Source organism: Scaptodrosophila lebanonensis, unplaced genomic scaffold, assembly GCF_003285725.1.
Source record: "Scaptodrosophila lebanonensis strain 11010-0011.00,11010-0021.00 unplaced genomic scaffold, SlebRS2 tig00000238-arrow-arrow-pilon, whole genome shotgun sequence".
Taxonomy (NCBI): Eukaryota; Metazoa; Arthropoda; class Insecta; order Diptera; family Drosophilidae; genus Scaptodrosophila; species Scaptodrosophila lebanonensis.
Window position 1 is genome coordinate 150044 of NW_022060625.1, and position 271585 is coordinate 421628.

General features: G+C 40.2%; 1 protein-coding gene across 2 annotated transcripts; it reads left to right on the top strand.

Annotated features, from left to right (window-relative positions):
* Nucleotides 1–2983: 2983 nt before the first annotated feature.
* Nucleotides 2984–219005, top strand: LOC115630050 (tyrosine kinase receptor Cad96Ca). 2 transcript variants are annotated; one of them, XM_030526682.1, is made up of 11 exons: nt 2984–3110; nt 4076–4242; nt 5071–5327; nt 36600–37355; nt 37569–37800; nt 99500–99588; nt 125125–125264; nt 150988–151096; nt 188424–188563; nt 218432–218573; nt 218640–219005. In XM_030526682.1, the coding sequence occupies exons 2-11, from the start codon at nt 4098–4100 to the stop codon at nt 218862–218864; spliced, it is 2235 nt and encodes a 744-aa protein (XP_030382542.1). In that variant the 5' UTR covers nt 2984–3110; nt 4076–4097; the 3' UTR covers nt 218865–219005. The 2 variants fall into 2 exon arrangements, with proteins under 2 accessions (XP_030382542.1, XP_030382541.1); XM_030526681.1 differs by lacking the exon at nt 2984–3110 and adding an exon at nt 3512–3573 and having other exon boundaries at nt 218640–218864.
* Nucleotides 219006–271585: the final 52580 nt, after the last annotated feature.

The window sequence follows — 271585 nt, forward strand, 5'->3', positions numbered from 1 at the left end:
GTGGAAAGAGAGAGACGAAAGAAAAAAGGGGAAATCTCCAACCCGGTGGGGGAAAATTTAAATGCCAGTCCGGCAAGCTATGCCCCAACGCACAGCAGTAAGTGGTCAGAGATTTCCCCGAAGACAACTATAAAGAATAATATTGATAGAACAGAGAGAGAGAGAGAGAGAGAGAGAGAGAGAAAGAGAGTCCTGTCGAAAGTAAATGTGAAAGATCATTATAATGGCTGCACATGACCCGAAAACGAAAATGTACAAGAGTATATTAGGTTTGCGGGAGCTGAAAATTTAACAGGCAGAAGGAGGCGTGACAGACCCCACACGCTGTGCAAGTTTGTTTTATTTTTTTTATTTCCCCCCCACTTCCCCTCTATGGGGGTTTTCCCGAATTTTAATTTGTATAATCGCCTCTATCTCGGAGACTATAAGACCTAAGGACACCAAAGATGCAATCCAACATGCCTTATGTGAATACGCAGAAAATGTATATTTTGGACTTTCCCTACCTCCCCCTCTCCCCCTCAAATCGTAACTTCCGTAATTCTTGGAATTTCGAACTAAAATTTTGCAAATGCTCCCAGTTAGTTATTATGTGTCCGTATGCCAAGTTTCACTATGATAGACCGATTTAACAAGAAGTTTTAGCCATTGTTGATGTTGCTGTTTAGTTGACTGCGAAAATGCTTACACAGACACAAATAGACGCACATAAACATACATACACTCACATAGACGCAATTGCTTTGTATATGTGCAATTATATACCCTTTACGTGAGTTCGAATACCGAGAAAGGTAAAATCGATCAAATTTTTTTAAATTTTCTTATTTTTTATTTTCTATAATTATTGTAAACATATGTACAGAGTATTTCAAAGTCGGGACACCCGACTTTAGCTTTTTTACTTGTTATACTCTGTACATGAAATATTTTATTTTATTTTATTTAGTACATCAACAATAATTCTGTCGATTGTTATATTATGATCTAACGTAATATAACAATTTAAACTCAACTTAAAAGATAAGAAAGCCTAACGCAAAGCTGTACAATAACGTCTATTAATGCCTCCGACACGTTGGGGGAATTTTATTTGCCAGTTGGCCAGCTATGCCCCGATTCACAGACATGTGTGTATACAAAAAGTAAGTAGAGGAGGAAAATTAATTCTATTTAAGAACAAATTAGAAAAAGTAAGAAGTAGAAAGAGAAAGAGGAAATGAGAAAAAAAAGAAGGAAAGAGAGAGAGAGAGAAACAGGGAAAGAGAAAGGTGGAAAGAGAGAGACGAAAGAAAAAAGGGGAAATCTCCAACCCGGTGGGGGAAAATTTAAATGCCAGTCCGGCAAGCTATGCCCCAACGCACAGCAATAAGTGGTCAGAGATTTCCCCGAAGACAACTATAAAGAATAATATTGATAGAACAGAGAGAGAGAGAGAGAGAGAAAGAGAGTCCTGTCGAAAGTAAATGTGAAAGATCATTATAATGGCTGCACATGACCCGAAAACGAAAATGTACAAGAGTATATTAGGTTTGCGGGAGCTGAAAATTTAACAGGCAGAAGGAGGCGTGACAGACCCCACACGCTGTGCAAGTTTGTTTTATTTTTTTTATTTCCCCCCACTTCCCCTCTATGGGGGTTTTCCCGAATTTTAATTTGTATAATCGCCTCTATCTCGGAGACTATAAGACCTAAGGACACCAAAGATGCAATCCAACATGCCTTATGTGAATACGCAGAAAATGTATATTTTGGACTTTCCCTACCTCCCCCTCTCCCCCTCAAATCGTAACTCCCGTAATTCTTGGAATTTCGAACTCAAATTTTGCAAATGCTCCCAGTTAGTGCTTATGTGTCTAAATGCCAGTTTCATCATGATAGACCGATTTAGCAGGAAGTTATAGCCATAAACATATTTGCTGCCCGCCGCTGTTGTTCATGCTGATGCTTTGGTTGACTGCAAACATGCTTACACAGATACGAATAGACGCGCATAAGCATACATACACTCACATAGACGCAATTGCTGTGTAAATGTGCAATTACACACCCTTTACGTGAGTTCGAATACCGAGAGAGGTAAAATCGATCAAATTTTTTTTTAAATTTTCTTAATTTTTTTAATTTCTATAATTATCCTAAACATATGTATAGAGTATTTCAAAGTCGGGACACTCGACTTTAGCTTTTTTACTTGTTTTTTTTTTTTAATTCTTTTATAGATTACCCGATTGAAGCCAATCAAATTGCAGACCTTTTATACAATCTTTGGAGCCCGTTTTCCCCCCTTTGGCGTTCGAATTTTCCAAAACTGCTTCTTAGTGCTCACTTTCAGAAGCTTTCAAAGGAAACTTGTGTCCAAATTTGAGCTCCCTAGCTCTTACCGTTTGGTCGCCAATCAGTTAGTCTGGACAAACTGTTTTATATATACACATATACATAAATATGAATATAATATTTAAAATAAAATATAAAAATATACACAAAAATTAATTTATTTTTGTTTAAATATAGTTGGTTCCGCCCAATTTAAGCATTCCATTCATGTTTTTTATTTATAAAACGTATAATGAAACATTTTGTTGGGGCACCTATTTATTTCAGAATATTTTTATTAACTCAGCTGCTTTTTTCTTTTTGCAATTTTAATATTTAAAAGTAGATACATTTATTTTAAAAAACTCTACAGCTTTACTGTTTATGACAAAAAGCTAAATTTACTGACAAAATCACAAATGTCTTTCAGATTTTTAGCTTTTAAAAAACCACTAGCTAAAAGAGCAGGGCTGCATACCACAAAGAGCGGTTGAGTACGGGAGAACGCAGTAGGCCACAAACTTGATTCCTACAAAACAAGTTTTTTGTTTGTGAGAAGCACAGCTTTTATTGTGACGGACGCACCTTCAGTTATTGATACGACGTGGTGTCAAACACAGCTCCCATGTTTCTGCATCGTTTTTATAAAACGTGAAAGTAGCTTTGCATACTTAATCAATTTGGAAATTAATGTAACTGCTTAAGCCCTTGTAATGTGTATATTAAAAGAAAGCAAAACTTTTTATTGTACAAAAATATGAATGCAGTGGTATCCAGATAGTGAACTAAGAAATGTAAGTACATACTCCGTAACGTTACATAGTATGTGTGTGTGTAAGTGAATGTGTATTTGTGTGCATTTATGATTTAAATGTGAGCAATTTGGAAGTTTGTGTAATCAATTTAGCACTTGTAATATGTAATATACTATATATTAAAAGAAAAAAAATTTGCGTTGACAAAATTATATTATGAAAAATATGATGAAAGTGGTGTTAGGCAGTATATTAAGAAATTTAAGTGCTTCGCAACATTACGTAGTATGCGTGTGTGTGCGTGAGTGTTTGTGTGTGCATTTATGATTTAAATGGGGATGCAATAACATTTTTAATCGATGAATAATATATATATAGAATATACCATTTATGTATGTATTCCTCGCTCCTTGTCCAATTGGCAATTATATATCAGCTCTCAAACAACGGGAAATACTTTATAACGTGCGTGAGCCCTGCCGGATTCGCTTATTTGCTGCAGGTAAAGGTTTCTAAAGCAGTTACTATATTCCATAGTAAAGTTCTTATGCGCATTTCATGTCTTTCTGTTCTTGGCCAAGGTAACAGCTAACGACGATCTGCATAAAGTGAGCGCCGCTTCGTCTTTGCCGCAATCCAGTTCTGCCCTTATGCTTACTGTTAAACTGTTCCAAAAGGACCACGCTGACTCTCGTAAAGATTTTGTTTAGAAACATCTTCATAGTATTAATTTCAGCTTTCTTGAAATGTACGATTTTATGAGTTCGTATTATATTACTGATCAGCATGGATATATGGTGAAGAGGTTAGGTTTATTATACCCTGCACCGAAAGGGTGAAAGTAAATATATTCTTGATCAGGATGACAAGACGTGTCGAGGTTATGTTTATTATACATATATAATCTTTTACGTTCATATACTTAAAGTAAGTACTTTAAGTGAGATAGGACCGACTGTATCGATAAAAACTGTGAATATAATTTCAACACATTTTTCTTTTAGATTCGCAATTGAGGGTAACGAAATGGATATGGATAATTACTTTCCACGCAAATACATATGCTGCCGACGTTCAACTCCTAAGTTTCTACTAGTTTCATCGGAAAAAGGGATTTTTATAATTCCATTTACTGTGATTGCTATATTCACATTATTACCTGCTTTTCTTGGTAAATTATTATATTTTGTATTAAGTTTTTCTAAATTTTGATTACGTCCGTGATTACTTTGAAAGATTCTGTCGATATGTGTAAAATAATTATACGTGCCTATGCGTGTTTGTTTGTGCCTGTTTATGTCCGGCGTGCCTAAGCAAAGCAGCAGACCAGTGCTTGGACAAAGATGACATATGGCTATAACTTCCTATTAAATAGGCATTATGGAACTTGACATACGGACTCATAATCACAAATTTGAGGGATTTTCCGAATTTAAATGAAAAGACCTAGAGACACAAAATGCAAGATGCCTTATGTGAATACGCAGAAAATGTGCATTTTGGAATTTTCCCTTCCCCTTCACCCCCGCAAATCGTAACTCCCGTAATTCTTGAAAATTCGAAATTGGAAATACCCCCAGTTAGTAATTATGTATCCGTATGTCGAGTTTCACTGTGATAGCCTGATTTAACAAGAATTTATAGCCTTAAATATAATTGCTGCCCGCAGCTGTTGTTGATGTTGCTGCTTTGGTTGACTGCAAACATGCTTACACAGATACGAATAGACGCGCATAAACATACATACACTTACATAGACGCAATTGCTATGTAAATGTGCAATTACACACCCTTTACGTGAGTTCGAATACCGAGAGAGGTAAAATCGATCAAATTTTTTTTTTAATTTTCTTAATTTTTTTATTTTTTATAATTATTGTAAACATATGTACAGAGTATTTCAAAGTCGGGACACCCGACTTTAGCTTTTTTACTTGTTAATTATACGTTAATGTAGTATAATCAAATTAATTTTACCGTTTTTTTTTTCATTCCGCAGCTGAAGCCCAAGAACAGAATGCACCTCCTATACTGTATGTTCGAGAGCGCAATTGGCGGATTTCAGAGACTGAACAAGTCGGACAAATTATTGATCGGGTTCGCGCTGAGGATCCGGACGGCGATGAATTAGTTTTTGGGATTGAGCCACGTTTTGTGGCATTACCAGATGCGCACGATAAATTAAAAGACGCACTTCCGTTCCGTATTGATTCAAAGAGGGGTGTCGTTTATCTCAATGAAAGCCTGATTGGCCGTGTAAGTTTCTTTCAAAATGGTTTTGAATTTTATTTTTACTATTAACACATATTACTTAACTGAAATTGATCGGTATGTCCCTGTTAATACTGAACTACAAATTTTATTCCCTCGGCTTTATATCCATAAGGATAAATAGGTTAAAAAAAAAACGTAAGTTTTGTACAGGAATTGTTTATAAGGAAAAGACTACTGGAATAAAATTGCAACCGAAGTTTGGGATTCTGATTCAATACGAACAATATGTTTTCTTGCGAACCCCAAACGCATTTTGATAACGATTGAACCCTCATTCGTAAATACTGCCCACAATTCCAATGACACATAACAAGAGAAAACTCTACAGTCGTGCCAGCCCGACAATAAAATACCCTGTAAAAGGAAGAAGTGAAAATTTGATGCTACAGTTTGTGGGCGTAATATTGGAGTGAAATTGTTTCGCTAATAACTTTTATTATAATTACGTATCTGAATGAATTAAAAATAAAAAAAAGAGTAGTAGTAGTAGTGCATTTCTTTTTAAATTTTAAATTTCTTCTGAAATGCACTTTGCGGTATAGTATATCCCAGTCAACTTAGGCAAAAAAAGTCTTTTATTTTATTTATGGCTATAACTTCTTTCTAATCAAACTTGCATAATGAAACTTGGCATACGGACATATAATCACTATCTGGGTGTAACTACCAAATTTTAGTTCAAAATTCGAAGAATTACAGGAGTTATTGAAAATTGCGAATAGCGGGGGCGTTAAAAAAAAACTGGAACTCGTTCTTTCTCGGACTAAGGAGAATCTGGATACCAAGTTTTGTTATTCTAGTTCTTATACTTTCTGAGATGCTTGCGCCCATACGGATAGACGGACGGATATGGCTATATCGACTCGGCTTGTCATCCTAATTAAGAATATATATACTTTGTAAGGTCTGCCACGCCTTCTTTCGAATTTGTTAGTCATATTCAGTTAGTGATCATCATGATAGGTCTTATGAACAAAGTTATAGCCATAAATATACATATTCTTTGCCCAAGCTGTGGCCGCAGCTGTATTTGTTGCTGCTTTGACATAGTTATGTAATGCACACATACATATGTACAAGTACACAAACACGCATAGACACGATTCTGATGTAAATGTATGTATGCATGAATTGAATATTTTATATTTAACTAGCAGGTATCACCCGTCTTAACCCGGCTCAATATAATGTTTCCAATTGTATTTATTTTGTGTGTGCATACCTACCCATATGTTTTCACCTTATAAGTTACCAGTAGGAAGGCGTTTAAGGTATTTAAATGAACATTTTCTGTTCTTGACAAAAAATTGTTCAGTAGTCCGTTACATTTTTGGTCTTGCCAAACTATTTCGTTAAACGAACATGACCACTATAACTAATACTTTTTAAAGCTCGTTTTCCCCCCTTTGGAGTTAGAATTTTCCAAAAGCCTTTCTTAGTGTGCTCCTACACTATGATGGATACTATGAAAGGATACTTGAGTCCAAATTTCATCTTTTACCGTTTGGGCTGTGCGTTGATTACCAATTAGTCAGGACAAACTGTTTTATATATAGAGATACCGCAACGTTTTAAGATAGACTATGTGCAAAAAAGGGGAATAATTATAAGGGTATATCCTAATTTTAAATTCACATTTGAGTCTTTTCGTGCCATATTGAGTCAATACGGTCACGCACAAACTCGGAATATGAAACACGGCACTCGTGTCAATGCCGTGCAGCGATGAGCCACGATCAAAAAGCACTGACAATTCTTATCTCAATTTGCTAGAGTAAAACTTTCGATAGTTGAAGCCACCGATACCATCAAAATATCGAAGTTTGAATGCAATAAGCAGAATATTTAAATAACAAAATCTAATTATTTATTGACATCAATAAGAACAAATCATATACATACATACATCTGCCCGCAATGCGAAGCAGAATATGCGTAGCTCCGTTATTCGGTTTCTGCTTTACTATCGCTTACGCAGTCGTTGCCTAGCGACGGTAACTGTAAACTTTTGGCGTTTTGGCTTTGCAATTAACATTAAATGGTCAAAACGAAAGAAGAAGAGCGAGCCAATGACTTGCAGTTGTTGTTGTTTTTAGAGCATTATTTTTTTTTACAATCAAACAACTGTGTTCGATTGCCCAATGTATACATTAATACGAATGTACATACATGCTATATTCATACACAGGCATACATACATACATACATATGTATGTTTCTCTTTACTTTTTCAACCGTACGTAGAGAACCGCACACATAGACACGAACTGTTGCTTGTTGTGTGTGTGAGTGTGTGTATATGATGTCCCCAACTATTTGATATTTGTTGTTGCTGCATAAAGTTATTAATGAAAACCCTTATGCCAAATGCAGTAAACAAAGAAAAAATTACTTTTAAAAATGTTATATAATTTTCAATTAATAAACATTTCTTGCTCTGTCAGTGCAAGACCAATGTACATACATACATATGTAGATACATATGTACATACATAGATGTATATGTGCACATTGGACATTCACACATTAGTGTCTCACATTTTGCGTTGGCTATTTCAATCGTTTGCACGCAACTACACGAACAGCTGCTTGTATGTGTGTGTGTATGGATATTTAGTTGTCCCCAACTGTTTGATATTTTGTATTGTTTGTTCTGCCTGCATTTGTAAAATGCATATTTTGAAAATCCTTGAACTCAAAGTTGTAGGTTTAGTTACGTAGATTACAGTCCCCAAATTTGAAATCGATCGGAAAAAATTTATAACACAAACTTTTCATTTGAAAAGGTGAATAAATATTAAAGCCCCAATAATTCAAGCTCCAACACAAATTTCGAAAATCTATGCAGTTTTGTTTGTATTCTTTAATTGATTTTAGAAACTAAGCTTTAAGTCGATCGGTTGAAAAATGCGGATTTTTCAAACAAACTTTGGAGCTACTTTTCACCCTTTGGAGCTCGAATTTTCCAAAATCCCTTCCTAAAAAACATTTACACTATGATAGGATACTTGACCCCAAATTTCAGCTTTCTAGCTCTTACCGTGGGGCTGTGGGCTGTTGACGCGGTTTCCTTTTGTGCCCCAAGAAAATCCCAATAATTCAAGCTCCAACAAAAAATTAAAAAAAACCGAGTATGCAGTTTTCTTTGTATTCTTTTATTGATTTCAGAAACCAAGATTTATGTCGATCGGCTAAAAAATGCGGATTTTTCAAACAAACTTTGGAGCTCGTTTTCCCCCCTTTGGACCTCGAATTTTCCAAAATCCCTTCTTAGTGGGCACCTACACTATGAAAGGATACTTAAGTCCAAATTTACCGTTTGGGCTGTGCGTCGATCACCAATCAGTCAGTCAGTCAGGACAAACTGTTTTATATATATAGATTCCACCTGCAAAAGCCACAATTTAAAGTAAATTGAAAATAAACAAAATACCATGCAATGCTCTTCTGCATTTATCTGAAGGTTGGATTTTATTGCAGGTTGTTTTTTGTAGTTGCACAATAACTCTTAGAATCGTAAATGGAAAAGATAAAATGATCTTAAAATTATGCTAAGTCAAAGGTAGAAACTATGAGACGTGAAACCCTTAAGAGTGAGTAGGTAGAAACGACAAAACAATCGATCAACAATAGAACCATACCATCAAAGCGAAATATTTGCACTACAACAAGAAGTTCAAATATTAAAGCAACAACAACAAATTTGGTTACTCGAAAGAAAACTAGTTAGGGGGAAGATGGTTGGCGTTAAAATGTTTAACATTTTTGTTAAACATCGATTTGTCTTTGGAGAGTCGGTTAATCGTATAAAGTCGACTACTTGAAAGTGTCGCTGATAATGTCTGATTTCATAGAAAACTACATTAAAAATTAATTTTTTTAAGCTGTATGAATAATTGATATAATTTTTGAGAAAATCGCAAAAAAATCGCAAAAAAAATTTAATAGGTGCGATGCAGTCAATATCGATTATTTTGCAGCTGTAGGGCCCGGGCGAATAAATGTTCACAGCCGTGTACCAAAAAGCTTAAAGCTAACAGCTGGCGTTTCATCTTGGCGTTCGGTCGCCTGCACTTTTATCACTTTCGTGTCATTTTTTACATATTTAGCTTCGTTTCCTTTCGTTACCGTATTCTACGATTAGGATCGTGCAGCCATGTGTTGTGAAATATGACCAAAAGGAGAACACCAAGTTTGTTTACATTTCAGATTGTACTATTAGGTTCATGCACGCATCTTCATACCACAGCTGATTTTCGTTAACATTCACAATTTCAATTTCGCCAGCTAGTCTACTTGCTGTTCATTTATGTGCGCCTGTTACCGTGCTATTGGTGTACTTGAAAAACGTAGTTCTACTTGGCATCAAAATATTTCCTCAAAAATCATAACCTACAAGGTAGTCATAAATACGCAGAAGGCAAATCAATTGCTAAAATTCCGTGTATTCCAACAAAAACATCTACAACAAGAGAGAACGCTACAGTCGAGCAAGCCCGACAGTGTAATACCCTGTACCCAGGTAAACTTCCGTCACTGAGTTATATGCGCCCATAGCAGCAGTAAAAAGAGGAAGAAGAAGAGCGAACTTGTTGCTGCAGTTTGGTGAGGTTGTACTGGCGAGAATTTGTTTCGCTAATAACTTTTCTTAGAATTGACCGAATTGAATAAAATAAAAATGAACAATAGTAGACAATTATATATAAATTATGTGTGCAAAGTTTGGTTTAGGTAGCATTTAAAATGTGGACGCTATTGACGAAATTCTGTAGCGGGGGAAGGGGGGAAAAATTCCAAAAAATAAAATAAACTCGTCCTTTCTCGGACCTAGGAGAATCTGGATGCCAACTTTATTCTAGCTTTTATAGTTTCTGAGATCCTCGCGTTCATCCAGACGGACGGACAGACGGACGGACGGACATGTCTAGATCGATTTCTCTCGTCATGCTGATTCAGAATATATATACTTTATGGGGTCGGAGATGCTTCCTTCTGCATGTTACATACTTTGCACAAACCTAATATACCCTTTTTACCCTACGGGTACAGGGTATAAAAATCTCCCGTAGAGTTATGTGTAAATTCTAAGGAAAATCGAGCAACGACACACGCACTCCGTGTATTTTGTTTTTGCATCAATTCAATTGTGCGTCTCGGTGGCGACAACTACATGTATTTTATTTTTGTAAGCTCGGTTGCGATCGGCACTCTGCTCGTGCGTGTGGCTGGCGCCAGGTTGTCAAGGTTGTCCTTCAAGCAGACACAACCGAGAAGAAGAAAAAATGAGGGAAAAAAGAAGGATTTCTAAATGTTGAAAGGTAATACCTCATTTGAATTGGTTCAAATTGACCATTATTGTCCTATCGTGAGCACAGGCTCGACAAAAAAAAAAAACATATTTTAGCAGTCGTAGACGGGTAAACATAATTTCATTGACTGTATCCAACTAAAACAAGTAAAAAAGCTAAAGTCTTGTGTCCCGACTTCGAAATACTCTGTACATATGTTTAAAATAATTATAGAAATTAAAAAAAGGAAGAGAATTAAAAAGAAAATGTTGATCGATTTTACCTCTTTTGGTATTTGAACTCACGTAAAGGGGGTATAATTGCACATTTACATAGCAATTGCGCCTATGTGAGTGTATGTCTGTTTATGCGCGCCTTTTCGTATCTATGTAAGCATGTTTGCAGTCAACTAAAGCATCAGCATATTTATATACTAGCAAGTCTTGCCCGTCTTTGCTGGGCTAAGTAAAATGTGCTTATAATTATAAGTTTATTTACTATATGATATTCTGATTTCGACGCTCTCTAAAGTTTTTTAAACAGTATAGGTACTATGTAATAGGTACATATGTACATATCATCGTTACGCACCGGGCGGATTGCCAGTCCTGACTTAACTGTGTGCTTCCTCAGCACGTTGTACGTGCGAGTTATCCCCGAAAAGTCCGACGCGGGACATTTAATTTTGATTTATAAATTGGGACGTCCCGCCAAAATTGGAGCGTTCGGCAACGCTGATATGTACATATATTTAAATTTTTCATGCAGGCGTTATCTGCCTGTATACATACATACATACATATATGTATAAGTATGTATTAAATTTTTTAATACAACACTAATTTGTGTCTTCAATTCCAAATATGATTGTTGTGAATGTAAAAGGTGTGTTTCTGCTTTTGTAAATCGCATGAATACACTCACAAAATAGGCTTAACGGTAAATGACTCTTAGATTTGATCAGAATACATTTGTAGCGTTGTTAGCTAGCACTAAAACGGTAATTCGCTGTAAATATGCGATCAGCTGAGATGCTAGGGATGGGCATGTGTCGGATGCTCTATGTGCTAGAGCATCAAAACTATCGATAGTTGAATCCGTCGATACAATCAATAATTCCATCGAAGTTTAAATGCAATTAACAGAAAATTTAAATAATAACATCGTATAATTTATTGAGATCAATTAGAACAAATCATATACAAACATACATATATGTATGTAAATCTGCCCGGTTTCGGTTTTCGGTTTCTGCTTTACTATCGCTTATGCAGTTGTTGCCTGGCGACGGTAACTGTAAACTTTTGGCATTTTGAATTTGAAATTAACAGACGTAAATGATCAAAACGAAAGAAGAAGCGCGAGCCAATGACTTGAAGTTGTTGTTGTTTTCGTTTTAAAAATTTGACTTAAAACCATAGAACAATATTTATTACAATCAAACAACAGTGCTCGATTGTCCAATGTATACATACATACATACATACGAATGTACATACTTGCTATATATGTACGTACACAGGCATACATACATACATATGTATGTACATATGCATGCATGTTTCTCTTTGCTTTTTCAACCGTACGTAGAGAACCGCACACATAGACACGAACTGTTGCGTGTTCTGTGTGTGTGTGTGTATATGATGTCCCCAACTATTTGATATTTGTGTTCTTTGTAATTTGTTGTTGCTGCATAAAATTACTAATGACAACTCTAATGCCAAATGTACTAAACAAAGAAAAAATTACTTTTAAAAATGTTAAATAATTTTGAATTAATTAACATTTCACATTTCATACATAGATGTGTACATGTGTATGTGTGTACATTCACACATTAGTGTCTCACATTTTGCTTTGGCTATTTCAATCGTTTGCACGCAACTACACGAACAGCTGCTTGTATGTGTGTGTGTATGGATACGCAAAGTTGTAGATTTAGTTACGTAGATTACAGTCCCCAAATTTGAAATCGATCGGAAAAATTTTATAACACATACTTTTCATTTGAAAAGGAGAATAAATATTAAAGCCCCAATAATTCAAGCTCCACCACAAATTTATACATTATAAAAATTAAATTTAAAGTTGATTGGTGGAAAACTGAAGATTTTTCAAACAACCTTTGGAGCTCGCTTTCCCCCTTTGGAGCTTGAGTTTTCCAAAATCCCTTCTTAGTGCGCACCTACACTATGATAGGATCCTTGAGCCCAAATTTCAGCTTCATAGCTCTTGCCGTTTGGGATGTGGGCTGTTGACGCGGTTTCCTCTTGTGCCCCAAAAAGCCCCAATAATTCAGTCTCCAATAATTCAGTCTCATTGATTTTAGAAACCAAGTTTTAAGTCGATCGGTTGAAAATGAGGATTTTTCAAACAAACTTTGGAGCTAGTTTTCCCCCTATTGGAGCTCGAATTTTCTAAAATCCCTTCTTAGTGCGCACCTACACTATGGTAGGATACTTGACCATAAATTTCAGCTTTCTAGCTCTTACCGTTTGGGCTGTGGGCTGTTGACGCGGTTTCCTTTTGTGCCCCAAAATTTTTTTTCAGGAAAACTCCCACTCCCAGGCCCCAAGAAAAATTTCAAAAAACCAAGTATGCAGTTTTTCTTGGAATTTTCTTGGGAGTATACAAACTTAGTTTGAAGTTAATCAGATGTAAATTGTAGATTTTTCATAAAAACTTTGGAGCTAGATTTCCCCCCTTTGGAGCTCAAATTTTTTTCTTATCGCCAGCCTACACTATGAAAGGATACTTGAGTCCAAATTTCAGCTTCCTAGCTTTTACCGTTTGGGCTGTGCGTTGATCCAAATTTCAGCTTCCTAGCTTTTACCGTTTGGGCTGTACGTTGATCACCAATCAGTCAGTTAGGACAAACTGTTTTATATATATAGATTGTAAACATATGTACAGAGTATTTCTAAGTCGGGACACCTGACTTTAGCTTTTTTTACTTGTTGTGTGTCGATTCGAGCGGACCTAGGAAATCAATATGATACGCTTAAAGAGGCTGCTCCTCTTTTGGCAAGGCACTATGGTCCCACAGCGGCATAAAATCGAAAAATTTCTGAAAATATTTTTGGGATATAAATACAATTTCAATAAATAGACACCCCAATTAGAACACAACTTTTTTTTTTTGCTGAGCTTTGTTGCAACCCTGTTAATTTGGCACGCTCATGAACTTAGCTGATCAGTGACAGCCCTGGCATTTGCAAATGGGAGGAAACTTTTTTCCAACTTTCGCTTATCATGAAAGTGGTTCTATATGTTTAAAAATAAAGGTATAAGTATGGAAAGCATAGATCAAGGTATGTAGAATCAATTTCTAAGCTGTGTTCGTGTTATCTAGTATTTTGTGTGTGTCTATTCAGCAGGAATCTATAACAAAAGTAATTGTGTTTTGTGGAGAATTACTTTCGCAGAGCGCGTCAGAGCGTGGAGCTAACAATGTCAATGTCTTAACAAAAGTACACAGATTCATAATTATTAAGTCTTCTTTGCCCGTTTTTGCCCGTTTTTGAAAAAATCGCTTTCATTGCAGCAAAATTCCTGTTTGGGCACGTAATTAATTGTTGACATCAACATCAACAAACGCATTTAAGCAGTATATATTACTGAAAATTAATGTAAAAGTCGTAGATAAACATAATACTATGTTGATATCGGAAAAAGTAAAAGCCTTCGCCAATTATTATTAAAAACCACAAGCCGAGTTGTAATGAAACTCTAAAGAATTTCAAAAAATCACACGAATTATTTTGCTCTTAACATGGTTGTAGAAGTTGATGGTCATTTTGAGTATTGATTAAAAACGCTACAGTCGGGCAATCCCGACAGTGAAATACCCTGTACCCAGACAAACTTCCGGCACTAAGTTATATGCGTCCCTAGTGGAACCAAAAGGAAGAAGAAGAGCGAACTTGATGCTGCAGTTTGTAGGCATAGTACCGAACTGAAATTGTTTCGCTAATAACTTTTCTATAAATTGATCGATTTCGATCAAATTTAAAACAAATCTAGATAGTTGTAAATAGAATCCGCGTGGCTTTGTTTATGTAGCTTTCGAAATGTGGACAGTATTGACAATATTCTGTATAGGAGAGAAAGGGGAGGGGGGAACAAAATAAACTATTTTGTAAACTGAAATATATTGCACTGGAGAGAATTATAGGCCAGTTTCTGTTTTGATACGGCAAAAAATACCAAAGTTAGTAAAAGTCGGCCATATCGGCTATATGGCAGCTATATGAATTAGTGGCCCAAGCTGAACTAAACTTGTTATGTCGTCTTAGAGGGCCAAAATATGCGTACATACTAAATTACAAATTTAATTTCTTTTTGCATGCCCGCAGGTACAACAATAAGTTCGTTGTGTCATACAAGCTTACGCAACAGGTCGTGCTTTAGAATGTAATTATTGGGAATGGACTTTGCAGCTAAAATGTCAATAATAGCTTTTAATTCGTCATCCTGCGACTGCACATATTTCAGTTTACTATGTATGCTGCCCACCGAGCTATATGTGTGCATAAGTCTTTTTTGTCCATTGTTTTCGCATGTGCCATTATACTTGTAGTCCTCAACTACTGCTAGTATTTCAAGCTCATAGCTCGTGAATTTCATCTCTTCTTCTTACGTTTTTTTTGCTCATGTAATAAACGGGGTGCCACTGGTTGTCGTCAGGTGATTTTTGTAGAAGAACTGCCCCAAAACCGTCAATAAAGGCATCTGTATGCAATTCGGTAGCATGATGCTGATGGAAAATCTTTAGGGCTGGCTTTTGCGTGATAAGCGTTTTGAAACTATTAAATGCCGTTAATTCTTTGTCTCTTTTCGATGGTGAAGGGCTTAACGTTGGTTTTATATGTGACCAAAATACTCAATGACATTTCTTTAAATTTAATTGCAGCCCGTACTCTTCACAGCGACTTAGTACCTCTTTAATATTTTCAACTGCTTAGTTTTCTCTTTCTGCTGGTATGATAATATCGTCGACATAAGGAATAGCTACACATTTACGTGTTAGATCTAGGAAAATTGCATTTACATGTCTTTGAAATACGCTAGGAGAATTCGAAAGACCAAATGGGACTCGTAGATACTGGAACTGTGTATTGTGAGTGACAAAGGAAGTATATTTGCGACTTTCTTTATCTCTGCCCACATGGAAAAAGCCATTTTTAAAATCAATTGAACTGAATATACGCGCGTTTTGCAGCTGTAAAGTTGATCCTCAATTAAAGGTAACGTAAAATGGTCTCTCAGGAGTACAGGACTACTATACTCAGAATCGGAGGTTTCAATAATGCCATCCTTTAGCCATTCGTCGATTTGACTATTGATAATGCAGCGTTCGGCGTAAGAAAATCTACGTTGTCGTGAGTATATCGGGATGTCATCTTTTAAAATTAAATGCATTTGAATATTCGTCGATTTAGTGCTTTTCAGGTTGTATTCTTTGAGTAATTTAAAAACTGTCTCCTTAGCCTCGGCACTTGCAGTAACTTCAATATCTGTATCAATATTCTCGCCGTTTTCAATGTCTATTTTCATTATACTACTTACATTGTTCTCGGCTTGAGGCGTGGTTATTTGTACACCTTCGTTATATATTAACACTTGAGCTTGCTTACAAAACTCTTCACCAAGCACCATTTCTTCGTCTAAGAATTGTGAGTCAACAACCAAAAATTTAGACGTGTACTGTTCACCGTCAATCTCAAATTGTTGTTTGAACGCACCTGATGACTTGATATTGCCATGATCTTTCTTGCCGAAACCGATTAGATAAATGTTGCATATGTCCGAAAAAGGACGAGTTTATTTTATTTTTTTGAATTTTCCCCCCCCTTCCCCGCTACAGAATTTCGTCAATACCGTCCACATTTCAAAAGCTACATTAACCAAACTTCCAAACATAATTTATACATACATAACTAGCAGGTATTGCCCGTCGTAACCCGGCTCAATTGTTTCCAATTGTATTTATTTTGTGTGTGCATAACCTACCCATAAGTTTTCACCTTATAAGTTACCAGTAGGAAGGTATTTAAGGTATTTAAATGAACATTTTCTGTTCTTGACAAAAAATTGTTCAGTAGTCCGTTACATTTTTGTTCTTGACAAACTATTTCGTTAAACGAACATGACCACTATAACTAATATTTTTTAAAGCTCGTTTTCCCCCCTTTGGAGCTAGAATTTTCCAAAAGCCTTTCTTAGTGTGCTCCTACACTATGATGGATACTATGAAACGATTCTTGAGTCCAAATTTAAATTCACATTTGAGTCTTTTCGTGCCATATTGAGTCAATACGGCCACGCACAAACTCGGAATATGAAACACGGCACTCGTGTCAATGCCGTGCAGCGATGAGCCACGATCAAAAAGCACTGGCACCGATACCATCAAAATATCGAAGTTTGAATGCAATAAGCAGAATATTTAAATAACAAAATCTAATTATTTATTGACATCAATAAGAACAAATCATATACATACATACATCTGCCCGCAATGCGAAGCAGAATATGCGTAGCTCCGTTATTCGGTTTCTGCTTTACTATCGCTTACGCAGTCGTTGCCTAGCGACGGTAACTGTAAACTTTTGGCGTTGTGCCTTTGCAATTAACATTAAATGGTCACAACGAAAGAAGAAGAGCGAGCTAATGACTTGCAGTTGTTGTTGTTTTTAGAGCATTATTTTTTTTTACAATCAAACAACTGTGTTCGATTGCGCAATGTATACATTAAGACGAATGTACATACATGCTGTATTCATACACAGGCATACATACATACATATGTACATATGTTTCTCTTTACTTTTTCAACCGTACGTAGAGAACCGCACACATAGACACGAACTGTTGCTTGTTGTGTGTGAGTGTGTGTATGTGATGTCCCCAACTATTTGATATTTGTTGTTGCTGCATAAAGTTATTAATGAAAACACTAATGCCAAATGCACTAACCTCTTTGTTTACTTACTTACTTACTCTTAAAAATGTTATATTATATAATTTTCAATTAATTAACATTTCTTGCTCTGTCAGTGCAAGACGAATGTACATACATACATATGTAGATACATATGTACATACATAGATGTGCACATATGTATGGACATTCACACATTAGTGTCTCACATGTTGCTTTGGCTATTTCAATCGTTTGCACGCAACTACACGAACAGCTGTTTGTATGTGTGTATATGTATACTTAGTTGTCCCCAACTGTTTGATATTTTGTATTGTTTGTTCAGCCTGCTTTTGTAAAATGCCTATTTTGAAAATCCTTGAATGCAAAGTTGTAGATTTAGTTACGTAGATTACATTATCCAAATTTTAAATCGATCGGACTAAATTTATAACACAAACTTTTCATTTGAAATAGTGAATAAATATTAAAACCCCAATAATTCAAGCTCCAACACAAATTTCGAGTATGCAGTTTTGTTTGTATCCTTTAATTGATTTTAGAAACTAAGTTTTAAGTCGATCGGTTGAAAAGTGCGGATTTTTCAAACAAACTTTGGAGCTCGTTTTCCCCCCTTTGGAGCTCGAATTTTCCAAAATCCCTTCTTAGTGCTCATCTACACCATGATAGGATACTTAAGCCCAAATTTCAGCATCCTAGCTTTTACCGTGTGGGCTGTGGGCTGTTGACGCGGTTTGCTTTTGTGCCCCAACATTTTTTTTACATGAAAACTCCCATATTTTAGGCCCCAAAAAAAATATCAAAAAACCAAGTATACAGTTTTTCTTGGAATTGGAATTGGAGTATACAAACCAAGTTTAAAGTTAATCAGATGAAAACTGTAGATTTTTCATACAAACGTTGGAGCCTGTTTTCCCCCCTTTGGAGCTCGAGTTTTCCAAAATCCCTTCTTAGTGGGGACCTAGACTATGAAAGGATATACCATATACCTCAGTGTCGGAAGTTTACCTGGATACAGGGTATTTCACTGTCGGGCTTGCTCGACTGTAGCGTTCTCTCTTGTTTATCTTTGCTTTTGGACTGCTGCCATATGTGTGTATGCGTTGTTTTTAACTGACGTAAGTGAGGTTAAACTTATTGCGGTAATTGCGAAGCCGCATACTTTTTGTCGTTACACATTAACTTTGCCGTATCAAAGTTAAAGTTCTCGCTTGTTCACTGCACTGTAAAATATCATTGCTTTTTCATCTGTTATGTTGAACTTGTAATTTGTGTCGTCGCGTTTACGTCGTAGCTGAGAGCGTCGTTTCTCGTTTCTCCGCTCTCCTTGTACCTTTCGTCGAAGGCTTGCCAACTCGCCTCTACCATCGTATGCTTGTGGGAGATTTGCCTATACGTCATTACCCGGGCATTCCCACAAACATACATTCTTAAGCTTCTTCTTATATCTAATTGCCATTCGATAACAGATAACAATTCATTAATTGATTAATTCAGTATGGAAAATGGATAGTTCACAATGGATTAATACTAGTAACAATAATTGCCAGTTTGTTAGTGTTTAAATTCAAATAAATAAATTAAGTGCGCTTATGGCGGAAACATACTCCCAAAGTTGGAAGCTCCTTCCAACATCAGTCTAGCATTCTTCGCCCAGAGGTAAGGGACAGATTTTGTGCATGTTCCGCTTGAGATAGCCATTCTAGGTTTTAAGAGTCACCTGTTTAACGACATAATCCATTGCTGTATGAATGTGTCAATAGTTGCTTGCTATACAGCTCACGACTATTCTTTAACCAGATGTTGCAACCAACTTGCGAGAACGAAAACGAAACAAACTACTGCTTCAATTTCCAATTTCATTATAGTTTATTTTATGAAATTACTTCACTATTTATACAATTTTTGACTTATGTACTAGTTTTTTCTTATATACTTATAATTTAATATTTGACTCTTTCTTATTTTCTTAAACATTGCACTTACTCTCATGGGTGTAGCCAGGATTTAGTCCAGGGGAGGGCAAGATTTTTTTGGCCGATTTTTATACTCTGTTCATGAAATGTACAAGAGTATATTAGGTTTGCGCGAGCTGAAAAATGTAACAGGCAGAAGGAGGCGTGGCAGCCCCCCAAAGTATATATATTCTTGATCAGCATGACAAGACGAGTCGATTTAGCCCTGTCTGTCTGTCTGTCCGTCTGTCCGTCCGTCTGTCCGTCCGTATGATCACCTAGATCTCAGAGACTATAAGAGCTAGAGACATCAAATTTTGCACAAAGATGCCTTATGTGTGTACGCTATACGAGTTTGTTTTATTTTTTTGATTCCCCCCCCCCCCCCCCCCCCACTTCCTCCCTATGGGGGTTTTCCCGATTTTCCATTCGTATAATCGCCTATATCTCGGAGACTATAAGACCTAGGAACACCAAGTGTACGCCAAGTTTTACCACGATAGACCGATTTAACAAGAAGTTATAGCCATAAATATATTTGCTGCTGCAGCGCTGCTCAAGCGCTGCCCGCGGCTGTTGTTGATGTTGCTGTTTGGTTGACTGCTAACATGTTTACACAGACACGAATAGATGCGCATAGGCATACATACACTCACACAGACGCAATTGCTAAGTAAATGTGCAATTATGCACCATTTACATGAGTTCGAATACCGAGAAAGGTAAAATCGATCAAAAAATTTTTTTTTTAATTTTCTTAATTTTTTTTATTTTACGGAGTATTTTAAAGTCTTACATAAATGAGAAATTTTTATATACAAGTACATACGTGTATATACTTTAAAATGATTGAAATCTAGATGAATAACACCGGCTGCGAAAAAATAAAGTGGCGTGCAAACGGGGAGAAAAATATGTATTTTTTCTAATGGGTGCTGCTCTCAGTTTGAAAATCAATTTATAGTATCAACTCTAGTTAATTTTCTAAAAAGAATTCGTATGCTTCTCAAAGCTTCCCGCTTTGCACCCCCCTCGCTACGGCCATGCTTACTCAAATTTTACATTTTTGGACTTATTTTATCCTAATCGTGTTAAGTGGATTTCCCCTCCATATGTACTTATTTGAAGCCTTCCTTATCTAGTGCATTGCGCATCCACGCAACTCTGTCTTTTCATATGCATATGCCTACGATGCATTGGTCTGCAGCACTGCTGCATGCGGCTATTTTTAGGCCAAGATTCTGTCGAGCCTACCTACTGCTTGTTTCCCCATGCTAACAAAACCTAATAGTCGCTGGCGACTAAGACTATGTTCACCTTTGTGAACAATGAAGCTCGTGAATTCTTCCAAGAAGCCATTGTCCCGAGGCAAGTTGTCCTCCCAAATCAACGCGAGGGCTCATAATTTCACATTTTTAGACAGGGCATTTCATTTTGTACGCTCTTGTAGCAGAGTCAGGTATTCCGCAGGTCAACGTTTCCAAAATGCGTTCTGCATCACTTCCAATGAGGGGTGCTCGCGGCGGGATGAACACCCAGTCGAACTCTCGCTGTGCGGCGTACGACACCATCCTGTCCTTCTGGTCGCCGAGTGCTGCCTGAAGGTCCTTCAGAGCGTTGTTTACTCCGCCGAAATTTGTCGCGTTGTCGCTGTACATCCGCTCTGGAAGACCCCGTCTGCCGATGAACCTTTTGAAAGAATTTAAAAAACAATTAGTTGACAGGTCCTCAACAGGTTCGAGGTGGACTGCCTTTGACATAAAACACACAAATACTGTGACATAGGACTTTAAAGGGGCTCTTCCACGAATTCTGAGACTCTCGTGTAAAGGACCAAAATAATCTACGCCACAAACCGCGAACGCGTGATCAGGATTCACGTGATCGGCTGGCAAGTTGCTCATTATTTGACTCAGCAACTTTGGTTTGTAGCGGAAGCAGAAGTAGCAAGTTGACTCCGTTTTGCTCGTACTGGTGCAAGAATTGATTCAGACGCCGATATTTTGGTTGAAGCAATTTGGACGCCTTTAAATTTTCAACCTCCTGGTGCAATTCTAGTGATTGAACCGTTTCTATTAGTTTAAGGAAAGCCAATTTTAGCTTACTAGCAGTCAGCAAGCCTCTGCTTTTGCATTTCGATTTGAGACAGAACCGATTCACGTATGCCTCTATACGAACCACCTTTCTGAAATCGGACCACCCCTCAATTAAGGACTCAATTGGGCTGAAACATGCCTTAATGACAGTGTATGCCGACACACTTTTTTTGTAAGTTTGGCCAATGATCAACAGGTTTCAATAGAAATGCGGGGCCTTTAAACCAAATGGACGATACCAACTCGTCAACATTAGTGCCTCTGGACGCTAAATCGGCGGGGTTCCATTCGGTCGGTACGTGGCACCAAACCGTCTGACTTGCATTTACTTTTATATCTGCAACGCTATTGGCGACAAATGTCCAGCGAAGATGTATCTCGTTTAAGCTAGTACAACGTAACTTGCGAGTCTGACCAAAAATGTATGCTCTCTATTTTAAATTGGGACAACAAAGGCGACACTTGAACCCACAGCTTAGCAAGCAAGTGCGCAGCGCACAATTCAAGGCGTGGAATTGTCACTGTTTTTAGAGGAGCAACGCGAGACTTTGAGGTCAACAAAATAGAGACCACATTCTTGCCGTTGTCCATTCGAATGTAGATGCAGCAGCCATAAGCGTGGCTGGATGCATCCGCGAAACCATGTATTTGGATAGATCCACATCCGGTGAAACCTACATATCTAGGTATAATAATATGGTCGAGCTTAAGCAGATTTGACTTGAACGTGTCCCAAGATGTATGCAAGCTCATTGGGATTGACTCGTCCCAATCAAGTTTCTGCTTCCACAAATCTTGCAACAATATCTTCGCCTTTGTAACAACCGGGCAAAGCATCCCAAGCAGGTCAAATGATCGGGCGACCGACAAAATGTTACGTTTAGTAGGCTTCAGAGACTCAAAAGTATTATGCAAATAATAATAAAAATTATCTCGCTGTGGCGTCCATCTCATACCTAATGACTTTACCGATTCCGACATATCGAACGGCAACGGCCTTTCGTCGCCACTATTGACAAATCAATAGTGACTTGATGCCGATTTGGCTAACTGGAAACCACCACCAATTGACAATAAAGACGCAAATACAGTTGATACTGTATCGATAACGCGTCTTAATCAAGACGCCGACGGTTTGGCCATTGCAGAAATTACGAAAAGTTGGGACACTGTGGTGAAAAATATTAGACATTTATTGTCATAAACTGATTTAAGACATGCAAGGGGCTTTCATAATTGCAGTCTGCTATTGGGAATGCCTTTACTGTACCTAACGCTTTATCGGACAGACATGAAACCAAGTGGTTAAATTTTTCAACATTTGTCAACGTTGGATCGCTTTCATATAAATTTATGAAGCTAAGCTTGGACAAGTGCATCTTTGGCATCTGAGAATGGTGGCCATGGGAAATACTTGCCAAACAATTGCGCTAGCAGCCAAAGAGAATTGCAATTGCAACGAAAAGAGAACGCTTGATCGATCTCTTAAGCTACCCACAACTACGCAAGAGAGAAATGCCTCTTTCTTGCAAGCAATGTTTAAATCCAACTACAGCTACCAACGATTAGCGCCAACAGCCAACCGTACGGTACTCGCGCAAAGAAAAAGGGAGGACAACGACGGCAAGTACAGCTGTAAGGGCAATGTACTTAGCGGCCGTCCAAAAATTATGCGTGCATATAACGACGCAAGGCAAAGGGGGCGAAGGGGTTAGCAGTTTAAGTGTGCCACCGTAGGCTTAACACTCTTTTCAATTTAAGATATATGTATGTATATAGATGTATATGTACGATAATGAACATGCAAAATTCACAGTAGCAAAAATTGAATTATTTTGTTTCTATTTATTTAATTTTGTTTTTTATTAACAATGCTCGAGGAAACATTCAATTTGTAGTACGAAATACCTGTGAACTGTCCATGGATTGTTCCGACACTTCCCTCTTAGCCTTTGGCTCAACACGGGATATCAATCGTCTACATTAGTGGCACGTCCAGATATTCATCCACTCCAGAAAGCTTGGCGTAGAAAATAGCAAGAACACTCGCGACCAGCAAACCCAACAATACGAAAAAATGCAAAAGAAGTGCCAAATGCACTAATTATTGCTGCGAAAGTCAAAACCGAAGTCCCTGCTTGGGCGCAAATATAAAAATTGCAAGCGTTTTTGCAACGCTTTATATTTATATACTTAAAATATTTGTTTATTTACGGATATGTATAATCGAAACGATAATTTGACCGCGGTAATGAGAACAGTTGCGTTGCTGGAGAAAACGAATGAAATTTATTACAGCGAAAGAAGTTCGTGTGTCGTGTTTCAATGCTTTTTTACTTGTGCCAGTTTAACTACAATCTAACAATTCAATAATAATCAAACTTATAACTAACTCCTGGTTCAACAACATGCTTTAGTGATAAAGCATTACGAAAACGAATAGGTATACTTTGACTGGGCGCTTACCTCGCACGTTGAAATGCATATACATTGGTCCAGCAAAATCCATTCCGGTCTTTTGAAATGGATGGTATCTTCCCCTCACTCGACCTTCTGGTAGCGTTTCCATTTACTCACCGGCCAATATCGGTCGAAAGCGAAAGTAAAGCAAGTAAAAGCTTTCGGTGAATGTAATCAACTAGAGCCTAAACTACTCTCTGATTCCCTGACAATATAAACGGATGCTTTAACTCAAATCAATCAGCTTTAGTTAAACGACCGCCTACGCGAATTTATTCGATTCCTTCTTCTATATGTATAAACGGGCTTAAGCGTTGTATCTTCGCAGACTTAATAAACAGATCTGAAGGCAAATGAAATCCCTTTTATACGCTGTGTTCTGCAAGTTTTAATAATGTAGCGTAATCCTACATACATTTCTGCGACAGTTAGTTCACCCTTGCCGATAAAACCTGAGCTCGCCTTTCTCCAACGATAAAGACGAAATCTTACCAAAATGTCAAATAAATCTGGTAGCAGTGTTGCACCTACCAACATTGTGTCGTTTAAAGATACCCCGTTGCTGAACTTACAAGAGGCGTCGAAAACAACGCGAAGTTTGGTGATTGTGCTCTCAGGCCGAATGACTCGATGATGATTTCGGCTGATTTTTGATGAATTCACGCACAGCTTCGATGGAATTTTCGGTGAAATCGAATTTTGATTGGCCCATATGTTGATCGTCATTTATGTCCTCACGACCACTTTGAAAACGTTGAAACCACTCTGCTACGGGATAGGCAATCATCGCCATAAACTTGTTCCATTAATTGAAACGTTTCGGTAAAAGTCTTACCAATTTTAAAACAAAATTTAATGTTGGCTCTTTGTTCGAAGCTAATTTTTGCACCGATAACACAAACATACTGACACTTAAAACGCAATAACTTCACTTCCAATCGATGAAATGTGATGAAATTCTCACTGGACAATCCATAAAGATAGCAGATTCTAACGCACTTGTCGACATATAGATAGCGCCACCAGGGGGCGCTAGATTCAAAAAGTCCTGTTTACTTTAGAAAGCACCTTAAATATGTATGAATACATAAGTGTGTATGAATAATAAATTCATATATTTATACCCTGTATCCAAAGGGTGAAAGGGTATACTAGTTTTGTGCGAATGTATGTAACAGGCAGAAAGAGGCGTGGCAGACCCCACAAAGTATATATATTTTTGATCAGGATGACAAGGCGAGTCGATATAGCCATGTCCGTCTGTCTGTCTGTCCGTCTGTCTGTATGAGCGCAAGGATCTCTGTAAGTACAAGAGCTAGGATAACCAAAATTGGTATCAAGGTTCCTATAAGCCCTAGGCAGATCGAGTTTGTTTATTTTTTCTGATACACCCCCCCCCCCCCCCCCCCCCCCCAGCAGCGCTGCAGCAGCAAATATATTTATGGCTATAACTTCTTGTTAAATCGGTCTATATAGTGAAACTTGGCATACGGACACATAATAACTAATTGGGGTATTTGCACGCCTCCTTCTGCCTGTTACATTTTTCAGCTCGCGCAATCCTAATATACTCTTGTACATTTCATGTACAGAGTATAAATCAAGAGAGAACGCTACAGTCGAGCAAGCCCGACAGTAAAATACCCTGTACTCTCCACAAAAAGGAAAAATTAAAAAAAAAATTTAAAAAAAATTAAATTATTAAATAAAATGAATGAATTAATTAATTAAAATTAATTAATTAAATTAAATTAGAATACATGTTTATGTTCAGTTTTAACAGCATACATTTACATCACGTACCTATGCGTGCTTATATGCGTGTATGTATGCAGCACAAAGTTGAACCAAAGCAGCAACAACAACAACAGCTGCGGGCAGCACTGCCGACAGAGCTGCAGGCAGCGCATGAGCAGCGATTTTACTTATGGCTATAACTTTCTTCAGAATTGACCTATCATGATGAAACTTTGCATACGGACACATAAGCACTAACTGGATGTAACTACCAAAATTGTAAGAAAAACACGAATTGCGGGGGAGTGGGGGGGTGTATCAAAATAAAAAACAAACTTGACCTGCCTAGGGCTTAGGGGAACCTGGATGCCAAGTTTGGTAATTCTAGCTCTTGTACCTTCTGAGATCCTTGCGCTCATACAGACGGATGGACGGACGGACGGACATGGCTATATCGACTCGGCTTGTCACCCTGATCAATAGTATATATACTTTGTGGGGTCTGCCACGCCTCCTTCTGTGTGTTACATACATGCGCACAAAACTAGTGTAGCCTTTCACCCTTTGGGTACAGGCTATACAAATTACAGAATTCTTAAATGATGAACAGATTGAGAGAAAAAACAAGATAGAACGCTACAGTCGAGCAAGCCCGACAGTAAAATAGCCTGTACTCTCCACGAAAAGACAAATTAAAAAAAAAAAATTTATTTAAAAAATTAAAAAAAAAAAATTTTTTAAAAATTATTATTAAAATTATTAAAAAAAATGAATGAATGAATGAATTAATTAAATTAAATTAGAATACATGTTTATGTTCAGTTTTAACAGCATACATTTACATCACGTACCTATGCGTGTGTGTATATGCGTGTATGTATGCAGCACAAAGTTGAACCAAAGCAGCAACAACAACAACAGCTGCCGGCAGTGCTGCAGGCAGCGCATGAGCAGCGATTTTACTTATGGCTATAACTTTCTTCAGAATTGACCTATCATGATGAAATTTGGCACACGGACACATTAGTACTAACTGGATGTACCTACCTAAATTGATTTCAAAATTCCGAGAATTACGGGAGTTATGAAAAAAACACGAATTGCGGTGGATTGGGGGGTGTATCAGAAAAAATAAACAAACTCGATCTGCCTAGGGCTTATAGGAACCTTGATACCAATTTTGGTTATCCTAGCTCTTGTACTTACTGAGATCCTTGCGCTCATACAGACAGACGGACAGATGAACAGACGGACAGACAGACAGACAGACAGACGGACATGGCTATATCGACTCGTCTTGTCATCCTGATCAAAAATATATATACTTTGTGGGGTCTGCCACGCCCCTTCTGTGTGTTACATACATGCGCACAAAACTAGTGTAGCCTTTCACCCTTTGGGTACAGGCTATAACAAGTAAAAAAGCTAAAGTCGGGTGTCCCGACTTTGAAATACTCTGTACATATGTTTAGAATAATTATAGAAATTAAAAAATAAGAGAATTAAAAAAAAATTTGATCGAATTTACCGAACTCACGTAAAGGGTGTATAATTGCACAAATACAAAGCAATTGCGTCTATGTGAGTGTATGTATGTTTATGCGCGTCTATTCGTGTCTGAGTAAGCATTTTCGCAGTCAACTAAACAGCAACATCAACAACAGCCGCGGGTAGCGCTTGGGCAGCGCTGCAGCAGCAAATATGTTTATGGCTATAACTTCTTGTTAAATCGGTCTATCATGATGAAACGGACACATACTTACTAACTGGAGGTATTTAAAAAATTTTAGTTCGAAATTCCATGAATTACGGGAGTTAGAGAAAATCGCGATTTGCGGGGGAGAGGAGAAGGGAGGGAAATTCCAAAACACACATTTTCTGCGTATTCACATAAGGCATCTGGGACTAAAATTTGGTGTCCGTAGGTCTTATACTCTCTGAGATATAGGCGATTATACGAATGGAAAATCGAGAAAACGCCCATAGGGGGGAAGTGGGGGGGAAAATCAAAAAAATAAAACAAACTCGTATAGAATACACACATAAGGCATCTTTGTGCAAAATTTGGTGTCTCTATCTCTTATAGTCTCTGAGATCCAGGTGATCATACGGACGGACAGACAGACGGACGGACAGACAGACAGCGCTAAATCGACTCGTCTTGCCATGCTGATCAAGAATATATATACTTTGTGGGGTCTGCCACGCCTCCTTCTGCCTGTTACATTTTTCAGCTCGCGCAAACCGAATATACTCTTGTACATTTCATGTACAGAGTATAAAAAAAATTTCCATCGATTTTACCTCTCTCGGTATTCGAACTCAGGTAAATGCTGTATAATTGCACATTTACATAGCAATTGCATCTTTGTGAGTGTATGTACTTGTATGGCTATGCGTGTCTATTCGTGTCTGTGTGAGCATGTTTGCAGTCACCCAAAGCACCAGCACCAACAACAGCTGCGTCCACATTTCAAATGCTACCTCAATCAAACTTTGCACACATAATTTATATATAATTGTCTACTGTTGTTTAAAATTTTATTCAATTTGGTCAATTCTAAGAAAAGTTATTAGCGAAACAGATTCTCGCCAGTACAACCCCCACAAACTGCAGCAACAAGTTCGCTCTTTTTCTTCCTCTTTTTGCTGCTGCTATGGGCGCATATAACTCAGTGACGGAAGTTTACCCGGGTACAGACTATTACACTGTCGGGCTTGCTCGACTGTAGCGTTCTCTCTTGTTTTTACAGGAAAACTCCCATATTTCAGTCTTCAAACAAGAAAGGAATGTCGAGCAGGCTCAACTTCTAAATACCCTGTACCACCCCACAAAAAAATAAATTAATTTAACTTAATTAAATAATTAATTTAATTTAATTAAATACATTTAATTAATTAACTAAATGAAATATAACATATTCCATACATCCATACATACATTTACATTTACATCAGAATCGTGTCTATGCGTGTTTGTCTACTTGTACATATGTATGTATGTGTGCATTGGGCATGGTTATATGGCTATAACTTTCTTTCTGATCAACCTATCATAATGCAACTTGGTATACGGATATATAATTACTAACTGGATGTGTCTACCGGGAGAATCTGTACACCAAGTTTGGTTATTCTAGCTCATATACTTTCTGAGATCCTTGCGTTCATACAGACGGACGGACGGACGGACGGACAGACGGACATGGCTATATCGACTCGTCTTCTCATCCTGATCAAGAATATATATACTTTGTGGGGTCTGCCACGCCTCCTTCTGCCTGTTACATACATTCGCACAAAACTAGTATACCCTTTCACCCTTTGGGTACAGGGTATAAAAATGGGTTCGAAAGCAGATACATATATTATACAAACTATTTTATAGTTTTTTATACAAAAACATGTATCTACAAAAAATACATACATATGTACACATGCATAAATACATATGTATATAGATTGTGACATTGAGGGCTAGTAGTTTCTAGAATTAAACACTTGTGACGCAGTAAAATCCGGCGCCACATTACATATTATCGCTACGAATCGCACATGATCTTATTGCTAGACTTAATATTGCACATGAAATTATCATATACTAGCAGGTCTTGCCCGTCTTTGCTGGGCTAAGTAAAATGTGCTTATAATTAAAAGTTTATTTACTATATGATATTCTTCTTTCGACACCCTCTAAAGTTTTTTAAAGAGTTCATTTTCCAAATAACAAATATAGTACAATAAGTACTATGTATGGTTATACGTACATACATACATATGTAAGTACATATCTTCGTTACGCACCGGGCGGACTGTCAGTCCTGACTTGACTGTGTGCTTCCTCAGCACATTGCACGCACGGTCGAGTTATCCCCGAAAAGTCCGACGCGGGACATTTAATTTTGATTTATAAATCGGGACGTCCCGCCAAAATTGGAGCGTTCGGCAACGCTGATATGTACATACATTTAAATTTTTCATGCAGGCGTTATCCGCCTATATACATACATACATACATATATAAGTATGTATTACATTTTTTAATTCAACATTAATTTGTGTCTTCAATTCCAAATATGATTGTTGTGAATGTAAAAGGTGTGTTTCTGCTTTTGTAAATCGCATGAATAAACTCACAAAATAGGCTTAACGATAAATGACTCTTAAATTTGTTTAGAGTATATTTGTAGCGTTGTTAGCTAACACTAAAACGGTAAGTCGCTGTAAATATGTGATCAGCTGAGATGCTAGAGATGGGCATGTGTCGGATGCTCTATGTGCTAGAGCATCAAAACTATCGATAGTTGAATCCGTCGATACAATCAATAATTCCATCGAAGTTTGAATGCAATTAACAGAAAATTTAAATAACATCTTATAATTTATTGAGATCAATTAGAACAAATCATATACAAACATACATATGTACATCTGCCCGCAACGTGAAGAAGAATATGCGTAGGTCCGCTTTCGGTTTCTGCTTTACTATCGCTTACGCAGTCGTTGCCTAGCGACGGTAACTGTAAACTTTTGACATTTTGCCTTTGAAATTAACAGGCGTAAATCATCAAAACGAAAGAAGCGCGAGCCAATAATTTGCAGTTGTTGTTGTTTTATACCCTGTACCCGTAGGGTAAAAAGGGTATATTAGGTTTGTGCAAAGTATGTAACATGCAGAAGGAGGCATCTCCGACCCCATAAAGTATATATATTCTAAATCAGCATGACGAGAGAAATCGATCTAGACATGTCCGTCCGTCTGTCCGGTCGTCTGTCCGTCCGTCTGGATGAACGCAAGGATCTCAGAAACTGTAAGAGCTACAATAACCAAAGTTGGCATCCAGATTCTCCTAGGTCCGAGAAAGGACGAGTTTACAGAATATTGTCAATAACGTCCACATTTTAAATGCTACCTAAACCAAACTTTGCACACATAATTTATATATAATTATCTACTGTTGTTTAAATTGTTGTTTTATCCAATTCTGTCAATTCTAAGAAAAGTTATTAGCAAAACAAATTCTCTCCAGTACAACCCCCACAAACTGCAGCAACAAGTTCGCTCTTCTTCTTCCTCTTTTTATACTCTGTACATGAAATGTACAAGAGTATATTAGGTTTGCGGGAGCTCAAAAATGTAACAGGCAGAAGGAGGCGTGGCAGACCCCACAAAGTATATATATTCTTGATCAGCGTGACAAGACGAGTCGATCTAGCCCTGTCTGTCTGTCTGTCCGTCTGTCCGTCCGTATGAACACCTGGATCTCAGAGACTATAAGAGATAGAGACACCAAATCTTGCACGAAGATGCGTTATGTGTGTATTCTATACGAGTTTGTTTTATTTTTTTGATTTTCCCCCCCAAGTCGAGCAAGCCCGACAGTGAAATACCCTGTATCCAGGTAAACTTCCGACACTGAGGTATATGCACCCATAGCAGAAGTAACAAGTAAAAAAGCTAAAGTCGGGTGTCCCGACTTTGAAATACTCTGTACATATGTTTACAATAATTATAGAAAATAAAAAAAAAAATAAATAAAAAAAAAATTGGATCGATTTTACCTCTCTCGGTATTCGAACTCACGTAAAGGGTGTATAATTGCACATTTATATAGCAATTGCGTCTGTGTGAGTGTATGTATGCCTATGCGCATCAATTCGTGTCTGTGTAAGCATTTTCGCAGTCAACCAAACAGCAACATCAACAACACCCGCGGGCAGCGCTTGAGCAGCGCTTGAGCAGCGCTGCAGCAGCGCTGCATCAGCAAATATATTTATGGCTATAACTTCTTGGTAAATCGGTCTATCATAGTGAAACTTGGCATACGGACACATAATTACTAACTGGGGGTATTTACAAAATTTTAGTTTGAAATTCCAAGAACTACGGGAGTTAGAGAAAATCGCGATTTGCGGTGGAGAGGGGGGGCGGAGGGAATGTCCAAAATACACATTTTCTGCGTATTCTCATAAGGCATCTGGGACTAAAATTTGGTGTGCCTAGGTCTTATAGTCTCCGAGATATAGGCGATTATACGAATGGAAAATCGGGAAAACCCCCATAGGGGGGAAGTGGGGGGGAAAATCAAAAAAATAAAACAAACTCGTATAGAATACACACATAACGCATCTTCGTGCAAAATTTGGTGTCTCTATCTCTTATAGTCTCTGAGATCCAGGTGATCATACGGACGGACAGACAGACAGACAGGGCTAGATCGACTCGTCTTGTCACGCTGATCAAGAATATATATACTTTGTGGGGTCTGCCACGCCTCCTTCTGCCTGTTACATTTTTGAGCTCCCGCAAACCTAATATACTCTTGTACATTTCATGTACAGAGTATAAAAAGAGGAAGAAGAAGAGCGAACTTGTTGCTGCAGTTTGTGGGGGTTGTACTGGAGAGAATTTGTTTTGCTAATAACTTTTCTTAGAATTGACAGAATTGGATAAAACAACAATTTAAACAACAGTAGATAATTATATATAAATTATGTGTGCAAAGTTTGGTTTAGGTAGCATTTAAAATGTGGACGTTATTGACAATATTCTGTAAACTCGTCCTTTCTCGGACCTAGGAGAATCTGGATGCCAACTTTGGTTATTGTAGCTCTTACAGTTTCTGAGATCCTTGCGTTCATCCAGACGGACGGACAGACGACCGGACAGACGGACGGACATGTCTAGATCGATTTCTCTCGTCATGCTGATTCAGAATATATATACTTTATGGGGTCGGAGATGCCTCCTTCTGCATGTTACATACTTTGCACAAACCTAATATACCCTTTTTACCCTACGGGTACAGGGTATAAAACAACAACAACTGCAAGTTATTGGCTCGCGCTTCTTTCGTTTTGATGATTTACGCCTGTTAATTTCAAAGGCAAAATGTCAAAAGTTTACAGTTACCGTCGCTAGGCAACGACTGCGTAAGCGATAGTAAAGCAGAAACCGAAAGCGGACCTACGCATATTCTTCTTCACGTTGCGGGCAGATGTACATATGTATGTTTGTATATGATTTGTTCTAATTGATCTCAATAAATTATAAGATGTTATTTAAATTTTCTGTTAATTGCATTCAAACTTCGATGGAATTATTGATTGTATCGACGGATTCAACTATCGATAGTTTTGATGCTCTAGCACATAGAGCATCCGACACATGCCCATCTCTAGCATCTCAGCTGATCACATATTTACAGCGACTTACCGTTTTAGTGTTGGCTAACAACGCTACAAATATACTCTGAACAAATTTAAGAGTCATTTATCGTTAAGCCTATTTTGTGAGTTTATTCATGCGATTTACAAAAGCAGAAACACACCTTTTACATTCACAACAATCATATTTGGAATTGAAGACACAAATTAATGTTGAATTAAAAAATGTAATACATACTTATATATGTATGTATGTATGTATATAGGCGGATAACGCCTGCATGAAAAATTTAAATGTATGTACATATCAGCGTTGCCGAACGCTCCAATTTTGGCGGGACGTCCCGATTTATAAATCAAAATTAAATGTCCCGCGTCGGACTTTTCGGGGATAACTCGACCGTGCGTGCAATGTGCTGAGGAAGCACACAGTCAAGTCAGGACTGACAGTCCGCCCGGTGCGTAACGAAGATATGTACTTACATATGTATGTATGTACGTATAACCATACATAGTACTTATTGTACTATATTTGTTATTTGGAAAATGAACTCTTTAAAAAACTTTAGAGGGTGTCGAAAGAAGAATATCATATAGTAAATAAACTTTTAATTATAAGCACATTTTACTTAGCCCAGCAAAGACGGGCAAGACCTGCTAGTATATGATAATTTCATGTGCAATATTAAGTCTAGCAATAAGATCATGTGCGATTCGTAGCGATAATATGTAATGTGGCGCCGGATTTTACTGCGTCACAAGTGTTTAATTCTAGAAACTACTAGCCCTCAATGTCACAATCTATATACATATGTATTTATGCATGTGTACATATGTATGTATTTTTTGTAGATACATGTTTTTGTATAAAAAACTATAAAATAGTTTGTATAATATATGTATCTGCTTTCGAACCCATTTTTATACCCTGTACCCAAAGGGTGAAAGGGTATACTAGTTTTGTGCGAATGTATGTAACAGGCAGAAGGAGGCGTGGCAGACCCCACAAAGTATATATATTCTTGATCAGGATGAGAAGACGAGTCGATATAGCCATGTCCGTCTGTCCGTCCGTCCGTCCGTCCGTCTGTATGAACGCAAGGATCTCAGAAAGTATATGAGCTAGAATAACCAAACTTGGTGTACAGATTCTCCCGGTAGACACATCCAGTTAGTAATTATATATCCGTATACCAAGTTGCATTATGATAGGTTGATCAGAAAGAAAGTTATAGCCATATAACCATGCCCAATGCACACATACATACATATGTACAAGTAGACAAACACGCATAGACACGATTCTGATGTAAATGTAAATGTATGTATGGATGTATGGAATATGTTATATTTAATTTAGTTAATTAATTAAATGTATTTAATTAAATTAAATTAATTATTTAATTAAGTTAAATTAATTTATTTTTTTGTGGGGTGGTACAGGGTATTTAGAAGTTGAGCCTGCTCGACATTCCTTTCTTGTTTGAAGACTGAAATATGGGAGTTTTCCTGTAAAAACAAGAGAGAACGCTACAGTCGAGCAAGCCCGACAGTGTAATAGTCTGTACCCGGGTAAACTTCCGTCACTGAGTTATATGCGCCCATAGCAGCAGCAAAAAGAGGAAGAAAAAGAGCGAACTTGTTGCTGCAGTTTGTGGGGGTTGTACTGGCGAGAATCTGTTTCGCTAATAACTTTTCTTAGAATTGACCAAATTGAATAAAATTTTAAACAACAGTAGACAATTATATATAAATTATGTGTGCAAAGTTTGATTGAGGTAGCATTTGAAATGTGGACGCTATTGACGAAATTCTGTAGCGGGGGAAGGGGGTGAAAATTCCAAAAAATAAAATAAACTTGTCCTTTCTCGGACATAGGAGAATCTGGGTACCAACTTTGGTTATTCTAGCTTTTATAGTTTCTGAAATCCTTGCGTTCATCCAGACGGACAGACGGACGGACATGTCTAGATCGATTTCTCTCGTCATGCTGATTCAGAATATATATACTTTATGGGGTCGGAGATGCCTCCTTCTGCATGTTACATACTTTGCACAAACCTAATATACCCTTTTTACCCTACGGGTACAGGGTATAAAAATGGGGCACAAAAGGAAACCGCGTCAACAGCCCACAGCCCAAACGGCAAGAGCTATGAAGTTGAAATTTGGGCTCAAGGATCCTATAATAGTGCTATCAACTATGATATCATTCCTATCATATCAATCCTATCAGGGTGCCCACGAAGAAAGGATTTTGGAAAATTCAAGCTCCAAAGGGGGGAAAACGAGCTCCAAAGTTTGTTTGAAAATTCTGAATTTCTGCACCGATCAACTTTAAATTTGATTTTTATAATCTATAGAAGAATACAAACAAAACTGCATACTCGAATTTGTGGTGGAGCTTAAGTTATTGGGGTTTTAATATATATTCACCTTTTCAAATGAAAAGAGTTTGTGTTATAAAGTTTTTGTATAAGAGGTAGAGACACCAAACTTTGCACAAAGATGCGTTATGTGTGCAAGTTTGTTTTATTTTTTTGATTTTCCCCCCACTTCCCCCCTATGGAGGTTTTTCCGATTTTCCATTCGTATAATCGCCTATACCTCGGAGACTTTAAGACCTACGGACACCAAATTTTAGTCCCAGATGCCTTATGTGAATACGCAGCAAATGTGTATTTTGGAATTTCCCTTCCTCCCTCCACTCCCATGCAAATCGCGATTTCCTCTAACTCCCGTAATTCTGAGAATTAAAATTTTTCAAATACCCTCAGTTGTAATTATGTGCCCGTATGCCAAGTTTCATCATGATAGACCGATTTAACGAGAAGTTATAGCCATAAATATATTTGCTGCTGCCCGCGGCTGTTGTTGATGTTGTTGTTTGGTTGACTGCTAACATGTTTACACAGACACGAATATACGAGCATATACATACATACACTCACATAGACGCAATTGCTTTGTATACATATGTGCAATTATACACCTTTTACGTGAGTTCGAGCACCAAAAGATGTAAAATCGATCCAAAATTTTTTTTTTGTAATTCTGCTACTTTTTTTAATTTCTATAATTATTCTAAACATACGTACAGAGTATTTCAAAGTCGGAACACCCGACTTTAGCTTTTTTACTTGTAGTTACATCCAGTTAGTTCTTATGTGTCCGTATGCCAAGTTTCATCATGATAGGTCAATTCTGAGAAAGAAAGTTAGCTGTGTTGTGCTGCATACATACACGAATATAAGCACGCATAGACACGTGATGTAAATGTATGCTGTTAGAACTGTACATAAACATGTCTGTATGTATGTATTAAATAAATTTTCTTTATTAATTTAATTAATTAATTCCATTTTTTTTTAGTATTTTAATTTTTTGTAATATATATATATTTTTTTCAATTATCCTTTTTGTGGAGAGTACAGGCTATTTCACTGTCGGGCTTGCTCGACTGTAGCGTTCTCTCTTGTAAATTAAATAAAATTGTTATAATTATTGTACACATAGATTCAGATTATTTTAAAGTCGAGGCACTCGACTTCAGCTTCTCCATTTGTTCTATATTGATAAATTATAATTTTCTCTTTTTTTTGCAGGCTGGGCAAAATTTTTTAATATATATTACCGTTTCGGATGGTCGATACACAGCGAAAAATGAAGTTTTTATTAACATTTTAGGCCTGCAGGATAGTAATAAAATAGGAGCTGGCTCTAATACACCCCCAACTATATCCCATGTCGTGCACAACATTTCCCAATTTCTACCCTCCTTCGGCCAGCTTCCTGGTGTGCAATCAATTAGAAATGGGCTTCCTAATCGTCGGCCAAGTTTGCAAAAAGGCCTATCAGATAACAGTGCAGTAGTCTATCCGAACTTCGCTAACTTCTATCCACATCAACATCAATATCCTGTTATACAAAATGCCCAAGATGCAAAAGGAGTGGATAAAACGAAACAATTTTTCGATTTGGCGGAGGTGAATTTAAGTACCCGGACTAAACTTAAACCAATTAGTGAAACAACAAATCAAAGGCCGGAAAAAATACAAAATGACGAAATCCCAGCCACTCTCCTTACGATTAAGTCAATGACCATTTCGATAGTGATTGGTCTTTGCGGTCTAATTGCATTAGGAGCTGCAGCTTTTGGCTACTTTTGTCGCCACCGCCTGTGTGCTATCAGCAAGTCGCTACAGAAAAAGTCTAAAGAAGAACTGGTAAAGAAGTCGAATCCAAGCAACCTTAGCGGTAATCATACCTCTGATAATCATAACTTAATGGCTATGCAGCAGTGGAGCAGACCCTTAGCATATGGCAATCGCTACGTACCTTGGGATCGAGAGCAAACTGTGGTAAGTAACGGGCTGGTAACAAAAAGTTAAAACTTGAATAAAAAATTATCAGCTAGTAACAGAATAGTTTTTAGGCTCCAGTATTGTTTATTCGCTAGCTTTTTTTACTCGCATTATTATTGTTAAATATTCGTATTTCTCTTTTGCATTTCATTTCTTAAATGATATGATATAAACCTCATTGGAAATTGGTCCTATTTGTGCCACTAATAGGCGACCTCAAGCCTCTCAGCCGCTTCTGTGGGTGATTTTTCGACTGGTGTTGATCCGAGAGCAACAACACTGGCTGTGTCGCTGGATACTAGTACCGATATGAGCTATAGCATTAGAAGAAATGGGCTTAGTGGCTCCTTTGAGTTTCCAAGGCACCGGCTAAAATTCTTCAATATCTTAGGTGAAGGTGCTTTTGGGCAAGTTTGGTGCTGCGAAGCCATCGGCATCAATGGTAAGTTTTCTACATTTTTTAATCTCTCATTCAGTTCGTCCTGACTTACTGTTTGGTTATAAATACCCATCCCAATACCCTGTACATCCGACAAAAAATAAAAATAAATAAAAAAAAAATATATTTAAAAAATTTATTTTAATAAATTATATTAATTAAAATAATTTAATTAATTAATTTAATTTAATTACAATTAATTACAATTAATTTAATTAATTTAATTACAAATCTCACACATAATCACTAACTGGGCAGATGTTTCGAACTTAAATGAAAAATAGGAAGAAATGAGATGAGGGAGGGAAATTCCAAAGTACACATTTTCTGCGTATTCACATAAGGCATCTGGGACTAAAATTTGGTGTCCCTTGTATATATAGGCGCGATATAGGCGATTATACGTATGGAATATCGGGAAATCCTCCATAGGGGGAAGTGGGGGAAAATCAAAAAAATAAAACAAACTTGCACAACGAACACGCATAAGGCATCTTTGTGCAAAATTTGGTGTCCCTATTTCTTATAGACTCTGAGATCCAGGTGTTCATACGGACAGACAGACAGACAGGGCTAGATCGACTCGTCTTGTCACCCTTGAAAAATCGCTAGCTTTTTAGCGATTGCAACAAACGATATTTAACTAGTTATTAAATGAGACGCGGTATTCTTTCAATTATTAATATGGCTTTTAATGGCTTGGAAAATTGTACAGACGATGTTGAACGTGCGAGTATTACTTAGCAAGTGATTTGCCTGCTGCCGCTACAAGTCAGCGGGCCAGCATAAGAAAAGGAATGCACAAAGAGAGCGCAGTAAGGGGCGCAATAGAGAGCGCAACAGAGATACTTTAAAACTATACATGATGCTCCAACATTCCGGCCCCTTTGAAGGACTCCCGGTCTTTCAAATCCACAGGGAGCACCGCCAACTTGTGGACTGGTCGCCTAATAGTGCCGGTCCTGGTTAGTACGTCGGCCACCCGCACCTTGCCGTCCTCGCCGGAAATCACGCCCACCACGCGCCCTTTGAGCCACTTCTGTGGGGGGGCGTTGTCGTCGTGGACGAGCACCACTGCTCCGTCGTCCAGGTTGGCCACGCCTTTGGCCCACTGCGTCCGTTGCTGCAGGCTGAGCAGGTAGTCCTTGGACCACCTGCGACAAAACTGCAGTTTAAGCCCCGACAGCTGCCGCCACCGCTTCAAAAATCCGGACCCGGCTCTGCTCAAAGACCCTTCTTGCACGCCTTCGTGCGGCAGAGTAAGAAGCGGCTGTTCGATGAGCAGGTGGCCCGGAGTGAGCACCTCTCCGTCGTTGGGATCGCTTGCCACCATAGGCCTGGAGTTGAGAATCGCCTCCACGTCCACCAGGTGCGTTTCCAGGTCATCTCTGGTCAGGTTCGCGTTGCCTGCGCCACTGACTAGACGAGCCTTCGCCGCCTTCACCGCTGCCTCTCACAGTCCTGCGAAGTGAGGAGCCCTGGGAGGAATGAACCGCCAATCGATCCCTCGCTCTGCCACTAAGTCCATGAAGGCGGCTTTGCTCCTCTCGAACGCCGACGTCAGCTCCTTCAGCACGCACCTCGCTCCTACAAAGTTGGTCGCGTTGTCGCTGTAAACTGTCTCCGGCAGGCCGCGTCTTCCGATGAACCTTTTGAAAACATTAAGAAAGGCATCAGTCGATAGGTCTGTTACCAGCTCGAGGTGAACGGCCTTCGAGGCAAAACAAACAAACACGGCGACGTAATTTTTAACGGGCGGTCTTCCTCGTATGCGGTAGCTTACATGGAAAGGACCGCAAAAATCGACCCCACAAACCCTAAACGGTCGACCTTCTCGAAGGCGATCACCTGGCAAATTTCCCATTATTTGCCCTAACAACTTGGGCTTGTATCGGAAGCAGTGTACACAATTACGTACAACTGCTGAGCAAGCACTACGAGCATTCACCACCCAGATCTATTGCCTAAGAAGCCCAATTAATACCTTTGCACCTGCATGATAGTGCTTGAGGTGCAAATGCCGAATATACAATGCTACTATTGGTGCGTCTTTAGGCAGTAATAGTGGAAATTTTGCGTCATAAGGAATTGGACCATGCAACAAACGTCCACCTACTCGAACCAAACGAAACTTAATCCCAGTGTCTTCGAACTCGTGTATAAAGGGATTAAGAGATTGCAAACTTGGGGGGAGTGGCGCCGACTTTTGTAGAGACTTGATCTCACGGCTGTATATATCAGCTTGCAGCACTTCAATCAGCTTAAAAAACGATAATCTTCGTTCTAAAGCTGACACAACTGAAGAATCACGGCGATTTTTCCTGTAGCAAAATCGCAAAACATATGCCAATATCCGAACTAATTCAGGAAAGGATGAACGTTTCAACATAAGGTCCAGTATGCAATTTGACTCTACGTCTGATCGAATGACTGTAAGTACAGTCGCATTCTTTTTATCTTCAGATGCCTTAATGTCTGACGATAATTCAACATGGTGAAGATTGGGCCAATCATTTTCACCGAGCTTTAGAAAATTAGGGCCATTAAACCACAGTGACGATACAATTTCGTCTATATCAGTTCCACGAGAAACTAGGTCAGCAGGGCTGCAGTCTGTAGGCACATGACGCCGAACAGTATTCTCAGAAGCCTCTTGGATCTCAGCCACTCTATTTGCCACGAATGTGGACAACGTGGATGAGTCTCTCTCCAACCAATACAACACTATCTGAGAATCTGACCAGAAGTTTACACTTTCTATAGCAAACTTACTCAGCGTGGCGCAAACATGCTGCCAGAGTTTCGCTAGTAAGAGTGCCGCACACAACTCGAGTCGAGGAATCGTCTTTACGTTGAGTGGTGCCACTCTGGATTTGGCTGTAAACAACGAAACACCGACGCTATCATTGTTGCAAGTCCTAATGTATATGCAACAACCGTATGCCTGACTTGAGGCGTCTGCGAAACCATGAATTTGCACTGTCACATAAACGTTTAAGCAAACGTATCGCGGAATATGATTTTTGTGTAGATCACGCAGAGTCTCAATGAACTTATTCCACGAAGTATGCATACTCGTTGGAATAGTTTCATCCCAATCTACTTTCAACCGCCACAACTCTTGCAACAGAATTTGCGCCCTTGTGACGATGGGGCACAACAGCCCAGGTGGGTCAAACAGACGAGACGCTACCGACAAGATGTTTCGTTTTTTTGGCTTTAACGAAATAAAGCTATCCACATCTATATGGTACCGAAATACATCATCTTGAGGGGCCCAGCGCATTCCAAGCGTTTTGACTGAGGTGGAGTCGTCAATGATGTTGCTATCATCACCGAACAAGGCCTGACAATTTGATGCCCACTTTGCCAATGGGAACCCTCCTGAATCTAGTACCTCTCGTACTTGATTACAGATTTCTTTAAGCTCATGTAAAGAATCTGCTCCTACCAACATGTCGTCAACATAAAAACAATTTTTAATGACATTTGAAGCTACAGGGTGAGATCGAGCATAAATATTTGCCAATTCAAACAACGAGCGCACAGCTAAAAATGGCGCTGATGCAGTCCCGTATGTGACAGTGTTCAACTTAAAGGACTGCAGCTCATGAGAGGCGCTTTCTCGCCAGAGAATGAGCTGGTAATTTTTGTCTTTTTCAGACACGTTTATTTGCCTGTACATCTTGGAGATGTCGGCAGTAATTGCGTATTTATTCAACCGAAAATTTACAAGTGCTGAATAAAGCTCCCTCTGAATAGTCGGCCCAACCATTAAAGTGTCATTTAATGATAGAGCCGTTGACGTTTTACTAGAAGCGTCAAACACCGCACGCAATTTGGTTGTGGTGCTTTCAGGCCTCAGGACACACTGATGAGGAATATAGTAGTGCTGTCCTGGAGGAGGAGATTCAAGAGCAGACATATGCCCAAGATCACGATACTCTCTCATGAAGTCATGGTACATGTCATGCAGAGTTTTGTCTCTTGCGAGTTTGCGCTCAAGTTGCAGAAATCGTCTTTCAGCAGTTTGAAAGGAAAGCCCTAGTACAGTGGGATCGGATTTGAACGGAAGTTCGACTTGAAAACGTCCTGTAGACAGGCGCTGTACTGATTTGGTGAAGTGAGCTTCACAGGCCTTTTGTTCAGCTGTCTGGCGCACAGCCTTCGACTCGTTTGGGCTCCAATCGAGTTCCCAAAAGCGTTGAACTAATGTGTCGAGAGAACAATCACTAACTTGAGCGGCAACATTAGCACTAAGTTGTTGACGAGGTATTTGTCCTGTGTACCTACCAGCAACAACCCATCCCAGCAAGGTCTTCTGCAACAATGGAAGACCAGAATTGAGCTCGATTTGCCCAACACACAACAAGCCGTAAAAGAATTCAGCGCCTAGAAGAATGTCAACCTTGGCTGAGCCAAACTCTGGGTCAGCCAGCTCGAGATTTTCGACAAGTGGATATGGATTTAAGAACCCAAAAATCAGTGGCAAAGTTGTGTGCATTCAAACGAGATTGAATAGCAGTACACACCTTGTGCTTACTATCAGTTGTGGTCCCACCTGCCATTGCAATACTCACTGCCGTGTCTTCACGCTTTAGTCGCAAGCGCTGGGCAATGTTCTCAGTCATGAGATTCAACTGTGAGCCGCCGTCAAGCAACACACGTGCAGGATGGTATTGGCCGAATCTATCTCTAATTTTCACCAATGCTGTGGCAAGAATTACTTGCTCGGTACTCAAGACATGACCTAAATATGCTTCTGGAGGTGCGACCGCTTATAGAACGGGTGAGTTTGGCACAGCTACAGAGTATCTGTGCAACAACGTGGTTTTGAACACACCCGACACTTGGAAGCTTTGCAACTGGAAACTACATGACCCACATTCAAGCAATTGAGGGACATTTTTTGAGTCTTGGCGAACTCAAATCGCTGCATAACGGGAATAGATCCGAAAGAAGGGCAAGTATAAATATTGTGTTCCGCAGAACTACAGTATGTGCACTTCGAGATCGGTTTTGAAGGCTTTGAAGGACCCTTTGTGCAAGAAAACGAAGCTTTACTGTTTCTTGCAGGTTCGGCTCGCGGTTTATTTTTAACCCGAGTTGTCTTTTCACCCGCTAAATATTGGTACGTCTATTTAACTGCTTAGCGCAGTCATCCCAAGAAGGCAACTTGTCATAATCGAGCTGTTCCTCAAAACGAGATTTGGTTACATGATCAACTTTGGCCATAACCATATGTATGATCATTGTGTTCGAAATGTCCTTTTCACTTCCCAACGAAGTTAAAGACTAATAAATGGCAGAAACAGTGTCAATGATGGACCGCAAACTAGACGCATTAGGTTTGGTCATACTTGGGATGTCAAACAATTGCGAGATAGTGTCGAAAAATATCAAACATTTGTTGTCGTACACAGAATTGAGGCTAGCAATGGCTTTCGAGTAATTGCAGTTCGTTAACTGAAACGGTTTCACAACTCCTAGAGCCTCACCTGACAAGCACGACACCAAATGATTAAACTTCTCGACGTTGGTCAACGAAGGATCGTCATGAACTAGGCTTTCAAATAAGCACATAAAATTCTTAAATTCGGCATGCTTTCCACTGAATGTAGGCAGCCGCATTTTGGGTAACTGTGACCGTTGACTGGCCATCATAGAACAGTCATGAGAAGTCTGACTTTCAACTTTTTGTTTCGTTGCCTTCACGTACAACGCCTTTGTTGAAATGCACAAATCCTCTAGTGGCCCTCTACTATCGTTACTTGTGTTGAGACTATCCAAATCTGCCTGAAGCGCCATAGCTTTCGTTATGTAACCTTCCAACAGCTCGAGACGGCACTCGAGTTCTGTTTGTTCAAACGAAATTTTCTTTAACTGAAATGCCTTTCTCATACGAGCAATATCAGCGCTAACCTTATTAAATTTCTGCAAGCATTGTACTAGTTTAGTTCAGATTCCGACATGGTAGAGTATAACCAAAATAAACTCTAAACAAGTTGCAAATCAAAGAAAATGAAAACCGAACTTTCCTAACAGCCCTCGCAAATAACAACGCGCTAAAACAGCAAGAGACCAACTGAAATGCACACAGATTACGTACACACGCACTCAATACAGTATGCACGCAAGCAAAGTAGCAGTCCAAGCGACCGCACAAACAACAACGAAATCTGCAAGCAATCTCAGCTGTACTCAGAAAATAGGCGTCGATGACCGCAAGCACGCTTGTAGGCAACGCTAATCCAAACGGGTAGCAGGGGGAAGTTCGTTGGCCCAGCGACAAGTGTAGCCGAAAAAAGGCGCGCACAAAAGAGAGAGCGACAAAATTCTTTTGCTACGCTAGCGGCGCAAGCAACAACAAAGCTATGTTTGTATGTATGTATGCAGCTGATGCAACAAACATCTACCGAAATAACCAACACAATATAAATAAAAATAACTTCAAAATATTTGTTTTTTATGTTAAAAATCAGCTTAGTAGCCCTTTTTTAATTGTTGTGGTTTGTTTTGCCTCGAGGTTTTGTTAGTAGTTATGTATGTTTATGAGGGTGTATAATTTGTTAATTTATGCAAGGTGTGGTGTATGTGCGTATGTATATGTATGTATATAATATTATCATGCAGTGGCGTGTATGTATGTATGATTATGTATTTGTGTATGTAATGTGGTTGCACAAATAATTTAAGTGCCAAAAATTGAGTCCGCATAAGCATACACGTACTATATATACATATGTATGTACGTATGTGAATAGGTTTTAAACACCTTTCGCTTGCACAAATTTGCAGCAATTAAACTTCTTAGAGCTTTATGCTCAATTGTTGGCACAGAATACCTGTAAGCTCTCAAAAGAGTCCACCGAAACTTCCCTGGATTCCGAGCGACGATCACCCATTAGCCAAGCCAAACGACAGTACCACAAGTAGGGCAGACAGCAGCTCCACAGTCCAAACGAGCAGTTGTAGTTGATGGTATCCAGAACACCAAGGCACCAAGCTCCAAATCCAAATAAATGTAGCAGGATGGTATCCAATCGACACCAGCCTCAAACAAACGAGTAGTAATCACACGACCGCTCACAAAAACCAAGCCACAAAGCCCGCAAACAAACGAGAAAATAATCTTAAGAAAACCGAAGTCCCTGCTCGGGCGCCAATGAAAAATCGCTAGCTTTTTAGCGATTGCAACAAACGATATTTAACTAGTTATTAAATGAGACGCGGTATTCTTTCAATTATTAATATGGCTTTTAATGGCTTGGAAAATTGTACAGACGATGTTGAACGTGCGAGTATTACTTAGCAAGTGATTTGCCTGCTGCCGCTACAAGTCAGCGGGCCAGCATAAGAAAAGGAATGCACAAAGAGAGCGCAGTAAGGGGCGCAATAGAGAGCGCAACAGAGATACTTAAAAACTATACATGGTGCTCCAACAACCCTGATCAAGAATATATATACTTTGTGCCACGCCTCCTTCTGTCTGTTACATTTTTCACCTCCCGCAAACCTTATATACTCTTGTACGTTTCATGTACAGAGTATAAAAAGTGGGACTAAAATATTTCATCCTGCTTCTTCGCTTTCGAATTTCAAACGAGCTACAGTCGATCAAACCCGACAGTAAAATAGCCAAAATAGCCAAAAAAGATAAATAAAAAAATATATATTTAAAAAAATTGAATTAGTTAATTAAATTAATAAAGAATATTTATTTAATACATACATAGAAGACATGTGTATGTACAGTTTTAACAGCATACATTTACATCACGTGTCTATGCGTGTTTATATGCGTGTATGTATGCAGCACAGTGTAGAACCAAAGCAGCAACAACAACAACAGCTGCGCGCAACGCTGCGTGCAGAGTACAGGCTATGTTACTAAACTAATATACCCTTTTACCCTTTGGGTACATGGTATAATGAACTCATTAAGCAATTGAGCACTTTTGAAATTAAGTCATGTCAAGTCGACTCAAAGGTTCTGGATACCGATCCCTGGATACCGATCTAATATGCTTGCTCATATACAATATTTCAAATTCGGTAACAGACTTGAGCGGCGAATTAAAAAAACAGTAATTATTGAATTTTAAAAAGATGTACAAACATACTTGTATATGTATTTTTATACCCTGTACCCAAAGGGTAAAAGGGTATATTAGTTCTGTGCGAGTGCACATGGAACACACAGAAGGAGGCGTGGCACACCCCACAAAGTATATATATTCTTGATCAGCATGACAAGCCGAGTCGATATAGCCATGTCCGTCTCTCAGTCTGTCTGTCTGTCCGTTTGTCTGCCTGTCCGTCTGTCTGTACGTCTGTCTCTATAAATGCAAGGATCTCAGAAAGTATAAGAGCTAGAATAACCAAACTTGGTGTCCAGATTCTCCTGAGCCCGAAAAAGAACGAAGTTGTTCATATTTCCCGATGCACCCCCTCCCCCCACTCACAACCTATTCGTGTTTTTTTTATAACTTCCGTAATTCTTGGAATTTTGAACTAAAAATTGATAGTCACATATTAAGTTTCATTATGATAGGTTGATTAGAAATAAAGTTATAGCCATATAACCAAGCCCAAGCTCTGGCCGCAGCTGTATTTGTTGCTGCTTTGACATAATTATTTAATGTACACATATGTACAAGTACACAAACACGCATAGACACGATTCTGATGTAAATATATGTATGGAATTGACTCAATATGGCACGAAAAGACTCAAATGTGAATTTAAAATTAGGATATACCCTTATAATTATTCCCCTTTTTTGCACATAGTCTATCTTAAAACGTTGCGGTATCTCTATATATAAAACAGTGTGTCCTGACTAATTGGTGATCAACGCACAGCCCAAACGGTAAAAGATGAAATTTGGACTCAAGTATCCTTTCATAGTATCCACCATAGTGTAGGAGCACACTAAGAAAGGCTTTTGGAAAATTCTAGCTCCAAAGGGGGGAAAACGAGCTTTAAAAAATATTAGTTATAGTGGTCATGTTCGTTTAACGAAATAGTTTGGCAAGAACAAAAATGTAACGGAGTACTGAACAATTTTTTGTCAAGAACAGAAAATGTTAATTTAAATACCTTAAATGCCTTCCTACTGGTAACTTATAAGGTGAAAACATATGGGTAGGTTATGCAAACACAAAATAAATACAATTGGAAACATTATATTGAGCCGGGTTAAGACGGGCAATACCTGCTAGTATCATATAGTACATATGTATGTATGTACATTCGTCTTGCACCGACAGAGCAAGAAATGTTAATTAATTGAAAATTATATAACATTTTTAAAAGTAATTTTTATACCCTGTACCCAAAGGGTGAAAGGGTATACTAGTTTTGTTTTTTTGATCAGGATGACAAGACGAGTCGATATAGCCATGTCCGTCTGTCTGTCTGACCGTCTGTCTGTGTGAGCGCAAGGATCTCAGTAAGTACAAGAGCTAGGATAACCAAAATTGGTATCAAGGTTCCTATAAGCCCTAGGCAGATCGAGTTTGTTTATTTTTTCTGATACACCCCCCCACTCCCCCGCAATTCGTGTTTTTTCTTATAACTTCCGTAATTCTCGGAATTTTCATCATGATAGGTCAATTCTGAAGAAAGTTATAGCCATAAATAAAATCGCTGCTCATGCACTGCCTGCAGCTCTGCTGGCAGCGCTGTCCGCAGCTGTTGTTGTTGTTGCTGCTTTGGTTCAACTTTGTTCTGCATACATACACGCATATAAACACGCATAGGTACGTGATGTAAATGTATGCTGTTAAAACTGAACATAAACATGTATTCTAATTTAATTTAATTTATTAATTTTAATTAATTAATTCATTCATTTTATTTAATAATTTAATTTAAAAAAAATTTTTTTTTTTAATTTTTCCTTTTTGTGGAGAGTACAGGGTATATTACTGTCGTGCTTGCTCGACTGTAGCGTTCTCTCTTGTTTTTTTCTTTGTTTAGTACACATCTATGTATGCATGTATGTTCATTCGTCTTGCACTGAGAGAGCAAGAAATGTTAATGATTTAAAAATTATTTAACAGTTTTAAAAATAATTTTTTCTTTGTTTAGTACATTTGGCATTACGGTTTTCATTAGTAACTTTATGCAGCAACAACAAATTACAAAGAACGCAAATATCAAATAGTTGGGGACATCATCACTCACACACAGAACAAGCAAGTAAAGAGCATCATGCATGCATGATACACACATATGTATGTACTAGCAGGTATTGCCCGTCTTAACCCGGCTCAATATAATGTTTCCAATTGTATTTATTTTGTGTGTGTATAACCTACCCATATGTTTTCACCTTATAAGTTACCAGTAGGAAGGCATTTAAGGTATTTAAATGAACATTTTCTGTTCTTGACAAAAAATTGTTCAGTAGTCCGTTACATTTTTGTTCTTGCCAAACTATTTCGTTAAACGAACATGACCACTATAACTAATATTTTTTAAAGCTCGTTTTCCCCCCTTTGGAGCTAGAATTTTCCAAAAGCCTTTCTTACTGTGCTCCTACACTATGATGGATACTATGAAACGATACTTGAGTCCAAATTTAAATTCACATTCGAGTCTTTTCGTGCCATATTGAGTCAATACGGCCACGCACGAACTCGGAATATGAAACACGGCACTCGTGTCAATGCCGTGCAGCGATGAGCCACGATCAAAAAGCACTGGCACCGATACCATCAAAATATCGAAGTTTGAATGCAATAAGCAGAATATTTAAATAACAAAATCGAATTATTTATTGACATCAATAAGAACAAATCATATACATACATACATCTGCCCGCAATGCGAAGCAGAATATGCGTAGCTCCGTTATTCGGTTTCTGCTTTACTATCGCTTACGCAGTCGTTGCTTAGCGACGGTAACTGTAACATTTTGGCGTTTTGCCTTTGCAATTAACATTAAATGGTAAAAACGAAAGAAGAAGAGCGAGCTAATGACTTGCAGTTGTTGTTGTTTTTAGAGCATTATTTTTTTTTACAATCAAACAACTGTGTTCGATTGCGCAATGTATACATTAATACGAATGTACATACATGCTGTATTCATACACAGGCATACATACATACATATGTACATATGTTTCTCTTTACTTTTTCAACCGTACGTAGAGAACCGCACACATAGACACGAACTGTTGCTTGTTGTGTGTGAGTGTGTGTATGTGATGTCCCCAACTATTTGATATTTGTTGTTGCTGCATAAAGTTATTAATGAAAACACTAATGCCAAATGCACTAAACAAAGAAAAAATTACTTTTAAAAATGTTATATTATATAATTTTCAATTAATTAACATCTCTTGCTCTGTCAGTGCAAGACGAATGTACATACATACATATGTAGATACATACATATGTACATACATAGATGTGCACATATGTATGGACATTCACACATTAGTGTCTCACATGTTGCTTTGGCTATTTCAATCGTTTGCACGCAACTACACGAACAGCTGTTTGTATGTGTGTATATGTATACTTAGTTGTCCCCAACTGTTTGATATTTTGTATTGTTTGCTCTGCCTGCTTTTGTAAAATGCATATTTTGAAAATCCTTGAATGCAAAGTTGTAGATTTAGTTACGTAGATTACATTATCCAAATTTTAAATCGATCGGACTAAATTTATAACAAAAACTTTTCATTTGAAAAGGTGAATAAATATTAAAACCCCAATAATTCAAGCTCCAACACAAATTTCGAAAATCCGAGTATGCAGTTTTGTTTGTATCCTTTAATTGATTTTAGAAACTAAGTTTTAAGTCGATCGGTTGAAAAGTGCGGATTTTTCAAACAAACTTTGGAGCTCGAATTTTACAAAATCCCTTCTTAGTGCGCATCTACACCATGATAGGATACTTGAGCCCAAATTTCAGCATCCTAGCTTTTACCGTGTAGGCTGTGGGCTGTTGACGCGGTTTGCTTTTGTGCCCCCACATTTTTTTTTACAGGAAAACTCCCATATTTTAGGCCCCAAAAAAAATATCAAAAAACCAAGTATACAGTTTTTCTTGGAATTGGAGTATACAAACTAAGTTTAAAGTTAATCAGATGAAAACTGTAGATTTTTCATACAAACGTTGGAGCCTGTTTTCCCCCCTTTGGAGCTCGAGTTTTCCAAAATCCCGTCTTAGTGGGGACCTAGACTATGAAAGGATACTTGAGTCCAAATTTCAGCTTCCTAGCCTTTACCGTTTGGGCTGTGCGTTGATCACCAATCAGTCAGTCAGGACAAACTGTTTTATATATGGGCATTTCCACAGAAATGTCAACCGCAGCCAAAAAATTCAAAGTCCATAAAATTATGATGTTTTAACATATTTGTATAGAGAATCTATCAAATTTAACTAATCTAATCAAATTTTACATTTATTCATAACACATTTCGAAAAATTCAAATGCAAAGTCGAACAACTGCAAAAGTTAAGTTTTGAACACATATGTTGCACTTTTTGTTTTGATTACTGTTCTTAATGAGAGACGTCATGCGTTGATATTTGCTCTTTTAAATATTGTTTGTTATTTAGGCAATATAAGAAAAATGTAAAAGGAACGATGCGATTGCCAATTACGGTAAATTTTTAACTCTGCTTTAAGGTATACTTCAATGTCGCGTGCGACATCGAAAAAGTACATTTGTTATCAGAGCGTCAAAGGTGTTTGTACAAGGAGCGTCAAATATTAGCTGCAAACACAGTTTTTTATTGCAAATAATATTTTAAAAATTTTGCGCGAAAATAATCAACGCTTTGGTCGCAGAACTTATTTAAAGTTTGTCGCGTGCGACATCGTAAGTGCAAAATGTCTAAATAAAAAAATCAAAAAAAAATCTAAAACAGCTTTATTTGTATATATACATACAAAATATCACTTTTAAAATGTAGATGAGTAAGAACGGAGCCGAGAAAAATAAGTCTAACTGCAAACGGTGGAGAGAGAGGTTAAAGGATGATGAAGCAAAATTACAAAATTATAAATTGAAAAACAAGGAAAGAATGCGCAATTTGAGGAAGAGATGGAAAGAGCAGGCTGAAGGTAAAGAAAAAATAATTGAAGAGCGGCGGATATATAATCGCACACGCCAACGAGAGAGACGCCAAAAAGTCTTCGAAAATGAAATATCAGGCGCTCGTCAAAGTCAAACCGCACCTTACGAATGTAGACAAACCTTGGCGAAAGCGGTAAAAAAAAGTGGAAAAAGCGATGCCAAAGAACATACACAAAAGAGTTAAAGTTTTTGAGGTCCTGATCAAAAAGTATAAGCAGAATTTAGGAAACGAAAACGTAAACCAATCTAGCCAAATAGTGTCAGTTAATGCCATCAATGATTTTTATCAGAATGATAATGTTCCATCAGTTAGAAGGAGCTAGGACTGCATATTCCATTTAAAAAAATATATATTTGGCATAAGTAATGCTATTAAGTTCAGTTAGTTTCTGGTATTCTTATATATGTAGATGAATATACTTGTACTTATTTTTGTTTTTTCTTTATTGAAGAAAATTTGTTATAATTTTTATTTTGAAAAAAAAAGTATATATAAAAATCATTTATAATCTTCTTATGTATTTCTAACTGCACATAAATAAAAAAAAAAACATTAAAAGTATGATGGAAGAAAATGTCGCGTGCGACAGGGGTTAAAAATTAAATAATAAATAAACCACCTAATATTTTTGAATGAAATAAAAAGCATTATTAAGATACATCAATGCGAAACATCTTAAAGTTATACGCATTAAAATTTTCCTTCTGGTTTCGCTGAAATCAGTGTTTGAACTGTTCGCCGAAAAAGCGACTTCTATATATGTCGCGTGCGAATGCCTTGGTTTTTTTAAATTATCTCAAAAACTAAACAATCCCCAAAATCCACCTTAGCACCAACAATAGAGCTAGTCAAGAGCTATAACTTTCTCCTTTTGTGAAAACAAAATTATGTTTTGGCATATGTTTTTTTTCACTTTGAATGCGTACGAATGTCGCGTTCGACATCAGAGAAATGCCCTTATATAGAGATGTCTGCCTGTGTACGTACATATATAGCATGTATGAATGTACATACATACGTATGTATGTATACATTGGACAATCGGGCACTGTTGTTTGATTGTAATAAATAATGTTCTATGGTTTTAAATCAAATTTTTAAAACTAAAAACAACAACAACTGCAAGTCATTGGCTCGCGCTTCTTTCCTTTTGATCATTTACGCCTGTTAATTTCAAAGGCAAAATGTGAAAAATTTACAGTTACCGTCGCTAGGCAACGACTGCGTAAGCGATACTAAAGCAGAAACCGAAAGCGGACCTACGCATATTCTTCTTCACGTTGCGGGCAGATGTACATATGTATGTGTTCACGCGAGCAGTAAGGGGTTAAGGGCGGCAGGGTCCAAATTCACCATAGCCGAAACCTCCTCCCACGCGAACGTTTGAGCTGCGAGCGCAGCCTCCTCTGGGCTCTAAGTTTAGTTCAAACGCGTCTTTCCACACCGCTTTGTGCAAGTGACCCCAGTGAAGTTCGGTTTAACCTCTACACACATACAAACATTCACATACCATTTGTACATTCCAATTAACACTAACAAACTCTGTACCTAAACGTCACAAATAAACCAACACACACAAACTACAACGACCAGTCGTTTTCGTCATTGGGCCCCCTACAATTATCCAAAAGCCCCTACACATTTTGGTCCTTCGAGCCGGATTCCCTACAATCCTCTCGACCCAGCTAGCTACGGTGGAACTGGATAAAACGATAAGTACACAAGTGCACATCTTTTTTTATAATTCCGATAATATTGCCAAGCCGTGTACATGTTCCAAAGGTCTTAAGTTCGAAGGTGTATAATCGAATTTATTTTGTTGCGCCGCATATCCCATTGGGCCAACCTCAATTTGTTAATAAGTGCAGAAGGCATTTATTAACATAATTCCGCATATAATTTGCCTGTACACACTTAAGACAGAGCACACGGCGCGCTTGTTGTTTTTTCGTCGCGTTTTCGTTCTCTCTCAGCTGTCCAAGCCGCACACTCCACTTACACAATTTCCAAATAAAAATAATAATAAAAGTAGTAAATTGAAACTGTGTCGTCTCACTTTATTATTATTCATTTTTAACCGATTTCAAAAAAGAGGAGGTTATCAATTCGTCTGTATTTTTTTTTTTTTTTATCTATATTATATTGCACCTAAGAAACATTCCGTCTAAATTTGTAGCAATATAAATCAACTACGTTGCCCAAAACATTTATATTTTTGGGCCGCTATTGTTTTTGTTCTTCTATAAAAGTTTCCAGCGCTTAAAATGAGCCAGCACTGGTCAGCAGTGTACTCACCACGCGTCCGCTCTTCGGCCGTTTTTGTCGCTCTCTGGCGCTCACTAGCGCACACACACACATGCATACATACATACAAGCGAGCAACGTCGAACGGTGCTAACGGCACGCATCGAGAGAGCAGCGAAAACAGCTGCGCTCGTTTTATACCCTATCCCACGAGAGTATGCACTTTTCACGAAGGTACTTGGCAATTACGTTTTTTCCGTCAGCATCAGCAATCAACACTTGGCTGCCAACCAACTACAACTCGAAACGTCGCTCGTGTGCCGTTTCCAGCGTTCCTGGCCCAGTTCCATTTTATTTTCAAAATATAAATAAAATAAGCGAAAATATAAAATCCGTCTGCTGATTTGGGAAGCATTTCCTAATAAATAAATAAAGAAATTTCAAATCTGTTCCATAACTTGCCGTTATCTTTTTATTGAACCGAAGGAAAAGCGAATTCCAGCTGTTCCGTCTTCAGTCTTGTTTTTTGGCCACAAATTTTCTACGCTTCCGTTTTATTGGCTTTTTACGAATTTTCAAATCCGTTTTCACTAAAAATGGAAAGTGAAGTGAAGTGCCTCCTGCAAGTGATAAACGGACCACCCGGTCGATGTGGCCGAAGGCTGAATCCGGCTTCACCTACGTGAACGAGTTCATAGCAGTGTCCGATAGAGTGAGCCAGTACGAAGCCAAGATTAGCGGTGCTCCTTCTGCCGACGCGTCCGTCTTCACACTAAAAATCCGCCGCGACGAGCTTAAGGAATTGTGGGACAGCGTGAAGCAGGAATTCGAGAGATGCTTCAGACCACTTGCCCGTGCAGCCACCAAGGAAATCAAGAATGAGCTGTTCCTCATACAAGCCAAGTATGATTTTTGCTTTTCTGTCTATGAGCGGTGCATGGCTCAGCTGAGTGAGCAAATCGATAAATTGTCCGTTCCCAAAGTCCAATCAGCGCCTCCGCCACGTCACACCATAGGCTTCAATCTTCCGCCCTGTGACACCGAAGTATTTACAGGGGACTACGCGCGCTTGATCACCAATCAGTCAGTCAGGACAAACTGTTTTATATATGGGCATTTCCACAGAAATGTCAACCGCAGCCAAAAAATTCAAAGTCCATAAAATTATGATGTTTTAACATATTTGTATAGAGAATCTATCAAATTTAACTAATCTAATCAAATTTTACATTTATTCATAACACATTTCGAAAAATTCAAATGCAAAGTCGAACAACTGCAAAAGTTAAGTTTTGAACACATATGTTGCACTTTTTGTTTTGATTACTGTTCTTAATGAGAGACGTCATGCGTTGATATTTGCTCTTTTAAATATTGTTTGTTATTTAGGCAATATAAGAAAAATGTAAAAGGAACGATGCGATTGCCAATTACGGTAAATTTTTAACTCTGCTTTAAGGTATACTTCAATGTCGCGTGCGACATCGAAAAAGTACATTTGTTATCAGAGCGTCAAAGGTGTTTGTACAAGGAGCGTCAAATATTAGCTGCAAACACAGTTTTTTATTGCAAATAATATTTTAAAAATTTTGCGCGAAAATAATCAACGCTTTGGTCGCAGAACTTATTTAAAGTTTGTCGCGTGCGACATCGTAAGTGCAAAATGTCTAAATAAAAAAATCAAAAAAAAATCTAAAACAGCTTTATTTGTATATATACATACAAAATATCACTTTTAAAATGTAGATGAGTAAGAACGGAGCCGAGAAAAATAAGTCTAACTGCAAACGGTGGAGAGAGAGGTTAAAGGATGATGAAGCAAAATTACAAAATTATAAATTGAAAAACAAGGAAAGAATGCGCAATTTGAGGAAGAGATGGAAAGAGCAGGCTGAAGGTAAAGAAAAAATAATTGAAGAGCGGCGGATATATAATCGCACACGCCAACGAGAGAGACGCCAAAAAGTCTTCGAAAATGAAATATCAGGCGCTCGTCAAAGTCAAACCGCACCTTACGAATGTAGACAAACCTTGGCGAAAGCGGTAAAAAAAAGTGGAAAAAGCGATGCCAAAGAACATACACAAAAGAGTTAAAGTTTTTGAGGTCCTGATCAAAAAGTATAAGCAGAATTTAGGAAACGAAAACGTAAACCAATCTAGCCAAATAGTGTCAGTTAATGCCATCAATGATTTTTATCAGAATGATAATGTTCCATCAGTTAGAAGGAGCTAGGACTGCATATTCCATTTAAAAAAATATATATTTGGCATAAGTAATGCTATTAAGTTCAGTTAGTTTCTGGTATTCTTATATATGTAGATGAATATACTTGTACTTATTTTTGTTTTTTCTTTATTGAAGAAAATTTGTTATAATTTTTATTTTGAAAAAAAAAGTATATATAAAAATCATTTATAATCTTCTTATGTATTTCTAACTGCACATAAATAAAAAAAAAAACATTAAAAGTATGATGGAAGAAAATGTCGCGTGCGACAGGGGTTAAAAATTAAATAATAAATAAACCACCTAATATTTTTGAATGAAATAAAAAGCATTATTAAGATACATCAATGCGAAACATCTTAAAGTTATACGCATTAAAATTTTCCTTCTGGTTTCGCTGAAATCAGTGTTTGAACTGTTCGCCGAAAAAGCGACTTCTATATATGTCGCGTGCGAATGCCTTGGTTTTTTTAAATTATCTCAAAAACTAAACAATCCCCAAAATCCACCTTAGCACCAACAATAGAGCTAGTCAAGAGCTATAACTTTCTCCTTTTGTGAAAACAAAATTATGTTTTGGCATATGTTTTTTTTCACTTTGAATGCGTACGAATGTCGCGTTCGACATCAGAGAAATGCCCTTATATAGAGATGTCTGCCTGTGTACGTACATATATAGCATGTATGAATGTACATACATACGTATGTATGTATACATTGGACAATCGGGCACTGTTGTTTGATTGTAATAAATAATGTTCTATGGTTTTAAATCAAATTTTTAAAACTAAAAACAACAACAACTGCAAGTCATTGGCTCGCGCTTCTTTCCTTTTGATCATTTACGCCTGTTAATTTCAAAGGCAAAATGTGAAAAATTTACAGTTACCGTCGCTAGGCTAGGAAGCATTTCCTAATAAATAAATAAAGAAATTTCAAATCTGTTCCATAACTTGCCGTTATCTTTTTATTGAACCGAAGGAAAAGCGAATTCCAGCTGTTCCGTCTTCAGTCTTGTTTTTTGGCCACAAATTTTCTACGCTTCCGTTTTATTGGCTTTTTACGAATTTTCAAATCCGTTTTCACTAAAAATGGAAAGTGAAGTGAAGTGCCTCCTGCAAGTGATAAACGGACCACCCGGTCGATGTGGCCGAAGGCTGAATCCGGCTTCACCTACGTGAACGAGTTCATAGCAGTGTCCGATAGAGTGAGCCAGTACGAAGCCAAGATTAGCGGTGCTCCTTCTGCCGACGCGTCCGTCTTCACACTAAAAATCCGCCGCGACGAGCTTAAGGAATTGTGGGACAGCGTGAAGCAGGAATTCGAGAGATGCTTCAGACCACTTGCCCGTGCAGCCACCAAGGAAATCAAGAATGAGCTGTTCCTCATACAAGCCAAGTATGATTTTTGCTTTTCTGTCTATGAGCGGTGCATGGCTCAGCTGAGTGAGCAAATCGATAAATTGTCCGTTCCCAAAGTCCAATCAGCGCCTCCGCCACGTCACACCATAGGCTTCAATCTTCCGCCCTGTGACACCGAAGTATTTACAGGGGACTACGCGCGCTGGCCCACTTTCCGAGACCTATTTACGGCGGTATACATAGACAATCCACGTCTATCTCCAGTTGAGAAGCTATTTCACCTAAACAACAAAACCAGGGGGGAAGCAAAGGAAATCGTCGCCAAATCTCCCCTTACCAACGATGGTTTTGCGTCCGCATGGGCAAATTTAAAGAGTCGGTTTGAAAATAGAAGACTCTTAGTGAACAGCCAGCTGACCATCCTGTTTGGCCTCCCCACCATAACACAAGAGTCGGGCACGGCAATAAAGGCACTCCAAAGCACGATCCAAGGGTGCTTGACAGCTCTGGAGCATTCTAAGATTCACACCACTAACTGGGATTGCGTTCTGGTGTTCTTATGCTCATCCAAGCTTCCGGATACAACGTTATCTTTATGGGAGCATTCCTTAAAGGGCAAAGCTGAAATCCCAGTTTTGGCGGAGCTAGATGCATTCCTGACAGAGCGCCATCGGGCTCTGGAGTCCATGGAGGATTTAAAACGTTCTCGCGGCGCTCAGAATTCACTCAAGCTTCCAAAGAAGGACGTTGCGCCCAAGAGGATCAACACGTTTGAAGCGAAGGTGAATGTGAAGGCAGCTGCGTGCAAGCTTTGTTCAGCCGAAAACCACCCAATCCGTCTGTGCCCCCGATTCCTACAAATGCCGTTAAGAAGAGGGAGGCCACTGTTAAAAAACAGAAACTGTGCCTTAACTGCTTCGCGAGGGGCCATCAACTCAAGGATTGTACGAGCCAACATAATTTCTTCACATGCAAGGGCCGCCACAACACCCTACTGCACCGTGGGACCCCTCCGTCAGCGCCCTCTGCAGCAGTTGTCCGTTCTCCACAGAATATCGAAGATTCCAGCTTACAGTCCACTTCGTCTAATGTACAAAGTTATTTCTCATCAAATATGCAAGGCGTTCTCTTAGGCACGGCGGTGGTAAATATCCTCCACTTGGGCACCATCTACATGGCACGAGCTTTAATCGACTCCGGGTCAGAAGGAACGTTCATATCGGAGCGTTTGCGTAATCTGATAAAGCTGCCTTTCCAGAAGGTGCAGACCCAGGTATCCGGGCTCAACGGTGTGGTATCAGGCGACGCGCGGAAGATGTGCAGCTTCAAGCTTGTTTCGCCTGCAAAGCCAAGGCTACAAGTTGCGGCCTCCGCGTTCGTGTTGCCACATTTGGCAGGCAACCTGCCATCGTACCCGATCCCCCAAAGCGTGCTGAGAGATCTACCAAAGATAAAGTTGGCGGATCCCTACTTCTTCCAAAGCGCCCAGATAGACGTCCTTCTTGGGGCAGATTTGCTGCCATCAATACTACTGGATGGTGTCCGGCCCAACATTTGCGGCACCCTGCTGGGTCAGGAAACTATTTTCGGATGGATCTTGACCGGTCCGGTGGCCACTTCGGAACGCAAATCCATCTCGTCCTTCTCCACAGGGGTTTCGGTGAGCACAGAGCCCTCACTGGACAAGCTCCTTTTGAAGTTTTGGGAGGTGGAGGATCTACCCGCAACTCGGGTAAAGGAAGCAGATTTAGTCTGCGAGCAAAACTTCTTGCAAACAACGAGGCGACAAGAAGATGGGAGGTACATAGTATCGCTGCCTTTTAAGGACCCACAACGAATCGACTTGGGTCACTCAAGGTCCATCGCACTGGCTCAGTTCCTGAAGAATGAAGCGCGCTTAAAAAGGAACATTCCGTTAAAAGAGCAGTACGATATGGTGATCAAGGAGTACCTGAATTTGGGGCACATGCGCCAAGTTCCTTCCGACACGAGTGCATATAATTCTTATCTTCCGCATCACGCTGTCATCAAGCTAGACAGCACCCCTACGAAGGTCCGTGTGGTCTTCAACGCGTCAAGTCCATCCACAAATGGTAAAAGCTTGAACGACATATTGCACACAGGACCTGTCCTGCAGTCCGATTTGACACTGCAAATATTTAAATGGCGTTTTATCCAATTTGCTTTCAGTGCCGACATAACTAAAATGTATCGGCAAATCCTCGTCGACTATAGGCACACGCCGTTCCAAAGAATTCTCTTCCGGAATTCTACAGGTGACATATGCGACTACGAGTTGAACACGGTCACCTTTGGCGTCAATTGCGCCCCCTTTCTGGCCCTTCGGGTCCTTCAGCAACTGGCAGAGGACTTACGCACGCAATATCCGAGAGCCAGTCAAATCATCTGCGATTACATGTACGTGGATGATGTGCTAGCCGGCGCCCACACGAAGGAGGCCACAGTCGCAGCTATACGGGAGCTCCAGAAGACACTTGACGCTTGGCAGACAGCGAGTTGTGGTGGCATGGACCGTCTTGGCTTCGGATGCCGCAGGAAAGCTGGCCCATCATCGAGCACCGGTGAACTTCGTATCCGTGCCCGCAGGAGGGGACTTTCTGGAGCGTTTTTCCGATTTTGGCAGAGCCCTGCGCGTGGTAGCCTACATCTATCGCTTCTGCCGACGCTGCCAAAAGGTCCCGTCTCCAAAGTCCAAAGAGCTGAGCAACGGTGAGTTGGTCGAGGCCCAACGTATCCTAATCCTCCGTACTCAGCAAAGGGAATACCCAACTACCACCAATGCTAAACAAGAAGAGCTTATCCACTTCAAGTTGTATCCTCAACTTGAACCCCTTCCTAGATGCCCACGGAGTCATGAGGGCGTGTGGCCGGCTGTCTGCATCGGATACGTTGAGTTACAGTGAACGGCACCCGGTCATCCTACCTTACAACTGCGTTTTTTCATGTCTCCTGGTTCTCTTTACGCACCGCATCTCACTCCACGGCGGAAACCAGGTGACAGTGAACCTCATCCGCTCCAAGTACTGGATTCCGAGGCTACGGAACCTGGTCAAATCAGTGATCAACTCCTGCAAGGTTTGCGTAATCCACAAGAAAAGGTTGCAAACACAGTTGATGGGCAGACTTCCAGTCCAGCGAAGCACCTTCTCTGCTCCCTTTACGCACACAGGATTCGACTTCGCGGGAACTTTTGAAATTAAAAACTACACGGGCCGAGCATGCTTGATCACCAAGGGCTACGTGTGTGTTTTTGTATGCTTTAGCACGAAAGCTATACACCTTGAGGCTACATCCGACCTCACGACGGAGAAATTATTGGCCGCTTTTGCGCGCTTTGTGGCGAGAAGGCGATGTCCCCAAGAAATCCAGTCAGACAACGGCACTACCTTCGTGGGAGCATCAACAGCTTTAGAGCGCGACTTCCTAGAAGCCACTCGAGCGCGAATTGCCGACACCCATGGCCAACAGCTTCTCTCTTGGAATTTCATTTCTTCTGGCGCGCCCCACATGGGCAGCTTGTGGGAGGCGGGAGTGAAGAGCTTTAAGACTCTTTTCTACAAGGCCACCTCGAGTCAAAAGTACACGTTCGAAGAGCTGTCGACGTTGCTGTGCAAGATCGAGGCAGTCCTGAACTCTCGTCCGATTTCTCCCATGTCGGAGGACCCCACCGATCTTCAGGCCTTGACCCCCGGCCATTTCCTTACTGGCGGGCCGCTCCTTTCCATTGCCGAACCTGAAATCAAGCAGGAAGCATCGTCCATAATTAACCGTTGGCAACGGCTCAAGGCACTCAACCAGCAATTTTCTCTCCGATGGAAGGACGAATACCTGAAGGAGTTGCACAAGCGCAACAAATGGAAGCAGCCCCTGCGAGACATTCATGCTGGAGATCTGGTGGTCGTGAAGGAGGACAACGCCCCATCGCATGATTGGCGGCTTGGCCGAGTCCAAAGAACCTATCCGGGATCCGATGGAAGGATACGCGTCGTCGACGTCTTAACGTCAAGAGGCCCCATCAAACGACCAGTCGCTAAACTAGTTCTACTCCCCGTTCAGGAATCCGTATCCGTGTAGTAGCTACTATGTCTAGTCCCAGCTCCGTGTTGTTTGTTCTATGTTCATATTTGTGTTTCCACTAATCGTCCAACCTACTCTTTTTCCGCCTCAGCTCCGGCACCCCCCTAGAGATAACACCACGCAGGACCAGGATGGCGGAGAGCACCCAGCCTCGCGGCGTCAACTCATTCCGTTGCCGCGTATGTCGTGGAGTCCACGCTCTGCAGCGGTGTTGCCGTTTCCACAGGCTGAACCCGGAGAAGCGCCTTCGGGCAGTACTCATTAACAAGTACTGCCCGAATTGCCTGGCCCACGAGCATTCGGGACGATCCTGCAGGAGCCGGGACAAGTGCCGCCGGTGCCAAGGAGATCACCACACGCTTCTCCACATCGACGAGCGACAGCGGTCGCATTCTCCCGGCGCTCCTCCTCGTCGCACCGGTCTCGCTCGCCCCAGAGAGCCACGTCGTCGCAGCGGTCTGACTCTCTTCAACCGCCAGCATGTCTTCCACCACCACTTTCACGGCAGCAGCTCCCTTCATCTGTGTTGTTGCCAACTGCAGTGGTACTTGTCGACACAGGCACTCGTACCTTCGAGGTCCGTGCACTCATCGACAGCTGCACGCCAAAGAGAGCATCAACGCTTCCTTTGCGGCTGCCTTGCGTCTGTCCAGCAACCAAGAAGTAGCCACCGCTGACGTCCGATCCAGGGCCCTCTCGTCCTTCCGTTTGGATGTCTCCCTCCGCATTGCACCGAATCTTCAACTGCGGACTCCAGAAAGAGCTGTGGAAGGTGCGATCCGAGACAAGTTTGCGACCCTGGTCCTGTCCGATCCAAACTTCTACCGGCTTCCGCTAGTGCTCGGGGCGGACGTGTATCCAAGGCTGATCCAAGCAGGATGCCTTCCGGGTCGAGACGGTCGCCCTGTAGCCCAGAGCACCGTGTTTGGCTGGACTCTGTCCGGTGCCTGCCGCCAATAAACGCACTCCAAGCGTCCCCTTACAGCTCACTTCCTGGCTGTGACGTCCCACCTTCAATGCGCCTTTTTTGCAATATATTGCAAGGGGGGCGGGATGTTCACGCGAGCAGTAAGGGGTTAAGGGCGGCAGGGTCCAAATTCACCATAGCCGAAACCTCCTCCCACGCGAACGTTTGAGCTGCGAGCGCAGCCTCCTCTGGGCTCTAAGTTTAGTTGAAAAACGTACTCGCGTCTTTCCACACCGCTTTGTGCAAGTGACCCCAGTGCAGTTCGGTTTAACCTCTACACACATACAAACATTGACATACCATTTGTACATACCAATAAACACTAACAAACTCTGTACCTAAACGTCACAAATAAACCAACACACACAAACTACAACGACCAGCCTTTTTCGTCATTGGGAAGAAAAGGCCCTCTACAATTATCCAAAAGCCACCTCCCTACACAGTATGTTTGTATATGATTTGTTCTAATTGATCTCAATAAATTATAAGATGTTATTATTGAAATTTTCTGTTAATTGCATTCAAACTTCGATGGAATTATTGATTGTATCGATTTGAAAATTGAACTCTTTAAAAAATTTTAGAGAGCGTCGAAAGAAGAATATCATATAGTAATTAAACTTATAATTTTAAGCACATTTTACTTAGCCCAGCAAAGACGGGCAAGACCTGCTAGTACTTACATATTTACTTACTTACGTATTTATACTCTGTACATGAAATGTACAAGAGTATATTAGGTTTGCGGGAGCTGAAAAATGTAACAGGCAGAAGGAGGCGTGGCAGACCCCACAAAGTATATATATTTTTGATCAGCATTACAAGACGAGTCGATCTATGTCTGTCTGTCCGTCTGTCCGTCTGTCTAGAGATAGAGACACGCAAATCGTAATTTTCTCTAAATCCCGTAATTCTTGGAATTTCGAACTCAAATTTTGCGAATAGTGCGAAATTTTAGTGATTATGTGTCGGTGTGCCAAGTTTCACTACGATAGACCGATTTAACAAGAATTTATAGCCAAAAATATATATTTTTTAATTTTCTTAATTTTTTTAATTTCTATAATTATTGTAAACATATGTGCAGAGTTTTTCAAAGTCGGGACACCCAACTTTAGCTTTTTTACTTGTTTTTATATATATTTTTATTTATTTAAAATTAATAGCAAATGATACCGCTATTTTGTATAACAAAGAAAAAGGAAACTTATAACATAAAAAGAAGGAAAAACAAGAAGAAAAAACCGAAATTTATAATTAAAAATAAATGTCGTAATACAGTTATAATCTTAAAGGGGTATTTTAGTCGCCGGAATAGGCAGTGATTATTGCATTAATGCAAGTGTATTTAATGATGGTTAGTTAAGTATAAGATGTAACTGCTTAAGTTACTAGGTGATTGAATAAAAAAATTAAATAATAGAGTTCATTGTAATTTGAACACAGAACACAAAAAGGAGAGTAAAGTGCGAAATTTGAAGTACAGCGCTCAAGATGTAGCGGCCGGAAATTTATTGAAGGTCTAGAAGGAACTACGAAGCTTATACGATGAATTAGGTTGCCTGAAGAGAGAACCCCTTCCTAGATGCCCACGGAGTCATGAGGGCGTGTGGCCGGCTGTCTGCATCGGATACGTTGAGTTACAGTGAACGGCACCCGGTCATCCTACCTTACAACTGCGTTTTTTCATGTCTCCTGGTTCTCTTTACGCACCGCATCTCACTCCACGGCGGAAACCAGGTGACAGTGAACCTCATCCGCTCCAAGTACTGGATTCCGAGGCTACGGAACCTGGTCAAATCAGTGATCAACTCCTGCAAGGTTTGCGTAATCCACAAGAAAAGGTTGCAAACACAGTTGATGGGCAGACTTCCAGTCCAGCGAAGCACCTTCTCTGCTCCCTTTACGCACACAGGATTCGACTTCGCGGGAACTTTTGAAATTAAAAACTACACGGGCCGAGCATGCTTGATCACCAAGGGCTACGTGTGTGTTTTTGTATGCTTTAGCACGAAAGCTATACACCTTGAGGCTACATCCGACCTCACGACGGAGAAATTATTGGCCGCTTTTGCGCGCTTTGTGGCGAGAAGGCGATGTCCCCAAGAAATCCAGTCAGACAACGGCACTACCTTCGTGGGAGCATCAACAGCTTTAGAGCGCGACTTCCTAGAAGCCACTCGAGCGCGAATTGCCGACACCCATGGCCAACAGCTTCTCTCTTGGAATTTCATTTCTTCTGGCGCGCCCCACATGGGCAGCTTGTGGGAGGCGGGAGTGAAGAGCTTTAAGACTCTTTTCTACAAGGCCACCTCGAGTCAAAAGTACACGTTCGAAGAGCTGTCGACGTTGCTGTGCAAGATCGAGGCAGTCCTGAACTCTCGTCCGATTTCTCCCATGTCGGAGGACCCCACCGATCTTCAGGCCTTGACCCCCGGCCATTTCCTTACTGGCGGGCCGCTCCTTTCCATTGCCGAACCTGAAATCAAGCAGGAAGCATCGTCCATAATTAACCGTTGGCAACGGCTCAAGGCACTCAACCAGCAATTTTCTCTCCGATGGAAGGACGAATACCTGAAGGAGTTGCACAAGCGCAACAAATGGAAGCAGCCCCTGCGAGACATTCATGCTGGAGATCTGGTGGTCGTGAAGGAGGACAACGCCCCATCGCATGATTGGCGGCTTGGCCGAGTCCAAAGAACCTATCCGGGATCCGATGGAAGGATACGCGTCGTCGACGTCTTAACGTCAAGAGGCCCCATCAAACGACCAGTCGCTAAACTAGTTCTACTCCCCGTTCAGGAATCCGTATCCGTGTAGTAGCTACTATGTCTAGTCCCAGCTCCGTGTTGTTTGTTCTATGTTCATATTTGTGTTTCCACTAATCGTCCAACCTACTCTTTTTCCGCCTCAGCTCCGGCACCCCCCTAGAGATAACACCACGCAGGACCAGGATGGCGGAGAGCACCCAGCCTCGCGGCGTCAACTCATTCCGTTGCCGCGTATGTCGTGGAGTCCACGCTCTGCAGCGGTGTTGCCGTTTCCACAGGCTGAACCCGGAGAAGCGCCTTCGGGCAGTACTCATTAACAAGTACTGCCCGAATTGCCTGGCCCACGAGCATTCGGGACGATCCTGCAGGAGCCGGGACAAGTGCCGCCGGTGCCAAGGAGATCACCACACGCTTCTCCACATCGACGAGCGACAGCGGTCGCATTCTCCCGGCGCTCCTCCTCGTCGCACCGGTCTCGCTCGCCCCAGAGAGCCACGTCGTCGCAGCGGTCTGACTCTCTTCAACCGCCAGCATGTCTTCCACCACCACTTTCACGGCAGCAGCTCCCTTCATCTGTGTTGTTGCCAACTGCAGTGGTACTTGTCGACACAGGCACTCGTACCTTCGAGGTCCGTGCACTCATCGACAGCTGCACGCCAAAGAGAGCATCAACGCTTCCTTTGCGGCTGCCTTGCGTCTGTCCAGCAACCAAGAAGTAGCCACCGCTGACGTCCGATCCAGGGCCCTCTCGTCCTTCCGTTTGGATGTCTCCCTCCGCATTGCACCGAATCTTCAACTGCGGACTCCAGAAAGAGCTGTGGAAGGTGCGATCCGAGACAAGTTTGCGACCCTGGTCCTGTCCGATCCAAACTTCTACCGGCTTCCGCTAGTGCTCGGGGCGGACGTGTATCCAAGGCTGATCCAAGCAGGATGCCTTCCGGGTCGAGACGGTCGCCCTGTAGCCCAGAGCACCGTGTTTGGCTGGACTCTGTCCGGTGCCTGCCGCCAATAAACGCACTCCAAGCGTCCCCTTACAGCTCACTTCCTGGCTGTGACGTCCCACCTTCAATGCGCCTTTTTTGCAATATATTGCAAGGGGGGCGGGATGTTCACGCGAGCAGTAAGGGGTTAAGGGCGGCAGGGTCCAAATTCACCATAGCCGAAACCTCCTCCCACGCGAACGTTTGAGCTGCGAGCGCAGCCTCCTCTGGGCTCTAAGTTTAGTTGAAAAACGTACTCGCGTCTTTCCACACCGCTTTGTGCAAGTGACCCCAGTGCAGTTCGGTTTAACCTCTACACACATACAAACATTGACATACCATTTGTACATACCAATAAACACTAACAAACTCTGTACCTAAACGTCACAAATAAACCAACACACACAAACTACAACGACCAGCCTTTTTCGTCATTGGGAAGAAAAGGCCCTCTACAATTATCCAAAAGCCACCTCCCTACACAGTATGTTTGTATATGATTTGTTCTAATTGATCTCAATAAATTATAAGATGTTATTATTGAAATTTTCTGTTAATTGCATTCAAACTTCGATGGAATTATTGATTGTATCGATTTGAAAATTGAACTCTTTAAAAAATTTTAGAGAGCGTCGAAAGAAGAATATCATATAGTAATTAAACTTATAATTTTAAGCACATTTTACTTAGCCCAGCAAAGACGGGCAAGACCTGCTAGTACTTACATATTTACTTACTTACGTATTTATACTCTGTACATGAAATGTACAAGAGTATATTAGGTTTGCGGGAGCTGAAAAATGTAACAGGCAGAAGGAGGCGTGGCAGACCCCACAAAGTATATATATTTTTGATCAGCATTACAAGACGAGTCGATCTATGTCTGTCTGTCCGTCTGTCCGTCTGTCTAGAGATAGAGACACGCAAATCGTAATTTTCTCTAAATCCCGTAATTCTTGGAATTTCGAACTCAAATTTTGCGAATAGTGCGAAATTTTAGTGATTATGTGTCGGTGTGCCAAGTTTCACTACGATAGACCGATTTAACAAGAATTTATAGCCAAAAATATATATTTTTTAATTTTCTTAATTTTTTTAATTTCTATAATTATTGTAAACATATGTGCAGAGTTTTTCAAAGTCGGGACACCCAACTTTAGCTTTTTTACTTGTTTTTATATATATTTTTATTTATTTAAAATTAATAGCAAATGATACCGCTATTTTGTATAACAAAGAAAAAGGAAACTTATAACATAAAAAGAAGGAAAAACAAGAAGAAAAAACCGAAATTTATAATTAAAAATAAATGTCGTAATACAGTTATAATCTTAAAGGGGTATTTTAGTCGCCGGAATAGGCAGTGATTATTGCATTAATGCAAGTGTATTTAATGATGGTTAGTTAAGTATAAGATGTAACTGCTTAAGTTACTAGGTGATTGAATAAAAAAATTAAATAATAGAGTTCATTGTAATTTGAACACAGAACACAAAAAGGAGAGTAAAGTGCGAAATTTGAAGTACAGCGCTCAAGATGTAGCGGCCGGAAATTTATTGAAGGTCTAGAAGGAACTACGAAGCTTATACGATGAATTAGGTTGCCTGAAGAGATTTCTCCCGCCAGTAGCATGACAGGTTCTACGATCTTGCAAGGTAATAAATGAAACATAATCTGTCACGATAAGGTGGAAAACGTCATTTGGGATCCCATTGAAGGCCTCGCAAGGCAAATTATATAAACTGCTTTTGGACGGACTCGATCATTTCCTGGTATTTTTTATACTGGGGAGACCATACACATGAACAATATTCCATAATGTGTGGTGGTGTTCAGCCTATGTGGCTATGCAGCTGATCGTCCTGATCTATTTTCAACGCTCAGATGTTAATAATGGTAAATTTTGTTGAACAAAACAAACTACATATGTAGTCTAAAGGTTCAGGGCGTGCACCTCTAGCTATGCTCTAACTAGCTCGCCGGATTATCGGGGTTCTTCCTACACTTTAGACACATACACTCTCGCACAATATTTTAGGTGCACTAAACGGTAAAAAGCAATATCAATTAAACCAACTAAAACCTACTGTACAACCCGACAGAATAGATTGCCTAATCAGATCAATAACTTGTTGATTGGGAACTAAGGTGTTGTCTGTTCCCCTTCTTTACCCACCAAACCAATGCAATTTAACCATGTATGAAGCGATTGTGAATTGACCCTAATATAACTAAAACTTTCTTGTCTAGTGTTCTACTAGTGTGCTTCAGTTAGGACACTTAAAAGTGTTTAAGCCATCATTTCTTATTTAACTTCATTTATTAAACATGTTCATAGTATTTGGCCTAGCCAATAAAAGAAAACAAGTAAAAAAGCTAAAGTCGTGTGTCCCGACTTTGAAATACTCTGCACATATGTTTACAATAAATATAGAAAATAAAAAAAATTAAGAAAAAAAAAAAAATTGGATCGATTTTACCTCTCTCGGTATTCGAACGCCTATGCGCATCTATTCGTGTCTGTGTAAACATGTTAGCAGCAGAAAATATATTTATGGCTATAACTTCTTGTTAAATCGGTCTATCATAGTGAAACTTGGCATACGGACACATAATAACTAACTGGGAGTATTTGCAAAATTTTAGTTCGAAATTCCAAGAATTACGGGAGTTACGATTTGCTTGGGAGAGGGGGGAAGGAGGGAAATTCCAAAATATACATTTTCTGCGTAATCTGCGTAATTTCTGGAAAATCGGGAAAACCCCCATAGTGGGGAAGTGGGGGGGGGGGGAAATCAAAAAAATAAAACAAACTTGCACAGCGTACACACATAACGCATCTTTGTGCAAAATTTGGTGTCTCTATCTCTTATAGTCTCTGAGATCCAGGTGTTCATACGGACAGACGGACAGAGACAGACAGGGCTAGATCGACTCGTCTCGTCTTGCTGATCAAGAATATATACACTTTGTGGGGTCTGCCACGCCTCCTTCTGCCTGTTACATTTTCAGCTCCCGCAAACCTAATATACTCTTGTACATTTCATGTACAGAGTATAAAAATCAGTGAAGTGTATTTGGTGTCTGACAAGGTATGTTATTACTGCTAAATTTGTTCACGATGAAAAGGAAACATGTTTATAGAATTTGGTCTTGCGGTATTATCCAATAACTTCAAATTGGTGATATTCCTTGAAAAAGTGTTAGACACGGTTGGAAAGCACGACCACCTAAAAGCTACTATTGCTAATTGAACGTGGAATATAATTTGTGAACCACGCAATATCCACAAGCTTTCTACGACCAGTCCTAATTCGACTGGGAGGCGCTCGGATCTTCCCGAAGATGCGTTATGTGTGTATTCTATACGAGTTTGTTTTATTTTTTTGATTTTCCCCCCCACTTCCCCCTATGGGGGTTTTCCCGATTTTCTATTCGTATAATCGCCTATATCTAGAAGACCATAAGACCTAAGAACACCAAATTTTAGTCCAAGGTGCCTTGTGTGAATACGCAGAAAATGTATATTTTGGAATTTCCCTCCCTCCCCCCTCTCCCCCGCAAATGCGATTTTCTCTAATTCCCGTAATTCTTGGAATTTCGATTTAACAAGAAGTTATAGCCATAAATATATTTGCTGCTGCAGCGCTGCTCAAGCGCTGCCCGCGGCTGTTGTTGATGTTGCTGTTTGGTTGACTGCGAAAATGCTTACACAGACACGAATAGATGCGCATAGGCATACATACACTCACACAGACGCAATTGCTATGTAAATGTGCAATTATACACCCTTTACGTGAGTTCGAATACCGAGTGAGGTAAAATCGATCCAATTTTTTTTATTCTTTTTTTTTTTTTTTTTTATTTTCTATGATTATTGTAAACATATGTACAGAGTATTTCAAAGTCGGGACACCCGACTTTAGCTTTTTTACTTGTATTATCCCAATTCTTGTAAATTTGTTTGCGACTTGTGTTATTTTAATTAGAGCACATGTAATTTAACTCACAATAATTTATTGTTGTTTCAAAAGTTAAATAGGCACGTCCGATAAGCTTCTCTTTAGCAATGCCTACCTATTGCTGCTTACTATAAATGGAGAGTGCCCAAAATCGAATTCATGTACAGTGCCAATGCATTACATACGTCTGTGCATAGCTTAAAAGATAAGCGCGCTAGCTTTCGTTCAGATAACTTTATGATCGTATGACCATCTGCCAAGCAAGTGAGCTTAAGTCAAGGTCACCTAAGAGAACAAAACCAACGTTGCTCTTACCTCTCAATCTGACAAAAATTAAGAGTTTGGATAAAATCAGCCACTTCAAATGGGACGAACGACAGATGTATTAAGAATCAGAGTGGTGTACGGATCGTCAAATTCCTTCGACCATCTTTTTATGAAGCCCAGAATATCTCTAGCTTTACCAACCATATTTACAATATGGGTATTAAAATTAAGCTTGCAATTGAATGCTACACCAAGATCATGACTAGTAGTCATACGTTCCAAAATATAATCATCGAGTAAATAAGAGGAAATATGAAGTTTACTTGTTGGAAGCACACCACGATTGAAGAAGTAGTTGGTGGTCGTTGATGTCAGATAACGTAAGGTAGAGCTTAACATCATCCGCATACATAAGAACACGAGAATGATTTATCACTCGGGGTAGGTCATTAATAAAAAGGACAAAAAGCAGAGGACCAAGGTGACTTCCCCGTGGCACGCCCGAGGAGACATATATAAGCTTTGAGATAGCACTATTGAAAACAACCCTTTGAGTACGACCAATCAGATATGAAGAAGTCCAATTAAGCAGTAGGGACGGAAACCCAATTAATTCTAAATTTAATACAAGTATGTCATGATTGACCGAGTCAAAAGCTTTGCTAAAATCAGTGTAAACAACGTCAGTTTGTCGATTTTGTATAAATCCATCAATAACGTTTGAAGAAAACTCCAAAAGGTTAGTGGAGGTTGAACGGGATTTAATAAAACCATGTTACGAATTAGAGAAAATCGACTGACAATTATGTTTTATCTGATGTGCAATCATTTTTTCGAATATTTTTGGTATAGCCGATAATTTGGCTATACCTCTGTAGTTCTCAACGTCAGCCTTGTTCCCCTTCTTGAAAATGGGAGTGATAAAAGATTCTTTCCATAGAGGGAAAAAAAGAATTTATAAGAGACCAATTAAAGAGTTTTAACAGAAGAAGCACAGTATTTTAACACAGCTGGGTACCAGATCAGGACCAGTGGAAAAAGAATTCTTAAGAGATTTTAAATTTTGGAGAAGATCAGATTCTATTATTTTAGGGCTGCAGAGGATGGTCGAATGAGATATACAGAATGGTTCTTACCCGTTGATATATTAGAGGTAGAGGAACTATAAGTGCTTTGAAAAAATTTAGCGAAAAGATTGCAGAATCCGCTTTTCGGCTATTCACAAACATAGAAACTGGTAAGGAGTGTGTTTTGCGCTTTGAATTAACGAAACAATAAAAACGGCGAGGGTCATAACGAAAGTTTAATCTGCAACGATTTAGATAGTCTTTATAGCATTCAGTCTTTACCAAATTAAATTTGGACTCAGCGATAGAATATTAAGAAAAGACTAAGTTTTACCCAGATATTTTGAATTTTTTAAATAGGCGAGATTTGGCATTTTTATAGCCTGTACCCAAAGGGTAAAAGGCTATACTAGTTTTGTGCGCATGTATGTAACACACAGAAGGAGGCGTGGCAGAGCCCACAAAGTATATATATTCTTGATCAGGGTGAGAAGCAGACCCGATATAGCCATGTCCGTCCGTCCGTCCATCCGTCTGTATGAGCGCAAGGATCTCAGAAGGTACAAGCGCTAGAATTACCAAACTTGGCATCCAGGTTCCCCTAAGCCCTAGGCAGGTCAAGTTTGATTTTGTATTTTGATACACCCCCCCCCCCCACTCCCCCGCAATTCGTGTTTTTCTTATAACTTCCGTAATTCTTGGAATTTTGAAATCAATTTTGGTAGTTACATCCAGTTAGTGCATATGTGTCCGTGTGCCATCATGATAGGTCAATTCTGAAGAAAGTTAGAGCCAAAAATAAAATCGCTGCTCATGCACTGCCTGCAGCTCTGCTGGCAGCGCTGCCCGCAGCTGTTCTTGCTGCTTTGGGCCACACATGTGCATATGAAGCCAGCGCAGGCAGCTATTCTTAGATATTGTTAGAAGAGCGGCCACGCATGTGCAGAAAACCACACCAACCGGCTGGTACGTCTACCTACACCTACGCTGGATATGCACGCACTGACTCAGCAAGCTGCATACGACACCCCGCAACGATTTATTTTAAGAATCACCCTTTAGAATTAACTAGACCAACGTAAACTCAAAATACTGTATATAAACCCTTACATTTCAATCAATAAACAGACAGAAACACAATAACACTCGTGCAGCTCTGATCTCACATTCCCTTTCAGCTCCTCCGAATTACACTTGGTTCAAGTACCGATTGTAAAACACTCAGCTACTAGTTTATTACTAGGGGCTAACTCAACAAACAACAAAAATTGCATTTACTGAATAAAATTGTCCCTTAAAATTATCGAACGGCTTCAAAGGACACGTGTTTAGCTCGAACAGAATTTGAAGTGTCGGATGGTAGGGATCTTCGGGAGTGGAAAGAGGATCGATAGTAGATTCATTGTATCTTGAGCTATCATCCACAAATATGAGAGCAAGTATTTTAACATGGAAGTTTTTGAAACAATCAATTTGGCTTAGAGATAGGTCCAAAAGACTATCTACGAAATCATTTTGAGTAGAAAGTAACAAAGCATTAGAGTCTGACGAGGGGGACCACGTAATGGAGGGTAAGTTAAAGTCGCCTAAAACAATAAAGTAATCATTGTCATACATAAGTGATGATATATGTTTAACTGGGAGGTATTGCCCGTCTTAACCCGGCTAAATATGTTTCCAATTGTATTTATTTTGTGTGTGCATAACCTACCCAAATGTTTTCACCTTAAAGGTTACCAGTAGGAAGGCATATAAGGTATTTAAATGAACATTTAGTTCAGTAGTCCGTCACATTTTTCATATACATACATATACATACATACATCTGCCCGCAATGCGAAGCAGAATATGCGTAGCTCCGTTATTCGGTTTCTGCTTTACTATCGCTTACGCAGTCGTTGCCTAGCGACGGTAACTGTAAACTTTTGGCGTTGTGCCTTTGCAATTAACATTAAATGGTCACAACGAAAGAAGAAGAGCGAGCTAATGACTTGCAGTTGTTGTTGTTTTTAGAGCATTATTTTTTTTACAATCAAACAACTGTGTTCGATTGCCCAATGTATACATTAAGACGAATGTACATACATGCTGTATTCATACACAGGCATACATACATACATATGTACATATGTTTCTCTTTACTTTTTCAACCGTACGTAGAGAACCGCACACGTAGACACGAACTGTTGCTTGTTGTGTGTGAGTGTGTGTATGTGATGTCCCCAACTATTTGATATTTGTTGTTGCTGCATAAAGTTATTAATGAAAACCCTAAAGCCAAATGCACTAAACAAAGAAAAAATTACTTTTAAAAATGTTATATAATTTTCAATTAATTAACATTTCTTGCTCTGTCAGTGCAAGACGAATGTACATACATACATATGTAGATACATATGTACATACATACAAGTAGATGTGCACATATGTATGGACATTCACACATTAGTGTCTCGCATTTTGCTTTGGCTATTTCAATCGTTTGCACGCAACTACACGAACAGCTGTTTGTATGTGTGTGTATGTATACTTAGTTGTCCCCAACTGCTTGATATTTTGTATTGTTTGTTCTGCCTGCTTTTGTAAAATGCATATTTTGAAAATCCTTGAATGCAAAGTTGTAGATTTAGTTACGTAGATTACATTATCCAAATTTTAAATCGATCGGACTAAATTTATAACACAAACTTTTCATTTGAAATAGTGAATAAATATTAAAACCCCAATAATTCAAGCTCCAACACAAATTTCGAAAATCCGAGTATGCAGTTTTGTTTTTATTCTTTAATTGATTTTAGAAACTAAGTTTTAAGTCGATCGGTTGAAAAATGCGGATTTTTCAAACAAACTTTGGAGCTACTTTCCCCCCTTTGGAGCTCGAATTTTCCAAAATCTCTTCTTAGTGCTCATCTACACCATGATAGGATACTTGAGCCCAAATTTCAGCATCCTAGCTTTTACTGTGTGGGCTGTTGACGCGGTTTGCTTTTGTGCCCCAAGAAAACCCCAATAATTCAAGCTCCAACAAAAAATTTAAAAAATCGAGTATGCAGTTTTTTTTTGTATTCTTTAATTGATTTTAGAAACTAAGTTTTAAGTCGATCGGTTGAAAAATGCGGATTTTTCAAACAAACTTTGGAGCTCGAATTTTCCAAAATCCCTTCTTAGTGCTCATCTACACCATGATAGGATACTTGAGCCCAAATTTCAGCATCCTAGCTTTTACTGTGTGGGCTGTGGGCTGTTGACGCGGTTTGCTTTTGTGCCCCAAGAAAACCCCAATAATTCAAGCTCCAACAAAAAATTTAAAAAACCGAGTATGGAGTTTTCTTTGTATTCTTTTATTGATTTCAGATTTCGGATTTTTCAAACAAACTTGGAATTGTTCTGAGAGTATACAAACTAAGTTTGAAGTTAATCAGATGAAAACTGTAGATTTTTCATACAAACGTTGGAGCCTGCTTTCCCCCCTTTGGAGCTCGAGTTTTCCAAAATCCCTTCTTAGTGGGGACCTAGACTATAAAAGGATACTTGAGTCCAAATTTCAGCTTCCTAGCCTTTACCGTTTGGGCTGTGCGTTGATCACCAATCAGTCAGTCAGTCAGTCAGGACAAACTGTTTTATATATATAGATTTCGGCTAAATGGTGCATATAAACATTAAGATCAGAGGAAGGGCTTATATACGAGCAGGAGATAAATAAGTAACAATGTCCAAGTGCAACTTTGATGGCTAAAAGTTCTATATTAAAAGTAAAACTGCAAGGAATTGCAAGGTCGACAGTTCCCATTCGGCAAATACCCGAACAGCTATGGGAGCTGTCGCTCACAATTTTGATGGGACGTTTTCGTTGTATGAAATTAAGCATCTATATGTTGTATGGTTAGTGGTACAGCGATGAATCCGTTGGTACTGCCGATTTGTATTTTTCCATCACCAATATCTAACAATTGTTTTGATAACTCATGGGAAGCTTGATCATTTTGTAGGTGAATACGCATATTGATGTTCAGTGTTAATTTTTGTACATATCTCCAAAGAACTGACTTCAAACATGCATTTATTTCATGACATTTCATCGATTGGAAGTGAAATTATTGCGTTTTAAGTGTCAGTATGTTTGTGTTATCGGTGCAAAATTGAGCTTCGAACAAAGAGCAAACATTAAATTTTGTTTTAAAATTAGTAAAACTTTTACCGAAACGTTTAAATTGATGGAACAAGTTTATGGCGCTGATTGCCTATCCCGTAGCAGAGTGCACGATTGGTTTCAACGTTTTCAAAGTGGTCATGAGGACATAAATGACGATCAACATGTGCGCCAATCAAAATTCGTGATCACCGAAAATTCCATCGAAACTGTGCGTGAATTCATCAAAAATCAGCCGAAATCATCATTAAAATTGATGGAAATGGAATTGAACATCTCCAAAACATCGATTTATCGCATTTTGACCGAACATTTGGGCTTACGAAAGGTGTGTGCACGGTTTGTTCCGCACAAATTGACTGATGACCAAAAATTGCTCTCATCGATCGACGCTGGTGACCGATTATTTGACAAAAAATCACATTTTAACCATTAACCACTCGCCGTATTCACCTGATATGGCACCGTGCGACTTTTACCTTTTCGGAAAAATGCATTTGCCCATGAAAGGAAAGCGTTATGCAGATGTAGAGGCCATTCAAAAGGCTTGCACCGGCATACTGGCGGCCATACCGGCCAACGAGCTAAAACTCTCGTTCGACATGCTTTTGGATCGTGCAACAAGCTGTATTGAAGCAGAAGGAGACTATTTTGAATAAAATAAATTGACTTTGCCGAAAAAACCATTTGTTCTGTTTTTTTTTAAAAAGTCCTGTTTACTTTGGAACACACCTTGTATATAGACTAGCAGGCCTTGCCCGTCTTTGCTGGCTCAGTATTTGTGCTTACAATTATACGTTTATTTACTATATGATATTTCCCTTCCGACACTCTAAAGTTTCTAAAGAGTTCATTTCCCAAATAGCAAATTACTTTGGTACGATTTGAGAGCTAGGACATAAAGTACAATAAATACTATGTATAGTTATATATGCATACATACATATGTATATTTATGTATGTATATAGTATGATAGGGATAAATCAAGGAAAGTAATTCCTAGAATTAAAAGCTGTATTAATGGCAAAGTTATTTGGTCAACTTATGCAACTGTCCAACATTTAAAATTAAAAGCCCCAATTCAAACAAGAAAGGTGTGCTAAAGTCGAGCAGGCTCAACTCTTAAATACCCTGTACCACCCCACAAAAAAATAAATTAATTTAATTTAATTAATTAATTAATTTAATTAAATTAATTTAATTAATTAACTAAATTAAATATAAACAAGTAAAAAAGCTAAAGTCGGGTGTCCCGACTTTGAAATACTCTGTACATATGTTTACAATAATTATAGAAAATAAAAAAAATTAAGAAAATAAAAAAAAATTCAATGATCGATTTTACCTTTCTCGGTATTCGAACTCACGTAAAGGGTGTAAAATTGCACATTTACGTAGCAATTGCGTCTGTGTGAGTGTATGTATGCCTATGCGCATCTATTCGTGTCTGTGTAAGCATTTTCGCAGTCAACCAAACAGCAACATCAACAACAGCCGCGGGCAGTGCTTGAGCAGCGCTGCAGCAGCAAATATATTTATGGCTATAACTTCTTGGTAAATCGGTCTATCATAGTGAAACATACGGCATACGGACACATAATAACCAACTGGGGGTATTTGCAAAATTTTAGTTCAAAATTCCAAGAATTACGGGAGTTAGAGAAAATCACATTTGCGGGGGAAAGGAGGGAGGGAGGGAAATTCCAAAATATACATTTTCTGCGTATTCACACAAGGCATCTTGGACTAAAATTTGGTGTTCCTAGGTCTTATAGTCTCCGAGATATAGGCGATTATACGATTGGAAAATCGGGAAAACCCCCATAGGGGGGAAGTGGGGGGGAAAATCAAAAAAATAAAACAAACTCGTATAGAATACACACATAACGCATCTTCGTGCAAAATTTGGTGTCTCTATCTCTTATAGTCTCTGAGATCCAGGTGTTCATACGGACGGACAGACGGACAGACAGACAGACAGGGCTAGATCGACTCGTCTTGTCACGCTGATCAAGAATATATATACTTTGTGGGGTCTGCCACGCCTCCTTCTGCCTGTTACATTTTTCAGCTCCCGCAAACCTAATATACTCTTGTACATTTCATGTACAGAGTATAAATATGCCATACATGCATACATACATTTACATTTACATCAGAATCGTGTCTATGCGTGTTTGTGTACTTGTACATATGTATGTATGTGTGCATTGGGCATGGTTATATGGCTATAACTTTCTTTCTGATCAACCTATCATAACGCAACTTGGATATATAATCACTAACCTAATGTGACTACCAAATTTTAGTTCAAAATTCCAAGAATTACGGGAGTTATAGAAAATCGTTAATAGGGGGGTGAGTGGGGAGGGGGGCGCATCGGGAAAAATTAACAAACTCGTCCTTTCTCGGGCTCAGGAGAATCTAGATACCAAGTTTGGTTATTCTAGCTCTTATACTTTCTGAGATCCTTGCGTTCATACTTGTACAAACGGATGGACGGACAGACGAACATGGCTATATCGACTCGTCTTCTCATCCTGATCAAGAATATATATACTTTGTGGGGTCTGCCACGCCTCCCTCTGCCTGTTACATACATTCGCACAAAACTAGTATACCCTTTCACCCTTTGGGTACAGGGTATAAAAATGGGTTCGAAAGCAGATACATATATTATGCAAACTATTTTATAGTTTTTTATACAAAAACATGTATCTACAAAAAATACATACATATGTACACATGCATAAATACATATGTATATAGATTGTGACATTGAGGGCTAGTAGTTTCTAGAATTAAACACTTGTGACGCAGTAAAATCCGGCGCCACATTACATATTATCGCTACGAATCGCACATGATCTTATTGCTAGACTTAATATTGCACATGAAATTATCATATACTAGCAGGTCTTGCCCGTCTTTGCTGGGCTAAGTAAAATGTGCTTATAATTAAAAGTTTATTTACTATATGATATTCTTCTTTCGACACCCTCTAAAGTTTTTTAAAGAGTTCATTTTCCAAAAAGCAAATATAGTACAATTAGTACTATGTATGGTTATACGTACATACATACATATGTACATACATATCTTCGTTACGCACCGGGCGGACTGCCAGTCCTGACTTAACTGTGTGCTTCCTCAGCACGTTGTAAGGTCGAGTTATCCCCGAAAAGTCCGACGCGGGACATTTAATTTTGATTTATAAATCGGGACGTCCCGCCAAAATTGAAGCGTTCGGCAACGCTGATATGTACATACATTTAAATTTTTCATGCAGGCGTTATCCGCCTATATATGTACATACATACATAAGGCGGCCAACTTTTTAAGAAGCCAATGCGAGACAATTTAAGGAGGGGTTATTTTCGCTGAGTCGGGTGTGTACATTTAAATAATTACCTCCATATGAGAATTATATAATTTGTTTCTTTATTTTTTAAAATCATATTTTTCACACGAGTGAAACTTTTTGATCAGTAGTGGATTTTCATTTATAATTTCATTAAATTGATCGCAACTGCCAATATTATATTTGAGACGAAGCATCGCCCTTAATGTGTCTACTTTTAGTGACGATGTCCATAAAGCATTCATTAATGAAAATACTCGTTCCGTCGGAGCATTTGTCCCTGGACGATAGATAAGCAATTTTTCGTTGGCATTTCTTCGTCTTTCAGATTTTTAAACACCTCTATCCACCGCTGTTCTGTATCGCTTTTAGTCTTCTCCCACCTCTGCAAGACGTTTTTGGTAACGAAGTTTGACACGTAGCTCACTTCGTCGAACAAGCTTCATTTAAATTTTCAGCAGCCGTTCGTATATGAACCAGCAATTGTTGGTATGTCTGCTGAACATCTATCCATTTTAAACGGCGTTTTAATTGAATCCAAGTAAACATTGAACTCGTTATATTGATGGGAATAATTTTCCAAGTATTGGCTGCAGTTATTGTAAAAGTTCCGAATATGTCCCATAAAATAGTTTTTGTTGATTTGACCGCTCTCTACTAGCCTTGTCAAGTCATTTCTTATGGTTAGCGGATTGTATTAATTTTCTAACCGAGTAGTGTACTTGTTTTTTAAATCCTCAAGCAATTGTGAAATTTCCGTAATGCTAGTCTTGTCTCCTTCCAACTTTTTTATCGTGTTATTGAATACTTGTAATGATGCTTGTCCATGTATAAATTTTAGCCAGAGCTCTGAGCATTCATTTAAGAAAAACACGGCAAAACATTTATCTTGCAATAAAATTCTCAATTGCAGGCAATGGTTCGAAGAATCTGAATATATACATACAAATGGGACATCGTTAAGTTCAGTCTTAAGAAAACCAGAAGCAAATGGCGCAATCACGTTCTTTACAATTGCTTCACAATTGGTTTTTCCACAACAAAACTTCTTTTCAAAAACTTTTTGGATTAATTTGGAAGTGCATTCCAACGATAGGAAACTGTGATTGTGGCATATGGTATGGAAAGCCCACAAACCTTCAGCTTTAGCCAGTTCTGCTTCTTTTTCTCCGAATTTTTCTTGACGAAAATAATTTGTTACAGACGACGATGTACTTGCAGCGGACAGTGCTTGTTTGTGTTTGTCTGACGCCAAATGCCTATGTATGTATATCATGTTTGCCGCCGTGAGCAACAGAAAATGTTCCATTACATTTGTTACAACGTACATCCGAAGCTGTAAGATACTTTTGTAAAAAAGAATATTCTTTTTGAAATTACAAGTTCGCTTTTTGGTTGGTGGCATTTGGTATAATTTAAAATTATGATTAATAGCCGTGTCTGTGTAAGCGCGTTTTTCAAACGGAACTGACTGTCTGTTCAAGCATTTATACTCAACAGGGCTTTTCGGGCTTATCGATATCGGTGCTGATGTGGCAACTCTACAAGTACAATAGATAAACACAACGGGTTTCTATCTCTTAGTCTATTATGTTATGTATTTTAAAAGTAATGTTGGTATTGCTGGACATGCGGGACGCTTTTGATGTTTTCCGGGACTATTTTATTTGATATTTCAATGCGGGACAACAGCTGTCAATGCGGGACTGTCCCGCACAATCCGGGACGGTTGGCCGCCTTATACATACATATATAAGTATGTATTACATTTTTTAATTCAACATTAATTTGTGTCTTCAATTCCAAATATGATTGTTGTGAATGTAAAAGGTGTGTTTCTGCTTTTGTAAACCGCATGAATAAACTCACAAAATAGGCTTAACGATAAATGACTCTTAGATTTGGTCAGAGTCTATTTGTAGCGTTGTTAGCTAACACTAAAACGGTAAGTCGCTGTAAATATGCGCTCAGCTGAGATGCTAGAGATGGGCATGTGTCGGATGCTCTATGTGCTAGAGCATCAAAACTATCGATAGTTGAATCCGTCGATACAATCAATAATTCCATCGAAGTTTGAATGCAATTAACAGAAAATTTAAATAACATCTTATAATTTATTGAGATCAATTAGAACAAATCTCTATATATATAAAACAGTTTGTCCTGACTGACTGACTGACTGACTGACTGACTGATTGGCATTCAACGCACAGCCCAAACGGTAAGAGCTAGGAAGCTGAAATTTGGACACAAGATCCCTCTTATAGTGAAAGTGAGCACTAAGAAGGGGTTTCGGAAAATTCGAGCTCCAAAGGGGGGAAAACGAGCTCCAACGTTTGTATGAAAAATCTACAATCCGATTAACTTCAAACTTAGTTTGTATACTCTCACAAAGAATACAAAAAAAACTGTATACTTGGATTTTCAATATTTTTCCTGCGGCCTGAATAATAATGATTTTCCGGTGGAAAATTCGGTAAACGAAAAGCTATTTTCAATCAACGCACAGCCCAAACGGTAAGAGCTAGGAGGCTGAAAATTTGACACATGCTGTCTTCAGTAGTGTAGGTGAGCACTAAGAAGCGGTTTTGGAAAATTCGAACGCCATAGGGGGGAAAACGGACTCCAACGTTTGTATGAAAAATCTACAATTTTCATCCAATTAACTTTAAACTTAGTTTGTACACTCTCAAAAAGAATACAAGAAAATCTGTATACTTGGTTTTTCACCATTTTTCCTGGGGCATGAAAAAGGGGGGTTTTCCGTGGAAAAATTGAAACACAATCAACACCCCACAGCCCAAACGGTAAAAGCTAGGAAACTGAAATTTGGGCTCAAGTATCCTATCATGGTGTAGATGCGCACTAAGAAGGGATTTTGGAAAATTCGAGCTCCAAAGGGGGGAAAAGTAGCTCCAAAGTTTGTTTGAAAATTCTGCATTTCTGAATCGATCAACTTTAAATTCGGTTTTTATAATCTATAAAAGAATACAAACAAAACTGCATACTCGGTTCGAAATTTGTGTTGGAGCTTGAATTATTGGGGTTTTAATATTTATTCATTTTTTCAAATGAAAAGTTTGTGTTATAAATTTTGTCAGATCGATTTCAAATTTGGGTAATATAATCTACGTAACTAAAATTACAACTTTGCATTTAACGATTTTTAAAATATGCATTTTACAAATGCAGGCAGAACAAACAATACAAAATATCAAACAGTTGGGGACAACTAAGTATACATACACACACACACACATACATACATACAAGCAGCTGTTCGTGTAGTTGCGTGCAAAAGGTTGAAGTAGCCAAAGCAAAATGTGAGACACTAATGTGTGAATGTTCATTTGTACACATGTATGTACATACATACATACATATGTATAAAAGTACATTCGTCTTGCACTGACAGGGCAAGGGGGTTTTTAGGACAACGGACTACAAGGGCGTACGATGGTTGGGCAGGGGGACATTGCTCCCCTTAGAAAGAATTTCGCATTATGAATTACACCAGCACCACATGTATTACATACGTACATACATATGTACATACGTCTGTATGTATAGTATGTACATATGTACATCAATAAGTATGTATGTACATACATTCTTATATACATATATAGGTTCTATGTTCTATGTTTTCAAATCAAAATTTTTAAAACAACAACAACAACAAGTTGTTGTTTGCATACGCAAAATGCCAAAAGTTTACAGTTACCGTACACATACAAACACATTTGTATGTATGTATGTATGTGTACAGTGAACAATCGAATACAGTATTATAATCAATAACTCTCAAACGATGTTTTTCGATGTATTTGTATTCGACATGTATTACGATATATCAACACAAGTATCGATATTTTCGATATATCGCATTTAATTTTATTATTGGGGTTTTAATATTTATTCACTTTTTCAAATGAATAGTTTGTGTTATAAATTTTGTCCGATCGATTTCAAATTTGGGTAATGTAATCAACATTATATCAACAAATTGGCATTCAACGATTAAAATATAGCAATATGTTTTTTACTTGCCATATATCAAATATCAAATAGTTGGGGACATCACATACACACACTCACACATACATACAACAAGCAACAGTTCGTGCCTACGCATATTCTGCTTCGCATTGCGGGCAGATGTATGTATGTATGATTTGTTCTTATTGATCTCAATAAATAATTAGATTTTATTATTTAAATATTCTGCTTATTGCATTCGAACTTCGATATTTTGATGGTATCGGTGGCTTCAACTATCGAAAGTTTTACTCTAGCAAATTGAGATGAGAATTGTCAGTGCTTTTTGATCGTGGCTCATCGCTGCACGGCACTGACACGAGTGCCGTGTTTCATATTCCGAGTTTGTGCGTGACCGTATTGACTCAATATGGCACGAAAAGACGCAAATGTGAATTTAAAATTAGGATATACCCTTATAATTATTCCCTTTTTTTGCACATAGTCTATCTTAAAACGTTGCGTTATCTCTATATATAAAACAGTTTGTCCTGACTAATTGGTGATCATCGCACAGCCCAAATGGTAAAAGATGAAATTTGGACTCAAGTATCCTTTCATAGTATCCATCATAGTGTAGGAGCACACTAAGAAAGGCTTTTGGAAAATTCTAGCTCCAAAGGGGGGAAAACGAGCTTTAAAAAATATTAGTTATAGTGGTCATGTTCGTTGAACGAAATAGTTTGGCAAGAACAAAAATGTAACGGACTACTGAACAATTTTTTGTCAAGAACAGGAAATGTTCATTTAAATACCTTAAATGCCTTCCTACTGGTAACTTATAAGGTGAAAACATATGGGTAGGTTATGCACACACAAAATAAATACAATTGGAAACATTATATTGAGCCGGGTTAAGACAGGCAATACCTGCTAGTCATACATATGTACATCTGCCCGCAACGTGAAGAAGAATATGCGTAGGTCCGCTTTCGGTTTCTGCTTTACTATCGCTTACGCATTCGTTGCCTAGCGACGGTAACTGTAAACTTTTGACATTTTGCCTTTGAAATTAACAGGCGTAAATCATCAAAACGAAAGAAGCGCGAGCCAATAACTTCCAGTTGTTGTTGTTTTATACCCTGTACCCGTAGGGTAAAAAGGGTATATTAGGTTTGTGCAAAGTATGTAACATGCAGAAGGAAGCATCTCCGACCCCATAAAGTATATATATTCTGAATCAGCATGACGAGAGAAATCGATCTAGACATGTCCGTCCGTCTGTCCGGTCGTCTGTCCGTCCGTCTGGATGAACGCAAGGATCTCAGAAACTGTAAGAGCTACAATAACCAAAGTTGGCATCCAGATTTTCCTAGGTCCGAGAAAGGACGAGTTTACAGAATATTGTCAATAACGTCCACATTTTAAATGCTACCTAAACCAAACTTTGCACACATAATTTATATATAATTATCTACTGTTGTTTAAATTGTTGTTTTATCCAATTCTGTCAATTCTAAGAAAAGTTATTAGCAAAACAAATTCTCTCCAGTACAACCCCCACAAACTGCAGCAACAAGTTCGCTCTTCTTCTTCCTCTTTTTACTTCTGCTATGGGTGCATATACCTCAGTGTCGGAAGTTTACCTGGATACAGGGTATTTCACTGTCGGGCTTGCTCGACTGTAGCGTTCTCTCTTGCTTTTAATTTACATTTCATGTACAAAAGTATATTATGTTTGCGGGAGCTGAAAATGTAACAGGGATAAGGAGGCGTGGTAGAACCCACAAAGTATTTATATTCTTGATCAGCATAACAAGACGAGTCGATTTAGCGCTGTCTGTCTGTCTGTCTGTCCGTCCGTCTGTCTGTCCGTCCGTATGAACACCTGAATCTCAGAGACTATAAGAGATAGAGACACTAAATTTTGCACAAAGATGCCTTATGTGTGTACGCTATACGAGTTTGTTTTATTTTTTTGAATTTCCCTCCACTTCCCCGTATCTTAAGTTTCATTATGATAGACCGATTTAACAGGAAGTTATAGCCATAAATATATTTGCTGCTGAAGCGCTGCCCGCAGCTGTTGTTGGTGCTGGTGCTTTGGGTGACTGCAAACATGCTCACACAGACACGAATAGACACGCATAGACATACAAGTACATACACTCACAAAGATGCAATTGCTATGTAAATGTGCAATTATACAGCATTTACCTGAGTTCGAATACCGAGAGAGGTAAAATCGATGGAAATTTTTTTTATACTCTGTACATGAAATGTACAAGAGTATATTCGGTTTGCGCGAGCTGAAAAATGTAAAAGGCAGAAGGAGGCGTGGCAGACCCCACAAATTATATATATTCTTGATCAGCATGGCAAGACGAGTCGATTTAGCGCTGTCTGTCTGTCCGTCCGTCTGTCTGTCCGTCCGTATGATCACCTAGATCTCAGAGACTATAAGAGATAGAGACACCAAATTCTGCACAAAGATGCCTTATGTGTGTACGCTATACGAGTTTGTTTTATTTTTTTGAATTTCCCTCCACTTCCCCGTATCCTAAGTTTCATTATGATAGACCGATTTAACAGGAAGTTATAGCCATAAATATATTTGATGCTCATGCGCTGCCCGCGACTGTTGTTGATGCTGGTGCTTTGGTTGACTGCACACATGTTTACACAGACACGAATAGATGCGCATAGGCATACATACACTCACACAGACGCAATTGCTATGTAAATGTGCAATTATACACCCTTTACGTGAGTTCGAATACCGAGAAAGGTAAAATCGATCAAAATTTTTTTTTTTAATTTTCTTAATTTTTTTTATTTTCTATAATTATTGTAAATATATGTACAGAGTATTTCAAAGTCGGGACACCCGACTTTAGCTTTTTTACTTGTTTTTATTTTCTTATTATTCTACACATATGTACAGTGTATTTAAAAGTCGAGACAGTCGACTTTAGCCTCTCTACTTGTTTTAAATTTGTGAGAGTGGTTACAGGGTATGTAAGAGTTGACCCTTCTCGACTCTAGCATTCCTTTCTTGTGTTAACCATATGTTATTTTGACAGTAACTGCTAATACTCGCTGAAAATCTTATCAAAAAGTCATTATCAAATCTCCGCGGAACGAAAGGTATTACTTCACGGTTGAGCAACGTTGTGAAATATTACAAGTATATTTCCAAAGTCTATGATGGGATGCCAAGTAGTACGTTTATTACAAAGAAGTTTTGGCCGAAATGAGGTTCCTACCGCGCCTGAGGTATTCAAATTTTGTGCAAAGAGTTTGTGAAACTGGCATGCGTAGGATTCTTGCTCGTAGAATGCAAGCTGGCGAGAATGTGGCTGCCTTAGCCAGATACAAATTTTGCACAAATGTCGTATTATGCTTTTACAAAGTCCTATTGACTCAGCGTATGCAGGCATACGTTCAACAGCTTCATTATCGCTTCACGTTTAGGGCTTAGAGCAGCTTCATTTACATAATCAACGATTTTGCTCGAAAAATTGTCTTTTCAGAGGAAGCCAGCCGAGGCGGCCGCAGTAATAAAATTGTAATTCAAAGTAACAGGAATCGCTATTTTAAATAAACCAAAAAATACCAACAAAAAATGAGTTTTATAATTATTAAGAAGGGAAACGCGAAACGTGCAACGTTTACATACCAAGTTTGGCTAATGTGTGTTCAGCCCCGAAATTCAGGCGTTCATCCAGACGGGCAGACTGACGGACTGACATATGTAGATTGATTGATGCTGATTAAGAATATGTATATATCCCTTATGCGGTCAAAGATGATTCCTTCTGCCTGTTACATACTTTTCGAAAACCCTTTTTATTAGTGTTGTAAAAATGGCAAAATTTGTTTAGGGCTATAGGCACTGGATAGCATATTTTTATACCCTGTACCTAAAGGGTAAAAGGGTACCCTATATTCAAAGGGTCATAGTTTTGTGCGAGAGTGTACATGTAACACCCAGGAGGAGGCGTGGTACACCCCACAAGGTATGTATATTTGTATTGAGCGGAGCAGGATTGGTGCGAGGACAATAATACGCGACAAAGTTTTTTGGATGAATGGACAACGTCGATAGCTCGAATGCTTTATTTATATATAAATTCTTATCCTAGTTCTTATGCTATCGTCTACATACTATCATCGATTCCTTATCTTCTACCATGTGTGCGTACTTTATCAGGTAACTCATGTTAGCCAGCCGCAGCATGCTCATCCAGCGCGGTGGCGAGCCTTAGCTAATGATTTGTGTACTTACACATCCTTATCTATTGAGCTGGCGCCTGCCAGCTACGAAAATGTTGGTGTTATGTTCGGCGTCTGAGGCCGAACTGTATAATAGAGCATATCTGTGTTTCTTATCGAGGTTTTATCTATAACAATGTGATAATGTACCATTCGTGGTCCAGACAGAGCAAATCTAGCTTATCAATTAATTTACGTTTATTTAGGACCTCGTTAGGATTTCAACTAGTTAATTATTTGTAAAGTTTAATTATAATTGTACATGATGACATATATTTTCTTAGTTTTTAGGATAAGCGTGGTAAGGCAAATGTTACGGGTAGAAATTGGGTGCCATTTGATGTGTATCGAGATGAATCGGGAAATTGAAGATTGTTTTGATCCTTGGGATATCACGTACCTTAAATGTTTTGATTTCACCCTCTATCTGCATATGGCTTATTTCAGGCAATTGGCTGGGCAGATTTACTGTTGGTAGACGGAAGTTAACATCCATAGTACTATCCTCGTATGCGCACAAGTTGGCTTCTTCAGTCTGTAGGAAGCATCCCTTGACCAAATATGGCGAGGCTTGTGATATTTTCCTTGCAATGCATTTCCGCTGTTATTTTATTTGGCAGTGAAAATATCCAGGAGTTAGCCTTGTGAAGTTGAGCCCAATAATTTCGAGGGTTCATCACGTTTACCTGGCAGGTAGGCGGCAGCGTTTTTGTTTTTAGTAAAAGTAATATGTCGCAATTTGTAGCAGCGTTAACGTTGTATATTGGGTGGATTTGCGGACATAAAAGCAGCCTCTCCATCTTTTGGCAGTAATTTAGATTCCCTTCTGTTAGTCCATAGAAACTGACTGAGTTGTCATCGACGAGTATTTGAGTAAATTCGGGCTGAATACTGACGAATTTTCCATCGTGTAATGTGGGATATGGGTAGATTACATAAGCTCTCATTATAGCCTGTACCCAAAGGGTGAAAGGCTATACTAGTTTTGTGCACATGTATGTAACACACAGAAGGAGGCGTGGCAGACCCCACAAAGTATATATATTCTTGATCAGGATGAGAAGACGAGTCGATATAGCCATGTCCGTCTGTCCGTCTGTCTGTTTGTTTATTTTTTCTGATACACCCCCCCACTCCCCCGCAATTCGTATTTTTTCTTATAACTTCCGTAATTCTCGAATAATAATTTTAAAATCAATTTTGGTAGGTACATCCAGTTAGTACTAATGTGTCCGTGTGACAAATTTCATCATGATAGGTCAATTCTGAAGAAAGTTATAGCCATAAGTAAAATCGCTGCTCATGCGCTGCCTGCAGCTCTGTCGGCAGCGCTGCCCGCAGCTGTTGTTGTTGTTGCTGCTTTGGTTCAACTTTGTGCTGCATACATACACGCATATAAACACGCATAGGTACGTGATGTAAATGTATGCTGTTTAAACTGAACATAAACATGTATTCTAATTTAATTTAATTTAATTAATTATTTTAATTAATAAATTCATTCATTTTTTTTAATAATTTAATTAAAAAAAAATTTTTTTTTTTAATTTTTCCTTTTTGTGGAGAGTACAGGCTATTTTACTGTCGGGCTTGCTCGACTGTAGCGTTCTATCTTGTTTTATTGTGATTTATTAATGGGATTCTTATGTTAAACTAGCAGGTATTGCCCGTCTTAACCCGGCTCAATATAATGTTTCCAATTGTATTTATTTTGTGTGTGCATAACCTACCCATATGTTTTCACCTTATAAGTTACCAGTAGGAAGGCATTTAAGGTATTTAAATGAACATTTTCTGTTCTTGACAAAAAATTGTTCAGTAGTCCGTTACATTTTTGTTCTTGCCAAACTATTTCGTTCAACGAACATGACCACTATAACTAATATTTTTTAAAGCTCGTTTTCCCCCCTTTGGAGCTAGAATTTTCCAAAAGCCTTTCTTAGTGTGCTCCTACACTATGATGGATACTATGAAAGGATACTTGAGTCCAAATTTCATCTTTTACCATTTGGGCTGTGCGATGATCACCAATTAGTCAGGACAAACTGTTTTATATATAGAGATAACGCAACGTTTTAAGATAGACTATGTGCAAAAAAAGGGAATAATTATAAGGGTATATCCTAATTTTAAATTCACATTTGCGTCTTTTCGTGCCATATTGAGTCAATACGGTCACGCACAAACTCGGAATATGAAACACGGCACTCGTGTCAGTGCCGTGCAGCGATGAGCCACGATCAAAAAGCACTGACAATTCTCATCTCAATTTGCTAGAGTAAAACTTTCGATAGTTGAAGCCACCGATACCATCAAAATATCGAAGTTCGAATGCAATAAGCAGAATATTTAAATAATAAAATCTAATTATTTATTGAGATCAATAAGAACAAATCATACATACATACATCTGCCCGCAATGCGAAGCAGAATATGCGTAGGCACGAACTGTTGCTTGTTGTATGTATGTGTGAGTGTGTGTATGTGATGTCCCCAACTATTTGATATTTGATATATGGCAAGTAAAAAACATATTGCTATATTTTAATCGTTGAATGCCAATTTGTTGATATAATGTTGATTACATTACCCAAATTTGAAATCGATCGGACAAAATTTATAACACAAACTATTCATTTGAAAAAGTGAATAAATATTAAAACCCCAATAATAAAATTAAATGCGATATATCGAAAATATCGATACTTGTGTTGATATATCGTAATACATGTCGAATACAAATACATCGAAAAACATCGTTTGAGAGTTATTGATTATAATACTGTATTCGATTGTTCACTGTACACATACATACATACATACAAATGTATTTGTATGTGTACGGTAACTGTAAACTTTTGGCATTTTTCGTATGCAATTAACAGCCGTAAATTATCAAAACGAAAGAAGATTTGCGAGCCAATAACTTGAAGTTGTTGTTTAAAAAATTTTGATTTGAAACCATAGAACAACAACAGTGTTCGATGGCCCACTGCATACATACAAACCTATATATGTATATAAGAATGTATGTACGTACATACATACTTATTGATGTACATATGTACATACTATACATACAGACGTATGTACATATGTATGTACGTATGTAATACATATGGTGCTGGTGTAATTCATAATGCGAAATTCTTTCTAAGGGGAGCAATGTCCCCCCTGCCCAACCTGCGTACGCCCTTGTAGTCCGTTGTCCTAAAATCCCTTATGCCAAATGTACTAAACAAAGAAAAAATAACATAAAAATGTTTATGTTATAATGTTAATAATTTTTAATTAATTAACATTTCTTGCCCTGTCAGTGCAAGACGAATGTACTTTTATACATACATATGTATGTACATACATTTGTACAAATGAACATTCACACATTAGTGTCTCACATTTTGCTTTGGCTACTCCAACCGTTTGCACGCAACTACACGACCAGCTGCTTGTATGTATGTATGTGTGTGTGTATGTATACTTAGTTGTCCCCAACTGTTTGATATTTTGTATTGTTTGTTCTGCCTGCATTTGTAAAATGCATATTTTAAAAATCGTTAAATGCAAAGTTGTAATTTTAGTTACGTAGATTATATTACCCAAATTTGAAATCGATCGGACAAAATTTATAACACAAACTTTTCATTTGAAAAAATGAATAAATATTAAAACCCCAATAATTCAAGCTCCAACACAAATTTCGAACCGAGTATGCAGTTTTGTTTGTATTCTTTTATAGATTTTAAAAATTTAAAGTTGATCGATTCAGAAATGCAGAATTTTCAAACAAACTTTGGAGCTACTTTTCCCCCCTTTGGAGCTCGAATTTTCCAAAATCCCTTCTTAGTGCGCATCTACACCATGATAGGATACTTGAGCCCAAATTTCAGTTTCCTAGCTTTTACCGTTTGGGCTGTGGGGTGTTGATTGTGTTTCAATTTTTCCACGGAAAACCCCCCCTTTTTCATGCCCAAGGAAAAATGGTGAAAAACCAAGTACACAGTTTTTCTTGTATTCTTTTTGAGAGTATACAAACTAAGTTTGAAGTTAATTGGATGAAAATTGTAGAATTTTCATACACACGTTGGAGCCCGTTTTCCCCCCTTTGGCGTTCGAATTTTCCAAAACCGCTTCTTAGTGCTCACCTACACCACTGAAGACAACATGTGTCCAATTTTCAGCCTCCTAGCTCTAACCGTTTGGGCTGTGCGTTGATTGAAAATAGCTTTTCGTTTACCGAATTTTCCACCGGAAAATCATTATTATTCAGGCCGCAGGAAAAATATTGAAAATCCAAGTATACAGTTTTTTTTGGTATTCTTTGTGAGAGTATACAAACTAAGTTTGAAGTTAATCGGATAAAAATTGTAGATTTTTCATACAAACGTTGGAGCTCGTTTTCCCCCCTTTGGAGCTCGAATTTTCCGAAACCCCTTCTTAGTGCTCACTTTCACTATAAGAGGGATCTTGTGTCCAAATTTCAGCTTCCTAGCTCTTACCGTTTGGGCTGTGCGTTGATTGCCAATCAGTCAGTCAGTCAGTCAGTCAGTCAGTCAGTCAGTCAGTCAGTCAGTCAGGACAAACTGTTTTATATATATAGATAACAGTGAGGTACTTGTAGCCCTCGTCGTTATTTTTGCAATTTTACCCAGCTCGAAAGGATCCGTATCTGGTAATTGGACGCCCTCAGCCATATTTAAAGCCATGACTTGAATCTGCTGCTCAAATTGCTTCAAAGACATCAAGCTCCCCAGAAAATTCCCCTTAGTGTTCCAGACTACAGCGATGATGTCCCGCTGCAACTCTTCGAAGGCATCCATCCCAATTGAAACGCTTTCTAATGCGGCAAGAATGTTATCGTTGTCTAGTTTCTTATTTATAGCACTTATAGACTTCATTCTGTTTCCGCATAATGGTTATTGTAGAATCCTGCACTGATGACTGGTTACGAATTAGGTCCCGGAGATACTCCTCGTTGTCTCTGCTCTGGTTGATTTTGTTGAGCAATACGTCCGCATGGTCTTCATCTATTAATCCAAATACGGCGTGGAAAACGTTGCCCATGAAACTGAGCGGCGCTCGAGGTTGTCGTTCTTTCTTGCTCCTCTGATTTTGAACAATATTGTCATTATTTTGTTCTAGCCTATTGAATTTGTTTTTTAACAGCTTCATCGTTGAGTCTAGAGTTCTGTCTTTTTGAATCTTCTCCTTAAGATGTTGTAATACGGACCAAGATGCTTCTATTCGATGCTTAAATGCCCAATAGTCATCCAGATTTGAGTGAATAATTATATTCCATGATGTCCGCGTTAATCCCACGTCGCCAACGTTCTCAAAAAATATCCCTGCCTTATTTTCTAAATATTCTATTTTTTTACTCTTAACATTGTTAAATATCGACAAAAATGTTAAAATAAATAAAATTACATTCTTATTTTTTAACTTTACAGGCTTGGGTTTATACTGTTCATTTTCATAACTATTTTGTATTTTATTTGTGTTACTTGTTTGTATTGCGGTTGTAACTACCGCAGTTGACGAGTTATCCTCGTCTTCGCCAGGAAAAGGACAAACATTGTGCACCGACCTTAGCGATATTCCATTGCTTGTCCTTACTTCTACCATTCTACAAAGGCCACCTTTACCCTCTTTCAATGCATTTGGGCCAGATTTTCTTCCTTTAATAATACCCACTTGTAACGCTTTTGCAATTCGGACAAATATTCTAACGACCACCGTTTCCAAAACTGTTCTTTGTTTTCTTGAACTGCCTCCCAGTGGTCTCGCAACCCTTTATAACTTTTACTGTCTACTGAGTCTACTATTGTAGAAAAAGACTCTCCCAATATAAAATGCCCTGGGGTCAGAACCTGAAGATCATTTGGATCTTCTGACAGCGGAGTTAATGGTCTTGAATTTAAAATCGCTTCTATTTCTATCATTAGTGTGGTAATTTCTTCAAAGGTCATTATTCCTTCTATAGAACGCGTAAAATGCTTTTTAACGGACTTCACGCATGCTTCCCAGACTCCCATTCAATTTGCCGCTCCACACAAAACTTGTCTATTTCATCTATCTGAATTTGGTCCTTAAATAATTTATATATTTCATTCGGACTATTCGCTGCGCCTATAAAATTTGTCCCATTATCGCAGTAAATTTTTTGTGGACAGCTCCTTCTACCTACAAATCTTTTCAGAGCCCCTATGAAGGCTGCAGAAGTCATATCTGACACTGCCTTCGTAGCAAAACAAACAAATACACACACATAGGCTTTGTCAACTCGTTTTCCTCTCATTTTATGATGAATAGCTATGGGACCGAGAAAATCTATTCCAATATTCAAAAACGGACGTGATCGAATTACTCGATCTTCTGGCAGGTTGCCCATAAACTGATGTATCTGTCTTGGGTGTGCCTTAAAACAGCGGATACAATTTTTTGTAATTTTGCTTTTTTATAGCTTAACCATGGTTTTACTTCTGTTTTTCTGCACTTGTCTCTAAACATTATTATCATTGCCAGCACATTTTGTAAAAAATCAAAGTTGTTTTTGTGGTTGATCTCATGAAATATGGATCCTTTTTTAACAAGTAATGCATTATATGTATTTTTTTTATATCAGGGATTTCCTTTAATGTAACTGAATTATGTCGAAACTGGTGATTATTACTTTTTAAAAATAATGGCCCTTGAAACCACAGCTGGTTTCCTATTAACTCCGATGGGTATTTACCTCTAGCCACGATGTCCGCTGGATTCTGCTCTGACTCAACAAACTGCCAACATGCAATTTTTGTTTCTGTTTGAATAAAGTGAACTCTATTTGCCACAAATGTTTTTAATGACGCTGGGTCAAGTTTTAACCAGCTAAGCACAATTTGTGAATCGCTGTAGTAGAAAATTTTGCTGAATTGGATTTTAAAACTATCTGTAACCTTTTTCGTTAACTCAACTAAAAGTACTGCGGCGCATAATTCAAGCCTTGGTATTGTTAAAAGTTTAATTGGCGCTACTCTGGATTTGGACGCGGCTATGTTAATTCTAATTTTATTGTTACAATCTATTGATTTAATATAGATAACTGCACCATATGCTTTCTCAGATGCATCGCCGAAACCATGCAACTCTATTGTTTTGGCGTTGTTTCCAATTAACATTCTGGGTATTTTCATTTCATTTAGTATTGGGAGTTCTTTTTTTATTTTTTCCCATGCCTTTACACTTTCTTCTGAAGGCGCTTGGTCCCAGTCTAACTAGGATTTCCATAGATCTTGCATCAGAATTTTCGTTGTCACTGTCACTGGACTTAGGTTTAAAAGGATCAAATATTTTCGAAATGTCTGACCGAATGCTGCGTTTGGTTACCTTACTATCACATTCCCAGTTGCATTTAATCGAGAAGTCATCCGTTTCTGGTAACCAGGCAACTCCTAATGACTTAATGGGATTAGCTTGCTCTATATTAAATTCTACTTTCATCCCTCTATCTGCTACCGACATTGATTTTAAAAGGTCTACGCTATTTGAACACCATTTTCTTAAATGAAATCCATCTTTTTTAAGAGTGCCAGTTATTTGTTTTTGTACTTCTTACAGTTCTTTTATTGTATTTGCCCCAGTCATTAAATCGTCCATGTAGAAGTCATTTTCAATTGCTTCACCCGCCTTAGCCCATTTATTTTTTATTTTTTCTGCGGATTTTTTCAAACATTTTACTGCTAAATATGGCGAAGCTTTTGTTCCATATGTTACTGTTTGCAAAGCATATGTATTTAAAGGCATTCCCTGTTCCCATCTCCAATATATAAGCTGATACTTTTGATCCTCCGGCTTAATTCAAATTTGTCTATACATTTTTTCTATGTCTGCTGTAATAACATATGTGTGTTTTCGGAATCGAAGTAATATGTTAAACAAATCTTCCTGCAGTCTTGGACCTGCATGCAATACGTCGTTTAATGCTATACCATTAGACGTTTTGCATGATGCATCAAACACGACTCTCAGCTTGGTAGTAGTGCTTTCCGGCCGTAAAATAGCGTGATGAGGGAGATAATATTTGGATTTTAACTTTTCCGCATTTGCAATTATATATAATATATATATCATATGCCCTAATTCGATATATTCTTTTATGAAATTTGTGTATTGCTCCTTTAGGCTTGGGTGTTTATTGAATTTTCTTTCTAATGCCGAAAAACGGCTTGAGATTCAGAATATCCTAAGTTTTTCGGTGTGTTTTTAAATGGCAGAGCAACAATATATTGTCTATCGGCTCCTCTTGACACATTTTGTTCGAATTCCTGTTCACATTCTACCTCCTCCTTTGTTAATGTAATGTTTCTTCATTTTTTCTTCAATTTCCCAAGTTGATGTTCAATGCCAACTCCAGAATAGGTCACTATTCGACCTTCTTTTGAAGGATTCTCTAACTCTATTTTACCGTAAGCAGCCCAACCAAAAAGCGTTTCTCGTAAACGCAATCTTCCTTCGTTCAATTGAATCTTTCCAGATTTTTCCGTTTCATGCACCAGATAATACCGAGAAGCATATCAATACCTTGTGGAATGTTGAACTGTGGATCCGCTAACTCTATGTGATGTGGAATATTTCCAATTTCAAACCTCTTCTTTGGCATATTAGATACAATTTTTTTTACTAATTAATACCTCAATTTCGGTGTTGAATTCTGTGGTTTTCGATCTAATCTGAGCACTCATACCTTCGTTTATTTGAGAAAAGTTATCTGAAAAACCTTCAATAGTTTCCTGTACCTTTTCTGCCTTTAATTTTAATTTTCGCTTAAACTCGGTAGTGATGAAATTTACTTCCGAGCCACTGTCTAATAATACTCTACAGTTTTGCCATTTGCCTTCTCCATCTAATACTTCAACGACTGCTGTTGATAACAAAACACATTTTTTCTCATTTTTGAACCATTTTGAGCTAGTCACTACTGAATTGTTTATGTGTAAAAGATTATGATGTGGACCGCAGCATGTGCGAAAAACCCAACTACAGGTGGCAAAGGAATGTCCCACCTGCAAGCATTTTCCACAAATTTAGTTCTTTTTTATTATTTGCCATCTTTCTCTTATCGTAAGTTTTTATACTCTGTACATGAAATGTACAAGAGTATATTAGGTTTGCGGGAGCTGAAAAATGTAACAGGCAGAAGGAGGCGTGGCAGACCCCACAAAGTATATATATTCTTGATCAGCATGACGAGACGAGTCGATCTAGCCCTGTCTGTCTGTCTGTCCGTCTGTCCGTCCGTATGAACACCTGGATCTCAGAGACTATAAGAGATAGAGACACCAAATTTTGCACAAAGATGCGTTATGTGTGTATTCTATACGAGTTTGTTTTATTTTTTTGATTTTCCCCCCCACTTCCCCCCTATGGGGGTTTTCCCGATTTTCCATTCGTATAATCGCCTATATCTCGGAGACTATAAGACCTAGGAACACCAAATTTTAGTCCCAGATGCCTTATGTGAATACGCAGAAAATGTATATTTTGGAATTCCCCTCCCTCCCCCCTCTACCCCGCAAATCGTAACTCCCGTAATTCTTGGAATTTCGAACTAAAATTTTGGAAATACCCCCAGTTGGTTATTATGTGTCCGTATGCCAAATTTCATTATGATAGACCGATTTAACAAGAAGTTATAGCCATAAATATATTTGTTGATGCAGCGCTGCTGCAGCGCTGCTCAAGCACTGCCCGCGGCTGTTGTTGATGTTGCTGTTTGGTTGACTGCGAAAATGCTTACACAGACACGAATAGATGCGCATAGGCATACATACACTCACACAGACGCAATTGCTATGTAAATGTGCAATTATACACCCTTTACGTGAGTTCGAATACCGAGAGAGGTAAAATCGATCAAATTTTTTTTTATTTTCTTAATTTTTTTATTTTCTATAATTATTGTAAACATATGTACAGAGTATTTCAAAGTCGGGACACCCGACTTTAGCTTTTTTACTTGTTTAAATTTCGGACACTTATATACTATAATTGCATTCCAAAACACAAGTCTTTTTTCTATTTTGTGATATAAACTTGGCTTTTGATTTTTATTCTTCCGCGCATTGTTGTTACCATCCATTTGGCAAGCTTCTAATGCAGAACATTCATGCTCTAAGAATGTTAACAGGGGGTCAATTTTTTGAAAAGTTCCTTGAACGTATTCCACTCTGTATAGCTTCCATAAAAACACGGTATTTCAATTTTTGGCAAGTCGAAGTTCATATTTTCCTTTTTTAATTCCGGATTCGTAATATTGGTCTGTTAACCTCTCAAACGTTTCTTCTAACTCTCCTATACCCCATTCATTTGAATATTGATAATAAAGATCATCTGCACGGGATTTAGCTTTTTCGATTTCACTGAAATCTTTTCCATCATATCTTTTTAAGGACATCTTAAAACATTTTAAAGCATGTTCTATCTGCTGTTAAAAAAGCCGCACTTTTTGTATTATCTGGGCCTACTAATGACTGCGATTCTCGCAAATCAGCCTTCCTATTTATCTGCTTATTCATTTGCCCCAATAATGAGTAAGTAACTGTAAAAAGTTCACTTACCTTTTCTCCAAATTTTTCTTTAAAATATGGTGATTTCAATATTGTTGCTGAAGGATTTTGCAGTCCGATTTTATTTGCCTCGAACTGGATCCTCAGCTCTTCTACCTTGCGGTTCCACTGGTCCAGCTGTTGACCCGATCCATCCCATTTTGTCGCTGCATTGTAAATGGCCTCCAAAACTCTTCCTATGCCCTCTTGCTCTTTTATTATTTGGGCTTCGTTTGCCATATTGATTTTTAGTGCAGTACTTTGAAATTTCCGCACAATATTTAATAATTTTATATTGGTATAAATGATAACATAACACTTTTTAATTTTCTTTGAGAGCTGGATGTTTTAGTCCACTATATTAATTTTTAGGGACACAACGCAGCACTTCTTACACTTGTGTCCTTTTTATACTCTGTACATGAAATGTACAGAAGTATATTAGGTTTGCGGGAGCTGAAAAATGTAACAGGCAGAAGGAGGCGTGGCAGACCCCACAAAGTATATATATTCTTGATCAGCATGACGAGACGAGTATATCTAGCCCTGTCTGTCTGTCTGTCCGTCTGTCAGTCTGTCCGTCTGTCCGTCCGTATGAACACCTGGATCTCAGAGACCATAAGAGATAGAGACACCAAATTTTGCACAAAGATGCGTTATGTGTGTATTCTATACGAGTTTGTTTTATTTTTTTGATTTTCCCCCCCACTTCCCCCCTATGGGGGTTTTCCCGATTTTCCATTCGTATTATCGCCTATATCTCGGAGACTATAACACCTATGGTCACCAAATTTTAGTCCCAGATGCCTTGTGTGAATACGCAGAAAATGTATATTTTGGAATTTCCCTCCCTCCCCCCTCTACCCCGCAAATCGTTACTCCCGTAATTCTTGGAATTTCGAACTAAAATTTTGGAAATACCCCCAGTTGGCTATTATATGTCCGTATACCAAGTTTCACTATGATAGACCGATTTAACGAGAAGTTATAGCCATAAATATATTTGCTGCTGCAGCGCTGCTCAAGCGCTGCCCGCGGCTGTTGTTGATGTTGCTGTTTGGTTGACTGCGAAAATGCTTACACAGACACGAATAGATGCGCATAGGCATACATACACTCACACAGACGCAATTGCTATGTAAATGTGCAATTATAAACCCTTTACGTGAGTTCGAATACCGAGAGACGTAAAATCGATCAAATTTTTTTTTTATTTTCTTAATTTGTTTTATTTTCTATAATTATTGTAAACATATGTACAGAGTATTTCAAAGTCGGGACACCCGACTTTAGCTTTTTTACTTGTTATACTCTGTACATGAAATGTACAAGAGTATATTAGGTTTGCGGGAGCTGAAAAATGTAAAAGGCAGAAGGAGGCGTGGCAGACCCCACAAAGTATATATATTCTTGATCAGCGTGACAAGACGAGTCGATCTAGCCCTGTCTGTCTGTCTGTCTGTCCGTCTGTCCGTCCGTATGAACACCTGGATCTCAGAGACTATAAGAGATAGAGACACCAAATTTTGCACAAAGATGCGTTATGTGTGTATTCTATACTATTTTGTTTTATTTTTTTGATTTTCCTCCCCACTTCCCCCCAATGGGGGTTTTCCCGATTTTCCATTCGTATAATCGCCTATATCTCGGAGACTATAAGACCTAGGAACACCAAATTTTAGTTAGTTAGGAAATACCCCCAGTTGGTTATTATGTGTCCGTATGCCAAGTTTCACTATGATAGACCGATTTAACGAGAAGTTATAGCCATAAATATATGTGCTGCTGCAGCGCTGCTCAAGCGCTGCCCGCGGCTGTTGTTGATGCTGGTGCTTTGGTTGACTGCACACATGTTTACACAGACACGAATAGATGCGCATAGGCATACATACACTCACACAGACGCAATTGCTATGCAATTATAAACCCTTTACGTGAGTTCGAATATCGAGAGAGGTAAAATCGATCAAATTTTTTTTTTTATTTTATTAATTTTTTTTATTTTCTATAATTATTGTAAACATATGTACAGAGTATTTCAAAGTCGGGACACCCGACTTTAGCATTTTTACTTGTTTTTTTTTACTTTTTTTATGTTTCTTAATTTTTTTAATTTCTTTAATTATTCTACACATATGTACAAAGTATTTCAAAGTCAGGTAACCCGAATAAAGCTACTCCAATTTTTGGTTTAGAGATAAATATCAACGCCTACCTCTACAACCCCAGCATGCCATTCTACTTAAATTATGTACAAATACACAAACATGCATGTTTATTGTATATAACTTTTTTATTTAGGTACTGAAGGCGTTACAACTGTCGCTGTGAAAACACTTAAAGAAAGTGCTACCGAAATTGAAAAAAAAGATTTATTGTCGGAACTGGAGGTGAGTTTTAGTTACCTAAAATTGTTATATTCTATAATGGTCTTATATGTTAAAGCAAATTTTTGTTCCCAAATTTGGAGTTATGCTTTTTAATGCTCGAATCACCCAGATGGCAAAGCTTATGTTGGAACTTGTACATGAAATGTACAAGAGTACAAGGTGCGCTTGAAAGTAAACAGGACTTTTTGAATCTAGCGCCTCCTTGTGGCGCAATCTATGTATATCTCGACTGGTGCGTTAGAATCTGCTATCTTTATCAGTGCGAATTCGGTCCAGTGAGAATTTCATGACATTTCATCGATTGGAAGTGAAGTTATTGCTATTTAAGTGTTAGTATGTTTGTGTTATCGGCGCGAAGATGAGCTTCGAACAAAGAGCCAACATTAAATTTTGTTTTAAAATTGGCAAAACTTTTACCGAAACGTTTCAATTGATGGAACAAGTTTATGGCGATGATTGCCTATCCCGTAGCAGAGTGGTTTCAACGTTTTCAAAGTGGTCGTGAGGACATAAATGACGATCAACATGTGGGCCAATCAAAATTCGTGATCAACGAAAATTCCATCGAAACTGTGCGTGAATTCATCAAAAATCAGCCGAAATCATCATTGAAATTGATGGAAATGGAATTGAACATCTCCAAAACATCGATTTATCGCATTTTGACCGAACACTTGGGCTTACGAAAGGTGTGTGCACAAATTCACTGACGACCAAAAATTGATCAGAATCGATCGACGCTTGTGACCGATTATCTGACCAAAATCACATTTCAACCATTAACCACTCGCCGTATTCACCTGATATGGCACCGTGCGACTTCTACCTTTTCGGAAAAATGCATTTGCCCATGAAAGGAAAGCATTATGCAGACGTAGAGGTCATTCAAAAGGCTTGCACCGGCATACTGGTGGCCATACCGGCCAACGAGCTAAAACACTCGTTCGACATGCTTTGCTGTATTGAAGCAGAAGGAGATTATTTTGAATAAAATAAATTGATTTTTCCGAAAAAACCATTTGTTCTGTTTTTTTTTGAAAGTCCTGTTTACTTTGGAAAACACCTTGTATATTAGGTTTTCGGGACGTAAAAATGTAACAGGCTAGGCAGACCTCACAAAGTATATACACATGTATATTCTTGATCACCATGACAAGACCAGCCGTTCTAGCCCTGTCTGTCTATCTGTTCGTATTCCATACATACATACATAAGTGGAGACATAAATATCCCTTTGTACAATTTCAACAGCATACATTTACATCAGAATAATGTCTCTGCGTGTTTATATGCGTGTATGTATGCAGCTAAGGGTTAAACTGAAGCAGTAACAACAGCTGCGGGCAGAGCTTGGACAGCGATTATACTTAAGGCTATAACTTTCTTCATAATAGCTATAGAAGTAGAGACACCAGACTTTGCACAAAGATGCCTTATGTGTGTACGCTGTGCAAGTTTGTTTTATTTTTATACTCTGTACATGAAATGTACAGGGGTTTATTTTATTCCCCCCCCCCCCCCCCCCCCTTCTACCGGTTTTCCCGATTTTCCATTCGAAAAATCGCCTATATCTCGGAGACTATAAGACCTACGGACACCAAATTTTAGTCTAAGATGCCTTATGTAAGTACGCAGAAAATGGGTATTTTGGAATTTCTTCCCTCCCCCTCCCACTACAGAGTATTTCAAAGTCGGGATACCCGACTTTAGCTTCTCTACTTGTTTTGATTTGATTTTATTTTATTTGAAAGTAGTCAAAAAGTCTTTTGCCAATAGGCGATTAGTTATTGTGAATAGCCTCGGGATGAGATCCATTGTTGTTTTTAATACCCTGTCTGAAATTGTGGATAACCCAGATTCAGCCAGAATACAGAGAATAGGTGACGTAGGAAATGCGTTGATAGAGCGGCGGACTATATTTGCCTGATGTGGGACGTTGAACACCTTCCGAAGATCGGTAGACCGTAGTGAATTTTGAAAAGCATAAGGGCCCGAGTAATGTTAATAAGTGTGTTTATATGTACATTGGTGTACTATCTCGAACTTAAAAATTTAACAAGAAAGGAATGCTAAAGTCGAGCAGGCTCAACTCTTAAATACCCTGTACCACCCCACAAAAAAAAATTAAAATAATTAAATTAATTAATTAATTAAATTAAATTAATTAACTAAATTAATTAAATTAAATTAAATTAATTAATTAAATTAATTAACTAAATTAATTTAATTAATTAACTAAATTAAATATAAAATATTCCATACATGCATACATACATTTACACTTACATCAGAATCGTGTCTATGCGTGTTTGTGTACTTGTACATATGTATGTATGTGTGCATTGGGCATGGCTATATGGCTATAACTTCTTTCCGATTATTCTATCATAATGAAACTTGGTATACGGATATATAATCACTAACCTAATGTGACTACCAAATTTTAGTTCAAAATTCCAAGAATTACGGGAGTTATAGAAAATCGTTAATAGGGGGGAGTGGGGGTGGTGGATCAGAAAAAATGAACAAACTCGTCCTTTCTCGGGCTCAGAGAATCTGTATACCAAGTTTGGTTATTCTAGCTCTCATACTTTCTGAGATCCTTGCGTTCATACAGACAGACAGACAGACGGACATGGCTATATCGACTCGGCTTGTCATGCTGATCAAGAATATATATACTTTGTGGGGTCTACCAAGCCTCCTTCAGTGTGTTCCATGTGCACTCGCACAAAACTAATATACCCTTGTACCCTTTGGGTACAGGGTATAATAATATTTAAACGTGTTTCTAGTTGTTTTCTTAGGTAAAGCCAATGCTCCTTGAAGATAAACTTCGAGTCAAATATTATACCCAAAATTTTTAAATGGCTTATGTCGGAAAAAGTATTTACGACAGATAATGAGTAGTTGACATTTTTCTATGACTAGTGTTGCACCTGAAAAGGCTCCCGATGATTCTATAGTAAGTCTTGTAAAATGTTTTAAAATTTCTGTCTGCCCAATTTTACGTTTTTAATTTTCGTGTATATAATAGCGTCATCTGCATAAATCGATACCTTTGTATCTATTAAATATGCTGTTTATTTGTTCGAGTGCTATCATAAAAAGAACTACTGAAAGGGGGGAGCCTTTGGGGATGCCGTTTAGTAGTTTGTGTGCGGCTGTGGTGACATTATTGACTCTGAATCTAAAGATGCGATTGGTCATAAAGGCCAAAATGGAGACATGATTTTTGGTCGAAACGGCATTTAACACTAAGTGCAGGATCCGCAGTAAAGCGGATCGTGCTGTGTTTCCGTTTAAATGCTACTTGGTTGTGTGATATTAAATTGTATCGAGAAATGTATCACATAAGCCTGCGAGCAATTATTTTTTCGATTGTTTTAGCTGATAATCTCGTGTGTAGGCTTGTTTGGCGTGGCTATTGGGACAACGATAGCTGAGCTCCAGGTGTGTGGGTATTATCCAGTTTCGAGCATGAGGTTGTATATTACTAGATGTGAAGTTTTCAAGACAAGTACATTTAGCTGAAAGAACCGCTTTTTATACTCTGTACATGAAATTTACAGGAGTATATTTTAAATATAGCATTTGCTTTTTTATATTCGATCAGATTAGTGAAAGACATATGTATTTTGTATAAATAGAAGGAAGCTTGCTTCTTGTTCCTGAGCTGCTGGAGACTGTTGTTCCACAACGGAACTTTGGCTTTATGAGGTATGTGCTTAGTTTGTGCAATGCTACAGCTGCAACCAAGCTCTAATGCATTTAGTGAGTTGGGCTACCAGGTGGTTTAGGCAACCAAAAGTCCCGATGTACGGATTATTACTGCATTTTTTCTTAAAGAGTTCCCAGTTTGCTAGGTCAGTCTTGTACTTTGGTAGTGGTGGAGTAAGGTCCAGGGAAAAATGGCAGAATAGCTTAATAAAGATTGGGAAGTGATCACTTCCATATAGGTTTTTAGATATTGACCACTCGCATCTATGGGCGATTAAAGGAGATATGAGGAAGATGTCAACATGGGTTAAAGTGTTGTGTGTAGAAAGGTGAGTGGGAGAACGATCGTTTAAGACGATTAGGTTTTTGTCAGAGATAGCCCTTTCAACGTTTTTGCGACGGCAGTTAATCAGAGGAGAGCCCCATAATGGGCTCCATGAGTTGAAATCTCCCAAAATTATGGTCGGGCTAGAAAACTGGGTAAAAATTGGTAATAAGTTATTACTTGAAAATTTTTGACAGGGTGGAATGTATGTCTATATAATGGTATGGGATTATCGGGGTTAAATTGAAGGGTGGAGCAGAGAATATTTGAATTAATAATTTTGTAGGTATGGGGGATGTTCCGTTTAATGAGGATATGGACATCTTGCTTGGAGGATGTGTTTTGGGGGTGGTTATGAAAGTAGCCAGTATATGCTTGGGGCAAATGAAATTTTTCAAATTATGATGCAAACATAAAATATCCGGAGAGTGATCTTGTATAAGAAGTGAGAGCTCATTAAAATTATTGAAGATTCCATTGATGTTCCATTGTAGGATTTTGATATACATGAATATTTGTATGTTAAGGATAAATTTTATGTTGGCGAGTTGGGCACAATGAAGGGAATTTGACTATGAGTCAAGTTCCCCCATTGACTCATCCGATTCATCGGATTTACTTAAAGAAGAGTTTGAGAGATTAAAATAGTTTTTGTCAGTATCGAGTGTTGGATTTATTATTTTGGTTTGTTTTGATTTGTTTAGAAAATCTTGTGCTGCCAAATGGAGAGCTCGCAATTTTCTGAGCGATTTGGATAATATATGGTAGTGGTTTGTAGAGGGGTGTAGGACTTGCACCGAGGGGAAGAGAGCAGATGGCTCTGTTGATAAATGTGAATTGGGAGAGGGGAAGGGTTGTGCCTGATAGGCTGGAGAGCCAGCCGCTTTTGGAGAGAGATTTAAGTCTTCGTTAGCCGATGTTTTGGTATTTGTTGTTGATAGAGCCAACAAATAGCTCCCACTAAACAATCATCTTGAAGCTAGCACACCTATCGTATTCTAAGCAGGAGAAATCGTATACGTCCCTAAATGAGGCAAGGTTCGGTGAAATGTCATGAACTTACATTTGCAAGTGGTTAGCTAAGCACCAAGATTGCATGCATTTCAGATCATCCTGCAGGCGATGAAAATGTGAAGGGTCTTTGTAAGTCAGAATAAGTTTCACATCATCAGCATACATAAGAATATGAGAGTGTGACAAGGTAGCGGGGAGGTCATTAATAAATAATGTAAAATGTAAGGGGCCAAGATGGCAACCTTGAGGCACACCTGATGATGCAAAGACAGGCTTAGAAATGTGCGACCTAAGCAAGATCCGTTGGGATCTGTGTTTTAGATAAGACGAAATCCAACACAAAAATGCGGAGGGAAATCCTATACGACTTAGCTTAAAAAGCAGAAGATCATGGTCCGCAGAGTCAAATGCTTTACTGAAGTCAGTGTGAACGACATCAGTCTGCATTTTTAGAATATATGCTTCATTTACCAAGGAAGTAAATTCCAGCAAATTGGTCGTAGTAGACAGTCTCTTTATGAAACCATGTTGAGCCGGAGATATGACAGATTTACAGAGGTGCTGCAAAGTGCTGCACCTCTGTAAATTTTTTTTCAAAAAATTTCGGTATGGCAGACAACTTTACAATACCTCTGTAGTTTGAAATATCAGACTTACCTTTTTATGAAGGGGAATAAGTAAAAAGATTCTCTCCAAATAGTTGGAAAGATTGAAGAACCAAGTGACAGATTAAAGATTTTAAGTAATGGCTGTAAAAGGGAACTAGAACACTCCTTGAGAACACAACTAGGAATGTTGTCTGCTCCAGGACAGTATGAAGATTTTAAAGATGTACTTATGTACTAATAATTTAATTTGGCTCTTTCTTATTCTCTAAACATTGTTCTTACTCTAATTTTACATTTTTTGTCTTATTCTATCCTAACAGTGTCAAGTGGTTTTCCCCTTCATATGTATATTTTGAAGCATTTTCCTTATCATGCAGTGCATCCACCCTTAAACGCTGTCGCGATCCTATTTCTATATACGTTTTTTGCGGTGGTCTGCTGCTGTACTGAATGTGCATATTTTTAGCTTGCGATTTCTGGTTAGTGGTTAAGTAGTAGTCAACTGTTGGGGTATAGAGTAATGTAGAGAAGTGGGCAGTACTTTTTAGATATTACTTTCTTAAAACGCATACCCTAACTACAACAAAAACATAAATATTTTTGATCTTTATGCAACACTGTACAAGTAATATTGATAACACTTCAAAGTTAGTTGTTCGATCTGCAAGGCGTTTTGGTAAAAATGGTGGGAAATTGTTTGCTAACTTTGCGAGCTTGTCAATTTCTTAATTTTGAAAAATAATATGATAATGGAAATGAAAGGCCTGGATATGTAGGAAGTTCATATAGAAACAAAATTTGTTCGTATTTGTTAATTTGTTTTTTGTATGCATTTATTTGTGTTGTTCATATTTTTATAAAACTTAAACAAAATGCCCGTCTATTGTGGCCGTATCTGTGTCTTATATGGGCGGTAGGATTGGGCGTGGTCCGATCGGTCCAAAATTAAACACAGTTCTTATACATGTCATTACCTGTACCAAATTTCAATTCTTTAACTTCATGTTTCGAATTTATGCCAAAAAATCGGCAGTCTGGCCCAATGTCTTAGTCTTTAGTCTTTTAACTAGTGCCCAAATAGATTTTCTCTTTTTATAGTATTTACTGCATTTCTAGGCTAGTATTATATTGCCTTTTGCCTATTGCAGCACTGCATAAAATTTTAATTTGCAACTCTATAGTTTGACCACTCAGATGCGTTATCACTACAGCGAGCGATTTGTCTCAGGCGGAAAGACAGATTTCTGGCATCCGCACATTCGTCGTCGACCCAAGGCTTGTCGAGACTTATGTTGCACAGCTTTTGCAAGCCATCGGCTGCATTTTTAAGTGCCTTTGCGATGGCATATATTAGACTTTCATGTTGACCTTGAAATCTTTGTAGATGCTCTACGTTTCTCTGTAGGCGCGACACGTATTTGGATCTAAGTGTTTCAGTGCAGCAACTACTAGATGGTTTCACTTTCTACGCTTGCAGTCTCAAAAGAAACGGATACTGCAATTCGTAGGTGGTCAGGCAGCATATCGTAGTCTATTGCTGTATCCGAGACAAGTCTGTGACAAGCTCCGCCTACCATGCAGTAATCAATTGTGGATTTGCCCTGCCCTCCTATAAACATTTTTTTTTTTTGTTTAACAGTTGATTTAAATTTGCAATCTGTCCTAACGGACAATCAGCAAATTATACTGGAGGAACATTGACATTATGATTTTGTATTATGTGTGGCTTTGTGGAGAGATGGATTGATGAGCTTATCTTGTGCGATGAGGAAGGTCAAGCGGGTGGTATCTTCTCAGACGGCGGGAGGAGTTGCTGTTGTTAAGCAGGTTAATGGCGAGGGGATTGGTGAATTGAAATACTCTGTACATATGTTTAGAATAATTATAAAAATTAAAAAAAGTAAGAGTTAGAATTAAAAAATAATGTTTTGATAGATTTTACCTCTTTTAGTATTCGTACTCACGTAAAGGGTGTATGTATGTTTATGCCCGTATATTCGTGTCTGTGTAAGCATGTTCACAGTTAATCAAAGCACCAGCATCAACAACAGCCGTGGGCAGCGATTGAGCAGCGCTGAAACAGCAAATATATTTATGGCTATAACTTCTTGTTAAATCGGTCTATCATAATGAAACTTGGCATACGGATACATAATTACTAATTGGGGGTATTTCCAAAATTTTAGTTCAAAATTCCAAGAATTACGGGAATTTGAGAAAATCACGATTTGCGGTGGGACGGGGGAGGGAGGGAAATTCCAAAATACACATTTTCTGCGTATTCACATAAGGCATCTGGGAATAAAACTTGGTGTTCCTAGGTCTTATAGCCTCCGAGATATAGGTGCAAGATCAGCAACGTCCGCGGATATTGCTCAACGAAAACCGTCTTTGCAGAGTGCAACGCTCCGCGATGTAAGCAGCTGATATGAGACACCATGCACGAGGCGCGGTGTCAGCATGTTTAAGGTACAGGGCTAGCTTTAGTTATAAGAAATAATGTTCTTAGCAGTTACTTGACTTTTGGATATTAAACCGTTCAGAATACACGAGCTCTTGTCTTTTATTAGTGCAACAATGCACTGTGTTAATTGAATAATAAATCCTTAGTCGGTCGAACATAATAATCACCAATGTCAGGAACTTCTTAATTGGCGCCCAACGTGAAAAAACCCAAAAGTCACTCAAATTGCGGCAGCATAAAACGTCACCATCGACAGCAGCAGCAAAAGAAAAAAATTAAATAATAAATTAATTTGATAAAACTGTTACAACAACAGCAACTGAAGCAGCATACAGCGTCAACACCGACGGCAGCAGCAGAAAACAAAAGTTAAATAATAAAGTGTTTAAATAAAATTTGTTGTAACAACAATAACTGAAGCAGCACACAGCGTCAACACTGACGGCAGCGACAGACAAAATTGTTACAGCAACAACAAAACACAACGTCACCATCGACGGTAGCAACGGAATAAAAGGAAAAATTCCATCGGCAACAACAACAACTGAAGCAGCATACAGCGTCAACACCGACGGCGGCAACAGAATACAAAAATTAAATAACAGATTATTGAAATAAAATTGTTATAACAACAATAACTGAAGCAACATACAGCGTCAACACCGACGGCAGCAACAAAATAAAGAGGAAATTCTACTGGCAACAATAGCAACAGAAGCGGCAACGGCAACACCGACGGCGGCGGCAACACTAGAATTAGATCTAGATAAGAGCATGTAAGTAGATCGCTCATTGACAATTTACAAACTAAAAAAATAAATACAAAAAAAAGATTAAAAAAAAGTTTTTTTAAATCAATTCAAATTTAAAGAAGAATATAATAAAATTGGTTACAAAGTTAAAATACCAATCTTTGTGTAGTGACAGAACTTATGTGTGATAGCGACATAGATGATTTGCTGGACAAATTTAAAAAACTTGATAGTAAAGTCCGTGTAAGAAACCAAAACGAAAAAGAGTTAGGTATGGCTATGTCTTCAGAGCAATTACAGACAGTAATAGAAGCGGCAGTCAACAATGCACTTGTCGCTCAAAAAAGAAGTTTTGATGCACAGATACAAGATCTGAACCAACGTTTAGGCAGTGTCTGTGATGGGGCTCCAGAAATAGAAAAATACAGGGACGCAGAAATTCGTGCAATGATTAAGTGCAGTGAAACATTAGACATTGTGAAATCTTTGCCGGACTTCGAAGGAAAACATGAGACGTACGTCTCATGGAGGAAAGCGGCACACACCGCCTGTAAAACTTACGAGAATTATGACGGTAGTTCAACACACTACCAGGCTTAAGGTATAATGAGAAAGAAGATTAAGGGACCAGCGGACATGGTACTAGCATCATTCGACACGCCCCTGAATTTTAAAGCAATTATAAATCGACTTGACTTTACGTATGCGGACAAACGCCCCATATATTTAATAGAGCAAGAAATGTCGACACTCCAACAGGGAAATTTGACACTCCTACAGTACTACGACGAAGTAGAAAAGAAACTCACCTTATTAACGAACAAAACGATCATAACTTACGACAACACCATAGCTGACGCACTGAATGAAAAGTATAGAATGGACGCTTTACGAGTGTTCATTTCAGGAACTAAGAAATCATTGAGCAACGTTCTGTTTTCGGCAGGACCGAAAGATCTTCCTTCCGCTTTGGCTCTGGCCCAAGAGGTTGAATCCAATCACGAACGCTACACGTTCGCCAGGAATTATGCTCGAAGTATAGAGGAAAGGGCCCAAAGGAATGAACATAGGCAACAAGCCAGAGACAGAGTGCCGGCAGGGGAAAACGGTAATAACACATATTGGAAAAACCCCCATTTTAGTAAACGACAGGCACCTCCTAACGGACCACCTCAGAGACAAGAACAACCTCAACCAATGGAAGTAGACAATTCATCAAGATTTAGACAAGTCATTAATGATCACTCATTCTCAGACCACAGGCTCATACACTTCAGGCTGGGGTACCACACCCCTGCCGCCATTAAGAACTTCAATCTGAAAAAAACCAACTAGGGGTATTATTTGAGATTGCTTATCAGAAAACTACCCCCCCTCCCCCCCCTACAAAGCTCTGAACCCAATACGGGAGAGAAATTGGACAAGTTGGTGGATAAGCGCAAACTTGCCACCTTCAAGTCGGCCATCAGAAGAGCCAAGCGCACCTCTTGGGCCAACTTCTGCTCAAGCATTGAGTCAACGTCTGCAGCATCGAGGCTCAGAAAAGTGCTGGCCAAATCATCCTCTCCACCAACTCTTCTGCAAGGGGAAGACGGCAGGTGGATGGACTCCTGCAGAGACTCTCTAGATCTGCTCACTAATACACATTTCCCGGGCTGTACCGACAGTAGTAGTACACCCCTTATCCACCACGTAACGGGGGTACCCAGCCATTTGATAGAAGATATCATTACCGAAGAACGCATCTGCTGGGCTGTTAAGACTTTTCAGCCCTAAAATCTCCTGGACCGGACGGCATCGTCCCGGCCCAACTCCAACATTCTCTGCGACACGTTATGCCCTGGATTCTGACAATTTTTAGAAGTTGTTTAAGAGTCAACCACGTTCCGGCAAGCTGGAGAGAGGTAAGGGTCGTGTTTATCCCCAAGGCCGGGAAGCCGTCTCACGTTACGCCGAAAGACTTCAGGCCTATCAGCCTATCCTCGTTTCTACTTAAAACCTTGGAAAGGCTAATAGAAACATACCTCAGACAGTCTATCAACCCGGATCTGCTGTCGAACTCACAGCACGCATACAGTAAGGGCAGATCAACTGACACTGCCCTTCACTCCCTGGTCTCTAGAATAGAGAACTCACTCCACGTTAAGGAGTACTCACTGGTAGCCTTCTTGGACATTGAGGGCGCCTTCAACAATATATTACCGTCGGCAATCACCCAGTCGTTGACGGACCTTGGGGTAGATGTCTCCCTGGTAGGCTTCATCAGTCAGTTGCTCAATGGCAGGGCTGTAAGTGCCGAACTAGGGGGACAAACCTGCCGCAAGTTCGTTAGCAGGGGCACCCTACAGGGTGGAGTTCTGTCTCCACTACTGTGGCTGCTGACGGTGAACCAGCTGGTACGACGCATGGAGGTGGAAGGCCATGCAGTCATAGCCTACGCAGACGACGTATCTATAATCTGCAGTGGTAAATACCCACAGACTCTCTGTCACCTCATGAGGACGGCGCTATTGACGCTCTCGCAATGGGCGTCCACATGCGGCCTAGGAGTAAATCCTACAAAGACTGAGCTAGTACTTTTCACAAGAAGGTACAAGATTCCGGAACTCCAGCCGCCGACACTAAAAGGGGTTCCTCTTAAATTCAGCCACAGTGCCAAGTACTTGGGAGTCATCCTGGACAGGAAACTGCACTGGAGTGACAACACAATAGAGCGGGTGAAGAAAGCCATAAATGCACTCTACATCTGCAAGAGAGCCATAACCACCAGATGGGGGTTCTCACCAAATATTGTACACTGGATATATACGGCCATCGTTAGACCGATTCTTCTGTACGGAATCGTAGTATGGTGGCCGGCGATGGACAGATCAACTGTTCTCACCCAACTCAGTCGGGTGCAGAGATCGGCAGAATTATGCATTAGCGGGGCACTTCGCACTACACCAACGGAGGCTCTTAATATATTCTTCCATCTTCTCCCACTAGACATAGTCGGAAAGGAACTTGCTACAAACTCAGCCCTAAGGCTAAGAGAGGCCTCTGCCTGGAAAAGCACGTCAAAAGGACATGCAGGCATACTCCTTCTCCAACCCGGGGTTCCGACCCATACGGATTACTGTGTACCAAAACTTATTTTTGATAAGAAATATACAGTCAGGATTCCCACTCGTGCAGAGTGGGATAGCCTACCACACAGAAGAAACGACGCCATAAACTTTTTCACGGATGGCTCTAAACTGGAACAGAGAGTCGGAGGTGGCATATTTTCTCCGGACCTGGAGATACGACGGTCATTTCGTCTCCCTGATCATTGCAGCGTCTACCAGGCGGAAGTGGCTGCGATACAAGAGGTCACAAGGCACCTATCCCCTGATATGGAAGGCGGTAAACCAATATATATATATTCAGATAGCCAAGCGGCACTAAAATCGTAAGACTCCAATGTGGACAACTCCAAAGTTATCACTGACTGTCGCAGATCCCTCAACGAGATGGCCCAACTAGTCAGTATAAGCCTTATATGGGTGCCAGGACACCATAATATTGAAGGTAATTGCATAGCAGATGAGCTGGCAAGGGAAGGAACCAACGCAGACATCCTTCCCGACAGGGAAGGTATGGGAATGCCGTTAGCATCCTTTCGGCTTTCGACGCGCAACCATGCACGTCAAATAGCACAGCAGCGCTGGGAGAGCACGAGCTCGTGCTTTCGAGCTAAGCTTACCTGGCCATCCCTTAACATAAAAAGGACTTTAAAGCTTGTGAAGCTGAAAAGGAGTGAGATATTCATGGTGGTGGGGACTCTCACGGGTCACTGTCCGTTTGGCAGACATGCATCGAGACTAAACATCCCGTTTAACGATTTCTGCAGAAGCTGCAGAGACGAAGAGGAAGAGGAAAGTGTGGAGCATCTCCTCTGCTACTGCCCGGCGCTGAGCAGGCGCAGACTACACACCCTAGGGAAGCCATTCTTGAGCGACCTCTCGGAAATGAAAAATGTAGAGCTCGCGGACCTAGTTAAATTCTTATACCACCGGGTGGCTGAAGACTGACCAGCACAATTAGGGATTACATGGTATCACAACGGGCCTTAAGGCCTAAGTGGGCGGGTGAACGTTATCACCCCAGCCATTTCAACCTAACCTAGACAAGTCATGCAGTATCAAAACCAGGGTAATACTACCAATCAGGGACAGGCTGACTAAAGACCAAACAGTGGAACTGCAAGGTTTACGGGACCAAAACACCAAAGAATGAATCATTTGACCCAAGATGACTCTCTGCCGGACCCAGACACTTTTGAATACCAGACTGACGCAAACCTAGAGGCAGATGACATTAATGATGACCTTGTAGTGTACGACCAAGTTAATTTTTAAGGCACAACTCCCTGCTACCGTTTATAGAAAGAACAATTGCAGGGAGAAATATTAAACTTCTAATAGACACGGGAGCTTCAAAAAATTATATAAAACCATTACAGGAATTAAAGGGAGTCGTACCAGTAGACGAAATTTTTCGGGTAATATCAATTCACAGTTTTAATACAGTTAACCAGAAATGCGTATTGCATCTTTTCAACACAAACGCAACCTTTTTTGTACTACACAACCTTACGACATTCGACGGAATAATTGGACTTGACTTACTTAAACAAACAAGCGTAAAACTAGACTTTAAAAACCAAAGATTAATAACTGACACGGAATCAGAAAAAATACAATTTCTTAAATGTGCAAGTGTAAATTTCACATTTGAAAATATCGAAATTCCCCAAAATATTACATTAGAATTCCGGTAAATGTTAAAGAACCGAACCGATGTATTTGCAGACCCTAATCAGGCTTTACCCTATAACACAAACATAGTCGGCACTATCCGAACTGAGAATGAGGACTCCATCTATTCTAAATTGTATCCATATCCCATGGGCTTAGCAGACTTTGTAAATTCCGAAATGCAAGACTTGCTCAAGGATGGCATAATCGGACCATCAAGATCACCATACAACAACCCCGTATGTGTCGTTCGCAAGAAAGGAACTGACGAACATGGGAATAAAAAGAAAAGATTAGTGATAGACTTCAGAAAATTAAATTTAAAAACAATAGACGACAAATACCCTATACCAAATATAACTTCCATTTTGTCAAATTTGGGGAAAGCAAAATATTTCACCACGTTGGACCTGAAGTCAGGCTTCCATCAAATCCTACTCGCGGAAAGGGATAGAGAAAAAACAGCTTTTTCAGTGGGAAACGGGAAATATGAATTTTGCAGGCTTTCTTTTGGCTTGAAGAATGCACCAAGCATTTTTCAGAGGGCTATTGACGACGTACTTAGAGAACAGATCGGGAAATCATGCTACGTTTACGTCGATGACGTCATAATCTTCTCAGAAAACATGAACGATCATGTAAAACACATAGCATGGGTCTTGGACAAATTATACCAAGCCAACATGAGGGTTTTGCGAGAAAAATCCAATTTCTTTAAAGACAGTGTGGAATTCTTGGGCTTTGTGGTATCACGCGGTGGTATCACTACATGCCCTAATAAGGTAGAAGCTATTCGTAACTACGAACAACCAACCACACTGTTCAATGTCAGATCCTTTCTTGGATTGGCAAGTTATTACAGATGCTTTATTAAAGACTTCGCATCAATAGCAAGACCTTTGAGTGATATCTTAAAGGGAGAAAACGGAAAAGTTAGCGCTGGCCAATCAAAGAAAATACCAGTAAATTTCGACCAAAAGCAATGCGAGGCATTCAGTAGGCTTAAAGAGGTTCTTGCATCGGAAAATGTAATGCTACTCTATCCCGATGGAAGGCTTACGTTGACGAGCATAATGCTGAAATATTTTACAAGCCAGGGAAGGAAAATTACGTTGCAGATGCACTGTCAAGACAAAGCATCCACGCTTTGGAGGAGGATGCACAGTCCGATATTGCAACGATACATAGCGAGTTGTGACTCACTTACACTGTTTAATCAACAGACAAACCAGTCAACTGCTTTCGAAACCAAATAGTAATAGAAGAAAGTGGATCAGATAGGACTGTTATTATGTTTGGTGAGAAAACTCGTCACCTCATACATTTCTCAAGTAGAGAAACGTTAATTCAGAGGGTATGTGACGCGGTCAAGAAGGACGTAGTAAACGCAATTTTCTGTGAACTACCAACACTAGCATTCATTCAACATAAACTAATAGAAACATACCCTACGACGACATTCCGTTATGCAAAACATATGGTAACCGATATTTTGAATAAGGGCGAGCAGAAAGAAATATTTGTCACAGAGCACAATAGAGCTCATAGGGCCGCTCAAGAAAATGTAAAACAGATTCTCCAAGATTATTTTTTTCCCAAGATGACCCAACTTGCAAACGAGGTGGTTGCAAATTGCAGAATTTGTCAAAAAGAGAAGTATAATCAGCACCCTCAGAAACAGGTACTTGGAGAGACACCTATTCCGTTGCGTGTGGGCGAGATATTGCACGTCGACATATTTTCAACTGACAAGAAATATTTCCTTACTTGTATAGACAAGCTTTCAAAGTTTTCGATTGTCCAACCTATCGCCTCCAGAACAATAATAGACATACAACCGGCGATCTTGCAGCTCATGAACTTCTACAAGTACACTAAAACAATATATTGCGATAATGAACCTTCCATAAAATCAGAAACAATAAAATCATTTCTAAATAATCGATTTAACGTTCAGGTTGTAAACGCACCACCGCTTCATAGCACTTCGAATGGACAGGTAGATTGATTCCATAGTACTCTTGTTGAAATCGCAAGATGTCTGAGAGCTGGAAGAAATATTGCCGATACAACCGAACTAATACTTCAGGCAACTATAGAATACAACCGGACAATACATTCAGTTACCGACAAACGACCTATTGATGTGATTCAGGGAGGGTGGTTCATAAGGAAAATATAAGGTAACTATAATATGGGTTTCCTTTCTTACTTAGGATCTGGACTATGCTACTTTTTGTCACAATGACAAACGCTAAACTGACGGACTACTCGAACGCGGACTACATACCAATCATGGAGATTCGACAATTTGGAAAGATTTCCAATATTTAAAACACTCGACTAATCTAACAATGTGGAAATGATGGGCGAAACAGAGAAGTTGAGGAATCATTTTCCTCAATCACACATGAGACAGATACTAGACTCGGACATACGACACACGAGAACACTTCTAGCAACAATAGACATTCACCATCGGCACGCCAGAAGCATTAATATGTTAGGCACTGTTTTAAAGGTAGTAGCTGGGACTCCAGATTTTGACGACTTTGAAAAACTGAAACTGACACAACAGGAGCTCATTGAATTTGCAAATAGGCAGGTAAATATTAATACAAAAATGCAACGACAGCTAAATAAGTTAACAGACACAGTAAACATGCTAATAAAGAATTCAAAGAATAGCCATATAAACACAGAATACTTATACGAAACTTTGCTCTCAAGAAATAGAATATTAATTTCGGAACTTGAAATTTTAATGTTATCTGTTACACTCACAAAGATTGGAATTATTAACCCAGCAATATTAGACACTAACGATTTAAATAACATAATCAATGAGCGTTCTACGAACATAACCATTACTGACTTGATGGAAGTAGCCCAAATCAGAGTTATACTAAGTAATGATTTTTTACATTTTCTAATTAAATACCCTAAGCCAAGTTTAATATGTAAGAAGATTCTCTTGTACCCTGTACAACACAATAACACCATCCTTAACATAGCTGACGAAAACATCATAGCCGATTGCGGGAATGAAATATTTCCAATCGGAAACTGCAGCGCTGCGCTCACAAGAACTTTCTGTAGAAGATTGCCCTATACTACGTGCGCTCAACAACTACACTCTGGTGGCACGGCCCATTGCAAAACTCGATCCAGCCATCTCGAGCCATTCACGGTCATCGACTACGGCGTCATCATCATCAACGACGAAACAGCGGCTATCACGACTAGTGATAATGAAGTGCAAATTGTAACCGGCTCGTTCCTCCTTACCTTCGACGAAGATGTGTTTTTGAATGGTTCTTTATACCGTAACCTGAAGAGTTATGTGAACAAGTCTCCTGGCCCAGCAGCGTCAACATTGGTCAACATAACAGCCCACCAGGAGATATTAAGCCTACCATACTTACAAAGGCTGAGTCTCGAAAACACGCATTACATTGGCGAAATCGAGAAGGAACTGATAAAGCAGCCCATAATATCTGGATTGAATGTGACTACCTTTTTGGTTTGTTGCTACGCCTCTTTCAAATTCTACAAGAAGCGTCAGGCGTTTCGAAGTCAACAAGACATCCTGGCTGTCATTGAAGTCCGAGGACGTCCTTCACTTAAGTGGGGGAGGAGTTAACACGACCACTCAGCAACAGAGAAGTTGCCAAATCGACATAGCAGAGCTGGCGTGATAATAGTGCAAGATCAGCAACGTCCGCGGATGTTGCACAACGAAAACCGTCATTGCAGAGTGCAACGCTCCGCGATGTAAGCAGCTGATATGAGACACCATGCACGAGGCGCGGTGTCAGCATGTTTGAGGTACAGGGCTAGCTTTAGTTATAAGAAATAATGTTCTTAGCAGTTACTTGACTTTTGGATATTAAACCGTTCGGAATACACGAGCTCATGTCTTTTACAAGTATTAGTGCAACAATACACTGTGTTAATTAAATAATAAATCCTTAGTCGGTCGAACATTATTATGTTCCACCAACGTCAGGAACTTCTTAATTTATATACTACAATTGGCAATCCTCGTACAACTGTCTTTTTATACTCTGTACATGAAATGTGACAAGACGAGTCGATCTAGCCCTGTCTGTCTGTCTGTCCGTCTGTCCGTCCGTATGAACACCTGGATCTCAAAAACTATAAGAGATAGAGACACCAAATTTTGCACAAAGATGCGTTATGTGTGTATTCTATACGAGTTTGTTTTATTTTTTTGATTTTCCCCCCCACTTCCCCCCTATGGGGGTTTTCCCGATTTTCCATTCGTATAATCACCTATATCTCGGAGACCATAAGACCTAGGAACACCAAATTTTAGTCCAAGGTGCCTTGTATGAATACGCAGAAAATGTATATTTTGGAATTTCCCTCCCTCCCCCCTCTCCCCCGCAAATGCGATTTTCTCTAACTCCCTTAATTCTTGGAATTTCGAACTAAAATTTTGCAAATACCCCAGTTAGTAATTATGTGTCCGTATGCCAAGTTTCACTATGATAGACCGATTTACCAAGAAGTTATAGCCATAAATATATTTGCTGCTGCAGCGCTGCTGCAGCGCTGCCCGCGGCTGTTGTTGATGTTGCTGTTTGGTTGACTGCGAAAATGCTTACACAGACACGAATAGATGCGCATAGGCATACATACACTCACACAGACGTAATTGCTATGTAAATGTGCAATTATACACCCTTTACGTGAGTTCGAATACCGAGAAAGGTAAAATCGATCATTGAATTTTTTTTTATTTTCTTAATTTTTTTTATTTTCTATAATTATTGTAAACATATGTACAGAGTATTTCAAAGTCGGGACACCCGACTTTAGCTTTTTTACTTGTTTTTTACTGAAATATTTGCGTTAGAACTTAAACTTCTTAACATCAGTAAAAAAAAAAAGAAAGTTGTACGAGGATTGCCAATTGCAGTAGCGCGCGCAAAAAAAGAGGTCGTTGTTTTTGAACTCACAAAAAAATTTATATATATAAAGTATTGGGTCATATATAGGGATATTGCGCCCCACGACCGTCGAGAGCTCTCCTTCAGGTTTTTTTGAGGTACTTTATCTTATTTATTCCCCGACTACCTACACATATTTACACTTATACATATACATATATACATATTTCCATATTTATTATTCATTCATTTACGCATTTACATTTTGTTTCAACTATACCTCACGCATGTAATGTACACACCTATTTAATAATTTTGCACTCATGCACATTAAAACATATCTAGCACGCATTGAAAATTAATTCTTTTTTTTTTATGGCCGCACTGTCCATAATGATGCAGTAAAGCAGCATTAAGAGGGGCGGGAGACTCACCTTCGCCATGGGATAGCTCAAACACGGCCCTAGAATAGGGTATCCAATAAAAAATATTTGCGCTGGACACAGGCAGGGTGGGTACGCCAGGGATATTCCAGCTAGATTCCAATGCAGTTGTCCGAGGCCACAATTCCTGTCCGTCCGCACATATGGAATTTGCTTTTCCAGTCGTCCGTATTCGTACGTAATAACTTGAGGAAGTTATCCGTTTTTTTTTGTTGCATTACTTTTCTTTTATTTTTGGTTAGTTAATTTTGGTTTGTTTACGTTTGAATTCGGTTTTGTATATTGCGCGTCGAATTTATTGTAGTGATGGCTACGATAGAGGAACCGAGGTATCGGTTATTGTGCGATTTACGCGGGCATAGGGTTAGGATCAGGGTTCGTAAAATGTGCTCGCAACCCGTTCGGGCCCGCGAGAAATTCTGCTGCGGTTTTTTTCGGGTCGCTGCCGACAGAGGCGTCGGGTCCGATCGGGTCGTCTGGCAGAGGTAACGGGTCGTGCGGGTACGCCGTGCTTCGCCGCGAGTCGCTGCCGACAGCAGCAGTGTCGTACGAGCCGGTCTGCAGTAGCAGAGCGCTCGTTCGTGGTAGGCGGGCATATGTACATATGTATGTGTGATGTGTGAAATTTGTATGATGGTATGCTTGTGTGTATATATTTTTTTAAGGCGAAATGTGCGCGATCTCTTTCACTCTGTACCTGCTGCCTACTCCGTTTCAGCTTGACCCAGCTGTTTTGCCTACGTTTGCACAGTGGTACCTGATACTATTTTTAAGGATCCGTGGCGTTGCAACTTGGCGTAATTTAAAGGGACTTTTTTACCTATATACTCCTATACCAATAAAACCTACAGTCAATTCGTATACTTCATTCACATAACGAATAGTAAAAAATATTTTAGTAACAAGTTTATTTTTTTGCAAATGATCTTTTTATTTCCTATAGCCAAAAAAAATCGAAAGACATTCATTCAGAAATCTAGTATCAGGTACCACTATGCAAACGCAGACAAATCTGCTGAGTGAGGCTATAAGGGATGAAACGCATCGCGCACATTTTGCCTTGAAATATATACACACAAGCATACCATCATACAAATTTAACACACACATATGTACATATGTACGACCCGATCGTACCCGCGGCCTCTGTCGGCAGCGACCCGAAAAAACCCGCAGCAGAATTTCTCGCGGGCCCGAACGGGTTTTGCCCGCATTTTACGAACCCTGGTTAGGACACACACCCGAGGAGAGTTCCGATGAGCCAGCCGGCGTTGCTCAAAGGAAAAGCGTAGTCGTAACAAGTTTGAAGCATGATTACGTGCTGAGTAAATTTAGTTAAATACTCATTATCGATATCCATCTATATATATAAAACAGTTTGTCCTGACTGACTGATTGGTGATCAACGCACAGCCCAAACGGTAAAGGCTAGGAAGCTGAAATTTGGACTCAAGTATCCTTTCATAGTCTAGGTGCCCACTAAGAAAGGATTTTAGAAAACTCGAGCTCCAAAGGGGGGAAAACAAGCTCCAACGTTTGTATGAAAAATCTACAGTTTTCATCTGATTAACTTCAACTTAGTTTGTATACTCTCAGCACAATTCTAAGAAAAACCGTATACTTGGTTTTTTGATATTTTTTGGGGCCTAAAATATGGGAGTTTTCCTGTAAAAAAATGTTGGGGCACAAAAGCAAACCGCGTGAACAGCCCACAGCCCACACGGTAAAAGCTAGGATGCTGAAATTTGGGCTCAAGTATCCTATCATGGTGTAGATGCGCACTAAGAAGGGATTTTGGAAAATTCGAGCTCCAAAGGGGGAAAAGTAGCTCCAAATTTTGTTTGAAAAATCCGCATTTTTCAACCGATCGACTTAAAACTTAGTTTCTAAAATCAATTAAAGAATAAAAACAAAACTGCATACTCGGATTTTCGAAATTTGTGTTGGAGCTTGAATTATTGGGGTTTTAATATTTATTCACTATTTCAAATGAAAAGTTTGTGTTATAAATTTAGTCCGATCGATTTAAAATTTGGGTAATGTAATCTACGTAACTAAATCTACAACTTTGCATTCAAGGATTTTCAAAATATGCATTTTACAAAAGCAGGCAGAACAAACAATACAAAATATCAAACAGTTGGGGACAACTAAGTATACTATACATACACACACACACACACACACACACACACATGCAAGCAGCTGTTCGTGTAGTTGCGTGCAAACGATTGAAATAGCCAAATCAAAATGTGAGACACTAATGTGTGAATGTCCATACATATGTGCACATCTACTTGTATGTATGTACATATGTATCTACATATGTATGTATGTACATTCGTCTTGCACTGACAGAGCAAGAAATGTTAATTAATTGAAAATTATATAACATTTTTAAAAGTAATTTTTTCTTTGTTTAGTGCATTTGGCATTAGGGTTTTCATTAATAACTTTATGCAGCAACAACAAATATCAAATAGTTGGGGACATCACATACACACACTCACACACACAACAAGCAACAGTTCGTGTCTATGTGTGCGGTTCTTTACGTACGGTTGAAAATGTAAAGAGAAACATACATATGTATGTATGTATGCCTGTGTATGAATATAGCATGTATGTACATTCGTATTAATGTATACATTGGGCAATCGAACACAGTTGTTTGATTGTAAAAAAAATAATGCTCTAAAAACAACAACAACTGCAATTCATTGGCTCGCTCTTCTTCTTTCGTTTTGACCATTTAATGTTAATTGCAAAGCCAAAACGCCAAAAGTTTACAGTTACCATCGCTAGGCAACGACTGCGTAACATGCTTCGCATTGCGGGCAGATGTATGTATGTATATGATTTGTTCTTATGATGCTGATCTCAATAAATAATTAGATTTTATTATTTAAATATTCTGCTTATTGCATTCAAACTTCGATATTTTGATGGTATCGGTGGCTTCAACTATCGAAAGTTTTACTCTAGCAAATTGAGATAAGAATTGTCAGTGCTTTTTGATTGTGGCTCATCGCTGCACGGCATTGACACGAGTGCCGTGTTTCATATTCCGAGTTTGTGCGTGGCCGTATTGACTCAATATGGCACGAAAAGACTCAAATGTGAATTTAAAATTAGGATATACCCTTATAGTTATTCCCCTTTTTTGCACATAGTCTATCTTAAAACGTTGCGTTATCTCTATATATAAAACAGTTTGTCCTGACTAATTGGTGATCAACGCACAGCCCAAACGGTAGAAGATGAAATTTGGACTCAAGTGTCCTTTCATAGTATCCATCATAGTGTAGGAGCACACTGATAGAGGCTTTTGGAAAATTCTAGCTCCAAAAAGGGGAAAACGAGCTTTAAAAAAAATATGTTATAGTGGTCATGTTCGTTTAACGAAATAGTTTGGCAAGAACAAAAATGTAACGGACTACTAAACAATTTTTTGTCAAGAACAGAAAATATTAATTTAAATACCTTAAATGCCTTCCTACTGGTAACTTATAAGGTGAAAACATATGGGTAGGCTATGCACACACAAAATAAATACAATTGGAAACATTATATTGAGCCGGGTTAAGACGGGCATTACCTGCTAGTTATTTTTATATAATAGTCGCTTTCAAAATAGCTGTGGTCTATTATTTGACCATTTAAAGCAACAATAACGTTATTATTGTCTGCTTGAAGCTGCTACCGAACATGGCTTAGCCTTGCCTTTCTTTCTTCGTAGTAAGCTTTCGTTTTTCTATCCTGGGAATCCTTTTTGGAATTCCTTATCAGGGTTTGAATCTCTTCTCCCAGCGATGCCTACTTAGGAATCAGCGAATCAAATTCTGGAGATAGAGTTGCCATTTCTCCAATCTGGTATCAGTTGTCAGATCCGTTGGAGGTGTTTTTGTTTTGCTTTTTAAAGCCTAATGTGCCTCGACTCACGCCGATGAAAGGTCAATGACACTGAATACCAATGGAAGTCCGCTCGTCTCTGGCGGCAGATTTATCCCGAAGTGTTCCCTCGTTGACGTTTCTGGGACTTATGTGAGCACGACCAGAACTGCTGCCCAACGGAGTCCTCAAAATTTTCCTGGAAAACTGCCCGATAGCGAAAGCTCGCGCACATAGATTAAGCTGGCACAGCTTCCTGGTTGCGGTCCTTCCGTCAACCGTGCTTTGTTAACGAAATGTAAGGGTTTATATACAACATTTTGAATATGCGTAGGTCTAATTATTTCTAATAAGTGATTCTTAAAATATATCGTCGCTAGGATGTCGTATGCAGCTAGTTGAGTCGGTGCGTGCATATCCAGCGTAGGTGTAGGTAGACGTGGCAGCCGGTTGGTGGTTATTTTATGCACATGTGTGGCCGCTATTCTAACAATAGGTAAGAACAGCTGCATGCGTGGCCCATGCGTAGCTCACGATACGGTCAAGTGCGTGTGACATTTACAGTACGATGAACTTCAGCGCTATAGTCATAGATGAACGCCAACACCAAGTTTGGTTATTCTAAGCCTTATACTTTCTGAGGTCCTTGCGTTCATACAGACGGACGGACGGATGTGTGTTACATACAATCGCACAAAACTTGTATAGCCTTTTACCCTTTGGGTACAGGCTATAAAACATATGAGTAGGTCATGCACACACAAAGTAAATACAATTTGACACATTATATTGAGCCGGGTTAAGACGGGCAAAACCTGCTAGTATGAAAATATGTATGCTTGTCTTTGTTAATTTTTACAGTGTTTAATTCTAGAAACTACTAGCCGCTAATGTCACCATCTACATATATATTTGTCATGCGGCCCACTCTATCTGCCAAAGTAATATATGAGTGTATGTACGTGCATATATGTATGTATGTACATATAGTATATATTTCGCGTTCTAATTATTTTTTATGCACTATATGGATATGTACATATGCACAAGCGAACGAGTTGGCCACTATTTATTCCATAGTTGTAACCTGTGAGAAACTTCCCTGTAGGTGGTGACACTGCATGGTAAACGCTACTTGCCGATGTACAAGAGTAGTTACCACCAGTTACGACCAGGTAGTCCAGAACAGGCCAGATCCAAATGTAGCACAAAACTCCAGTCCATCCGGGGGCGCCAAATTGTTCCTCCAGAACACAACAATTGTTCAACAGGAACAAGGGAAATTGCCGGTGGGCAAAAGCGAATCGATCCAGTGGAGATTTGTTGGCAGACTGGCTGCTATGATTTGCTACACTTTACTTGGATTGTTCCCAAATGGAACAACTCAACATTTTATGCTCATGTTATAGGTGCATAAGGCAGACTTAGAACTATGGCAATATTTCGACTTCATTAAACTTAAAATTAATAATTCCAAACCATATCTGCTGAACTGCCTTAACAAAGTATATATATTCTTGAGACTAGTCGATCTAGCCCTGTCTGTCTGTTCGTCTGGCCGTCCGTATGAACACCTGGATCTCAGAGACTATAAAATAAGATTAAAATACCTCCAGTTAGTTATTGTGTGTCCGTATGCCAAGTTTCACTATGATAGACCGATTTAACAAGAAGTTATAGCCATAAATATATTTTCTGCCCCAGCGCTGCCCGCAGCTGTTGTTGATGTTGCTGTTTGGTTGACTGAAAACATGTTTACACAGACACGAACAGACGCGCATAAACATATATACACTCACATAGAAGCAATTGCTATGTAAATGTGGAATTATACACCCTTTACGTGAGTTTGAACACCAAAAGAGGTAAAATCAACATTTTTTCTTAATTCTCTTAATTTTTATAGCCTGTGCCCAAAGGGTGAAAGGCTATACTAGTTTTGTGCGCATGTATGTAACACACAGAAGGAGGCGTGGCAGACCCCATAAAGTATATATATTCTTGATCAGGGTGACAAGCCGAGTCGATATAGCTATGTTGTTGCTGCTTTGGTTCAACTTTGTGCTGCATATGTACATACACTTATATATAAACACGCATAGGTACGTGATGTAAATGTATGCTGTTAAAACTGAACATAAACATGTAGTCTAATTTAATTTAATTCATTAATTAATTCATTCAAATTTTTCAATAATTTAATTTTTTTTAATTTTTGTTTAATATTTCTTTTTTTTGGAGAGTACAGGCTATTTTAGTGTTGGGCTTGCTCGACTGTAGCGTTCTATCTTGTTTTAATTGCTATAATTATTCTAAACATATGTACAGAGTATTTCAAAGTCGGGACACCCGACTTTAGCTTTTTTACTTGTTTTTTAATTTCTATAATTATTCTACATATATGTACAGAGTACTTCAAAGTCGGGACACCCGACTTCCGCTTCTCCACTTGTTATTTATTTTGATGGAACTTTAGATGAGGGCACGAAAATAAGAATCGGAGGTAACATAATTTGATTTAAATGTTTCAAGAATTGCTGTAGTTATTACAAATAGCGGGGAAGTGGAGGGTGCATCAGAAAAAACGCACTAATTTAATATTATGATAACTGTCTATTTTAGGTTATGAAGTCGTTAGAGCCTCACCCTAATGTTGTGCGTTTGCTGGGCTGTTGCACTGAAAAGGATCCGACTTTTGTTATAATCGAGTATGTTAATTGTGGAAAGCTCCAATCGTATTTACGTACTTCGCGAAGTGAAAGGTAAGTACCCACAAATATATAATTTCATAGTGTAGCAGGCAAGCGGCCTCTCCTTTATCATAGCACTGTTGGCGCTCTCATGCTGCAGTCTCTCACTACTGTAACGGTAAATACTCTGTCGTATGTAATGTAACCCTGCAGACTACAAGAGCCCTACCTGATCGATGATTTACCTAAGATGAGTTATTTTAAGTCGACGATCAATTAAGTAAGACGTTTGTTACAATTCTGCAACCCCGTTTGTGTGACATTATTTTCCTTCCTAAATATGAGAAATGGTCCAAATTTTACACTTGCATTAATACATTTTAGGAACATCAGTTATGGAAAGTGTCGGCAGGAATGTGAACTGCTCGACTGTAGCGTTCTATCTTGTTAATATTGATGTTATACAACTTCTTTTTTTCCTGAAGCCCGATTGTTTGTCTCTTAATAGTAAGTTTGTTACCATGAAGTTAGTAATTTGGTTTGTCATCAGGTGTTCAAATGCTTTTGAAAGAAATGGTAGTATGTAAATTGGCCGAAAATCATTGCCTCCCTTAGGTATTGGGATTAGTTTCCCGAATTTCCATTTATACGGAATGCATGAGGTTGTAAACACTGAGTTAATAATGTATGTTATATGCGTTAAAAGTTTAGGGAGTAGCAATTTAAAAATGTTGGATGAATTTCATCGAGACCAACAGCATTGGACGTCACCTTGAGGATAGAATCTAAAACATCACATTCACGTACACACATAAAACTAAAACTAATATCACAGTTTAGTAGCGAAGTATGGTTCACGTACGCATTTTCGAGAACTTCAGGTACTGCTAAATCTATAAACTTGTTGTTAAGCTCATCGACATTTACGTCAAGGTTTACGCAGGGTTTGGATTTTCCAATCCCTACCTTTTTTATTTCTGTCCAGACCTGACTTGATGACAGGGCTGATGTAAATTTCGCTGATGTGGGCACGTTTAGCATTTATGATCTTCAGCCCAACTATTTTCCTCGGATGAATGATTATATAAGATATTTTACATTTCAAGCACTCAAGTAAGCAATCAATCATTGCAAAATGCCTCATAGACACATGGAGCCCGATTTCCTTTTAAAAAATATTACTTATTTCCATTGAAGTGGAGGTTCAGAGTAGTTTAAGCTTGTATTGCGGGCTAAATGAAAGCCTATTGAATATTTTTGAAAAACAATATGGTATGCGAAGAAGAAAATGATTAATATTGATTTTAATTAGTTAATCGTGGCAGACGAGTCTATGTGGTATGACGCAGTGCTTGGTAGAGATTTTATTAAGGCTTGTATAGTAATTTAAACTTTGACTCAAATGTGTTGAAGCTCATGACAGTAGATGAAGAGGATGAGTTTAGGTGGCGTGATTCCAAGAATTACGGAAGGTTTAACAAAAAAACATAAATTGTGGGGGAGTGGGGGGTGTATCAGAATAAAAAAATAAACTTGACCTGCCTAGGGCTTAGGGGAACCTGGATACCAAGTTTGGTAATTCTAGCTCTTGTAACTTCTGAGATCCTTACGCTCATACAGACGGACGGACGGACATGGCTAAATCAACTCGGCTTGTCACCCTGATCAAGAATATATATACATATATACATATATGTAGCGTGAATCGCCCTTTGGCCGAGCGGTGACCGGCGATTCGCTACGCAAAACGATAGCAGGCAGGTGTGTTAAGCAGCAGAGACCGGCAGCGGGGCGGCTGGTGAAGTGGCTGCAGCAACAACTCTGTATAGCGGGGGCGCTCGTAACGCGCGTCGACGCTTGACAGAGAAGGGCCCACTTCGGAATAATTAACAGCAGCGCCGAAAAAAATAATTGCGCCGTTCCACTCAGCTTTTCTTTACCTCACTTTATTAGCCTTCAATGGCGATCAAAACAGGCAGATGGCCCAAATACTTAATGATTTTAAATTACACATATGGAGATGCTTAAATGATCCGCATCAGCGGAGAACACCACCGTGTCGGTCCAGAGCACACCAGGAAGAGAACAACTCCTTAATGTTAGTTGCGGTTGAAGCCTTGAAGTTGGCGGCAGCATGGATCTTGTAAAAACAGCTGTTGATAGGTGGCGCATGTGGGCGTATCGATAAGCGCAAATCGATACTTGAGCGCCAAGCTCGCAGTTTGCACTATGCACTACTAATTTGCATTACATTACCCCCCGCTGAGACTCGAGACTCCTGGCCGAGTACATCTTGATCATCTCCTCGCGCAAGTTCTCCACGAAGATAGGGTAGGGCGTTTCGTCATTACATGGCAGGCCGTAAGTCAACTCACAAGGGAGCCGCAGTTCACGGCCAAGCGCCAGCATAGCCAGGGAGAATCCGGTGGCTTCGTTGGTTGCTGAGCGGTATGCCCACATAGCGAGGGGCAAGAGTTCGTCCCAGTCACGCTGACTAGCAGAGTCGAATTTGGCCAAGTAGTCCAAAAGGGTACGGTACCGTCAGACTGTGGATGTAGGAGCGTGGTGCGTGTCTTTTCCACGCCCAGGAGGTGCAGAAAGAATTGGAAAAGTTCCGCCTCGAAGTTGCGACCTTGATCTGAATGGAGAATAAATTGAGCGCCAAACCTGCAAAAGACTTCTTGGATTAGTGCGCGTGCAACTGTGTCAGCAGTTTGGTTTGGTAGTGCAATGCAGTCGGGCCATTTAGTGAAATAGTCCATCACCACTGCAATGTAGCGATGGCCGCGTGGGGTGAGTGGCAGTGGCCCCAGCATGTCGATCGCCAGCTGTTCGAATGGGCTGCCGATAGCGCTGGGCTGTAATTGCCCGATGGTTTTGCGTGAAGGGCCCTTACGAGCGGCGCAAACGTCACATCGTGCACACCAGAGTGCGACATCCAAGCTTTGGCCAATCCAGAAAAATCGAGCTTTCGCTTTGGCCAGAGTTTTCTTTACACCGAAGTGTCCGCCGGTCGTAGAGTTGTGAATGCTGCGAATACTGTCATCAATGAGTGCCTCAGGAACCACGAGCACGGGAACACCACTAGTTGTCTTCAACGTAAGTGCACCCTGATCAAGCTGTAAGCGATCAAAAAGGTGCCAGAATGCTTTCAGGGTAGGGCACTTGCCCCACAAGGTTGATTTTGGTGGGCGTTTTGCACTGGATACCCACTGGCGGACGACGGCCAGTGTCTTGTCAGCTTCTTGTTGCTGCGCATAACTGGCTGCCATGATTTGGGTGAACAGCACGAAGTGTCCATCGCGTCGTTCAGCTCGCTCACAAGTACGACAATCCCCGCATGGCCGCCGTGATAGAGCGTCTGCTTTACCGTGTTGGGTACCAGCACGGTGTTGAATGCGCATGTTGTACTGCTGCAGTCGCTCGATCCAACGGGCTATCTGTCCTTCTGGCTCTTTGAAGTTGCACAGCCAGATCAATGAAACATGGTCCGTGCGCAGTAAGAATTCGCGCCCATGCAGGTAGTGATGAAAGTGTTTGGTGGCTTTCACTACCGCTAGTAACTCCCGTCGTATGACGGCCGTGTGCGCTCGGCCGGCTGTAATTTGGATTTGGCTAAGACCTGCGCCCACGCCGCTGTCGGAGGCATCAGTATCCAGTATGAACTCGCCAGTTCCACTTGGAAACGCCAGTATGGGAGCCGATGTCAGCTTAGTCTTCAGCGACTAAAAGGCGCCAGTATCTGCTTCGTCCCATAAAAAGTCACGCTTAGCCTCTGTCAACGCGTGTAGCGGTCGTGCAATGGTAGAAAAATCTGCGATAAATTTGCGATAATATGAGCAGAGTCCTAGAAAAGATCTGACTTCAGTTTTGTTTAACGGAGTTGACCATGTGACCACTTTTTCAATTTTCGATGCGCTGGCCTTCAGGCCACTGCGACCAACCACGTGGCCAAGATAGTCTACCTGAGATTGGAAGAAGTTGCATTTTTGGGGGTTCTTCTTCAGTCCAGCATCTGCGAGGCGACGAAAAATGTCTTCCAGATACTTTAAGTGGTCTTCTTCTGTACGCGAATGCGTGATGACGTCGCCCAGGTAGACCAAGATGGATTTCCAGGCCACATCTGAGAACAGGCCATCCATCAGACGCTCAAACGTGGCTGGGCCATTGCATAGCCCAAACGGCATGACGTTGAATTCAAACAGTCCAGCGTCGCATGTAAAAGCCGTTTTTGGACGCGACTGTTTGTCCATTTCGACTTGCCAATATCCGCTCTGCAAGTCCATAGTAGAGAACCAGTGGGAACCATGTAGCGTGGCCAATATGTCGTCCATTTTTGGGAAAGGGTAGGAATCCATGCTTGCATCATTAAGTCGGCGATGGTCTACACAGAAACGGATGGACCCATCTTTATTTTTGACGAGAACTATGGGAGATGACCATGGACTTGTAGACGGTCGAATAACATCACGAGCGCTCATATCCTGAACCAGTTTGTAGACCACGTCTTTAAGGGCCAGTGGAATTCTACGAGATGGCTGTTTTATTGGGCGCGCTAGGCCGGTGTCAATGTTGTGCTTGGTCAAGCCGGTACGTCCCAAATCGCTGGTTTATTCACGCGAAAACGTGGTGATATCTATGCAGTAATTCCAGTAACGATTGTCGCAGAGATGGTGGCAGCCCATAGTCAATTAGGGAATCCCAGCTTTCGAGGAGGAACCGCGGGCCACGGATCGTCGTGCAGCACACTTGCTGGCTCCAGGCGGCCCAGCGCAGCAAAAGCCGGAAGTACTTGCTCCTGTGCAGTCAAATTCAGCAATCGCAATGTCATATCTCCCTAAGTCGCATCTACAAGCGTGCGGCCAACCATAACGCCAGGTGGCAGCTCAGACTGGGCAGCCGGCTCTATTGTTTTGAATTAAATTTGAATTGAAAACACTATAGGCTGCGCTTAACTGTTTTCGTTCACGAGTCTTTATTGAATTGATTGTCAAGTCCTCCACATGGAGTTAGCTTAGCTAAAAGTCGCGTAGCTGCGCTGGCAGGGCAACGGCTTGCTTATGTATATGCTTATGTATATTATATATTATATATATTATATATATATGCTCAGCGCTGGTGACAGTGTGAGCGCGAGAGAGAATGTTTGCCTGTGCCGTCGGATGTGTAATACATGCCGACGCTGCGCTTATGTTGTTCTCAGGCATATTTGTGCGATCATATTGCATCGCACTTGAAATATGCTTGGTTCTTATGTTTAACGCAAACACTGCAACAAAGTGTTACAACGTGTTTCTTACTTAACTCAAGTACAGTATGTACTCTATATGTGCGCATGCTACACTATAATCACGCTCCTTTGAGGTTCGACTGCGGCACAAAATGTTAGACACAGCCTTTTTAAACTCACCACGGCCTTCTGTTGTAGCAGGAAATCAATGCCGAGCAAGCTTGGTGTGTCGCCACCAACAAGAAGGAAGTCATGGCTAAGTGTTCGCTTGCCAAGCCGAAATCTTTGTAGCTCGAAAAGTTTCGGCAGACGGTCCTTTCAGCACCACATCGCAAGGCGTGGTCTGCATTGGTTGGTTCACGTGCCTGTAGCTCAGCAGCCAAACGGCGGCTCCTGTATCTACCACCATTGGCACGGGGCGATCCTGTAGGATCACGACGCAGTGCAGGCTTTGGCTGACTTGCGTATGGACCGGAAATAAAGTTGAAGCTACTTTTGGCCACGGGAGCTGGTGTCTGATATTCGACGGTGTGGCTTTGAGTCGTCGCCTCGTTAGGTGGCCTTCTCGGAAAAGCGCGGCAAATATGCTTTCCTTCTCCTGGATGCTGTCCGTCGACGCTGCTTGGATGGCGTCGACTTCACGAGCGGAAGCTTCGAATATGACGGATTTTCTTTCAGAAGGCTGCGCTTTGGGCGAGGCGCTGATGAAAGATGCCAATTCCCGCCTCAGAGAACTGGTATCCGCACATTTCCCGCTGAGTTTCCTCGAGGCGGTCGGGCAGCCTCACGTTTACCTTTCCGGGGACGTCTCTTGCGCGCCGGTATCAAAACTGGTGGCCTACTTTGTTCGACCTGGAATATGGGCTTACTTGTATTAAGCTAGGTACACACGATGCAAACAATTTGCAGCAAGTAGAAAATAATTTGCACCAAAAGTTTGCCCAAATGTTTACACCTATGAAAATATTGCAAGACAATTTCTTGCTTCAATCAATTTTTGTTTTGCACGCAAACTTTTGCATGGCTATTTCGTGCAATATATTGCGTTAATGTCTACACGTGTTTTCATTTTTTGTTTGCAGTGCTTGCAAGTGACACTCATTTGCAAGTTCTGTTGTTTTGTGAAAGTCAAGGAATAACGACGTGTTTATATCAGCGGTGAACACGAAATGTTAAATCGGGAGCATATATAAAATAAGTAATTACTACGATATGTGCAATAAATTGTACTACTTACCAAATTTTGAATTTTATAATTATTTCCGTCGTAATTTTTAATAAATTTAAGCGCATCGAAAAACTCCCATTTGCTGGTATAGTTGTCCGATGTACCCTGGCCACTCTTTTTTTGCTTCACTCTGCGCACCCCTTGCAAAAATTGAGTGCGCAAATGATGAATTTTTGTTTTTATTTCATCATCACTTTTGTCTAATTTTTCAGCAATTTCGCGAGAAGCATTTTGCTTTTTATGCTTATTTTTATAGTCTGCTGACGAGACATCCCATAAAACAGAATAATTCTCGTACAATTCAATTAATTTTATCGTTTTCTCGCGATCCCACATGTTGCTTTGCTTGCTACAATATTGCGACTGAAAGCAAACAGCACATGCAAACAAGCAAGCAACTGACGCAACCAAGATAACGGTAAAATAATGTATACAGACGACAAGCAAAAAATATTGCTGCAAAAAAATTTTGCAAGTTCTTTGTTTGCAGAAAAATGGTTGCACTCGTGTTTATACGTGCAAATTTGATTGCAGCAATCAACTTGCTGCAAATTGTTTGCATCGTGTGTACCTAGCTTTATGGATGCATTGAGTGTACACCCGATTAGCTATTCCGAGGGCTTCCGCCAGGTCACAGGGCCCCTGCGCGGCCAAGGTGCTCTGCAAAGCCGACTCACAAACTCCATCTACGAACTGTCGCACGAGTGTTAAATTAAGCAGCACTTCAGGTACGCTGCCGAATGCTCTTTGCGCCAAGTACTCCAAATCCAGCGCAAAATCCTCCAGAGTCTCGCGCATGTTCTGCCGCCGACCAAAATTGTTAAAGGTATGACTCCTGACTGGGCGTGAACCATCTTCGCATGGCTGTGCAAAGTGTGTCATAGGGTGGGCCTGGCCATCCGGGCAATGTGTTGTATAGCTTCAGCGCGCGTCCTTTGAGGTTCAACGCGACCCCGATCCGCTTCTCCTCATCAGGCCAGCCATAAAGTTCGGCCACCATATCCACTATGCGCTCATAGTCCAACCACGGCGAGTTGCCATCGTAGGCGGGTAGCACACTGGGGCTGAACGGAGGGCGCTGACTTCCAACAGTGTCAAAAGCCAACTCAAATGGTCTGCTTGATCTGGCAGCGCTGTGGGGGAACTGTGAGGCTGTGTGCGATGGGTGGTGGTAGAAGGCGGTCATTCGCTAGTGGGGGCTGCGGTGCCCACAGATGTGGAGTGGATTGCCTTTCAGGGCCAACGGCTGCAGACCAAGCAGCTTGCGGCGTCTTCGATTGGTAACAGTCAATACGCGCAGTCCTCTCTTCTGCAGTCGGTGCGTTATTTGACAGAGGCGTCCAATCGTCGACAAAAGTTCACTGGGCAAATGCATGGCGCGCTGCGGTTCCGGAGACACATTTTCAGCCAGAGTGTCTCCGTTTATTACTATCCGTTGTCCCATCGTCTGTTCGGTGGTCGTAGCGTGGGCCGCAGCATTAAACGCGGCCGATATAGCCGCATGCGCCATGGAGCCAGCACTTTGGTGCTGGTGCGCGTCTCGATCCGGCGTGGACGTGGTGGGCGCTGGCAGCTGCATTCCTGGCGTGGCAAGTTGGTTCCCATGTTGAATAAGTAGACGGCGGCTGTATTTCCAGCCGCTGAAGCATTGCATGGGCTGCTGCCTGAGTGGCCTCTCTGGTTGGCACGTCAGTGTTTAAAGCAGCAGCCCAAAGCGGCGCGGCAGACTCCTTATCATTCCCTCCTGTGTTCGGCATAAGCGCAGCGAGGACTCCTATTAAAACACGTAGCATGTTTTGGGTAACTTCTCGCCATGTCTCGTGCATGGCTTTCACTGTTTGGCTCAAGCCATCGATGGCTTGCCAACACTTATCGTTTGCTTTATTTTTATTTTTCGGCATTTTGTGTGGCTAGGATCCCCTCGCGGTGATCGAACATAACCCCACATCTGACACCAATGTAGCGTGAATCGCCCTTTGGCCGAGCGGTGACCGGCGATTCGCTACGCAAAACGATAGAAGGCAGGTGTGTTAAGCAGCAGGGACCGGCAGCGGGGCGGCTGGCGAAGTGGCTGCAGCAACAACTCTGTATAGCGGAGGCGCTCGTAACGCGCGTCGACGCTTGACAGAGAAGGGCCCACTTCGGAATGATTAACAGCAGCGCCGAAAAAAATAATTGCACAGTTCCACTCAGCTTTTTTTTACCTCACTTTATTAGCCTTCAATGGCGATCAAAATAGGCAGATAGCCCCAATACTTAATGATTATACTCTGTACATTAAATGTACAAGAGTATATTAGGTTTGCGGGAGCTGAAAACGTAACAGGCAGAAGGAGGCGTGGCAGACCCCACAAAGTATATATATTCTTGATCAGCATGACGAGACGAGTCGTCTGTCTGTCTGTCCGTATGAACACCTGGATCTCAGAGGCTATAAGAGGTAGAGACACCAAACTTAGCACAAAGATGCGTTATGTGTGTACGCTGTGCAAGTTTGTTTTATTTTTTTGATTTTCCCACTTCCCCCCACTTCCCCAATATGGGGGTTTTCCCGATTTTCCATTCGTATAATCGCCTATATCTAAGAGACTATATGATCTACGGACACCAAATTTTAGTCCCAGATGCCTTATGTGAATACGCAGAAAATGTGCATTTTGGAATTTAACTCCCTCCCCCGTCTCCCCCGCAAATCGTGATTTTCTGTAACTCCCGTAATTCTTAGAATTTCGAACCAAAAAATGCAAATACCCCCAACTTGTAATTATGTGTCCGTATGCCAAGTTTAATCATGATAGACCGATTTACCAAGAAGTTATAGCCATAAATATATTTGCTGCTGCAGCGCTGCTCAAGCGCTGCCCGCGGCTGTTGTTGATGTTGCTGTTGGATTGACTGCGAACATGCTTACACAGACACGAATATACGGGCATAAACATACATACACTCACATAGACGCAATTGCTTTGTATATGTGCAATAATAAACCCTTTACGTGAGTACGAATACTAAAAGAGGTAAAATCGATCAAAACATTTTTGTATACCCTGTACCCGTAGGATAAAAAGGGTATATTAGGTTTGTGCAAAGTATGTAACATGCAGAAGGAAGCATCTCCGACCCCATAAAGTACATATATTCTGAATCAGCATGACGAGAGATCGATCTAGACATGTCCGTCCGGCCGTCTGTCCGTATGGATGAACGCAAGGATCTCAGAAACTATAAAAGCTAGAATAACCAAAGTTGGTAGCCAGATTCTCCTAGGTCCGAGAAAGGACGAGTTTATTTTATTTTTTGGAATTTTCCCCCCTTCCCACGCCACAGTATTTCGTCAATACCGTTTACATTTCAAAAGCTACCCTAACCAAACTTTGCACACATAATTTCAATATGATTATCTACTTTTGTTTTAAATTTTATTTAAAGCACTTAGTTCTAAGAAAAGTTATTAGAGAAACAAATTTTCTTCGGTACTATGCCCACAAGCTGCAGCATCAAGTTCACTCTTCTTTTTCCTTTTGATTCTGCTGGGTACAGGATATTTCACTGTCTGGCTTGCTCGACTGTAGCGTTCTCTCTTGTTTTAATTCTTAATCTTACTTTTTTTAAATTCTATAATTATTCTAAGCATATGTACAGAGTATTTAAAAGTCGGGACACCCAACTTTAGATTTTTTACTTGTTTTTTTTTTAATAAATGTTTTCCTAAATTTTCCTTTTTTGTGGAGAGTGCAGGCTATTTTACTCTCGGGCTAGCTCGACTGTAGTACCAATTTTGGTTTATGTACGCTCAGCCTTTTCCGAAATCCAGGCATTCATACAGAGTAACGGACGACGGACATGTCTAGATCGATTTCTCTGGTCTCTGAGATCCTTGCGCTCATCCAGACGGACGGATGAGGCCTTACCCAATCTTATGCCCCGCAAAGTAAACATGACGTTATGACCAGAAAAGCGAAAGACGAATCATTCGACACAAATCTCCTTGTTCTAAATGGTAGGACTGAAAGTGATTCCAAGGGAGCGTTCATGTTTATAGGAGGGCAGGGCAAATCCACAATTGACTACTGCATGGTAGGCGGAGCTTGCCACAGACTTGTCTCGGATACAGCAATAGACTACGATATGCTGCCTGACCACCTACGAATTGCAGTATCCGTTTCTTTTGAGACTGCAAGCGTAGAAAGTGAAACCATCTAGTAGTTGCTGCACTGAAACACTTAGATCCAAATACGTGTCGCGCCTACAGAGAAACGTAAAGCATCTACAAAAATTTCAAGGTCAACATGAAAGTCTAATATATGCCATCGCAAAGGCACTTAAAAATGCAGCCGATGGCTTGCAAAAGCCGTGCAACATAAGTCTCGACAAGCCTTGGGTCGACGACGAATGTGCGGATGCCAGAAATCTGTCTTTCCGCCTGAGACAAATCGCTCGCTGTATTGATAACGCATCTGAGTGGTCAAACTATAGAGTTGCAAATTAAAATTTTATGCAGTGCTGCAATAGGCAAAAGGCAATATAATACTAGCCTAGAAATGCAGTAAATACTATAAAAAGAGAAAATCTATTTGGGCACTAGTTAAAAGACTAAAGACTAAGACATTGGGCCAGACTGCCGATTTTTTGGCATGAATTCAAAAATTTCATGGAAACAAATTCTTATTTTGATATTACTTTCTTAAAACGCATATCCTAATTACAACAAAAACATAAATATTTTTGATCTAAAATCTGATCTAAAATTTGGTGTCCGTAGGTCCTATAATCTCCGAGATATAGGCGATTATACGAATGGAAAATCGGGAAAACCCCCATCAGGGGGGAAGTGGGGAAAAAACAAATATACACAAATATATGTTATACAGAGTATAACAAGATAGAACGCTACTTCGAGCAAGCTGTAAAATACCCTGTACGCTCCACAAAAAAGGAAAATTAAAGAAAAAAAATGATTTAAAACAAGAAAGGAATGCTAAAGTCGATCACGCTCAACTGTTAAATACCCTGTACCACCCCACAAAAAAAAAAAAACATTTATTGAAATGTTGTGCATCGGGAACAATGAGCTTGCCCTTTCTCGCGCTTAGAAGAATGTGAATACCAAATATGGTTATTCTAGCTCTTATACCTTCTGAGAGCCCTGCGTTTATACAGACGGACAGACAGACGGACGGACGGCCAGACGGAAATAGTTATATCGACTCGTCTTGTTACCTCGATCAAGAATATATATACCTTGGGGGGTCTGCCACGCCTCCTTCTGTGTGTTACATGCACACTCGCACAAAAATAATATACCCTTTTACCCTTTGGGTACCGGGAACAAAAATGTATTAATGAAAACCCTAATGCCAAATGTAATTATCACAGTGTTGCGACGCGAATAAGTATATGACATCTCATCAACGCGACGCAAATAGGCACACGAGTTTTAGGTGCATTGACATTGGCCAGCTAACATAAGCAATAACAATAAGTAAGAATAAGACACATATTATTCTGCTACTCCAGCATAAGACCAACAATCAGATATAGGTCATAGTTCCGTGGGGTCAACCTACATTCGATTAAGAAGTGATTGGGAAACCGCCAATACATAGAAACGGTAAATGTAATTAGTCATAAGCTAGTTGTAAGCATGGCTATATTGTATGCAAATTATCAACGAACGGCCTGCTACTTTGGGCCAATACGGGAAACGCTGATCTTTTATCACGCCAACTACCACGTTGAACTACATGCTCCCAAGGATTGCCAGCCGGTATCCTTGGTCACTGCAAGCACTCACCATCCGGTTCAGGATTCTGGTGCACCTCGCTATTAAGTACGAAACTAAACCAAACGTCCTGCGTCGTTTCACTCAAGCGCATCCAGGACAACCGGTGTTACTCGCACCTACTGGACCACGAGGGTCCACTGAAGCGGCAGAGCCACATGTGCCTTTAATTAAACGGACCACGAGTGTCCACCCAAACATCAAACCGAAACACTGGGATCCCGCCTTGATCAACAGTAGGACCACAAGCGTCCTTTAACTTAAACTCGTCAGGACCACGATCGTCCTGCCGATTCGCATTACCGCTCGTGTGCGAATAAGCACAAAGAAAAAAATTACTTTTGAAAATGTTAAATAGTTTTTAATTAACTAACAATTCCTGCCCTGTCAATGCAAGGCGAATGAACATACATATGTACATATGTACATGTATAGTTACATTCACATGTTAGTGTCTCACATTTTGCTTTGGATATTTCAATCGTTTGCAACTACACGAGCAGCTGCTTGTATGTGTGTGCGTGTGTATGTATACTAAGTTGTCCGCAACTGTTTGATATGCATTTTATGTTGTTTGTTCTTCCTGTATTTGTAAAGCGAAACCCGTATTTCTATATTTTGAAAATCCTTGAATGCAAATTTGTAGATATATTAAAAAAAAAGTTAAAAGTTAAAAAATATTAAAACATCCACCCACTCCCGCACTATTTGTGTTTCTTTTTATAACTTACTAGCAGGTCTTGCCCGTCGTTGCTGGGCTAAATAAAATGTACTTATAATTATAAGTTTATTTACTATATGATATTCTTCTTTCGACGCTTTCTAAAGTTTTTTAAAGAGTTCATTTTGCAAATATGGTTATACGTACATACATACATATGTACATATGTATCTTTGTTACGCACCGGGCGGAATGCCAGTCCTAACTTAACTGTGTGCTTCCTCAGCATGTTGTAAGGTCGAGTTATCCCCGAAAAGTCCGACGCGGGACATTTAATTTTGATTTATAAATCGGGACGTCCGGCAAAAATTGGAGCGTTCGGCAACGCTGATATGTACATACATTTAAATTTTTAATGCAGGCGTTATCCGCCTATATACATACATGCATACAAGTACATACATATATAAGCATGTATTAAATTTTATAATTCAACACTAATTTGTGTCTTCAATTCCAAATACGATTGTTGTGAATGTAAAAGGTGTGTCTCTGCTTTTGTAAACCGCATGAATACACTCACAAAATAGGCTTAACGGTAAGTGACTCTTAGATTTGTTCAGAATACATTTGTAGCGATGTTAGTCGCTGTAAATATGCGATCAGCTGAGATGCTAGAGATGGGCATGTGTCGGATACTCTATGTGCTAGAGCATCAAAACTATCGATAGTTGAATCCGTCGATACAATCAATAATTCCATCGAAGTTTGAATGCAATTAACAGAAAATTTAAATAGTAACATCTTAAACTTTATTGAGATCAATTAGAACAAATCATATACAAACATACATATGTACATCTGCCCGCAACGCGAAGCAGAATATGCGTAGGTCCGCTTTCGGTTTCTGCTTTACTATCGCTCACGCTGTCGTTGTCTAGCGACGGTAACTGTAAACTTTTGGCATTTTGCCTTTGAAGTTAACAGACGTAAATGATCAAAACGAAAAAAGAAGCGCGAGCCAATGATTTTCAGTTGTTGTAGTTTTTTGTTTTAAAAATTTGATTTAAAACCATAGAACATTATTTATTACAATCAAACAACAGTGATCGATTGTCCAATGTTTACATACATACATACGAATGTACATACATGCTATATATGTACGTACACAGGCATACATACATACATATGTGTGTACATATGCATGCATGTTTCTCTTTACTTTTTCATACATAGACACGAACTGTTGCTTGGTCTGTGTGTGAGTGATGATGTCCCTAACTATTTGATATTTGCGTTCTTTGTAATTTGTTGTTGCTGAATAAAGTTACTAATGAAAACCCTAATGCCAAATGTACTAAACAAAGAAAAAACAACTTTTAAAAATGTTAAAAAATTTTTATTAATTAACATTTCTTGCTCTGTCAGTGCAAGACGAATGAACATACATACATACATAGATGTGTACATATGCATGTGTGTACATTCACATATTAGTGTCTCACATTTTCCTTCGGCTATTTCAATCGTTTGCACGTAACTACACGAACAGCTGTTTGTGTGTGTGTGTGTGTGTGTGTATGTATACTTAGTTGTCCCCAACTGTTTGATATTTTGTATTGTTTGTTCTGCCTGCATTTGTAAAATGCATATTTTGAAAATCCTTGAACGTTGTAGATTTAGTTACGAAGATTACATTACCCAAATTCTAAATCGATCGGACTAAATTTATAACACAAACTTTTCATTTGAAATAGTGAATATATATTAAAACCCCAATAAATCAAGCTCCACCACAAATTTCGAAAATCCGAGTATGCATTTTTTTTGTATTCTTTTATAGATTATAAAAATCAAATTTAAAGTTGATTGGTGGAAAACTGAAGATTTTTCAAACAAACTTTGGAGCTCGTTTTCCCCCCTTTGGAGCTCGAATTTTCTAAAATCCTTCCAAAATCTTATTGCCAGCCTACACTATGAAAGGATACTTGAGTCCAAATTTCAGCTTCCTAGCTTTTACCGTTTGGGCTGTGCGTTGATCACCAATCAGTCAGTCAGGACAAACTGTTTTATATATACAAGTATAGAAGTAATTCTTGAAATTCAGTCTTCGGCTATCACTCAATCGGTGCAGACGTTTAATACAGCTACTCCGCTTATCTTTCTTAAAACTCTTACACGCTTTTGACTTTACTCGGTTTCTGTCTTCTTTCCCTCTGTGCTTCACTGCGAACTCGGTGCAAAACCTCGTGTTCTTAATAGATAGTGATAATATGCCCCCAGGGCAAGCTAGCCTGGGGGACAATCGGTTCGCTATGCTAGCCGACCCCTCTCAAAACAAGAAAATTAAGTCGTTCCACAAACCCTTAGTGTCATACCCCGGTCTTCCCGTGCTCCAACTACCTAATCCAAAATACGTTGTTGTCTCTGCTGCCGACGCGGCAAAGCCTCTCAACGAATACTCTTGCTTTGCGGTCCACCATGCCATACAACTAATCAGCAAAGACACAATAAAGATCACCAGTCTTAGAGACGGCCGAATCCTAATCCTCACTAAAGACTCAACAGCTGCCAATAAATTTTTATCAACTACTGAACTAGTAGGAATATGCAAAATCAAATGCAGCCTTCACGAAACATTAAACACTACCAAAGGCACGGTCTATGCCCCATGTCTTATCAATGTTCCCGAAAAGGAAATTGTAAGTGAACTGAAGTCTCAGGGAGTCTCAAGTGTTTATAAATTTACCAAAATCGTCGATGGAAAACCAAAACCCACAGGAGTGGTTCTGATGACATTTAATTTATACCATCTCCCAGAATCCATGGATATTACCTGGCACAAAACAAAAGTTAGACCATATACCCCCAACCCCATGAGATGCAAGAATTGCCAACTCTTTGGGCACACCACCAAGAGGTGCTCCAAACCAGCTATATGCGTTGATTGTAGCCTCCCGCAACACGAAAATGGATGTACCCGTACCCAATGCGCCAACTGCAACGAAGAACACCCCGCTTCAAGTAACAAATGCCCAAAATTTATTCAACAAAAAGAAATACTAAAAATACAATGCCAAACTAAATGCACCTATAAAGAAGCTGCACAAAAAGTAACCGCGTTAAGCCGCCCACAGGTCAAATCCACTACACTCTCCTATGCTGATGTCACCAACGAGTCTACCCACCTACCAAGGCAAATACTAGAAAAGCAAGCAAGTAATGAGACACTTATCTCCACGCAGACTGTAACAAAATCTACAAACACAAATCATCAAAACACCACAACGGTAAAACAAAATATCAAAAACAACAACCAAAAATGTTACTTAAAAAAACCAAACGACACTCCAAACGCTGCTAGCGTAGTAACCAATAAAAAACACAAAACAGATTTAGATAACATAGAATCTACTAATATACCAACATATTCTCTCCGTTCACCCGACCTAAACATCCCCTCCCAATACATGGACAACCACTCTCTCCCCTCCCACTCCAGTGTTCTCTCTTCGACTGATATGATAATCAGCGAAGACGACGATACCTCCGAATAACATAAGCTTACATGTAATCCCCTCTTCTCGACTAGCGGGGCATGCCGTTCGAAATGATTTCGTCATCGTACTGTGCATGTATCGCTTGCCCGGAGAGGAACAAATTTCGCTTTCTCTCTTCTCTCGCACCTGCAATCCAAACTAAGCTAAACATAAACAAAACCAATCTTCTAAACGCAATGACACTTTCAATCCTGCAATGGAATATTAATGGCTTACTAAACAATTTATTAGATTTTCAGGTGCTTACAAAAGAACAAAACCCAGATTTAATAGCTGTGCGAGAAACCCATTTAATTCGGAATTCCGTCGCATTCACCTCAAATGCTTATACCCACTATTTTCACAACTTACCCAACATCTATACTTGTAAGCAAGGCATCGCCCTACTGATTAAAAAAGACCTGCCGCATAAAATTATTCGCATAGAATCCAACATTTCTGCTCTGGGAATAGAAATAAATACCTTTAAAAAACTAAGCATTGTTAATATTTACATTCCACCAGAACAAGAACTCAGTCCAAATGAACTAAACCTCATTCTAAACACTTTTTCTCCGCCTGTTGTTATTGTGGGTGATTTCAACGCTTGGAGTCCTCTTTGGGGATCCCCTCGCGTCAATCCTAGAGGTAAAATTATTGAAAATATTCTGTTAGAATCCAACTTATGTTGCATAAATGACGGCCAACCAACACACTTTTCTACACATAAAACTTTTTCTCATGTGGATTTATCAATTTGCTCTCCTGACCTACTTCCATTCGTATCTTGCTTCACATTGAATGATCTTCATGGGAGCGACCACTTTCCCTTAATAACTACATTTACCACTGGGCAAATTCAAAAAAGACCCCTCGGGAGCAAATTCCTAACCGACAAAGCCCACTGGTCTAGGTTCCAATCTTTCCTTGTATCTCAAACAGACAACTACACACCTAGTCCAAACATTAACAAGGAAACAGCACGAATTCATAAAATGATCCGTACAGCAGCACATTATTTTATCCCACAATCCAAACCTTCATACCCAAAAAAAGTTTGTACATGGTGGAACAGTGAACTTTATCGGCTAAGGTCGATTAAACAAAGAGCTTGGCACACCTACAAATACCACCAAACACCCGAAAATCTCATTGGCTACAAAAAGGCTCAAGCAACTTTCAGCAAAGCCGCCAGCTTCAAAAACATAACTGAAAGCATCCACCCGTCATCACCTCCTAAGCAGATATGGACACACATAAAAAAATTCTGCGGTACTTTTACAAAGCCAAACATCAACCACATATCCAGCCGAAACGGCCCTATTTATGACCAAGTGGAAATTGCCAACTCGTTCGCGGTATTTTGGTCCAATTATTCCCATAATAACAACTTCCATTCCCGTTTCATTGTTACCAAAAAAAAACACTCTAAATTCAATATACACCAAACTTGCCAACATGATCGAGACAAATATATCTAAACTCGAGTTTGAATGCGCAATGGCGACTGTCAAAGGGAAATCCCCTGGCAAAGATAAAATTTCGTATCCTATGCTAAAAAATCTCCCTGAAAGTTTTAGGCTTTTAGTTCTTAGGTTGTACAACAACATTTTCAATCAAGGTAACTTTCCTCAATGCTGGAAGTATGCGGCAATAATTCCAATACTTAAGCCTAACAAGTGCCCTACAGAACTCAACAGCTATCGTCCAATATCTCTCCTACCTTGCTTAGGAAAAATTTTCGAAAAAATCATCGCAAAACGCATAATGTGGTATGCTACCAGTAAGCGAGCCCTTAGTGAGCTTCAATTCGGTTTTAAGAAACACCATAGTACCCTTGATGCCCTCCTGATTTTCGAACACTTTTCAACTACAGCAATAGCCTCACGTAACCATGTTTCAGTCCTCAGTCTTGATTTCGAGAAGGCTTTTGACAGAATAGGTATACACATGGTCTTAAACCAACTATCAAAAATGAAAATTGGAACCAAAATGTTCAATATCGTAAAGTCATTTTTAACAAATCGTAAGTTCTCCGTCCGCATTCACAACTCCTACTCAAATATATTCCCCTTACACAACGGGATCCCCCAGGGCTCCCCACTGTCGGTAACCCTATTTATATTAGCTTTTGACGAGATCTCTGGTATCCTTAATCGCTTCAATCACATGGAACACATTATATTTGCAGACGATGTTCTGATTTTTACAAAACTTAAGAATATAAGGACTGTAAATGCTATGTTTAAGCACATTCTAGAAGTAATAAATACTTGGTCTCAAACCTCGGGAGCCTGCCTGTCCCTTGATAAATGTAAAATGCTACATATATGCAAAAAACACAATTGTCAACCCCTAGAAATTAATTTAAATAATACTACTATTCATTATGTTAATTATCTAAGAATACTAGGCTTAATATTTGACAATAAACTTAATTTTAAGGAGCATTGTAACTATATTAGGAAAAGCCTAGCTGCCAGATTAAACATAATTAAATATCTAACCACTCAAAGATCTCACACACACAGAAACACTATGATCAATGTCATTCAGGCACTTATGCTCTCAAAAATAGACTATGGGCTATTTATCTACGGGCACACTTGCAAAACCAATTTAAGGAACATAGGCCCCCCTTACCACACTGCAGTAAAACGGAGCATCCGCGCTTTCCCGACCTCTTCAACCCACATGGTGCTAACAGAGGCGGGTCTCCCTACCTTGGAGGAAAGAGTTTCTGAAGCAACTCTTAGACTCATCCCAAGACTAACTCTCAACGCCAATAAGCATGTCATACACATCGTCAAAACAGCACTTAAGAGGAAAAGGCAGCTTAAAAAGCTCTCCTCTATATTCAAATGTATCCAACAAGCTAAGGAATTGGGGTTTCATATAACCCCTACACTTATCCAATCAAGTAGAATTCCTCCCTGGTACATCAATACAAAGGCATTTATTTCGGACCTCGAAATTTATAACAAAAACAACACCAATCCCCACCATCTACGTGTTTTATTCAATGAAGCGGTTAAAGATGAGAAAAATGCAACATTCCTGTATACAGACGGCTCAAAAACATCTACCAATACGGCTTATGCTGTGGTAAACAATAAGAACGAAGTTCTGGATTCTGGCTGTATAAGCAGCAATTGTTCCATATACACAGCTGAAGCCTACGCAATACTCCTTGCTGTAAAATACGCTTCTACCAAAAAACGTCCACATGTAATATGCACTGATAGCAAATCCTCTATATCAGCAATAAAAAATCCTAATAATACACACATAATTATATCCCAAATCCGAGATGCTCTCGCCCAAACAGAAAACATTAAACTTATGTGGATCCCAAGTCACGTGGGTATTCCAGGAAACGAATTTGCTGACAAAATCGCTAAACTAGCTACTTTGGATGCATCACCACCGACAAAGATAGCAGAAAAAGCCGACCTTTTACGTCTCATCTCCAACCACATAAATTTAAAACACTTGTCCAATTGGACAAATGTCACTCACCACTACAAAAAATACAACCAAACGGGATTATACACTTCATACCCACCTGAAGCCAAAACTACGCCAATGCGAGCTTTTACCCGACTTCGTCTCGGACACACTGCTCTCACTCATAGTCATCTACTCCAAAAACAGGATCCTCCAATCTGCAAATTCTGCAACACCTACACCATCACTGCACAACACATCATTACTAACTGTCCAAACCTGACACCCTTCAGATCCCAAATGAACATTACACCAGAAACCGCTCTAAGATCACCAACAATAGACAACATACAATCAATAACAGAATTCCTCACAAATATTGGCATTTATTCCGAAATATGATAAAAATCATACATACGCGAGCTGAAAGCCCTGGCAGCTAGTGCTAAAAAAATATAAATAGGTTAAGAATTAATTGTTAACCTTCTCTTTTATAAATAAATAAAAAAAAAATAAAAAATTCTTGAAATTTCGAAATCAATTTCGGTAGTTACACCCAGTTAGTACATATGTGTCCGTATGATAGGTCAATTATGAAGAAAGTTAGAGCCATAAATATAATCTCCGCCGAAGCTCTTGCCGCATCTCTGCCTGCCGCTGTTGTTTTTGCTGCTTTGATTTTTTTCTTTACTGCATGCAAGCACGCATACACATGATTCTGATGTAAATGTATGCTGTTGAAATTTTACATAAACACTTATGTGCGTATGCATGTGTTGAATATTTTATTATACTCTGTACATGAAATGTACAAGAGTATATTAGGTTTGCGGGAGCTGAAAAATGTAACAGGCAGAAGGAGGCGTGGCAGACCCCACAAAGTATATATATTCTTGATCAGCACGACGAGACGAGTCGATCTAGCCCTGTCTGTCTGTCTGTCCGTCTGTCCGTCCGTATGAACACCTGGATCTCAGAGACTATAAGAGATAGAGACACCAAATTTTGCACAAATATGCGTTATGTGTGTATTCTATACGAGTTTGTTTTATTTTTTTGATTTTCCCCCCCACTTCCCCCCTATGGGGGTTTTCCCGATTTTCCATTCGTATAATCGCCTATATCTCGGAGACTATAAGACCTAGGAACACCAAATTTTAGTCCCAGATGCCTTATGTGAATACGCAGAAAATGTATATTTTGGAATTCCCCTCCCTCCCCCCTCTACCCCGCAAATCGTAACTCCCGTAATTCTTGGAATTTCGAACTAAAATTTTGGAAATACCCCCAGTTGGTTATTATGTGTCCGTATGCCAAATTTCATTATGATAGACCGATTTAACAAGAAGTTATAGCCATAAATATATTTGCTGATGCAGCGCTGCTGCAGCGCTGCTCAAGCGCTGCCCGCGGCTGTTGTTGATGTTGCTGTTTGGTTGACTGCGAAAATGCTTACACAGACATGAATTGATGCGCATAGGCATACATACACTCACACAGACGCAATTGCTATGTAAATGTGCAATTATACGTGAGTTCGAATACCGAGAGAGGTAAAATCGATCACATTTTATTTTTATTTTCTTAATTTTTTTATTTTCTATAATTATTGTAAACATATGTACAGAGTATTTCAAAGTCGGGACACCCGACTTTAGCTTTTTTACTTGTTTTTATTTCATTTAATTAATTAATGTAATTAATTAAATGTTTATACTCTGTACATGAAATGTACAAGAGTATATTAGGTTTGCGGGAGCTGAAAAATGTAACAGGCAGAAGGAGGCGTGGCAGACCCCACAAAGTATATATATTCTTGATCAGCATGACGAGACGAGTCGATCTAGCCCTGTCTGTCTGTCTGTCCGTCTGTCAGTCTGTCCGTCTGTCCGTCCGTATGAACACCTGGATCTCAGAGACTATAAGAGATAGAGACACCAAATTTTGCACAAAGATGCGTTATGTGTGTATTCTATACGAGTTTGTTTTATTTTTTTGATTTTCCCCCCCACTTCCCCCCTATGGGGGTTTTCCCGATTTTCCATTCGTATAATCGCCTATATCTCGGAGACTATAAGACCTAAGAACACCAAATTTTAGTCCCAGATGCCTTATGTGAATACGCAGAAAATGTATATTTTGGAATTTTCCTCCCTCCCCCCTCTACCCCGCAAATCGTAACTCCCGTAATTCTTGGAATTTCGAACTAAAATTTTGCAAATACCCCCAGTTAGTTATTATGTGTCCGTATGCCAAGTTTCACTATGATAGACCGATTTAACAAGAAGTTATAGCCATAAATATATTTGCTGCTGCAGCGCTGCTCAAGCGCTGCCCGCGGCTGTTGTTGATGTTGCTGTTTGGTTGACTGCGAAAATGCTTGCACAGACACGAATAGATGCGCATAGGCATACATACACTCACACAGACGCAATTGCTATGTAAATGTGCAATTATAAACCCTTTACGTGAGTTCGAATACCGAGAGAGGTAAAATCGATCAAATTTTTTTTTTATTTTCCTAATTTTTTTTATTTTCTATAATTATTGTAAACATATGTACAGAGTATTTCAAAGTCGGGACACCCGACTTTAACTTTTTTACTTGTTTTAATTAATAAATACATATATTTTTTTGGGGGGTGGAACAGGGTATTTAAGAGTTGAGGTCGCTCGACTTTACCATTTCTTTCTTGTTCTGACAGAGTTGCCTGCTGAAATCCTTATATCGGTGCCAAGAATATACAAGGTGCGTTCGAAAGTAAACAGGACTTTTTGAATCTAATGTAATTAATTAAATGTTTATACTCTGTACATGAAATGTACAAGAGTATATTAGGTTTGCGGGAGCTGAAAAATGTAACAGGCAGAAGGAGGCGTGGCAGACCCCACAAAGTATATATATTCTTGATCAGCATGACGAGACGAGTCGATCTAGCCCTGTCTGTCTGTCTGTCCGTCTGTCAGTCTGTCCGTCTGTCCGTCCGTATGAACACCTGGATCTCAGAGACTATAAGAGATAGAGACACCAAATTTTGCACAAAGATGCGTTATGTGTGTATTCTATACGAGTTTGTTTTATTTTTTTGATTTTCCCCCCCACTTCCCCCCTATGGGGGTTTTCCCGATTTTCCATTCGTATAATCGCCTATATCTCGGAGACTATAAGACCTAAGAACACCAAATTTTAGTCCCAGATGCCTTATGTGAATACGCAGAAAATGTATATTTTGGAATTTTCCTCCCTCCCCCCTCTACCCCGCAAATCGTAACTCCCGTAATTCTTGGAATTTCGAACTAAAATTTTGCAAATACCCCCAGTTAGTTATTATGTGTCCGTATGCCAAGTTTCACTATGATAGACCGATTTAACAAGAAGTTATAGCCATAAATATATTTGCTGCTGCAGCGCTGCTCAAGCGCTGCCCGCGGCTGTTGTTGATGTTGCTGTTTGGTTGACTGCGAAAATGCTTGCACAGACACGAATAGATGCGCATAGGCATACATACACTCACACAGACGCAATTGCTATGTAAATGTGCAATTATAAACCCTTTACGTGAGTTCGAATACCGAGAGAGGTAAAATCGATCAAATTTTTTTTTTATTTTCCTAATTTTTTTTATTTTCTATAATTATTGTAAACATATGTACAGAGTATTTCAAAGTCGGGACACCCGACTTTAACTTTTTTACTTGTTTTAATTAATAAATACATATATTTTTTTGGGGGGTGGAACAGGGTATTTAAGAGTTGAGGTCGCTCGACTTTACCATTTCTTTCTTGTTCTGACAGAGTTGCCTGCTGAAATCCTTATATCGGTGCCAAGAATATACAAGGTGCGTTCGAAAGTAAACAGGACTTTTTGAATCTAGCGCCCCCTAGTGGCGCTATCTATATGCCGACTGGTACATTAAAATCTGCTATCTTTATCGATTGTCCAGTAAGAATTTCATGACATTTCATCAATTGGAAGTGAAGTTATTGCGTTTTAAGTGTCAGTATGTTTGTGTTATCGGTGCGAAAATGAGCTTCGAACAAAGAGCCAACATTCAATTTTGTTTTAAAATTGGTAAAACTTTTATCGAAACGTTTCAATTGATGGAACAAGTTTATGGCGATGATTGCCTATTCCTTATCAGAGTGCACGAGTGGTTTCAACGTTTGCAAAGTGGTCGTGAGGACATAAATGACGATCAACAAGTGGGCCAATCAAAATTCGTGATCACCGAAAATTCCATCGAAACTGTGCGTGAATTCATCAAAAATCAGCCGAAATCATCATTAAAATTGATGGAAATGGAATTGAACATCTCCAAAACATCGATTTATCGCATTTTGACCGAACATTTGGGCTTACGAAAGGTGTGTGCACGGTTTGTTCCGCACAAATTGACTGACGACCAAAAATTGCTCAGAATCGATTGACGCTTGACCAAAAATCACATTTTAACCATTATCCACTCGCCGTATTCATCTGATATGGCACCGTGCGACTTCTACCTTTTCGGAAAAATGCAATTGCCCATAAAAGGAAAGCGTTATGCAGACGTAGAGGCCATTCAAAACGGTTGCACCGGCATACTGGCGGGCATACCGGCCAACGAGCTAAAACACTCGTTCGACATGCTTTTGGAGCGTGCAAAAAGCTGTATTGAAGCAGAAGGAGACTATTTTGAATAAAATATAAAATAAAATTGATTTTGCCGAAAAAACCATTTGTTCTGTTTTTTTTAAGTCCTGTTTACCTTGGAACGCACCTTGTACTTTATAGATTCAACTCTGCCATGCCACACGTTGTAAAGACCCCGGAGATGTGGAACCCATTAGTATTCGTAGATGGGTCATAAGCTAACATTTTTGGATCTGGCGATACGTCCTACGTAGGGAGGACGCATGATTCTGAGTTTCAAGAAGAAATCCTTAACGCAACTGCTGCAGATAACGGTAGATGTGCCATGGCTTGGCCTGTATGTCGGCTACTGGTACAGAAAAGTTAGCTTTTACTGAGGGGTATGATAAATGAACGTAATTTCCTTCAGATTATAACGAGAATATCTTGAAAGTGCCAAAAATGTGGACTTACAGTCGAACTTTCGGATTTATCAAACTAATTGACCAAAAAGTAGTATAATCCGATCCAAGAGACTGTGAAACCGGCCCCAATTTGTTTCTTCGCTGGCGATGTTGTCAGACATTAATATTAGTACAATTTTATGGGGCTTCATACATAAAGACAGACGGACGGACATATCTAATTCGATTTCCCTTGTCATGCTGATCAAGAATATATACACTTTATGGGGTCGGGGATACTTCCTTCTGCCTGTTATATACTTTCCACTAACCTAATATACCCTTTTTACGCCATGGGTACAGGGTATAAAAACGACCACAACGATGCGTTAAGAACTGAATAGCCGAATATTATATTAGAAGTGACTCAAAAGTTGGTGATATTGATGCAAAAATGCATTAGAGTCGTTGTAGACTATAAGGACTTTTATTTAAAATATAATAAAAGGAAAAACCTATTGTAAATACGAAAAACTAAAAAACTACCTGCAAAAAAAAATAAGCTGTGGCATAAAAATATGCAGTATTTTTTGGTTTTTAATGTTTAAAGTATTAAATTGTCATTTATTGTTTTATAATAGTTTCGTTGTTACAGACGTCCATATAAATAAATAAATAAATATGTACTGCATAAAATGAGTGAGCCACTGTACTTCCACGCGGAGATATGTCGATTTTAGTTCGGTGGAGATATGTCCTTTTCCAGCATCATATCTCCACGCTGAGATATGTATGATTGCATTGTTTGATATTATTGCAACAAACCTACAAAATATCTGTAGAAGAGAATCAAATAAGTGTTCATCAATTATTTTTTGTATTTTCTAGTGGACACTATGGAAACACACACGGAAAATCAAATATTCTCACTTCAGGAGATTTAACGTCATTCATGTACCAAGTAGCTAAAGGAATGGATTTTCTAACATCACGCGGAGTAAGTACATATAACTGCGCATATGAACTCATGCGACGAGTGCTAATTTTCAAACAACAATTTTATTAAGACCGAAAAGGGATTCTCTTGACAAAACTAGTTTGCTTACAGAAATTCGTCAAAAGGAAAACAATTGTAGAAGACCATTGTTATATACATATAAAACTAGAAGGTCTTGCCCGTCTATGCTGGGCTCAGTATTTGTACTTACAACTATAAGTTTATTTACTATATGATATTTCTCTTCCGACACTCTCTAAAGTTCCTAAAGAGTTCATTTCCCACATAGCAAATTACTTTGGTACGATTCGAGAGCTAGGACATAAAGTACATAAAGGAGAGAATTTACTAAAAGTCTCCGAGATATAGGCGATTATACGAACGGCGCTACGGAAAAACGAAAAAACACAGTATAAAAATACTACGCAGTTTATCTTGTATTCTTTCTCAGATTAAATAAACCAAGCTTAAAGTTAATCGGATTTCTAATTTTCTAAAACCACTTCTTAGTGCTCACCCACACTTTGATAGGAAACTTGTGTCCAAATTTCTTCTTCTTATCGCTTACCATTTGGGCTGTGCGTTGCTGTACTTACATACACACCACACAGTTGAGCAAGCCCGACAGTGAAATACCCTGTACCCAGGTAAACTTCCTACAATTAGGTATATGCCTCGCTACCAGAAGGAAAAGGAAGAAGAAGAGGGAACTTAATGCTGCAGGTTGTGGGCGTAGTACCAAAGTGAAATTGTTTCGCTAATAACTTTTCTTAGAATTAACCGATTTAAATTAAATTTAAAACAAAAGTCCATAATTATAAAATTATGCAAAATGATGTGTGCACAATTTAGTTAATGTAGCTTTTGTAATGTTGACGGTTTTGACGAAATTCTGTAAAAAAATTAAATAAACTCGCTATTTTATATACATTCATATGTATATGTATGTACATACATTTTTTTTTTTTATTTCCTTTGTACTCCACTTGGGAGCTTAGGGCTACTACAAGGACATTTTTTTCCAATCTAAACACTCTAACTTCTAGCCGTCTGTCTGGCTGTGTCCCATGTGGTGTTGTTGTTTCTGGGAGAATTCCTGAAGGGTGCATCCGCCGCCAGGTTGTCGTCTTTTTTAGGTCTGCCGATCCCGTCTGCTTCCTTGGGGGTTCCAGCGCCATCCTTGACATCAGGACATCGAAGTAGTGGGAGTCCTTTTTGGATTCAGTTGTCTTGTAGTAGTTTCCATAATCATGTAGTTGTCAGTCGACCTGGTGATTGGCCAGATGCGACTTATCCCAGTGGTGGGGCTGTCACCTGTCGCCGCCGGGGAGATGCGTCTTGGGGGGTTTAACTATTGTGCAGTCCAGATAGCGTGGATGGATGTGTTTTTAGGTGGATAGATGACCACGACGTTGAAGGCTTGAGTTTAGGAGGGTTTTTCGAGAGGAGAAAATTTAGGTCATGCTCTCGCCATGAGTGGGGCTCGAACCCACGACCTCTTGTTTGGTGTGCGCATGCGCTATCCACTACGCCACCGATGTATGTACATACATACATACAAGTTAAGGTCACCCATATGATGGGTTACCTTTTAGTGTTATATTTATTTATTAAATTTCTTTGTTTTCATACTCTTTACTATTTTATTGTTTGTTGGTTTTAAGGTCATTATGTCTCATTTTGGAACCGATAGCCTACTTAGATTTACTTGAACTAGTTATGAATTCCTAGGTCGAAAATTTAAGTGTCCCTAGGTGTTCGCGTAAGAGGAGAGCGTACTGTCCGTCGGTCGTCGGCTGCCGACTTTGAATTCACCACACCGGCGACCGCCTAGCAGAGGCTTAGAATAAGTTTAGATTAGGCTTAGTTTTTAGTATTCGCACTAGACTGAAAGTGTGAAGTCAGCGCATTCGCGCCCCCAAATCGACTTAAGTGAATTTGTGAAGTTTTTAGTGAAACAATAAACAACACCAACACCAATCAACCGTCTTACGAATTTGGTACCGACCGGCGTCCACCCCCCTACATTTTCATTGGTCCTCCGAGCCGGATTTCATCTGCTGCACCTCCAACCATCATCCTCGTCTTGTGCTGCTTTGAAGTCCCCCCAGCTAGCATCGGTGGATTTAAGTGTTAAGTACCATCTGTAAATTATCCATTTACTATTGCTAAACCGCACTGTCCAAGCGCGTTCCGAAAAAAAAGCAATTTACAAGTGCAAGTGCCAGTGCAACCGAAAGAAAGGAAAAATTGTAGCGGCTTATATGTAGCTTATGTACATATCTTACTCAAGTATACATATGTACATATAGATATATAAGTCGCCATACTGTTTTTCCCGCCTTTGAGAGAGAGACTCCCACGAACTTCGAATTTCCAATTCAAACTCGGCCGTGTTGTAAGGTCCAAAGGTCTTAAGTGTCAAACGTGTATAAGCGAACATATTGTGTTGTGCCTCAAACCCAACTGTGCCAACATATGAGTGTTAATAAGTGCACAATTCACATAGGCATTTATTAATATTCAATTCCACACATAATTTGCCTATACACGCTTAAGTTAAGACACTACACACGGAGCGCCTAGTATTATTTATATTTCTCTCTTTCATTTATCCAACCCGCGCACTGCACTGGTACAATTTCCGCAAATAAACCAACTTATTTATTTACCTCCGCATTATTATATTGCATATAAGTTTTTTCCCAAATCTTTAGCAACATTATTATTCACACAGCAACATACATACATACATATATGTACATACATATTTTTTGGGCTTTTGTCGTTTGTGTTGTTTGCTAAACTTTCCAGCGCTTAAGATAAGCCGGCTCCTCGGCTCATCAATATTTTCACCACGCCTTCGCTCTTCGGCCGTTATTAGCGCTCTCTGGCGCTCACACCCACACACATACCCACACAAAAACGTCTCGCTGCAGCAGTGCATTGGCAGCGTCAGTTTGAGCGCAGCTGAAACAATAAGCGTGTAGACTGACCGCCAGCTGTTCCTCTTCGCAGCGTTTATGCATGCGCATACCCTATACGGACCGGGTGTTGCGATTTTTATGTATGCTCCTGCCCTTGCAATTTTTTTTTGAAAAAAAATATTTTTTCGTTTTTGTGAATTCCTCAACTAATTGCGTTCTGTGGCCCACATATACATATATTTGGACATCATCGTTGGATTTTTTTCGGCACTTGGGCAAAATTTATATTTTATTACATTTAATTTTGGGTCCAATACCAACCGTAGCGCCGCCCAACATAGTCAGTCCAAGTCCGTTTTTCAACGTTTACTATGCCAGCAGGGGATCAGGCTAAGGCTTCAGAGCAACAGAACATAGCCGATCCACCTTCCACGCCAGCGCTAGCTACTTTAAGCGTTCCATCCGCCTCAACATCAAGGGCCAGTCCCACTCAGCCGCTCGCATCAAGCGCGAATTCCAAGGCTTCTGTTTCCGAAGCCAAGACTGCTCCTACTGAGAAAAAAAGGACAAGGTCCGTATCTCAGGAGTCTAGATCGACCAGCCAAATGTCGCTCAATGCCTTCCTCCTCGTGAGCGACAGATTAAGCGCTTTCGAGGCTACGATGTCCGCCGCCTCAATATGCGAGTCATCCCTGTATATCCTCAATACCCGCCGAGACCAAGTCAAGTCGTTATGGGCACAAGTAGAACAGGAGTGTGATCAATGCACAAGATCACTAAGTGCGTTGGCCACTGAAGAGAGCAGGCATGATCTTGCAGTAGTCCTGAAGAAGTACGAGCACTGCTATCTGATTTATGAAAGGTGTGCCGCCAAGCTCAGCGAGAGCATTGACAGCCTTTCTGCCGCCAGTAAGCCACCTAGCCAGCCCTTGCTGTCACCTCATCTTGCGACCAGCAACAGAGGCTGCTCACTCCCTCCGGTCGACATTGAAGTTTTCAGTGGCGATCCTTTACGGTGGCCTACTTTCCGTGATTTGTTCACTGCGGTTTTTATTAGTAATCCGAGGCTCACTCCCATTGAGAAACTCTTCCATCTCAATGCCAAAACTGCTGGAGAAGCAAAATCCATTGTTGCTAAGTCCCCGCTCACACATGACGGCTTTGAGTCCGCTTGGGAGAATTTAAAAGAGCATTTTGAGAATAAAAGATTGTTGGTTAATAGCCAGCTCAAACTTTTGTTCGGCCTTTCCACAATCGGCCAAGAGTCTGGAGCAGCTGTCAAAGGCCTTCAAAGCACCATTCAAGGGTGTCTTACTGCTCTGGAACATTCCAAGGTAAAAACCGAAAACTGGGACCCTATTTTGTGTTTTTTCTGCGAGCGCAAGCTTCCCAAGGTCACCCGAGGCCTGTGGGAGCAATCCTTAAAAAGTAAAACGGAAATTCCAAAATGGGCGGATCTCAACACGTTTTTGGTTGAACGCTACCGTACCCTTGAGGCAATGGACGACGAGAGGTCGGCGTCCAGTTTTCAGGACCAAAGCCATTCCAAGCCTCAGAGAAGGGACGGGCCGCCTAAGAAACTCAATTCATTCGAGGCAAAGATTAGCGTGAAACCACCTCCATCCAACAAGGCCAAGCCACAGGCATGCAACATATGTTCCAAGGAGAACCATGCCATCCGAATGTGCCCTCGTTTTCTGGCAATGTCCATCACAGACCGGATTGCCTGCATCAAGCACAACAAACTGTGTCTAAATTGTTTTGCGAGAGGACATCAACTACGAGAGTGTAGTAGTGTGCACACCTGTTTTACGTGTAAGGGGCGACATCACACTCTACTTCATCGTGCCTCCCCTTCGTCTGTTGTGGCATCCAGTGTTCCTCCGGCTGCTCAGTCCTCCACTCCACAAATACAGTCCACATCCGATAGCGAAGCAAGGGTTCATACTTATTTTGTTGCCAGTTCCCAAAATGTCCTGCTGGGCACCGCCTTAGTTGACATTGGTCATTTGGGTACAAATTACACAGCGCGAGCCCTGGTCGATTCCGGATCAGAGGCTACATTTATTTCCGAGCGACTTTTTAATCGTCTACAGCTTCCATTCCAATCGGTGCAAGCCCAAGTTTCGGGCCTTAACCAAGCTGTATCCGCCCAAGCACACAAGCTCTGCCATTTTACGCTCGCATCGCCAACTAAACCAAGGTTGCACGTCGAGACCTCAGCCTTTGTAATTCCGCAATTGGCAGGAAATCTTCCCTCGTACACCATTCCTCAAGATCGCTTGAGGGACCTGCCAAATGCTCAGCTGGCTGACCCCATGTTCCACAGAAGCTCGCAGATTGACGTGCTGATTGGCGCTGATATCCTCCCATCCATTCTTTTAGGCGGCTTCCAGAAGAATATTTGTGGCACTCTCCTTGGGCAAGAATCGATTTTCGGCTGGATCCTAAGTGGTCCAGTGACCCAGAGCCCCGTGCAGTATCTCGCTTCGTTTTTCACTCACGTGGCGGTGAGCCATGACGGCACGTTAGAAAATCTTCTCACCAAATTTTGGGAGGTGGAGGATCTTCCAAGCAGAGTGATGAAGGAATCTGATGCCGTATGCGAACAAAATTTTGTCCGTACTACACGAAGAGAAGAGAGCGGCAGGTATGTGGTTACCTTACCATTCAAGGATCCTGATCACATTGACCTGGGGCACTCCCGATCCATTGCTCTGGCTCAATTCCTGAAAAACGAGTTTCGGTTGAAGAAGAACGTCTCTCAGAAAGAGCAGTATGACTCAGTGGTACAAGAATACCTCGATCTGGGTCATATGCGACAAGTCACTCCCGATACCGCATCCGCCAATTTCTATCTGCCTCACCATGCCGTGCTCAAGCCTGACAGTACTACTACCAAGGTTCGGGTAGTTTTCAACGGCTCAAACCCTTCTTCTAACGGCAAGAGCCTAAATGATGTCCTCCATTCAGGTCCGGTTTTACAATCCGATCTCACCATGCAAATTTTGAAATGGCGTTTTTTCAAGTATGTGTTTAGCTCCGACATCACGAAGATGTATCGCCAGATTCTTGTAGATCCCAAACACACGCCGTTTCAAAGAATTCTTTTCCGCAACCAAGATGGTGATCTTTGTGACTACGAATTGAGCACAGTCACCTTTGGTATAAATTGCGCCCCTTTTTTGGCCATTCGAGTCTTACAGCAACTTGCCAAAGACATCCACACACAATATCCGCTAGCGAGCCAAGTGATCTCCAACTTTATGTACGTGGATGACGTACTAGCGGGGGCACATACAATCCACAGCGCGGTGGCGATCATTAATGAGCTGCGGGAAGCTCTGGGCACCGCTGGCTTTCCTTTAAGAAAGTGGACGTCTAACAATCGGGAGTTGCTACGAGATGTGCCTCGTGAGCACATGCTGTGCGTTGATTTTCTGGATCTCGAAGATGCCAGCACAGCAAAAACCTTAGGAGTCCGTTGGAAAGCCACAACAGATGAATTCTTCTTTATAGTTCCCAAGGTTGAACTACAATCCTCCTATACAAAGCGCGAGGTCCTTTCTCATGTCGCTAAGCTGTTCGATCCAGCGGGCTGGCTGGCTCCCTTTATCCTGCGCTCGAAGATGTTCATGCAAGAGCTTTGGCTGAGCGAGATCGGGTGGGATGACCCGTTGCCTCCTCGGTTGCATCGTCAATGGAACGAGCTCCTGCAAGAGTACCCTCAAATTAACCACATCCGCGTACCGAGATGGCTTAATTATGAACCGCAAGCATCCTTCCAGTTCCATGGTTTCTGTGACACCTCCCAACGCGCGTATGGAGCCGCGCTTTACGTCCGGGTTCAATTCGGCAACGATGTGCGAGTGCATCTCCCCACAGCCAAGACGAGAGTGGCTCCGGTTAAGACCGTGTCCTTGCCACGGCTGGAACTGTGCGGTGCTGTCCTTTTGGCTGATATGGCTGCAGCCGTCCTGCCGAATCTCCCCCTTAGCAGCTACGACACTTTCTTTTTGACGGATTCGACGATTGTGCTGGCCTGGCTCAGCAAGCCAGCTTGCACTTGGACGACCTTCGTCGCCAATCGGATTGCAAGGATTGCTTCCGCCGCAGAGAAGTGGTCACACGTGCGATCCGAGCACAATCCGGCGGATTTGGCAGGCCGCGGTACGTCTCCGCAGGACTTGTGGTCAAATACCTTATGGTGGCATGGCCCTGATTGGCTCAAACACCCTCATGCAGAATGGTCTCGTTTGGGTCTCCCGATGCTTGACACCGACATGGAGAAGCGCACCATTAGAAGCCATTTTGCGGAAGTGCCAGCAGCTGCAGACTTCCTCGAACGTTTTTCTGACTTCGGCAGAGCTCTTCGGGTCACAGCGTACGTTCTTCTTTTGAGCCCACGATGCCGGAAGGCACGTCCCCAACGGCCCAGCGAGCTTAGCAGCACTGAGCTGGTCGAAGCTCAACGGGCCCTCATCATATGCACTCAGCGAAGGGAGTATCCGAAAGAGTTCCAATCCTTGGAGAAAAAGCAACCGGTGTCCTCGTCAAGCTCAGTCCATAATTTGAATCCCTTCTTGGATGAACACGGGATCATGAGATCGTGTGGTCGATTGGTGGCCTCTCGGACATTGAGCTATGATGAACGCCACCCTATTGTGCTCCCCTACAGTTGTTGCTTTTCTCGTCTCCTGGTCTTGTTCACTCATCGGCTTTCTCTACATGGAGGAAACCAACTCACAATTAACCTCGTCCGATCTAGGTATTGGATCCCGAAGCTGCGGGTCCTGGTCAAGTCTATTATCAACTCGTGCAAGGTGTGCCTTATCCACAAAAAGAAGCTCCAGACACAGTTGATGGGAGAGCTACCAGTACCACGGAGCACTTTCTCTCCGCCATTCACCCACACTGGTATTGATTATGCCGGCCCCTTCGAAATTAAAAACTATATTGGCCGTGCCTGCCTCATAACGAAGGGATACGTCTGCGTATTCGTTTGCTTTAGCACAAAAGCAATCCATTTGGAGGCGTTTTCCGATTTGACGACCGAAAAGTTCCTGGCAGCCTTTGCACGTTTCGCTGCTCGACGGCGATGTCCAACGCAAATCCAGTCCGACAACGGCACGACCTTTGTCGGAGCGGCAAAGGCGTTGGATCGTGATTTCCTTGAGGCGACACGAGCTTGCATAACTGCATCCTATCCTCAACAGATCCTCTCCTGGCATTTCATTCCACCCGGTGCTCCACATATGGGTGGTTTGTGGGAGGCCGGTGTCAAGAGTTTCAAAGCTCTGTTCTACAAACACACCTCCGGTGTTAAATACACATTCGAGGAGATGTCCACGCTGCTCTGCAAGATTGAGGCGTGCCTTAATTCACGCCCAATCTCTCCGATGTCCGAGAACTCCAGTGACCTGCTGGCTCTTACTCCAGGTCATTTCCTGACCGGTGGCCCCCTTCTCTCCTTGGCAGAGCCAGAAATCCAAGAAGACGCAGTCTCCATTGTCAACCGTTGGCGTCGTCTCAAGGCGTTAAACCAACAGTTTTGTTTTCGTTGGAAAGACGAGTACCTGAAGGAGCTCCATAAGCGCAGCAAGTGGCAACAGCCCGCGCGGAATCTCCAATCAGGTGACATGGTGGTCATAAAGGAAGATAACATTCCTCCCAATGAATGGCGCCTGGGCCGTGTTCAAGACACATTTCCTGGCTCGGATGGCAGAGTCCGTGTAGTCGAAGTTCGGACTGCACGAGGCACCATCAAAAGGCCCATCGTTAAATTAGTCTTCCTTCCGTTCGAGGACAGCTCCACTGTCCAATGACTAACATTCCCAACGTCCGTTTCCATGCATAATTTTTTAATGTTTTTCCTCGCTTTTTCGTGCAGCTCTTTTCCCACAACCATGGCACCTCACAAGAACGGGTCGCACGAGAGCAAGCGTCGCATGGGAGTGGATTCGTTCCGCTGCCGAGTCTGTCGGGGAGTCCATCCCCTCCGCAAGTGTCAGCGGTTCCTGCGGCTTAATGCGGAAAAGCGGCTTAGGGCAGTGCTCATTAATCAGTACTGCCCTGTAAGCCGCATCAGCGAATCCTTCGCCAAAGGCCTGAAGCTGGCCAGTGTCCCGATCGGTGCCGAAAAAGCCTGCTCAGCCTTTGTGCGCTTCAAGCACAGCCCTTCCACCGAACTGGAGGTGATCCTGAAGGTGGAGGCCAAGGTCCAGTACCGGACCCCCTCGGCTGCAGTGGGCGAGTCGGTTCGGCGCCACTTCGCGCATCTGTCACTGGCGGACCCCAATTTTGACCGGCCTTCCACGGTCTTCCTGGACTTCGGCGCTGATGTGTATCAAAAAATCATACAGCAAGGGCTGCTGCCGGGTCAAGCCGAAATCCCCGTCGCTCAGAACACCCTCTTCGGCTGGATCTTGTCCGGCTTCTGCAGCGGCTAAGCGCTTCCCAAGCCGTCCCCACGTTGTTTTGCAATGTATTGCAAGGGGGGCGGAATGTTCGCGTAAGAGGAGAGCGTACTGTCCGTCGGTCGTCGGCTGCCGACTTTGAATTCACCACACCGGCGACCGCCTAGCAGAGGCTTAGAATAAGTTTAGATTAGGCTTAGTGTTTAGTATTCGCACTAGACTGAAAGTGTGAAGTCAGCGCATGCGCGCCCCCAAATCGACTTAAGTGAATTTGTGAAGTTTTTAGTGAAACAATAAACAACACCAACACCAATCAACCGTCTTACGAATTTGGTACCGACCGGCGTCCACCCCCCTACATTTTCACTAGGTCTTATAGTCTCCAAGATACACACATAACGCATCTTTGTGCAAAGTTTGGTGTCTCTACCTCTTATAGTCTCTTCCTAGCTCTTACCGTTTGGGCTGTGCGTTGATTGCACATAGCTTTTCGCGTCCCGATTTTCCACTGGAAAATCCCTATAATGCTGGCCTCAGGAAAAATAGCCAGGTATACAGTTTTTCTTGTATTCTTTATGAGAGCATACCAACTAAGATTGAAGTTTATCGTATGAAAATTGTAGATTTCTCATACAAACGTTGGAGTCCGTCTTGCCCCTTTTGGAGCTCGAATTTTCCAAAACTGTAGTGCTCACTTTTACTGTAAGAGCGATCTTGTGTCCAAATTTCAGCTTCCTAACTCTTACCGTTTGGGCTATGCGTTGATTGACAATCAGTCAGTCAGTCAGGACAAACTGTTTTATATACAAGATGTGTTCCAAGGTAAACAGGACTTTAAAAAAAACAGAACAAATGGTTTTTTCGGCAAAATCAATTTTATTTTATATTTTATTCAATACAGCTTTTTGCACGCTCCAAAAGCATGTCGAACGAGTGTTTTAGCTCGTTGGCCGGAATGCCCGCCAGTATGCCGGTGCAACCGTTTTGAATGGCCTCTACGTCTGCATAACGCTTTTCTTTCATGGGCAAATGCATTTTTCCGAAAAGGTAGAAGTCGCACGGTGCCATATCAGATTCTGAGCAATTTTTGGTCGTCAGTCAATTTGTGCCGAACAAACAATGCACACACCTTTCGTAAGCCCAAATGTTCGGTCAAAATGCGATAAATCGATGTTTTGGAGATGTTCAATTCCATTTCCATCAATTTTAATGATGATTTCGGCTGATTTTTGATGAATTCACGCACAGTTTCGATGGAATTTTCGGTGATCACGAATTTTGATTGGCCCACATGTTGATCGTCATTTATGTCCTCACGACCACTTTGAAAACGTTAAAACCACTCGTGCACTCTGCTAAGGAATAGGCAATCATCGCCATAAACTTGTTCCATCAATTGAAACGTTTCGATAAAAGTTTTACCAATTTTAAAACAAAATTTAATGTTGGCTCTTTGTTCGAAGCTCATTTTCGCACTGATAACCCAAACATACTGACACTTTAAACGCAATAACTTCACTTCCAATTGATGAAATGTCATGAAATTCTCACTGGACAATCCATAAAGATAGCAGATTCTAACGCACCAGGGATGCGCTAGATTCAAAAAGTCCTGTTTACTTTCGAACGCACCTTGTATATTGAGATTTTTATAGCATGTACCCAAAGGGGAAAAGGCTATACTAGTTTTGTGCGAATGTATGTAACACACAGAAGGAGGCGTGGAATTTCTTCGTTAAATTTTGAAATAAATTTTGGTAGGTACATCCAGTTAGTGATTATGTGTCCGTGTCAAGGTTCATCACGATGGGTCAATTCTGAAGAAAGTTATAGCCATAAATAAAATCGCTGCCCATGCGCAGCATGCAGCTCTGCCCGCAGCGCTGCTCGCAACTGTTGTTGTTGCTGCTATGGTTCAACTTTGTGATGCATACATACACGCATATAAGCACGCATAGACACGTGGTGTAAATGTATGCTATTAAAACTGAACATAAACAGGTCTTCTATGTATGTATTAAATAAATTTTCTTTATTAATTTAATTAATTAATTAATTTTTTTTTATTAATTTATTTTAAAATCTTTTTTTTTTTAATTTTGTTTTTTTGTGGAGAGTACAGGCTATTTTACTGTCGGGCTTACTCGACTGTAGCGTTCTCTCCTGTTTTATTCATCATATGCATAAATTATTATTTAAACGCACCGTGCATTATTTAACCAAAATTTTAATTTGTTGTTCCCCCTTTGGAAAAAGCTGCGTACCTCCTTGACTACGCGGTTCTTTCTTTTTTTTCTTTTGTGGCCATTACAACCGGATGTCGGTTTTAGCCGCGTCGAGTAATCCTCGCCAGCGTGTTCTGTCTTGTGCCTGCTGTCGCCAATTGGTCACACCAAGACTATTTAGTTCCTGCATAGCTTGGTCTTTCCATCGCCCTCTTCTGCGTCGTCCACCAGCAGAGTCCGAATCGAATACTTTTTTGGCTGGAGCACTGTCCATCCATGCGGACGACATGACCTAGCCAGCGCAGTCGTTGGATCTGAATGCGCTTCACTACATCAATGTCGCCGTATAGCTCATACAGCTCATAGTTCATTCGTATTCGATACTCGCCGTCAACGTTTAGGGGTCCGTAGATTCGTCTCAGGATTTTTCTCTCGAAACCTCCCAGTGTCGCCTTATCAGGTGTTGTTAATGTCCATGCTTCAGCGCCGTAAAGAAGCACAGGCAAGATAAGGGACTTGTAGAGGGTTTGCTTAGTGAATCGAGAGTGTGATCTACTCATGAACTGTTTACTTAGCCCATAGTAGCACCGGTTGGCAAGGGTTATCCGACGGCGAATCTCCAAGCTGACGTCATTGCTGTTGTTTATGCTGGTCCCTAGGTAGACTAAATCCTCTACTACTTGAAAGTCATATCTATCTATAGAGACATTGTTTCCAATACGCCGCGTCTGTCTGCTTGTAGATAGGAAGTATTTTGTCTTGTCCATGTTTACCGCCAAACCCATGTTTTTCGATTCCCTCTCAATTTCTGTGAAAGCTCCGCTCACTGCGCGTGCGTTTGTGCCAATGATGTCAATATCGTCGGCATACGCTAGCAGCATGACACTTTTATAAAAAAAATAGTGCCTGCCCTATTGACATCGGTCCTTCGCAAAATAGTTTCCAGCAGAAGATTGAAGAAGTCGCACGATAGGGTATCACCCTGTCTGAAGCCTCGTTTGGTATCGAATGGTTTAGAGAGGTCCTTTCCTACCAAGACGGAACTGCAAGAGTTTCTCAACGTCATCATACAAAGCCGTACTAGCTTTGCAGGGACACCAAACTCAGACATGGCTGCGAAAAACTTCGTTCTATCAGGCGAGTCGAAAGCGGCTTTAAAGTCGACGAAAAGATGATGGGTGTCGATTTGTTTCTCTCGGGTTTTCGCCAGGATTTGTCGCAATGTGTATATCTGGTCTATTGTTGATTTACCAGGCCTGAAGCCACACTGATAAGGTCCAATCAGTTCGTTTATGTACGGCTTCAGTTTATTGCACATTACGTTAGCAAGAACCTTGTATGCGATGGGTAGAAGGCTAATTCCGCGGTAGTTGGCGCAATTTGCAGGATCGCCTTTTTTATATATGGGACATAGTACACTAAGACTCCAATCGGGGGGCATACTTTCCTCCGACCTTATTTTGCATAAGAGCTGATGCATGCACCCGATCAGCTGTTCGCCGCCAGTTTTGAACAGCTCGGCTGGGAGTCCATCCGCTCCTGCAGCCTTGCCATTTTTCAGCCTGGATATGACTGAATAAACTTCATCATAGTCGGGTGGCAGTATGTCAACGCCATCGTTTGCGATTGGAGATGCTAGAACTATTTCTCTGCCAACGGAGTTTTGGTCGTCTTCACCTGCTAATAACTTAGAGAAATGGTCCCTCCAAAGTCTTAGTGATTCCTTCACATCTGTTACCAGATTTCCGCTTTCATCTTTGCAGAATGTTGGCCCGGGCTTGTAACCTGCGGTAAGACGCTTTACCTTGTCGTAGAATTTTTTGGCATCTCTTCTGCTTCCATACATTTCTATCTCCTCTTCCTCACGCCTTTCTTGTTCCCTTTTTTTGTGTCTAAAAAGGCGTCTCTCATTCTTTCTCTTCTCCCTGTATCGCTATATAACAGCTCGCGTCGCTGATGACTGTAGGGTTCGTTGGTACGCGGCGTTTTTCTCTACCGTTGCTCGGCGGCACTCATCATCATACCAGCAATTTCACTTGGGGCGGTAGTAGCCTACCACCTCTCTGCTAGCGGTAGCGAGAGAGTGCGAGATATTACTCCACTGTGAGCATATTGTTTCGGGTTCGGAGGAGGTGCTTCGGCGAAGCAGATCCGAGAGTCTAGAGGTGAAGGCGTTAGCTACCGTTTGTGATTGCAGCTTACTGACGTCTAGTTTTCTTCGTGTGCCTACCTGTGCGTTATAATGCACACTAAGACGGGTGCGTACCTTGGCTGCTACAAGGTGGTGATCCGAATCAATGTTGGCTCCACGGATCGTGCGAACATCTAGCACACTAGATACATATCTTCCGTCAATCATCACATGATCGATTTGGTTTCGGGTCTGTCGATCAGGGCATAGCCAGGTCGCCTTGTGGATGTCGAGATGTTGGAATCTGGTGCTACTAATAACCATATTCCGGGCCGCCGCGAAGTCAATCAGCCTCATTCCGTTATCGGACGTGTTGACGTGTAGGCTGTGTTTTCCGACAGTTCCACCAAAGATACCTTCCCTTCCAACCTTGGCGTTGAAATCACCAAGTACGATTTTGACATCATGTTGAGGGCAGCGCTCATATAGCATGTTCAGGCGCTCGTAGAATATATCTTTGATGGACTCGTCTTTCTCTTCCGTCGGGGCATGGGCGCAAATAATGCTAATATAGAAATATTTTGCCTTGATGCGGATTGCTGCCAGTCGTTCATCGAACGGTATGAACCTGGAGACAAGATGTCGCAGCCTTAGATTCACAGCAAATCCACATCCGAATTCGCGCTTTTCTATATGGCCGCTGTAGTAGATGTCGAAGGTAAGATAACGTTATCACCTGCCCCGCTGTATATCTCAAAACGGTAAGCATAACCAAAAGAGACGCTGCTGCCAAGAAAAGTTTGCTTGGAGCCCCAAGCGTGCGTCAAGGCACTCATCACTATTTCACTGCTACTACGCACATATTTAATATATTTGCAAAATGAAACTTAATTTTAATGGTAAATAATAATACCTTTGAAGAAAAAAATTTTGAATGGGATTGATCTGATAAATTCACTTCTATTAACAAAACAAACTACACCATGTGCCAGATCAAATTTTACTGGGGAAAAACATATGGCTTGTGCAGATCATATTATAAGTACCGTTAAAAGCTTTGAAGCACTTTCAATGCTTTAGCAAATACTTTGCTATGTTTATTGATATTCAAATGATTAAAAAGTTCTTATTTTGTTCGTTAATGCAAAAAATATAATAAGTGCTTTGAGGCACTCTAACGTGTTAGAGGGATAAAAAATTATTAGTTACAAGAACAAAAATGTAACGGACTAATTGAACAATTTTTTGTCAAGAACAGAAAATGTTTATTTAAAAAAATTATTGCACAAATACTGAGCCAGCAAAGAAGGGCAAGACCTGCTAGTATATATATAAACTAGCAGGTCTTGCCCGTCTTTGCTGAGCTAAGTAAAATGGGCTTATAATTATATTATTTACTATATGATATTCTTCTTTCCACGCTCTGTAAAGTTTTTTAAAGAGTTCATTTTCCAAATAACAAATATAGTACAATAAGTACTATGTATGGTTATACGTACATACATACATATGTAAGTACATATCTTCGTTACGCACCGGGCGGACTGTCAGTCCTGACTTGACTGTGTGCTTCCTCAGCACATTGCACGCACGGTCGAGTTATCCCCGAAAAGTCCGACGCGGGACATTTAATTTTGATTTATAAATCGGGACGTCCCGCCAAAATTGGAGCGTTCGGCAACGCTGATATGTACATACATTTAAATTTTTCATGCAGGCGTTATCCGCCTATATACATACATACATATATAAGTATGTATTAAATTTTTTAATTCAACACTAATTTGTGTCTTCAATTCCAAATATGATTGTTGTGAATGTAAAAGGTGTGTTTCTGCTTTTGTAAATCGCATGAATACACTCACAAAATAGGCTTAACGATAAATGACTCTTAGATTTGTTCAGAGTATATTTGTAGCGTTGTTAGCTAACACTAAAACGGTAAGTCGCTGTAAATATGCGATCAGCTGAGATGCTAGAGATGGGCATGTGTCGGATGCTCTATGTGCTAGAGCATCAAAACTATCGATAGTTGAATCCGTCGATACAATCAATAATTCCATCGAAGTTTGAATGCAATTAACAGAAAATTTAAATAATAACATCTTATAATTTATTGAGATCAATTAGAACAAATCATATACAAACATACATATGTACATCTGCCCGCAACGCGAAGCAGAATATGCGTAGGTCCGCTTTCGGTTTCTGCTTTACTATCGCTCACGCAGTCGTTGCCTATCGACGGTAACTGTAAACTTTTGGCATTTTGCCTTTGAAATTAACTGGCGTAAATGATCAAAACGAAAAAAGAAGCGCGAGCCAATGACTTGCAGTTGTTGTTGTTTTTCGTTTTAAGAATTTGATTTAAAACCATAGACCATTATTTATTACAATCAAACAACAGTGCTATATATGTACGTACACAGGCATACATACATACATATGTATGTACATATGCATGCATGTTTCTCTTTACTTTTTTAACCGCACGTAGAGAACCGCACACTTAGACACGAACTGTTGCTTGTTCTGTGTGTGAGTGTGTGTATGTGATGTCCCCAACTATTTGATATTTGCGTTCTTTGTAATTTGTTGTTGCTGCATAAAGTTACTAATGAAAACCCTAATGCCAAATGTACTAAACAAAGAAAAAATTACTTTTAAAAATGTTAAATAATTTTTATTAATTAACATTTCTTGCTCTGTCAGTGCACGACGAATGAACATACATACATACATAGATGTGTACATGTACATAGATGTGTACATATGCATGTGTGTACATTCACATATTAGTGTCTCACATTTTCCTTCGGCTATTTCAATCGTTTGCACGCAACTACACGAACAGCTGTTTGTGTGTGTGTGTGTGTATGTATACTTAGTTGTCCCCAACGGTTTGATATTTTGTATTGTTTGTTCTGCCTGCATTTGTAAAATGCTAATTTTGAAAATCCTTGAACGTAAAGTTGTAGATTTAGTTACGTAAATTACAGTCCATAAATATTAAATCGGTCGGAAAAAATTTATAACACAAACTTTTCATTTGAAAAGGTGCATAAATATTAAAACCCCAATAACTCAAGCTCCACCACAAATTTGCACCACAGTATGCAGTTTTGTTTGTATTCTTTTATAGATTATAAATTTATATATAAATTTAAAGTTGATCGGTGCAGAAATGCAGAATTTTCAAACAAATTTTGGAGCTCGTTTTCCTCCCTTTGGAGGTTGAATTTTCCAAAATCCCTTCTTAGTGAGCACCTTCACTATGATAGGATCCTTGAGCCTAAATTTCAGCTTCATAGCTCTTGCCGTTTGGGCTATGGGCTATTGACGCGGTTTCCTTTTGTGCCCCATTTTTTTTACAGGAAAACTCCCATATTGCAGTCCCCAAAAATTTCAAAAAACCAAGTATACAGTTTTTCTTGGAATTTTCCTGAGAGTAAATAAACTAAGTTTGAAGTTAATCAGATGAAAATTGTAGATTTTTCATACAAACGTTGGAGCCTGTTTTCCCCCCTTTGAAACTCGAACTTTTCATTTTAATTTCACTTTTTTTTATATATATGGAGATTAGTTAATTAAATGGTTTTCAATAATTTTTTTTTTAATTTTCCCTTTTTGTGGAGAGTGCAAGGTATTTTACTGTCGGGCTTGCTCGACTGTATTATTCTCTCTTGTTTTAATTAAATTAATTTCTTAAACAAATTCAAATTTTTAAAAAAAATTTTTAAATATTTTTAGCCTGTAACCAAGGGGTAAAATGCTATACTAGTTTGGTGCGAATGTATGTAACACACAGAAGGAGGCGTGGCAGAGCCCATAAAGTATATATATTTTTGATCGGGATGACAAGACGATCCGATATAGCCATGTCCGTCCGTCTGTCTGTCTTACCGTCCGTCTATCTGTATGATCGCGAGGATGTTAGAAAGTATAAAGGCTAGAATAACCAAACTTGGGTCCCAAATTTCCTTAAGTAAGAGTTTGAGTTTGTTTTTCGATGCACTTCCCACTCCAACGCTATAAGTGGTTTTCAATAACTGCCATAGTTCTTGGAACTTCGAACTCAAATTTGGTATCAGTGTGTCCGTATGTCAAGTTGCATCTCGATAGGTCTAATATAAAAAAAGTTATAGCCATAAATCGAATCTCTGCCCAAGCTCTGACCGCAGCTGTTGTTGTTGCTGCTTTAAGTTACTACAGTACTAAACACATACACGCATAGACATGATTCTGATGTAAGGGTTTGCTATTGAAATTGTACATACATGTGTTGAATATTTTATATAAAATTTAGTTAATTAATTAATTAATTAATTTTTTTAAATTTGTTTTTTGTGGGGTGGGTACTGGGTATTTAAGAGTTGAGCCCGCTCGAGCCATCATTCCTTTATTGTTTTATTTTAGTGTTTTTATATTTTGTGAGAGTGGGTAGAGAGTATTTAGGAGTTGAGCCTTCTCGACTGTAGCATTTCTTTCTTGTTAAACCTTCGGTAAAAGCGTATATTAGTTAAGTGCTTATTTAACACCAAGTAGGAGGCGTGGCCGACCTCACAAAATATAATACTTTTAAAAAGTTTGACCAGTTGAGGAGTTGAGCCCATATAACCATTTTCGATTTTTGTTTTGTTCATCTGTTTGAGAACAAGGAATTTTTCAAGTATAGTATTTAAATTAGCCAGTAGACCTTTGTATACATATGTGTAGGTTTTCTCCTAAGCTTTCGGAAGGAAAAGTTTCTGTTTTTATCCACTGTACATGAAATGTACAAGAGTATATTTGGTTTGCGGGAGGGAAAAAATGTAACAAACAGAAGGGGGCGTGGCAGACCCTACAAAGTTAAGAATTAATGAGTCACTCCGAACCGCTTACTTACTCATAATAATTAAAACCATTTGTTGGTCGAAGGACGCAGCAATAAAATACGGAGTGAGTTTATTTCAGAAATTTTTACTGTACGGTGATGCGACAGTCATAATCGAACATTAAGAATTAAATTACAAAATACAAATCTTACAAGCTAGAGCCCAAATGCGGCTGCCTACGCCGCCGATGTGCTGAGCTTGCGCCTCATGCAGTGTGTCACATTACCGCGGCGGATGTCGTTGACCAAGTTGCTGCCCATGGGAATGCTGGGTCAGCTACTTGGATGCAAATGCCTGGCGGTGAATTTGCTCAGGCATTCGCTGGATGGGGGGGCTGAGTGTTGTTAGTTAATACGTGGCCGTCCTCGGCTGTGCTGATGCTTGGCACCATCTTCTTTAGTTTGCGTGTTTTTTCTTTTCATCATGTATTGTCTGACGAAAACACAGCCGCAGATCACCAGGCAGCCTCCAAGTCCCATGGAGATTCCTACTGCCAGTTTGGCATTTGTAACTACCTCATCCTTTACCTCCTTAATAACACGTATGCTATCTTCGTTTAATCTGTGGAGGAAGGGGAGGCTCACCACCGGGTCGTCTCTACTGATGTTAAGAAACGGAGACGATGCGATCCCTGGGAATTTGCTTTGAGCGTTGTTGGGGCTCACGAATCTGGTGAGTTAATGCGATAATTTTCAAAGCTGTACATTCAAAGGGGCAACAAATTTCTTACGTGCTCGACATCCAAGTCCAATAGTTTCCGCATGTGAGACTGAGGGAACAGGTCTGACAGATTTACTCACATAATCGTGTTGATCCCTCACCAGAACGCTGTTGAGAATATTTCTACGTAAAGTCTCTCACCCGAGTGGGACGGAATTGACGTTTTGCCCAGTTTCTGCTTCCTTGGGTGCCTCTCATACTTTGCCCTGGAACAGACCCTACAGTTTGATACAATTTCGTTAGCGAGCCTGGTCATCCTAGGGAACTAGTAGTCAGACAAGACCTGTTTCACGTTGTCTTGAGCGGCCCTATGAGCTCGAATATGCTCAGTTTTGAGGATCTCTCTTCTTTAATTTATGTCGAAGATGTCCGACATGAATTTCATGCAGTGCCAGAATTGCAATGCCAGATTTGGCACCACATTTCAATTCATCCATTTGGGATAGGACCATGCCCACTATTGATTAAAAATTTCATAGCTACCCCCGCTACTCCTCGTCTGATGAAGGATAGCAGGGAACTTCCTCTAAAAAATGCGCGTAGTCACTCTTGTAATCGACTTCATCAGCAATTTGGGCTACCGCTTCGAGTGCGACCGAGTTGTAAGCTCTAAGCTCTTGGTTATTCCCTGCGTCATTTTCCGTTTGTAAACTTAGGACCATGCCCATTTGCGTTAGCAAGTCAAGACCAATGACCACGTCAAACGTTCAGAGGTTGTTAAGCAAAAAAAAATGCTTTAACACCGAACATTCTCAAAAATTATTTGAGTGAGTGAACTGAAAAGGAGGTATCGACCTGGTCGACGTTCAGTCCCGTGCAGGGCTGCGGGTGTTCACGATTTCTAAATCTTTATAAACTTCCACCTCCGGAGGCGCTATTTGTGCACTTTGTATGCGCTGTGAGAGCTCGCTAATTTGGCAGTTGAAGTCTCCCCATAAGAGTTATCTCATCGGTCGATTTGGCAATTGTTTACGCCCTCGATCAACCCCTGCATTACACTATCGTCGCTGTCGTAGGTTTCTGACCAGACGGACACGTTACTAAACTCGTCTAAGCTATCACTCAGCAACCACCAGCAGCGACAAGACAAGAAAATGTATCGAGAAGTCACCATTCAATAAGAAAACTCTTTCGCTGAAAGCTTAATTCCTTTTACTTGTAGAGTTTTTATTGTATTCTTTTTATAGCCTGTACCCAAAGGGTGAAAGGCTATACTAGTTTTGTGCAAATGTATGTAACACACAGAAGGAGGAGTGGCGTTTTAAGTTTATTTTTTTTTTATTCTGATACAAACCCCCACTCCCCCGCAATTCGTGTTTTTTTTCCATAACTCCCGTAATTCTTGGAATTTCGATTTTCAAATTTGTTAACTACATCTCGTTAGTGATTATGTGTCTGTATGCCAAGTTTCATCATAATAGGTCAATTCTGAAGAAAGTCATAACCATAAACAAATTCGCTGCCCAAGCTCTGCTTACAGCACTGCTCGCATCTGTTGTTGTTGTTGCTGCTTTGGTTCAACTTTGTGCTGCATACATACACGTATATAAACACGCATAGACACGTGATGTAAATGTAGAACTGTAGATAAACATGTCTTCTATGTATGTATTAAATAAATTTCCTTAATTAATTTAATAAATTAATTAAATTTTTATAGCCTGTACCCAAAGGGTGAAAGGCTATACTAGTTTTGTGCGCATGTATGTAACACACAGAAGGAGGCGTGGCAGACCCCACAAAGTATATATATTATTGATCAGGATGACAAGACATGTCGAAATAGCCATGTCCGTCTGTCCGTCCGTCTGTCTGTATGAGCGCAAGGATCTCAGGAAGTACAAGAGCTAGAATAACCAAACTTGGTATCGAGGTTCCCCTAAGTCCTAGGCAGGTCAAGTTTATTTTTTTATTCTGATACACCCCCCACTCCCCCTCAATTCCTGTTTTTTTTAAATAAATTTCGTAATTCTTGGAATTTTGAAATTACTTTTGTATATCCATCCAGTTAGTACTTATGTGTCCGTGTGCTAAGTTTCATCATGATAGGTCAATTCTGAAGAAAGTTATAGCCATAAATAAAATCGCAGCGCTGCCCGCAGCTGTTTTTATACTCTGTACATAAAATGTACAAGAGTATATTAGGTTTGCGGGAGCTGAAAATGTAACAGGCAGAAGGAGGCGTGGCAGACCCCACAAAGTATTTATATTCTTGATCAGCATGACAAGACGAGTCGATCTAGCCCTGTATGTCTGTCTGTCCGAAGACCTGGATCTCAGAGACTATAAGAGGTAGAGACACCAAACTTTGCACAAAGATGCGTTATGTGTGTACCAAAGAACTGCAACGAGTACTACATTTTCGGTCAAACTCGAGTATTTACCCATACTCGGTATGATTATTTTATTTGGGTATAGTGACAAGCAATGACTGGTTGCGAACGAACCCTCAACGAACACTCAGTTCGAATAAAAACTGCAAAAACTCAGAAGTGAGCGGTTGTGACCGAAACTTCTTGCATGAATGCAAGCAATGATTGGTTTTAAACGAACCCTCACCAACCAGTCAGTTTGACTCACAACTGCAAAGACTCAGAATAAGCGGCGGTGACCGAAACTTTTTGCCTGCGTGCAAGAAATGATCGCACGTCGTATTTACAGTCATGCCCGCATGACCGAAATGACCACTGATATCGGCGGGTGCACGTGCACTTGCATATTCTATTGTTTTATCGGCTATTAGTTGAATAGTAACTTCGTATACAAGTATGTACATGCATATAAATTAAAGAAGCCAACAAAACTATTACCGAAAAGAAATACCTTCTTTTTTATTTAAATTAAAAAAAGTTATGCTATTTTAATTTATATTATAAGTAATTTGCTTTTTTTTAAGATATTTGAGTTCATTTTTTATAACCTGTACCCAATGGGTGAAAGGCTATACTAGTTTTGTGCGCATGTATGTAACACACAGAAGGAGGCGTGGCATACCCCACAAAGTATATATATTATTGATCAGGATGACAAGACATGTCGAAATAGCCATGTCCGTCTGTCCGTCCGTCTGTTCGTCTGTCTGTATGAGCGCAAGGATCTCAGGAAGTACAAGAGCTAGAATAACCAACCTTGGTATCGGTTCCCCTAAGTTCCCCTAAGTCCTGGGCAGGTCAATTTAATTTTTTTATTCTGATACACCCCCCACTCCCCCGCAATTCGTGTTTTTTTCTATAACTCCCGTAATTCTTGGAATTTTAAAATCAGTTTTAGTAGTTACGTCCAGTTAGTACTTATGTGTCCGCATGTCAAGTTTCATCATGATAGGTCAATTCTGAAGAAAGTTATAGCCATAAGTAAAATCGCTGCTCATGCGTTGCCTGCAGCTCTGCCCGCAGCTGTTGTTGATGTTGCTGCTTTGGTTCAACTTTGTGCTGCATACATACACTCATATAAACACGCATAGGTACTTGATGTAAATGTGTGCTGTTAAAACTGAACATAAACATGTATTCTAATTTAATTTAATTAATTAATTCATTTTTTTTTTAATTTTTCTTTTTTGTAGAGAGTACAGGCTATTTTACTGTCGGGTTTGCTCGACTGTAGCGTTCTATCTTGTTTTTTTTAAATAATTAAAAAAAAATGTTTTTTTTAATTTTTCTGTTTTGTGGAGAGTACAGGCTATTTTACTGTATACATTGGGCAATCGAACACAGTTGTTTGATTGTAAAAAAAATAATGCTCCAAAAACAACAACAACTGCAAGTCATTGGCTCGCTCTTCTTCTTTCGTTTTGACCATTTAATGTTAATTGCAAAGGCAAAACGCCAAAAGTTTACAGTTACCGTCGCTAGGCAACGACTACGTAAGCGATAGTAAAGCAGAAACCGAATTACGGAGCTACGCATATTCTGCTTCGCAATGCGGGCAGATGTATGTATGTATATGATTTGTTCTTATGATGCTGATCTCAATAAATAATTAGATTTTATTATTTAAATATTCTGCTTATTGCATTCAAACTTCGATATTTTGATGGTATCGGTGGCTTCAACTATCGAAAGTTTTACTCTAGCAAATTGAGATGAGATGCTTTTTGATTGTGGCTCATTGCTGCACGGCATTGACACGAGTGCCGTGTTTCATATTCCGAGTTTGTGCGTGGCCGTATTGACTCAATATGGCACGAAAAGACTCAAATGTGAATTTAAAATTAGGATATACCCTTATATTTATTCCCCTTTTTTGCACATAGTCTATCTTAAAACGTTGCGTTATCTCTATATATAAAACAGTTTGTCCTGACTAATTGGTGATCAACGCACAGCCCAAACGGTAAAGGATGAAATTTGGACTCAAGTATCCTTTCATAGTATCCATCATAGTGTAGGAGCACACTAAGAAAGGCTTTTGGAAAATTCTAGCTCCAAAGGGGGTGTTTGGTCATCCGGCCAAAAACAGCCAAAACCAGCAGCACATCATAGTTAATAAGTAACGTAAATAACTCAATGCAAAGTGCTCGTTTTCTTGTCACTTGCTTTGCATAGCAAGCCGAGCACTTAACGTTTCCTTTTGTTGCTTGCCATAAATTTGCATAGGCTGCTGCGCAGCCGCCACATATGTACTAGTTATTGTCGCTAACTCTGCAAGTCAAGTTCGTTTTTCGTTATCGCATCTGGTACGGAGAAGCTTAGCTTTCCGTCTACCAGCATAAACTTTGTAAATCTCGGCGATCGCTACCTATGCAAAATAAACATTTGTGCACCTCTTTTAAATTGAACAATTTCGTTTTCGCTTATTTTGCAATTATTTCGCCAAGATAACTTCGCATATTTGGAATCATAAAAAAGCTTATGATTATACATTTTGGTGACCCCGACGTGATTAATAATTCCACAAAACCTTGCTTAATCGCGTTAAAAAACAAAAGCGTACATAATTGAGCTCATTGTACACAAAAAATATTCATGTACATAAGTGCAAAAATATAAGTTCATAGTGCCTACTGTACCGCCAATAAGCAGCCGTGTGAAGCGACGTTTTTGAGGGCAACGAACATCAGCAGATAAAACAGTTATTCGCGCGCGTCATTTATCTCTGCTATTTTCGGTTTTCGGTTCTCTCTCGCGTTCACAATGTCTGAGAGCGACGGTCAAATGCGCGCCTTCCAAGCTGTCGCATCAGCTGCTGCTGACGTAGCTGATGCAGCGACGCTTGCGCCAACAGCTTCGACGTCAACAGCTGTGGGCAATGCAGTGCAGGCTACGAGCAATAGTGTTGAGTTTTATAAGCGCAAGGCGCAATCATTATATGCGTGGGCGCTTTCTATTCAAAATAAAATAAACGATTGTGAAATTGACAATATTTCAGAAAGTGAGCTGCGAAAACGTGTGGAAATGCTGCAAAGTATTCAGGCCTCTTTTAATTTGGTGCATGACAAATTAGAGGAGCTGGACTTTGACGAGATTGGCAGCAGTTTGCGCTGCAACTTTGCTGAGCTGGTGGTCTGCTTGGAGGGCCGCCTGCTAAATGCAATACAAAGGATGCAATCTGGCGCGCCGCCGTGTTCGACGCTTCGGCAAGATGATCAGTCTACCATTGTGATAACTCGGTCTCGTTTGCCTGAGCTTAAGTTGCCTACATTCAGTGGTGGATATACTGAATATGCAGATTTCGCTTCGATGTTCACATCAGTGATCGCCAAGGATCCAGATCTCTCCGATGTGGAAAAGTTGCAGCATTTGAGGTCAAGCTTAAGAGGATCTGCGTTGGACACGATTCGTGCGCTTGAGATAAGTGGTGCAAATTATTCAGTGGCGTTAGACCTACTCGACAAGCGGTTTAACAATAAGCGTCTTATTTTCCAGGCACACATCTCCGAGATTTTGGGCATTAAAAGGGCTGAAACTACAAGCAAGCTGCGAGAGTTGTCCGACAAAGTCAACGCAAATATGCGTGCACTGTTGAGTTTGGGCAATATGCAAGATGTAGCTGGCAGCATCGTCGTTCAGACAATTTTGGGCAAGGTGGATGCTGCGACGCAGGCAAAGTGGGAGGAAGCCGCCCCATTAAACGTTATACCGTCGTGGGAGCAATTTGCGACATTCTTGGATAGCAGGTGCCAAAAATTGGAAAACATCGAGCATGCAATGGCATCATATTCGTCGAATTATCAGGTGGGAAAGAACAAAAACACTAACACCAAACGCTCGTTTGTCGCCACTAACCCATCCGCAAATGGTTGTCTGTTTTGTGACATAAATGCACACGAAATATACAGTTGCCCACTTTTTGGTAATTTGTCGCCTGTACTTCGTTTAAAGGAAGCGAAACGCCTCTCTCTGTGTATAAATTGTCTTAGAAAGGGACACAGAATGAGAACTTGCAATTCTGGATCGTGCAGAACCTGTGGTGCCAAACATCACAGTTTATTGCATTTTAATAATTCAGCTGCCGTAAATTTGATGCCTGAGCAATCGTCCGCTTCTGACTTACACTCGCGGCCGTCTTCATTGTTGCTGCCACGTAGCGCTCTCGCAGCTGTTTCGCCATCATCGCTTGCTTCATTGCCTGCCCAAAATCTCGGCTCAGATGTTGTGCTCTTGGCCACCGCTGTCATCAGCATTCAAAATCGCGCCGGGACTTGGGTACCCTGCCGTGCACTGCTCGATTCCGGATCACAGTTGCACATTATAACTTCGCGATTCGCTCACCGGCTCCAACTTCGAAAGACCAAGTCGTCGGCCTCTGTGTCTGGTCTTGGTGACGTCAGTTTCAAGTCTGATGGTTGCACTGTGCACTTATGCTTGCAATCATTGGTCACTGACTATTCCGCAAATATTACTGCTTTGGTCGCTCCTTCCATTACTGAGAACCAACCAAATTTCACGGTTGACATATCTCATTGGGATATACCAAGCAATGTCCGCTTAGCTGATCCGGCGTTCTTCAAGCCACAGCAAATTGATATGCTTATCGGTGCCAATTTATTCTACGAGTTGTTGTGCGTAGGTCAGATTAAACTGGCTGATGGCCTGCCACTTCTGCAACAGACTCGTTTGGGCTGGATAGTTACTGGAGGTGGCTCGCAGCGTCAGAAATCTGCTTTGGTTGCATCCAATTCTCCGTCTACACAGGATTGCAATACACGAATCGAGCAGATGGTTCGCTCTTTTTGGGAACTCGAAAGTGGTGTCGATCCGGCTGTAAAACTCACCAAAGAAGAGTTCGACTGCGAGGAGCATTTCAAGGCTAATTACAGGCGCCTGCGTACTGGCGAGTATTCCGTCCGATTGCCTGTAAAGCTCAGTACAGATCTGCTTGGCGATTCCTATACGCAAGCCTATCGTCGGTTCATAAACTTGGAGCGAAAGTTAGAACGCAATCCACTTCTCAAAGCACAGTACTCTGCATTCATTAAGGAGTATTTAGAGTTGGGTCATATGTCGCTTGTATCGCCAGTTTCGCTAAATTTGTGCAAGTATTTCCTGCCGCACCATTGCGTTCTGAAGGAGGACAGCACAACGACAAAGTTGAGAGTCGTGTTTGACGGTTCCGCATCCACATCCTCTGGTCATTCTTTAAATGACATCCTAATGGCTGGTCCTTCCATTCAGTCAAAGCTCGCAAACACGCTTGTTCGATTTCGCACGTTTCCTATCGCTTTAACAGGAGACATCTGCAAGATGTACCGCTGCGTGCGAGTATCAAATCCGGATAGCTATTTTCAATGCATTCTATGGCGTGACTCGCCTCAAAAGCCTATTCAAGTTTTCCGTCTTGATACCGTCACTTACGGTACAAAGCCTGCCTCGTTTCTCTCCGTTCGCACTATGCATCAGCTGGCTGAAGATGAGCATGAGCTATTTCCTATTGGCTCCGATATCTTGCGCCGCGATTTTTATGTTGATGATTTAATCACTGGTGGTGCTTCTACAAACGAAGTCATAGAAATTATGAGACAAACCACAGGGCTACTTGCCAAGGCTAATTTCAAGCTAAGGAAGTGGTGCTCCAGCAATCCTGATGTGCTCAAACAAGTTCCGGAAGAAGACAAAGAAACTCTAGTTAAGTTTGATGATGGCAGCGACATAACAAAAACTCTAGGACTGTCGTGGGATCCTGCGACGGATTTATTCATTTTCACGTTTCTGCCAGCATTGACATCTGGTCGAATTTGCAAGCGCACTGTTTTGTCAACTATTGCCAGATTCTATGATCCGCTTGGCCTTATTGGACCAGTAATCGCAAAGGCTAAGATATTCCTGCAGGCGCTTTGGAGAGAAAGGCTTGATTGGGATGAAAGCCTTTCAGCATCATTGACAACATCTTGGCATAATCTTATTGCAGATTTTGAGCGCACAAAGCAGCTGAAATTTCCAAGGCTTGCACTTTCTGTTGGTGTTTCCATTGAAGTGCATGGTTTTAGTGATGCCAGCATAGATGCCTATGGAGCTTGCGTGTACATCATTTCGACCACGCAAGGCCAATCTCGTGCGGAGCTGCTGTGTTCCAGATCTCGTGTGGCGCCGCTCAAATCGTTGACCGTGCCCCGACTAGAGTTGTGCGGAGCCGTTTTGCTGGCACAACTCATAAACGAAATATCTCGTATGGAGTTATTCGACTGCAAGTTTTATTGTTGGTCTGATTCTGCAGTAGCGCTATCTTGGATTCGCAGCGAGCCATCCAGGTTTCAAATTTTCGTTTCCAATCGCATCGCAACTATTCAAGAGTTGACCTCTGGCATGGAATGGCGATATATTCCAACCGATTTAAATCCTGCGGACATACTTTCACGTGGAGCTTTGCCCAGCGAATTAGTCCAGTCCAACTTGTGGCTACATGGTCCCGCATTTCTGACGAAAGATAAATCTTCTTGGCCAGAGTCTTGCAATTCCGTCTCGTCGCTTCCTGAGCAGCGCTCTAAAGTGTTTGTAAGCACCACACTGTGCGAAGACATTGCACAGCAATGCAAATATGTTAACACATTTGGAAAGCTGCAGCGCGTGTTTGCATATGTATACAAGTTCCTGCACCGTGTACGAATTCCTGGGCTATCGGTGGACTGCATCCGTCATGGTACACTGCTGTTGATGCGCTCAATTCAAATGTCTACGCTTCGGGACGAATACAAGACCTTGCAGGCCGGACACACTTTGAAATCGTCTAGCTCCTGTCTTTCTTTATCTCCGTTTCTCGACAGCTCTGGATTGATGCGCGTTGGTGGCCGTCTAAGTAACTCTGCGCTCGACTTTGAAGCCCAGCATCCAATTATACTTCCAAGGCGTCATCCAGTCACGCGTTCAGTCATTATGCACTACCATGTCCGTAATCTGCATTCTGGACCTCGTGCATTGCTGGCCTCAATTCGGTTGCATTATTGGCCAATTGGCGGTCGGAAAACAGTGTGCAGCGTAGTCAGCAAATGCACCATTTGTTTTCGAGCCAAGCCTCGTCTTGTGGAGCATGTTATGGCTGACCTGCCAAAGGATCGAGTTGATGCTTCACATACCTTTATGGTCACTGGTGTGGATTTTTGTGGGCCGTTTTTCTACAAAAGCGAGGTCCGCAATAAGGCACCAATAAAATGCTATATTTGCATTTTCATTTGCTTCGCCACCAAGGCTGTGCATTTGGAGTTGGTGAAGGATTTAACCACCGGAGCATTCTTAAATGCACTTAAACGCTTTATTTTGACGCGCTGTCGACCTACGAGGATCTGGTCTGACAACGCTACAAATTTCGTTGGCGCACGGAACGAGATGGCTGAGCTAAAGCGTCTTTTTGAATCCAGCGAGCACCTGCAGGCTGTGCAAGAATTTTGCCTTGCTGACTGTATTGATTGGCGTTTCATTCCGCCGCGCTCGCCTCACTTTGGTGGTCTATGGGAAGCGGCTGTAAAGACTGCCAAGCATCATTTCTACAGATCCGTTGGACTATCGCTGCTCGAATTTGATGAACTGCGCACGCTTGTATGCCATATCGGGGCAATTATTAATTCTCGCCCATTGTTATCCCTTTCAGAACATCCAGCAGATCTCGATGTCTTGACTCCAGCTCATTTTCTTGGTGCTGCTCCGCTGTCAACGTACGTTGAGCCTGATCTGACGAAGCTCAATTTCAATCGGCTGGATCGATGGCAGCGCGTGACGTACTACCAGCAGATATTTTGGGCTCGCTGGCGTGAAGAATACTTGACGCTTCTTCAACAGCGCTCAAAATGGCGAGTGTCGCAGCCTGGACTCTCCATTGATGATGTCGTTCTGGTCAAGGACGAGAATTTGCCGCCCCTCAAATGGCCATTAGCAAGGGTGGTCAGCCTCATCATCGGCGCAGATGGCGTGTCGAGAGTTGCAGAATTGAGGACTTCCACTGGAACCATTCGGCGAGCCGTTCGCAAATTATGCCCGCTGCCGAAACAAGATGTTGTTGAAGACCCTGGTTCTTCAACAGGGGGAGTATGTTTGGTCATCCGGCCAAAAACAGCCAAAACCAGCAGCACATCATAGTTAATAAGTAACGTAAATAACTCAATGCAAAGTGCTCGTTTTCTTGTCACTTGCTTTGCATAGCAAGCCGAGCACTTAACGTTTCCTTTTGTTGCTTGCCATAAATTTGCATAGGCTGCTGCGCAGCCGCCACATATGTACTAGTTATTGTCGCTAACTCTGCAAGTCAAGTTCGTTTTTCGTTATCGCATCTGGTACGGAGAAGCTTAGCTTTCCGTCTACCAGCATAAACTTTGTAAATCTCGGCGATCGCTACCTATGCAAAATAAACATTTGTGCACCTCCTTTAAATTGAACAATTTCGTTTTCGCTTATTTTGCAATTATTTCGCCAAGATAACTTCGCATATTTGGAATCATAAAAAAGCTTATGATTATACAGGGGGGAAAACGAGCTTTAAAAAATATGTTATAGTGGTTATGTTCGTTTAACGAAATAGTTTGGCAAGAACAAAAATGTAACGGACTACTGAACAATTTTTTGTCAAGAACAGAAAATGTTCATTTAAATACCTTAAATGCCTTCCTACTGGTAACTTATAAAGTGAAAACATATGGGTAAGTTATGCACACACAAAATAAATACAATTGGAAACATTATATTGAGCGGGTTAAGACGGGCAATACCTGCTAGTCATACATATGTACATTCATACAAAGGTGTACGTATCTGTTGGGTCAAACTACATACAACTACAATTAAATAATTATATAATTTTAAGTCCTATTATAATATCGTACCTATCAATATCTACTGGAAATATTCTCATGTCATAATCAGTCAATTTTAACCCTCTCAATGGCAAATATCACTTCTCTCTTTTGTTAAGAAATGTTATCGAAATACGTTATCATTTGAATTTATTTATGCGCCCCTGGCCGATATCAATATGTTAAGACAAAAAAAAAAAAGTGAAATTAAGTTGACATGGCCCCATCTATATGATGTTGGCGCAGATGCTGCTTTAGATTAAGATAGTTTAAGAGAATTATTTGAATTTTAGTTTAGGGCGAAAAGAGAGCGCGAGAGCGGCCGTTTGCGGCCGTCACAACGCATCTTGGACTAACATTTGGGGTCCCTAGCTCTTATAGCCTTTGAGATATAGGCGATTATACGAACTGCGTTACGGTACAACCCCCATAGGGGGAAAGTGGGAAGGAAAATCAAAAAAAAAAAAAAAAAATCGTATAGAATACACACATAAGGCATCTTTGTGCAAAATTTGGTGACAGACAGACAGGGCTAAATCGACTCGTCTTGTCATGCTGATCAAGAATATATATACTTTGTGGGGTCTGCCACGCCTCCTTCTGTCTATTACATTTTTCAGCTCGCGCAAACCTAATATACTCTTGTACATTTTATGTACAGAGTATAAAAACAGCTGCGGGCAGCGCTGCGATTTTATTTATGGCTATAACTTTCTTCAGAATTGACCTATCATGATGAAACTTAGCACACGGACACATAAGTACTAACTGGATGGATATACAAATATAATTTCAAAATTCCAAGAAACGGTATTGCACCGTCTACTTCAAAAAAGCCAAGGTGTCGATTGCCAGCGGTCGCTCTTCCAACTTTTAGCAGCAAGCATTCTGAATTTAAAAATTTCATGAGTCTTTTTGAAACCTTTGTTCACAATGATGACACACTGCATGATATTGAAAAATTCAATCACTTAATATATGTACGATAATGACTGCCTAATATTTTTCGATAACATATCGACACTTTTCAATCTGCAAAAGATTTCCCAGCCATCTGCGTCTGCTTTGAGAAGCCTGATCGACACAGTGTCGGCCTCCTATGACTCACTTCTGTCAATTGGTGACGACAAGAAAATCGCTAATGCCATTTTAATTTATTTAGTTAGGCAAAGTCGATCCTACCACAAAAAAGAAGTGGGAAGAGCAGCTCGACTACACAAAGCTCCCACTATGGCGAGATTGTGAGACTGCTCTTAAAAGACGCTACCAGCATATTGTTGCTGAAGAAGCTAGTAAAGCTCGTTCGTTGCTTCCAAAAACGAACAGAATAACCTTTGTCAGTTTTGCAATTCAGCTGACCATTCGATTGGCAATTGCCAGGCATATATTGCCTTGTCAGTGCAGCAAAGGTTTGACTTCGCTAAAGGTGCGCCTTTGTGCATAAACTGTCTCCGACGAGGCCACACAGTAGCGAAGTGTAAGGCAAAGAAATGTAGCGTGTGCCAACGTTCTCATCACACATTGCTACATATTTATACTGCTAGCACAAATCTTGCGTTACCACCACCCTCTCAGCCACCATATCTTCAAGATAGCTCTTCCACTTCGCATGCCATGCATGCGACTGCTTCGGATAGAGTGGTTTTTGCAACAGCAGTCGTGAGCGTTAAAACGAAAAGTGGCGATTTCGTTTTAGCAAGAGCATTGTTAGATTCTGGGTCACAAGTCAACTTTGTGACTGAGGATCTAGCTCAAAAGCTACAGATCAGACGAGAGGTATGGTCTTGCGCGGCATTGGAGACACCAATGCGCGTGCCATGAAAAGAATTCATACAGTGGTGAAGTCGCGTGTCAATTGTAGCGAGTTTTCCGCAGATTATTGGATCTTGGGATCGATTTCTGGTTATCATCCCGATCAAGCGGTGAACACCACCAAAAATATTCAATTGGCCGATCAATTCCATAAACCGCAAAAAATTGATATGCTAATTGGAGCAGAGTCATTCTTCGACTTATTGTCGGTAGGACAAATAAAGCAAGGCCCTGAGTCTCCCACATTACAAAAAACGCTTCTCGGCTGGATAGTGTCAGGCAGATGCTCTACTCAACCTACAACGAGTATAGAAGGAACAGTGAATTTAAGTTGCCAAGAAGAACAATTACTTTCGATAGACTCAACGTTACAAAAGTTTTGGTCCATTGAGGACTTGCCTAATAATTCGAAAGTTCTCTCACCTGTGCAACAGCTTTGTGAACAACACTTTGTTGATAATACAAAAATCTTGTCGTCTGGTCGATTTCAGGTACGGTTACCTTTTAAATCTGACCCAAAAAGTCTTGGCTCATCGTATGAAATTGCGAAACGTCGTTTTTTGTCGCTTGAAAGGAGGTTGTCAAAAGACCCTCAAATGAAAAGCATGTATCCGGAATTTATGTACGAGTATGTTTCGCTCGGTCACATGTCCTCAACGGACAACAAAATTCCAGATACTCCACACTATTTTATTCCGCATCAGTGTGTCCTGCGGCCTCAAAGCACGTCGACCAAGTTGCGTGTCGTTTTCGATGCCTCTTGCTGCACGTCCACTCAGATTGCGTTGAATGATAACTTAATGGTCGGTCCAACAATTCAGGAGGAGCTTTATTCTACGCTGCTTCGTTTTCGTTTGCGAAAGTTCGCCTTAGCGGCAGACATTAAAAAAATGTACTGTCAGGTGATGGTGCACGAAGCAGATAGAAACTATCAGCTCATAGTGTGGCGAAGAGATCCGTCTGAGTCTTTAAAAATCTTCAGGTTAAACACTGTAACATATGGCACGTCGTCAGCTCCGTTCTTGGCGGTGCGGTGTTTAACAAGACTGAGTGAAATGGTCCGTTCCTCACATCCAACAGCTGCTGAAGTTATTCGGAGCGACTTTAATGTCGACGATATGTTAACTGGTGCTGAAAGCGTTGAACAGCTAAAAAAGCTTCGAGCAGAAGTGTCGCACGTTCTTCAAAGTGCAGGCTTCGAATTGGCAAAGTGGTTTTCGAACTGCTCTGAATTGTCCGCATTTGATAGCACAGTTATTCCAGTAGCCACAGTCGACTCAGACCCAACCAAAACGCTAGGCGTTATGTGGTTGCCGAAGGAAGATGTATTTCAGTTCCAGTTGGAAAATTCCTTCCTAGATCTCCGCTCGACAAAACGGAACATATTATCGGTGACTGCCAGGCTTTTCGATCCTCTGGGCCTTCTTTGCCCGCTGATCACCAAAGCAAAAATGTTGCTGCAAGATTTATGGCTACAAAAACTAGATTGGGACGAATCCATCCCTGAGAATCTTCATACAGTTTGGGACTCATTTAAGCAGAATTTGTTGAACCTCAGCGGTATTCAAGTCCCTAGATTCGTCCATACAGATACGCAGTCACCCATTCAAATACTTGCGTTCGCCGATGCCTCAATGCGAGCTTATGGCGCCTGTATTTATGTTTCGACTGCGAATGGTTGGAAAGTGTCACTTTTGACCTCAAAATCCAAAGTAGCCAATTACATTCTCGAAGTTATCGAAAGCTACTCGTCACATTCAAAATTGCTGAGGGTGTTCGTTTGGGTTTTTCGATTTATACAAAGGTGCAGAAAGGTCTCGAATTTTGATCCCTTTGATCCTATAGCCAAGCCAAGCGAACTCAATTTGGTATTCAACAAAATTGTTCAAGTAATCCAGGACAATGAGTTCGGTGACGAAATCGACAAGGTTCGAAAAAAGAGAACACTTAACGCTAACTTACAGCGTCTGAGTCCATTTCTACATGAGTTTAGAGAAGACGGTTTCTTGTTTTCCTTGCTGAGAGTGGGGGGAAGATTATTAAATGCTTCTATCCCATACGGAGCCAAGTTTCCGTTGTTGCTTTCTAAAAAGTCGCAATTCATAAGATCGTACGTATCTTATTTGCATGTGTCAAATTGCCATGCTGGCCCTAGATCGCTGGTGAGCCTGCTCCGTGAGCGAGTTTGGCTGGTTAACGCTCAGGAAGTGTGTCCCCAAACAGTACGTTCGTGCATCCTCTGCTTCAAATGGAAGCCCCGGTTGGCCTCCCAAGTAATGGGAAATCTTCCGGCAGACAGGCTCCAGCCTTTCCACCCGTTCGAAGTATGTGGTGTTGATTTTTGTGGCCCTATAAGCACAACGCTCCGCATCCGTGGCAAGCCACCGTACAAGTCGTACGTGGCTCTTTTCGTTTGTTTTGCCTCGAAAGCGGTTCACTTAGAGCTTGTGTCAGATCTAACCACTGATGCTTTTCTCTTGGCTTTTGAAAGGTTTGTCGGCAGGAGAGGTGTCCTTCGCAAAGTTTACTGCGACAACGCAACGAACTTCGTGGGAGCCGACAGGAAGCTGCAGGAGTTCCGGGCGAGATGGGAGAAGGAGGCGGAAGGCGTACGCGAATTCGCATCAAGAAAAGGATGCGAGTTTGCGTACATACCACCCAGAGCACCTCACTTCGGCAGTCTATGGGAGGCAGGTGTCAAGTCTGCAAAGCACCTGTTCCTACGGACGGTGAGCAATGCGCTCCTGACCGCAGAAGAGCTCGGAACCCTCCTGGCGAGCGTCGAGGCGGTGCTGAACTCACGGCCACTGGGACCACTCAGCGCGGACCCCAGCAACGGCGAGGCGCTAACCCCGGGCCACTTCCTAATCAGACGGCCTCTTCTGGCGACTCCAACTCCACCGCTCCCGGACATCGACAGCCAAACCTGCTTAAGGCGATGTCATGTCTCAAGCACAGATTTTGGCAGCGATGGTCCCGGGAGTACATTTCGAGCCTCCAGGTGCGAGCGAAGTGGTTCCAGGAGGAACTCAACGTCGTCGTGGGACAACTCGTCGTGGTGGTCGAAGACAACGTGCCGCCACAAAAGTGGGTACTTGGCAGGGTCACCACGACTCACGCCGGGACAGACGGGAAGGTGCGGGTGGCCGACGTCGTCACGAGTAGTGGCAATCTACGGAGGGCGATTCATCGGCTGGCGCCATTGCCCGTTGAAGGACGATGTCAGATGCTGCTTTAGATTAAGATAGTTTAAGAGAATTATTTGAATTTTAGTTTAAAAGGGCGCGAGGCGACGTCCGCAAACGGCCGCTCTCGCGCTCTCTTTTCGCCGCCTTAGGCTTAGTTTAGCATGTAAGCCGAATTTGAAGTCAGTTGTAAGCTAGTACTAAATAGAAGCATATTCGTCGCCAAATATTATCGTAATTTCCATATTAAAGTTAAAGTTAAAAGCAAGCGTCCCATTTTTCTTTGTTTTCAATAATTTATATAAGTTCATATATATTTTCATATGACGAGAAGTGATCTTTGAGAGCCTGCCTGAAGAAGTTGCGCACAGACGCAATTATGTATTTCATTTTGTACCGTTTAATAAGTATAGATATACTTGTATATAAGTGGAAGTGTATAAATTCAGTTGTGTTAAATAAATAATTAGTAAAAAAGCTAAAGTCGGGTCGGGACTTTGTTTACAATAATTGTAGAAATTAAGAAAATTAAAAAATAAAAGTTGGGTCGATTTTACCGGTATTCGAACTCACGTAAAAGGTGTATAATTGCACATATACAAAGCAATGGCGTCTATGTGACGCAATTGTCAATGTCTATGCGCGTCTATTCATGTATGTGTAATCATGTTTGCAGTCATGTCCGTCCGTATGAACACCTGGATCTCAGAGAATGTAAGAGCTAGAGACACAAAATTTTGCACAAAGATGCCTTATGTGTGTACGCTATGCAAGTTCGTTTTTTTTTTGTTCGATTTTCCCCCCACTTCCCCCCTATGGCGGTTTTCCCGATGTTCCATTCGTATAATTGCTTATGTCTCGGAGACTATAAGACCTACGGATACCAAATTTTAGTCCCAGATGCCTTATGTGAATACGCAGAAAATGTGTATTTTGGAATTTCCCTCCCACCCCCTTCTCTCATGCAAATCGAATTACTCCCGGAATTCTTGGAATTTCGAACTCAAATTTTGCAAATGCCCCCAGTTAGCAATTATGTGTCCGTATGCCAAGTTCCATCATGATAGACCGATTTAACAAGAAGTTATAACCATAAATATATTTTTGCTGCTGCAGCGGGCAGCGCTGTTGTTGATGCTGGTGCTTTGGTTGACTGCGAACATGCGCAGACACGAATATACGAGCATATACATACATACACTCACATAGACGCAATTGCTTTGTATATGTGCAATTATACACCCTTTACGTGAGTTCGAATACCAAGAGAGGTAAAATCGATTAAGAAAATTTTTTGTAATTCTCTTACTTTTTTTAATTTCTATAATTATTCTAAGCTTATGTACAGAGTATTTCAAAGTCGGGATACCCGACTTTAGCTTTTTTACTTGTTTTTTAAAAGTCCTGTTTACTTTGGAACACACCTTGTATTCTACAAATATAGATGGAGTGTTTCAAAGTCGGGACACCCGACTTTAGCTTCTCTACTTGTTTAAATTTCGATAATTATTCTACAAATATGTACAGAGTATTTCTTAGTCGGGACATCCGACTTTAGCTTCTCGTTTTGTTTCTAAATTTTCTTAATAATTCTAAATTTCAATAATTGTTCTACACATACATTTGCTTATTTTGTTAATTTATTAAATTTTTATAATTATATCTATGCCTATGTAGGTGTAGTACAGAGTATTATAGACTTCAGCTTTGTTCACTGTGCACTAAATTTATACCTTTACTCTTTTACCGTTCAGGTACAGAGTTGAAATAAAACTAAAATATCAATTAATAAAAACAATTAAAACGTCTTTTTATGTAGATTATTCATCGCGACCTGGCAGCACGCAATATTTTAATAATGGACGATCACGTTTGCAAGGTGGCAGACTTTGGATTTGCACGCGACATCATAACATCAAAAGTGTACGAGCGGAAGAGTGATGGAAAGCTTCCAATTAGGTATGTTTAATTTGTATTTTTCAGTTTTATAGCTTGCACCCGTAATATGGAAGGGTTTATGTTATATTATACACCTCCCCAAGGATTTTCGGAAATGCCGTTCGTATAATCATCTATATCTCAGAGACTATAAGAGTTGAAGCAAACACATTTTAGTCCAATATCTCTATATATATAAAACAGTTTGTCCTGACTGACTGATTGGTGATCAACGTACAGCCCAAACGGTAAAATCTAGGAAGCTAAAATTTTGACTCAAGTATCCCTTCATAGTGTATCCTTTCAACGTTTGTATGAAAAATCTACAATTTTCATCTGATTAACTTCAAACTTAGTTTGTATACTCTCAAAAAAATTCCACAGTCGCGTTATCCCCGAAAAGTCCGACGCGGGACATTTAATTTTGATTTATAAATCGGGACGTCCCGCCAAAATTGGAGCGTTTGGCAACGCTGATATGTACATAAATTTAAATTTTCCATGCAGGCGTCATCCGCCTATATACATACATACATACATATATAAATTTTGCATTAAATTTTTTAATTCAACACTAATTTGTGTCTTCAATTCCAAATATGATTGTTGTGAATGTAAAAGGTGTGTGTCTGCTTTTGTAAATCGCATGAATACACTCACAAAATAGGCTTCACAATTGACTCTTAGATTTGTTCAGAATACATTTGTAGCGTTGTTAGGTAACACTAAAACGGTAAGTCGCTGTAAATATGCGATCAGCTGAGATGCTAGAGATGGGCATGTGTCGGATGCTCTATATGCTAGAGCATCAAAACTATCGATAGTTGAATCCGTCGATACAATCAATAATTCCATCGAAGTTTGAATGCAATTAACAGAAAATTTAAATAATAACATCTTATAATTTATTGAGATCAATTAGAACAAATCATATACAAACATACATATGTACATCTGCCCGCAACGCGAAGCAGAATATGCGTAGGTCCGCTTTCGGTTTCTGCTTTACTATCGCTAACGCAGTCGTTACCTAGCGACTGTAACTGGGTAACTGTACACTTTTGGCATTTTGCCTTTGCAATGAACAGGCGTAAATGATCAAAACGAAAAAAGAAGCGCGAACCAATGACTTGCAGTTGTTGTTGTTTTTCGTTTTAAAAATTTGATTTAAAACCATAGAACATTATTTATTACAATCAAACAACAGTGCTCGATTGTCCAATGTATACATACATACATACATACGAATGTACATACATGCTACATATGTACGTACACAGGCATACATACATATGTATGTACATATGCATGCATGTTTCTCTTTACTTTTTCATACATCGACACGAACTGTTGCTTGTTCTGTGTGTGAGTGTGTGTATATGATGTCCCCAACTATTTGATATTTGCGTTCTTCGTAATTTGTTGTTGCTTCATAAAGTTTCTAATGCAAACCCTAATGCCACATGTACAAAACAAAGAAATATATAAAAGAATACAAACAAAACTGCGTACTCAGTTTTTAGAAATTTGTGTTGGAGCTTGAATTATTGGGGTTTTAATATTTATTCATTTTTTCAAATGAAAAGTTTGTGTTATAAATTTTGTCCGATCGATTTCAAATTTGGGTAATATAATCTACGTAACTAAAATTACAACTTTGCATTTAACGATTTTTAAAATATGCATTTTACAAATTGTAGTGTCCAGTTTCCTACTGGGCTGGTGGTCTAGCAAGCTTTTACAATTGTTGCATTTATTTTTGGCAAACGTTATCGCGCTCTTAGGTCACCTTGGATAAGCAGCCGTCGCATCGTATGATTATGCCGTTGTTACTTATCTTATTATTGCGCCCACGCATATGCATAGCATTGTTGTTGATTTAGTAAGTTCGGCTTCGGCTAAGTGCAGCTTCACGCTACCTAGCGGCGCGCCGATCGAACATTAGTACAGCGACTTTTGAGCAGTGCTGACGAATATTTCTTTTGTGCGTGTATACTATACACATATATTTAAAAAGTTAAAGCGCATGTTCTTGTTACGCAACACCTAAGTGCAAGTGGTTTCTGTTTATTTAAGCCGAGGAACAGAGCATTCGGAAGAACAGTATTGTGCAGTTTGTGAATTTTGGCCAGGTAAGGGAAGTTTTTTCAAGTCGGCCAGAAAAGTCAAGTGAATTCTTTTATTCACAGTGCCTCGCGCCTGTGCCCCTTTGGCTGGGCCACAAAACCTTTGGCTGGGCCATAAAACCTCTGGCTGGGCCACAAAACCTTTGGCTGGGCCATAAAACCTTTGGCTGGGCCACTAAAACCCTTTTGCTGGGTTTGAAACCTTTTGGCAGAGCACCTGTCTCGTGCCTGGAAACCCATTTTGGCTGGTTTATAATCGGACATAATAATATCGTGCTTGGAAAACCCTTTTTGCCGGACCAAGTATTAGTGCCTCGGAAACTCTCCACGCTTGTTTCCTTTGATGGCTGCACTATTTTCATAGACGACTTCAAGCTCTTTATGCGACCAGATTCCGAAGAACGGACTCCGCATTGCCACTCCAAAGACAAGCTGCTAGATTCCCCACTATGTGTTAGGCCCATACATACTACTCTATGTTAGTTTTCCTTTGAGGCAGAAACGTGGCCATATAAATCTTATTAAATTTGTGCTGCGACACAAAAAGCCACTAAAAGTTACTGGCGGCGACCATGATGCTGTAATGGATCTAATGCTAAGCATCATATCGTCTATAAAAATTAGTTTCGTTTTTTTTATTTTTAAATAATGATTTAGTTTAACTTCCTTTAGTTTTTTTTGTAATCGAACCTAAATTTCGCCTCACTACAAGGTTAAAGTTAGGAAGTATGTATGTAGTTTAAGATCATTAATATTTTTTTTGTGCCAGCATGTCCTCTTGAGCTCAACGACGGCAGTGCATGGTAAGTGATTTGCATTTTTATTTGATCTTTTGACATCATACTTTCCAATCTGATCTTATTTCCAATTTACGTTCGATTCCACTTCTTATGTTGAAATTTAAATGAATTTTCTGTAATGTTTTTTTGAATTATGTACATATGAGCCTTATTTTGGAATGTTACATACGGTAGATATTGATGTGTTGCAAACTATTTAGTATATATACCTATATATATATAAGAGAATGTTTTTGAACTATAAATTATGATAATATATACCTTTAACTTTGATATGAATTCGTAAATTTCCTTTCGCTGGTCCATCACTAACTAAGATGTCATCGCCAAACCCAAACTTAAAGTAACATCAATTTGCTATAGGGACTACCGACCATTATTCTTATTTCCGGTATGCCAAGGTAGGGTGGGTACAGAATAGGGTATAACTACATCTAATACCCTAGAAGCAATGTACTCTACATTAGTCTGTTTGTCCGCTTCTGTCCTGATTGTGGGAACAAATCCAAATACTCCATTTGTTCGTTTTGCTAGTTAAAGTTAGGAAGTATGTATGTAGTTTAAGATCATTAATATTTTTTTTTGTGCCAGCAAGTCCTCTTGAGCTCAACGACGGCAGTGCATGGTAAGTGATTTGCATTTTTATTTGATCTTTTGACATCATACTTTCCAATCTGATCTTATTTCCAATTTACGTTCGATTCCACTTCTTATGTTGAAATTTAAATGAATTTTCTGTAATGTTTTTTTGAATAATGTACATATGAGCCTTATTTTGGAATGTTACATACGGTAGATATTGATGTGTTGCAAACTATTTAGTATATATACCTATATATATATAAGAGAATGTTTTTGAACTATAAATTATGATAATATATACCTTTAACTTTGATATGAATTCGTAAATTTCCTTTCGCTGGTCCATCACTAACTAAGATGTCATCGCCAAACCCAAACTTAAAGTAACATCAATTTGCTATAGGGGCTACCGACCATTATTCTTATTTCCGGTATGCCAAGGTAGGGTGGGTACAGAATAGAGTATAACTACATCTAATACCCCTCTGTTTGTCCGCTTCTGTCCTGATTGTGGGAACAAATCCAAATACTCCATTTGTTCGTTTTGCTAGTTTCTGTTTAGTGCACTTATTTTCTTGTAGTGGTGTGTCCGCTATGGTAAGGAGGAGAAAGAACCCCACCCCGTCCGACGAGCTAAGTTAGAGCAACGCAAGAAGTGCACGCCTCGAATCTTCCATAGCACGGTGAGAGAATGTAGAGCACACTCGTTCACCCGCTCCCTCTTCACCAGTAGCTCCCAAATTTAGGGGCTTGCTTAAAAAATTGACATCCCGCCACACTACACAAGTGGCGCCCAACGTGGGGCTCATCCCTGTCAGCTGGCATGACCGCTGGCACCCAAAAGCAACACCAGTTCTCAACAGGTGGGCGGTCCGGATAGATGATGCCCGAAAGATAGATACCCGAAAGCCATCTAGGCTGAATGCTCTTATATTCCATCCAATATAGTTTCACAATTTTGAATGTTCAGTAGATTTATATGTCTACAGCGTAGTGGTTTGGGAGCTCAGAGCCTCGTCTCTTGGAACTGCGATTGCAATTCGGTGGTTTCGGATTGGTCGACCAGAGCGAATCTGTTCTTTGAGAACTCTCACGCTGAAAATGTATAATATCTAAACTAAGCTTGCATTTGATGTGAGTTTTGATGGCTGGAATTGCAGATCGCTAGAGATACTTTGGTGGTCTGACCAACATCACTGTTCAGTCTTATCGCAAGTAAACAATAGAATTCATTAATTGCAATAGTAGATAAGGCAGACGAAAACTTTTGTAGATTAGATTGTCTTATTTTTTTTTTTGGCTATGGTTTTGATATCTAGTAAGTGGTGGACCAAAAGTTTTGATTGGTTTTTTTAATCAGAAATTTGTATTTATTAGTATAATAATGGCTATGCAACATAGTAACGAAAACTTAGCGCAGTCTTTACAAGACTTAGACCCCTTTTGTGGCATTTGTCAGGAAACCATTCGTGAAAACGAATTAGTGGCAATTGCACCTTGCAAACACAAATTTCATAATCGATGTATAGTGGAATGTCTTCAAGCGTCATCGATTTGTCCAGTGTGCAAGCGAGTCTGTTCTGTAGAACAACTGACTTACATAAATAACAATTTGGCAGTGGAACTTCAAGAAGCCAGTGGTAGCAGTGGTACTCAAGCTAACGTGGCTACGGAAGTACTTTCCCAGGCACACGGCACTTTTAGAGCTTCAAGAAATAGAGGAGCAACTCCAAGGCGGGGCGTGCAAACTCGATCTATGAGTCGTGTGCAAGGAGAAGCATTACCCGATAATTTATATACTACAAAAGGCAGGGCTATAGATCGCGTCGAAGTAGCAAATTTGGTACAAACGGCCATACAGTCGAGTCAGAATCAAATGATTCAGACCATTAATTCAGTTATGGCGGACACAATTGAAAAAACAATACGTGCGCAACTAGCGGCACTACAGATAGGCCGTAGTGAGCCAAGCGAACAACAGAGTGAAGAAAGGACTAGGTTTAGACGTCCTGGTGAAGTAACCCAATTGGCTTCGGTTCATCGTAATCCTGATGCAGCAAACATTTTGAATTTATCGAATTCTTCTATCCCTATTCAGAAGGTGTCCAGCATAATACAAAGCTGGCATATAAGGTTTGATGGTGGCAAAGATAGTATGCAGGCCCAAGATTTATTGTACAGAGTTCGTTCACTTGCTGTACAAAACTTGAATGGAAACTACCAACTTTTATGTGACCATTTATACATGCTATTCGCTGGGAGAGCCAACGATTGGTTTTGGCGATTCCATCGTTCCAATCCTCGATTTACTTGGGAAGAATTTTGTGTAGAATTTCGAAAGAAATTCGACGACATAGATGACGATATGGATGTTTGGGAAATGATCAATTCGCGTCGGCAAGGCGATCAAGAATCTTTCGAAGACTTCCAATGATGGAGTGGAGAAACTGATAGGTTCTCTTGTCCGTATTCTGATTCATAACGCTAAAACTTCTTTGCGTTATGAGCTCATGCATCTTGGTATTACTACCTTGGCTAGGCTTAGGGAAGAAATACGTACTCATGAGCAATTCTATAAACAAGTCCGATCGAGTACTGCAAGAGGAAAATTTGAGCACCGTTCTCGTGTAGCAGAGCTAGAAGTTCCAGCTCAAGAGCTTTTGAATGAGGATGTATCAGCTATTCAACGTAAACCATTAGTGTGTTGGAATTGTGATAAACCAGGACATCGTTTTGATGACTGTTTAGAGGAACGGAAAATATTTTGTTTTGGCGGTGGTGCCAAAAACATTTTCAAGCCCTTGTGCCCGACTTGTAACCCGTCGGAAAACCAGCATGTGGATGTGCAGGCCCACAACTTCCTGTCGCATCCGAGGCATTAAGCCCAGCTGGTCGCTTGCAGACTGGGGCCGATCAGCCCATAGAATTGAATACTCCAGTCGCACACAACTCATCTAATTCACATTCGAGTGCAAACCAATTTTTATCTTTCCATATAAGGTTAGCCAAGTACGCAGCAGCGCGGCAACGCATTTTCGCTGAGGTGAACAGTATGAACTGGAACCTTAAGCCAAGACGCTCAACTCTTCGACTTAGAACTTTTTGGAAAAAGATTCGTTCTACCCGGAAAAGACTTATTTCCGCAATTTTCCTAAGCTCAAACAATCGCCTATTTACCGAACTTACTTTGGAGAACAAAGAATATATTGCTCTTTTGGATTCCGGTGCTACAATTAGTTGCATAGGCAATCAAGCGGCTAGCGAACTCAGATTTAGTCCGAAATGCCAAAAATGTTCAGGCAATATTAAAACGGCTAACAACTCAGAGTGTTCGGTGATTGGCAAACTTACATCGAAAGTGACATATCGTGGCAGGACAAAGCCCATTGAATTTTATATAATACCAGATCTTAAACAAGACGTATATTTGGGTATAGATTTTTGGCAGTCATTTGGTTTATTGACTCACATCCTGAAACCTGTGGAACGAGTATCCGAACTCGACATCGGTTATGATCAGAGCGAAGAAATTCCAAATATGCATGTCTTGAACCCCACTCAGAAGGACATTCTCGATTATGTGATTGCTAAATTTCCCTCGTACGAGAAAGAAGGGTTAGGGCAAACACACTTGATCGAGCATAGTATAGATGTTGGTAATGCTATAGCGGTTAAGCAACGTCATTGGCCTGTCTCCCCGGCTATAGAGAAGCAAATGTTTGATGAAGTGGATAAAATGTTAGACATGGACATAATAGAAGAATCTAAAAGTCCCTGGAGCAGTAATTGTGTTTTACTCGCAAAGACGCATATCCTCTACCACATATCGACGGAATCTTAAGTCGATTACCTCCAGCTCGCTTTATAACAGGTCTCGACATGAAGCACGCTTTCTGGCAGATACCTTTAGAAGAGAAGTCTAGGCAATATACTGCGTTCACGATTCCTAACAGGCCATTATACCAATACAAGGTAATGCCCTTCGGATTGTGCAATGCACCTCAAACACTTTGTCGACTCATGGACCATGTTATTCCTGCACATTTACGAACCAGAGTTTTTGTCTATCTTGATGATCTCCTTGTTCTCTCGGACGACTTTGAGTCGCACATACTTCTTTTACAGGAGATTGCAGGTTATCTTCGCAGGGCAAAATTGACAATTAATATTGGCAAATCAAAATTCTGCATGCGCGAAATTAAATATTTAGGTTTTATCATTGGCTCGATGGGCTATTAAATTGCAAAGTTTTTCGTTTGAAATAATACATCGCGGCGGCTCACAAAATATCGTAGCCGACACCCTATCTCGACGCGATGAACCAGCGATTTGTGAATTTGACACAAGTGGTCCGATCGTAGACCTAACATCTAAAGAATTCAGCTCATCCGAATATTTGGACTTGATTCAGCGTATTCAGGAGAATCAGTCGAAATTGCCCGACTTAAAAGTGGTAGATAACTTTGTGTATAAGCGCACCGAACATGCTACAGGTGACGCAGCTCAAGAATTTGATTCTTGGAAATTGTGGATTCCATCTGGTCTCACCAAAGTCATTATGCTTAGATCACACGATTCACCGGATTCAGCTCATTGTGGGACAGGCAAACTTGTAGAAAAATTGAAGAGATATTTCTTTTGGCCTGGAATGGTGACGCAGATAAGAAAGTATGTTGCAGATTGTTCGGTTTGTAAGTCTACTAAAAGTCCAAATATCGTTTTACGACCACCTTTGGGTAAACCAATGGTTTCGGAAAGACCTTTCCAAAAGTTATATCTTGATCTTTTAGGGCCGTACCCTAGATCGAAAAGCGGAAATATTGGTATTCTCATCGCCATTTTACAAAATTTCATTTCTTGTTCCCTCTAAAGAAATTTACATCACGAGCAAATGTACATCGTAGTACTGGATTTTCACCATATTTCCTAGCGTTTGGTCAAAACATGGTAATGAACGGCAAGGACTATGAGCTTCTGCGTAAATTGAATCTGTTGACCGACGATGCCCTCTTAAGGCAACCACAGGCGCTGCAGGTTGTTAGGCTGAAAGCGAAGCAAAACGTTTCAGCATCCCATGACATAAATGCTAGGACTTATAACTTGCGCAGCAGAACCGTGCAACTTCGAGTAGGTGACTCTGTCTTTGCACGCAATTTTGTACAGAGTAACGCTGGCAGAAAGTTTAATGCCAAGCTTGCCCCTGTTTTTGTTGAAGCTAAGGTTAAACGCAAAATTAGTCCCGCATATTACGAACTCGTAAACGAGTCAGGGAAAACCTTTGGCGTTTACCACTTGAAAGACATTCAAATAAAGAAGTGACGTACTTGTATGTGGGAAACTGTTCTTTTATTTTCAGTAAAAGACGTCTCTAGTAAGACTCTCGCCGCTTTGACTGTGGTGTAGTGTCCAGTTTCTTACTGGGCTGGTGGTCTAGCAAGCTTTTACAATTGTTGCATTTATTTTTGGCAAACGTTATCGCGCTCTTAGGTCACCTTGGATAAGCAGCCGTCGCATCGTATGATTATGCCGTTGTTACTTATCTTATTATTGCGCCCACGCATATGCATAGCATTGTTGTTGATTTAGTAAGTTCGGCTTCGGCTAAGTGCAGCTTCACGCTACCTAGCGGCGCGCCGATCGAACATTAGTACAGCGACTTTTGAGCAGTGCTGACGAATATTTCTTTTGTGCGTGTATACTATACACATATATTTAAAAAGTTAAAGCGCATGTTCTTGTTACGCAACACCTAAGTGCAAGTGGTTTCTGTTTATTTAAGCCGAGGAACAGAGCATTCGGAAGAACAGTATTGTGCAGTTTGTGAATTTTGGCCAGGTAAGGGAAGTTTTTTCAAGTCGGCCAGAAAAGTCAAGTGAATTCTTTTATTCACAGTGCCTCGCGCCTGTGCCCCTTTGGCTGGGCCACAAAACCTTTGGCTGGGCCATAAAACCTCTGGCTGGGCCACAAAACCTTTGGCTGGGCCATAAAACCTTTGGCTGGGCCACTAAAACCCTTTTGCTGGGTTTGAAACCTTTTGGCAGAGCACCTGTCTCGTGCCTGGAAACCCATTTTGGCTGGTTTATAATCGGACATAATAATATCGTGCTTGGAAAACCCTTTTTGCCGGACCAAGTATTAGTGCCTCGGAAACTCTCCACGCTTGTTTCCTTTGATGGCTGCACTATTTTCATAGACGACTTCAAGCTCTTTATGCGACCAGATTCCGAAGAACGGACTCCGCATTGCCACTCCAAAGACAAGCTGCTAGATTCCCCACTATGTGTTAGGCCCATACATACTACTCTATGTTAGTTTTCCTTTGAGGCAGAAACGTGGCCATATAAATCTTATTAAATTTGTGCTGCGACACAAAAAGCCACTAAAAGTTACTGGCGGCGACCATGATGCTGTAATGGATCTAATGCTAAGCATCATATCGTCTATAAAAATTAGTTTCGTTTTTTTTATTTTTAAATAATGATTTAGTTTAACTTCCTTTAGTTTTTTTTGTAATCGAACCTAAATTTCGCCTCACTACAAGGTTAAAGTTAGGAAGTATGTATGTAGTTTAAGATCATTAATATTTTTTTTGTGCCAGCATGTCCTCTTGAGCTCAACGACGGCAGTGCATGGTAAGTGATTTGCATTTTTATTTGATCTTTTGACATCATACTTTCCAATCTGATCTTATTTCCAATTTACGTTCGATTCCACTTCTTATGTTGAAATTTAAATGAATTTTCTGTAATGTTTTTTTGAATAATGTACATATGAGCCTTATTTTGGAATGTTACATACGGTAGATATTGATGTGTTGCAAACTATTTAGTATATATACCTATATATATATAAGAGAATGTTTTTGAACTATAAATTATGATAATATATACCTTTAACTTTGATATGAATTCGTAAATTTCCTTTCGCTGGTCCATCACTAACTAAGATGTCATCGCCAAACCCAAACTTAAAGTAACATCAATTTGCTATAGGGACTACCGACCATTATTCTTATTTCCGGTATGCCAAGGTAGGGTGGGTACAGAATAGGGTATAACTACATCTAATACCCTAGAAGCAATGTACTCTACATTAGTCTGTTTGTCCGCTTCTGTCCTGATTGTGGGAACAAATCCAAATACTCCATTTGTTCGTTTTGCTAGTTTCTGTTTAGTGCACTTATTTTCTTGTAGTGGTGTGTCCGCTATGGTAAGGAGGAGAAAGAACCCCACCCCGTCCGACGAGCTAAGTTAGAGCAACGCAAGAAGTGCACGCCTCGAATCCTCCATAGCACGGTGAGAGAATGTAGAGCACACTCGTTCACCCGCTCCCTCTTCACCAGTAGCTCCCAAATTTAGGGGCTTGCTTAAAAAATTGACATCCCGCCACACTACAAAATGCAGGCAGAACAAACAATACAAAATATCAAACAGTTGGGGACAACTAAGTATACATACGCACACACACATACAAGCAGCTGTTCGTGTAGTTGCGTGCAAACGATTGAAGTAACCAAAGCAAAATGTGAGACACTAATGTGTGAATGTCCATACATATGTGCTCATCGATGTATGTACATATGTATCTACATATGTATGTATGTACATTCGTCTTGCACTGACAGAGCAAGAAATGTTTATTAATTGAAAATTATATAACATTTTTAAAAGTAATTTTTTCTTTGTTTAGTGCACTTGGCATTAGGGGTTTCATTAATAACTTTATGCAGCAACAACAAATATCAAATAGTTGGGGACATCACATACACACACTCACACACACAACAAGCAACAGTTCATGTCTATGTGTGCGGTTCTCTACGTACTGTTGAAAAAGTAAAGAGAAACATACATATGTATGTATGTATGTATGCCTGTGTATGAATATAGCATGTATGTACATTCGTATTAATGTATACATTGGGCAATCGAACACAGTTGTTTGATTGTAAAAAAAATAATGCTCCAAAAACAACAACAACTGCAAGTCATTGGCTCGCTCTTCTTCTTTCGTTTTGACCATTTAATGTTAATTGCAAAGGCAAAACGCCAAAAGTTTACAGTTACCGTCGCTAGGCAACGACTGCGTAAGCGATAGTAAAGCAGAAACCGAATAACGGAGCTACGCATATTCTGCTTCGCATTGCGGGCAGATGTATGTATGTATATGATTTGTTCTTATGATGCTGATCTCAATAAATAATTAGATTTTATTATTTAAATATTCTGCTTATTGCATTCAAACTTCGATATTTTGATGGTATCGGTGCCAGTGACTTTTGATCGTGGCTCATCGCTGCACGGCATTGACACGAATGCCGTGTTTCATATTCCGAGTTTGTGCGTGGCCGTATTGACTCAATATGGCACGAAAAGACTCAAATGTGAATTTAAAATTAGGATATACCCTTATAATTATTCCCCTTTTTCGCACATAGTCTATCTTAAAACGTTGCGTTATCTCTATATCTAAAACTGTTTGTCCTGACTACTGAACAATTTTTTGTCAAGAACAGAAAATGTTCATTTAAATACCTTAAATGCCTTCCTACCAGGGTTCGTAAAATGCGGGCAAAACCCGTTCGGGCCCGCGAGAAATTCTGCTGCGGGTCGCTGCCGACAAATGCCGCGGGTACGATCGGGTCGTCTGGCAGAGGTAACGGGTCGTGCGGGTACGCCGTGCTTCGCCGCGGGTCGTTGCCGACAGCAGCAGTGTCGTACGAGCCGGTCTGTACATATGTATGTGTGAAATTTGTATGATGGTATGCTTGTGTGTATATATTTTTTTAAGGCGAAATGTGCGCGATGCATTTCATCCCTTATAGCCTCACTCAGCAGATTTGTCTCCGTTTGCATAGTGGTACCTGATGCTAGATTTCTGAATGAATGTCTTTCGATTTTTTTGGCTATAGGAAATATATATATATATATAAGACGGGCAATACCTGCTAGTTATTTTTATACTCTGTACATGAAATGTACAGAAGTATATTAGGTTTGCGGGAGCTGAAAAATGTAACAGGCAGAAGGAGGCGTGGCAGACCCCACAAAGTATATATATTCTTGATCAGCATGACGAGACGAGTCGATCTAGCCCTGTCTGTCTGTCTGTCCGTCTGTCAGTCTGTCCGTCTGTCCGTCCGTATGAACACCTGGATCTCAGAGACTATAAGAGATAGAGACACCAAATTTTGCACAAAGATGCGTTATGTGTGTATTCTATACGAGTTTGTTTTACTTTTTTGATTTTCCCCCCCAGTTCCCCCCTATGGGGGTTTTCCCGATTTTCCAATCGTATAATCGCCTATATCTCGGAGACTATAAGACCTAGGAACACCAAATTTTAGTCCCAGATGCCTTATGTGAATACGCAGAAAATATATATTTTGGAATTTCCCTTCCTCCCCCCTCTACCCCGCAAATCGTAACTCCCGTAATTCTTGGAATTTCGAACTAAAATTTTGTAAATACCCCCAGTTGGTTATTATATGTCCGTATACCAAGTTTCACTATGATAGACCGATTTAACGAGAAGTTATAGCCATAAATATATTTGCTGCTGCAGCGCTGCTCAAGCGCTGCCCGCGGCTGTTGTTGATGTTGCTGTTTGGTTGACTGCGAAAATGCTTACACAGACACGAATAGATGCGCATAGGCATACATACACTCACACAGACGCAATTGCTATGTAAATGTGCAATTATAAACCCTTTACGTGAGTTCGAATACCGAGAGAGGTAATATCGATCAAAATTTTTTTTTTATTTTCATAATTTTTTTTTTTCTATAATTATTGTAAACATATGTACAGAGTATTTCAAAGTCGGGATACCCGACTTTAGCTTTTTTACTTGTTATATAATAGTCGCTTTCAAAATAGCTGTGGTCTATTATTTGACCATTTAAAGCAACAATAACGTTATTATTGTCTGCTTGAAGCTGCTCCCGAACATGGCTTAGCCTTGCCTTTCTTTCTTCGTAGTAAGCTTTCGTTTTTCTATCCTGGGAATCCTTTTTGTAATTCCTTATCAGGGTTTGAATCTCTTCTCCCAGCGATGCCTACTTAGGAATCAGCGAATCCAATTCTGGAGATAGAGTTGCCATTTCTCCAATCTGGTATCAGTTGTCAGATCCGTTGGAGGTGTTTTTGTTTTGCTTTTTAAAGCCTAATGTGCCTCGACTCACGCCGATGAAAGGTCAATGACACTGAATACCAATGGAAGTCCGCTCGTCTCTGGCGGCAGATTTATCCCGAAGTGTTCCCTCGTTGACGTTTCTGGGACTTATGTGAGCACGACCAGAACTGCTGCCCAACGGAGTCCTCAAAATTTTCCTGGAAAACTGCCCGATAGCGAAAGCTCGCGCACATAGATTAAGCTGGCACAGCTTCCTGGTTGCGGTCCTTCCGTCAACCGTGCTTTGTTAACGAAATGTAAGGGTTTATATACAACATTTTGAATATGCGTAGGTCTAATTATTTCTAATAAGTGATTCTTAAAATATATCGTCGCTAGGATGTCGTATGCAGCTAGTTGAGTCGGTGCGTGCATATCCAGCGTAGGTGTAGGTAGACGTGGCAGCCGGTTGGTGGTTATTTTATGCACATGTGTGGCCGCTATTCTAACAATAGCTAAGAACAGCTGCATGCGTGGCCCATGCGTAGCTCACGATACGGTCAAGTGCGTGTGACATTTACAGTACGATGAACTTCAGCGCTATAGTCATAGATGAACGCCAACACCAAGTTTGGTTATTCTAAGCCTTATACTTTCTGAGGTCCTTGCGTTCATACAGACGGACGGACGGATGTGTGTTACATACAATCGCACAAAACTTGTATAGCCTTTTACCCTTTGGGTACAGGCTATAAAACATATGAGTAGGTCATGCACACACAAAGTAAATACAATTTGACACATTATATTGAGCCGGGTTAAGACGGGCAAAACCTGCTAGTATGAATGTATGTATGTACATATAGTATATATTTCGCGTGCTAATTATTTTTTATGCACTATATGGATATGTACATATGCACAAGCGAACGAGTTGGCCACTATTTATTCCATAGTTGTAACCTGTGAGAAACTTCCCTGTAGGTAATGACACTGCATGGTAAACGCTACTTGCCGATGTACAAGAGTAGTTACCAACACGACCAGGTAGTCCAGAACAGGCCAGATCCAAATGTAGCACAAAACTCCAGTCCACCCGGGGGCGCAAAATTGTTCCTCCAGAACACAACAATTGTTCAACAGGAATAAGGCACGATTCTGATGTAAATGTATATGTATGCATGCATAGAACATTTTATATTTAATTTAGTTAATTAATTAAATTAATTAAGTTAATTAATTTAATTTAATTAATTAATTAATTTAATTACTTTTTTGTGGGGTGGTACAGGGTATTTAAGAGTTGAGCCTGCTCGACTTTAGCATTCCTTTCTTGTTTTTTTTATTTTCTATAATTATTGTAAACATATGTACAGAGTATTTCAAAGTCGGGACACCCGACTTTAGATTTTTTACTTGTTTTTATACCCTGTACCCAAAGGGTACAAGGGTATATTAGTTTTGTGCGAGTGCACATGGAACACACAGAAGGAGGCTTGGTAGACCCCACAAAGTATATATATTCTTGATCAGCATGACAAGCCGAGTCGATATAGCCATGTCCGTCTGTCCGTCTGTCTGTCTGTCCGTCTGTCTGTCCGTCTGTCTGTCTGTATGAACGCAAGGATCTCCGAAAGTATAAGAGCTAGAATAACCCAACTTGGTATACAGATTCTCCTGAGACCGAGAAAGGACGAGTTTGTTCATTTTTTCTGATCCAACCCCCCACTCCCCCCCTATTACTGATTTTCTATAACTCCCGTAGTTCTTGGAATTTTGAACTAAAATTTGGTAGTCACATTATGTTAGTAATTATATATCCGTATATTAAGTTTCATTATGATAGGTTGATCAGAAAGAAAGTTATAGCCATATAACCAGGCCCAATGCACACATACATACATATGTACAAGTACACAAACACGCATAAGGCACGATTCTGATGTAAATGTAAATGTATGTATGCATGCATGGAATATTTTATATTTAATTAGTTAATATTTAGTTAATTAATTAAATTAATTTAGTTAATTGTGGGGTGGTACAGGGTATTTAAGAGTTGAGCCTGCTCGACTTTAGCATTCCTTTCTTGTTTACTTATCTACTAGATGACTATACTATGGAACGCATTACTTCTAGTTATGATCTTGGTGTAGCATTCGATTGCAAACTTAATTTTAATACCCATATTGTAAATATGGTTGGTAAAGCTAGAGGTGTTTTGGGTTTCATAAAACGATGGTCGAAGGAATTTGATGATCCGTACACAACCAAGATTCTTTATACATCTCTCGTTCGTCCCATTTTGGAATATTGTTAATGTGTATTGTCACCCCAGTATAAAAAATACCAGGAAATGATTGAGTCCGTCCAAAAGCAATTTTTATTGTTTGCCTTGCGAGGCCTTCAATGGGATCCCAATCGACGTTTGCCACCTTATCGTGACAGATTACGTTTGATCGCTCTCCCTACCTTGCACGATCGTAGAACCTGTCATGGTGTAGTTTTTATTTACAAGCTACTGGCGGAAGAAATCTCTTCAGGCAACCTAATTCATCGTATAAGCTTCGTAGTTCCCTCTAGACCTTCAAGAAATTTCCGGCCTCTACATCTTCAGCGCTGTACGTCAAATTTCGCCCTTTACTCTCCTTTTCGTGTTCTGTGTTCAAATTATAATGAAATCTACCATTTAATTTCTTTTATACAATCCCCTAGTAACTTAAGCAGTAACATCCTTTTTTACTTAACTAATCATCATTAAATACACTTGCACTAATGCAATACTAATCACTCGCTGTGAGTCGGGGCCCAGCGGCCTATTATGGCGACTAAAATACCCCATTAAGATTAGTACTGTATTACTACATTTTTATACTCTGTACATGAAATGTACAAGAGTATATTAGGTTTGCGCGGGCTGAAAAATGTAACAGACAGAAGGAGGCGTGGCAGACCCGTAATTCTTGGAATTTCGAACTAATTTTAATTTAATTTCTCAAGCGCTGCTCAAGCGCTGCCCGCGACTGTTGTTGATGCTGGTGCTTTGGTTGACTGCACACATGTTTACACCGACACGAATTGATGCGCATATGCATACATACACTCACACAGGCGCAATTGCTATGTAAATGTGCGATTATACACCATTTACGTGAGTTCGAATACCGAGAGAGGTAAAATCGATCATTTTTTTTTTTTCTTAATTTTTTTTATAATTATTGTAAACATATGTACAGAGTATTTCAAAGTCGGGACACCCGACTTTAGCTTTTTTACTTGTTTTAAATAAATAAATAAATATATACTTTGTGGGGTCTGCCTTCTGTGTGTTACATACATTCGCACAAAACTAGTATAGACTTTCACCCTTTGGGTACTGGCTATAACAATAGCCAAACACAAACCATTAGACTTTTCAGCTTACGCAGATGACTACACAATAATTAAAACAAGATAGAACGCTACAGTCGAGCAAGCCCGACAGTAAAATAGCCTGTAGTCTCCACAAAAAGAAAAAATTTTAAAAATATTAAACAAAATTAAATTATTTAAAAAAAAATTAATTAATTTATTAAATTAATTAAGAAAATTTATTTAATACATACATAGAAGACATCTTTATGTAGATTTACATTAACATCACTTGACTATGCTTGTTTATATACGTGTATTGTGGGGGGGGGTGTATCAGAATAAAACAAGAGAGAACGCTACAGTCGAGCAAGCCCGACAGTAAAATACCCTGTACTCTCCACAAAAAGAAAAAATTGAAAAAAAATTTTTTTTTAAAATTAAATTATTAAAAAAAAAGAATGAATGCATTAATTAAAATTAATTAATTAAATTAAATTAGAATACATGTTTATGTTCAGTTTTAACAGCATACATTTACATCACGTACCTATGCGTGTTTATATGCGTGTATGTATGCAGCACAAAGTTGAACCAAAGCAGCAACAACAACAACAGCTGCGGGCAGCGCTGCAAACAGAGCTGCAGGCAGCGCATGAGCAGCGATTTTACTTATAGCTATAACTTTCTTCAGAATTGACCTATCATGATGAAATGGCACACGGACTCATTAGTACTAACTGGATGTACCTACCAAAATTGATTTCAAAATTCCGAGAATTACGGAAGTTATAAGAAAAAACACGAATTGCGGGGGAGTGGGGGGGTGTATCAGAAAAAATAAACAAACTCGATCTGCCTAGGGCTTATAGGAACCTTGATACCAATTTTGGTTATCAATTGGTAGCAATTGCTTCTATGTGAGTGTATATATGTTTATGCGCGTCTGTTCGTGTCTGTGTAAACATGTTTGCAGTCAACTAAACAGCGACATCAACAACAGCTGCGAGCAGCGCTGGGGCAGAAAATATATTTATGGCTATAACTTCTTGTTAAATCGGTCTATCATAGTGAAACTTGGCATACGGACACACAATAACTAACTGGAGGTATTTTAATCTTATCTTATAGTCTCTGAGATCCAGGTGTTCATACGGACGACAGACGAACAGACAGACAGGGCTAGATCGACTAGTCTCAAGAATATATATACTTTGTTAAGACAGTTCAGCAGATATGGTTTGGAATTATTAATTTTAAGTTTAATGAAGTCGAAATATTGCCATAGTTCTAAGTCTGCCTTATGCACCTATAACATGAGCATAAAATGTTGAGTTGTCTGCGCACAGCTCTCTCGCGCTGTTATTGATCTCGCGCTCGCACGGTCTAACATAGCGCCCACACCAAATTTGAAGTTAGGCTTAAGCTAGATTTAATTACATTGTAATAAGACACTTGTTAAATTGAAGAGCTCCTTTCGTTCGACACATACGCGTTAAAATAAGTTCAGTTGTTCCATTTGGGAACAATCCAAGTAAAGTGTAGCAAATCATAGCAGCCAATCTGCCAACAAATCTCCACTGGATCGATTCGCTTTTGCCCACCGGCAATTTCCCTTGTTCCTGTTGAACAATTGTTGTGTTCTGGAGGAACAATTTTGCGCCCCCGGGTGGACTGGAGTTTTGTGCTACATTTGGATCTGGCCTGTTCTGGACTACCTGGTCGTGTTGGTAACTACTCTTGTACATCGGCAAGTAGCGTTTACCATGCAGTGTCATTACCTACAGGGAAGTTTCTCACAGGTTACAACTATGGAATAAATAGTGGCCAACTCGTTCGCTTGTGCATATGTACATATCCATATAGTGCATAAAAATTAATTAGCACGCGAAATATATACTATATGTACGTGCATATATGTATGTAGGCCAGATCCAAATGTAGCACAAAACTCCAGTCCACCCGGGGGCGCCAAATTGTTCCTCCAGAACACAACAATTGTTCAACAGGAACAAGGGAAATTGCCGGTGGGCAAAAGCGAATCGATCCAGTGGAGATTTGTTGGCAGATTGGCTGCTATGATTTGCTACACTTTACTTGGATTGTTCCCAAATGGAACAACTGAACTTATTTTAACGCGTATGTGTCGAACGAAAGGAGCTCTTCAATTTAACAAGTGTCTTATTACAATGTAATTAAATCTAGCTTAAGCCTAACTTCAAATTTGGTGTGGGCGCTATGTTAGACCGACTTCATTAAACTTAAAATTAATAATTCCAAACCATATCTGCTGAACTGCCTTAACAAAGTATATATATTCTTGAGACTAGTCGATCTAGCCCTGTCTGTCTGTTCGTCTGTCCGTCCGTATGAACACCTGGATCTCAGAGACTATAAGATAAGATTAAAATACCTCCAGTTAGTTATTGTGTGTCCGTATGCCAAGTTTCACTATGATAGACCGATTTAACAAGAAGTTATAGCCATAAATATATTTTCTGCCCCAGCGCTGCCCGCAGCTGTTGTTGATGTCGCTGTTTAGTTGACTGCAAACATGTTTACACAGACACGAACAGACGCGCATAAACATATATACACTCACATAGAAGCAATTGCTACCAATTGTGAACCAAAATTGGTATCAAGGTTCCTATAAGCCCTAGGCAGATCGAGTTTGTTTATTTTTTCTGATACACCCCCCCACTCCCCCGCAATTCGTGTTTTTTCTTATAACTTCCGTAATTCTCGGAATTTTGAAATCAATTTTGGTAGGTACATCCAGTTAGTACTAATGAGTCCGTGTGCCATTTCATCATGAAAGGTCAATTCTGAAGAAAGTTATAGCTATAAGTAAAATCGCTGCTCATGCGCTGCCTGCAGCTCTGTTTGCAGCGCTGCCCGCAGCTGTTGTTGTTGTTGCTGCTTTGGTTCAACTTTGTGCTGCATACATACACGCATATAAACACGCATAGGTACGTGATGTAAATGTATGCTGTTAAAACTGAACATAAACATGTATTTTAATTTAATTTAATTAATTAATTTTAATTAATGCATTCATTCATTTTTTTTAATAATTTAATTTAAAAAAAAAATTTTTTTTAAATTTTTCCTTTTTGTGGAGAGTACAGGGTATTTTACTGTCGGGCTTGCTTGACTGTAGCGTTCTCTCTTGTTTTATTCTGATACACCCCCCACTCCCCCGCAATTCTTGTTTTTTTCTATAACTCCCGTAATTCTTGGAATTTTGAAATCAGTTGTAATATTTACGTCCAGTTGGTGGTTATGTGTCCGTATGCCACGTTTCATCATGATAGGTCAATTCTGAAGAAAGTTATAGCCATAAATAAAATCGCTGCTCATGCTCTGCTTGCAGCGCTGCCCGCAGCTGTTATTGTTGTTGCTTATAAATACACGTATATAAACAAGCATAGTCAAGTGATGTTAATGTAAATCTACATAAAGATGTCTTCTATGTATGTATTAAATAAATTTTCTTAATTAATTTAATAAATTAATTAATTTTTTTTTAAATAATTTAATTTTGTTTAATATTTTTAAAATTTTTTCTTTTTGTGGAGACTACAGGCTATTTTACTGTCGGGCTTGCTCGACTGTAGCGTTCTATCTTGTTTTAATTATTGTGTAGTCATCTGCGTAAGCTGAAAAGTCTAATGGTTTGTGTTTGGCTATTGTTATAGCCAGTACCCAAAGGGTGAAAGTCTATACTAGTTTTGTGCGAATGTATGTAACACACAGAAGGCAGACCCCACAAAGTATATATTTATTTATTTATTTAAAACAAGTAAAAAAGCTAAAGTCGGGTGTCCCGACTTTGAAATACTCTGTACATATGTTTACAATAATTATAAAAAAAATTAAGAAAAAAAAAAAATGATCGATTTTACCTCTCTCGGTATTCGAACTCACGTAAATGGTGTATAATCGCACATTTACATAGCAATTGCGCCTGTGTGAGTGTATGTATGCATATGCGCATCAATTCGTGTCGGTGTAAACATGTGTGCAGTCAACCAAAGCACCAGCATCAACAACAGTCGCGGGCAGCGCTTGAGCAGCGCTTGAGAAATTAAATTAAAATTAGTTCGAAATTCCAAGAATTACGGGTCTGCCACGCCTCCTTCTGTCTGTTACATTTTTCAGCCCGCGCAAACCTAATATACTCTTGTACATTTCATGTACAGAGTATAAAAATGTAGTAATACAGTACTAATCTTAATGGGGTATTTTAGTCGCCATAATAGGCCGCTGGGCCCCGACTCACAGCGAGTGATTAGTATTGCATTAGTGCAAGTGTATTTAATGATGATTAGTTAAGTAAAAAAGGATGTTACTGCTTAAGTTACTAGGGGATTGTATAAAAGAAATTAAATGGTAGATTTCATTATAATTTGAACACAGAACACGAAAAGGAGAGTAAAGGGCGAAATTTGACGTACAGCGCTGAAGATGTAGAGGCCGGAAATTTTTTGAAGGTCTAGAGGGAACTACGAAGGTTATACGATGAATTAGGTTGCCTGAAGAGATTTCTTCCGCCAGTAGCTTGTAAATAAAAACTACACCATGACAGGTTCTACGATCGTGCAAGGTAGGGAGATCGATCAAACGTAATCTGTCACGATAAGGTGGCAAACGTCGATTGGGATCCCATTGAAGGCCTCGCAAGGCAAACAATAAAAATTGCTTTTGGACGGACTCAATCATTTCCTGGTATTTTTTATACTGGGGTGACAATACACATTAACAATATTCCAAAATGGGACGAACGAGAGATGTATAAAGAATCTTGGTTGTGTACGGATCATCAAATTCCTTCGACCATCGTTTTATGAAACCCAAAACACCTCTAGCTTTACCAACCATATTTACAATATGGGTATTAAAATTAAGTTTGCAATCGAATGCTACACCAAGATCATAACTAGAAGTAATGCGTTCCATAGTATAGTCATCTAGTAGATAAGTAAAAAACAAGTAAAAAATCTAAAGTCGGGTATCCCGACTTTGAAATACTCTGTACATATGTTTACAATAATTATAGAAAATAAAAAAAACAAGAAAGGAATGCTAAAGTCGAGCAGGCTCAACTCTTAAATACCCTGTACCACCCCACAAAAAAGTAATTTAATTAATTAATTAATTAAATTAAATTAATTAACTTAATTAATTTAATTAATTAACTAAATTAAATATAAAATGTTCTATGCATGCATACATATACATTTACATCAGAATTGTGCCTTATGCGTGTTTGTGTACTTTACATATGTATGTATGTGTGCATTGGGCCTGGTTATATGGCTATAACTTTCTTTCCGATCATTTTATCATAATGAATTGGTATACGGATATATAATTACTATCTGGATGTGTCTACCAAATTTTAGTTCAAAATTTCAAGAATTACGGGAGTTATAGAAAATCGTTAATTGGGGGGGAGTGGGGGGTGGATCAGAAAAAATGAACAAACTCGTCCTTTCTCGGTCTCAGGAGAATTTGTATACCAAGTTTGGTTATTCTAGCTCTTATACTTTCGGAGATCCTTGCGTTCATACAGACAGACAGACGGACAGACAGACGGACAGACGGACATGGCTATATCGACTCGGCTTGTCATGCTGATCAAGAATATATATACTTTGTGGGGTCTACCAAGCCTCCTTCTGTGTGTTCCATGTGCACTCGCACAAAACTAATATACCCTTGTACCCTTTGGGTACAGGGTATAAAAAAAGAATAAAAAAAATTGGATCGATTTTACCTCTCTCGGTATTCGAACTCACGTAAAGGGTGTATAATTGCACATTTACATAGCAATTGCGTCTGTGTGAGTGTTGAGCAGCGCTGCAGCAGCAAATATATTTATGGCTATAACTTCTTGGTAAATCGGTCTATCATAGTGAAACTTGGCATACGGACACATAATTACTAACTGGGGGTATTTGCAATATCGCATTTGCGGGGGAGAGGAGGGAGGGAGGGAAATTCCAAAATATACATTTTCTGCATCTTGGACTAAAATTTGGTGTGCCTAGGTCTTATAGTCTCCGAAAAAAAAAAAAATAAAATCAGCATGACGAGAGAAATCGATCTAGACATGTCCGTCCGTCTGTCCGTCCGTCCGTCTGTCTGTCCGTCTGTCCGTCCGTCCGTCTGTCTGTCCGTCTGTCCGTCCGTCTGTCCGTCCGTCCGTCTGTCCGTATGGATGAACGCGAGGATCTCAGAAACTATAAAAGCTGGAATAACCAAAGTTGGTATCCAGATTCTCCTAGGTCCGAGAAAGGACGAGTTTATTTTATTTTTGGGAATTCCTACCTACAGCTCTGCCGGCAGCGCTGCCCGCTGTTGATGTTGCTGCTTTGGTTCAACTTTGTGCTGCATACATACACGCATATAAACACGCTTAGGTGCAAATGTATGCTGTTAAAACTGAACATAAACATGTATTCTAATTTAATTTTATTAATTAATTAATTAATTCATTTTTTTTTAATAATTTAATTTAAAAAAATTTTTTTTTTTTAATTTTCTTTTTTGTGGAGAGTACAGGTTATTTTACTGTCGGGCTTGCTCGACTGTAGCGTTCTATCTTGTTTTATTTAGTTTGTTATGTGCAATGGCGAAAATTATAACTGATAAAGGGGATCCTTGTGGGATTCCTCTTTCTAGTGCTTTTTGTGTAAAGTGAATTTGGTTGGCTTGAACTATTATTTTTCTGTTGGAGAGAAAGTTACCTACATATTTTAAAACTTTGGGTCCTATTTTCCAGTTGATGAGCTCGTCGACGATTGTATGGATACCTATCTTGTCAAACGCCTTAGCAAAATCTAAAGATAGTATGGACAGGTGTGATTTTGTTGAGAGGGATGAGGTGATCTGGTGGTCTAGCATTGCTAGAGCATCGACCACAGATTTTCCCTTTCGAAATCCCGTTTGATGGGTGTCAAGTAGTTTGCTGTTCGTGGATAGCCACCATAGCCGGTTTGCAACTATTTTGTCCAGTAGTTTTGCGATGCAAGAGTTAAGCGATATTGGGCGATAGGAAGTCACTAGAGTTTTGTCTGTATTTGGTTTTTGTATAGGGATGATATTGCTTAGTTTGAATTGTTGTTGTATGTGGCCGTCAAATATATTGTTAAATATGTTTAAGAGGCGTCTTTCTAGGTCAGGGGACAAATTTTTTAACATTGGGTAACTAATGCGGTCTATGCCTGGTGTCTTTCCTTTAAGTTGGTTTAAAGCGCATTTTAGTTCGAGGATGGTGATGTCCTTTGCCAGGTTCATAGTTGAAGGAGGTAAATTGGTGCTTACTTGTGCTTTGTGCTACTATCTGATGCTGAAGTGGACCAGTAGTTACAAAGAGTGTTGGCTATATCGGCGTTGTTAAGACCACAGAAACGGTTAATGTTGGACCAAATTTTAGCGATAGGAGTACAAGGGTTAATCTCGGAGGTAAAGGTAAAGGTATAGATTCCCGTTTTTCTGTTTTTAGTTCGCGTTTGAATTTGGCGTCTTTCTAGGTCAGGGGACAAATTTTTTAACATTGGGTAACTAATGCGGTCTATGCCTGGTGTCTTTCCTTTAAGTTGGTTTAAAGCGGATTTTAGTTCGAGGATGGTGATGTCCTTTGCCAGGTTCATAGTTGAAGGAGGTAAATTGGTGCTTACTTGTGCTTTGTGCTACTATCTGAGGCTGAAGTGGACCAGTAGTTACAAAGAGTGTTGGCTATATCGGCGTTGTTAAGACCACAGAAACCGTTAATGTTGGACCAAATTTTAGCGATAGGAGTACAAGGGTTAATCTCGGAGGTAAAGGTAAAGGTATAGATTCCCGTTTTTCTGTTTTTAGTTCGCGTTTGAATTTGGCGTTAGCTTGTCTGTAGGCTAGGATATTTTCTGTGTTGATATTTCTTTTCAAGTTTGACCATGCTTTGGATTTTTTATTTTTTAGGAGTTGTAGGCCTTGATTCCACCATGGGACGTTTCTATTTCGATGTTTTTGTGTTTGTGGGATAGCTTCGTTTGCACTTCGAAGAATAACTCTGACTATATTGGCTGTCTCTTTGTTAATTTATTGGGCTGGTAATTTTTCGTGACAGTACTTGCCTGTGAGTTGTTGGAAGAGGGGCCAGTTTGCTTTGTCTAGCTTGAATTTAGTTTTGGGCGAAATAATTGGTTCGTTGTCTTGGAAGAGTGAGACGTGGATTGGAAAGTGGTCACTTCCTGCTAGGGAGTTGTCTGTGGTCCATTTTATGTGGAGTGCGAGGTAAGGTGTTGCCAGGGTCAGATCAATGTGTGTTAGTGTGTTATGTGTCGTAAAATGGGTAGGTGATCCATCGTTAGGCTGTGTTAATCAAACGAAATAATATGTTACCTCTGCGGTTGTTTTCATTCGATCCCCAGCTTATATGCCAACTGTTAAAATCTCCTGTTATAATAAGTGGCTGTGGGAGGCTGTCATACATATTTCTAAGATTTGTGAGGCTGAAGGGCTTATTTGGGGGTATGTAAGACGAGACTATGGTAAATTTGATTTTAGAGTCACTGCTACGTTATCAAATTCGAGAGTATTTAAATTAACTTGTTGTTGTTGTATGGAGTTGTGTACTAGTAGTGCCACTCCTCCATATCCGTTTGTGGCTGTGTTCTCGTGATATAATGAGTAATTACCCAATCAATTGATTGGGATGGGTATGCTTTGAACAATGTTGAAGTGGGTTTCTTGTAGGGAGATTATTTTGGGACAGTGTTTATACTCTGTGCATAAAATGTACAAGAGTATATTAGGTTTGCGGGAGCTGAAAATGTAACAGGCAGAAGGATGCGTTATGAGTGTACGCTGTGCAAGTTTTATTGTTTTATTTTTTATTCCCCCCCCCCCCCTTCCCCCCTATGGGGGTTTTCCCGATTTTCCATTCGTATAATCGTGAATACGCAGAAAATGTGTATTTTGGAATTTCCCTCCCTCCCCCCACTCCCATGCAAATCGCGATTTTCTCTAACTCCCGTAATTCTTAAAATTTCGAACTAAAATTTTGCAAATATCCCCAGTTAGTAATTGTGTATCCGTATGCGTATTCATCATGATAGACCGATTTAACAAGAAGTTATAGCCATAAATATATTTGCTGCTGGAGCGCTGCTCAAGCGCTGCCCGCGGCTGTTGTTGATGCTGGTGCTTTGGTTGACTGCGAACATGCTTACACAGACACGAATAGACGCGCATAAACATACATACAAGTACACTGACATAGACGCAATTGCTATGTAAATGTGCAATTATACACGTGAGTTCGAATACCGAGAAAGGTAAAATCGATCAAAAAATTTTTTTTTAAGTTTCTTAATTTTTTTATTTTCTATAATTATTGTAAACATATGTACAGAGTATTTCAAAGTCGGGACACCCGACTTTAGCTTTTTTACTTGTTTTTGATTAGGATTTGTAGGTCACTGTAGTTGTTTACATAACCGTTTAGATTCCATTGGAGAATTCTTAGCATATTATAATGTAAAGTTTATATATTTTTGTTTAGAAGGGTTACGAGTTGTTTTTTAGTTTATGGTCGTTTTTGTCTTTCGATTTAAGGGGTTTGGCAAGGGTGTTTTGTTTGTTGCTGTAAATCCTGAGCTTCAGTTCTTCAGTGAGTTGGGTAGATAGTGGTTTGGCTTCTTCCTTGGATGGGGTGATGTCCATGATGGTATCAAAGGGATCGTCGTACGTGATGCTGTGTCTAGCTGGCGTTGGTTGGATAGGGTTTTGGTTTTGTGCCTTGTTATGGTTGTATTGTGTTTGATTTGTGCTCTGCCTTAGTGATGTAGGTGTATTAGTTGAGGATGTTGTATTGTTTTGTGGTCTTGCCCTTTGTATCAATGCTGGTTCTGCTACTATTTTCGAGTATGATGTGGTTTGGTGAGCATGTCGGTTGTGGTACGTTTTGAGTGCAGTTTTATGGTCGACTTTTTCAATTGTTTTGATCGTTGTAATTTTTTTCTGTTTGATAAAAGCTGGTCAAGATTTATCCATGGGGCTATGGTTATTTTTTGTGTCGTACTTGCAGTTGATGCAGAATTTCTCTTCATTGCAAATTGCGTTTTCAGAGGTGTGGTGTTCTTCTGAGGAGTTGGTGCATGCTGTGGGGCTTTTACAAGTGGTGGTGGGGTGTCCAAATTTAAGACAATTGCGGCATCTGAGAGGCAGTGGCACGTATGGGCGTACATGTGCTCTCTCATAACCGATCATATAATTTTCTGGAATTGTTAGCGATGCGAAAGTTATTATAATAAGACCTATTTCCTTTAGTGTGTTATTTTCCTCTCTGATTAATTTGCGAACTTCTGTGACGTTTTGTGATTTTAGTTCTTCCAGTATTATTTCTTCCTCAATATTGCGTAAGTCGTTTGATTTGATGGTTGGTTTTATGCTCACTGACTATTACAGGGAAGTCCGTAAAGGTGTTAAGTTTTAACAATTTTTGGGCTTGAGTGGCGTTTTTTGTTTTTATTAAAAGTGTGCCTGCTCTTGTTTTTTTACATGAGTCGACTTCACCATTGCATTGGAAGTCTATAATTTTTTTATACTCTGTACATAAAATGTACAAGAGTATATTAGGTTTGCGGAAGCTGAAAATGTAACAGGCAGAAGGAGGCGTAGCAGACCCCACAAAGTATATATATTCTTGATCAGCATGACGAGACGAGTCGATTTAGCCCTGTCTGTCTGTCTGTCCGTCTGCCCATATGAACACCTGGATCTCAGAGACTATAAGAGCTAGAGACACCAAATTTTGCACAAAGATGCCTTATGTGTGTACGCTGTGCAAGTTTGTTTTATTTTTTGACCCCCCCCCCCCACTTGCCCCCTATGGGGGTTTTCCCGATTTTCCATTCGTATAATCGCCTATATCTCGGAGACTGTAAGACATAGGGACACCAAATTTTAGTCCAAGATGCGTTATATTAATACGCAGGAAATGTGTATTTTGGAATTTCCCTCCCTCCCCCTTCTCCAATGCAATTCGCGATCTCTAACTCGACTCTCTAACTCCCGTAATTCTTGGAATTTTGAACTAAAATTGCAAATACCCCCAGATAGTAATTATGTATCCGTATGCCAAGTTTCATCATGTTAGACCGATTATAGCCATAAATATGTTATATATGTGCTGCTGCAGCGCTGCTCAAGCGCTGCCCGCGCTCTTAAATTTTTATAGCCTGTTCCCAAAGGGTAAAAAATCAAAAAATAAAACAAACTTGCACAGCGTACACACATAACGCATATTTATAGTATATTAGGTTTGCGGGAGCTGAAAAATGTAACAGGCGGAAGGAGGCGTGGCAGACCCCACAAAGTATATATATTCTGGATCAGCATGACAAGCCGAGTCTATATAGCCATGTCCGTCTGTCTGTCTGTATGAACGCAAGGATCTCAGAAAAGTATAAAGAGCTAGAACAACCAAACAATGGGTAGTTACAGATTCGGCTGAGCCCGAGAAAGGACGAGTTTGATGTTTGTTCCCAATAATTTAATTAATAAAGGAAGAATTAATAAATTAAAAAGTAATAAAGGAAGGAAGGAAGTAAATGAAGGAAAGTAAGGAATTAAGAAGGGAAATTTAAGGAATTAATTAAGGTAATTAATTTAATATTATTGAAAAGGAATTATTATTTATTTAATTTATTTAATTTTAATAAATTAATTAATTAATTAAATTAAATTAAATTAAATTAAATTAATTAATTAAATTTAATTAAATTAATTCTTTTTTTTGTGGGGCGGTACAGGGTACTTAAGAGTTGAGCCTGCTCGACTTTATCATTCCTTTCTTGTTTCAATTTTTTTAATTGTTTTTTATAACTGGTTACATAGAAATGTACCGAAGTATATTAGGTTTGCGGGAGCTGAAAAATGTAACAGGCAGAAGGAGGCGTGGCAGACCCCACAAAGTATATATATTCTTGATCAGCATGACGAGACGAGTCGATCTAGCCCTGTCTGTCTGTCTGTCCGTCTGTCAGTCTGTCCGTCTGTCCGTCTGTCAGTCTGTCCGTCTGTCCGTCTGTCCGTCCGTATGAACACCTGGATCTCAGAGACTATAAGAGATAGAGACACCAAATTTTGCACAAAGATGCGTTATGTGTATATTCTATACGAGTTTGTTTTATTTTTTTGATTTTCCCCCCATTTCCCCCCTATGGGGGTTTTCCCGATTTTCCATTCGTATAATCGCCTATATCTCGAAGACCATAAGACCTAGGAACACCAAATTTGAGTCCAAGGTGCCTTGTGTGAATACGCAGAAAATGTATATTTTGGAATTTCCCTCCCTCCCCCCTCTACCCCGCAAATGCGATTTTCTCTAACTCCCGTAATTCTTGGAATTTCAAACTAAAATTTTGCAAATACCCCCAGTTGGTTATTATGTGTCCGTATGCCAAGTTTCACTATGATAGACCGATTTAACAAGAAGTTATAGCCATAAATATATTTGCTGCTGCAGCGCTGCTCAAGCGCTGCCCGGGGCTGTTGTTGATGTTGCTGTTTGGTTGACTGCGAAAATGCTTACACAGACACGAATAGATGCGCATAGGCATACATACACTCACACAGGCGCAATTGCTATGTAAATGTGCAATTATAAACCCTTTACGTGAGTTCGAATACCGAGAGAGGTAAAATCGATCAAATTTTTTTTTTATTTTCTTAATTTTTTTATTTTCTATAATTATTGTAAACATATGTACAGAGTATTTCAAAGTCGGGACACCCGACTTTAGCTTTTTTACTTGTTTATTTTTTATGTACAGGGTAATTCAAAGTCGGGAAACTCGACTTTAGCTTTTCTACTTATAAAGTTTATTTAAGTATGCAACTACATTTTTAAACCATTCAGATGGATGGCCACAGAATCGCTTTATGACAACATATTCTCTGTTAAGTCGGATATCTGGAGTTTCGGTGTCTTAATGTGGGAAATTGTCACCTTGGGGTCTACACCATATCCAGGAATATCAGCGACTGACGTTATGAAAAAGGTTTGGCCTAATTGCTTCACGAACTATATTTGTGTCGCTAATAGATTTTTTTTTCATTTTTTAAAGGTGCGAGATGGCTACCGGCTGGAGAAACCAGCGCATTGCCGCCGGGAGCTATACAATATTATGTACTACTGTTGGGCACATTCTCCCATAGAACGCCCAACATTTGCTGAAATTCTGCATATGCTCGAAAATTTACTGCTCACAGAAATGAATTATATTGAGTTGGAGCGCTTTCCTGATCACAACTATTACAATATAACTAACGTCAGTGGCGAAAAGTTATAAAAATTGCTAGAGCAATATTATTCGCAAAATACAACGCACTGCCCAATAGCTTTATTATATGTATTATTTTGGGCAGATTTAATTTTATGTCGTCATAATACTTTTAAAAATTTATAAACATTTTTCCAAAATTATTTAATATTTAAGTACAGTTTTTAAAACAATCAAGAGAGAACGCTACAGTCGAGCAAGCCCACAAAAAAGGAAAATTAAAAAAAAATTTTTAAATTAAATTATTTAAAAAAATTGAATTACTTATTAAAATTAATAAAGAAAATTTATTTAATACATACATCGACGACATGTTTATGTACAGTTTTCACAACATACATTTACATCGTCGTGTCTATGCGTGTTTATATTCGTGTATGTACAGCTGCGGGCAGAGCTGCAGGCAGCGCATGGGCAGCGATTTTATTTATGGCTATAACTTTCTTCAGAATTGACCTATCATGATGAAACTTGGCATACGGGCACATAAGCACTAACTGGATGTAACTACCAAACGGACAGACAGACGGAAAGACAGACGGACAGGCGGACATGTCTATATCGACACGGCTTGTCACTCTGATCAAGAATATATATACTTTGTGGGGTCTGCCACGCCTCCTTTTGCCAGTTACATACATTCGCACAAAACTAGTATAGCCTTTCACCCTTTGGGTACAGGCTATAAAAATTTGTTATTGGCAGCGCACAAGTACTGGGAGAAAAGATTGTGTCACCATGGAGACTGTGCGTGGATGCGCTACTACGACAGAAGGTATTGAGAGAATGCCACGACGACGGCCAATTGGAAGTGCGTCGAACATATGCGCGGCCTGGTTTGTATTGCGACGTCGCAAAATACTTGTATGTGCGCTAGTGCCGGTTGTGCAGACGCTACTATTGAATAGATTATATATTCGCTGAAAAGGGAAGGGCTCAGTAGGAGTAAAGTAAAAGACAATAGTCGCGGACCGCCGTGCGTCTGTTCGCTTTAGAGTTTTATTGGAGACTGACACTTTTGCTATACATATTCTTTATGCTTACATTCGTATGCAACAGTGACAGATAACTTGTAGATAACATAAGATTATTATCTGCTTATATTAACATGCGTGCATTGGTACTTATGTTTGTATTGATTTTCAACACCCTTCCTCAATGCAAACATGTTTTACAAAAATTTTCAAATCAAATTTAACAGCTTTGTAAAATGAACATGCTTCGCTTTAGGGAGATTTTTCGTTAAAATATCAGCTATCATTTCATTGGTTGATGTATACTGTAAAACAATTTGTTCTTCGTTTACAACCTGTCTTGCAAAATGATATCTAATATCAATATGCTTTGTTCTTTCATGGTGTACAGGATTCTTAGCTAATTGTTGAGCACTTAAATTATCGCCATGAAGAATAGTTGGAGTACTCGAGTCACCGCAGCCAATCTCCACTATAAGACGCCGTAGGTATATGGCCTCCTTACACGCAGTTGAAAGAGCCATATACTCCGCCTCCGTGCTGCTAAGTGCCACGCTGCGTTGCTTTTCAGATCGCCAGGATATGGGTCCTCCAGCCAAGTAGTATACATAGCCAGTATACGACTTGCGATCGATGCGGTCGCCACCCCAGTCTGCATCCACATAGCCGGTAAGGGGTTGTCCACACTCTTTGTAGTGCAACTTCAGGTCCACAGTTGACGCCAGGTATCGAAGCACATGTTTTACACCCACTAGGTGCTCTGCATGCGGATCTTGATTCCGTTGAGCTAACTTGGCAACGGAATGCAATATGTCTGGCCTTGTTGTAAGCGCCAGCCACATTAACTCGCCAATTGAAGACTGGTAGGATGCAATGTCAACCTTTTGACAATGCTCGCTGGTACATATCACTTGGAAACCAGCATCCAGTGGGGTCGCTGTAGGTCTACAGGTCTCGCATCCATGTTCACGCAATATGTCTTTGATGTATTGCGAATTGCTTAGCGAAATTTCGCCAAGCTCACCGTCGCGCTGCACTTCCATGCCAAGGAACAAATGCAGCTCTCCCTTGTCAACACATTCAAACGATGTTGTAATGGCTGACTTGATGTTGGCCAAGTCCTCTTTTGATCGGCATGCTATAATTATATCATCAACATAAACAAGGATTAATGATAAGTCACCTCTTCCGTTCCTTTTGTAAAGACACGGTTCATTTTCACATGCTACAAAATCTATGCCTTGTAGTACACAATCGAGCTTGGAGTTCCACTCGCGCCCCGACTGCTTCAATCCATATATTGCCTTTTTAAGCAATAAAGCCTTACTTGGATTATTGGGATCTGTGTATCCCTGTGGCTGCTTCATATAAACAGTTTCATGCAGGTCGCTATTCAAATAGGCGGTACACACATCTATCTGGTGAAGGTACAGCTTCAATTCCGCTGCTAACGCCAAAATAAACCGCACGGTTTCCAATCTGCAAACGGGTGAGAACGTCTCTACATAGTTCACGCCATACTTCTGGGAGCACCCTTTAGCAACGAGTCGTGCCTTGAAACGTTCGACTTTTCCATCAGAGTCACGTTTCAGGCTGTATACCCACTTGCAACCAACTGCTCGCTGATCTTTTGGTAAATCAGCCATCTGCCAGGTTTCGTTTGATTGTAGTGCCTGATATTCCTTTTGCATCGCCTCTTGCCAGAATACTGCATGTGTGCTACCAACGGCCTGATCATAGGATGTCGGAACCATTACGTCACTAGCAACCAATGCTCCAAGCACATTGTATTGCTTTCTTGGACGACCAGGTTTACCATTTCGAACAATTTTAGGCCGGCCTGGCCCAATCTTCACAGTATCCTCGTCAGAGTCTTCTTTTTCGACTGCACTCTCATATGCGTTGGAGCTGCTGTCGTCAGAACTGTGCTCACTGTCATCGTCGTCGATGCTTCTGTCACCATCCGTGTGAGTGACATGCTCTTGAACCTCGCATGCAGGAAAATCTACCGTAACGGTATCTTCATTGGTATGACCACCACAACGCTCATCAAATAGAATGTCTCGTTTTTCGACAATCGTCCTCGTCTCTGGGTCGTATAACCGATAGCCTTTGGCTGCTACCGAATACCCAACCATACGGTACTCATGCCCTTTGGGTTTGAATTTGCCTTTACGGGGACCCTTTGCAAGTGCAACTGCAATGGAACCAAAAACTTTTAGATGGCTAACACAGGGTTTCTTACCTGTCCACGCTTCCATTGGAGTCAGGTTGTTCAGTGCACTGGTAGGTGATCTGTTTCTTATGTATACTGCTGTGTTGACTGCTTCGGCCCACAAAGACTCGCCTAGGCCCGACTGCACCAATAAGCATCTGGACATCTCCGTTAATGTCCGGTTTGCTCTTTCCGCCACGCCGTTCTGCTGCGGAGTATAAGCCACGGTCAATTGCCTTGCAATACCATGGTGTTTCAGGAAACCGTTGAATGTTGTGTTGACAAACTCGCCTCCATTGTCGGTTCGAATACATTTGAGCTTTTTATCTGTTTGCCGTTCAACCAAGTTTTTAAATTCGACGAACTTACTGAACACTTCATCTTTCTTCCGCAAAAAATAAACAAATATACGCCTGGACTTGTCATCGATGAAGGTCAGAAAGTATTTGGATCCAGCAAGTGACTTCGTGTCGAATGGGCCGCATACATCAGCATGAACCAGTTCCAACAGCTCTTCGGCACGGTTAGTGCTTACCTTTGGGAATGGCTGTACATGTATTTTGCTTAGCATACACGTTTTGCAATTCAAGTTGTCTGGGAAAAAAACCTTTCCAATACCACGCACTAGCTCTTTGCTGATCACTTCCTTCAGACTGGTAAAATTTAAATGGCCATAACGCTTATGCCACAATGTACCATCTGATTCAGTTGCGGAATAACACCTATTTTGTTTGCCTTGAAACATATAAAGGTTCCCAACTTTATTCGCTTTCAGTATACACTCGCCGTTTTGTATAACTTTAGCAAAATGTGGCCCAAAATGTATAACATTGTTCTTTTGCACTGACCGGCTGACGGACATAAAGTTGCCATTCATTTTCGGTACATACAGTACATCTGACAACACCAAGGTACAAAGTTCTGTCTGTAACTTCACCTCTCCTCTGCCTTCGGCCTTCAGGAAACCAGCGTCAGCTAAACCGATCATTTCAGTGTGCGCAATAAATTTTGAAAATAACGTCTTATCGCAACACATATGGCTTGTTGCTCCGCTGTCCAGACACCACATGTTGTTCTCTATCTTTCCAACGTCCAACGCATTTAACAAGCTGCTCTGCTTTTCCATCTCTTTCTTTGTCGATTGCTTTTTCCCTTCACCGCGAATTTTCTCACGCTTGCACTGTGCCTTGTAGTGCCCTTTTTCGCCGCAGTTGTAGCAAACGACGATTTTTGAATTCCTTTTTGAATTCGCTTTGGAATGCGCGACGATCTGCTGCGTAGCTATAAATGCTCTTGCATTCTCGCTCTCTCCATCTGCATTGCCTCTGCGCTCTCCCTCTTCCATCAGCTTGATACATAACACATCAAATGACGGTAAATTGTCACGCGTCTCAATGGCGACGACAAAATTTTCGTATGGTTCGGGCAAGCTTGACAACAACACGATTGTTTTTAACTCATCATTTAATTCGATGCCAACTGTACACAAACCATCCAGAATTTCGTTAAATTCGTGTATGTAACTTGAAATGCTTTGGCCTTGAAACATGCGTTTGCCTAGCAATTTCTTGTACAGCGACACTTTCCGTACAGGTCCACTCGGCTGATGAACGTCCTTTAACTTTTTCCATGCCTCGTACGAAGTGTTGCAATTTTTAATGAAGCCCAATTGTGAAGCTTTTACACTTAGCGTTATAATTGCTAATGCCTTTTCATCTTTTGGCCTTGAACTCTCAGTATTACTAGGTTCAGCACCTGATGCCACACTCCACAATTCCGCGTGCACTAAGACAGATCGCATCTGTATGCTCCATGAGTCATAGTTATGCTCTTCCAATTTGTCTATTTGATATAGCGCACTCATTTTTTAAATGTTATATTTCTTGAGTCACCAAACGATTACTATTTCACAATACTTTGAACTTCTCCTATGAGCCTATATGCCCTGGGCCCATAACCTATTGAATAGATTATATATTCGCTGAAAAGGGAAGGGCTCAGTAGGAGTAAAGTAAAAGACAATAGTCGCGGACCGCCGTGCGTCTGTTCGCTTTAGAGTTTTATTGGAGACTGACACTTTTGCTATACATATTCTTTATGCTTACATTCGTATGCAACAGTGACAGATAACTTGTAGATAACATAAGATTATTATCTGCTTATATTAACATGCGTGCATTGGTACTTATGTTTGTATTGATTTTCAACAGCTACAAGACCCAGCCGCAGCTGGCAAGATGCACTCCAGGCACGCGGAAGCAGCGTGGGATGTCATAGTGCGCTTTGGACCAGTAGCGGGCGGCAGAGGTAGAACGGAAAATGTGCGAGATCGGAAGGCGTTAAATGCATGTGACAGCGGCGAAACGACGAGCGCCCCAATGCGCCCACGGCGGCCAAAACGGCGAAGCGCCGTGTGCACTGACGCGTAAGCAACAGCGACATGATAGTAGCAGCTGCGTCGGCGTCAACGTCAGCAACGGTGGCGACATCAACAGCAGCGGCTGCGGCAACGTTGATGAAGCAGTAGTGGCAACGCCGGCAGACGCAACAACAGGTGGCGCCAACAGCGGAGGCAATGCCGTCCGCAGCGACTGCCATGGCGGCGACGCCAGCACTGCTAGGCCAGTGGTCAAGCGTCGGAGCTAGCAAAGCAGGCGCCCCTAGCTGAAGAATAACGTAAACGTAAGCCTGCAGACATAATCGAATTTATTGCGTTTCAGCCACATATAGCACAAATAATACCTCGACGGCATTTTATAACACCCGCACTCACACATATACACCATTCCTTTTGCTATGAGCTACTAAAAAAAATTATAAACATAGTTTGAATATTATTATTTTGATGATTTTTTAGACCCCACAAAGTATATATATTCTTGATCAGCATGACAAGACGAGTCGATCTATGTCTGTCTGTCTGTCCGTATGAACAGCTGGATCTCAGAGGCTATAAGAGCAAGAGACACCAAATTTTGCACAAAGATGCCTTATGTGTGTACTTTATACAAGTTTTTTTTTTTTTTTTTGATTCCTCTCCCCATTTCCCCCCTATGGGGGTTTTCCCGATTTTTCATTCTTTTAATCCCGGAGACTATTCCAAGATGTCTTATATGAATACGCAAAATATGGAATTTCCCTCCCTCCCTCCTCTCCCGTAATTCTTGGAATTTCGAACTCAAATTTTGCAAATACCCCCAGTGATTATGAGTCCGTCGAGTTTCATAACGATAGGCTGATTTAAAAGGAAGTTAGAGCCATGTATATATGAACAAGCAGTGCCCGCAGCTGTTGTTGTTGTTACTGCTTTGCACAGGCACACGAGATATACACAGATACACACAAACACACATATATACGCATAATTATTCTACACATATGTACAGAGGATTTGGGACACCCGACTTTAGCTTCTCCACATGTTTTGTTTTATTTTATGGCAGCAAAATAAATTGATTTTCAGGACCACCGACCCGCGATAGGTCAACATAGAGTTGGCCATGAGTAAAACATTCCTTTCATAGGTAATACTTAGTTAACGCTAAACAGTCGATTCTTTAATTTTGTATTTTTTTTTAACACAGTGCAGTGCATCATATGAGCGATGTGTTTCCTCAATTCGTTTTAATTGATTATTTCCAGGATGTAAAACAATATCACGTAAATCCAAATTTTCTCCAACTACAACAATGGCAACTTCATTGATAGTAGTTGCATCAAAACGGCTGTTGGCTCACAGCAGTTTTATCTGCTCTGATAAGAATTTTGTGATCATTAGATTGCATTTTTAAATAATATAATCAATTGGTTGTGTTCGTAAAATAAGTTTTGTAATTGTTCAACTATTGACCTTTTCACTGAATTGTGTTGAGCACAACGTAGATTTATTTTTTATGGACAATCGACCATCAAATTAATTTTCAAAAACTTGTAGTCGCTCTGTGATATATTTGACCTTGTATTTGTAAAGGAAAAAATGGGGTATAATAGTTATGATTAATAAACATCCAACTGCATATACTATTACAAACCTTAAAAGTTGGAATAAAATTTTCCCTAGCTACTTTTGTTGCTCCAAATGAAGTCATTTGAAAGCAGTCGTATTCTTGAATATTCTTTAAAAAGTGTCTGGAATCTGTTCCTATTCCTAAAACCAATGAGTACAATGGCTCTGGTGGTGGAAGCAATGGTATCAATTTCACCTTTCGATTTGCGCAACACAATCCATTCTTCATTTTTGTATTGTATATTGGCAGGCACTGTAATCAATTGACATATCATAACAGAAAGCAGCTCGATTCAACTCGTACCATTATTAGTCGAATGTCTACTTCAAGGGTGTCTTAACCGAATTCTTTCACGTTCATTGCAATCTTCATGTTTCTGGGCACTATGATTAGATTGATAATTAATTTGATTCCTTGAATTTCGGGTTCCTCTGCCGCCTTATAGAAGGCATATTCAGTAAGTCACAAACACACAATACTTTTTTATAATTTTATATACACATTTTTTGCTTCCAGAATGATTGTGAGCTAACAGTACACTGTTCAGGAATTTTTAACCTTATTTTTTTACACCCATGGTTACATTATTGACTTGGCGTTGACGTTTTCAGCCAATTTTTTCATTTTTTCTCTGGTCAGAACCATACTTGTACTTTTCAATGAATATTATAAAAAAAGAATTAGCGAAATCGGATCAGCTGCTCTCGGGATTTACGCTTAGCAACACATTCAGCGTTTCATTTTTGTGTTATATATATATATTCCAAAGTAAACAGAACTTTAAAAAAAAAACAGAACAAATAGTTTTTTCGGCAAAATCAATTTATTTTATTCAAAATAGTCTCCTTCGGTTTCAATACAGCTTTTTGCACGATCCAAAAGCATGTCGAACGAGTGTTTTAGCTCGTTGGCCGGTATGCCCGCCAGTATGCCGGTGCAAGCGTTTTGAATGGCCTCTACGTCTGCATAACGCTTTCCTTTCATGGGCAAATGCATTTTTCCGAAAAGGTAGAAGTCGCACGGTGCCATATTAGGTGAAGACGGCGAGTGGTTAATGGTTAAAATGTGATTTTTGGTCAAATAATCGGTCACCAGCGTCGATCGATGAGAGCAATTTTTGGTCATTAGTCAATTGCGGAACAAACCGTGCACACCTTTCGTAAGCCCAAATGTTTGGTCAAAACGCGATAAATCGATGATTTGGAGATGTTTAATTCCATTTCCATCAATTTCAATGATGATTTCGGCCGATTTTTGATGAATTCACGCACAGTTTCGATGGAATTTTCAATGATCACGAATTTTGATTGACCTACATGTTGATCGTCATTTATGTCCTCACGACTCAAAGTGGTCGTCAAACGTTGAAACCACTCGTGCACTCTGCTACGGAATAGGCAATCATCGCCATAAACTTGTTCCATCAATTGAAACGTTTCGGTAAAAGTTGTACCAATTTTAAAACAAAATTTAAATTTTTATTAAATAATGCACGATGCATTTAAAAAAATAACGTATGCATATGATCAATGAAAAAACTTCAACAAATCCAACTCAGATCCATTTTAAGGCGGAGGGGAATCAAAAAAATAAAACAAACTCGTATAAAGTACACACAAAGGGCATCTTTGTGCAAAATTTGGTGTCTCTTGCTCTTATAGCCTCTGAGATCCAGCTGTTCATACGGACAGACAGACGGACAGACAGACAGACAGGGTAAGATCGACTCGTCTCGTCATGCTGATCAAGAATATATACTTGTATACTTTGTGGGGTCTGCCACGCCTCCTTCTGCCTGTTACATTTTCAGCTCCCGCAAACCTAATACACTTTTGTACATTTTATGTACAGAGTATAAAAATGCAGGTGAAAATGCCCATGAACGCTAAAACCGTTTCCAAGATCTTTGCGAAAGGGCATCTAAGTCTAGAGCCATAGAAACGGAACAAGAATGGCAGTTGCGGCATTGGCACATAGGCTAAAGGGTATCCACATCTAGAGCCATCAAAACGAAACAAGAACGGAAGTCGAGGCATCGGCAAATGCTCGAAAGGGCATCCACACCTGATCCAAGAAACATTAACAGGAGGCGATGAACATCCTTTGTACAGACGACGAAATGTGGACGACAGTGGGTACTCAATCAAGGACGTAATCGAAGCCACTAAAAGCGAAGCAACGCTAGCCGGAAAAGCTAGTTTACAAAAAATATTAAATGTAATTGAAATGTATAATCAAAAGCTTTTTTATGATTCAAAAATATGCTAAAGTATTAGCGAAATAATTGCGAAAATAAACAAAACGAAAATATTCTATTTAAAAAGGGTTCACAATGTTCATTTGCATGTAGGTAACTAGCACCTAATACGATTAAGCATGCCTTGCGAGATTTACAAAGTTTATGCTGGTAAACGGAAAGCCAGGCTTCTCTGTACTAGATAAAATAACAAAACGAGCTGAATTTGCAGAGTTAGCGACAATAACTAAAACATTTGTGGCGGCTGCGTAGCAGCCTATGCAAATTTACCAGGGTCTTCAACCACATCTTCCTTCGGCAGCGGGCACAGTATGCGAACGGCTCGTCGAATGGTTCCAGTGTCAGTCCACAATTCTGCAACTCTCGCAACGCCATCTTCACCACTGATGAGGCTGACCACCCTTGCTAATGGCCATTTGAGGGGCGGCAAATTCTCAACCTTGACCAGAACATTGTCGATAAAAAGTCCAGGTTGCGACACTTGCCATTTCGAGCGCTGTTGAAGAAGCGTCAAATATTCTTCACGCCAGCGAACCCAAATTATCTGCAGGTAATACGTCACACGGTGCCATCGATCCAGCCGATTAAAGTTGAGCTTCGTCAGATCTGGCTCAATGTGCGTTGACAGCGAAGCAACACCAAGAAAAGGAGCTGGAGTCAAGACATCAAGATCTACTGGATGTTCTGCAAGGGATAACAATGGGCGAGAATAAATGTGTGCCCCAATATGGCATATAAATGTGCGCAGCTCATCGAATTCGAGCAGCGATGGCCCAAAGGATCTGTAAAAATGATGCTTCACAGCCGCCTTCCATAGACCACCAAAGTGAGGTGAGCGTGGCGGAATGAAACGCCAATCAATGCCGTCAGCCAAACAAAATTATTGCACATAACGCAGGTACTCGCTGGATTCAAAAAGACGCTTCAGCTCAGCCATCTCGTTCCGTGCGCCAACGAAGTTTGTAGCGTTGTCAGACCAGATCCTCGTAGGTCGACAGCGCGTCAAAATAAACTGTTTTAATGCATTTAGGAAAGCTCCGGTTGTTAAATCTTTCACAAACTCCAAATGTACAGAATTCGTGGCGAAGAAAATCAAAATGCAAATATAGCACAAAATCACAAAAATCCACACCAGTGACCAGGAAAGTATGCGAAAAACAACTCGATCCTTTGGCATGACACCCATAACATGCTCCACAAGACGAGGCTTACCTCGGAAACAAATGGTGCATTTGTTGACTACGCTGCACACTGTTTTTCGGCCTCCAATAGGCCAATACTGTAACCGAATTGAAGCAAGCAATGCACGAGGTCCAGAATGCAAGTTACGGACACGTGACTGGGTGCCGCCTTGGAAGTATAATTGGATGCTGGGAATCGAACTTGAGCGCAGAGTTACTTAGACGGCCACCAACGCGCATCATTCCAGAGCTGTCAACAAATGGTGATAGGGAAAGACAAGTGCTTGACGATTTTAAAACGTGTCCCGCCTCCAAGGCCTTAAATTCGTCCCAAGGAGACGACATTTGAATTGAGCGCATTAACAGCAGTGTTCCATGATGGATGCAGTCCACCGTTAGCCCAGGAATTCGAACACGATGCAGGAACTTGTGTATATTTTCAAAAACGCGCTGCAGCTTTCCAAATGTGTTGACATATTTGTATTGCTGTGGAATGTCTTTGCACCACACTGGTGTTTACAAGCACTTTGGAGCACTAATCAGGCAGCGACGAGACGGAATTGCAGTATTATGGCCACGAGGATTTGCCTTCGTCAGAAATGCGGGACCATGGAGCCATAAGTTCGACTGGACTAATTCGCTGGGTAAGGCTTCAAGTGAAATGATGTTCGCCGGATTCAAATCGATTGGAATATATCGCCATGGCAGCGGTCAACTCTTGAATAGTTGCGATGCAATTTGAAACGAAAATTTGGATGACTCGCTGCGTATCCAAGATAGCCTTACTGCAGAATTAGACCAACAATATAATTTGTAGTCAAATAACTTCATGCAGCAGCAGAACGGCTCCGCACAACTCTAGTCATGGCACGGTCAACGATTTGAGTGGTGCCACATGAGATCTGGAGCACAGCAGCTCCGCATGCGATAGGCCTTGCGTTGTCGAAATGATGTAGACACAAGCTCCATAGGCATCAATGCTGGCATCACTAAAGCCATGCACTTCAATGGAACCACCAGGAGAAAGTACAAGCCTTGGAAATGTCAACTGCTTTGTGTGCTCAAAATTTGCAATAGGATTATGTCAAGATGTAGTCATCCCAATCGAGCCTTTCTCTCCAAAGCGCCTGCAGGAATATTTTAGCCTTCGCTATTACTGGTCCAATAAGACCAAGCGGATCATAAAATTTTGCATTAGTCGACAACACAGTGCGCTTGAAAATTCGACCAGATGTCAATGTTGGCAAAAAGTGACCATGAAGAAATCCATTGCAGGATACCACGACAGTCCTAGAGTTTTTGTGATGTCACTGCCATCATCAAACTTGCCTAGAGTGTTCTTGTCCTCTTCCGGGACTTGTTTGAGCACGTCAGTATTGCTGGAGCACCACTTCCTTAGCTTGAAATTAGCCTTGGCAAGCAGCCCTCTGGTTTGTCTCATAATTTCTGTGACTTCGTTTGTAGAAGCACCACCAGTGATTAAAACATCTACATAGAAATCACGACGCAAGATATCTAAGCCAATAGGAAATAGCTCATGACCATCTTCAGCCAGCTGATGCATAGTGTGAACGATGAGAAACGACACAGGCTTCGTACCGTAAGTTACGGTATCAAGTCGAAATGCTTGAAATTCCTTTTGAGGCGAGTCACGCCGTAGGATGCATTGGAAATAGCTATCCGAATTTGATACTCGCAGCGGTACATCTTGCAGATGTCTCCTGTGAAGGCGATATGAAATATGCGAAATCGAACAAGCGTGTTTGCGAGCTTTGACTGAATGGATGGACCAGCTATCAGTATGTCGTATGCATAGGCACTTATGCTCGTGTAAATTGATCATATATTGTGATTAGAACTAAGAAAAACGAACTACATTTTGTGAACAAAATAAAGTAATGCCAACGAGTAAGAGCATAAGCTCTGTTATAGAAATAGAAAATTCCAACAATCAATTACGACCAATAAATTTGGAATAAGATTAAAATAAAAACAAGTAAAAAAGCTAAAGTCGGGTGTCCCGACTTTGAAATACTCTGTACATACTTATGTTTACAATAATTATAGAAAACAAAAAAATTAAGAAAATAAAAAAAAAAATTTGATCGATTTTACCTTTCTTGGTATTCGAACTCACGTAAAGGGGGTATAATTGCACATTTACATAGCAATTGCGTCTGTGTGAGTGTATGTATGCCTATGCGCATCTATTCGTGTCTGTGTAAACATGTTAGCAGTTAACCAAACAGCAACATCAACAACAGCCGCGGGCAGCGCTTGAGCAGCGCTGCAGCAGCAAATATATTTATGGCTATAACTTCTTGTTAAATCGGTCTATCATAGTGAACTTGGCATACGGACATATAATTACTAACTGGGGGTATTTGTATTTTGTTTGAGAAAATCGCGATTTGCGGTGGAGAGGGGGGAGGGAAGGAAATTCCAAAATACACATTTTCTGCTTATTCACATAAGGCATCTGGGACTAAAATTTGGGGTCCCTAGCTCTTATAGCCTCTGAGATATAGGCGATTATACGAACGGCTTTACGGAAAAACCCCCATAGTGGGGAAGTGGGGGGGGGGGGGGGGGGGGTATCAAAAAATAAAGCAAACTTGCACAGCGTACATACATAACGCATCTTTGTGCAAAGTTTGGTATCTCTACCTCTTATAGTCTCTGAGATCCAGGTGTTCATACGGACAGACGGACAGACAGACAGACAGGGCTAGATACACTCGTCTCGTCATGCTGATCAAGAATATATATACTTTGTGGGGTCTGCCACGCCTCCTTCTGTCTGTTACATTTTCAGCTCCCGCAATCCTAATATACTCTTGTACATTTTATGTACCTAAAAAAAAAGCTGTGAAAAAAAAGGAAACAGCGCAATAAGTGATAAAAAGTGCGTGAAAATGCATATGTACATTAAATTCAATTAAAGTTGCATGAGTGCCAGAAAAACAAGATCAGGCTACAAACCAAAGCCGACGCCAGTACCCGCAGTTGCAAAGCCGAAGCCAGTGAGAGTGAGTTATTATATTCTCAAAGGAAAGGAAAGTTAGCACGCTCTGACAATATCACATGAAACGATGTTGCTAGAAAGGTCCGAAACCAACAGAGAAAAAGAAGAGAAGGAACAAATAGAACAACAACAGCCGAAAGCAGCGTTACTATGCAGCAGATAGTGCAACTCCTGACCCTGAAATGCCAAACAGAAGACAGCAGCAAAGAAGAAGGCAAATAGTGGACAATTTTTCTAAAATTATTCCGGAATTTGACGGTGAAAATATGCAGGTGGAAAATTGGTTCACAAATTTTGAATTAAATGCAGATGCATACGGTTTGAACGAAAAACAAAAGTATGTTCAGGCACGCGCCAAGATGACACGCACAGCAGCATTGTTTTTGGAGTCTACGTTCATATACGAGTACAAATCGTTGCGTGAGCAGGTGATCGATTAATTTCAACGAGGCAAAATTTGCAGTGCCGAAATTCACAAACAATTAGGTAGGTCGGTAGGTAGGTCGGAGCGGCAGCCAGGGTATGCACCCCGACTCACTTAGGCCTTGTAGATTGGCCCGTTGTGATACCGCATGGACAAGTCCACTTCCCAAAATACCCGTGTTTGGCTGCATGTCTGCGCGAGTATTACGTCCATCCAGCTGCCTGGATGAACTTGAAGATGTCTATCGGCTTCTTGTTTGCTAGTGCCGATAGATTTGGTAGGAGACTGTCTCCTAGGAATCGATGTCTTGTTCTTGACAGGGCCGGGCAGTCGCAGAAGAGGTGTGTTACCGTTTCCTTCTCTTCTACGTCTCTGCAGCTTCTGCAGAAATCGTTATGGTGGAGCCCTAGTCTGGCGGCATGGGTGCCCACCAGCCAGTGCCCTGTGATGGCTCTGATTACGACTGAGCATTGGCTTCTGCTCAGTTTGCAGAGTTCAGAAGATCGTCTCTTGTTGAGGATTGGCCATGTTTGGCGTGTGATTTTACAGGAGTCTGTGTCGGTGGTCCACATTTGATTGGCGACCAAGTCAAAGTGGTTTCGGACTGACAGTTTACAGCTGGCCATCGGTGTACCGACGCTCTCCTTGTCTGGAAGGAGGGAGGCGGTAGTACCGTGTCTTGCCAGCTCATCGGCTATGCAGTTTCCCTCGATATCCCTATGGCCTGGGACCCAAATGAGGTATATAGAGAGCTGTGTTGCCATCTCGTGAAGAGATTTGCGACAGTTCTGTACTGACGTCGAGTTCGACGTGATGGCGTTAAGGGATTTTATAGCCGCTTGGCTATCCGAGTAAATGCAGATTTCTCTGGTATGTGTGGCTGGGCTTGGCAGTATAAGAAGAGCTTCTTGAATGGCTATTACTTCCGCCTGGAACACACTGCAGTGATCCGGTAGCCTGAAGGCTTTTCTGATTCCGAGTTCTTCGCAGAAGACACCCCCGCCTACGCGGTTGTCCAGCTTAGAACCGTCTGTATATATTTTGATGGAATTGGTTGGGCCTGGCGGGCCGAAGTTCCAATCTTCCCTAGAGGGAATGATGGTGTGGAAAGGAGTATGTGGATACTCTTCTGCGATGCAGTGGTCAGTGACTGATGGGATGTTGTCATTTCCCCTCAGAATTTTGGCATGGCCAAAGCATTCCTCTGACCACTGGTTTGTTTCTCTCATGCGAAGAGCCGCCAGCGTGGCGTTCATTTTTCCCATGAGATGTATTGGGAGTATTCCCAGAATTGCATCTAGTGCATCATTTGGAGTAGTGCGTAAAGCGCCCGAGATCGTTAGTTCAGCCTGTCGCTGAACTTTGTTAAGTCTCTGAAGAGATGAGTTTTTCGAAAGGGATGGCCACCATATGGAGACACCATATAAAAGTATGGGTCTGATTATTGCAGTATATAGCCAGTGGACCACATGGGGGGCCATGCCCCATTTCAGTCCAATGGATTTTCTGCAGGTATAGAGTGCGATTGTGGCTTTCCGCACTCTATCTTCAATGTTCAAGTTCCAGTCCAGCTTCCTATCTAGTATCAAGCCTAGATATTTGGCTGAGCTGTTGAAAGCTAATGGTACCCCATTTAGTAATGGGGGACGAAGAGATGGGATTTTGTATTTCCTCGTGAATAGTACCAGCTCAGTTTTGCTGGGGTTTACACTTAGGCCACTTGACGTTGCCCAAGTTGAAAGTGTGCTTAATGCGTCAGTCATGCGTTCGCACAAGGTTTGGGGGAATTTACCCGAGAAGGAAATGGTCACGTCATCTGCGTAGGCTATCGCGCGGCATCCCCCTATCCCTTCTAAGGATCGTAGGAGTGAGTTAACTGCCACGTTCCATAAGAAGGGTGAGAGCACCCCACCCTGAGGCGTTCCGCCACTCACATATCTAGATACCGTGGACATCCCCAGTGTCGACTTAATGGACCGCCTAGTAAGGAGCTGTCTTATCAGTTCCACAATGGAGTTGTCCATCCCTAGATCGGTGAGTGAGCCTGTGATGGCGCTTGGAGACACATTGTTGAAAGCACCCTCTATGTCTAGGAAGGCGATTAGAGTATAATGTTTGATTTTTAGAGCTTTTTCGACGCCCGAAGTGACAGCATGGAGTGCCGTTTCTGTAGATCTGCCTTTGCAGTATGCGTGTTGAGAGCTTGAAAGCTCTGAGAGGGGGATCTTACTTCTCAAATAGAGACCCATTAATCTCTCGAATGTCTTTAATAGAAAAGATGAAAGACTTATCGGCCTGAAATCTTTCGGGGTAGTGTGCGAGGCTTTACCTGCTTTGGGTATGAAGACCACTCTTGATCTCAGCCAAGCTTCTGGAATATTCCTTGTCAGGAAGATCTTGTGAAAAATATCTGCCAGCCATCTGATGGCAGTATTTCCTGCGTGAATAAGCTGCGCCGGAATGATATTATCCGGCCCTGCAGACTTATAGGGCTTGAAGCTTTTTATTGCCCATCTGATATTATTTTCAGATAGAAGATAGGGTGGCGTTTGAGATGGACCAGCGCTTGCTGAACGGCCGGTTGGTTTGATGCTTGTAGAGCTGGGAAAGTGGGTGCCTAGAAGCAGCTCTAAAGACTCTTGACTCGAGGTCGTCCAAGTCTTATCTGGCTTCTGAAGGTACCCTAGCGTTGAGGGAGTTTTAGAGAGGACCTTCCTTAACCTTGCGGCATCGGAGGTGTTCTCAATATCTGAGCAGAAGTTCTGCCATGAAGATCGTTTGGCCTGTCTGAGTATTTTCTTGTACTCTGACAGGCTTTGTTTGTATGCATACCAGTGTTGGTCTCCCCCTTGGGATCTGGCTGCATTGAAGAGTTTCCTAGCCTTTTTTCTTGCCTCACTGACCTGTGGAGTCCACCAGGGAGGCTTGAGTTTGCCTCTTGGTTTCCCAGTGGGGCATGATTTCTGCAGCGCGGTGTTGCACGCTGTGGTGAATTGTTTTATTAGCGACGAGGTGAATTCGACTGTGTCTGGGCCCTCGGGAGGGTAGTATGGAAGTATGTTACTTAGGTGATTAGAGTACAAAGACCAATTTGTGCGTCTAGGATTTCTAATCGCGATTGGTCTTTCATTCTTTAGAGATACTTCGAATTGGATGTATCTGTGATCTGAGAAGGAGTGTTCTAATAGGACTCTCCATTTGGAGATACGATTGTAAAGTGCGTCTGACGCCAAAGTGAGGTCAAGAACCTGGCTACGGTTCCTTACCACGAAAGTTGGATCTGATCCAGCATTACATAAAAGTATGTTAGTAGACAGGATGTAGTTAAAAATGGACTAACCCCCGTACATTGGTATCAGTGCTACCCCACTGAGTGTGATGAGCGTTGGCATCGCATCCTATGAGCAGATCAATGTTGTTCTGCCTGCTGTCCTCTATTATCTGTCTTGTCAACAGAGGTGGAGGGTTAGCTTCCTCGTAAGCCATATAGGCTGAGCATATTCTTAGAGGCTTTGGCTTAGCCTCAATGCATGCGGCTGTGTTATCTTCGTTACTGAAATTGGATAGCAGAAAAATGTTTATGTTTTTCTTGATTAAAATGCAGGTTCTGGTCTTGCCTGAGCTCTTCGCTGTGATCAGCTTATACTCCTTCGTCCCCAGTCCAGAAACCTTGTTCCTACGGACCCAAGGTTCCTGAATGAGGACTACGTCGATGTCGTCTTTGCTCAGACGATGTATTAGGGCAGCTGTTGCTGCTTTGCAGTGGTGGAGGTTAATCTGTAGAAACCTCAAGGGCATCTGCCTCCATCTCCACCACTGTCCTATCGGCCTCGTCGTCGTCTAGGATGAAGTCCTCATCCTCGTGGCCTAAAGTCGCGAACCCTTTCGCCAGTTCGGAGGTTTCGGAGGAATAACCTTCAAGGATATCCTCATCATCCGACGCGACCTCTGTTTCAGGACTGCCTGGAACGACTGGTTCTGCGTCTGTTGGTTCCGCGTTTTGTGTGGTGGGCTTACCACTCGCTGTGTCACCTCGGTAGACACGTATGGCTACCGATTTGTAGCCATACCTGGCCAGATTTCCACATCTTGCCAGCTCGTCCACCGATTCCTTGTTTATAACGAGTACGATCTGGCGCGTGGTCCCTTCCGCCTCCTCTACCTTGACCACGCTCCAGTCGTCCGTTTTCATGCTCGGGTTGCAGATCTGAAACACCTTCAGGATCTCTTCTGGCTTCTCTGGTTTCGCCGATACCCTGACCCTGGCACGTGGTCTGCTGGGTATGTCGCACCAGTCCACCGCAACCAATTTTGCACCTGGATACACTTCTCCGAGTGCTGCAATGGATTTCTTGTAGGCCTCGGCTGACCGCTTGTCATGACAAGCGATGGCTTTGACCCTGCCTTGATGCCATCCTGCATCGTCGCATATAGGTGGTGGTCCTCCACTCGTTGCCAGGTCCGTCAGAAACCGACCTTGCAGCTCGTTTTCGACTCCTGCCCATCGGTGTCTCGGGATAAGACCATCTTTGCTGCCCTTGTCAAGGACACCAATGAGGATCTTATCCTTCGCCACTTCTGCGAAGGTTCGATGCAGAGGCTGCGGAGGTCGTGTTCTTTTCGCTGGTTGTGGCGGCGTATCTTCTGCCGACCTCTGCCTTTTCGGGGCATTTTTGTTTCTTCTTACCGGAGCTGGCTTGAAATCCGGTAGGATTTTCTTCGCCCATTCCACCATCCTTTGACCGTCTGGTGACATCTCGGGGGCGGAGTGGTTTTTTTGCAGAATGACTGCTGCGCGTCTCTTGTCTTGAAACGACGTTTTTGTTTTGGGTGGTAGCATTGCCGAAGTTTCTGGCTCTGCAGAGTTACCAGCCTCCTCCAATTCTACTGCTGGCTTGGCAGCTTGGCTTAGCTGCTTCGCCTTCGAAGTGGAGGGGGTCTGATGCTCCCCAGATTCTGAGACAACCGATTGGCTTGTCGGATTGTCTCCACCTGAACTGGCAGCAATGGAATGGGAGCTGCTAGGAGTTCCCATTCTGGCGACAGTCAAATCTATGACCATCTGGTTAGAGGGATTTGAGGTCCCGTCCGGCTTATGGCGAGTTCCGGTCTCATTGTTTTGTTTTGTTAATTTGTTTTGTTTTTTAGTGCTTGGTTTCATTATTGGTCCCTCGAGTAGTCGGGAAGGGTTGGGTCACCCGTGGCATAGCCCGAGTACCACGGGAAGCCTGATTTAAACTGGAGGTCGGCAGGTATCCAGAGTTCGCATAGTAGAGACTGAGCACCCCCTCAGCCACGCATCCATCGGCCTAAGCTGTTCCGCTTTGGATTGGGGACACAAACAATTAAGTGCTCGCACAAAACGCAAAGAGGAAAATTTTCATGAATATTTGTTGCAAATGAAGAGCACGAATTCGATATGTTGTGAATTGGATAAGTCTTAAAACTGATTTTAAATACAATTTGTGTAGCTGCACATCGTTCAGAGAATTGCGAGACAAGTGTGAAGTTTACGAAAGTGTAGTGGAAACAAACGAGGAAGCGAACACAGAGGGATAACAGTTTGTACCAAACAAATACAGCAACAAAAATGCAAATATAAGAAGCGAAAGGAAGCAGCATTGCTTTAATTGTGGTGCAGTGGATCATTTGCGCAAGGACTGCAAAGCCGAAATCAAGTGCTTTCGTTGTAAAAAAACTGGACATATGTCAACAGAGTGTACATATTCGGCAGGCGTAAATGTTGTGTATGAAGCAAATCGTCTCAAAGAGATAAAAATAAATGATGCATCTGCACTTGTCGACACCGGAGCAGACGTTTCAATAATGAGAAAGGCAGTATTTACCAAAATCGGCGGCGTGAATTGCAAAACTACGTGGCTACACTTCGAGGCTTGGGCACTAACAGGATACGCCCTGCGGGTCAATTTCTAACAGAGGTGGAGATCGACAAGATGAAGGTGCTACACAAGTTTCTAATAGTGGCAGATTTTGGCAGACATTGGATGCGATGCACTGCTTGGGTACGACTTTCTCTCAAAGTTTAATGTCACGGTGACGGCGGCTGGATTTAAGTTTTCTCCCCCTGCTGGGGAGGAGACTCGGGAGAATAATCAGATAAGTATTTATAATGTAGTTGAGACAAATACTGATCCTGAAATACCTCCTCAGTTCAAATCTGCTGTACAGTCCATGATACGCGAGCTCAAGGCGTCCTAGAAGACCGCTGAGTGTCCGATCGAGCTCAAAATAGTTTAGGAAGACAACATCATGCCCTTTCGGCACGCCCCAAGCCGCATTGCCATCAATGAGGAAGCAGCAGTAAAGCAGCAAATCGACGAGTGGCTGGCCGCAGATAAATTCCGGCGCTCGTCCTCAAACTTCGCCAGACGTATTGTGATTGTCAAGAAGAAAGATGGAACCAATCGGATTTGCGTTGACTATCGGCAGCTCAACAAGGTGGTTCTGCGAGATTGCTTTCCAGTGCCAGTAGTCGACGATGTTTTGGCCAAACTGCAGGGCGCAAAATTTTTTACTGTAATGGACCTGGAAAATGGCTTCTTTCACGTTCCAGTAGAGGAGGAAAGTAGAAAATTTACGGCTTTTATCACAAGGCAAGGGCTATACGAATTTAATAGAGCACCATTTGGATTGCCCAATTCACCAGCGACTTTTATCCGATACGTGAACTATGTGTTCCAAAATTTAATAAACGATCTTTATATGGACGACATCATTATTTATGGATCGACAGCAGAGGAATCTCTCAGGAAGATTAAGCTAGTTTTTGCCAAAGCAGCTGAGTATGGGCTAAACATTAAGTGGAAAAAGTGCCACTTTCTGCAGACGAAAATTCATTTTCTTATCCACACAGTAGAAAATGGACAAATAACGCCTGGAACTGAGAAGACAAAAGCTATTTCCAAATTTTCGGAGCCATGTAATATTAAGGCTGTACAGTCATTCCTGGGATAAACGGGCTACATACGGGCTACGGACTACGGAAGTACATACAGACGCATCAAAGGATGGATTTGCTGCAGCACTCCTACAGTGGAACGACGCCAACCTATATCCGGTTTTCTTTTGGATCAAAAGACCACTGAGACAGAGGCGCGTCAGCACAGCTATATTCTGGAGGCAAAAGCGATTTTCTTGGCATGTAAGAAGTTCCGGCAGTATATGTATATTGGGAGAACCATTCACGCTTATAACATATTGCGCGGCATTCAAGCACACGCTGTCCAAACACGTAAAAAAGCTAAAGTCGGGTGTCCCGACTTTGAAATACTCTGTACATATGCTTAGAATAATTATAGAAATTAAACAAGTAAAATAGCTAAAGTCGGGTGTCCCGACTTTGAAATACTCTGTACATATGTTTACAATAATTATAGAAACAAAAAAAAAAAAATTAAAAAAAATTGGATCGATTTTACCTTTCTCGGTATTCGAACTCACGTAAAGGGTATATAAGCGCAACAGCAAATATATTTATGGATATAACTTCTTGTTAAATCGGTCTATCATAGTGTGCATACGCACACATAATAACTAACTGGGGGTATTTCCAAAATTTTAGTTCGAAATTCCAAGAATTACGGGAGTTAGAGAAAATCGCGATTGCGGGGGAGAGGGGGGAGGGAGGGAAATTCCAAAATATAAATTTTCTGCGTATTCACACAAGGCATCTTGGACTAAAATTTGGTGTTCCTAGGTTTTATAGTCTCCGAGATATAAGCGATTATACGAATGGAAAATCGGGAAAACCCCCATAGGGGGGAAGTGGGGTGGACAATCAAAAAAATAAAACAAACTCGTATGGCGTACACACATAAGGCATCTTTGTGCAAAATTTGGTGTCTCTAGCTCTTATAGTCTCTGAGATCTAGGTGATCATACGGACGGACAGACAGACAGACAGGGCTAGATCGACTCGTCTCGTCATGCTGATCAAGAATATATATACTTTGTGGGGTCTGCCACGCCTCCTTCTGCCTGTTACATTTTCAGCTCCTGCAAACCTAATAAACTCTTGTACGTTTTATGTACAGAGTATAAAAAATACATACCACGTGAAGTTGCACAATGGGTCCTATACTTAGAGGACTTCGAGTATAAAGTGGAGCATAGGAGCGGAGATCGTCTAAAGCATGTCGATTGTCTGAGTCGCTATCCACAACAAGTAATGCTGGTCACGTCAGAAGTCTCAGCGCGTATTAAAGCAGCTCAACAAAAGTATTGTATGATCAAAGCTATTTTTGAGATCCTAAGCAGCCGCCCATATGACAATTTTAAAATCAAAGGAGGATTGCTGTTTAAGTCGATAGAAGGAAGTGATCTGCTGGTTATACCGAAGTCGATGGAGCGAGAAATAATTGTCGACGCTCACAATGTTGGACACTGGGCTGTTCAGAAGACAATGCAGTTGATCAAGCAAAGTTACTGGATACCACATTTAGAAAGAAAAGTTGCTCGTGTTGAATCGTGGTCATCGGAGACCGATGACTAGTACAGGATGGCCGAATGTAAGATGGGAAGGTAGGATAGTGAGAATGGCGGAGCACCTAGAAGCAGAATCGCTGTCAAAAGTAGTTAGTAGAAAATGTTCTAAGTAGTCAGTTGTCAGCCGCACGTCGAACACAGCAGTCAGAAGCAAAAGTCAGCAGTCAGCAGTAGAAGCAGTTAGAGAATCAACCGTCGAAGCAGAAAGCATAAGCCGATGTGAACATCTACTACGTGCTCGCCGTCCACACCATTTCGATCATTATATTTAAAAACTATATTATATATTTTGGTATAAATAAACATTATACGATACACAAGATCACATAAATATGTTTTGTTTTAATTCTGTGCATCATTATTTAAAATACGCACATACATATGTATACACATGTTTGCGCATAATTGCAAGCAACGCATGCACGCACAAATACATACCTATATACATACATGCATTTTTTTACGGTCATACTCGGGTAAAACCTGCGCAATGTCTGAAATGTTTGAAAGCGAACCAATCAAGGCTGGTACCTGTTCGAAAAAATAGGACGCTGGCTCATTCAAGTTCATTCTATTTGATTGCATTTTCAGCAAGGGTGGTCGAACATACTTGAACATACTCGTTGCTGTTCTCTGGTGTGGACAGTTTGACGCAAATCGGAAGCTGCAACTTGTGGGCGTAGTAACGAACATTTGAAGTGCGTGTTGTTGTTGCTGCCGTTGCCAAACCCAGACTTGTGTTTTCGTTGTGCATTACATTTCATTCGTATTAGAGTACTGCACTAATAATGGATGGTGATGATTCATCTGTACCGCCGTGTGAGCGTCAGATTTAACGTGGACCCACTGCAGTGGCTGCGCCTGGAAATCGGGTAGTATTTTTCAAGTGCAAATGTGAATATCTTTGTGAAAGTCTCAAGGTAATGAAATGCAAATTAAAAGATGACAGAATTGGTTTGTTGAGAGAAGATGAGTTGCTCTATCTTGTAAAACTGCTCGAGGATAAGAAGATTAATTTTAACGGCGCGTTCAGTAGTTTGGAGGAGTTCGATTGTGGCGACGCTAGCTTCATCCTGCATGAGGAGTTTGGCACAAAATCCGCGTCTGCATCTGCCAAGCTGGAAATAGAGTTACGGAAGCGGCATTTTCAAGCGCCCTCTTCGTCAACTATGCGGAATGACTTGACTACAGAGACTCAAACTTTGGTGGTCCCAAAATTGGTCTCGCTTGCCTGAGCTAAAGTTGCCTTCATTCAGCGGCAGTTACACGGATTATGCTGATTTTACGTCGCTCTTTGCAACAATAATCGACAAAGATTTGGAGTTAACCCAAGTGGAAAAACTGCAGCATTTACGCTCGTGTCTCAAAGGCAATGCATTAGATGCGATTCGCTCTTTAGATATATCGACGGAAAACTATACAGTGGCATTAGATTTGCTTAATCGACGTTTTAATAACCGACGTCTTCAGGCACACATTGCTGAGGTTCTCAGCCCTGATGTTGCGCTTCTCGCCACAGCCGTTGTCAACGTGAGGAGTCGCGCTGGCACATTGGTACCTTGTCGTGCCTTGCTCGATTCTGGATCGCAGGTGCATATAGTTACTTCTCGACTTGCTCATCAGCTTCAATTGCGCAAAGTGAAAACAACAACTTGCGTCTTTGGCCTTGGTGAGGCAAATTTAATTTCGAGTGGATTCGCGATTGACATTAGTCTGGAGTCTCGGTCGTCAGATTATTCAACCAACATTTCGGCGCTGGTGGCTCCATATATCACGGACAACCAGCCCAACATTAATTTCGATGCGACGCATTGGAAAATTCTATCTAATATCCGTTTGGCTGATCCTAGCATCAACAGGCCGCAACAAGTTGACATGCTGATCGGCGCCAGCCTGTTCTTCGAACTGCTCTGCGTTGGGCAGATCAAACTGGCTCCCGGATTGCCGGTAATTCAGAAGACTCGCCTGGGATGGATCATAACAGGAGGTTGTTCACAAATCCGTAAGTCGGCTCTCGTTTCATTTCAGTCTGTAGCAGATGAGGAAACAGAGTCGAATGTTCGCATAGAAAGGCTCATACGCAGATTCTGGGAGCTGGAGAGCTGCATAGATACGGATATGCTGCCTACCAAGGAGGAGTTGGAGTGCAAAGCGCATTTTAAGGCCAATTTTGTTCGCCTACCTAGTGGCGAGTATTCTGTGCGGCTACCTCCGAAACACAGCGTTGAGTTGCTAGGCGACTCGTACCAGCAGGCACACCGCCGTTTTCTAAATTTGGAGAGAAAATTGGAGCGCAGCCCCAATTTAAAAGTCCAGTACTCGGCCTTCATAAAGGAGTACAAGGATTTGAATCACATGTCTCTTGTCAGCACTGACTCAAGGGATAAATGAAAATACTATCTACCGCATCATTGCGTCCTAAAGGAGGATAGTACAACTACGAAGCTCAGAGTTGTGTTTGATGGATCTACGGCAACAACTTCTGGCTATTCATTGAACGATGTTTTGATGGCAGGTCCCACTATTCAAAGCAAGTTCTTCAACACATTGCTACGGTTTCGTTCGTTTGCAATTGCACTCACAGGCGATGCATGCAAGATGTATCGCTGTGTACGGGTGGCAGAGGCCGACACTTTCTTGCAATGTATTATTTGGCATGATACACCGCAGCAAGAAGTGCAAGTCTATAAGTTGGACGTAACATACGGCACAAAATCTGCTTCGTTTCTCGCTGTACGTACAATGCACCAATTTGCCATGGATGAGCAGGCCTCATTTCCCATTGGCGACGAAATTCTTCAGCGTGATTTCTATGGGGATGATCTAATTACTGGAGGCAGTTCAGTTCCTGCGGTGATGGAGATCAGGCATCAGACTACTAGTCTTCTGTCGACGGGCAGTTTCAAATTGCGGAAATGGTGCTCAAGCAACTCTGCAGTACTGCAAGGCGTCCCTGATGCAGATAAGGAATCGCTGCTAAAATTCGATGATGGTAGCGACATCACTAAAACATTGGGCTTGGTCTGGGATCCGTCTTCCGATCAGTTTTTGTTTTTGCTCTCACCCTTAGAACTGCCTTCTAAGCTTACCAAGCGTTCTGTCTTGTCAGCTATCGCACGTTTTTACGACCCCCTTGGTCTTGTCCTGTAATAGCCAAATCTAAAATCTTTATGCAGGATCTCTGGGAGGCGAAGCTGGAGTGGGATGAGAGTCTTCCGGCGGCGTTAGCAATCACTTGGATTGGTTTCTGCTCAAATTTTGAACGTGTGCTAAAGCTCACTTTTCCACGGCTGGTGCTCATTCCTAACGCAACTATTGAAGTACATGGCTTCAGCGATGCCAGCATGAGCGCTTATGGAGCCTGCGTCTACATAGTCTCTAAAGCTCAGGGAAAAACGACGGTGCAACTTCTTTGCGCTAAATCGCGTGTGGCACCTTTAAAGACGACCACAGTACCCAAGTTGGAACTCTGCGGTGCTGCGATACTGGCGCAGCTTATGCATGAAGTGGCAAGATGAAGATATTCTGTGGTCCATGCTATTGGTGGTCTGACTCATCCGTCGTATTATCTTGGCTTTGGAGCGAGTCTTCCAGCATCAAGATATTCGTCTCCAATCGTGTAACCACAATTCAGGAGCTGACATCTGGAATGGAGTGGAAATACGTGCCAACGAATTTAAATCCGGCAGACATTTGATCTAGAGGAGCTCTGCCCGGTGAACTTTTGGAATCATGCTACACAGATGTTTCGGCAGGCTGCAAGTTCGTAAACTCTTTCTACAAATTACAAAGGGTTTTTGGTTTCGTCTACAAATTTATTCATCGTATCCGGTGCTCTGGACTAACACTGGCTTGCCTACATCATGGAACTCACATTCTGCTACGTTCCATTCAACTATCAACGCTTTTCGAGGACTACAAGGCGCTACGGGCGGGGCAGCGAGTGAAACCCTCCAGTTCCCTGGCCTCGCTCGCGCCATTTATTGATGAGGTTGGATTGCTTCGCGTAGGCGGACGGCTGACGGCGGCGGACGGCTCCGTTGGATTTCGCAGCCAAGCATCCAGCAATTTTACCCACGCAGCATCCTGTGACACACCACATTTGCAGCTTACATGCTGGGCCACGTGCGTTGTTGGCCTCGATTCGTCTACAATACTGGCCCATAGGCGGCCGAAAGACGGTTCCAGCTGTTGTCAGCAAGTGCACAGTATGCTTCAGAGCCAAGCCGCGCTTGGTTGATCATCTGATGGCCGACTTGCCTGGCGATCGAGTGGATTCGTCGTGTACGTTTATGATCACTGGTGTTGACTACTGCGGCCCATTTTTCTACCGGAGTGAAGTGCGTAACATGCCAGCCATAAAATGCTACATCAGCGTCTACATATGCTTCGCGACAAAGGCTGTGCATTTAGAGCTCGTCAAGGACCTGTCCACAGCTGCTTTTCTTATCGCTTTAAAGCACTTTATCTCCACGCGTGGTCGACCCGCTCGGATATGGTCCGATAATGCGACTAACTTCGTTGGCATCAAAAATGAATTGGCAGAGTTAAAGCGTCTGTTCCTGAGTGCTGAGCATGTACATGCGGTGCAAGAGTTTAGCTTAGCAGAGTCGATTGACTGGCAATTTATACCTCCTCGTTCACCACACTTTGGCGAACTTTGGGAAGCGGCGGTGAAGACGGCAAAGCGAGATGCGCACCTTGGTTTGCACTGTGCCAACTGAGGCGCTGAAAAACAATAGATTCGCGATTATCAGTTTACCTGAAGAAGATAACGCCGAAACAGCTAAGGCCAAGCAACTAAAGCAGCCATCTATTTACAAGTATGTGCGTCAGGCAAATTGTACAGAATAGGTTAAAACAAGTAAAAAAGCTAAAGTCGGGTGTCCCGACTTTGAAATACTCTGTACATATGTTTACAATAATTATAGAAAATAAAAAAATTAAGAAAATAAAGAAAACAAGAGAGAATGCTGCAGTCGAGCAAGCCCGACAGTAAAATACCCTGTACTCTCCACAAAAGGGAAAAATTAAAAAAAAAAATTTTTTTTAAAAAGTTAAATTATTAAAAAACATGAATGAATGAATTAATTACAAGATAGAACGCTACAGTCGAGCAAGCCCGACAGTCAAATAGCCTGTACTCTCCACAAAAAGGAAAAATTAAAAAAAAAAAATTTAAAAAAAATTAAATTATTAAAAAAAATGAATTAATTAATTCATTAAAATAATTAATTAAATTAAATTAGAATACATGTTTATGTTCAGTTTAAACAGCATACATTTACATCACGTACCTATGCGTGTTTATATGCGTGTATGTATGCAGCACAAAGTTGAACAAAAGCAGCAACAACAACAACAGCTGCGGGCAGCGCTGCCGACAGAGCTGCAGGTAGCGCATGAGCAGCGATTTTACTTATGGCTATAACTTTCTTCAGAATTGACCTATCATGATGACACGGACACACGGACACATTAGTACTAACTGGATGTACCTACCAAAATTGATTTTAAAATTCCGAGAATTACGGAAGTTATAAGAAAAAATACGAATTGCGGGGGAGTGGGGGGTGTATCAGAAAAAATAAACAAACTCGTTCTGCCTAGGGCTTATAGGAACCTTGATACCAATTTTGGTTATCCTAGCTCTTGTACTTACTGAGATCCTTGCGCTCATACAGACAGACGGACATGGCTATATCGACTCGTCTTCTCATCCTGATCAAGAATATATATACTTTGTGGGGTCTGCCACGCCTCCTTCTGTGTGTTACATACATGCGCACAAAACTAGTATAGCCTTTCACCCTTTGGGTACAGGCTATAAAAATTTGATCGATTTTACCTCACTCGGTATTCGAACTCACGTAAAGGGTGTATAATTGCACATTTACATAGCAATTGCGTCTGTGTGAGTGTATGTATGCCTATGCGCATCTATTCGTGTCTGTGTAAGCATTTTCGCAGTCAACCAAACAGCAACATCAACAACAGCCGAGGGCAGCGCTTGAGCAGCGCTGCAGCAGCAAATATATTTATGGCTATAACTTCTTGGTAAATCGGTCTATCATAGTGGCATACGGACACATAATAACCAACTGGGGGTATTTCCAAAATTTTAGTTCGAAATTCCAAGAATTACGGGAGTTAGAGAAAATCGCGATTGCGGCGGAGAGGGGGGAGGGAGGGAAATTCCAAAATATACATTTTCTGCGCATCTTGGACTAAAATTTGGTGTTCCTAGGTCTTATAGTCTCCGAGATATAGGCGATTATACGAATGGAAAATCGGGAAAACCCCCATAGGGGGGAAGTGGGGGGGGGAATCAAAAAATAAAGCAAACTTGCACAGCGTACATACATAACGCATCTTTGTGCAAAATTTGGTGTCTCTATCTCTTATAGTCTCTGAGATCCAGGTGTTCATACGGACAGACAGACGGACAGACAGACAGACAGGGCTAGATCGACTCGTCTTGTCACGCTGATCAATAATATATATACTTTGTGGGGTCTGCCACGCCTCCTTCTGCCTGTTACATTTTTCAGCTCCCGCAAACCTAATATACTCTTGTACATTTCATGTACAGAGTATAAAAACAAGTAAAAAAGCTAAAGTCGGGTGTCCCGACTTTGAAATCTCTGTACATATGTTTACAATAATTATTGAAAATAAAAAAAAAAGAATAAAAAAAATATTCGAACTCACGTAAAGGGTGTATAATTGCACATTTACATAGCAATTGCGTCTGTGTGAGTGTATGTATGCCTATGCGCATCTATTCGTGTCTGTGTAAGCATTTTCGCAGTCAACCAAACAGCAACATCAACAACAGCCGCGGGCAGCGCTTGAGCAGCGCTATACATTTTCTGCGTATTCACACAAGGCATCTTGGACTAAAATTTGGTGTGCCTAGGTCTTATAGTCTCCGAGATATAGGCGAATATACGAATGGAAAATCGAGAAAACGCCCATAGGGGGGAAGTGGGGGGGAAAATCAAAAAAATAAAACAAACTCGTATAGAATACACACATAACGCATCTTTGTGCAAAATTTGGTGTCTCTAGCTCTTATAGTCTCTGAGATCCACGTGTTCATACGGACAGACAGACAAAGATCTACTCGTCTTGTCATGCTGATCAAGAATATATATACTTTGTGGGGTCTGCCACGCCTCCTTCTGCCTGTTACATTTTTCAGCTCCCGCAAACCTAATATACTCTTGTACATTTCATGTACAGAGTATAAAAATCACTACCAAAATTGGCGAAAACAAATTCTAAGTTACGTATATAAAAAGGGGTAGCATAAATTAAACTTAAATACAAGTCAATGATGAAAATACCTATCGATCACTGGTCAAATACCTCGACGATGAAAAGATGAACTACTACACCTACTAACTTAAAAGTAGCAAGGGATTACTAGTGGTTATCAAAGGAATCGAGCCAACGGTTCCAGTCAGCGAGATAAAAGATGGACTTAAAGATAAGGGTTTTGATGTCTAAATGGCAATGAACATAATAAATAGAAAAACAAGAAAGGAATGCTAAAGCCGAGCAGGCTCAACTCTTAAATACCCTGTACCACCCCACAAAAAAGAAATTTAATTAATTTAATTAATTAAATTCCAAGAATTACGGGAGTTATAGAAAATCGTTAATAGGGGGGAAGTGGGGGGTGGATCAGAAACAAGAAATGAATGCTAAAGTCGAGCAGGCTCAACTCTTAAATACCCTGTACCACCCCACAAAAAAGTAATTTAATTAATTAATTAATTAAATTAAATTAATTAACTAAATTTATTTAATTAATTAACTAAATATTAACTAATTAAATATAAAATATTCCATGCATGCATACATACATTTACATTTACATCAGAATCGTGCCTTATGCGTGTTTGTGTACTTGTACATATGTATGTATGTGTGCATTGGGCCTGGTTATATGGCTATAACTTTCTTTCCGATCATTCTATCATAATGAAACTTGGTATACGGATATATAATCACTAACCTAATGTGACTACCAAATTTTAGTTCAAAATTCCAAGAATTACGGGAGTTATAGAAAATCGTTAATAGGGGGGGAGTGGGGGGTGGATCAGAAAAAATGAACAAACTCGTCCTTTCTCGGTCTCAGGAGAATCTGTATACCAAGTTTGGTTATTCTAGCTCTTATACTTTCGGAGATCCTTGCGTTCATACAGACAGACAGACGGACAGACGGACATGGCTATATCGACTCGGCTTGTCATGCTGATCAAGAATATATATACTTTGTGGGGTCTACCAAGCCTCCTTCTGTGTGTTCCATGTGCACTCGCACAAAACTAATGTACCCTTGTACCCTTTGGGTACAGGGTATAAAAATGAACAAACTCGTCCTTTCTCGGGCTCAGGAGAATCTGTATACCAGTATTCTAGCTCTTATACTTTCGGAGATCCTTGCGTTCATACAGACAGACAGACGACAGACAGACAGACGGACAGACAGACGGACAGACAGACGGACAGACAGACGGACAGACAGACGGACAGACAGACGGACAGACGGACATGGCTATATCGATTCGGCTTGTCATGCTGATCAAGAATATATATACTTTGTGGGGTCTACCAAGCCTCCTTCTGTGTGTTCCATGTGTTCACCCTTGTACCCTTTGGGCATAGGGTATAAAAATTCCCCAACCAATGTTCAAGGTAGCACTGACACCTGACTGTATGCCTATAAATAAAAACGAAGTTCACCCAACTTACAAGCTGCAATATCTACTGCACCGTAAAATCACCGTTGAGGAACCGCACAAACGAAATGGACCTGTCCAATGCACAAACTGCCAGGAATATGGAGACACAAAAACCGGGGATGTACATCTTGATGAGGCCTGCCCTGTAAAAAAGGAGTACCCCTCTGCTAAAAAATGTACCTACTGTGGGGGAAACCACACTGCCAACTATAGAGGCTGCCCTGTATACAAAGAGTTAAAAAGTCGCCTAAGCCAACAAAAATCCGCAGCTCGAAATCCACTCATCCGACAAAACTTGTCATACATATCATCCACTACGATTCCAGGAGTATCATTTGCTAAGGCGTTAAGTTACACCAACGAGTCGCCTCAGTCTCTAAACAAACCACTGCAGGAATAATGAATCGTCACACATCGCAACAGGGGCCAGAAACTACTACCCAGCATACCACTACAAATCCATCCCAATTTCCTAGTGGAATTGAATCATTTCTGGCAACTCTAACAAATACAATGGTAGCAATACAACAAACGATGCAGGAAATTATGCGCAACCAAAATCTCCTTCTGGAATTACTAATCAAACAGAAATCTACTTAAATGGCTTCACTAAAAATATGTTTCTGGAATGCAACTTCTATGCGACCAATCATCCCGATGGTAAGGCTCATGGAGGTACTGGCATCCTGATAAAGCGCCGCATCAGGCACTATCCGTTGCCATCATTTGCTACAACTTATCTACAGACCACAACAATTTATATCGAAACACAAAGCGGCTATTTAAGCCAAGCCGCAGTATACTTCCCACCGCGCTTCTCCGTTTCTGAGGCAGAATTTGTACATTTCTTCGACCTACTAGGTGACCGCTTCATAGCAGCTGGTGACCACAATGCCAAACACACACACATTCGGGATCCCCGACTCATCAACCCGAAAGGAAGACAACTATATAACGCTATAATAACACCACGAAACAAGCTTGACTTTATTTCTCCGGGCTGGCCTACATATTGGCCCACAGATCCAAAGAAGCAACCAGACTTGATTGATTTTGCTGTTACAAGAAGAGTGGCACAGGCTCAGATTTGCATGGAGCACTTAATAGATCTATCATCGGATCACTCGCCAATCCTTCTTCACCTTTATGACCACCCACAGTACTCGAAGCGCCCACACTTTTTATCTTCTAGAAAAACTGACTGGCTTAAATACAGGAAGTACATAAGTTCCCATATTAATGGCTGCCAAACATTAACTGCAAAGATGACATAGACACCTCAGTTGAAGCATTAGTGTCTGTAATGTCAGTGGCGGCAAAACATTTCACTCCAGAAATCACAGCTTATAAACTTTACAAAAGCAGTCATGTTCCCAGGCATATTGAGGAGCAGCTACGAAATAAGATTAGGCTTCGGCGGGAGTGGCAATCGCACAGATCACCTGACTCAAAGGAGCGGTTAAAAATAGCCAACCATCTACTAAGCAAAGCCCTAGAAGATGAGAAACACCGAGCTCAAATGGACTATATGGAGCAAATCTCCCCAAACAGCAAACGATTCCCATTGTGGAAAGCTAAATCAGATGTATGTTCGCAAAGAGGAAAGTGGGCTCGCAGCAGCGAAGAGAAGGCATTTAGAAAAAGTCTTCAAACCACATCCACAAACAAATAGCTTTGTGCTCCCACTAAGCAATCAAGTGTCTTTAAGGGCCGAGTTTCAAAGCAAAAAAAAAAAGCGCCGGGCCACGATTTAATTTCCCCCATAATGATCATTGAATTGCCGAGCTGTGCAGTATATTTTCTCACCATCATTTTCAACAGCATGATGAAATGGGGCTGAGACCTATCAGTCCCCTGCCGTGCCTATCGAAGATATTCGAAAAACTACTTCTGAATCGCATCAAGCAGCACCTACATACCAACAGTGCAATCCCAAATCATCAATTTGGTGAAGTCAATTTGAACAAGTCAACCGAATAACCTCTGAGATACGAAATGCATTTGAAAAACGAGAGTATTGCTCCGCTGTTTTTCTGGATGTCGCCCAAGCCTTTACCGCGTTCAGCAGGATGGCTTAGTTCACAAAAAAAAAATATTACTTCCACAGAACATCCATAAAATACTGGAGTCATACCTACAGCAAAGAAGTTTCACAGTTAGATGAAAAGATTTCTTCTCCGAATACCATCCAATTGAAGTTGGTGTACCCCAAGGAAGCGTGCTTGGACCGACACTGTATATCATATACACAGCAGATATACCGACAAACAGCCATACAATAATTTCGACATTTGCTAATGATACTGCCATCCTAAGTCGCTCTTATCATCTCACCTCGTGGCCATAGAAGAATGGCTAGCAAACTGGCGTATACATGTAAACGAGCAAAAGTGCAAACATGTCACCTTTACCCTAAACAAGCAAACTTGTCCTCCATTGTCGTAAATTGACGGTATGGCGTTTAATGGCGCAACTTCCTCCCACTTTGTCTGTGTCGCAGCGTCCATTTTGCCCAGAATTGTATGAACGACGATGCTGCCAGCTACATCTTGTAGCTCTCGCAGCTTGCTTGTAGTTTCAGCCTTTTTGATGCCCAAAATCTCGGAGATGTGTGCCTGGAAAATAAGATGCTTCTTTTTAAACCGCCTGTCAAGTATGTCTAACGCCACTGCATAATTTGCACCACAGATCCTCTTAAGGTTGACCGCAAATGCTGCAAATTTTCTACATCGGTGAGATCAGGAACCTTCGCGATCACCGATGTGATCATCGAAGCAAGCTAGAATAACCAAAGTTGGTATCCAGATTCTCCTATGTCGGACGAGTTTATTTTATTTTTTTTGAATTTTTCCCCCCTTCCTTCGTCAATACCGTCCACATTTCAAGAGCAACGCTAACCAAACTTTGCACACATAATTCATACAATACAATAGTCTACTTTTGTTTCAAATTTCATCTAAATTGGTTAATTCTAAGAAAAGTTATTAGCGAAACAAATTCTCTACAGTACAACCCCCACAAACTGCAGCAACAAGTTCGGTCTTCTTCTTCCTCTTTTTGCTTCTGCTAGAAGCGCATATACCTCAGTGTCGGAAGTTTACTTGGGTACAGGGTATTTCACTGTCGGGCCTGCTCGACTGTAGCGTTCTCTCTTATTGAAATTGTCGGAAGTAAAAGCAGCACCTCTGTCTGAAATAAAGTATTTTAACGATCGAATTACTTCTTTTGTATTGGTTGTCTTTGTTGCATATAATCTAACGAATTTATTACTAATATATATTTATTAGCTCTTCCTGTATCTACTGGACCGTAATGGTCAATATGTATAACATCAAATGGTTCACTACCTTTAGGAATACTGTGCATCCATCTGTTTTTCTTGTTTTTGGTGAAAATTAGACGCATTTTAAACAGCTTTCGATATGTCTAGAACATTTTATTTAAAGTTAGGAAGCCAATAGCTTTTCTTTATAGCTTCAATCATCTTGTCTCTACCTACATGTCCAAATTCATTATGGTACTTGAACATAACATGATCTTCCATTACAGTTGGAACATAAAATAGCAATCTATTATCATTTGACTTTTTATATATTATTCTGTTGCGCATCTCATACAATTTATGTTCTGTTTTCTCTAACAATTGTCTAATTTATTTCAGTTTACTATCTTTTTCCTCACATATACCTAGATTGTCCTCGAAGCTATTTGTTTGAATTGTCATTATGTTTGTACACCTGCTTAGAGCATCAACGTGCTGCATACGTGTACCAGGTCTATGGACTAGTTCATAAGTATAATCTTGAAACTTAAGGGCCCATCTGGCAATTCTAGGATTAAGGTCAATCTTATTTAGTGTAAGTGCTAACGAATTGCAATCTGTAACAATTTTAAAATCTTTGCCCTGTAGATAATAGGTAGAACTCGGAATCTTCGTAAAGCACAAACAACTGCTAACGTTTCTAACTAAAAGCTGTGGTATTTCGATTCGACATCTGTCGTTCTTTTGGAAAAAGACAAAATGGGGTGCAATTTTTTGTCTTCTTTCTTTTGCATTAGTACGGCGCCAAATCCTAGAGAACTGGCATCGCTATGTAGTTCTGTTTCGTGTGTGTAATTGTATATTGATAGAACTAGTGCTTGTGTCAATTTCTCTTTCAACAATTTAAAACAATTGACCGTTTAAAAACTTCTTTGAGGGTATCTAAATGTTCGGTAATATTTTTGTTTGCTATCAAAATATCGTCCATGTATACGACGACTTTGTTTTCTCTAATCATGTCAGAGAAATTTTGTTAACAAATCGTTGAAACACAGACGGTGCATTTTTAAGGCCAAATGGCATTCTTAACCATTCGTACTGGCCTAATGGTGTGACAAAGGAAGTGTATTGTATTTCTTCGTTGACAAACACATGGAAGAACCTATTTTTGAGGTAAAGTTTTGTGAACACCGTTTTATCTACCAATTTGTCTAACAGGTCATCTATCAGTGGTAAGGGATAATTATCTTTCAGTGTAATTTTGATTAGTTTTCTAAAATCTACACACATTCGCACACATTTTTAACACGCTTATATCAGCTTCACCTGTATGTATGTATGTATGTATGTATGTAACAGAAGCTTTCGTAAGCGTAATTTTTACCAATTTCCAGAAGTCTGATCAGCTTCAAAATTTGCACAGGGGTCAAGATAACAAACAATATTTCTAAAATTCATCCAAATCGATCAGTTCTAAGAAAAGTTATTAGCGAAACAACGTTACTACGCCCACAAGTTGCAGCATCCGATTTGCGTCAAACTGTCCACACCAGAGAACAGCAACGAGTATGTTCGACCACCCACTGAAAATGCAATCAAATCAGATCTTTGCTTGGTTGCAAACGAGCTCGAACGGGTTGTTTTCTTATGATCCAAATCGAATGAGCCAGCGTTCTATTTCTGCGAACAAGTACCAGCCTTGATTGGTTTGCTTTCAAACATTTCAGATATTGCGCGAGTTGTACCCGGGTTTTGCGCAGGTTTTACCCGAGTATGTCTCGAGTATTGCGTGGGTTTTACCCGAGTATGACCGTAAAAAAAATGCATGTATGTACATTCTTATTTATGTATTTGTGAGTGCATGCATTGCTTGCAATTATGCGCAAACATGTGTATACATACACATATGTGCATATTTTAAATATTGATGCACAGAATTAAAACAAAACATATTTATTGATTTTTATATTATGATATGTAGCATGATATTATTTCTTAAAAACGGAACTCAAATATCTTAAAGTAAACAAATTTATATAAACTAAAATATCAACTATCATATTTAAATAAAAAGGAAAGTATTTCTTTTCGCTAATAGTTTTGTTAGATTCAAATGCAAATGCATGACTCGGGAATTAGTACTGAGGCGAATATTTGGGTCATGCATATGATTGTAAATACGACGTTCGATCATTGCTTGCACGCAGGCAAAAAGTTTCGGTCGCAACCGCTCATCCTGATTTTTTGCAGTTTTGAGTCGAACTGACTGGTTGGTGAGGGTTCGTTTAAAACCAACCATTGTTTGTCACTATACCCAAATAAAATAATTATACCGAGTATGGGTAAATAGTCGAGTATGAATGAAAATGTAGTACTCTTTGTCTGGTTGTTTGGTCAGCACTTTCAAAGCAACGTGAACCAACTTGCTATGTAGACTCTCCTAATATACAGGCAACACGAGTTAATGTTATTTTTTGGATTTCCTCCCCCAGCTAGAGCATTTCGTCAATCATGTCCACATTTGAAGTAAACCTTGCACACATAGTTTTCATCTAAATATCTAATTTCGTGTTAAATTTCATGCAAGTCTATCAATTTCAAGAAAAGTTATTAACGATACAAGTTTCCGCCCAACAAACTGTAACAGTGATTTCTCACTCTACTGGTGAAATAGTACTTGTATACCAGGTGTTTTCGAAAATAAACAGGACTTAAAAAAAAAAAACAGAACAAATGGTTTTTTCGGCAAATTCAATTTATTTTATTCAAAATAGTCTCCTTCTGCTTCAATACGAGTGTTTTAGTTCGTTGGCCGGTATGGCCGCCAGTATGCCGGTGCAAGCCTTTTGAATGGCCTATACGTCTGCATAACGCTTTCCTTTCGTGGGCAAATGCATTTTTCCGAAAATGTAGAAGTCGCACGGTGCCATATCAGGTGAATACGGCGAGTGGTTAATGGTTAAAATGTGATTTTTGGTCAAATAATCGTTCATAAGCGTCGATCGTCTGATCAATTTTTGGTCGTCAGTCAATTTGTGCGGAACAAACCGTGCACACACCTTTCGTAAGCCCAAATGTTCGGTCAAAATGCTATAAATCGTTGTTTTGGAGATGTTCAATTCCATTTCCACCAATTTCAATGATGATTTCGGCTGATTTTTGATGAATTCACGCACAGTTTCGATGGAATTTTCGATGATCACGAATTTTGATTGGCCCACATGTTGATCGTCATTTATGTCCTCACGACCACTTTGAAAACGTTGAAACCACTCTGCTACGGGATAGGCAATCATCGCCACAAACTTGTTCCATCAATTGAAACGTTTCGGTAAAAGTTTTACCAATTTTAAAACAAAACTTAATGTTGGCTCTTTGTTTGAAGCTCATTTTCGCACCGATAACACAAACATACTGACACTTTAAACGCAATAACTTCACTTCCAATTGATGAAATGTCATGAAATTCTCACTGGACAATCGATAAAGATAGCAGATGCTAACGCACCAGTCGATATATAGATAGCTCCACCAGGGGGCGCTAGATTCAAAAAGTCCTGTTTACTACGAATGCACCTTAAATATGTATTAATACATAAGTGTTATGATAATAAATTCATATATTTTTTAATATAGCTATCCTGCACAATCTTTCGTGGGTTACCTGTAAAAGGTTCAATGTCTTTTGGGGATATTCGTGTAAGGGTTTTAAAGGGGACTCATTTTAATTTTTGAGTGACATCCTAGAAATTACGTGCTGATGACATCCCAGCAAATAAACTGCAGGTAGCTGACAATAAGACCGCGTGATCCCAAATGATCTAAAAAACTGAAAAAAACGCCAGGTCACAAAAGGGCACGCAAAAAATAGGTCGACTAGCTGTCCAAGAAATTTGTTTCATTTAGTTGCATTTTGCATTAACTTCTGTGCGGTTGTAAATGTGTTGCGATTGTTGCGCAATAACTTCACTTCCAATTGATGAAATGTCATGAAATTCTCACTGGACAATCGATAAAGATAGCAGATGCTAACGCACCAGTCGATATATAGATAGCTCCACCAGGGGGCGCTAGATTCAAAAAGTCCTGTTTACTACGAATGCACCTTAAATATGTATTAATACATAAGTGTTATGATAATAAATTCATATATTTTTTAATATAGCTATCCTGCACAATCTTTCGTGGGTTACCTGTAAAAGGTTCAATGTCTTTTGGGGATATTCGTGTAAGGGTTTTAAAGGGGACTCATTTTAATTTTTGAGTGACATCCTAGAAATTACGTGCTGATGACATCCCAGCAAATAAACTGCAGGTAGCTGACAATAAGACCGCGTGATCCCAAATGATCTAAAAAACTGAAAAAAACGCCAGGTCACAAAAGGGCACGCAAAAAATAGGTCGACTAGCTGTCCAAGAAATTTGTTTCATTTAGTTGCATTTTGCATTAACTTCTGTGCGGTTGTAAATGTGTTGCGATTTTAAAATTTAAAACGGGAATACTTAATTTTGTGAGTATTAATTATAAAGTGCATATTTTGGAAAAAATATATGTATATAAGTACTTGTATATATTTTGTGCCTTTGGCCACTTACAAAAAGTGAGTTTCCTTTTAATTTATATAAATTATATAGATTTTCTATATATATTTCTATATATATTCCTCTTAAAACAGTCTTTATTAAGACTCTTATTTTGTCTTCAACATTTTTTTGTTTCCCAAATTCTGCTTTAAGCATTAGTAGTCCTGTATGTACATATGTGTGTATGTAACGGAATCTTTCAGAGTAATTTTTACCAATTTCCAGAAGTCTGATCAGCTTGAAAATTTGCACAAGGGTCAAGGACTGATGATAATACAATTATTATTAATTGTATGATCATTTTAGACAATATTTTATTTTTATTTTGGGCATTATTATTTTTAGCGCTAGCAATTCGCAGCTGCTTGGTTGAAGAGTTAGGTGTTTTCGTTTATTTGTTAGAGTTTATTATACTCTGTACATGAAATGTACAGAAGTATATTAGGTTTGCGGAAGCTGAAAAATCAGCATGACGAGACGAGTCGATCTAGCCCTGTCTGTCTGTCTGTCCGTCTGTCCGTCCGTATGGACACCTGGATCTCAGAGACTAAAAGAGATAGAGACACCAAATTTTGCACAAAGATGCCTTATATGTGTATTCTATACGAGTTTGTTTTATTTTTTTGATTTCCCCCCCCCCCCACTTCCCCCCTATGGGCGTTTTCCCGATTTTCCATTCGTATAATCGCCTATATCTCGGAGACTATAAGACCTAGGAACACCAAATTTTAGTCCCAGGTGCCTTATATGAATACGCAGAAAATGTATATTTTGGAATTTCCCTCCCTCCCCCCTCTACCCAACAAATCGTAACTCCCGTAATTCTTGGAATTTCGAACGAAAATTTTGGAAATACCCCCAGTTGGTTATTATGTGTCCGTATGCCAAGTTTCACTATGATAGACCGATTTAACGAGAAGTTATAGCCATAAATATATTTGCTGCTGCAGCGCTGCTCAAGAGCTGCCCGCGGCTGTTGTTGATGTTGCTGTTTGGTTGACTGCGAAAATGCTTACACAGACACGAATAGATGCGCATAGGCATACATACACTCACACAGACGCAATTGCTATGTAAATGTGCAATTATAAACCCTTTACGTGAGTTCGAATACCGAGAGAGGTAAAATCGATCAAATTTTTATACTCTGTACATGAAATGTACAAGAGTATATTAGGTTTGCGGGAGCTGAAAAATGTAACAGGCAGAAGGAGGCGTGGCAGACCCCACAAAGTATATATATTCTTGATCAGCATGACAAGACGAGTAGATCTTTGTCTGTCTGTCCGTATGAACACGTGGATCTCAGAGACTATAAGAGCTAGAGACACCAAATTTTGCACAAAGATGCGTTATGTGTGTATTCTATACGAGTTTGTTTTATTTTTTTGATTTTCCCCCCCACTTCCCCCCTATGGGCGTTTTCTCGATTTTCCATTCGTATATTCGCCTATATCTCGGAGACTATAAGACCTAGGCACACCAAATTTTAGTCCAAGATGCCTTGTGTGAATACGCAGAAAATGTATAGCGCTGCTCAAGCGCTGCCCGCGGCTGTTGTTGATGTTGCTGTTTGGTTGACTGCGAAAATGCTTACACAGACACGAATAGATGCGCATAGGCATACATACACTCACACAGACGCAATTGCTATGTAAATGTGCAATTATACACCCTTTACGTGAGTTCGAATATTTTTTTTATTCTTTTTTTTTTATTTTCAATAATTATTGTAAACATATGTACAGAGATTTCAAAGTCGGGACACCCGACTTTAGCTTTTTTACTTGTTTTTATACTCTGTACATGAAATGTACAAGAGTATATTAGGTTTGCGGGAGCTGAAAAATGTAACAGGCAGAAGGAGGCGTGGCAGACCCCACAAAGTATATATATTCTTGATCAGCATGACGAGACGAGTCGATCTAGCCCTGTCTGTCTGTCTGTCCGTCTGTCCGTCCGTATGAACACCTGGATCTCAGAGACTATAAGAGATAGAGACACCAAATTTTGCACAAAGATGCGTTATGTGTGTATTCTATACGAGTTTGTTTTATTTTTTTGATTTCCCCCCCCCCCCACTTCCCCCCTATGGGGGTTTTCCCGATTTTCCATTCGTATAATCGCCTATATCTCGGAGACTATAAGACCTAGGAACACCAAATTTTAGTCCCAGATGCCTTATGTGAATACGCAGAAAATGTATATTTTGGAATTCCCCTCCCTCCCCCCTCTACCCAACAAATCGTAACTCCCGTAATTCTTGGAATTTCGAACTAAAATTTTGGAAATACCCCCAGTTGGTTATTATGTGTCCGTATGCCAAATTTCATTATGATAGACCGATTTAACAAGAAGTTATAGCCATAAATATATTTGCTGATGCAGCGCTGCTCAAGCGCTGCCCGCGGCTGTTGTTGATGTTGCTGTTTGGTTGACTGCGAAAATGCTTACACAGACACGAATAGATGCGCATAGGCATACATACACTCACACAGACGCAATTGCTATGTAAATGTGCAATTATACACCCTTTACGTGAGTTCGAATACCGAGAGAGGTAAAATCGATCAAATTTTTTTTTTTATTTTCTTAATTTTTTTATTTTCTATAATTATTGTAAACATATGTACAGAGTATTTCAAAGTCGGGACACCCGACTTTAGCTTTTTTACTTGTTTTTTATGAGTGATGAGTGATGTCTTAATTGCATGTGATGGCTATGATCTTTATCGATCCGATCGAGAAGGCCATGCAGGAAGGGTTGCTATATATATTGCCAAAAAACTAAAATCCAAAGTAATAAGCAAACAACCCATTGGGAGTACGATTGAGTACCTGTTCCTCGAAGTCTGTGGTAAAGGAAGCTCAACAGGTATGCTAATTGGCTGTCTTTATAGACCTAAATTTTAAGACGTCAGTAGATAAAATGATTTGTAGGGAAAAGTGTCACTATTACTTTGTCAAATTCAAAAACGCAATATCAGGTAAGCAGAGATGGGGTGACCTCAAAAAGTTTGGTATAGGAAAACTAAAAGTTTCCCCAAAAATTACAGCTGATGTCAATGACCTGAACAGAAAATTTCTGCAATCGACTGTACCGGATATCTTGATTAACCCTTACATTGACGCCATAGTAAATACTGTCTGTGATAATAGCTTTAGTTTTATGTGTGTTAGAATTAAGTCGAACGCCATTGGTATGGATAATATGCATCCAAAATTTCTTAAATTAATTCTGCCCAAAATAATTAATCACATAACGCACATATGTAACACTGCGCTTACGACTTCGTGTTTTCCCGATACTTGGAAATTAGCCAAAGAAATTCCCGTTCACAAGGGTAAGGATGAATACAGACCAATATCAATTCTGCCATTTCTATCTAAGGTTTTCGAAAATATTATGGCTAATCAAATGAATAAATACCTAGCACAACATTCATTACTGTGCAATAAACAATCTGGTTTTCTCAAATTTAGAAGTTTTACTACTGCCATACTAGACGTTACAGAAAATATTAGAGAGCAACTTGACGATAGTAATGTTACATTTTTGATGCTTCTAGACTCTATGTACCAAGTTACTCAAATTCTTCAATTTTACAAGCAGTGCTGTAAAATTAATATCGTCCTATTTGGCCTGCACTCGGCTCCCGCGACATTCCAGAGGGCGTGGCACCGCATGGCTTGGCACCGCACGCGTTTGCGTACCTCGACGACATAGTGGTGGTTGGCAGGACGTTCGAAGAACACTTGAACAACTAGCGCGAGGTGTTCCGGCGACTGCGGGCGGCCAATCTGCGAATAAATCGGAATAAGTGCGAATTCTTTCGTAAATCCATTAGGTACCTGGGGCATCTAGTGACGGAGGCGGGCATCCAAACGGATCCGGAGAAGGTGGCAGCCATTCGCGAGCTGAAGCCACCATCAAATCTGAAGCAGCTGCGGCAGTACATCGGGATGACCTCGTGGTACCGGCGCTTTGTGCCTAATTTCGCCACAACGGTCGGCCCACTCACCGAACTGTTGAAAAAGGGCCGCAAGTGGATTTGGGGAACACCGCAGCAGGAGGCATTTGAGTACATCCAAAGACAGCTCATAGAAGCGCCGGTGTTAGCGTGCCCCGATTTCACGCAACGCTTCTGCCTACAGACTGATGCCAGCGAGTACGGGCTGGGCGCGGTTTTGACACAAAACGTAGACGGCCAGGAGCATGTGATTTTCTACGCCAGTAGGAAACTTCAGAAGGCAGAGTTCAACTACAGCGCCACAGAGAAGGAGTGCTTGGCCATTGTTTGGGGAATCCGAAAGCTGCGACACTATCTGGAAGGCTATCGCTTTACCATCGTGACCGACCACTTGGCGTTGCGATGGCTCAATTCAATCGAGAGCCCCACTGGTCGCATCGCACGCTGGGCCTTGGAGCTACAACAATATACATTCGACGTCCAGTACCGGAAAGGAGCCCTGAACGTGGTGGCCGACAGCGGCTGACGGCAGCGGTGTTGGAGAGTCCCAGCAAGTACCCAGATTACGCCATACAGAACGACAGGCTGTACCGCCGCATCGCCCACGTGCTAGGAGAAGATGAGGTGTCACCATGGAGGTTATGCGTGGCCGCGCCTCTACGACAGGAGGTGTTGAGAGAATGCCACGACGACGCAACGGCGGGCCATATGGGAGTACGCCGAACCTGTGCGCGCGTTGCAAACCGATACCACTGGCCTGGTCTGTATCGCGACGTAGCGAAGTATGTGCACCAGTGCCTGTTGTGCCAACGCTATAAAGCCCAGCAACAGCTGACGGCAAGCAAGATGCATTTCAAACCAGCGGAGGCAGCGTGGGACGACGTCTGCGCCGATTTTGTGGGGCCGCTGCCGCGGTCCAAACGAGGCAACGCGTATCTACTGGTCCTGGTGGATAAGTTCGGTAAATGGGCAGAACTGGTCCCCATCCGCAAGGCGACGGCAGCGGCAGTGAAGCTGGCCTTACGAGAGCGGATGCTGGCACGGTTTGGCACACCAAGAAAGCTCATTACAGACAACGGAGCCCAGTTTACGAGCCGCGCGCTGAAGCAGTTCCTCGCCGAGGCAGGCATACAGCAACAACTGACGGCACCATACACACCTCAGGAGAATCCCACGGAGCGGACCAATAGAACGGTCAAAACATTGATTGCTCAGCTGGCGGACAACACGTGGGACGAACAACTGCCGGAAGCACAATTGGCCATTAATACAGCAATTTCAAACGCAACGGGCTACTCACCGGCTTTCATCCTATTTGGGAGAGAACCAAGGCATCCACACACACTGTACGGCAGGGATCCTGACGCCCCTGAGGCAGCACCAGGTAGCCCAGAAACACACGCGACGCTGCTACAGTTTGTTGCCCGTATAGCAAGAAGAAACCAAGGGTCCTCGCTGGCCACGAGGATCAGGCACGCCAGTACAATCTGCGGAGACGCGAGTGACGACCCAAACTGGGCGACGAGGTGCTCGTGCGACAACATCACCTGTCCAACGCAGCCGAGCAGTTTGCGACCATTCACGGTTTGCGACCATTCACGGTGCGAGCATTACCATTCACGGTGCGAGCATTCATATCCCCAGTTATAGTGCGTGTGCGACCAGTAGCGGGCGGCAGAATGACGAGGCGACAGAATGACAGCGCGAGCAGCTGACTGTGAAGGTACAGGTGGCGTTGACAGGTGGCGTTGACAGGTGGCCAAACGCGAGGGGTGGCAGCGCTGCCACCCAGCTGCTATACATCTGCCTTTCGATTATGGCGCGGTGCTAGAAAAATTCGAAAACACCACCGATCGGGCCGTTCGACCCCTTGGGGAAAGGGGGAGGTGTAACGACGCGTTGGGCAGCAACCAGCTGTGCGTCGTCACGATGTCTGAGTAGGCGAGTAGTTTTAAGAAGTAGTTTAAGTATTAGGAGAAATAAGTAGTTTGAAATTGGAATTGGAGAGAAGAGTTTTTGGAGTTAGTGGAGTTCTAGGTTTAAACGAACGCGCACTGAAGCGCACCCCCCTCTTTTGTAAAACTTCAAACAATTAAAAAACCCACGTGGAACGGATTCCATTGGCGTACCGCCCCTTTTTATTTGGTGGACACCTTGGCACTGTGGGGTGCCTAATTTATTATTATTTCAGCAAACTCTGGCCGTCGAGCATACCCGCGGCAGAGTAACAACATTGCACTACCTCAATATTTAAAGAAAATTAGTAGTGCTTCGAAATTATGGAAAAATTAAACATGTTCTTAAAAATAAGTAACTAACAACATAACATATCTGCAACATAATATAGTCTATTAGATTTAACTTCAATTTTATAAAATAGGTTAAGCAGGTTACCCAAACCGTCTTAAATTTGTTTAATGAAAATTGTATGTTTCTAGTGACTAGTGCATTAATTTATAAGAATTTATTTCTTGTTGCACTAAGAAATAATAATAATAATAATTTTTATACTCTGTACATGAAATGTACAAGAGTATATTAGGTTTGCGCGAGCTGAAAAATGTAACAGGCAGAAGGAGGCGTGGCAGACCCCACAAAGTATATATATTCTTGATCAGCATGGCAAGACGAGTCGATTTAGCGCTGTCTGTCTGTCCGTCTGTCCGTCCGTCTGTCTGTCCGTATGATCACCTAGATCTCAGAGACTATAAGAGCTAGAGACACCAAATTTTGCACAAAGATGCCATATGTGTGTACGCTATACGAGTTTGTTTTATTTTTTTGATTTTCCCCCCCACTTCCTCCCTATGGGGGTTTTCCCGATTTTCCATTTGTATAATCGCCTATATCTCTATAAGACCTAGGAACACCAAATTTTAGTCCCAGATGCCTTGTGTGAATACGCAGAAAATGTATATTTTGGAATTTCCCTCCCTCCCCCCTCTCTCCCGCAAATCGTAACTCCCGTAATTCTTAGAATTTTGAACTAAAATTTTGGAAATACCCCCAGTTGGGTATTATGTGTCCGTGTGTCAAGTTTCACTATGATAGACCGATTTAACAAGAAGTTATAGCCATAAATATATTTGCTGCTGCAGCGCTGCTCAAGCGCTGCCCAAGCGCTGCCCACGGCTGTTGTTGATGTTGCTGTTTAGTTGACTGCGAAAATGCTTACACAGACATAAATAGACGCACATAAACATACATACACTCACATAGACGCAATTGCTTTGTATATAAGGTAAAATCGATCAAATTTTTTTTTAAATTTTCTTATTTCTTTTTTCTATAATTATTGTAAACATATGTACAGAGTATTTCAAAGTCGGGACACCCGACTTTAGCTTTTTTACTTGTTTTTTTTTTTTTTGGGTTGAGGGTGGGAAATGCTTTATGCATCTCTCGATCTGCCGTCGCAGAGAGGTATGTGGGACTCCCACCCACTAAAACCCCCCCTCATCTTGGACCTATCTCCACTTCGGAAACGCATTCGCATTACTTCAAAGTGGGGTCCCTTATGCGATATGCGCTCTCATCAATATACCTGCGTCCAGGCTACCCAATTTTTGTGTTCTCCGTGTCTCTTGTCTCAGTCCTGTTCCTTGAACAGTGTCGTTCCCTTAGGCATTGGATTCTCGAGTGACTCTCATTACACCAGCATCAAGGTCTATTTTCTTGCTCCTTAGGATGCTTTCGGCAAACCTTGCTATCGCGTTCCAGTTCTCTTCGCTGTGAAGCATTTTCTCCACAAGGTTCTCTATAGTGAGCTGTCCGACTGCCATTTCTACGGATGTTAGTTCTATCCGCCATCTTTCGCAATGGAAGAACGTATGTTCTGCGTCGTCTGTTTCTGCATCACCATAGATACAGATCGGCATGTCAGCTTTGTTCATGCGAGACAGATATTTCCTGAAATACCCATGTCCAGTTAGCAGTTGCGTAAGGTAGTAGTTCACCTCGCCAAAATCTCTCTCGATCCATCGTGTTATATCGGGGAGGAGTTTCGCCGTCCATCTGCCACTATTGCCCGAGCTCCAGTTTTGTTGCCATTGTTGGAGAGTGCGGCGCCTTAGGTCGGTTTCGCTCTCCCTCGTGTTGTTATCCCTTTTCGCTTCCCATAGCTTTTTCCGCTCCTGTGCTAGTAGGTCGATGGGTATCACTCCACTGACAACCAGGACTGCTGCTTCCGAGACAGTGCGATACGCGGAAAAAGGCTTTCCTTTTGCTCTTTGCTCTCAATGCGTCTGCATGCGAGATATGGATCTCGCACCCATAGAGCAGAATTGAGTTGGTTGTTGCCATCAATAATCTGCGCTTGTATTGTCTGCTTAGCAGTCTGCTTAGCATACCGGTCACTTTTGCCGCTTTAGTGGCAGCATGTTGTAGCTGTGCCCAATAGGTCAATCTTGCGTCGAGTCGTACTCCCAGGTATTTCACTACTTTTTTCGTTGTAAGACAAGTCTCACAGGTTTGCAGTTCAACCTCTAAAGGGATGTGCCGTTTCGTTAGAAGGATCACTTCCGTTTTTTCAGCGGCAAGTTTAAGGCCATGGTCCTCCAGCCACGATAGCGCCCTCATCATTACTTGATTCAGCTTTCTTCTTGCTTCGTCTACAGTCCTTGCTACTATCACAGCCGCAAGGTCGTCTGCGTAGCCAATAAGGAAGGATTCGTCTGGCATTTCGATACGAAGAATGTCGTCATAGCTGATATTCCAGAAATCCGGGCCAAGAATATATCCCTGTGCTGCGCCCGATGTGATCTGTTTCGCGTAGTGGCCGGCACACGTGTCGTATATGAGCTCGCGGTCCTTGAGGTAACTCTGGACTATCCTCAACAAATACCTGGGTACGTCGAATTTTCTCCTTCATTATATCAAGAGCCTTCATTATATCAACCCATCGGAGGCTGTTAAAAGCGTTGCGAATATCAAAAGTTGCCAGCAAAACTAACTGCTTTGAGTAGTGATTTCTGCGTTGGGCAGCTTCTATGCTATCTATTACGTCCCTTATTGCTCCGATAGTTGACCTTCCCTTTCTAAAACCGTGTTGCCTGTCAGATAGCCCTCCCGCGCTATCCACTATGTTCAGACGTGCTTTGAGTAACCGTTCCAGCAGCTTACCAGCGCTGTCAAGCATACATAGGGGCCTGTATGCTTTGCCCTTTGCCTTTGCTAATCAAAGTCAGTTTTTGTTTTAAGCAGGTGTTATACATGCCCAAAAGTAAATTTGGTCGCTCATTTGCGACCAACTTCAGCGCCTCAGTTGGTATACCATCAGGACTTGCGGATTTGCTCTCTGCTGTTTGCAGGCGTAAGCCTTACCCGCACTTCTTCAGTTGTGCTGCCGACAGATATTTTTACCGCTTCTTCAACTTCTTTATTATCTGTGAGAGAGTCAAGGTCGCGTATCTCCAGCGTCATCACTGGTTTGAGCTCGCTTATTGATGCAGTCTCTTGCACCGTGCTCTTGATCTGCTTTACAAGGTCTGGCTGAATCGCGTTTTCCGGATGCACTTAACGTTTGTTCCTTCCATTAACCCCGTATGACTTCGCCAGTTTTTCAGGACTTCTGCGTAGCTACATCCATCAACTGGTTTGATGAGTACCGCTTCTGGACTTTTCCGCTTTAAACGCTGTCGCTTATCTTGCTGTCTTCTTTCAGTACCATCTTGAGTTTCTTCCACCTTTTTCCCTGGCGCTAGGTTTTTTGGTTGAGTAATAGTAATAGTAATAGTAATAGTAATAGTAATAGTAATAGTAATAGTAATAGTAATAGTAATAGTAATAGTAATAGTAATAGTAATAGTAATAGTAATAGTAAGTAGTAATAGTAATAGTAATAGTAATAGTAATAGTAATAGTAATAGTAATAGTAATAGTAATAGTAATAGTAATAGTAATAGTAATAGTAATAGTATAGTAATAATAGTAATAGTAATAGTAATAGTAATAGTAATAGTAATAGTAATAGTAATAGTAATAGTAATAGTAATAGTAATAGTAATAGTAATAGTAATAGTAATAGTAATAGTAATAGTAATAGTAATAGTAATAGTAATAGTAATAGTAATAGTAATAGTAATAGTAATAGTAATAGTAATAGTAATAGTAATAGTAATAGTAATAGTAATAGTAATAGTAATAGTAATAGTAATAGTAATAGTAATAGTAATAGTAATAGTAATAGTAATAGTAATAGTAATAGTAATAGTAATAGTAATAGTAATAGTAATAGTAATAGTAATAGTAATAGTAATAGTAATAGTAATAGTAATAGTAATAGTAATAGTAATAGTAATAGTAATAGTAATAGTAATAGTAATAGTAATAGTAATAGTAATAGTAATAGTAATAGTAATAGTAATAGTAATAGTAATAGTAATAGTAATAGTAATAGTAATAGTAATAGTAATAGTAATAGTAATAGTAATAGTAATAGTAATAGTAATAGTAATAGTAATAGTAATAGTAATAGTAATAGTAATAGTAATAGTAATAGTAATAGTAATAGTAATAGTAATAGTAATAGTAATAGTAATAGTAATAGTAATAGTAATAGTAATAGTAATAGTAATAGTAATAGTAATAGTAATAGTAATAGTAATAGTAATAGTAATAGTAATAGTAATAGTAATAGTAATAGTAATAGTAATAGTAATAGTAATAGTAATAGTAATAGTAATAGTAATAGTAATAGTAATAGTAAGTAATAGTAATAGTAATAGTAATAGTAATAGTAATAGTAATAGTAATAGTAATAGTAATAGTAATAGTAATAGTAATAGTAATAGTAATAGTAATAGTAATAGTAATAGTAATAGTAATAGTAATAGTAATAGTAATAGTAATAGTAATAGTAATAGTAATAGTAATAGTAATAGTAATAGTAATAGTAATAGTAATAGTAATAGTAATAGTAATAGTAATAGTAATAGTAATAGTAATAGTAATAGTAATAGTAATAGTAATAGTAATAGTAATAGTAATAGTAATAGTAATAGTAATAGTAATAGTAATAGTAATAGTAATAGTAATAGTAATAGTAATAGTAATAGTAATAGTAATAGTAATAGTAATAGTAATAGTAATAGTAATAGTAATAGTAATAGTAATAGTAATAGTAATAGTAATAGTAATAGTAATAGTAATAGTAATAGTAATAGTAATAGTAATAGTAATAGTAATAGTAATAGTAATAGTAATAGTAATAGTAATAGTAATAGTAATAGTAATAGTATAGTAATAGTAGTAGTAATAGTAATAGTAATAGTAATAGTAATAGTAATAGTAATAGTAATAGTAATAGTAATAGTAATAGTAATAGTAATAGTAATAGTAATAGTAATAGTAATAGTAATAGTAATAGTAATAGTAATAGTAATAGTAATAGTAATAGTAATAGTAATAGTATAGTAATAGTAATAGTAATAGTAATAGTAATAGTAATAGTAATAGTAATAGTAATAGTAATAGTAATAGTAATAGTAATAGTAATAGTAATAGTAATAGTAATAGTAATAGTAATAGTAATAGTAATAGTAATAGTAATAGTAATAGTAATAGTAATAGTAATAGTAATAGTATAGTAATAGTAATAGTAATAGTAATAGTAATAGTAATAGTAATAGTAATAGTAATAGTAATAGTAATAGTAATAGTAATAGTAATAGTAATAGTAATAGTAATAGTAATAGTAATAGTAATAGTAATAGTAATAGTAATAGTAATAGTAATAGTAATAGTAATAGTAATAGTAATAGTAATAGTAATAGTAATAGTAATAGTAATAGTAATAGTAATAGTAATAGTAATAGTAATAGTAATAGTAATAGTAATAGTAATAGTAATAGTAATAGTAATAGTAATAGTAATAGTAATAGTAATAGTAATAGTAATAGTAATAGTAATAGTAATAGTAATAGTAATAGTAATAGTAATAGTAATAGTAATAGTAATAGTAATAGTAATAGTAATAGTAATAGTAATAGTAATAGTAATAGTAATAGTAATAGTAATAGTAATAGTAATAGTAATAGTAATAGTAATAGTAATAGTAATAGTAATAGTAATAGTAATAGTAATAGTAATAGTAATAGTAATAGTAATAGTAATAGTAATAGTAATAGTATAGTAATAGTAATAGTAATAGTAATAGTAATAGTAATAGTAATAGTAATAGTATAGTAATAGTAATAGTAATAGTAATAGTAATAGTAATAGTAATAGTAATAGTAATAGTAATAGTAATAGTAATAGTAATAGTAATAGTAATAGTAATAGTAATAGTAATAGTAATAGTAATAGTAATAGTAATAGTAATAGTAATAGTAATAGTAATAGTAATAGTAATAGTAATAGTAATAGTAATAGTAATAGTAATAGTAATAGTAATAGTAATAGTATAGTAATAGTAATAGTAATAGTAATAGTAATAGTAATAGTAATAGTAATAGTAATAGTAATAGTAATAGTAATAGTAATAGTAATAGTAATAGTAATAGTAATAGTAATAGTAATAGTAATAGTAATAGTAATAGTAATAGTAATAGTAATAGTAATAGTAATAGTAATAGTAATAGTAATAGTAATAGTAATAGTAATAGTAATAGTAATAGTAATAGTAATAGTAATAGTAATAGTAATAGTAATAGTAATAGTAATAGTAATAGTAATAGTAATAGTAATAGTAATAGTAATAGTAATAGTAATAGTAATAGTAATAGTAATAGTAATAGTAATAGTAATAGTAATAGTAATAGTAATAGTAATAGTAATAGTAATAGTAATAGTAATAGTAATAGTAATAGTAATAGTAATAGTAATAGAATAGTAATAGTAATAGTAATAGTACTAGTAATAGTAATAGTAATAGTAATACGTACTGTTAGATAGTAATAGTAATAGTAATAGGTCATAGTAATAGTAATAGTGGAATAGTAATAGAATAAGTAATAGTAATAGTAATAGTAATAGTAATAGTAATAGTAATAGTAATAGTAATAGTAATAGGAATATAATAGTAATAGTACTAGTAATGTAATAGTAATAGTAATAGTAATAGTAATAGTAATAGTAATAGTAATAGTAAATAGTAATAGTAATAGTAATAGTAATAGTAATAGTAATCGTAATCGTAATCGTGTAATAGTAATAGTAATAGTAATAGTAATAGTAATAGTAATAGTATAGTAATAGTAATAGTTAATAGTAATAGTAATAGTAATAGTAATTAGTATAGTATAGTAATAGTAATAGTAATAGTAATAGTAATTAGTAATAGTAATAGTAATAGTAATAGTAATAGTAATAGTAATCGTAATAGTAATAGTAATAGTAATAGTAATAGTAATAGTAATAGTAATAGTAATAGTAATAGTAATAGTAATAGTAATAGTAATAGTAATAGTAATAGTAATAGTAATAGTAATAGTAATAGTAATAGTAATAGTAATAGTAATAGTAATAGTAATAGTAATAGTAATAGTAATAGTAATAGTAATAGTAATAGTAATAGTAATAGTAATAGTAATAGTAATAGTAATAGTAATAGTAATAGTAATAGTAATAGT

What these genes read in the sequence shown, in the direction of transcription:
- LOC115630050 (XM_030526682.1), top strand. Translation starts at nt 4,098, where the DNA reads ATGGATATGGATAATTACTTTCCACGCAAATACATATGCTGCCGACGT. An exon ending in GATGGAAAGCTTCCAATTAG is followed by an intron (nt 188,564 to 218,431) that starts GTATGTTTAATT and finishes TAAACCATTCAG; the next exon opens with ATGGATGGCCACAGAATCGC. An exon ending in CGACTGACGTTATGAAAAAG is followed by an intron (nt 218,574 to 218,639) that starts GTTTGGCCTAAT and finishes CATTTTTTAAAG; the next exon opens with GTGCGAGATGGCTACCGGCT.